This window comes from Falco peregrinus, chromosome 14 (assembly GCF_023634155.1).
Source record: "Falco peregrinus isolate bFalPer1 chromosome 14, bFalPer1.pri, whole genome shotgun sequence".
NCBI lineage: Eukaryota > Metazoa > Chordata > Aves > Falconiformes > Falconidae > Falco > Falco peregrinus.
The window spans coordinates 8,378,075-8,666,432 of NC_073734.1; the positions used below are offsets into that span (position 1 = coordinate 8,378,075).

Consider the following 288,358-nt stretch of genomic DNA (forward strand, 5'->3'; position numbering starts at 1 on the left):
CCAACTGTGCTAGGAAGAGTGACTAAAATGTAACTTACCTGCTGCTGACTTGGGTTAAGAGCAGTGCAGCAAGTTACCAATTTTGGTAGCTAGTCCCTAGAAAGTTGCTATTTTTCCTCAGCTGACGTGGATACAAGAGGCAGCAGCCTCTGGGGGAGGGGAGAGGTCGCGTAGTATGTGGGGTGTTATAAATTCTCGTTCCTTTAGGAAGAGTCACTGGATCTTCCCACTGCTTTTGTCAAGTAACTGATTCTTCAGTTGTGAGTACATGTAAGTAGTGCTCGATTTCTCCCTGGTGATGAGGAAGGGCCTCCTCACATCATCCCTCTGTATGAGAAGACTTGGCTGTGTGATCAGCAGGGGAGAAAGCAAGACTGGGAGATAGTGCTAGGTGGAAAACAAAAATGTTGACACTCCCCCCCCCCCCCCCTCCAAAAGTAATTTTAAATTTATGTAAATAGTTGACTTTGATGCATAAATACTTGTGTTTATATATTGTATCTTGATGAAATGCTGAATGTTTGAAAGCAAAAAGTACTTGGGACTGTTGATCTTTTTTACTGTAGAAAAGCTTGGAGTGTTAAAAACCGTTTTCAGAAAGATGCTTAATCCCTTCTAAAAACCATAAATGGGACGGTGGCCTGTGCAGAAATAGTGTTTTCATTCATGAAATGTAGAACATTCAGCAAACTGACACAGAAGCCGGGAGACATATAGTTCTGTGCTGACAAACTATAAAGATAAACAAGCCTTTGTGGAATTTGCAGTGAAAAGGAGTCATTTATTAGAAAGATGCATGCTTTCTTAAGCTTTTTCATTTTCTTACTGGCACTCTGTATGAGGTCCTCCAGATAGCACGAACAGAGCAATGCCTGGAGGAGTCTCTGAGAGCTGAACTTGCAGCGCGAAGGGCAGGAGACTGGACGGAGGGGATCTGTGTAACTACCGGATAAACACCAGCTGAGAATGTAATTCTGAGTGCGGACTGAGTTGGTCATAGCTCAAAACAAAATTTATTTTTATCATTGAAATAAACCCATGCAGGCAGTAGATGCCAATGAGTTCACATTCCTCAGCTAGCACTCATGAGAGTGATCCTTACTCGTGTGTGTAGGCAAGAGAAGTCAACTCTTGAAAAGCACAGGTCAGACTGTCATTGACTTCATCACTTGCCTAACACGATTATATTGTATCTAGGAGTGGGATGCTGACAGTGTTTTTTCGTTGTTGCTGTTGGAGGACAAGGACAATGGGCTGCAAATTAGAAGTTCAGGGCAAATCAGTTATGTTATGTTTAAACATTATTTTGAAATGGAATGTAACATGACATAATGTTATAAAGAAGCAGATTTGACTGCCCAGTCACCTTTATACCATACTGGTGGGGATGGGGCCTTGGAGCATATTACATTATGTTTATGCCCAACTTAATATTCTTTTACAGTATTATAATTTTAAAGGTGCTTTTCTTGTAAATGCGAATCTGGAACTGAGAAATTTTTGCTGATGATTTTTCTTCAGCATTTTCTCCATTATTGAATTGCTAAGAGTGCAGCCTCCAGTGCTGTGTTACATACAGCTGACTTTCTTACAGATTGGTACTGGCTTTGTATTTACCAGAAGAAATATTTGGCTTTATCACACAGGCTTTTGCTGAGGGATTTTGTGCTGTAGGTAAGTGATGTGAACTATGTATCAATCATAATTAGTGTAAGCAAACATTAAAGGCAAAATAGTGTCTTCCATTGCCTACAGGACCAACAATTTTTTTGGTAGAGACCTATGATATAGTTGGATTTTTCTGATGATAAATATCAAGCCATGTAGAAAGAGTTATGAAGATCTGTTCCTAAAAGGGTAAATGGTATGTAGGGAATTACAGCACTCCTGCTGTAAGGCCAGAAATGTCTTTATACTACTCTTTTAACCAAAAATGTGTCTGAATATGTTGCAACACAAAAGAAGGAAACTAGACCCGAATCTTGTAAGTTGTAAGTAAAATAATAATACAGTACTTCTCAGTGACACTTATTCCCTTCCTCTCCAAACCCAGAAATCTTAATTTACCACCAGTTTCTCTCCAATCCAAAGGATTTTAAATGGGAAGTAGCCATAAGGGATATAGCTGAAGTGTGGCAAAAGGCACAAACATCAACTTTGGCAAATAAAGGTTTACAGCTACTTGAAAATTCTGCTAAGTAGTATAGCTTACACCTGCTCTGTTTAAATCACTTTGTGGATGTATCTATACTGCAGTGTAGTGAAAGGTACCCAAACTAATGTTAACTAGTTGCTCGCGTACAAATAGCAGTCTAGCTCTGGTGACCCTTTGCACCAAGTACCTAATTAGCTGACACGGAGCTCCATGCTGCTTCAGGCAGAACACTGTGCATGTGCTGTGGGTGCATTAGCTACAGCACTTAATGTTAATTCAGAAAACTGCATCATTGCAGGAGTAATGGCAATTGTAGGCTGTATCTTTTGACAGCCATGTATTTTCTGAAGCATACGCCTCCTCTGAACAGGAGTAGAGGAAACTGTTGATTATCTGTAAAAGAGGCAGTTGCTGGCAGGGAAGGAGCCCTTCATGCTCTCAGACTTTAAAGTATCTCTACCAAAGCCTTCAGTTTTCTTTAAAGTAGCCCTTGTGGGCCCATATGTGATGTGAAACATACTTTCAGTTGTTTCTGATAAAGGCATTGAGTGCCCTCCAGCAAAAGTTTGAACTGGCAGGCAAACCTCATGTTGTTAGCACTTGCTTTACTTTTCCAGAACAATAATTAGGCACTCAGATACTGGGGTGATGACTATTCCAATCTGAATACAGCAGCACAATGAATTGCCTCAGCAGCATGTTTTGAAGGAGTACTTTTTCCTCCTACCCTTTGCCTCCTACTCTGGAGTTTGTAGGAGATCCTGTGTATATCACAGCAAAAGCACGGTATGCACTGATTGTGCTGAGGGAGTTTTCTCACAGGCAGCCAAAGGAGTTTTATTTCCCAAGTACACTTCTGTGGCAACACACGAGGACTGTAGTGAAAGAAGAAAATGTCCCTTTTATCTGAACTTCAGATGGAGACAAAGCTGTGAAAGATGCTGAGCAGTCTTGTTTTAGTGCACTTGTGTGCTTAGGAGGCAAATTTGTGTACAGTCCCATTGATGTCAATGGCACTTGTCTGTCCATGCTTTGCAGCATCCCGGCCAGTGCATTTCCACCTAACTGGATCAGGCCGTTGGCATACAACTGCTCTTGCTATCACCTAAACAGGAGTTAGGAAAGCCCACCACAGCTGGTTCATTCGTCACTTGAAGAGCCAGCTGATGTATGCAGAAATGAGCTGTTGTCTGCAGTGAGGACCTGTAATACTGAACATGTGAGTGGTGGCGCAAGCTCAGGTCCTCTCCAGAGGTGATATGACAGGTGCAGCTCACTGAGTCACTGTCACACCTTTAGGGCTTGTCCTGCAGACCCTTGCTGTGCTGGACGTTTTATGTGGTTATATTGACATGGAAAGACACCCCCCTTTCACAAGTCACCTTAAGAACTAGCCCTAGCAGGCTACACCTGATGAATGTAAAAGGTGATTGATTATCATAATCAGTTAACACTGTTCCTGGACTGCAAGGACAATGAGAGCAGAGTTTGGCCTGCAAACTCTAGTTTACAGATAATACAGTGTTAAATTGAAACGTCATTTATTGGAGAGGCCCTGAGAAACAGCTTCCAAAATCACAATGTTTGAAAGAGCAGCAGCGCGTCAGGAACAGGTACATACTCCATCTGGAGGTGCAAGGCTGACATGCTAGTCACCCTTCTCATCATTCCACACTGAGTGGAGACCCATTGCAATAACCACCTTTCTGTATGGCATACGCACCCGTCTTTGTCCTCACAGGGCAGTGGCAGCAAGAGATTGCTCCTCCTGCCCTGTGCACTGTGCTTGGGACTAACTGATGAGCAGGTTAAGGCACATTCCCCCTTACAGGCACTCTCTGGAACTGCCCATTCTCTGTAAAACACAGCAAGCAGCAGCGTGTCCATAAGGCATATCTGAGTCCTTAGCATCTCCTCGGTCTCTACGAGCTGGGCAAGAATGCAGTGAGTGTATGGACTTGGTTGTGCAAAGCAGAGTCACGCGCCAGAGGAGCTGCTGATTTAGTGTCAATCCTGTAACTAAGAGTTACAAATGAAAGAATACCCTACAGCTGTTGCACATTTTTCAAAGTAAGATGTATTTACAAATGCACACATACACATATAAAAAGACAATATTTATTTCATTCAGGATATTTGTTGTCATCTTGAAGTATTGAACATTTAATGCAAAACACTAAAGGAGGTTATGAAAAGAAATGTTTAATCCTAGTGTTGTTGAAGCATTTCTTAGCATCTACTGTTTTAAGCGGTACAAAGGGTCAAGAGAAGAGCTCAGGATCAGCTGTACACTTAGAATCTTTTTGGCAGGATGGAGTTGACTGAACACTTTCGCTAAGCAAGGAAGAAGCGGGGGTCAACATGAAAAATTGAAAATGACATATCTGGGCAGCTTTAATGAGGCACATGCAGGCATGGGTCAATTCTCTTGACAACGTATCAAGCTCAGAATCACATGGATCCAAACCCCAGTGTATATTGGTTATGAGTGTGAAGCTTTAGATCAAGTTTAATTGCAGTTCAGCAACTTTTGGAACATTAAAGAATAAGGCATCTATCCATGTTATTCTGTAAGCCTGGAATGGATAAAGCAAATGAGTAAGTATATTATATTAGGGTTTTCATTTATAAAAACTATGAATGTGTATGCGAATGTGGTTTTTTATGTGTACATGCACACATACCCAAGGTTACGTAGCCATCTCTCTCTAGAACACCTGCAAGAGTTATTCAATAGCATCATTTTATCAGACCAGTTCTTGCCTTTCATTAACATATTCTATATGACATGATAAAACAACAGCATCTAAAAAAAAACCTGAAAGCACAAAAAATGCAAATATCTGTATAAATTAACAGAATAAGAAGACATAATGCTTTGGTCAATTTACTCACACCTCTATTCACACTGAAGAAAATAGGCAAAGGATAGCGAGAACAGAAATTTAAATTCTTGGTGTCTGCAATTGTAGTTAAAACCCACAAAACCCTCACATTTCAGTGCCTAGTAAAATGTTATAGGCTACTGTTTTTTGTCATCAGTGGCTACTTTATAAACCTTTTTAATGATGTGCAAACCTTTTGCAATTAATAAGCAATTATCAGCCTGCTAAGGAAGTTGCTCAACACTGTGGACTTTGTCTGATAGTTTACTCATTTTCTGGGCAAATATGTTGTCAGCCATTAGGTATAGGTCCTAGAGAGATTCCTTTGGAGATCAGTATTTTGAACAGTGAAATTCACCCCATTATTGACTGAGATTAAAAACCAGACAAACTCTATCTGTGATCAAAAGGTGCATCTGCTCTTTGAAAGGCATAGTTTAGTGCTTCATAAATTCAAAGAGCATCACTCATGTGATCTTTGGAATCAATATTTGAATAAGCAATTGTCACATCTGCCACAGCTGCGCTGAGTAATTGAAAGTCATTAGTTTTAAGGGGTTCCACTGGCAACATAGAGTCAATGTACATTGATATGTTTCCTCTAATGATGTGGACAATAGTCAATCTTCTTGGCTGATAAGCACATCTCCAAATAAAAATCCAATTATTTACTATTAGTTTTGGTATATATGATATCACTTTTTATGGAGAGTAGGTCCATATCCGAAGGATAATGATAAAAGCATTAGAAAGAGAGACAGGTTCAGTTGACATATTTGTTATTTCTTTTGCTAGGGATAAATTTTGTGGGGCACTAGCAGATCTTCCTTGACAGAATATAAGGAGTAGAATAATTACTAGAAAGAGTGGCTCTTGTGTAATTCAGAAAGAAAATAACAGCAGATGAAAAAAAGCGGCAGGAAACCCCATGTGGGGAAAAATGCCTTGTGTTGTTGATACACCGAAGTGTTTCCTTCATGCTTTTGCGGAGATATGTTTAATTTGGGAACAGTGTTCCCAAAAATGGCGAAAACCCCTCTGCAGTCCAGCTGTGTGCACTCCCAGAGCAGCTGTGCCCAGGGGCAGGATGGCCAGGCTCTGCCAGGGGCTTCTGCGGGGCTCCGGGGTGCAGAGCCCAGTGCGCCTTCCCTGCTGAGCAGCAGCTGGTGGGGCTCTTGGTGCTCTGCCCCACCCAGCAGTCAGATGTGGAAATACCTCCAGTTGTTCTTGGCTGTTTGATGTGTCCCTTGGCTGAAGCTGTAAGTCTCTGTTTTGCTTCTGATTCCTCCTCTGAGTAGCCTGCCCGTGCTTCACTGGCTGTCTTTGATCCCTTTTGCAAATCCTGTTTGTCGTACATGTGCCCTGGCTTCCTGACCCTTTGCTTGGCTCCTCATCGTGCTTTCTGATTACCCTTTGGCTCACTGGTTTGGGCTTTCTTGGCCCAAAGTGTGATCGTGCCTTCCTGTTTAAACCCTTGGCTGAGCCAGTCTCTCTTCTTGTCCTCTCTGGTTTAGGGCAGAGATAGGTCTCCTTGTGTATCTGCGCCTGCTTCCAAACCCAGCCCCAGCCTGGCTCTGACCCACAGGGCCTGCCTGCCCACGTCCTGCCTGCCCATGTCCTGCCTGCCCACCACCTGCCTGCCCACGTCCTGCCTGCCCACGTCCTGCCTGCCCATGGCCTGCCTGCCCACGGCCTGCCTGCCCACGTCCTGCCTGCCCATGACCTGCCTGCCCACCACCTGCCTGCCCACAGCCTGCCTGCCCACGGCCTGCCTGCCCACGGCCTGCCTGCCCACGGCCTGCCTGCCCACAGCCTGCCTGCCCACGGCCTGCCTGCCCACGGCCTGCCTGCCCATGTCCTGCCTGCCCATGGCCTGCCTGCCCACGGCCTGCCTGCCCACGGCCTGCCTGCCCATGTCCTGCCTGCCCACGGCCTGCCTGCCCATGGCCTGCCTGCCCATGTCCTGCCTGCCCACGGCCTGCCTGCCCACGGCCTGCCTGCCCATGGCCTGCCTGCCCACCGCCTGCCTGCCCACGGCCTGCCTGCCCACGGCCTGCCTGCCTATGTCCTGCCTGCCCACGGCCTGCCTGCCCACGGCCTGCCTGCCCACAGCCTGCCTGCCCACGGCCTGCCTGCCCACGGCCTGCCTGCCCATGTCCTGCCTGCCCATGGCCTGCCTGCCCACGGCCTGCCTGCCAGTCTTCAATATTCAGTAACATCAGTGGTTTTACACGTGGGGACGTAAAAAAGGACATCTCCCTCTGAAGATGTTTGAGTTTGTTGTGAAAGCTGGACCTATAATATGGTACATCTGCACAGATCTGGTTATGTCTATGCTGTTGGCTTAGATAGTCCTCATATATAAAACATGGCTTATGTGTTCCTAACTCTGGTAATGCTGCTGCAGTCACTGGTTACAAATGCACATATCCATTGTTAAAAGGGGTCAAATGTAGTTTAAAGTCAGCCAGCAGGACTTTAGGGAAAATATTTCCATCTATCTTTTTAATTGAGAAATGATTTTTCATATTGCTTCGTATTCTAAGACCTAATGTAATATCCTATAGCAATATAATATCCTATAACTCCTCCGCTGTTGCATGCGTGTGCCCACAGTTTTGATAGGTCATATGATACCATGGGCAAGAAAAGCACCCGAAAAAGCAGGGAATCAGACCCTCTCAAACAGCATCACCCTCACACCCTGCAGTGAGCTTTTGAGTGGGGGATTTATCACCCAGCACAGTGAATGTCCCCCGCCACAATCATAACACTTCCTCACGATTTCAAGTGAGCTACAAGCCATGCGTAGAACTTGTGCTGGTGTGGCCCACAGACAGCTGTTTGTATCTGTCTCCCCAAGCATGACTGGAGGAGGAGGAGTTGGCTCTTGGGAAGGCCCTTCCAGTGTGGTGGCAGTGCGGGTTGTCCTCGGCTGCCACCAGATGACAAAGACCTCTCTGGAGGGTGCTCTGACCTCCACGCACACTCAGGACAGGTTGGATTTTCTTAAAGTGAAGCCTGCTTGGCTACATTCCTTGTGCTAGCAAACACTCCCATTTTTTTGATGCTCCGAGGAGCTGGGTTTCTGACAGATGATGTCTGTGGAGATGTGTGGTTTTGGTGCTGGAGGCCTCAGTCTTGATCCTTATGGGTCCCTTCCAACTTGAGCTATTCTGTGCTCTCTGGTGTTGACCAAGATGACAACTGTGGCAGAGGACTGCAAACAGGGCTGTGCTCAATGCATACTGTGGAGCAGGAGCAATCAGACGTGGTGACCTGCCATGTATAACACCACGTATATGAAAATAACCTGTGACTGTGTCTGAAATGAATCATCCATAAGCTGAGGGTTTGATGTGCCAAATTTTAAAGGTATAAGCTAGAGGAAAAACACGTTCTGTATAGACACAAATTAAGCTATTTTGCTCTGGCTCTGTGTCATTGTTGTTTTTGTTTTTCACTTGAGCAAGAGACTGTTCTGACTCAGACTTTAATTTGCGAATGTGTTTCCAATATTCCCTCGGTGAACATAGCATAGCGCATATAAATAGATTCTTACTACGAAGCAGAGTGCCAACATGTAACCCAAATCCTTGCATTTAGGCTTTACATCTCATTTTTAGATGTTCACTTTCCCAAGATTTTTTTTTTTTTTTAAATGGGATAACTTCATAGTCCAGCGTAATAATTCTGGCATTAAAGATATCTAAAGAACTTCACATGTATGCTGAGTACAGTGCTTCTGAGGAATGGCATTTGGGTTGGCTTGACATTTAGTAATACAAAACAATAACTTAGAGCTAAAAAATCCTGGAAGTAAAGAAAAATGTATTACTTTGAAATTTAATTATATTACGTAAAAATAAAATGCCAGTGCTAAGTTACATTCATGAATTACATTTACTGGATTTACCGGTATGAACTAGAATCGCATGGCCAACTTCAGAGGTCGGTAAAGACACAGTTTACAGCTCTGGGGGGGGGTTAACTGCAGTGGTTTAGATAACTGTCACTCCAGTTGTCCCACCCATGGATACTCTTCAGGTATCCATGTGTCAGCAGCAGTGGTTTAAAGAAACACCCTGGGCAATAAACTGTGGCATCTCAAGCATAACTACATCCCATTTGTCTGACATTAACTTCTGGCAGAAGGATGAAGCAGAGACCTAGAAACACGAATGTTTTAAACTGCTACTTCTAAATCTACTAGGGCTTGACTCGCAAAGCTCTTTCATCTTCTTCTGACCTTAGGAATACATCTAGGCTCACATAGGATGAGGGCTTGAGCATATAGATGCTTAGGCCTTTGCAGATCAGACTCGGAATGGATAGGTATGATAGATATCAAGAGACAATAATTTTGTGGATGAAATGTGCAGTAGACTTCAGAATCCGATGGTATTGATGGACTGTTTTCAACTGACTGCAGTGGTTTTTAAATCTAATATTGTGAATATGTATTTTTATTCACTATAAAATGCTCCAGCAAGAGAGAATTTTATGCAAAGCCAGCTGTATATATTTGAAAACAAGGTCATAATTACTCATACTTATTCATACTGTAAAAAGTAGTTAATGCTTTATCAAGGCAAATATTTGAGCTTATCAGTCTATGAAAATATTTCTTTTATGAGCATAAACTGGGTGGAAAAATATCTTACTAAGGAAAAAGAAAAATTCTTTCCAGGGACTGGTGATACTATGGATTGTCATGCTCAGGGTAACACTTCTGTGAACTAACAGATAAGCAACCTTGGAAAACTCAAAGTTAAGAATAAATAGAAAAATCAATGGTTTAATGTGAAAACCTTTTTTGCATGTTGTTGGAATTAGGCCAGATTCTTCTCTTTGGCTTTATGGTACTACCAGCTTTCACAGTTTTATCACAAATGATGAAATACTGATGTTTGTAGGAGCTCATCCTTTAAATAAAAATCTTAGCTCTTACTTCAGAAAACAGATTTATGACTGGATAAAAAAAGCTTTAAATATGACCAATGTTTGTACAAAAATAATCTAGAACCACGCAACAAAACTAGACCAGTCATATATCTTTTTGGTAATTCACTAATTAATATCAGAATCTTATTTTTAGGCAAACAAGACCGAAGTATGGTCACCCATTCCCAACAGTTATGTCCAGGTGCTGTGATCAAACCATATTTAATAGCTGGAGAAGCTGAGTGTGGTAGTGAGTTGGGAATCTATGTGTAGGCTGTGATGTGCAGTCAAGGTGAAGGGGAGTGGAGATGCTAATGTACATAGCAGCCAAACCAGATGAGCATGAGGTCAAAGTCCGCTTGAAGACGAGGAAGTGGAGGTGCCTGTGAAATACCCAACCAATGTAAATGGCAAGAGCAGAATGAAGGGCAAGGCCAAGGAAAGACACCCCCAAAATTTCTAAGTTCATGTCATGGTTTTGAGGGGCTTGATTTGTTATTCTTACAGCACATGGCGATGCTGCACTTAATGTGACTACTTACATTGTCCTCCAAGTAACTATATGTGTAAATTTTCTCAAGGGACAGCATTCAGCATTGCACAACAAACTATTTCTACAATAGTTAGAACAGCTCCCCACACAGAAACTATCCTTTTAGAATAATGTCCCTTTTTTGTATTTGCCTTAGACTGCCTTTGAAACAGCCAGACATTTCTTGTGCCTAAACATTTTTGTCACTGCTTGTTTTCTGTATGGTATAACATGCCTGGAAGATTGATGTTTATCTTCTGGTTGTCCATTATAAATTTTAAATCTGTATGGCACATGCACAGCAATTTGTCCCTGCCTATGGCAGCAGATTGCCAAGAAGGATTATAAAGTATTGCACTGTCTTACATGGTAAAAGCTATTCTACTGTTTAGGTGAAATTATTTGATTAGCTCATCATAGCTCAATAGTTCATAAATAATTGAAGTCTAAACTCAACCCTTCAATTGGATAAGGTTCAACATCATGAGAGATTGTATATGCTTCAGTTTTGTTGCAGGGGGCTTGAAAATATACTGTGTAGATATCAAAGAGCTGTCAAACGAGATTTCTAACAGGCTGAGTGCATTGAGAAAAGAGTTAGTTAAAGTCTAAGCATGAGTGATAGTGTTTGCATAGTAAAGCAGTGATTATAGCACTGCTGGACTGTAAGGATATGACTAATGTTATACTGAGCTAGTAATGCTTATGAAGCTTGAAAAAAATGTACAACACAGATTATTTTTCTCTCCTGAAAATGACATTTGAAATCTACCCAGAGAAACCGAATTGGTTCCCACACGAAGCCCTGCAGGGAAAAAACCACATGCCAAAGGCAGTCTGGAGGAAAATATAGTTGTTCTCAAATGTATTACTGCTACTTAGCTTGGCTTTCAGTACCTGCTGAAGTTGTGTGGACAGTCAGCTGCCGAAGGTCCTACTTGGTGGGTCTTCAGAGCATCCATTTGGCGTTTCTGAGCTGAACTGCACAGAGAGGTTTCTTGTTGTTTGTGTCACTCCTCAACCCTCAGGCATGGGTGTGCTTTTAAAGCGGTGGCCAGTTAATGCACGATCATCGTGCCTTGGTTAAAAAATTCTGCGTGATGTAGGAGAGTAACTCCTGATGAAGATGAGTGAAACTTGGGGTCCTTACTCTCTTGGAAAGCTGGGAAGAATCTTTCCCATGGACTCGCTGCTTTACTGTGCTGTCTGCAAGCTAAGGCAGGGGCTGGGCAGCGTGCACTGCACTCCAGACTTTCTGAATAGTCTTGGTACAGATACCTGGCCAGGGAAAGGGCAATTTTTAGAAAAGATATGAGTAGATTATAATTTACATAAAAATTAGTCAGTAATTTTCAGGTGAAAATGGTGAGTTGGAGGTGCTTTCCCAGTGAGTTTTCTATTGAGGAAAGGTTTTTTTCCTGTCCCTCTGTGCTATTTATAGATTGTGATTGCTACCAGTAGTGAAAAGTAATTTTTTTTTAAAGAATTGGAAGTCTTAAAATGATCATGATGCTTCAAAAGCATTGTGCTTGCATTACTTTCTTCATCAACAAATTTGAGATCATCAGGTGAAAGGGAAACTAAAAACACAAACTGAAGTATCATTTATTGTTGTTCAATATCTCGGCATCTTGGCTGTATGGTTTTTATAGACCACTGGCTGGTTGCTTTGTAATTCTTTCTCCACCTATCCTCATTTTCAAGTGCTGTTTAGTTAATTGAGGTAGTTAGTGAGCACCTGCAATATAAATATTATTGTTACAGTGTACGTATAGAGGAAGATGAATCCTTTATGAAGCCTATATGCTGGGAAGGAGAAATTAGGGAATTGCAGAGCTACCCTCTCAGAGTGAAACAGGACTTCTAAAGTGTAGTTAATTTAGTCTTGTTCCCCTAAAGGTAATGGCAGAGGAACTTGTTGGGAGCCTGGCTTAGGTCAAAATTCCTACTCCTGTGAGTGGTGATGAGACCAGCAGCTGGAGAGGCATCCCTTGCCCAGCACACCGGGGCCGTGCTGTTCGGAGGGAGCATGCAGGTCACCAAACAAGCGGGGAAGCAAAGGGTTGCCCAGGTTGCCCGTGTTGCTGCAGTCGCTGGTCCCTGCCCTCCTGCAGCACGAGGTAGGTGAGGAAGCCACAGCTGCAGCCTGTAAACCAAGTTACCTGTGCACAGAGCAGGCTGCTGACTGAAAGGGTCAGACTGTGAACCCTCCCCAGAATTCTAAATTTACTTAGACTGGAGATTGGGAGTGTGTTGGTAATTAAAATGAATAGTTTTCCCTTGGAAGTGGAGGTTGTTTTGGTACCTGGTTCAGCTCTCTTGTGGATTCTCCTTCTCTTGTGTTTTTTTTTTTTTTTCTAATGACTGATGTAACTGAAGGTAGGAAGGCAGGTCTAGGCATATTGCCTGAAGACTCCAAGACTATGGGGGGTAGTTATGATGTAGTCTTAGTGATTTTGGATGTATTTCTTTAATAAATGTTTGAGTTACAGCGGTACCCTGGGATCTAATCAAGCAGAAGCTCCTGGTGTACTTTTCCTGAATGGCATGCAAAACTATGAGATGGGAGGTAGACTATGTCCCAAAGATGTTTATAATTCCAGCATCGTTAGCAAGACTAGAGAAAATGCTATATGCAAAGCATTTATGGAACTGAATTGCCAATTATATGTGGGCCTCTACAAAGAAACCACTCAGGTGGTGTCATTAGAGACAAGTTTTCAAATGTCTGCTGTATTAAGGCCTCTGGTTTCCTCAGAGGTGCTGATTTCTTGACTGCAGATGGCTGGTGTGTAACCATGGCTTTGAACCTTGCAATCAGGAGAGAGATACTTTTTGCCTCCTGAATTTTGGTTTTGAAATAAAAGTGTATTTTAAGTCAAGAGTACCTCTTCAGGACATCACAATATCTGAGAGTCATAATATCACAGACAGCTTGAGTTGGGTACAGATGTTCTTGGCGTGTTGCTAATCTTGGAGCCTTCATTTTATCATGAAGCTGGAGAGTCAGTGCAGAAACTCCCCAGCTGTCTGTATCAGAAAATTTATTTCAGATAGAGTTGTAAGTACTCAGTAGGGGTCCAGTTTTAGATAGCCTTAAAACATGACCTTTAAAAGGTGCTATTTCAAACACCTTCAGTGATTGTGCCTCTGAAAAGCTTCATTCCTGCATCTGTAGAGTACTGCACTCTGTGATAATCTAATTTATTTTGGTGGGATTTGACGTTTATTACCATTTGTTTCTGTGGGGTTTTGGTTGTCTGATTTCTGTGTTTTTCTTGGTAAATGCCTGCGATAGTAAACTGATCTTCCTTACCTCAGAGTGTTTTGCCATGTTACCTATGTTACCTACCTCTGAGTAATAATTGCTCCTTAACCATTCTGAAAACAAAGATGCTATCAAGGCAGAATTATTACTCACGCTTTTTTTCCCCTCTGCACTTGATTTATCTTTGTATTGTTCTTGTACAATTTGAAAAATCTCTTTGAAGGTGTATTTTGGGATTGATTATATTTTTTTCTTACAGTTTCTTCAACTCAATTAAAAAGGCTAGATGGTGATAGTAAAGAAAAAGGAAAATCAATATCAAGATGAAGTATTTTAAGCTCATTAGTACACATTCAATTAGGTATTTTGTACTACGGGTAGAGAATAAAAATATTTAGAGCAAAATTACTTCAATTAAAAGAAGCTTTAAATTTATTTTTTAAAATCTGAAAAGAAATATGGACCATTTTCACTTTTATTTCCCTTCATGCCAAACACATGTAATCCAATCTCTTCTGGAGTTAGAGTAATTCATTCCTACCACCCCTTACTCACTCCCAGATAAAGCAGCATACAATAGAGTCTTTCCTCCACGGTGCATTTAGTGTGCCAAAACCAATGTCTACTTGCAAACACAAGTGTCTTTAGAAGGATTATTTCTGAAGAAAAGAATGAGATACTGGTGCCTATTAAAACACATTAAAGGGAACGTGACTGATGCAAAAAGACTTCATTTTGGTTTAAAGTTTTGGCCTGGAGCCTCGCTTCTATCTATTTTACTCCTAGATTGTACGTGTAGAAACAGATGAATGTAGCAAGGATTCACCCCCAACATGCATTTCTTTTGAGTCAGAGGTGAAGGCAAGGCAAGGCAAGCCTCACGATGCCAGAGCCTTTGTGTGACATGGGAAGGCCGAAGTAGGAGATAAAGAGTGTTAAATATCCCACATCTGGTGCCTGGAGCATGGAGTGTGATTTGGGACATGGCTTTAAGGCTGTTTTAGAGGGAGGGGAGCAGCTGCAGAGACAAAGCTGGTGCCTGCAGCATGGCTGAGACCTCCCTTGGGAGAAGCTGTCTTCCTCTTACCTGCAGCCTTCCCTTGGTGAAATCTCTTCCTCCACCTCCTCTGGGAAAGAAAGAGACATCCATGGAGGACTCAAAGGGAACAGCAAAAATAAGACCTTTTCCTTCCCCATATGTTGTTCTTGAAACCTTTATCTAAACAAACAAGCCCTACCCTGAATCTGTATCAGGCAGAATGCGAGTTAGGTAATGCTTTGGAAGGCCTGTAAGGAACTCTGTTCTGGCTCTCTGTGGGTATCACAGCAGGATCAGATGCTGTGGCTCTGTGTGTAACATACCACCAGTGTCCAGAGAGGGATTTTTGCCCAGAACCAAGCTGCCAAGGAGTCTGAAAGAGAATAACCTTCCAAATGGTGCAGAGTTTCATCATTAATTCATACAAATCTGCACAGAAAATAAGCATTGTCCCCATTCTGAGGGTCTTGCCTCAAGAGTTTTTTAACAAGGATCAACTGCCTGATGCACAAACAAAAAATACACATATGCTCATTTGCAAAAGGTGTTGCAGAAACATAATTTTAAACAAAGTTTTTCAGGAACAGATAGCAGCAATAGGAAGAGTTGTTCCCCACCCCACCCCCCTTCCCACCCCAAGATACATCAAAGTGAAATATTCTAAATACTGTAAGCAAGCAGGAGGATTAAGTATTCTACTCAACAAATAAAGAATAAATAACTTGATATATAGAGGAGTGGACAAGTATCTCAGAAGGTGGCTTCTAATCATCCAGAAATGCTTTATAACCTGCATAATGCAAGGACAGTCAGTATGGACCTTAATAGCCGCACTTGAAAGCGTGCACACTTACTGCCGTTGCACAATGCCAAACCCCATCTGTGTGTTACTCACTGATAGTAAAGATGAATGTCAATTAGTTACCCTCTGCACAATCTGATCTGTGCAGGACTTCAGCTGGAAACTGCCTGCAAAGAATGATCTGCTCATACTTGGCCAGTCTGCGGGACGGGAGCCTTTCTTACCATGCAAATAATTACTATAAATTAATATAACTATTACCATAGAAGAAATCACTTTGAACCCAAGCTATGGCATTTTAGAAAGGCCAAATTTGAATAGTATGCATAATCAGTTTGGCCAATTAATTAGCTAATACTGATGTAAAGGAACAATGCGATGGACCTGTTTTCCATTGATACTAAGACCCTTTTATATCAGTTGTTTGGCAGGGAGTTATTGTTCGAAGTTGTTAAAAACCATTCCAAACGTGTCTCTGTGTTTTCATACAGCTGCTATTCATCGGCAAGTTGAGAAAATGTTATAAAAATACCTGCAAATACTGATTCAGGTGTAAAGATTAGTTTTATAATCTTTTTTATGTATTTCTGTGTTTCTACCTCTTTTCTATTCCCTTTTCATGAGTACGATTGAATGTACAGTCAAGATGCCCACAGAAAGCACTTGTACACTCAAGTGCTTGTGAAGATAGAGTTCTAAATTTGCGTGCTCAAATACTGACGGGGAAAGAATACTACCTGTGTGCTTAAATGTGTGCACAGGTTTCCATCTCCTTGCAAATGTGGCTTGGTGAATTTTAAGGGTATGTTTTCCACATGGCAATTTTGTCTTGTAAATTTGCTTTCCGTGAATGTATTATTTGTATTTGGAAAGTGACTCTAAAGCTGAGCTAAGTATATTACAAAGTTCTCCTGAGCTGCATGGTATAACAACATATTAGTCATTTGTTGTAATATTTATAGTTAATAAGGGTCTTTTTTAAAAGTTTAAGGAATTACTAAATAACACTTAGATTCATCAGTCTTTGGTTATTTCCGATTCTGAAAAGAAATTAATGGCATAGAGTGAAGTAAATGCTGATTTATTTTTGGAATTATAACGTGTTACAATTCAAGATCAGATTAGGGTCAATTTACACTAAGTCTGCTTTGAAACTATTATATAACTGAGCCAGAGTAGGTCACTATGTCCTGCTCCGCATACAAAAAGCTCCCAGACTCAGTGTCTATAAATAAAGATCAAGCTAAACCAGACAAGCAGCTTGAATCTAATATTGGGAAGATCATTTGGTGCTACCTTCTGCAAATAATGACAATGGAGTCCAAGTCAGAAAGGAGCACACTATCATCTGGTGTACACCATGCATATAGAACGAAAAGATTATCTTTTTGTATCAACGTCAGCATTAATGAATAACCATTCATAGCTCTTAGTAAACTCCAGGACTAAAATATGAGCCAGAGGAGTGGGCGATGTTTGGGTTTTATTTACCCATCCACTTACCTATCATATTTTGTGTTGCAGTGTAAGAGGACAAAATAACATGGCACGGTGTATTTGTGAGATGCTGTTGCCCTAGTTACCAGCCTCACATCAGGGTTAAGGTTGACAGTGCGGGCTCATTCCTTAATCTCAGCTCAGGTTGCTCACAAGGGAAAAAGCTTTAATGTTAACTGAGCCTGTCTTGGCTTGGGGAGTTAGGCCTTTAACAATGCACTGGGGAATATTTCTTCTTTGTGGCTGTCATAGCTTGTCTGGGGAATGGGAAAGGGAATCGCGTGGTGGGGGAGGGTGAACCTTGCTACGGGGAAGCTTATTAAATTATGGAGGAGGGGATTATTGGTGGGAGCAGGGCTGTGGGCTCAGGCAGCCGTCAGAGGAACCTTTTGTGTTCCAGCCTGGCAGAGGACAGGTTTTTGTTACAACCCCCTTCTACGCAGCTCGGATAGGATTGCTTCGTGGTGCACACTGTATGGCCGGGAAGGGTTTCAGTGCAGTTGGAGTAACAGAAGAAGGCACGGTTTGTCTGTGGGATGGCAAGTGTATGCAAATAGACTCTTTCTCCTTTGAAGTGCTGAAGAAAAGGACAAATTAATGAAAGTGGTCCCACTCCCAGCTCTGCCAGTTAGGAATGGTGCAGGCTAAAATTGTCATCCTGGGTAGGGACCTGCTCTGCTGGAATTAACTCTAACTTTGAATTAAGTTACTCTTAATTTACTCCCTTCTCTGTGTAAAATTCCCTGCAAGACCCAAAAATGCTTCTTACACACCACTCAAAATCTTTGATAAATCAAGACATCAAAATATGTTGATGAGACCGAGCACCTGGTCCTGAGCTGCAACAAGGTGCCTCTCCATCCACATCACGTAGAGTCCTGACCTGGGTGACTTTCTCAAGGAAATCTGTCACCCTGATTCTGTCAGCTTCATCCCAAAATACACTGATAAATGTTGTTTTCTGGGGGAACAGGCATCACAGCAACAGCCGCCTCCTCTTACAGTAGCCTAGTGACTGACCATAGTCAGGCTGTTGGAGCTTGTATTTGGGTAGCTCCTTTACCTGTGGAAGTCTGGATTTGCATCTCACTTTCGCTAAGTATTAGAGTTATTAAACTATACCATGTTGGAGGGGACAGTATTGGAATTTAATTGAGAAAGTAAAAGCTAGGCTAAATTTTAGGGGCAAATGGTTTTATCAGGGAAAGGCATTAGAACAGTTAGAGGTCATTATTGCCTTGCTGGGCTGGGCTGTGCAGATCTTTCCCCTGGTATAAAAATCTGTTGTATTCTCATAGGTGAAGTCATTAGTGCTCATGGAGCAATAACCTCTGTCTATAGCTGAACATATGGGAGATACAGGCCTTTAGGTGGGGCGTGTGTAACTGAAAGGATCCATAGTCATTTCCTCAGCTCATGAAAGTGCCTTATTAGTTTCTTCTTGAGACATTAATTTTCCTTACCCACTGTTACTTGTCCTCAGTCATCCATTATAACGAGGGGACAGTCTGGGATACTTGCGTGCTATCATGACAGGTATTTCATATTTTTTACTGTTCTGTAAAGATAGTGCCATGAACAAATCACTTGGAGATAAGACCCTCCGTGCTTGATAACAGTTAGCCAGAGAGCTATATATCATCAATGCAGTTGCTTTTTATAGTATCTTTTCCATATGCTAGTTTGAGCTGTGGAGTTAAAGCTGTTTGGAGGGAACAGGTTGCAGAGTGGGCTGCATGTGTAAGGAGGCAAAGGCACTGGCTGCGGTCTTTGTGCTCTGTTTACTTTCCTTCATCTCTCTTCCTTAACGTATTCTTTGAGTTTACACATCAAGATAAGGTTTCCTCTAATTTCCAGTCAGGCAAACTTAACCCGGAATCTGATAATTAACTTGTGTTCTGCTCCATACATCAGCAACCACGGCAATCAATACTGGGGTGAGAACTGAAGTTGTTGCCAGCTGCTTTTGCAAATGATGCTTGAGGCAAAAATGGAGCAGAGTGGCTGTTACACAGCTGTATTCGTTCCAGCTGCCCAGGCCTCCCTTTGGCAGCCTGCTTTTGTAGATTAAGGAGCTGATTTGCAGGGCGTATAAATCATCATAGCTCTATTGAGTTCAATAGAGGATCTTTCCCCATATGTTTGTACGAGAGTTTACACCCTTTTCCTTCTGTTTCTGTTCTTACTCTAAGAGACCAAAAGCATGAGGTCCCTTCTGTGCCAGAGTTGTGAGCTGAAGCAGGGTCAGCGTGCAAAAACTTTGGATGGTGCCATTTGTGCGTACAAACTACAGTAGCTATATGTTAGGTCTGTTATGCAGTTGATTGGCTGTGAGCACTCACAGTGACTGGACACATAACAGCACATACATTTCTTAAGATGCACTCTGAAAATCAATACTTAATGCCTGCCTGGCAAAGAGGGAGAAGCAGCAGGGTCCAGGTTGGCAGAGCTGAAGTTGCTGAGCAGCCACAGTGGATATGGAGATGAGAGTTGGTACTTAGAAGCAGACGGGATGCGTTTGGCCCAGTCTGATTTACTTTGCATACTCCTAAATGCACTTTCCAGGCTTTTCCTATCAAGATGATTTATAATTGTTGCAGATGGTGTCTAGGCTAATCCCTGACGAGAACTCTCTTAAGCTCCTGACAAATTTGAATCTGCAGCCACGTATCACATCAGGAGTGTTGAGGCATCTCTCTGACATGCTACAGAAATACAAATGACAGTGACTGTGGATGGACAGAATCAATCAATATAAACATGTAACATTTTAATAATATCAAAGAATAAAATGTTTCCCATTTTAATTATTGAAAGGAAACATCATTATTGACTGGTATTATCTTACCACTAAACACAGTTTTCTTACCTAAGTGGTGTTAATAGATCATCAGATAATGGGGTAGGCAACAGAATGGGATGCTACAGAGCCAGAAGATGCCAATATGTGTTACATTAAGTGAGGCAGGTGGTAATAGAAGTTGCACCTCTCTAAGACCACAGTAAAACTTGGCCATTGAGTAACTCTAGTAATGGGAGAATATCTCTATATTTTGACTCAGTACAAATTCTTACCAGGATAACATACTGTTCACTGCAGAAAAAATCTGTGGTTTTCCTCCAAAAGTAGGTGGTCACAGCCCACCAATTGTAAATATTGTCCCTGGACACTCTTAAATAGCAAGAATCAAACAGATGAAATTCTGCCCACTTCAAGCTTTAATGAATGTGTGAGCAATATTAAGCCACTAATTGACTTCTACTGTAGGTCAATGAAGAAGTGAAATCTGCAGTTAATGGCTGCTTAACGGTATCTTGCTGGAAGCCTGCATCAGGCCAGGCCACTCTGTGGAGGCTGTGGTATTGCCGAGCAGCCGGCAAAAATAAACAGTTTTGTACATTTTAATATGACTACATTGCTGTGGACACACAAACAACATCTGGCAAATGGTGCACAAGCAGTTACATGGATGACAGCCCGTTTAGTATTCTGTACCTAATAAACCACTGAGAAAATATCTGTACAGATCAATGTTTTTCCTGGTGGGACTCACTCTAAGTTTAATCTAAGGTCTTGTTAATATATGTAAAATGGTTTGGATCTTCTGTTACAAAAGGTATAAATCCCTGACTTGAGGTACAGGGGATGTTTCTTGCAACTATAACAACGCTAGAAATAGTTGCGGCTTTTTTCAAGAAGCTTGCTACTCCATTTAGTAAAAGATGGCAGCTACACTAGTTATTGTGGGTGACACACTGATCCCACTAAAGTCAGTGATCAGGGCTGGAAGGCACCTCTGGAGATCATCTAGCCCAACCCCTGCTAAAGCAGGGTCACCTACAGCAGGCTGCACAGAGTCACGTCCAGGTGGGATTTGAATGTCTCCAGAGAAGGAGACCCCACAGCCTCCCTGGGCAGCCTGTGCCAGGGCTCTGTCACCCTCAGGGTAAAGAAGTTCTTCCTCATGTTCAGCTGGAACTTTCTGTGGTGCAGTTTGTGCCCGTTGCCCCTTGTCTTGTTGCTGGGCACTACTGAAAAGAGGCTGGGCCCATCCTCCTGGCACTTGCCCTTCAGATAGGTGTAGACATTGATAAAATCCTCTCTCAGTCTTCTCTTCTGCAGGCTGAACAGGCCCAGCTCTCTCAGCCTTTCCTCAGAAGGGAGAAGCTCCAGTCCCCTCATCACCTTCGTAGCCTCCGCTGGCCCCTCCCCAGTAGTTCCCTGTCCCCCTTGAACTGGGGAGCCCAGCACTGGACACAGCGCTCCGGGTGCAGCCTCGCCAGGGCAGAGCAGAGGGGCAGGATCACCTCCCTGCACCTGCTGGCCACGGTTCCCCTCATGCACCCCAGGATCCCACTGGCCTCCTTGGCCACCCGGGCACACTGCTGGCCCACGGGCAACTTGCTGTCCCCCAGCAGTCCCAGGTCCCTCTCCGCAGAGCTGCCCCCCAGCAGGTCAGCCCCAGGCTGTGCTGGTGTGTGGGGCTGTCCCTCCCCAGGGGCAGGACCTTACACTTGTCCTTACTGAGCTCCATGAGGTCCCTCTCTGCCCAGCTCTCCAGCCTGGGCAGGTCTCACTGAAGGGCAGCACAGCCTCTGGTGCATCAGCCGCTCCTCCCGGTTTTGTACCATCAGCAAACCCATTGCCAAGTAAGTTGAACAGGACCGAGCCAGTTCCCCCCGGGAAACACCACTAGCTCCAGCCCTGCAGCCAGGCTGCACTGCTGGTCACAACCCTCAGGGCTCTGCCAGGTCTCAGGCCACCCCACTGTCCGCTCACCTAGCCCACACCTCCTGAGCTTACCTGTGAGGATGCTATGGGAGACATGTCAAAAGCCTCACTGAAATCGAGGTAGACAACATCCACCGCTCTCCCCTCATCTACCCAGCCAGTCATGCCATCACAGAAGACTATTACAGCAGTCTGCATTGAGAGCCATGTCAAGATGATTTGCCCTTCTTTTTTGCCTTGGGAGCCTATTTCTTTCACGTCTGCCTTTGCACTGTTCTCTTGCTTTTTAGGCTCCCTCAACCACCTTCCTTCCCATCTTCTTTCTGGGCAGGAGAAATAGAGGACATTAGCAAATTGCTTATATGTAACGTTTGTTCATCCTGTACTTAGCTATGGCTCAGGTTATATTTCTGAGACCTTGGCTTCAGGGACTGAGAGTAACAAGAACCTTCCTCATGCTGCACCGAGAACAGGCTTCATCCTGAGCTAGAGCAGAATGGGTGGTCTGCAGTCAAATACGTGGGAAAGATTGATCACGATTATAATTGTAGTAATTCTGAGAAATATGTCTAAGGAATTCTGATTTCTTAAAGATCATCAAGGAGAAGAAATTCTCACACAGAAACATTCTCACCTCCCTCGTGCCGTAGTAAATCCAGAGTAATTCCAATGGCTTCGGTGGTAGAAGATCAGTTTATGCTGAAGCACCTGCTACCAGATTCTGGCTCAATCAAACACTTAAACCTCCTGCAATATTTGGACGTTGTCTGCGTAAACAAAGAGTCTTTGAAAGATCCACATCTGGAACACACCTGCTTTTGCCAAGTTGGCTAAATCTCTTCCTAGGGATTTCATACTGGCATTTCAGCTGACAGTTTGTCTCTATTTCAGTCACTTAGTTTTCTGCCTCATGCATGAGAAGATGGGATTCAGTTATTTCAGTTCACCTCCTTTTCTCATCACTGAAAATTAGTTCCCAGACCAATTGTCCCCAGATGCAGAGGATCACAGTGCTGTTTCTATATTGTCCTTGCCATCTCTCTCTGCTGTGTGACACTTTTCCAGGCGAGAAGATCTTTGCTCTTTTGCCTATCCATGGAACAGAAGGGTCTTGACTCAAGGAGGAAACACATGGTTTGTGCCTGATGGACACACTTACTGGTCAGGGATGAAGAGTCATGGTATGAACTGTTATTAATTCAGGTCTATGTTTACATGAGAATGCCTGAATGGTTTTGTAAACATGGTAATTGCATACACAAGCAAATGACTAGATGTACGTTTTTGACCAAATGTAAAGCTGTGCATGCCCAGCATATGAATTTTAAATATTTGCAACTAGTAGTCCCCAAATAACTGCAGATCAAGAACTATCTGTAGGAGGTATTTGGCAAATAATTTTAAATAATGAATAAAGCTAAGATGATCATGATCTACTTGCAGACAACACTCACAGACAAGTGTCACTGTAATGAATTATTCAGCAAATTCTATTCAGAATTATATTTTTATTTTAGAAAGTAATTAATGATCCATAAGAGTAAACATGAGACACACTGACAAAGGTCTATTTTGTTCTACTTCCTCTGAAAGATTAAAATGAAATGCAGCCCGTTTGGAAACCACAGACCTTGTTTTAGAATTGTCATCTGGTCTGTTTGCTGAGAGTGACTTTTGCTGCTTGTTTACTGCAATTTACTTAGTTACAGCATAAGTTACACATGATTATCTTCTCAATATGATGCTAATCTGACATCTGTCAAGTTTAAAAGTCATAATAGGTGCTATTAGTCATTGCGATGATCCGGAGGCATAATGATTGGTATGACAACAAAACTGCATAGTTTTTTTAAAAGGTGTAATAGTTTCTGAATAGGATTTTGGGTGGGCTTTACTTTCTCAGAAGTGAGATGATTTTAGTACCTTAAAGGCTAGCAGATGCAGAAGCCAGGGAGGAGTGTACAGCTGGTGGTCATGGAGACAGTTATCAGAATAATACCAATTAACCAAGCAAAATACATTGTTTGTGTCCTTCTGGTTTGTTTGCTGCAACAGAGTGGTAAGTTTAAACTATCTGCTATTTGCATCAGAAACTTCATTTTTCATGGGTTTATAAAGCATCCATTTCCAGCCATACCAAGCTGAAATTGCCTTGCCAGTCCTCAGCTCTAATGTTGAAGAATATTCCTCTAAGTTCCTTTCATTTTTTAAAAGCAGTTCAAAATAAAAATTCTTAGGTGTTTGAGATGCTTTTTAAAATTTAGTTTAAGGAAAAAGCACAGAGTTAAAAGCCTGTTTTTCAAGCTGTTAAGGCTTGAGGCAGCTCCTAATGAAATCAGTGGCCAAGTTTTCTTTGAGTTTAATGAGAAGATGGTCAGCAAGCCACCGGCTTGTCTTTGGTGGCTTGGACAACTGTGGGGAAGGAGGAAGTCACAGCAGCTGCACTGGAAGCACAGTGTCTTTCCGCATTTTTTGAAACCCTGGTCAGCTACTGTCATCATGCTGGGCTTTGCATAATGCACGTCCTATATACAACCTCTGTAATCACATAGGTGCTTACACTTCCAGGGGTACCTTCACTTTGCTGTGAATCTGCAGATTCAGAAGGCTGAACTGAGTTTCTGAACTCATACTATGAAGAGTAAAATATTGGTCTATTGGAAAGGAAAGCACTGGACACCCAGGCAGATGCTCAGAGGTGCACACATTTTCTCTGTGCATGTCAGTAGCATGGCACGAGGAGGCTGCCCTGTTGCCTGTGTCTGCACAACCGTTGGTACTGGTGCTCGGGTTTGGGTTTGCATTTACAGAGCTGGGTGTTTGAGCCTGTGTTATGAAGGCAGCAAGGATTACAGGCAAAGGAGTGCTGCAAAACATACTAACTTCTGCTTTAACTTTTTAAATTTTTAAAATTAACATAACTAATCCTGCACTAACGCCTACACATAGGTAGAGCTGGGAATGTCCTGCTCTTCGGGGTCCGCCTTCACTGAGCAGAAAGTGATGTTTGCATGCAGACTCCCTGGGTCAGAGGCACTGGCTTTTCCTGCTGCTGTGAGCCGTGCGCAGAAATTATATATTTAATGGATATAATGGTTTTATTTTTCAGGTCTGTGTTAAAGGAATTTGTTGAAAGGGATTTAGTCAATGTACTGACAATTACCTGTTCTATTTTTACTGTGTCTTCCCATGTGGAGATTTTTTTTCTTCATCTTACCTTTTCTCACATTCTGCTATGTGGCCAAACCTGTAAATAGCCAAAGCCAAATGCTCTAAAAAACACCAGAAAGGAAAATCTGAACCAAATGCACCAAAATGATGTAGCAAAAAAAAAAGAATGTATTAATGAGAAGAACCGGTCAAGTTATAAGGGTAGAAATGGACAACCCAGCCAATGTCTGAGAAAAGCATAATGATGGGAAGGAAAATACATCCACCAGTATGGATGCTGGAGAAAGGAAAGCCATGGACATTTATCTTAGAACCGTGATAGCTGATTTAATAATTCAGATACATGGATGGAAACACGCCCTGCAATAGGAGGGTGTATTTTCCATGGTGGAGCTACAGGCATTCCTCCACTCCATCATCAAAACATTGTTAAATCAGTCATGTGTAGCCTAGAACTAAGAATAATGGCTTTCAAAAGATTTTAACTGAATTTATCCATCATGTGGTCTTTGTGCATTTGTCCATTGGATGTGTAAAACATCAGCCAAAAATAATTTACAGCAATTATTTCCAGTGACAGGCCAGTGTAAATTCTCCCAGGCAGAGGATGACTATGTGAAAATAATTATACATGAATATCCAGCTGAGATCTTTTGAGCCACTAGAAAAGGGTGGTATGTAAGCAGTTTTGTAACAGGAGTGATAACACATGCACTTGAATACTAATGCTGCAGAAAAGTTTTAAGACATCCAACTGGGCTAAATTGAAAATGCAGAATTAAACCAGGAATATTTTTGCCTGTAAAATTGCAAGTTCAAAATTTGGTCAGGCTTTCAAAATCTCAGAGAAAAATGCCAAAACTGATTCAAACACTTGGTTTTTAAAGTCATGTAGGCACTTTTGAAAACTGTAATTCTGTCTCATATGATGAGTGTCTTCTGGATAGTACAGCACTGAGCTAGTATTAGTGAGTACATTCAGCAACGTATGCAATGTGTATTTGTGCTTCGTTGAAATTTCTAGTGCTGCTAAATAAAAATGTATTAAAAGATAATTTATGCCTACAGTCCAAGGAAGCAAGGGAAGAACTAAGGGTCTAATGAGGTATTGTTATCATGGTGCAAGAGTTAGGTCTGGAAACCTGGGATATGGGAGTCCCAAGGAGATAAGGCACAAGGAAAGTGTGACGTCTGTAAATGATCACATCTGCAGTATGTATTGCTCATGTTTGGTCATTCTGCACTGGACAATAACCTGCATTGTTGTGCTTTTCTGTGCTAACTTAAAGGGTAGTTAGCTATATTGGGACATGTTTTTGAACTCCTAGCTTATACTATGAGTAAACTGATTTTCTACTGTAGTCATGGGAACTCTCGGTCTTCAAGCACTATGTGTAATGGATAATATATTATGAGACTATTCACTAAGATTTCTTGTGTGCTATATTAACAATTTCCCACATGTGGGATTCATATTTATCCCTCTGTATATTGAAGGATAGCATAAGTAGATGATATCTATTGTGCAGCAAACACACTTACTGTGATGTAGTATTAGTTTAAATTATTTCCAGAGCATGTGGAATAAAGGCCATAAAACACCTCCTAATCTCCTAACATTATTAATGAAATAAAATAGTGTTATTCATTACCCACAAGGAAAATTTAAAAATAAGCTCCACTTTTAAATGGCAGATTCCGTAACGGCAGCACACAGAAATCTGTCTGCAGAGGCTGACAGCAGCGTGTGCGAGGGCTGGCCGTGGTGTATGTCGTGCTCCATTTGGAGAACGTGGTACAAGAAGCTTTGAACTGTAGACAGGTCCTGAAACATCGTATAGCACATTACTAGGCACTAGCAGCTGTGGTATCCGTTTCTTGGGCACATTTTCAAATCTCAGCATGCCAGAGTATTAATTTCTGATCAAGATAATGTAGCGCACAGGCCTTGAGTTTAATATGCAGAAGTAATTGTTTCTACAGCAGACGACTGAATCCCCAGCTCATTGATTAAGTGGGTGTGCAAGTGGGCAAGGTTGATTCAATGCGTGGTTTGGTTTTGAGTGAGGGATGGGGTCTTGGCTGGGTAACTTCAAATCCAGACCCTCGTGGTGTTGAATCAGGAGCAGTGTCTGTTCTCTGCATACTCAGCTGTGCTCAAGGACCGAGCTGGCGTGGGAACCAGGCAAGGCGCGGGGGGAGCGACCCTTGCACATCAATTGACAGTCAATTGGTGCAGCGGGTGGAGGAAGGTGAAGTGAGTTTTCCCAGTTCATAGGATGGCAATAGGGTATCTACCCACCTCTCACTTCATAACACACTCGGCCCCTTTTCAATTTATCACCTCATACTGGGGCCTTATGGGGAAGGCTTGCACTTGCAGAGTTTGGCTGGGCATGGCGAACCGACATAGAGCTCTACAGTCCAACGTCTTTTTAAATAATAGAATTACGAGAAGTTAGAGTGCAGAAGCATAACTGGAGAAAGAGTTTTTTTGCAAAGTATTTTGTTGGGCTTCTCCTCTTACAATTTTAGACACAGACCTTATGCCTTTTCTGTTACTTGAAGCACGCCCCTCCATGCTTCAGGTAACAGCATGTAAGCATTCATTTCTTTTTCTGAATTTAGGGTGATTGCAAAGTGTCCTGGACCTTTTAAGAAAACCTTTTGGAAGTTTATTGTTGGATAGGATAGAGCTCGTGAATGATTAACAAATTACGTTGGTGTCTGTTAATAATTTTTGTAGTTCTGTAAATCACTGTGACTTTTATAATGCCTCCTACCTCTGTTGTAAATTTGCTCCTGTAGATACTTTACCCTGACCACATTTGCAGAAGCTAGCATTGCTTTCAATGCTGATGTGTAGGAATATACTACATGCAGTGTGTGCGGGTGCATGGGTATTTGCATCATCCCCACTCTAAATGTATCCCACAGATAAAGTCTCCCACTAACTTACACTTGGCTGTGCTTCATACTGACATTATTCAAATGCATCATGAAGCTGAACTGCTGAAAAAGCACGCACAAACCTGATACTCCTTTGTCTTACAGCAGCTTTCATGTATGCAGGACTTCTGTTTAGAATTTCTCCATGGAAGGCTGTGCAAGAATGCAGTATGTGAGAATGTTTTTTTGGTTTGATTGGGTTCCATTTGTAGGGGACAGAGGCCATAGTAGTGGTGATCAAGACCCATACGCAATGCTAGTTTCACAGCTTATAGTGGAAAAGGTTTCTTGTGCTGTTGATACATATGTTCACAGGTCTGTCACCAGTGAGAAACTTGCACTACCAGTTGCACCTCATTCAAATTACGATAGATGGAAATTTCCTCTTGTTGATTTGACAGAGGGGAGCATTTTTCCATTAATCTTTTGGCATTCTTTGAAAACTAACAATGCAATTACACCAGGAAATGGGTTTTCATATGGGTATATCCGAAGAACAGAAATGAATTGCATTTATAAAGACATGTTTCAATGCTTGTATTTGGTTTTGTGCATTGCAAATGTGCTGCCCGTGTCAGCAGGTGTGTGGAGATGTTATCATCGGCTTGTGAAAAAACAAGGTCTGTTTGGCACAGGTAGATAAATACCGTTGAAAATATTGCAGAACTGATTCAAACAGGAGGCTCTGAGTGTGCAGTTATACTCCTTTGCTTGAACAGCTCTTTAGTAGGAGAGCAACGTCAGGCATTTTCTCATACTGTTAAGAAATCCTGCCATGGGGAAATCAGTCATAGTTCAGATGAGACCAATTACTTCATTGCAGAGATTAATCATGAGTGCAGAAATGGTAGGGAGTGGAGGTTCAGATGATGCTTTCCGCTTGAAGTTGAGTGCGACTGACTGTCAGGGAAAGAGGAAGGAACAGCTGTTACGTGTTCTTTATTGCAGGGTTTGAATTGCTGCAATGTATGGTTTGGGAGTAAAGAGAAGGAAAGGGACTTTGAAGGCCTTTGGGATGCTGTGTTCTTTATCATTACTGGATGTGAAGCAAGCTAATTTAGAGCGCGGCAGCATCTTCCTGCTTATTTCATCAACTCAAGGACACAACGCAGAGCACCGGGCGTTCCGTTGTCTGCCATCTAACGGCCAGACAAGAAAGCAAACGAACCCGCGTTCAGCCTGTGGGCTATGAATCACCGGGCGTTCTTGAGCTAAATATACATAAAAATACAAAGAAATGGAAGCTTTTGCTTACAGGTTTAAGTGTTCTACACGGGGGCTTATGTTACTATTAGAAAATGGTGTGATGCCGCAGTAGAAAACTGCTAAAAACTAGAAAAGAATTTCCATCCTCGCCTGCAATACGTTGTTTTTAAACATTGCATATCTGAAAGCAAATATCAGTCTGTATATGAATGAAAATACATAATGTGAGACATTTTATGTGTTCCTTTCTTTACTTATTGAGCAAGTGAATGACTCTCCTCTTCCTTCCTTTCTCCAGTTCGCCCCTCCACTGGCATGCACACCCCCATTCTTTTATTATAATGTGCAATATATAAGATCTCTCACTGCCGGGGAGTGTTAACACACACCTATGCCTTTTCCTCTCGGGCAGACCTCGGTGGCATTTGCAATAACTGACACCAGTTCCACAGCAAAGAGAAAGTGCTTGAGGTAGATCTCTGCTAGAATAACAAAGAAGAGATGGGGAGATGTTCTGCTTTAATATCCGCCCCGTCTTTCTTATCTATATTAGAAACGTCTTTCACCAAGGGTGTCTGAGTAGAGCTGAAATTATGAAGCACCTTCTAGATTCCTTTATCTCCTGGAGCAACATTAATACTTGGAAGTAGTAAAGGATACTGGGTGAAGGGAAGACCATCGCTTGCCTATGCTGGCATGTTTGTTTAGGAAACATGCCTTTTAATTTCATGTTATTTGAAATGCCTTCCTCTGCCCTAAGAAAATATCCACTTTTGTTATTCTTTGTGAAACAGAAGCTGAAGATAGCAGGCTTGCTCACAAAAGCCCTGATTTGAATATGGTAATGTTAATTTAAGCATTCAGTTGCCAAATTTTCATGTGAGGATTTTTTTTTTGTAGTGTGCACATTTAATATTTGTGTATTCAGTATTCCCCATGCTTATCTGATCCACAGGCACTGAGTAAATACTTTCTTTGAGTGTGATCTACAGCAGAAGTCAAAAAAGACACCATAAAATCATAGAATCATGGAATTATTTAGGTTGGAAGAGACCTTTGAGTTCATCAGCTCCAACCATTAACCCAGAACTGCCAAGCCCATCACTAAACCATGTCCCTAAGCATCACGGTTATGTGGTTTTTAAAAACCTCCAGGGATGGTGATTCTACCACCTCCCTGGCCAGCCTGTTCCAATGCTTCACCACCCTTGCCATGCAGAAATTTTTCATAATATTCGATCTAACCGCTCCCCCCTCCCCCGGCACAGACTTGAGGCTGTTTCCTCTTGTCTTGTCACTTGTTATCTGGGAGAACAGACTGACCCCCCCCTGCCTACAGCCTCCTGTCAGGCAGCTGTAGGGAGCAATAATGTCCCCCCTCAGCCTCCTTTTCTCCAGGCCAAACACCCCCAGTTCCCCCAGCTGCTCCCCACAGGACTTGTGCTCCAGCCCCTTCCCCAGCCCCGCTGCCCATCTCTGAACACCCTCCAGCCCCTCTACGTCCCTCCTGGAGTGAGGGGCCCAAACCTGAACCCAGCGTTCGAGGTGCGGCCTCACCAGTGCCGAGCACGGGGACAGGCACTGCCCTGGTCCCGCTGGCCACCCTGTTGCAGACACAAGCCAGATGCTGCTGGCCGCCTCGGCCAGCTGGGCACACGGCCGGCTCACATTCAGCGGCTGTCAACCAGCCCCCCCAGGCCCTTTTCTGCTGAGAAAGGATCTCCTCTTCCTAAATATGGATCTCCTCTTTCCTCTACTTTTCCTTGGAAATTCAGGAAACCTACTTCCACTCCCAAAAGGCTTATGAATTTTTTTTTGCAGTTGATATTTTCAATCTAGATACTACAAATAAGAGCAATTTCTAATATGGCACCTGGCAGAACTAATGGTGTGTGTGTGCATAAACTCCTTCCTTGTAGCTCTGCTTGTTTTGAATGCAAGCAGTGCAAAGAGACTTTACCTCCTTCAGCAGGAAGTGGTGATCATGTAACACTTAAATCTCTGAGTAATAAAACCGTGACAATAGGAAAAAAAATCATACCTTATCTTACTGAACATCAGCAGGGGAGGGCAGATGGGTGAAACACTTACCTATGAGTTGCTGAAAACAAGATCTGATGTCTTTAAAATGTGCTTTCTTATGTTCTAACCCAAAGCAGAAAGTGAGTCACGTTACTTTGAGATACCGTGGGTCTGAAATACATGAAACCCCAGTAAAACATCCCCATTTTGCAAAGAGAAACAGTTAGCTACCTACCATAGTGCTGACTTCACTGAGGTTGTGATGTATGAAATTTTGCAAATAATTGGTATATCCATAGTTCCTAGTCCTTTCAATAGGCTAGTGGCTTCATAGCTGCTCTTTCTAAAAACCACAACCTATTTCCTACCCTATCTCTGCAATGAACCTACAGCTAAGCAGTAATGTGTTGTACTAGTGCATTAGCATGGGCACGTCTGCAACAAATTAGGGAAAATAATACTGGTGGTAGCCAAGGCAGAGTTACAGTGGTCTTATTAATGGATTGCAGTAGGGTAAATAAGTAGAAATTGTCTGTGGTTCCTCTGTTTCGCTAAAGGAAAGGAATAAAATTGGTTGAAAAAAATGCAGTGATATTGTGCACGTACTAAATTTTCTTGACTGTAACTTCTCCTGTTTTGCGGTTTGCTGAACCATAAGTCTTTCCTTTATTTTTGAAATTCTTCCAAAAGCGGAACACACAAGGGGAAAGTAAAGCTTGTATGAATGCAGACTAATTTTATTTAAGTCAGTGAAGTTATTCTACTAAACACTGGTAGGAAGAAGAAAACTGGTCCTGCAGACTGTTAGCTCTTTAGGCCAAGGATGGTTTTGTCATGTGGGAAAAACTACGCTAAGTATATTGTGTATGCTCCTAGAATAAAACACCGGGAAATCCCCCTTGGAATAGTCTACAATTAACAATAATTTGGAATGGTAAAGATTGTGGATTATTCAGTCTCTTTTTCATCTGGATTATGCTTTAGGTATAAACTTCCTTTAACAACCATCACAGCAAATAAAATCTTTGCTTAACCAGGAATGCTTCTCACTCTTCCATCTAGCTTCACACTTTCACTTGCTTAGACATAACAGCATTTCCAGTTTCTTCTCTACAATCCTGTCACACATGCTGACAGTCACACCGCTGGCCAATACTGAGCTCTAGACTTACTGTTGTGGTCTTTATTTGCAGACAAAAGGGTAACTCTAGCGATGGGTCTCTCTCTTATAAACCACTAATTAGTAAATTAGAAGGGAACTGGCAGCTTTTCACAACTGGCTGTAAGAGTTCCTTACAGACATCATACAGCTTCATTACTAATTTAAGTATTTTATCATCATTTATTATCTCTATTTGACTGTACTGTTCTGGGTTTTAGCCTGAACCAGACGTAATGAGACGTTGCAAGCCACTCACAGCTCAGAAATCTTGTAGGAGGTGGCCGTGAGCTTTCCAGCTGAGTTTAGCAGAAGAATGTGCTTAAGTACTTAGTTTAGCAGCAACAGTTGTACGGTACACACTGTGGTTTAGCGTGTAAGAAGCAGACACTGCTCCTGAGACAGACTCAGAGGTACCTGTGGCGAAATTAACAACTTTGTCAAACAGAGGGATTCACCCGACAAATGCATGGTCCCCTTAGGACAAGGGGCAAAAGGGGGAAGGAATATTTGACTGGATCCTAGAGTTTTCCTTCTGTATTTAAAATGTCACTTTAAATTGTTTTGGTGGTGCTAATAAATGCATCCCTTGTTGTCATCCTTCGCAGTCATCTTCACTGATTTAACTGTGGAGTTTGTGTATCTATAAATACCAGAGAAAGCTGAATCTTTCTTCTTCTTCTAGCTTCTGTGATATCTGAAGTACTTCAGTACAACATTCTTCTCGCCATTCATAGTGCTTTGAAAATGCAGGGTGCCTTTGAATGCGTTTTAAATGATGAGCCATACTATAGCAAACTCTCTTAACATGATCCTCCGTTTAGCTATTTTGCTCCTTGCAGTCATGGCCTGTCAACAATACTTTGTAAACTTATTGCCAGCTGGTAACTGATGCTGACTTCTGTCCATCTTTACCAAAGAATGGTCTAGTGCAGTTGTCTTCTTGCCCTGTATCTTTAAAAACAAAGCAGTGAAAGCACGTCGAGATTTCATTCTGACCCAGCTGGCATAGACTCAAGGTGATGGTACCTTTTGTGTATTATTTGAACTGCTTTAGATAGAAGCAATTTCACTGAAATCAATGGTGCAGAGCCAGGGCAACTAAAAGGGTATTCAGGTCAAAGGCAGACAGGTATTTTTGGAAAAGAGGAAGAATGCTCCTCACTACAGCGCCAGCCAAACCAGTACGCAAGGCTCAGAGCCCCAGCTGGGCAGGGTAGGATGTGGGTGGTTACAACTCATGCCCTCTTGTTGCGCATCCACTTGGAAGAAATTTGACTTAAATTAGTGTTGCTTTTAAAAGTAGTGTACCCGGTTCAACGTAACAATTGAAAATGCGTCAGAAATAAATTCTCAGTGCTTTCATTATTATTTAAGGATAATTTGCAGAGATGGCTGAAAATTGCGTGTATTTGGACTAGCTGATTTTCTGCTTGGTTGCATCCTGAAGGAGAATTAACCTTTTCTCTCTCAAATTGTCCGCAAAGCTCAAGGAATCAGTGCAGATCTCCCTGTGGCCTTCACTTCCCTGCTAGTTGCTGCATTTTTTACAGAGGTCTGTTTTAAGTCCCTCTGTGTCCTGAAATAAGAATGTCCTGAAATTCAGAGAGGTTCACATCAATGCCACGATCTGAACAGACAGGCGATGCACCTTTGCCATTATGCTTAATTAACGTAGGACATTCTAGGCTTTCTCTCCAAGAACCAGTCTTCCTTTTCCCCATTGGTACTGTGAAGTCCCTCGGTGAACCTTGTTGTTATGACCTAATTTTCCTACAAACTGAGAGATTTAATTTGCTCAGGTGCCAGGCAAAGGGAACACAAACCTGGAATTCTCCTGGCTACTCTAATTTAGCTGCTGCCTAAGATTTGGAAAAGCAATAGGGGAATTACCTTGCTGTCTGCAGACTGTAACTTAGTAATTAAAACAGAACTAAGAGGATGACATCAGTTTATTTAGGAAAACTGTGGCTTTTTCTGTGGGTCCACCCCAGAACTTGTGTCCTGCTGAGTTGAGACAGTGGAGCTGGAAGTGATCCCTCTCGCTAGGGACACCCTCTGTTACTGAAAGTGCTGCTGTCACTGTTTAGTTCCAAAACTAACTGAATAGCTCTTGAAAATAGTATTTATTCCTAACTGCATTTTCAGACGATTGTGTGTTTTAGTAATCTGTCCTTTTCAGGTTCACTGTTGTTAACACTTATGATCAGATAGTTTCTTCAGAGAACCCAGTGTGGTCCACCAAACACCTCTCAGGAAGTTAACAGTACTTACATGTACCTGCTTTATATACATATATAGACATATATGCCCATCATATATATAATAATACTGATTAAGAAGCCTTGTGCCATCAGTAAATCTGAGGAACTTCTCACTGAAATTACGCTGGCAGGTTCAATTAATGTGTGACAAAGTACAGAGTCTGATCGTGGATTCATTGGCAGCAGGAGAATTTCATATTGAACATCTTAGTGTTTCCTAGATTAACTGCGAACATCCTCAATGAATACTGTCCACTTTGGACTATTTTGACTTTATATTTTATACCACCATCCTCACCATTACACTCCCTTCTAAGAATCCTGTCACAAGAATGCCCTTACCAGACCTCACAAAACACAAATACATAAATTCCTGCAAGTCCGTATAAGTAACAAATAGTTTGCAGTTCATCATCTTACAAATGCTTCATCACTTGCAGAGTTTGTGAATCATTCTCATCGTATACCATAGTTACATTCAATCAAACAACGTGCAAACTTAGGACCACAGATCTACATACATCTTGAGTTAAGCTGAAAAAATAACTAAAAAATACACCATTTGATACTTCTATGTGCATTAATGTAAAAACCAAGTAACTGCACAGAAAGCCAGAATACTAAATACACTGAATGTGCATTAAATGAAAATTGAAATGTATTAAATTGGCAGATGAGCAACATACAGAATGAACAACTGCCTTGATTGAATGAGCTGGCCAAAGCTGTTGTCCCATGAGGGACCATGCATTTTGAAGAGTTATATGTTAAGGGAAATCCAAGATTCTTCATTTTGAAAATGGGAGGCTCTCAGAGAACTTTCCATTGTAATTTATTCTGAGGACCCCAAACGCATGATACTGACATAATTTATTTCTTGGCTGGTCGCCTAACTAGCATGTTACAATTCAATCCAAGTGCTGCTTCTCAATGAACAACAGCCATTCTTGACATTCACAACGTTCCCTTGACAAAATGATCATCTATGAAATTAATCTTTTTCATGCTACTTCTTTCCTCAACCTCCCCCCCGTTAATTGTTAACTAGTAAAATCTCTGCTGGTTCACATAAATGACAGCTTAAATGACTTGGTGTAACATTGTTGTGGTGCTCAAACAACTTAAAAATGTATTTCCCTGTATTTTGTCTGGACAATTCCATTCCTTTTCAGTGGCCCACCTTTGTTTAAGTCAATGTGCTGAGGAGGGTTTTCCACTGTTAGTGACTTAACTTTTGTTACTTCCATTTCCTACTGAGAGACCTAAATGAAAAGTTTACACGTGTTTAGCTTGCTTTTACTAACAGAAAATAGGAACAAATCACCAGGGAATGAAATGGAGTATTTCAATTTATGCTCCCTAGTGAAGATGTTGCCGAAATTGTCTAATACTACAGTGCTCTCAAGGAAACCCAATTAGGGACCGCCCTGGTAAGGGTAGCTGGCAGAAGCTCAGCCCATGTGTTTGCATAGCATTTGTTACTATGCACATCATTCTAAATGGACCAAACTTTGCCCTCTTATCTGCATCTATGCCTCTCACAGGAACAGGGAAAGAAACTAATTTGTGAGCAGTATTTGACCCCTGGAGAACTACACACATCTGCTTAAGGCCATTTTTCCACATAAAAACACTTTTCAGCAAAATGATTTAGCATGTGTTTAATTTTAATGATTTGGCTTAAGTGTCTTTTTGAGTGCTTTATCAAGCTACAGCAATCATCAGCTGCTTAATAAATATTGGATTAAAGTCTGTAAAGGGAACTAACACATGTATCAGAAAGACAAAAATGAAATAACATTGCCCGATACCAAGCTTTTCTCTTTACAATGCACTACTGTGTTCTTTGGGCTGAAGGACATTTTTCAATGATGCTGGACATTGCAACACCAGTATTATTTTTGACAATAGAAAAGTGAAACAGGGACTGTAATTCTGGCAGTTTTCTGGACTTACACAGTGAAACTACCACAGAATTTAATGCTGTTAGAGAAAACCACAGAAACAAAACTATTGGCCCCAAATACACATTAATAATACGTAGTTGGAATTCAGCAATAGTTTTGGGTATGTCCTGAAATGAAAAATCTGGCCTTTGCATTGGTAGGCATTTGACATGCCAGGATATTAGCAGAATAAATGTTCACTAATGCATAGAAATAAATAGGTTTGATTTTTAAAATTATCACAAAGGAAGCTGAGAAGATAACAAATAACAACTTAGCTTTTTTGAAGTGTTGCCACATGTCAATACATTGGTGCATTTTTCTGTTGCACAATGAAATAACCCTCCAGCAGTAAGGAAATTCTGGCACAGCACTGACTACAACAGTAAGTGCTACTGGTAGTGTCCAGTTGATTTACCTATCCTTAAAATTTTGAATTGCCCTGCCCAGCTGGATTGCTGTGCTTAATTTCCATCACACTGGGTCTCTGTGCCCTTGGGTTCGCTTCCTGTCAATACACAGCAGCACTGACTCTTCCGTGGTCCCCACCACCTTCTGCTCAGGACCAGCTCTCCCAGATTTTTCAGTGAAATCCAGCCTTTCCAAGCTATTCAGCAAAGTCAGAGCAAACACTGGGATTTGAAAAAAATACCACCAGGCTTTGATACTTGCCTTTGTGTAAGTCTTGAGTGATATGTAATGTAGTCCTAATAGCAAATTGCTGACTCTGTATCCGCTGAGACGTTCAGTGATTTATCAGTTTCATAACCTCAACCACAATTCATATGATGTACTACAAAGATCCCTGAGCAGTATTCAACAGATTCATTTTTCCTTTCATCCTCATAGCCACCCCCCACATTTGTTGTTCTTCCATCCTATATCTAAAACCACCCTTCTTCTGACCAACTGAAGACAATCTGAAGTTTTAAAATTTAAATAAATAATTGATAAAATTCATGTAGTCTACATAACCTGAGATGATTTGTAGTACGAGTACGGCTGGATATTGTTTCAAGCACAGGGTCAGCTCAAACTGCCTGGATTTTTACACTGTCTCTGCATATACTCAAGTGCAAAGCTTAGCCTAACTTTGGGATCACGAGGGGGAAAAGCTCATAGCCGTGCTTACCCCCGCCCCAAGGCATACAGTGCAGGCAGAACGGGGGTGCTGCACCCAGTTCTGTAGTGCCCTCCCTCAACCAGGAAGGCACAGCAGCCTTGAGACTCATCCCAAGCACTGCCATAGCGTGTCTTCCAAACAGAATGGACTTCTGTAGGTAGCTGCACTGTGCATAGGCCTTTTATCAGTGCACCTGTTTTAAAGGCACTCAACAATACGTATCTGATCCCTGGTGCTACCGTATAAACATGGATCTGATTTGGGAAACATTTTGAGCTTTAACCCTCCCTCTCTCACATGTCTCTTGGATCTAAAGGCTTAAGTAGTTATCAAACAGCACCGTAGTGTAGTTATCAAAAGGCACTGTTTAGCATTACCAACAAACTAACAGTAGCTCTACATTAGCATGCAGGCTCAACTGTCCTTGAAATTCCACTACTGAAAATATTAAATGAAGCTATTGTTTCCATCTATAAAAATGAGAAAATAATAAAAGACAGTACTTCTTTCACTTTTCTGCCTTTTGAAAACTTAAAACCAGGAGCTGAAGACTGGGCAACATCCAGTCCATCATTAGTCACATGAGCTACGCTTGTATTCTTTGGTTCGTGTCACTGCGGTTACTCTAGTTCATAGGGACACACTTGCAGATGTATGAATACACATGGTCTACAACACAATGTTTCTCCTCCAACATGTTAGAAGTGTAAAGACAATTATTTAATTGCAAGAATAGCTTGAACATCCATTAAAGAGAGTTTTAAGTATTTTGCTTTATTATTGCTCTTCTGAGTATCAAGACAAACATAGGATATTTTGATATATGCATTACGATTTGCTTAAACACAAATTGATACAGCTACAACTGAGAACTTTAAATTAGCAACGTAATAGTCATGAGTTAAAACTTTAGGTAAAATTACATAGTGCTATGTTTGATATTAAATATCAACAAGTAATATTAGTTTAAGAACTAGAACTACATCACTGTCTCTTAATATTGCCATGGTAGGACTATTCACATGGGTTCTGAATAACGATCAGGAGATACTCATTATCTGCAAAAAGGGATAAAAAAATGTTTAGTTAAAATATTTTACCTTATTTCCTGATAAATACTCTTTATTAATCTATTCCTCTCCAACTTATTCTTTATAAAACATACGCAAAAGCATTATATCTATTTATATAAAAATCATCTAGAAAATGTAAGTACTTTGTACAAAAATGTGATTACAGATAAAAAATATCTGTGCCATAAAGTTTAACTATACCATATTAAACTATTTCAGTAAGCAGTAGATTTGCTTTCAATAAGCTGTAAAGATGTTTAAACAAGATGAAAAAAGTCTCAAGATAAGCACCTGGAAGCTAGCACTTGTTATAATAAAAAACTTCTGACATCTGCAGCCTCTTCTGCAAGTGCAGAGAACTTCTTTCAGTTCACTAAGTAGTTTATTCAAAATTGAGAACCCATTTAGACATGAGAAAAGGAGAAAAGATTTGAATAGACTTCTACTATGAATAAATTCTAAGCATGCCAGACTTCGCCTACTAACTCTAAAAGCCCGGGGAAGTTTTGGAAACAATTTTAGTTAGATAGCTACTTAACATGATCTGTTTTAAATGAAACATTTCTTGAAAGTATCCAGTGAATTTACTAGGGTCATATCTGCTTTGGAGAGTTAAGAAGCTGCAGTCTTGCATTGTCACTTTCATCCAAAAGCAACTTAATATAAATCACAGGTAGTTCATTTGCCATCTTCTATTATAGTAAATCACAATCAAGCCTTTTGAACAACTGATCTCCCTTTAGCAAAAAAAGCTTCACATTTTATACCACTTATTTTCAGGTCAACAAGCTTTCATAGTTACTAGTCAAAAAGTCACCTCTAAAAATAAGTGAAAGGCAAATGCAAAATAAGAATCAAATGCATCAGTCTAAATCAATGAGCAAAACACTGATTTAAAAAATGCATTAGGTTTTTTACTCCAAAATAGAATCTAAACTGGAATTTTAATCTTAGTAGTGGCTGATGACTAATGTTAACACTTAATGACAGTGCCAGATTTCTTTCACACATACTGTTCTGTAGCAGCATCATAAATAATTCCAGTAAGGCAAGGTGACACATACCTAGCACAATACCCCTGTTCCACATTTGCTATGAAATCAGCATCAGAGGCCACCCCAGTGAAGGCTGTCCATCACTGCATGCTTGGAGCGAACATCCTCCCCAGCAGCTATGCTGAGGAGACCCCTGAAGCTTCCATTTCTGTCCTGTGTGCCTTCATCAGATATTTCTGTCAAAACCCTGCATACCGTTAGTCTCTCAATTAGCTAGTGCACACATTAGGATCTCCACCCCAACCAATCACCTCTGCTTTGCCTGATTCACCTTGTATACTGGTCCTTGATCACAGCTTCACCACAGCTCATCTAGCTTTGTTGTCTATTTTAGAGCCACAACTAACAAATTAACATGTATTTGTATTTAACATGAGTGAGAAACTGGTTGCTATATTCCCCTGGTTGGTTTAAGGAAAATAATTATATCACAGTTACGATGTTGGTAATAATACTGCATATCTGTAACACAAAGCCCACCTATGGCTAGGAAGTCATGATAACATACCAAGTAAAAAGAAAAAAAATTAGAAAAAAAAAAAGTTTTGCATGTCTTTGGAGCTGAAATGGATTTGCTGCCTTTAATACTATACACCCACGGACACAACTTGATAGATATATTTGTCCAGTTTTCCTCTGTGAAAACGCACTGAAACCAGACCATTAATCAGATCTAGACTTGTTTGGTTGTCTCCAAGCCTGAATACTATGCACTCTGTACATTAAAATCCTAACACATCTGGTTACACGGTGAATATATGGTTATATTTTCATACACTTGTTTTCAAAGTGCATTTTCTATGGTAGCCTTATTTGTGAAGAAATAAAAGAAACTTAAAAGGACGCACAATTCTGTTGTTACTTTAATACAAATATTACCTGGAGCTATCATAATTTCGTGTTTCTTTGATCTGATCCTAAGAAAGGTTAGATCATTCTGAGGATCAATATCTCTCACTGTGCTCCTAGCTTTCATGGTGAGCTGATGAAGAAGACCTGCATACTGGACTGTTGTAGAGTTATCAAGAGTTGTTCTTATTGGAATTCCTGCAAACAAACAATTTTACAATAATCATTCAGTTAAGTTGCATATTCTTCATACACAGCAGATCATACAAGAAAAAAACAGGAGTTCATAGGTTTTTTTCTGTTTTGTAGCAGAAAGAAGTTATGTTGATTTCAGGTATCTGTGTGCTTTTTAAAGTATAATTTATATTAATCAGTGGCAATTAAACATAGAGTTGCCTTATGAAACTTCTGAAAGAGCCTAATTGCTGTTTAAGGCTCTTAAATACCTATCAAATTCCATTCTGTAGTACTTAACCAGTTATGGTGCTTCATCAGTTTAAACACCGTCACTGAGTTCATATCTTAGCTGCAAGAATCTAACCCACACTTTAACTGTAGCATTTGGCACATGCAGTGGTAGAAATTACACGTTCCCAGAGAGATACCAAGAGCAATCAAAGGGCAGAAGTGGCATGTTTGCATTTGGCAAACAAAACCACCCTTGGAACAATCCCTTCCAATTCGTGGCAAAATATTGACAATTGGTAGTACACAGTGTATTGATACCAACTATTAAAAATATGTATATAAAAATATGAATATATAAATCAAGATTAATTTTTCATGATTTAATGAATCATTGTTTATCAAAGATTTGTCAAATCGTGCCTTTTATATTAATAGGCTACCAGGTGAAAGTAAAACCAGGGTTCACAGTAATCCTACAAGTGTAAAACTGTTTGGCTTTAATAAGCTTGTTTCACTAATAAAAAATTTATTTGTCCCACTAACAAAGAAATAGATTACAAGCCAGCAAGGCAATTTTCTCTTTGCATACATTTGTTTTTTCTTGCAGATGGACAGGATATGAATGCAAAAAAATAGGGTCATATGACTTAAGTTGAAGAGTTTGATTATGAAAGAAGAATTAACATGCACAAATAGCGAATGCCAGGTAAAGAATTAGAGCAAAGGAGTAAAAGAGATAATAGAACCACCTCAGAGAGTAGGCTATTCCATAATTTTCCTAGGAAAGCATTATTCGAATCACCTGAAATCTGTGCTGTGACTTGAGAAAGAATTCTGCATTGGTAGGATGTGTAGTGTGGGAAAGTGTACAGAATGACCCAGTACATCCTTTGTGTCTAATGTTTATTACTCAGAGATTGAAACTGATGTTTTAATGGAAACAAACAAGTGTTCCCAAGCTCTGCATTAGCATGAGAATATCTATATAATCACAGCGTTAAATAGTAAGTCACTTAAAAGCAGCAATGAATTAGTGTCAAGTTTATATGACCTTGTATTTAAATGATTGCTTCAACAAATACAGGACTTTTAATGAAAATGGTAAATGTTAAATGATCCTCCAAGGTCTAATAATAACATGAGTATGAGTTGACACTAGTGACATCCTTAGATTAAAGCTGAGCTATGCTTACTTTAGGACAAATTCTCTTTGCCTCTGCTACCCAAATTAGAGAAAGGCAAATAAATCCTTCATTAGAAATGCTGTAGTGTGATCCTTCTCAACTGTGAAGGATAGCAACAGTTTATGAGATTTTCCAAATAAACAAGGTACACTCAGCATAGTGTTTCAACGAACAAATCAACTTTGAGCATTAAAAGAAATGACAGACAATGTTTGTATGAGGAATCTTTAATGTGCTATTTCATGTCCCTAAGTGTACCTACACTATTACCAAAATCTTAGTAAAAGACAACTGTTTATGTTGGTGAGGAACAGAGGGTTTCATCTTCTTGGGGAACCTGAACAGCCTAAGAAAACTCACTACTGCACCACTGGTTCAAGTATTTTTACTGTGATTAATTTAAGATGTACGCTTGTTTGAAATGTTTCAGGATAGACAGAAATTAAATTTATTTTTCTGCAGAAAGATTTTAAGTAATTAGATTGATTAATTAGTGCTAATTATGGATATTTGGAGGTGTTACAAAAACTTACAAACTACACACCTACTTTGGGGCTTAGTTTGTGGAATCTAACTTCTTGGTACCTCAAATACATCCTCATGGAGAACGGGCTCTCTTGTATTCACATCTGGCATCTGGTGTTGAAACATTTCAAAATGATAAACTAAAACCAAAATTCCTGCACTAGACTTGTCCATTGGCTTCTAGTCTAGCCACACGTTCAACACGTTTGTGGGGATGAGTGAGTTTGAACAGGATACTGGGAGACTTTATACCTTGCCGCGAATAGCCTGACGTGTGAAAAAGGGAAGTGGAATGTTCTTCCTCCTTTGCAAATCAAAACTGAGACAGAAGGAATCCAAACCAGCCTTTTAAAAAGCATGCTATTGTCTTAACTCTGCACAGCTATTGCTGAGCTTTCCCTTGGTACAACAACCACGGGTGAAGATGGACGGTAGTAGCACACCTGACCAGGAAAGCATACTTGACCAAAATTGGGCTAAGTTGTCAACTGTTCCAAGTAACAGAACATAAAACAACTGGATTATTTTTCTATTAGATTACTTGGTGTTTTTGCCTTGACAAATGTATCGGACTGCAAGCTCAGAAAAGATCATTTGTGTTATCTAAGTGCTTGATTTTGTTCACTTCTTGTTTGCAGCTTAGTCCAAGTGCTCATTGAATCAAGTCACGTTTTATTTACTGAAACACAATACAGCCATATCTAGACACGAGCATGTGCGGGCGCAGAGCAGCTTTTCAGTTTCTATTTGCAAGGCTGTGCACTTTTCTCTTGACCTGCACCATCTATTCTGTGAACAAAGGCACATTTTACTTAACATGTCCAGGCACACAAATGAAATTGTCCACATTTTCTAAAGACTAAATAACATTTAGTCTTCCTTCATAGTGTTCTTGCCTCCTGTTGCTAAACTGCTGCTAGTGTAATAGATTTTTTAGGGGGACTGTAAAAATGGAGGCCAACTAGATTATGGACAAGGTAAATTGAGTTGTCTTTTTTGTAAAGAAGTGATTAGAACAGATTAACCTGAGAAGCCAAGCCTCTGAAAAGTGATTTCTGTGACTTCTCCCTTTTGACTTGCAATCTTCAGGATCCCAGCCAAAGCTGGCCTGATATGAAACTTGCTCTTCCTTCCATGACAACACACCATAGCACAATTTAAAGAACTTGTGACTATTTAGCAGGACCAAGAAATGGCTCCCACAGTAGATCAGCTTTGTTTAGTAGATACTTTTCTCCTGATCTTTTTGTTTAATTGTAACTTTTCAGAGGAAGAGGAGGGGAGTGAAATGCTATTGAATTTTGTTGTATATACAAGGAATTTTGGAGTAAAAAATGCCTGCAAAAGCAACAGCTTAGTGCCATGCGTTCTCCCCTTCTGTAACCTACCAAGAGATGTTCAAGATCTGGTTCTGGAAAGTAAAGTATAGTTTAATTAAACAAGGGGGATAAGTAAGAATGTGGAAGTCCTTAAGTTATATGAAGCTTATCATGCTTCTAGTTATTTCTTCAGAGAAGATGTCAAGGCTCTGCTTTGCATTAACGGAAAATTACATCATATGGAGAGCTTCAAGAAACGGTCTCAAACCAAACGTTCACGTCTTAAGATGAAACACGCTTTCTTGAAAAGCACGACACCTTGATGAAACGTTGCAAGCAGGTTGCGTTAACGCCTCATAACCTGCAACCCTGGGCGGAAGAGTTACAATGCTTGTTGCCACCGCCACGTTTGGAGAAACACAGGACGTTTTACCTTCAGCGTTTATAACAATAGTTGCGACAACCCCTTTGTGGGCTTGGATCCTCCTTAGGGTTTCCTCTGCCTCGGCCTGCCAGGAGAGAGGACACCTGAGGGCACCCCACAGCCACCACGGCGACGGCCGGCGGCGCCCCTCCGAGCAGCCCGCGGCGACGCCGCCCCCGAGGGCTGCCCCGGGGCTGTGCCCCTGCGCCCCCCGCCGCCCTCCAGCGCCCCGCGGCTGCCCCCGGGCCGGGGCGGCGAGCAGGCCCGGCGCCATTACCATGGCCGCGCCGCCGTTGCCATGGAGCGGCGGAAGTGACGGCGGGAGCGGGCGCGGGAGCGGCGGCGCGGCCCGAGCGCGGCCCCTGGGGGGCGCTGCCGCCGCCGCCTGGCGGGGTCGAGGGCAGCCCGGGGGGGTGAGGCGGGACCCGCGGCGGGGCTGGCGGGGGCAGCGGGGGCTGCTCCGTGCTCCCCAGGGGCCCGCGGGCGGTGGTGTCATGCAGCTTCGGATGGGCTTGTGGCAGAGCAGTGGTGGCGGACGGGGCCTGATCGGTGAGGTGAAACGAGCTCAAGTTCCCTGAATTGTTGTACTAGAGGGTTTTTTGGTTGTGTTGTTTTTGGTTTTGTTTTTTTTTTTCTTTTTTTACTTAGTTTATTTTGAAGCTGAGGCCGATACTGCCCAAATCCCAAACAGTTGCTCTTTCCACCTCCCTGTACACCACCAGCCGTGCCTGTGCGCCCTTCCCGCAGCGCGCCACGCTGCTTCCCCGGCCGCAGCTTTCCAGCCTGGCTCTACCCCGCACACAGGGGGAAACTGGCCTCCTCAGGAGTGCTGCGTGCTGTTGTAGTTTACTAAGTCGACTTTTCAGTTTGGTGTAGGCCACTTCTATGATGCTGTAGCGTGAATAAGTTATCTGCGTGCTTCTGTTACCCTTTGCCAAAATAGCAGGTGAACAAATTCCACGTGCAAGACGTTTGAAGAGCCGCCGTTCTCCATGCATGCAGTCCATAGGACTGATGTGTTCAAAAGACTTGCATGTCTTTGTAAGAGAAGAGGCCAGCTTTATTGAGTCTTCTGTGTTGTACATGAAGCTGCCTGGGCTCTTTTTACTAGACTGACTTTTAGTCGCCCCGCTCTAAAGATCTGGTGAGCTCAAAAAGTTTGGTGTTTTGCAAAGCCAGCAGCCTCCCTGTCTTTTTAAAAGGAGAGCTCTTAAGACCAAATTAACAAGCTAGTTATTAATCTGCAACTCTTTAAGGACCCAATTGTATCTGAAACTTGCAACACTGTATCAGCACGTAACTTAATGCAGTTTATGGCCCTAGTTTGGAGAGAAAATAACTTCAGTGTGTGGGATTGGCCTATCTGTTGCAATAATATTATTCTAGGTATTTATGAAGTTTCAGACTGGCAGGGGCCAGCATAAATCAGAAGTGATGAAGTTGCCGTGTAGTCAGATAAGCATATAACTGAATTGAAACTCTGGCTTATGAAGGAAGAGAGAAATTATCAGAAATACCAGTATATTTATTTCAAAAGCTACTATTTTAGCCGTTAACCTAACATGCTGTGGCAGGCAATCAAGAACATTGCCTACAGCTGATCCTGGCCCCTGTGAGTCACTGCCTCAGCTGTGTGAAGTGTTTCACTTGTGAACAGTTGAGCCAGCAGTGAACTTTGCATTGATACACCTGTGCAGTTTTGTTACAATAAGAACTGTGGTGGTCAGAATTTTTGGAAGTGAGATATCTTTACAGATTTTTTTTTTCTTTTTTTTTTTATTTTTTATTTTTGAACAATTGGAAGCACTGGTGCGTGCTTATTGGCTCTGACTGGAACACCTACAGGGCAATTTTATTTTAATACAGTCAGTAGATGGTCTTAAATGAAAACTTATAGATTAGACAATATAAACCTGGTCCTACTGTCAGTGTTGGTCACAGGAGTGATCCTTGCTGTTATAGTCCAATTAAAGTCAACACACTGTAGGATAACATACCGTTAGGGATAGTGGTATTCCTACCCCCAGTAACTGGGCGGACAAGTCCAGGGATTTAGATAAAATGAAAAAGCGTTTTTCCACTTACTGTGCTGCCCTGTTGCTATTTTTTAATTTTCAAGTCTTTTTTCAGGATCACTGTTTTCCTTCATGGATGCAAGATTCCTGTGTGTCTTTTTAAAACCAATAAAAATATCAACTCAGCTTTACAAAAAATGCTGAAGTGGAGCCAAAATGACAGCTAGAATGATGCAGGATTATTCTTGGAAGCATTATTTATGCTCAGCATGAAAGACTGAAACATGCAGACTTTTACAGACACTCAGATAGGCTTTGTCTCAGATTTAGACACATAACAACAGATGAAAATACTTCCTTGGTTACTTCAAATTTAACAGAGAATTCAGATTCCAAGCAACATAATTGCTTTTGATAAACAGTACTGAATGCAGTGTTAGCAACAGTGATACTTCTTGAGAACCAGAAACTCCACATAATCTAGGACTGGAATCCTGCAAATGCTTATCTGTGTGAATAAGTTTAAATATTTGCTGGTAAGAGTAGCAAATGAGAAGCTTAAAGTTTAGGTGTTTGCACTTGTAGTCTGGTGTTTGAACTAATTTCTGCATTATAGTTAAGGTTGAGGAACAAAATCAACTGAAAGATGGAAAACAGCTAAAACTATTCTTTTTCTTTTCTTCCAGCCCAAACTATGACAGAAGACGTAATTCTCCATGTAGAAACTAGGAAGAGGATTTCTCTGGTAAGTACATAAGGATTTCATTCTTTCCTTGATGCTTGAACCTGGAGACCCAGGAAGAGGTAGGGAGGGGCTGAAGCACACTGAGGAACACGCAGAGGGACTTGAGCTACACTGAAGTGCTGTAAAAAAAAAATCTTGATTTGCTGCCAGTCATTATGAAATAGCATAAATCAATTCAGGAAGAACTTTGCTTTTTATAACCAGTAATCTTGATTACAAGTACCTGTAAAGATCTGCCAAACTATTATGATAGCTTCCTTGCCCATGCTGTAGGATATGTCCAGTTTTCAGTTTTGTTGACCTATAAGGTGGAATGAACTCATGTATGACCAGTAGTGATGCTGTTGGTGATCGTACAGTTGCTTCTTTCATTTTTTTCCCCTATGCTTCTATTTCTGGCCAAATAGTCTCCAAGGAAATTTGGTAGAAGCTGATAATGTCGTATAGTAGTGGAAAGCTTAGAGTCCATTCTTAGCATACAGCTCTTAGAAATATCTGAAATAAATGACTGGTTATTTGGTATTATGTGGTTATTGAAATATCTGAAATAAATGACTGGTTATTTGGTATTATGTGGTTATTTTGACACAATACTGAGAGAAAGAGAAATGCAAGTTGTATTCAGGTGTACAAAAGTTTGAATTTTTAATGCAGATGTGTCAGTACAAATCATGCTGCTGAGTCAGTCACATATCATCTAATCAACTGGAGCTACAGTTTGGATTCATTGCCAATTCAGACTCTGTGGAGCAATCACATTGTGAATGTTCTTGGTTAATTCTTGGTCTTTCAGTCTCAGGAGCTGTCTGTTTTGTAGAAGTAACAAAATGGTTGAACTTTGCTATCCCCAGAAGGCTTCAGGAGCAAAAGTGTTATTTTGTGGCAGTAGCAGAATTAAGGTATGGGGGACAGTGTGCCAAGCTAAAACTAGCCAAAGTGAGGTTGCGGGTGTCTGCAGATGGAAAAAATAATGAGTGGGGCTCCTGGGCTGTACCTGTCCATCTCCCCTCTTAATAGTTCTGCAATAATGAGCAATCGCATGTTGTCAGCACCTCCTTCTATATGTCAAGTACAATAAACCCCATAATCTCTATTACTCAATTTAAAACCTCTCTTCTCTTTCTCCACTTGAAATTTGGCTTTGGTTTTATAAAGAGACCTCTTTGGAAAGGTGAAAATTAAGGAAGATGAAGTTAGTCATCCTTGCAAGGTTATGAACAAAACTGTAGGGAAGGTCCTGCCTTACTCCACCTGACAAAGATCTTGTAGCAAGCATGTGCCCTAGAGTAGATAAGATCAAGATCTTTCCCAATCTGACTGCTGATAGTTTTATTTGTTATCTTGTTACCTCCATGAATCCAAATATCATAAACTGAGAAAATATTTAAGAAAAACTGTGTTGTGTAGACACATATGAAACAATTTTAAAGTTATTATGTAGATAAATTTTAGAATGCAAATTCACTCTAAATGTTTTTTTTGTGTAAAGATTTTTTTATTTTATCCCCACAACTGTTGAGAGTGGTTTTCCCGAGTTTTTGCCCCTTGTGTGAGGAATTTCTAGCTCAACTCCTCTAGATGGTGCTACCGCTACAGCACATGGAAGTGAACTCTCCCTTAGGTTTTGTGTCTTGCTTGTTAAAATGCCACTTCGCTTAAGTCACGTATCATACGAAAAGATTAACGACTTCAGCTACGATACTATTTACAGGTTTATGCAAGGAGAAATCAGCACAGGTGGATTACCTATCCTCAGCTAAGTATGAGTAGAACGGGTTTTTTTTATAGATACAGAAGTCTTGCAGGAAATGTGTGGTCAAATTATCCCCTCATCTCTTGAAACCATACCTTGAGTGCTGACAAGGGCAGGGGTGACCAGCTGTAGCCTGTGGTGCTGATTAAGTGACAGCAATGAGCCTCTTAAAACTCCCAGCAGATGTTGCTGCTTTTGTATGCTAATGGAAGCTTCACAAACCATTTTCTCTTCCTTCTGAGAGCAGATGTAAGTACATGAAAATCGCTTTCTTATATCAAAAGCAAATTGATAATAACCTTGGTTCAGTTGTAAGGCAGAAGCTGTAGAGGCACTTTATCTGGTAATTGCAGAAAGCTTATGCAGAACTTCATCAAAATTAATTTTTTATGTTCTGCTAACTTTTCTTGTACTGAAGTAGTTAAGCAAAATCTGAATTGTGAGCAGATTGCTACCCGGGCTTTTAAACCATTTGCTCAGAGGCTTTCAGACTGGCACGTGAATCTGCTCTAGTACATTTGCCTTATCACCTCTAAGGTAGTCATGCCCTGCTACCCTGGTTATTTCAGTGGGTCAAGTTTAGTCAGAGCAGGCGTGTCAGCTTATCAGTAGTCTTCCTGAGCTTTTGGTGACCTAATATGATGCTTTGTGTGGTCTTCTGTGAATGTACAGTAAAAGGAGTTGTGCATCACAGAAGATGCCATGCTATATATGCTAATGTTCTACAGGCCTGCCTTGAGAGGAAATACTCACTGAAGGACTGGGTTTGCAGAATGACTCTACTGGTGGCTGAATCATGCTGAGGTTAGTGCTGTTGCTGATAGTGAGGGCTGTGCTTGTGACTAACTTGTGTGGTGGCACTGGGCTCCAGAAGCGTGAAAACGGAGCGGTGTAATCTATGAAGTGGTCCAACCATCCAGTCTCTAAGGGAGCCTTATGTTTACCTCAAGGGTATAGACGGTCTCCTTTGTAAGAATAAGAAAGAACTTGGCCATCTTTCTAAGACATCTGTAAAAAGTGTTTTCAGACAAAAATAAAGGAGTAGCCCAAGCCATGGAACTGCATTTAAAAACTTCATTTCACTTGGCTAATTGTGTCCTTTCTGATGTAAGTTGACACTTTACATTTTGTTTGCGAGGCTGGAAAAAATTTGGTCAGCATTTTCCAAACAAATAATTTAAAGTGCTTTTTGTACTTCTGTTTTATGAGATGAAATACTGGTCTCCACTTGACGCTGCTGAAACTTCTGTAATATTCTTCACGGAACAGAGAGTTTATGTACTGGCCAGATTTCATTTTAGGTAGCAGCAGTCTGTCCAAAGGTTAGCTCTAGTTTCTGTTAGATGTTGCAGATTCTGAGGTGACTAGTGAGAGCAGCTAAAGTTCAGAATTCTTACTTCCTGCCTTAGATGTCTGTTTTGTGTTGTTTACCCTCTTTAAAGTACAGCTGTCCCTCACTCCAGGAGTGGCCAAAGCCCAGCTAGAACTTAATCTGGCTACTGCTGTAAAAGACAGTACAAAATGTTTCTATAAATACATTAGCAACAAAAGGAGGGCTAAGGAGAGTTTCCATCCTTTATTGGATGTGGGGGAAACATAGTGACAAAGGATGAGGAAAAGGCCGAGGTACCTCTTGCTTTCTTTACCTCGGTCTTTGATAGCAAGACCAGTTGGTCTCCAGCCAAGTTGTGTGTGTGGGAGTGTTGATGTCCCCGAGGGCAGGGGGCTCTGCGGAGGGGCCTGGGCAGGCTGGGCCCGTCGAGGCCGGTGGTGCGAGGTTCAACCCCGCTCGGTGCCGGGCCCCGCGCCTGGGGCGCACCAGCCCCCGCAGCGCGACAGGCTGGGGCAGGGGCTGTGAACTGCCGGGGGGGACAGGGCCTGGGGGGGCTGGCTGGTGGCTGCGAGCATGAGCCCCCAGTGTGCCCAGCTGGCCGAGGCGGCCAGCAGCATCTGGCTTGTGTCTGCAACAGGGTGGCCAGCGGGACCGGGGCAGTGCCTGTCCCCGTGCTCGGCACTGGTGAGGCCGCACCTCGAACGCTGGGTTCAGGTTTGGGCCCCTCACTCCAGGAGGGACGTAGAGGGGCTGGAGGGTGTTCAGAGATGGGCAGCGGGGCTGGGGAAGGGGCTGGAGCACAAATCCTGTGGGGAGCAGCTGGGGGAACTGGGGGTGTTTGGCCTGGAGAAAAGGAGGCTGAGGGGGGACATTATTGCTCCCTACAACTACTTGCAAGGGGGTTGTAGCAAGGTGTGTGTTGGTCTCTTCTCCCAAGTAACAAGCAACAGAACAAGAAGAAACAACCTCAAGTCTGTGCCAGGGGAAGTTTAGATTGGATATTAGGAAGAATTTCTTCACAGAAGGGGTTTTCCAGCATTGGAACAGGCTGCCCAGGGATGCGGTGGAGTTGCCATCCTTGGAGGTATTTAAAAGCTGTGTACGTATGGTTCTTAGGGACATGGTTTAGTGGTGGACTAGGCAGTACTAGGTTTATGGTTGGACTTGATGATTTTAAAGGCCATTTCCAACCTAAACGATTCTATGATTCTGTGATTCTAAGATAAGTGAATGAGCATAGCGTCTGTAAAGTTTGCATAAATATTTTTCATACTGCTGAGGCGTTTCAGTTTGCAAGAGCTGAAGGCAAAACCACAAGCTTCTGTGACCTGTTCTGGGTACTAAGTGTGCATATGCACATTCAAAAGTTCAACAAAGATAACTAGAAACTACATGGTTCCCTGCCAACCACCAGTTAAAGTTAAAATGCCTATTTTAATACCTTGCATATCTGCAATCTAGTGGATAACCTTGGGACACAGCAGACTGTCGGTGCTAATAAAAGGTGGGGTTGGGGGTCTTAAACAAGAACAGCCTTTTTACCACTCTGTGGTGTTCAAGTGTGAGATACAGTATTGGGGTGTCCTGGCTGGCTGCTGTTGCCATCTTGGGAGAAAAGGGATACAGCTGTGCTCCTGGCATTTTGTGTCTTTATACATAATCATCAGAAGCCTGGACCACAACTGCCAATGGATGGGAAAGCAGTATAGGATTGGGGTGAAACTCCTTATTGACATTTTTTGGACAAGAGCTGTATTTCCTATTACTCGAGCGTTCTGGGTGATCTTTGATGAAAGTCCCAATTAAACTACTGTCCAAAATGCAACCTGTAGTTTTATGATGGAATATTCTCATTTATTATTTTTTCACCTTGGTTTGGACAAGAACTAAGAGTTCCAAAGTATCATAAAGAGTCAGTGTTTGTAAACCAAAGAAATCTGAAAATACCACAACAAGTGTACACACCTAATTAGATATCATGAGATTTCTCCATCACTAACAATACCAGCTCATTTACTAGGGTAAGACTGCTTGGAGCAATTTTGCTATTAGGAGTTTCTCCTAGAGGCTTTTTTAAATATAAAGAAAGTTTGCAAAGTTAATTGTGAGAGTTGCTGGGACCATTGCTTATAGAGCAATGATGAGGAAGGTAGTTATAACAGAAATGAGTATGAGGCAAGTTAAATTTTAATTTGCAGTTATTCTGGAAAAATCAGAATTCCTGGTTTAAAAAAAAAAGGCAAATGCAATTGTAGAATTTATTTTACATTGCTAATCAGTTTGGAGAACATTTGTGTTTATACATGATACTGATTCCCTAAATGCTGCCTTTTTGCATAGCAGGAGAATGCTGTAACCAAAAACTCCTAGACTGGATTACTTGAAAGCCAAGAGAAAGGGAGCTTTTGGTAGACATGCTTGTTCTGGGCATTCACCTGTTGTCTGGCAGAACTGGACTTGCTATAAACTTTCTGTCCAGGGTGAAAACTGTGGGATTTTTGGTAGCTACTGTAATAATCAGTATTAGTGCAACTAGAGACTTGCTCTTTTGGTGTATGTGTTAATCTTGTATTTAACTCTCTTTGTAGGTATCTCAAGATTATGTGTTTGAGTCCAAAACAACAAATAAATTCAGTAGTAAGCTTTTAGCTTTTTGTAGAACTTTTTGGAAAGAGTAAGGATTTGTGCTAGCTTGAGTTTTATAACCCAGCATTACAGCCTCAACAGTTACATTCTTCTTGCATGTGTCACTGTAATTTAGTAAATCTTTAAATGCTTTAGTTACCTTCTTTAGCTAACCAGCAAAATGAGTTATTCAATTCAGTCTTTCTACAGCTAGAAAGCTTAAAAAAATGCCAACAGAGTGACAGTTCTAAAGGTATGCTGAAGTGGCGTCAAAGCAGCATCCTGTGACGAATTTCTGTAGTGCTCTTGGAACTGGCAAGCTCTCAAGTAAATGTAAATATATGACTTTGACATCATTAGAGTGGAACCAGAAGCCACAGTGAAATACTGTATGCTATCTTTCATGTGGTGGAAATGTTTCTGTGAGGTGTATGTGTAAATTAAAAAATAGCCATTGGCACATGGTTTCCAAGTAACCGATGTCTAAACATGGGTACGCGCTGTCTAAACACAACTTACGTTACACCATCAATCATGATTCGTGGGATTCTGTGTTCTCTGTCAAGTGGACACTTCAGTGTGTCATCAATAGCAGTGATCCGTGACGTGAGGGTGGGAGCTACTGCCGAGTGCAAAGTATTGAAGGCACTCTTCGGTTTAATCCAGCTCCTTCCTTCTCCTTTGTGTACCTTATTAATGTTTTCTCAAAACAAATACCCCATTACTTGAATGCAAGTTCTCACTACAGCTTACTGAGTAGGGGGATTTATTTTGTTCCTTTGGTGAAGATCCTTTAGCAGTTTCCTTTAGAAATCGGCCTTTCTGAAGGTGCCAATTATCAGAATGCTTGAATAGATCCACAGGCAGGGATAGTGTATCCCAATATCCCCTTGAGCTCAGGAGAAGAAGTGAAATAGGAAACTGAAGTAGCAGAAGGTGATGATGTCCTTCCTCTTATCCAAACATCCTAATATCTTTCCTGGATTTTATGCAGTATCCAGGTTCAACTCGTGTCTACATTTGAAGCAGGTTTCCCATCTTCTAGGCAATTGTTTTAAACCTATATTGCACCCTATGTTTTGTGTGGCTTTTCCCCAGTATCTCCTTTCATTGCTGTTTTACTTTGATGCATTAAATATTTAAGTATTTTTTTAGAAAAAAATTCTCATCTCATCCACTGAAATTGCACATGAATGAAAATTCAAAACTGCTGCCAGCTTCCTTATGTACAGCAGCTATTACAAGGAAATAAGTTCAGTAGCAATTCGGTGTTAAACTGTTATCACAATTTGTAAGTGATAGTGCAGAGTGCTGATATTTTCAGATTTTCAGGCTGTGATTCTCTTCATCAAAGAAATGATCTGTGCTCTGGTATGAGTCTGTTGTTCATCAGCATTTGTCACAGTGTTTCTTTCTCCTCTCTGACAGGGGATCACGAGCCTTTTCAGTTTGTGCAACCCGAGGATTTGTACTGAATAAACTCTGCTTGGAGACTCTCATGTCAATTAAACAGTTTTGATTCTAGACTTAAAATCCTTTTAAAAAATGCCAGTGGTAGTTGACAAACAACTGTTAAAAGGATACTTGAGAAGATCTTTCACAAACAACTGTTAAAAGGATACTTGAGAGGATCTTTCACATCCAAATTCTAATACATTTTTTTCTGACGCCAGACTAAACTCGCTGGACGGAAGTGGGGTTTTGGTTTCAGCATGCTCGCTGTGCAGGTAGGATGCAATTCAGGCAAGAAGAACATAGTTGTTAGTCAACATTAGTGTAGTTTTTAAAAACCCAGAAATTAAAAAATAAAAAAATCAAAAAATCGAGTATAGTTTTGTTCTTAAGTTCTATCAGATGGTTATAATTTTCTTTAGAAAGTCAGCTTTTAACTCTTTATGCTGGTAACCTGCTGTTCTAATGTTTATTCTGATCTGCTCCTACATCTTAATCTGTGGAATTTTATTTTCATTTTGGTTGTCAGTCTTAGGATAGTTCAACTGTGCTGACTTCACTGGCTGTAATTTTGAGTGAGTGAGAGATGGGAATTGGCTTCAAGGGCTACCAGGAGAATGCTGGGGTGCCATCTCAGGTACTGATCCTGGGATGTTCTGAGCTAACTGCCCACAGTGCCAGTTGAAGTCTGTGCAGCTTAGATTATTTAAAATGTTTGGTGCTGTCCATTGAGTGTGAGTTGTCTTGTGAGGTTTTTTTCTGTCTCTGCTTATGGTGATGCAGCAGTCATTGTCCATGACAGCTATTTCTGAGAAGTGTGACAATGGCAAGTCCCTTAACTGCTGAATAGTGGCAATGATGCATTAGGGATGATGTTTAAATAGCATTTATTGGTCAAGCAAGACTGACATAATGTGGAGCCATGAAATGGTGAGGCTAAATTTCATGCCTGAAGAAGGTAAACAAGCATGGGAGATTGTAGTTTGGCCCCATGTGCTGGGTGTGCCTTGTGTGATCCCTTGCATGTGCACATACATGTGCTCTGTGCTCCTGATTTATTTCCTCTTGTGTAATTTCTAAAGTGAGTTTCTGTACCTTACCCCTCTCATCCTAGATTATATGTAGTCCTGGTAAATTTTCTGTGACACAACTATCACCACACCTCTCATGCCTTCAGTGTGCTAGACTCCTTGACTCATGGTGGAACAGATCCATGGTTCTGAGAAGAATCAATGCTTTGAAGAATGTCCTGAACGTTTTTTACTGGAAACTTTACAATTTCTGGGAAAGAACGAAGTCATGCAGTGGTTCTTGCGGTTGGATAAAGTGCTTTAACGTGATATTAGATTAGGATGCTTGCTACTTCATGAATGACACGCTTGATTAATGTTCATTTTTGGTCAGAAGGACCTTTTAGTTTGGATTTAAACAGTCAGTTGTGCCACAACAGTGTAGCAGTTTCTGGCCTAGTTCTGTGCTAGAATGAACACTTCATGAAGTCATAAATATATTAACTTTAACCACATGCTAGGTTTTCTAGAAAGCATGCTTAAGAACTATAATTGCAAACTCTTTGTAAATGTCTAGTTAGTTGACCACTCTTTGGTAAAGGTAAGAGCTCTGAGGCAAGCCTGAATATTTCTGTGCAGCCTTTTAAATCCCAGCCGGGGCTGAAAGGTGTTTAACAAAAAGCCAGCCAAGGCTACAGATTGAAGCCAGTCTAATACAGATCTTCCACTGCTCCATCATCTGAAACTTTAAAATCTCTTAAGAAAAGCTGTAATAATTGATTTGGCATATTATGAAATACAACTGCTGCCACTGTAAGGGCTTTGTTCCGCTCAGATTTTAGAGAACAGCATTTATTTGGGGCTACCCAACATATACTTCTAACTTGGAAGAAATGTTATGCTTGCTTTGAGGTTTGAGCAAAGGAGGATAGCTATTTGAGGCAGTCAAGTCGTATAGTTCCTGTGAAGCTGAAATCCCAGTCTCCTTTTTTTGCACTGTCTCAGTTTTCTTCCCATTCAAATCAATGGCAGCACTATAATTTTAACAGGAACACATCTGTTCTGAGACCTGGTGCGAGTTTCCCTTCCAGCAAAACAGCAAATCGGTATTAGTATTTATAATGCCTGAAGAGGACTGGCTACGATGTAGTGAAGATAGGCTGAAGACAGGCACTGTTTGCTAATGCATGCAATTCTTTGGTCAATATATGATTCTGAAATCTGCTTTCATTTTGAAGGCTAGATGGAGTATCAGCACTTCCACAGTGGATCAGTCCTGTGAGTATTCTAGACCAGTATCTTGTGTCTGACAATATTCAGTATATTGTGTTTTTACAGGTAGGTGAGGCACATTTTGCTATATAAATGTTAAAAAGAAAGTATCATTTTTCTGTGCTAAGAGTTCACATCTTATTGAGGATCTTTAGTTTCTTAACCTCATGGAGAACCAGAAGGTCTTGGCCTGTTAATGATGTGTTGTGTGATCTTGAGCAAACCACTTCCTTGTGCCTGGGCTTCCCCTCCCACTCTCTTCTGTCAGTTTTCCAGAGCACTGGCCTTCTGCTGTGTGCTTGCTCAGTGTCTAGTACAATGGGGCCCTGATCTCTGTTGGGGCCTCTAAACACTACCACTGCGTAAAATAAAAATAATCCTTCTGACAAATAGGGATGTGGGCTGGGAATTTCAAAAGGGCAGAAGAACGAGTCAGTTTTCATGGTCTCCTTTAAAAAGAAGTCAAAGCTTTATGCTCAGATGCTTAAGGCAATTTTTTGAGACCAGTCTTGTTACTGTTGGCTTCAGTGATGTAGGACAGCAGAACAGACTCCAGAAATCTTCCATTATATCTGTCTACCCTTTTAGATGTCACAGGGGAGATTTTTAGTGCAACAGATTGAACCTCAGATAAGATTACATGCTGTAATTACCAGTGGGATTTATTCATCCAATTCTTTAAGCACTGAGTGGAAAAATGCACGTACATCCCTTAAGAAAAGGGAAGTGTGTGCATTTTTCCACTGTAAGCTAAGTAAAGAATAAGATGACATGTAAGCATGGATGGGCAAAAAGATTATAATAAAAGTCATTTATCAAAACAAATATTCAGATTTGCCCTGTCCCTAATATGAGTATTTGGAATAGAGTTATAGAATGTCTGTAAAGTTTGGATGTATTGTTTTCTAGGTTTTTTAGCTGTAAATGTAAACTAAATTAAACTGATAGTTTTAATTAAGTTTGAATTGGCTGTGGTATTGCACCACTTTAAAAGCCACTGGAGACACTCAAGTTACGTTTAAAACCTAGTATTATAATTAGTGATATCTGCATTTATTGTTGTGGTAACTGCAGTTTCATAAACGTGTTCAGTACTAAACAAAGCTACAAAATCTAAACAGCTCTTAAGAGCATGTTGATTTCAGCTACACTTTATTCCCTTGGTCATCCACTTAGATGAACTTGGATACAAAAACTAATCAGGAGAAACTTTAAAAGTTCAGGGACAAAATTTAAATACTTTTCTTTGAAGTTAAATAACTGTGGATGGAGTCCTCTAATCCTGTCTGCCACACCTGTGTCTAAGGTACTGCTATACTCTCCATGCTAACCAGCATATCTTGCAGACCTTAATGTGTTTTTCCACATGGTGGTGTCCCAGGAAGAGAGGAGAGCATAGTTACTGTTAAAATCGGGGGTTTTTAGATGCAGCACCATCTTTCCATCTGTCGGATTTGCCATCTGAATTCTTTCAGCCCCGTGGAAACTGGGTACGGGGTGGGGTGGGAGGGAGGGAGGGATGGTGGTGGGTGTATACTGCCTTGTCATCTGAGTTAATAACAGTGCAAAATAGGGTAAAACTTGCTACTAATGGTATTGTCACCACCCCAGACGCCTTCATTGTGCAGCTCCTGTTTCTAAAGGGAATTTTGTTTGCATTTCCCTGTATTCATGAGGCTCTATCAGTGTTGGCTGCACCCCCTGTGGTTACTTTCATTGCCTCACTTGGGATTTTCAGGGCATGTTTATTCATCTGGGAAAGAGTGGGATTTGTCCTGCTTTCCCTATCGTTCACCTGTGAAGTGAAGGAGGTGTAAGCATAAGGGAGTGGCAGAACCCATTTTTTTGCCACACTTAGCTGGGAAGGCCAACTTTTCTGTGGGAATATTAAATGGGATGTGGTCCCCTTCTTGATACAGTTCTGCCATATTAACTCTATGGGCTGCTTGACTGTTCCACAGAAAGGCCGCTGTCTCAAATGCAAAGTTGAAAAGCATTTCAACTTGTACTAAGCTACTGGAGAGGTTCTTTGCATATTTCAGTTCCTAGCTAAGCTGCATCAACATCCTTGGGTTGTTTGAACTGCCTCGCTCCTCAGTTTCATGCCATCCTCTTCTTCCAGGTGCAAAGCAAGCTCTTGTAGGGTCTCAGAAGTGCTTTCCCTGGAGTTTTTCCCTACAGTTGTAATCACCACTTTAGGATTCTCTTATGCTACTTTGACCGTACTATGCACTGTAAAGGGGCTGAGATTAGTGGAGAGGATCTAACTGAAGGTTTTGGAGTAATTTCTGCAGAACCATATTGATTTCATCTCTATTAAATTCATTGAGTTTTCCCATAAGGGCTTTTTAATTTAACTGTTGCTAAAAAATGCTGCACAAATTACCTGGCAAGAATGCTGTGGAGTTATAAGCCCTTCAGGCAGTCCCTTAAAGGCAAAGCAGTAAAGTTGGGTGAAGTATTCACAGCCAAGGAGTTTTTTTATTCAATGAATTTACCACTTTGTCTGTTCGCAGATTACTGACAAACAGCCACTGACTTTTTATGAATTTGTTCATTATCCCACATTATTCAATGCCTGGTTTATGCAATACAGTTTTAGCTTCAGGGCTGCTGGCAGACTGATCCACAAGTATTGTTTGAATACCACTGTTTGTAATTCTTACAGAAAAGCCCTATAAAACTCAATAGAGGCCTGGTGTTTTATTTCTGGGCACGTCTATAAAACTTAGCAGAAAATTATATCCTTACCATAAAATTCTACAGCTTGGTTTAAAGTAGTTATAATTTTCTACTGATTTCTGTATGTTTTTAGTAGCATTTATGTTAAAAAAAAAAAAAGGTTTCTTTCATCATTGTTACTCAAGTTTTTGTAGTTTCTGAGAGCAGAGAGAGTTGATAACATGGATATAAATCTTTGGGAATTGACCTCTTTTACCTTTGAATTTGGTTACACTGCAATTATGCTGATGCCCATTATAAGACCATTTTTTGATATTGGAGTGTAAATGAGTATCAGATCCTACTGGGTTCTGTCTCCCACGAATCCTAAAATGAAAACTAAGGCATATAAAAAGGGACTGCCTAATATGCAAGTACATTAGATTTCTCAGTCCTTTTGAGTGGAATTAAATGCCCATGTCTGTGATAGCTCCTCAAGGAATGGGTTTTCATTAGTGAGAGTTAGGCTCCACCCAAATTCCAAGATACTGCTGAACTTCAGAAGTCTTTTTCTGGGGTCCGGACATGTACCTTTGATGTAGTGTGACTCTGTTAGAGACTCTGAACACCAGTGTTGTTCCATTGAGGTAAATAGCTTCGGCTGTTTGCTTGGATTAATTGAAAATATAAAATTCTCTTCTGACAGGTTGTGTTGGCTTTGATTTGTTATATTTATGTTGTTTTTAAACATGTTCCCCACTGGCTTATTCTGGTGTAAGAAGAAAAGGTACAGGTCCAAGGAATTAATTGCCTGGTATGTTTGGTAGACAAGACTGTTACCAAATCTTTCACTTGCAAATGTGCATAAGGAACCAGTAACTTACCTGATGGATTGTGCCGTACCTTCTTTTCACTTAGTGATAATGTTAGCAGTCATCTCATTAACTCCTAGTGCTGTGTTATCAGCATGCTTTAAGGAACCCTCCCCAAAGCACTGCCCATGGAGCAAGCCGGGCGTCACACCTGGTTTGCAGCCACATCGCTGCTGAAGTACCGCCTGAGGAGGCTGATTGTAGGTTTCGCTGCTTTTGCTTCTGGGACTTGCTAGTGTTTCTTTTATCTTGCCTGAAATACTAAATTCCAGCGACCTGGTGAATGGAAGTAGGACGTTAGTTGACCTGCTAACTCTATTTCTCTGGAACAGAGATGTCTGTAGCTAGTCAGATATAAAAAGAATTAAAAACATCACTGGATGACATTTCTATAATGCGTTGGTGTTTCTGTAAGACATAATAAAATATTCAGTGCTTGAACAGATGGATATAGCCACAATCCTTCTGAAGATGTTATTTTAAGGATGTGGATTATACTGGATTAATAGGCCAGTAACTTGGCAGAATTCAGCTTTTTGGTGTTTCAACTTGTAGAGCTAGTTATAATTTCCAATGATTTAGCTGTAAGTTACACCATTTACGAAAAATGAAAATTAACTTCTAAAATATGGATTACTTTTTTTTCCTTTAATGAAAATTCTATTTCTAGATAATTCTAAGAACCTTAATTCTTTTAACTGCCAAACTGTTTCCTCTGGGCTAAATTTTGACAGATACTTAGGATTATCAGGTTAACATGTAATGGATAAAAGATGGTGAGAGGCTATGGAAGAGAAAGCTGTTGTTAATGAATCAGTTTTCAGTACTGGGGTTTTTGTGTTGATCCATCAGAAGATATTACAATCTTGACACCTGTCAAAGTATTACTGGTCATGATAAATCGTATGGTTTTTAAATGCAATATTTAGCAACACTGGAATTCTGCTAAAGTGAATGGTATCTTCTTGTTCAGCAAGAAGAAATACAGGTTATACTTGGACCTCCAGAAACCCATACTACAATCGATCTTCATAATGGTGTGTATTTCTTGTTTTAGATTTGGAAGCTGGCACATATTGCCATGAGTTCTTCTCCAAAGTAAACTCTTTAGCCTTAGAAGAGTGGTTAAAAAGACCCAGGATGGTTACAGGGATCCTTCCTTCCATTTTAAAGAAGCAAGGTGTATGAAGGAGAACTAGCATCTTTTATTAGGCTGTCTCATAAACCAGGAAGGCATACTGGCTTGGAGCACCAAGATAAGTCTGTCACAGTAAAATTCTCCAGAGAAACCTTTTGAGAACTTTTTGCTTATTGAGATACTCTGTGGTGTACAGTTTTTTCACTGCTAGCCCACCGTGGCACAAGAGGTGAGAGCTGGCTAAAAGGGGGAACGGTAGTTTATATGGAGTCCGTTTTAGCTTACAGGAAAACTAGTTTAAATGGATCAGTTTTTTATTACCACTGCAGTTAAAAAGAATGTTAGAGACATTTAATCAGCATTAGTTTACTACATTATTAATAAAGTTATTAAAATCTCAACAGTTACTATGCAATGCTATTTGAACTATCACAGTTATCTTTTATACTGAGCATGGGAATAACTGCAGCATCTCAAACCACAGTGTATCGTGGTACCCGCATTCTTCGAAGCTGGTACAAATCTGATATGTCCTCCTTGAATCCGTGGTATGGGAATGTTTAACAACTTCAGTGTGCAGACATGTTGGTTTCTGGTAATCTGGTAAGTCAGTGTAATGAAAAGATGGTCCATTTCCCTGTCACATGGTTATGAGAACTTTCCTTAATTCAACTTGCATATTAAAATGTTTTCAGAGATACCAGTTCTGGAAAAAAGTAGACGTGGTTTGTTTACATGGTTGTACATAAAGTTTTACTGTGCAGTTAATATTTCTCAAGTTTAATGTGTATTACCTTGAGAAGTCTGTTTAGACACTTGGAGAAAACCTATAAAAAGACTTAATTTCAAATACTGATCTCTTGAGATCAGAAGATGATACTGCGTAGCCAAAATATGTAATGACAATATGTTGAGGTCATTCATGGAGAAACCATATTTTATCCTCTGAGTTCATAAAGGATTTCCTGACTTTTAACTTTTGTCTTTAAGTCTGAGTAAATAAACATATCTATCTTTTGCTGTTTTTTGGTTTGTGGGGTTTTTGGTGGTTTTATTTTATTTATTTTTTTCTTGATATGTTTAACAGGACTAGGTGTTTTGTGGTTTGTAACTGTGCCCTTGCTAAATTAAGGTAAATGTAGACCTGCACTTGGCGCTTTGGCGAAAGGTCTGGAGATAAACTGGTTAGAGAAACTTACATATTGCTGTCAGGGCAATGTTTTATCACTTGTCTTCCACAGTGCATTTACAACTACATCTCTACTACATGGTGTTTCTGGTGTCCTACCATAAAATGGTAGGTAAAATACCATAGCTTGGTGGAATGTTTAAAAAAAGTATACAGTGGCCTGTTATTGAAACAATCTGACATTAGTTGGTGTACATGTCCTTCGTGACTCAAGTGTTATTTCAGATGTCCATGATAATGCACTAATCAAAGGATGCTTCATGTGTTCTTAGCAAAGAAATCATACACCAATCTACAAGACTAGCCCAGAACACCAGTTAGTGTTCTTTTTGTGCTTTAAATGTGTGAGATGCTGAGTTTTCAGTATTGTTGTCAGGGGATTATGTTAAGAACATAGTGGAAAAACTGCAAGGACTTTGTTTTGCTGTTATTTTTTTTCAAGTCCTTGGGAAAGATTATTTGCAATGTCCTTGCATGCTCTGTAGCATCTTTACATGATCTTTTGATCATTTTTGTCAAATTAATATGCCTTTTATTATCACATTGAAGAGTGTCTTTCAGCCCACAGAGCATGTAAATTTTATGATAATGAGGAGCTCTTAGTGAGACTAGTATGCAGCATCTGGAAGCATTATAAAATGCATTAAAATGGCTGAAGACACCTACCCCCTCTTTGTCCCACCTCAGTATGAGAGGATAAAAATTTAGCACTTGCAAAACATCGTGTCAGGTCTTGTAAAAGTATTTTTGTGAGTTGTGACTGGTATTGCATAGCAGGAATGCCATGCCAACAAGGAGTGCCATCCTGTCGGCTCTGTCTGTAACGAGGAACTTTCAAAAGAGTATGTGTCATATGCACTATGACCTCAGTGCAGACAAAGTTAATCCTGTTTTAGAAACATTTGCAAGAGCGCAACAAAAAATTGCCATTCTTGTCCTATCCTTTTTCCTGTGCTTTCCACATGCAATCCAGCAAGTCTTCTTGGTTTAGGATATATATCTGGAATAGCTCTCATTTGAGAACTCAGTTTACATAGTCTTGCGTGAAAACACCACTGCATCAACCTCTAGGCTCAACACCAGAAAAATGCAGGCTTCAGCACTGGATCCAGTAGAATACGTTTGGGGACCTCTGCCACAGGAAGGAAATAGTGTTCGGTCACTTCTATGTCTGATTTACATCAGTTAAGTCCACAGCATGTCATCCTTGCTGGGATACCTAAACTGGTTGCCTATATTTTTGTTCTTAAAACACATACCCTCAGCCAAAAAAACCACCCGCCAAACCAACTAACCCAAACCTCAGAGGTCTAATTCTCCTCTCTGAACTTCTGCGCTCAGTGTTGAATGATTTCACTGCATTCCCTCCTGCTGTGTGCTGAGATAAACAGGAAGATCAGGCCTTATGTGTGTTCATTTGTTTCTTGATGTGATTTATGCTGCTTACATCTATTGCTGACTTTGGCCTCATGCTGTGTGCCAGCACAGTTTATGAAATGTAACTGAATTGTTGTGTGTTATTGCTCTCCCTGGCTTCAGCTGATGGCTACTTTCTTTCAGAATAGCAACTGAGAAACTGTTCATCTGCATGAGTCCGTCACTTGCCTTTCCAGTCTTTGTTGGAAATGGAATCCTTCTCCCTTTGCTAATCCTTTCTGAAGCTATGGAGGCCAATCCTGGCTAATCTTCTATCATCATCATCTCTTTTCTAAAAACCTGAATTATTTTTACTTCTGTCTGATGCACCTTTCTGGTTTTCAAATGTTTTCTCTGAACTAAATTAGAATGGATGATGCTTAGATTGTGAAATTAGACTTTGTTCCTCACAAAAATCCTAAATAACTGTAACTGATTTATCCTGCACCTTTATTTATACGTTTCAGTGTCTTTCATCTTTGCCTTCTTGTTCTTACCCGAACGGTTTTCTCTGGAAATCTCTCTGCTAAGGAAGTAAATTCCTAGTGAGGAATATTGAGCTGATTCTACTGTCAATTTTCCCAACTCCATAGCAATGTAATTTCAGTAGTTTAAGCTGAATTATTTCTGTTTGCATTTGGTTCTAAGATCACATTTGAATCCACTCCATGCTTTCTGATTTATGTATTTAATTTGGGTAAGAACACTGGGTTCAGCAGTGAAGATTGACCTTGGCTATCTTACAGAAGGTAGCCTGGTAAACGGGATTCTGTGCTGCCACAAACTGTGAGATGCTGGGCCAAGGCTGGGACCTTCTACTGCTGGGCTCTGTTAAAGCAAAAAAGAAAACCCCAAGCCAAAACCAAAAACTTCTGCATCAGCACTATATAGTGCTCCATTTGTGGGTAAATTAGCAGGACAAATACATTCAGGAATCTGAGCCAGTTGTATACTGTGGCATTTCTGACTTAAAAATTGCTAGACTGTCAAAGTATTATGATTTCTTGGGCATACCGCTATATTTATTTTCTATCTTTTTCTTTTGGAAAGTTTTTTTACATTCATGATGTGTTCAAAGTGAGTGGTACCTCCTTCTGAGGACTTTCTAAAGTAAGAAGCATAAAACCCCCTAACACTGGGGCTGATTTCCAGAGGACCCCACATTAATCATTATGGAAATGATTTGTCACAATAATTTTTTTCCTCTTTTGACACTGGAAGGATTAGTTACCCAGACTTTTCTCAAGTGCTCAACAGATTTCTGAGAATGCAGCTCTTTTATAACCAGCATTTCTGTATCTGTCATGTGAAAAATCATGCTCGTGTTTCTAACAGACTAGAAGATGTGGATGGGGAAGTATCTGGCAACTAGTAAATGAGTCATCTTGTAGAAATAACGTGTATCTGTCTAAGCTGACACCACCTCACTCAGAATATACTTAGGGTGATGCTTCATGAAGATATATGTGCTAAACTTCTGGAAGTTCCTGTTCATAGTGTGTCTTTTGAAGCTATTTAGAGGTATCTTTAGAATTAAATTATGTTCTCGTGAATTTTGTCCTGTGACAGTTGCCCTTCATTCAGACATCTTAATCATGGAAACATTTCTGAAATTTTTGTGTCAGCAAAGTCCATTCAAATTTATTTAATCAATGAAGGGAATGTTGGTAGAAGATGTTCAGTTATTCCACTGGGGAAATGCCTGTTGCTAGTATTCCAGCTCTACTTAAGGTCAAAGTTTCAGACACTGACGTAACCAAGGAAAGCCAAAGAGCTTAAAATCTAAGTTACCTTGATTGATGGTTTTCTTTCTTTGATCTTTCTCTAGTCTTTGCTAGCAAGGCCTTCTAAGGATCAGTGACATCCTTAGGGGTGTGAATTAGGATTAGAAAACTTCTCCTTAAGTGACCAAAATATATTGTTTATACTTACATTTTTTTCTGTTTAAAATGTTACACTTCAGAAATTGAAATCTATCCACTTTCACAAAATAGTCCTGAGCTATGAGAAACCTCATCCTCTTAAATAACCTCTTTGACTTAGTTTCTGCTTATTCTTTTTCCCAAATATATTTTTGAAGAGTCATCATCATCAAAGGCTTGCTATTTATCAGCTGATTGCATTTTTCTGTATATTTTGTTTAAAAGGACAAATCTCAGCCCTTTCTTCAGTAGGGCTGAAGAAACTGAGTTCATTCATCAAGGCAATTCAGAATCTTCTTACTGGGTATGTGAGCTCATGCCAGTTAGGAAAACTAATGCTTAGTGCCAGTCAGTATGTGAAAGATGCTTCATTTGTCCATCTCTCAGCCTCTCAGGAAACATTCTGACCTTCTCAGACTGGAAAAAAAAAAAATGTTCCCTTCCCTGGAATACTGGACAGCTCTGAGATGGGGTTGAAATGAATTCTCACTGGATCAGAACCTACATAATGAGGAGACATTGTTGAGGTTTGTATTCCTTTAAGGAAGATATTTTGTCATGTGTGGCTCTTCAGGAGAGAAAAACTGCAGTTGCTGATTTTTCTATGGAATTTCTTGTTCTCTTCATACTTTTTTTGAAATTTACTGTACTCTATATTTGCAGAAAAAGGTACAGTCCAAAAAAGATCAAACTGAGCCCAAATCCTCTGCTTTAGAGTGTGATTAAAGACTCACATTTCCCCGAAGAGCCATGTCACAAGATGCCAAGTGCAGAAGGCATTAATCATCTGTACCTTATCTCTATGAGAAGCCATCTTCAAAGCAGAAAGGAGGAGAGTTGTACCCTCCAGAGATAAATGGCATATCGTAAATAGTGTGAGGCACTCAGATACTGTGATTATGAGCTCTATAGAAATGCCTATAAATAATACTAGGAGATGCCCAGATACTACAGCTTACTTATGAAAATAAATAAACCACATAAAAATCTGACAAGATGCAAGCTTCTCTCCCATATGAGGACACTTCACTTTCCTTTTCCATTTTCTATTCTGAGAGCAGGACCTGTTGTGCGGGGACTAGGTCCTCATCCTTAACTTGCAGTCCCTTGAGAAACAATGAAGTAAATCACCATGTCAAATAGCATGAAAGCATCAGGGCTGGAGTACTCTTACAGGCATACTTAGCTGTGCATCCTTTCCAAATTTTGAATCTAAAAGGAAAAACATGCAGCCGAACAGAAACTTTGAGAATCTGAAATTTGAAGTATTTGAATGTGAGATTGCAGATTCTGGTATGACAGAAACAAAAGGCAGATTATCTGTTGACTTCAGTGGGATCATTAGATACAGGTTTCACAAAGGTGCCCATAGCAATAATGCATTAGCTTCTGGTGACCACCCCGCTTACCTGCTGAAGAGCTGTAGCATTCATTCAGCAACATCAATATCTAAAGAAAAAAATCCCACATTATCTGGAATTGCTTCTTTTGTATGTATTTTTTTTTCTATGTGATTTTGAGCTGTTCTGGTTAGTTTTGCTTTCTCATCAAACACTTTGCTTTTAATATTACTTTTTTCTGATAGGCTGCAGGTAATTCTTGGTGTCATTCACATCATGTTCAGGCTCATTGGTGAAATCACTGAATTAGTCTCCTCTGTTATCAGCAATGTCAGTGAGCCTCACTAGTGGGGAAATTCGGTTACAGTGTGGATACGTGAGAGCAAAAATAAAATATAGCGAACTGAAGAGAACAATTTCTAAATTGGAAATATTGTTTGAACAGAGATTGCTGTATTTGCCTAGCTTGGTGTGGTATGTTTCTAGGGGAGCACATACAAATCACTGTCTCATGAGTCCTGTCATTTTTACAAAGACAAATGCTTTACAGTAAATTGCCATGGATTTTTTGCTTTCAGGTCTTAGCAAGTGCTTTTATTTCTTTCTTCTGATAATCCACTGTTTCATTTAAAGAAAATATTAATATTTAATTAGCATTTAGAATAGGGAAGGAAAGCTTGCTTTCTTTTCCATCATCAAGTTTATTTTGCATTGTTGCTCATAAATGAAGAACTAAGGTAATGGCCAGTGCACAAATCCAGTTTTTTAGTGTTCTTGATTGTGTACAGTGCTCTGGAGCATCCTAGGGAGTAGGGTTCCCCTTAGATGATTGTTTGGATCATGCTGAGAACATAAGTGTTCCATATAGGTATAGCACTTTTATTTTAAAACTGCTGAGTTTTGTTTTTCTTTTTCCAGCTTCAAAGGTGATACACCCCTTAGGTTTTGAGGAAGAAGGTAGATGTTGCTGAAGAAATTATGATTATTAAGTTTTTCTTTCTGTTGGAAATAAACTAGGCACAACTTTGAAGTATGTATGGGATTTTGCTGGTTCTGTGGCACACTCACTGCAGGTTTCCTCTTCAGGATATAGCGCTTAACCTGTGGCCGTGTTCTGCACGTGGAAGGAGTTGCACACACTAGACAGCACAAGGAACAGGGTGCCTATACTGTCTGGTTTATCAGTGTAGTCTTGACATGTCCTTCACTTGGGTGAAAATTGAAGTGAGACAAAAATTTGAGCTTGCCAAGTAGTTAGAACAGGTTTATTTGTCGCATATGTTTTTTCTTAGAATGATAAAGTGTAAGATTTTAAAAAGGTGTTTGATTAGATGCTCCTGAGATTTGCTTAAGCTGTAACGGTGAGAAGTGAAAATATGTGTGCCTACCCATGTGTACTTTACCAATTTTTTTATAAAAAGAAAATCTCAAAAACTTGTTTTGCTTTAAGCTCCTGGGTGTCAGTGATGTGCAAAGTTCACTGAATTCCTGCTGAAGATAATGTGAGTTGTTCCACACCAAAACTTATATCCAAAAGCAGTCGATCAAAATTAAGACTTGAACTAAACCATCTTCAGCAGTTTTGGATTTCCATTTTAGTCTTATCATGCTGATGCTATAAAACCGTGCTTTAATTTTGGGAAAGCTTAGGTGCAAAGCAGGGATCCCTAGCTTTTGCAAGAAGGCATTTCTTCTGGAAATGATTATTAAAAATTGTAGGCAGGTACACTTCTGTAATTCTACAACTGTAAGGAAAAAAGTAAAGCTCCTGTACCTTAGAAGCATCTCTTTTTTTCTATGAGTAGTATTAACAGGAATTGACAATTGTAGTGTGAGCAGCACACTAGAAACTTCCCTCTGTGTGGTACTCTAAATGCTAGGAGCAGTGTGAGGTTGCCCAATAAACAGAAAACCTCACAGAACGAGGAAAAGGGGCTGTGTGAGGGTATTTAGGCTTGGGGCTTTTGTAAGCCTTTTGGTTACGCTGCTGCGAACATGAAATGGTTTGTAACATTTAAGTCAGGCCAGATTCTTTACTCCTTAGTAGCAGTCTCATAAAGTAGCTTACTGTGGCAAAAGGGTGAAATTTTGGGTCTTGTCAACATCCAAGTAACCTAGCATCCAGTAATCTGTGGGTGAAGTACTTCTGCAAAAGCCTTAGTCTGTCTTGAGCTTTATAACCAGGATGACAGGTGGTAATTCACTAAGCACAGAGTAAGCTTCCAGTTCTGCACATCTGTCCCATCTTTCCAGAGCTGTTTGATTCGCTTTGACTGACACTTGGCATGACATGTACTATTGAACGGAACTCATTGACTCAAAATACAACTCCTTGATCCTGTATCTTTCTCCTTTTTCTATAGAAGATGACTGACATTTGTGGCAGTGCTCACAAAAGCTGTGGATCTTCTATCACCAAGTAATTTAATGAATGTCTTTCTCTTTCCCTCTTTCAGCCTGGGTGGCTCCACTGTGTGCATGGAAATTTACTTGGTTAGTTATTCTCAGAAGTAATAAAAAGTTACAGGAATCTGGGCCAAGTACTTGAATTCAAGTGTGTTTTATTATGAAGTTATTTTGGTAAAGGTCACTCAAAGCTCATTCACTGTTTCAAATGTCTAATATGTGTTTTGAAAAATAGAAATAAAAAATGAGGAAATACTGGCTCACTGAAGTATTAAATATTCTATTCCTATAAACTATGTCATAAATCAAGGAGACTTTCAAATCTATAGTTTGATTGTATATGGATGGATTGATTGATTATACTTGTTTTAATTATATGTATAAATGTCGAGCAACTTCACTAGATGGTAGTCTAGTGGGTATTTGTTATGACCAAATACCGACTTGGAATAGCTTACAGTTTCAGAGCAATCATTCTGTGTCTGATGGGGACTGACAGGGCCTTTGCCACAAAATCTTCCTATCCATGTAGTGGAAGTATCCGTTGAGCCTTGTGTTCTACCGTAACAGTAAATGCTGTTGGGGGAACAAGGTCTCCCCAGTGGACCAGCTCTTTAGAACTGCGTATTTGCAGCCGTATGCAAAACCTAATAATTATGAACACAGTGTGAGATCTTTGCTATCGTTTGCAAGTGCAGTTCCCGCAGGTGGTATTTGCATGCGGTACTGATAGATGTGTGTACCAAACAGGATAGCTTTGTGCTTCAGGTTTCTGCAAATGTGGTCTCATCCTAGGAAGTTTGAAAATTAAGTCATTTGTATGTTAGGATTTGCTGTTCTGTAGATGTGTCCATTTCTTGATATGGGCTATTATGAAATGAGCCAACAAATTCACGAATTCGTTTAATGACATAGAAAGAAACCTTGTGTGTAACAGTATTTTTTCTGAATTGTTTACTGTTAAGAGATATTGATATTTATACCTTGATGTTTTTCTGCTTTAGTCCTTGGTTAAGAACTACTCTTATGTGAGGTTATTGCTGCTATCTTTTACTGAAGAGCCTTAGGAATTGTTCCCATTGTTGGTATCTAAGAGAAGGTAAAACTGGAAGAAAAAGGAACATGGAAGTTCTTAATCTTTGACTTAAGATATTTCACTAGCTGGGTCAGACTGTCAAATTGCTTGATGGATCCAAAACAAAGAGCAATGCTGGGAAAACATGTGAAAGGCAAAAAAAGGTTAAAAGATTTTCTGAGATCTCTGCACATTGAATAGTCATCAATTCTGTTACCAGAATGGCTCCTGGAATATGTCTGAAGATTCTAGTGAGAACATGGTCTCCCTTCTAATTAAATTCTCATCTTTGCCCAAATGGTTGAAAGGGCAACTGTCTTAAACCTTTGAACTTTATTTGTAATACAAAGCTTCAATTAGATAAAAGACAATAATTAGCAAATCTTTTATCTTTGGGCATAATTAAATCTTTAAGGAAGGACATCTTAATCAATGACTTGTAATGACAAGTTCATAAATAAATTAATTCTTCCAATGAGTGTCTGGCAGAAATCAATGAGTGTTAAAAGAGATTCAGAATGAGGGGACACTACTATAGAAACACTGTAGCTCGATTACATTTGGTTTAAAGGTGCTCATCTATAAAGTATTAGCTTGTTCAAAAAATGATGTATTATTTAGAGAGATCATTAAAATATTAACCTCTGATATTGTATAGCATTTTTGAAACTTCCGTCTTTATGTAGAGATGTATTTCACCATGCTTTATGATTAGCTGTTTGTATAGGTTCTTTACCAAAGTATATAGCCGGTTTGATGCTGTCCTTGTTGAGTCCTGGTGACAAGTCTCGTTACTGAAAGTAAAACTTGTCTGAGCAGACTAAATGTGTGCAGCCTCATTCACTTTACTGGTAAGGATTACCTATCCACGTGAAAACTTGTATAATTAAGCTCCACGTATTTCAGTGTTCATACTCAAGAGATTACTACATTTCTATTCATTTAACATTTTATAGAAAAGTACATAACTATTAACTCAAGGGTTTTCTATTGGTATAAGAATGGTAAAATGAAGAAATAAAAGGAGGTCACGATGGGATCTGGTCCTCTGCGAGCTCTTCTGACCAGGGTGTTACTTGCGAGGTGTTAAGCCCTGGAACCTGCCTCTTGCTGCAGGCAATGTAGCCATGGCATACTTGTTACAGAGGAGTTAGTGGAAATTAGACCTTTTTAATATTACATATAAGTGTTGTTCCCAGATGGCATTGTTAAGTAGATTGTTTTGCCTCCTGTTTCTCACATATTCTGACCTTCTGGTTTTAGCTGACCAAAAATGGCAACAGCTTTGCACTGTTTTGTTTGTGTGATGTTCTTACTAAATCACCCGTCCTTCCTTCCTTGTTTAAATATCACATAAGTGTTTGTTGATATGTTATTTTGGTGCAACATTGGGTACCTCCTTCCAATATCCTTAAAGTAAACAAAAAAAAAAGTAGCAGGTATTGCCAGCTGGCTCCCTTTTACAAAGTTCTTCCTAGGTTTTGTAGCATTTAGAGTTATAGTATGTCTGTAAAAACTCAAATTTTGAATGTGTGTATCTGAGGTGTGAGGATTTCGCTTGCTTTCCTTGTCTTTCCCTGTTTATTTCCTGCATTCTCTTTCCACAACAGCTAGCAAGAAGTTTGATAGAGGGAAGTGCAGAGTTAATGCTTTATCAAGAGCTATAGCACTTATCACCGTTGGCCAAAAGGACTGCAAACTGACAGGTGCTGAATCACAATTGTTGAATTTATCTTGGTTTCTTAAGGAGACAAGAATCATGAAGGAGCACTCTTTCCTAGGTATTTCTCTTCTTTGTATCAGTTGGGCTCCCTGATTACGAAATCCAAACACTCTTAAGCATGCTGAGTTTTTCCAGCAAGCCTGGACTGCCCGCGGGCTGGGAGCTGTAGTCCCCCGGAGCTAGCTGGCGGACATGCCGTAGCTGGAAGGTTGCTCTTGTGTTTGGTTTGCCTGGCGGCCAAGAGGAAGAGCTGTTTGGCCAAGCTGCATGCATAGGTCTGGTCTAGTCGCAGCCAGCGTTGTTCCTTTCCATCTGGAAGATCAAGCAAAACTAGACTAAACATGTGGAGATACTGTGGTGGAGACAAGCTGGGAAAGAGAAGTTAGGGTGTTGCAGTGGAGAAAGATCCAGGACATGCCAGAGCTTGAGGGTACAGAGGCAGGGAGTAAGGCAGTGTAAGTAGAAACTGAGGAGGTTGCATTTAAACCAGAGGAGACAAAAGCATGGAAAACTGGGCTATGTTAGACTGCTGCTTTGATCTCTTTTCTAATTTAGGGAGTGAAAAATTCAGTAGTTTTATACTGCCCAACAGTATTAATTAAATAATTACAGTTTCTCATAGTGTATTAATGAGCTGCACTACAAATGTGTGTTGGTTTTGAAAGGTGAAAATATGCAGCTTGTGGAATGACCGATTCTGTTGTCGTGTAGGGCACCGAATATCAGATAAAGTTGAAACGTTAGCGATTTCTGATCTGAAACTCGTTAAACAGCACAACAGATGGAAAGTTCTGTTCAGGTTATGAGCGTCCAGATCTGTCACTGATTAAAAGAAGGGTAGCATATGCTGGTGGCTGGTCTTGATAGGTATCTCTTTAGAACAGTAAGACAGGTTTCCCATCTTTGTAATCCAGTAGCCCTGCTGCTGACAGACAGTATCTGCTGCCCCTCACGCGTTGTAAAGATCAGTTGCTATCTGTGTGAAACTGTGCTATAGCTCAGAGCATCTTTGGACAGATTTGTTCACAACCTGGATGTTGCTGTTCTTCAGAAGGGTGATAGGAATCTAAATCTCTTGCCTCTTCAGATATATTCTCCCTTTCAGAGCTGTCAACCGGGTTGTCAAAACTTATCCATAGCAAGTTTCAGCTTTAAAGGTCCTCTTATCAACACCACAACATTCCTGTCCATCCTGTTATGCCTTGTCAATGAGAGCCTTTGCGTATTTCATTTGAAGCAGCCTAGGAATCTTTTGCTAAATTCCTTCAAAGGAATTTAACTAGTCCTAATGACCATATTACCTTACAGGCTTTTGAATGTTTCGCCAGCTGCTTGATTCAATGCAGTATAAATTGTAAGCCTTTCTGCAGTAATTCAGCGTTTGTTTGGGAGTTAAATATTAACAGATTTTTTCTTTCCCTCAGACAGTAGGCTCTTGCACCTGCTTAATTCCCTGCAGGGTTTGTTAGAAGCAAATGTTGCTTTCCTTTCAAGTGTTCTGGGTTTTGTTCTCTGTATGTGCTTTACATGAGATCAGTTTGAAGAAGGCTTAGACTGATGGACCTCTGTACGTCTTGCAAACATGTATTCTGTCCCAGTAGAAATCTTGGTTGGTGAAGGAGCTCCCAACTGCATAGATAAACTCTGCCTGAGCAGAGGATTTGATGCAGATTCAGTGTGATGCCATTTACAAGGCTTCATTCTACCTTACTACTGTCCTGTTTTTCAGCATGCTGGTGCTTTAGGTCATTCAAGAAGAGAGGAAAAAGCAAACAAAAAATACAAACAAAAGGAACAAGTTAGTGACATATATGGACTAAATATTGGAAGCAGTGTAAGTGGCTAAGCCAGTACAGGAGAGGTATTTTAGGTATTTGTCTTTTAAAGACAAAGACGGACTGCTTCCCACACATTTCAAAATGAATCTCAAACACTTTTTTTTTTTTTAATTTACAATGACTTCTGTCAGAGAATAATGAGATTTGATGCCTAGGGTACTTAATGTTCTGTGGTGTGTATTGTAATAGCTATTTTAAGCGTAGGAAATACCCTAATAAGAACCAGTTTGCTAGTATGCTGATCTAGTTGATTCTTATCGTAGCATTCTCTGTAAAATAATAATTGGAAGATATGACAATAAAGATGTCTGATTAAACTGTTAAGCATCTGATAAAACTTGGGCAAAGTTAGAGAGATCAAGAAGAACTTTTTTTTTTAAAAAAAAAACAACCCACAAATCCTCAATTTCTAACATTTCTTTTTTATGTTACCTTTTATTTAAAATATTTTGTGACCTTTGCTAAATAAAGTAGTTGATGAATTGAAATGCTCTGAATCTAAATCAAAGAAAAGAAACCCCAAACCTAATCCCAAAACATGTTAAATAACTTTTAGTGAAAGAAGTGTATGGTGAATCAAGACTGTACTTTTAAAGGAATATTTAACTGGTTGTAGATTTTTTTTTTTTTTTTTTACTTAAGTAACTAACAAAAAGGTGAGTTTATAAGGAAACTCCTCTTCCTAAACGTCCTGGCTTCCTCTTTCTAACCTCTTCCCCCCCCCCCAGCTTCCCCCCCTGCCCTCCCCAAGATGGACAGCTGTTTTGTGTTCTGCCATTCCTTCCCCAGTTTCTTGTTTCTGGCAAGGAAATTTTAGTTGCAGTGGCTTCTTGCTTTCCCCTTCTCATTCAGCGTGTACTATTCCGTCCTTAATCCATAGTGCTTGATATCCCTTCTGCTTTATCTTCCTCAGGTCTTTTTTTTTTTTTTTTTTTTTTTTTTCTTTTTACATTCCTGTACTCACGAGTTTGTTAGACTTGTCTGCTTGCTCATGTAACTTCATTTGGTGTCTGTCCCACATACAATGTTACCTTTCTTCCCTGTGCTTGTACTTTCTTGAAGGATTTAATTTATTATACTTTTTTACAAGCTCTAGTTCAGCAGAATTCTTAAAGAATCCAGTCTCATCCTGAACAAAGCTACTCCCTTTCAATTTTCTGGGATTCATGAGCACGTGACTTACACAGGAATTGTATTTTACTTTTTAACTGACTGCCTTTTCTTTAGTAAGATCCCTCTGTCAGCCATGTTATCGATCATATTCCCTCCCCCCCCTTTTATTACCCGATAATTTAATTTGTATACATTGGTTATGGTTTTGTTGTAGGTTTTTTATAGTGCTCAGTCTCTTCCATTTAATTTTGATACAGTTTTTCTAAAGCAAATGCCGCATTTTCCTTAAGGAAGTCTGTAATTCCAAGTTGTCTTCATCCCATGGTGGCAGACCTTACCAGAATAGTCCGTAAAAGTCTAATTTGACTGGCAATATGCTTTGGTTTTTCCCAGCCCGGCAGTAACTAACTATCACGTTGCTGTAAAAACTCTGACCTCAGTGTTTCCAAAACTCACTGCAACATGTGGCCAGGTATACAATATAGAACTCCTGGTGCAGAGATTTAAAGCCTCTATGTCGAAAGTAGTATTTCTGAAAATAATTTCATTGATTCCCTTGAAGTTTTTTCTCAGATTGTTAGCTGCTGGTATTATGCTGAAGCTTCAGTTTTGTTACTGGAAGGTTAGGTTGTGCTTGAAACTGCGGTTATTGTAAGCTTTGAAGGTGATAGAATCTGATCCGACCAAAGAAAAGCCTGTTCCAACTTCAAAAAAATACTGTTTTTTAAGATCCTGTTCACTTCAGTTTTCAAAAATTGGAGAAAACTTTTTCAGAATTTATTTGGTCTACGGTGAGCATTGTAATACCAACTCTGGTAAATTTTTACTGGGTGTCTTTGTCCATCTGAATAACTTCTCTGAGAACTGACTCTTTTGGTCTTGAAGTCTCTTTTCACCATCTTTAGTTCTCAGTCCTTACCTAGCTTTGTAATAGGTATGTCTGAGGACTTACCTGAGTCCTTAATAGCTTCTAGATACTTTGGATTTTGGGTTTGTGTGTGTTTGTGTGGGTTTTTTAAAATTATTTTTTAATTCTAGAACCAAGGATCTCCAACTCTGCAGTCAGGCCACTGGGGTGGCTGAGCACTGAACGTATTAGTGTAAATGATACAGTCACTGTGCCAGCAGCATCAACTCTGATGAATGTCAGGGAGTTACTTTCCTGCCAAGTCTTAACTGAGGACTTAGTTTTCATTTGTGAGTGCAGGCTCTGGAGCTTCTCAGGGATGTTATGTGCTTTCATTTTCATTTGTCCAGGATGGGAAATCAGCACTGCTTGGAAAAGGGGGCATATTTAACATCCCATCCCAAATTACACAGGTACCAACATAAGGGAGTCGGCTTAAATACATCCTCCCCCTGACTACTGATGGACTGTCACTAAGTGTCTGTTTCAGCTTAAAGGGACATATTGTTGAGATGTAATCATGGAATGATTTGGTTTCAAATTTTCTGTTCAGTGCATAGTTTTCTGGCTGGCTGACTTGGCTCTGTGTTTCAACAGATACATGTATATACATGGTTATCTAGTGGTCTACATAAAATATAACATTGCCTTTACATATTATTAATATGCATTTACAAATGAATGAGTAACTTAAAACAGTTCATTGCAGATGTTTCTGAAATGCTCCCACTTAGAAAAAAATAAAGAGATATGTAAAAACGGAATGTACTTCTAGTTATTTGTGGGCTTTCCTTGTGTTTTTAGGCTGCTTTCTGGCTTTGAGAGTACCCTCTGCTTTTGGTGCTTTTACAGTTGTGCAGTGGTGCTGTACGCTACCACCGAACAGGCGTGAATACAGCAGAGTGGCTTTTTGAACGATTACAAAATCGTAGTATGTTTTTCTAGTAGAGAAAAGCTAGAGTTGTTGGGTGTATAGCTTCTTGATGTTCTGTAATGGCCCTCTACATTACAACTCCACCTTCTGGCTCTGTAGAGTAGTAAATTGTTAGGGCTGGGTATGTCACTCGACTCTAGAAGACGACATTTTTTAAGAATGGTTACAGCAAGGATAGAAGAGAATTTAACTTTTCTAATATTGAGAAGTCATGTTTCTTTTTGTGAGTCTGTGCATTCATCTTCAGTCTGAGCGTGGCAGTGACCTGGCCTAGCTTGTCAATACATTATCTGCAAGTTTGCATAATGGTGTACAGATGAAGTTTTGTAAATCACTTAGAAGGCTTTGACTTTAATTCTTCATTTAGGATCTAGCTTTCCTAGCACCTATCCTCTTCAATATTGAGAAATGAAAAAAAAAACCAAAAACCAACCAACCAAAAACCTTGAGGCATCCACACCTCTATCTTTCTACAGAGCACAATCAAATTGATACAGTCATATTTAAGGAATTCAAAGTCTCTGATTACTGGCATACAAAGGGTAGTCACTATAAGCAGTTCGAGATTATGTTCATTGTGATATTTACCACAGTGGGACTCTAGCTTAGTCAAGACTTGAGGCAGCATGAGAATAAATTTATTATCTTTATAGGAAATTATGAACCCGCATAAGGAAAGCAGGCCTTTAAATTTGGAATATGTAGGTAAGATGACAACAGTACCATTGAGACTGGTAATATGGCTGCTTGAGAAACACCTGATTCAAAACTGGTTTTCATTTTTTTTTAAGTATTGGCTTTATCCATAGTCACCTTGCAGTCTTTCTGCCTGTTTTCTTGTAGAAAATAACTGAGCATGTGGGAGGAAAAGATTAATTGAGAAGCTGAAGTCGACTGTCTTGCCTTTTCTTTCACAAAGAATGTATCTGTTCTCACTTAAGCCAACCAGCAATAGAGACACTTTCCCAATTATGCTCCTCATGCAAGTGATGCTATGGCTACCACATGGCTGTGCTATAATTGTGAGGTGATGATTGTGTGATGCCAACTGGGAGGCAGAAATGAGGTTAGGCAATGCCGAACTGGAGGGGAGTGGTACACTGATGCAATCTGCTTATCGCCTTGTAGCTGGTGAAGCAAGGTAGCCTCCTTTCAGAGACCTGGCGTCATGGAAAAAGTGCTGCTGTTGACTTTCCAAGTAATAAAGATATCAAGAATTAGCTTTGGGGCAGGTTGTTAGCTAGCCTGCTTTTTGGTACAGCCCTGCTTCCTAGCTATAGGAGCTATATGCCCTGATGGAACTGAAGGGAGCTCAAGTCATTGGCACTTGCCAAGAAGCAGAGGCAGTGGCTGGCATTGCAAACAATTCCAGCTCAGTGCTTGCCTTAGCACCTGGGAAAAGGAATAGAAACAACTAAACTTCAGGACTAGGTTTATTTTTAAATGTATTTCCAGCTTCTTTGGAATCCTGTGTGTGGTTAAAAATATTTTTATGGTATAGTTTGAGTAAAATTAGGTGTTTTTTTCCCCTGCAAAATATTACTTATTTCTGTAATAAGCACCATCTGAAAAGACTACATGCATAGCTATAAGAATATTGGAAAGTATCTGCATGTCTAGCAAAGCTGGTAGGAAAGGAGGGGATTTGCTGAATAGCTTTTGGGATTTGGCCCCTAATTTTTTATTCTTCAAAAATTCTGAGAGAGGAAGGATACGGAATAGATGTATACTCCCCTACAAGAGACCATAACAGGACTTTGAGGTGCTCATCTCTGAAGAAGGTGCTGGATAAAAACCTTTTATTTGTTAATGTCCCAATCATCTCTGTATCCCCTCCTGAAATAGCTCATGTATGAAATACTTTCCTGCCACTGTAAAAGACATACAGGTTAGCTGAACCATCTGGGTTTGAAGTAGATTTCACTGGTAAATGATGTGAAACTTGGTGGCTCTAAACCAACATATTAGTCAAATTAGAATTTACTAATGATTAGGAGTTGCTAGAATACACAGACTTTCAAGACCTACAGACCTGGGCATCTCTGACTTTATGGGCTCAAGCCAGGCACAGATGCAATTACTGAAGTGGGTCCAAGAGTTCATTACTTGGGTATGAAATACGGACACGAAGTTTAGGTAGAGGATTACTGATTGTAAGATTTACAGTTGATACTACTGCACACCCAAGTCTAAATTTTGGAATTTGGCTCAAATATACCCCAACTCTAAATAAGTATTTAGGGAAGTGAGCTGGTGATGTAGCTGTAGTACTGTAAGCTAAAATCCTGCGATTGGGACTGCTGCCATTGACTTCAGCGGAGCCAGAAAGTATTTCCTCATCCTTTTACATGATAGCTGGGATTGGCCAAGCAGTCAGTCCTCCGTCTGCATTAAACCTTGGGGCCTACACTAACACCAGCCACGTCTGTGTGGCTCCAGAGTGGTTCTAAGATGTATCCCAGGTGCACAGCGAGGGGGCCCAGCTGCCCGGGGCATTGGTCCGTAGGCAGCCATGCTTTCAACCCTTGCGTGTGTCTGCTGGTAGGAGGAAGGCAGGGGACAGGACCAAGCGCATTTAGGGACAGTTGAACTGCAAGCGTGCCACAGCAGAGGCTGACCTATCTGGAAGTATTTCAGACCTTTCAGGGCCAGACTCGACTGTTAGAGAGAGCTGTGTTTTGGAGTTTATAATTGGTCTCATGAGAGCGATGATGCCTTTGATGTTGGCCCTTACTATCAGTGTGTGCTGATAGTGCCTGAATGACTTGCCTAAATTCATGTAGGAAGCTGGTGGTGCTGCAAGAACAGCTTTAACTTAGATCGTCTGGGATTTTAGGTTAGTATTATAACCCCAGACATTGCTTCCTTGCACTTTCTTTCAGGCCATGTCTTTTATCAGTGACTCCCACAGCTGGCTGAAAGCAGGATTTGCGCAATGCTGAGCTATGTTTTAGTATTTGTTGTCACTTTTTGAAAACCTCAGAATTGTGATTTTTTTTCCAACCAAGTAACTAGAGATGTAAAAATCAACGAAGGAAACAGTTAATAGACTTCAGGGCAATCGGAGGGCTTTGGCTTCTACTGCAAAATATTAACGGCTGTAATTTGACCTCTGAGCCAATTAATTTTGGCCAGTGTAAAATTCCATACACTAAATCTGTTTACGATACTTCACTATTCTAGGCATCTGATACTGTGCCAAGACCTTAATATGTCTCTGAACAGAGGTCAAGTCATGGCCTTAAAATGAAGACTTGAAATATAAGCTGTGTGTGGGTGGGTAGCCTTATGTCCCGAAGGGGCTTATGAGTTCCTTTTCTATTGCTGTATGATCTGAAACTCTGGTCACTGCTCTCTGTATTACCTTCTTGTATTTCTTAATCAAAATAAATCCATTTTGCAGCTCAGAAATGACCTCTCTTTTTCGCAGTTTGTCTGTACCTTTATGTTTTTTGCACATGGCTTTGGTTAAGTACGCTAGCAGTTACCTGTTGTGTGTGTTGTACATCTATTCAAAACCTCATCTTTGTTAGATTTCCTTGACAAGTCTAAGCTATATCCGTCTTGTACTTCGGGGTGAAACAATTGCATCCTGGTCATTCTGCCTGTGCTACCCAGTCATTTAACACTTCGTTTTCTGATCTTTGGCTTTTGGGCCTGAATTTTCCTCTGTTAAAGTCTATGAATGCCAGTGAAGTAGACTGATTAAAAACAAATACAGTAAAAAATAAAATACCTGTTTGTTTTTCCTTCCAGTTTGCAGAGTTAATAGTATTGGTTGCTGCACAGCAACGTACTAAGAATACCAAGTTGTGTTAGGCTCAAACGAGTGATGGTTACTTCTGCATATATGCTGACTAGCTTAAAGCCTCATTCAGTTGCTGTACCTGATACCAAGCTGTACATAACTGGTGTTTGGTTATGAATCTGATGAACTGGGACGCTTAAATCCATGTTGTATGAAACACAGTGAAGCACCATATTACCGGTGCTAAGGAAATGTGCGTCTCCTGGTACGAGGCTCAGGGCGGGGAAAATTTGAATTGCATCAAATTCTGTTAAAGGTGTCAGACCTCCAGGTAGAGGGCTGGACCACTGCTTTGTTCTCAAGAACCATTTGACGTATGTTTTATATCATAATAAAAGAACGGTTTTCTGAGATACTCTTTACTACTTATGTACTTGTTTTAAAGTCTACTGTTGGCATGTTCTGAACAGTTTTTTTGCAGAATTGAAATGTGCACGGTAAATTAAAGATGTGCCAAGTAGTCTGAAAATAATGAAAGCATGAAGTGGATATCTGCTGTTCCACAGGCCTGGGTGTGCCTGAGACCTTGAGAAGCTTCTATAAAAGTGAACAAAGCCTAACAAAATGATATGTCAGTGTCCAAAATGTTTGAATCTTTAGATGATGAAGGAAAAATGTGTCGTCCTCCTTACAACTGTTTGGATTGTCTTCTAAAGTACTTCAGTATGTAGGAGCCCTGAAAACAAATGGTAATCCAATTGGAGTCACTCAGTGCAGAATGCAGATTAGGATTAACTCCAGAGTAGGAACGGCAGATGACTGATAATTACCTGCCAAGGATTAGTGTGCCCTAGTTAAATGGCAAAGTAGTGCATCCATCAGGGACTGACCTAGATCTGCCTGCACAGCACCTGATACAACTGCTGCTTTAACAGCAACTGCTACAATTATTTGTCTACTACACTTTTATCTGTTGGCCATTACAGAAAATATTACTCTTTGAAAGATGAATTTTGAAGGTTTATAATGAAGAATGCCAGTAATAAAGCATCCTAACCTAGTACTGGGAAGTTAAAGAAACTTTGAGGCCAAATCCTGGATTTGCTTAAACCCGATTTTTATTGAATTTGGTGGAGATAAACTGGTTTGCCAGAAGTCTAGTCCTTGACTGAAAGGATTTTTTTTTTTTTTTTAGATGGGTTAGGAGATGGTGGTGAGGGGGATGGAGAGTAAAGAGACCAAAATTAAAAAAGCAGAAGAACAAATTGCCTAGTCATTTCCATTTTGAATTTACTTAGCCATTAAAACAAATGAGATTGTCTTTGTCTGTGATATATAGTTCCCAGCTGATGTGAAGGGTATGAAAATAGTTAATGACTTAAAGAAGAGAAACAATAGGGTTTTATATTATCTAAGGAGATTGTCTTTGTAAATCTGTTCCCTGGGTACCGACAGGTGGTGTTGAATTTTGCATACCTTGTATACTTGAAAGAATAAGGTTTTTAGAAGGAAATAAATTACAAAACCCTACGCAGCAAAGGTTGCTTCTTGAAGTGGGGAAAGGTTAGTTAAATTTTCTAGCCCCGAATGGAGCTACATAGTGTGACTGGGGTATCAGAACAGAAGCTGGACAAACTGGATCGTATATCTAATTTAATATATATATATATATTAAATCTGTTTGTTTTAGGGGTTATTTTCTAACCTCTCATGGTAGAAAGAACCAGTGAAGCTTCAACTGGAGTGTGCAGCCTGCACTCTTGTATATCTGGGCTGGTAGGGCTTGGGAGGAGTGTTCCAGCTCAGCCCCATCTGTCAAAGAAACCTCTTCATGCTGAAGCCTTGCTTTGCTCATGCTGCTAAGGGCATGTCCAGCAAGCTTCTCCCACCTTTACAGCTTGCTCCGTTGTGAAGTGAGTGCAACGTGCAAGTAAAAACTCTACTGAATGGATCTGTACAAGGTGTGGGCTCTCCCAGCATTTCAGGATAGGATTTAGTAAAATCTTTTATATGGTGGCGGTGAGGGAAGGAAGGGGGAGGAACCGTGCAGAGGATGCATGCTTCTCTGATTTGAATATTTGAGGTTTCTTCGGTCCTATGAAAAGAAACTGGATTTTCCTAAGGTATTAGGCCAGAAAGAAAATTCTATATTGGTTTTTCTTTCAACGTGACTGTTTTTCCAGTCAGACCACCAGATGGTAGTGTTCCCTTTGTAATAGAACTGTAAATTCACAGAAACAACTACTCTTCTTTGGCATAGGTCACTCAAGGACTGCTCAATATGTAGCAGAATTAGAGAATTTAAGTAAGGAGCAATATTAGCAAAGCAAAAAGGAAGAGGGGAAGCCCATTTGTAATCTTCAGCCAAGTGAGACAATAAAGGACGCAGTGGAGCAGAGGCTCATGTCCTGTGTATTACAGATAAGCTGCTTGCCTGGAATCGCAGAAATATCGCAGGTGATTAAAGCAATAAGCCATGAGACAACCTGAAAATGTTCCATCTTTTGCAATACTAAAAGTTACTGTTCAATGGCAGTGCTTTTCAGAAACATCAGACATTACATGATTTTGTGGTTTAAATGGGATGCACAGTATCTCTTATTGCACAAAGTTTTGTTGGCAAGTGGATAGAGCAGAGGTGATGGATATAGGGGTCAAAATTATCTGGTGGTGTCTGGTCTTGGGCAGCTTTCTTCACTGGGGTCTGCCATGCGTTCTCTTTTTTTTTTCCAGGTGAGAACAAGAGTAATGATAATTATCAGGTTCTTAGACTGAACTAAAATAGCATTCAAGAACACTGTATATTATTTCAGCTGCACGTGGCTTTCATTGACTGTTTCAAATAAAATATTTGGGACAGTTTGCCTACATATTTTGAAAGGCCTCATTTTATTCAGCCTCAGAATTGGAAAAATAAATTGCACCATACAACGTGACATTTCACAGGAGTGGGAGAAAATTATTTTAAAGGCTTTCCTAAAAGGGAGCTTCATACCAGCAGTTTTTGATTCGTTTCTGGACAGAAAGCAATGGAGAAGTACTCCAGAAGGTTACAGTGAATACTTGTTTGTTTTTTAAATGAATTAGCTTAGCTCTGTGTGTGGTTACTTTTTTCTTGCTTTGTTGGAATACTCTCACAAATAGTATCAGTTTTGGGAAGCTCATGTATGTGAGGAATTTTTAAGAGGAGATACCTGACTATTAGTAGATGATATTTCCAATTACCGTTCCTAAAGAGTTACGGTGGAAGTCTGAGTCTGTATATGCTATGATCATCTGCACAGAACAAGGAGAATGGCTGTCACACCAACCTGTCTCAACATCTGGGTGTAAAAAAAAATATTTATAGACAGTTATTTTAAAATATACTGCATACCCAGTAAGCTTCAAATTAAAAAGAGTATTTGCAGAATTACTTTGTGTGGGCAAGGGGAAAAACTTTATACGCAGAAAAAATTAAAATGGTTTCAGATGATTTACCCAAGGTGAAGGAAAAAAAGAAAGGCGGGGGGGAAGCACCTCTTCTTTGGATTCTGTCATTGTTCAACTGTGCCACTAACAATTTTAGTGGAAGGTTGGTTTTTTTTTTAATATTTTCATAGAACAATGTCACTCTATGCAGCATAGGTTGTCAGAGAATCTTGGCCCTAGTTCCCCAGGGGAAAACCCCAGTATGGCCCTGTTTGTCTGTTGGGTTCCTCTGTTGCACCTCTGACCTGCTCCTCCCCTGGCCACAATTCCGCCTACCCCTTATTAAACCAGTTGACTTGTCATCTTCTGTCTTGGTTCCTAAAAATTCTTCTTTTTTTTGCCTGAGGGACAGATGCATTTCCACTGGAAATGCATTCTGCACCTGTGAGGATATAGACCATGTAATTTCTAAGCTCTGGGTCTGCAATGTGTAGATTTTCCTTGCAGTGCTATGTAGGTGAATGCAACATAAAATGTGTATCACAACAATAAAAAAAGTTTGCTTTAAATATGATGTATGCTTGTGAAGTAGAGTCCTACAGCTTTTGAAGTTTACTGGTAATTACAGAACACAAGACTTGCTGCCGAGTTTTCTTTAAAATCTACACTTGGGATGTTTAATATTTCTTTAAACCAATGTCTGTGCTATGTGTATGGGGATCTAAAAGGACATGTTTGGACACTTGACACAATCAACAGCAATGTGTGCTCACGAGGTTATGTGGCACTAAGATGTGCGTAAGTAGGCAAAGTCTTGACCTTGGGACCGAACCCTTACAATGTTTTGGAATTCTGGGAAGATCCAAAAGCAAAACAGCAGCAACTGTCCAGCAAAATGAGCTTAAGAAGTGAGCAGGTAAACTCAACAGTGAAAATGTGTAGAATACCTGGAACTTGCTGCAATTCTGGCTCCTATATTGTGTTCCATATATTCTGGGTGTGATTACAGCACTTTGTGCATCATTTTTAAACCACTGAAAAATGAGCTATTTGTATAGGCAGAAAAGACTTGAGAACAGAGAGCTGATGCTACTACCAAGTGAGGAAAAAAAAAGTATATTATAAGCATATCTGCTTTTAAGATTTTTTTTATTAGAAATGCATTTTAGCAGTGTTTAAGGAGTCTGTTTTCAAGCTGCAAATAGCTCATGTAGAATTTTGCAGAGATAACTAAAAGCCATTTTTTATTGCAACATGCCTCATTTTCAATTAATCATTTTGATTTTCTTGTGTTGTATGTTTGTCACTCCTCACAGTTCTAAGATTTTGTCAGCATTTATCTTGTAGCGTTTAATCAATCATTTGCTGGTCTCATACAACAGAGAATGTTTCAACTGCGTGTTCAAACGCTGCATTACTGGTACAGTACTACTTGTGATGCTTTGGTTTTTTACTCATTTTTAACTCAAATACCAAGATATTAGCTAGGAAAATAGGAGATGTAATCTCCAAAGTTTTAACTTTTATTTGTTATTTTAAAATTTATCTGATCAATATTTATAATCATTTTTTTCAATTGGGATATCCAGGAGATGCAGGTAGTGTTACATGTATAGTGAAAGACAAGAGTTAAGTTCAATTAGATGAGCAGAAAACTCTTGTCTTTATACTTTCCAGTTTTATGGTGTGTGTGAAGCACTCCACTTTCTTCATTTAAAATATTTCTAAAAAAAATTTACATGTTGCTGTTCAGGAGCTCCCAATTCTGTGTAGGCCAAGCTGATACTTTTGATTTACAGTACAGTATGTATCTTTAACACAAGACAGGTTTTAAGATCCCTAAATAGAATGTGGTAGATAGTGAATACTGGACCTGTAATCCATGCTTCAATTAAAACCAAACATCCAGCATCATAGAAAAGCAGTCTGTCTCTCCTCCCCAGGCACTTAAGGCTCTTGATTGTATTTTTTTTTTTTAGTGGCTAAATGCAAACTATTTCCAAAAATTTCTCAGTATTTTGGTTTAGTAAGGTTTTTGTCCTCTTCAGAACGTAATGGCTTTGATTTAATTCTTTCTTTTCAATGCTATACATCTTCAACCTGTTACCCTGCCTCCCCCTCTCGAGTGATGGCCGTACACACTGACCAACACCTCGACAAGCTTTTTTCCTGTGAATTCCAAGGAAGGGAATGTTGCAATGTTGCCTCCAGCTGTCTTCCTTCTGTCTGAATTACTTTTCTAAAGGTTATGCTTATGTATGATTCGGGTGTGCAGCACGCTGGGGTATCCTTAGGTGAACAAAAGAAAAAAGTTCAAGTGTTAGTATTTTGCTAACATTACTTAAAACAACAGCGACCTTAGAATCGGGACACAGTGAGCACTAGTCACTGGCCGGGTTAAAATGTCCCTTGTAGATAATTTTAAATCCAGAATTCCTTGGCAGTGATAAAACTTATTAAATGCTATGCGGTGGCTTAATAATAATAAATCTGTGGAGAAAGGAGGATAGTGTGCTCTGATAGTGATACTAGCAGTAGAATACATAGTTCTGGAAAGGCCTACTGAACATCCTCATGGGGTAGACCTGCATCCCCACTAAAAGATGAGGGCATATTGCAGAGGGAAGTTACCCTACCATCACCTCTGCTCTGTGCCGTCTTCTCATGGGGAAAATAGCAAATGAGTTGCTACCCCTTATCCTGGGGCTTTGTGTGTAGTGAGGAACTTGGTTACTGTGCAACTGGATTAACCAGGGCTGCATTTGTGCTTGGGGAAGGGAAGATGGATTTGTGAAAGTAGCCTTTTCCTGCCACACAGTTCTATTGTAAGTTATATTTTTTTATAATCTGGACATACAGCTATAACCCAATGGCAAGCAATTGCTTAGTTTTCCAGAGGAAGGACAGAAAATGGTTTAGCTGTCAGTATTGACAGAAAAAAGTTTTGGTTTTCCTTTTCTCATAGGCTGAGTTCAAGTAAGCAAATCATGGCCATTATCCCCTGTGACTTAAACAAATTACACAAATCTTTTGCAGGAGTGAGCTGCAAGGAGGGACCCCAGGAGGAGCTGTGGTCAGGGCAGCTGGCAGGATAATTTATGCCCATCTCTGTCACAAAAAAAGTAAATGGTATTTGAATTTGGTTCTGTCGTAACCTCTTGAGATTGATCAGTCAGAATTAAAGAAAAATGGGAGCTGATTTCCAGTCTCTCTCACTGCTTCCCAACCTGCTGCTGTCAAAATGATTCTCCTTTTTCTTATTTTTTTTCCTTCAATATGAGATGTCCATCACAGGCCTAAATCTCAGAAATACCGATTTTGATCAGCTAACCCTTCTTTATTTTCAAATAAGTTCCAGTTGCTGTACACATTTGATTGGCGCTTTTCCCCAGCAACCTAATGCTCAGTTTGGAGTAGTGGGAACACGAACCATTAATAAAAGATTAAAGAAAAAGCAAAACACCAGGATTTAAAATTCCAAACATATCTCTGTAGACTGTCTTTATAAAAGGCAGTTTCTTCAGCAGGCATTGAAATGCAATTCTTCCTACACATTAAATAATAAAATCAGACATGTGAACTTTCAGATTGCTGTGCTGAGCAAAATGGATGTAGTTCTTTTAAGTCCATAAAAGTAAGGAAAATCAGATTTTAAGAACCAAGATCACACTTGAACGCAGTTGGAAAACTACAGCATGTTACCAAAACCTCATTAAGCTGTCATAGGCTTTTTTTGTGCATTTCCTTTCCCAGTCCTTTTGATTGCCAAGATATTTGTGTGTAAATACTCTTCTCTAACTCTATTCCCCCTCCTCCTCCTGTGATACTGTTTGTGACAACACAGTGGTTACCATGGGGATTGTGACGTATGATGTCATATGCAGCAGTGTGACCTCGGTGAGCCAGTGGATCTGATGAAGGATGGAGATGGACAGAATAACTAAGGCAGCAAAAATGGAAAAGCAAAAAGGAAAAATGAGTGAATTTTAATAAGCTAAGAATAAACCACTGGTGCATGGGTTTTGTTCTTTTAAAAGTTTGCTAGAATGCACCTCATGGCTGTCTAAAGCTTTTCTGCTTTTGGCCTGAAACTCGCTGGTTCTGGTTTTGGAATATATGCTGCAGTGCGTAGCTAAGGAGAGACCTTTCCTCTACCAAGACAAGCAATATGAGGTAAGCTTAGAATGAGAATTGTAACTCTATCCCAGCTTCCAGAAAAGGGAGCATAAATCAGACACTGTAATTGCTTAGTGCTTCTCTAATGCTTAACACGTGGAAACGTTATTGACTCTTCACAACACCCCAATATGAAAAGTAAGCAAGTGCTAGCATCATCAGTTAAAAATTGGTGAATGTGTGACGATCTAAGCAGTAAATGAACTCTCATAAAGTGACTCATCAAATCATTGGCAGCAATGGGATAAAGATCTGGAAATTCCTATCTTTATAGTCCCATGTTTGTTTCTCTGGATCAGATTTGCCTTTCATTGAAAACACAATTTTCAAACTTGACCTGTTCAATTAAACTATTGTCTCACTCATACCAATATTGTTATACTTTAGAGACAGGTAGGCCTAGAGTTAGCACAGCATATTCCTATTTGTTAAATTTGGGCAGAAGATTATGTATGGAACTCATGCAGATGCTTTTCCAACAAATGCATAAGCTGAATGGAGCTGGAGTGGGATCACCCTTGAATATGTGGATATCTGCAAATTAAGCATCGTGTATGCAAAGCATACTTTATTTATTTATTTATTTATTTTTCCAGAACCTTGAGTCTCTCCTGCTTCTCATGCATGCCATGTGTGCGCTAACTCCTAATTTATATCACTTAGCGTGAGAGGAGAATCAGGGCCTTTGACTTGTAAGTCTCACTCAAAACATACTTTTATGGTCAGGGTTATAATGGAAATACTGACAAACTCAGATATTTAACTATAACAGCACAGTGTGTGACACGATAATAAAAATACACTTTACTGCCAAACTGTCTTGTGTAGACATTTGGGGAATGATGCTTTTTAGTTTCCCTGTTGTAAATATACATGCTTTGGCAAGGAAAAAGTGTTTGCCAGGTCAAAGTCATTGCTCCAAAAAAGAATGCTATAATGAAATAATATAACCAGTTGAGGACCCAGCACCTCCATTAAAAGTTACCAACTTTGAAGACCAAACTGCCAAATTGTTATTTTTTATGTTCATGTATCAAACATAGTATATCTGCACACCATTAATTCAGTGTCCACAGTATTGATTCTCTATGCATGTAACTCCCATTGAGATCGTTAGTAGGTCTGCAGGCACTCATGTCACTAAATTCTATGAAGTTCATATTTGTAGGGAGTCATTTCCCATGTGGAACTTGAAAAGAAAGACCCTTCAGTGTTCAAAAAATGTATCTGCAGCCTTATCAGTGTAAAAAGCTGCCATTTTTTTCAGTCTGGATCAGACAAATGAGGCTTTCATCTGGTGATGGGTTTAAATTTAAGGGAAATAGGGCTGGCTTTACTCCTAAACATCTTTTGTAAATAGGACCCTCCACTATTAGAGCTGAATTACTATTTTTGAGCTTTTGTTTCCTCTCTTCCATAGTGCTAAAATAACGGTTTCTCTGTTTGAAGATCTTTCTAAAAATATATTCTTTTGTTAAAGCCAGAACCCCTCTACTCCCACCCCAGACCTGAGACTGAGTCAACTGAAAGTTGAGCTTAATGATGGGGAGAGTTTCTTTATTTTTTCATCTATTATTTTTTTGCCAAAACGTCCTTTGCTATCTACTCTACTTTCTCACTTTCTGTTCCTCCCAAGAGCAAAACAGAGGCTTATTTGCTATAGTGACATTTCTGAAAATCTGCATGGCAGCATCGCTGTTGCCTATGGAATAGTCATCATGTTCAATTTTGTTGATCCTGTATTTGTTTGCTGGAAAGCAAATCCATCTATTTATCTTCAAAGTCTATTTTCCCAGGTTTCCGTTGCTTAAAGAGCTATACCCAGCTACAGCAGAGTCCTTGACTGCAAAAGCTTATGATATTAATGTTTTGCTCTGCTGTTCTAATGATCAGTGTGATGTTTTGAAAGCGTTCTGTCTTGTCAGCCCTGTTGTTTTTGCAGTCTGTGTTGATTTGGATGTCAGCTCTGTTTCCAATAAACTTCTGAACCCTGAGTACTTTCTAGTGGGGAAGAAAAAAGATGCGTTGTTTACCATGCTATGAAAATTAAAGACCAAGGACTTTCAGAAATAGGAGCCTGCAGTTAGGATCCTTAGCCTGTGTTTAGATTTCTAAAGCAGTGGCCTAATTTTCAAAAGGACTGTGCATCCAGGAGCTCCTGTTTGGGGTCAGTACTCTCTGGGCAGGTTTTTAGATATCTCATATGAGGAGGGTTTAGTGTTTAATATAAAATTTACGTACTTGTAGGTATTTGGTGTTGCATGGGACTTTGACAGAGTGATGCAGCAATAGTCTGAAATCACAAGGCAAACACAATGCAGTGATTGCACCCCACAGCTGGGTCACAATGCAAATGTGATGCCCTTTGCCTGTCTTTGCATGCTTCCTGTTGTGATGCTGGGCGTCCCTGCTCTCTGGGTAGGAATATGTGGGTTGAAGGCAGCTCAAGCCTGTTGCTTTCTTCAAAGTTCACTTTGGTTGTCCAATTAAACCCTGAGCTGAGCCACATATACACTTCCCTGTGCTGATCTGGTTGGTTTGGGAAGATAATACTCTCTATTGATTATTTTAAGGAAATCCATTTACCAGTTGACCCACTCAACCGGTGCCATCTTTTTCTAAAACAAAGACCACCCTCCAGTCCTCTTTGTGTTCAACTTCCTTTAAGACAGCTGTGGTCATTCCCTACATTCTGTTCTGAGCTTCATGAGCACATCAACCTTGCCTGTTTTTTCTGAGCCACCTTCCATGGCAGGGGTTCATCAATTGGTCACGATATCCCACTGGGACTTCTTCAGCGTGAAGTGGACTGAGGTAGCTTCTGCTGGTTCTTAGTGTGAAGTTGGTATTTCAAGGACTTCTTAGTAGCAAAAATTGTAAAGGCTGGCTGGGGACTCAGTTTGGGTTGTGCCTCTCTTTTCTGATTTTTGCTTGTCATTTTTGGGGAGCCTGGAAGGTAAGGGCTGAAATTGGGTTTCTATTTTGAACAGAACTCCTGCACATTTTTTGGAATATTTTTTTTCTGCTGTGTTTTCAGACAAGAACAAAACAAATATACTTAAAAAAAAAAAAGTTGGAATTAATTCCCTTCATTCTATTAAGTTTCGTTTGTGGAGAGATTGTTGGCATATGGAAGTTGCAGTAAAATTTGTCTGGCCACGTTTTCAAGCAGAAACAAAGGAAATAGTCTTTACTAATAAGTAGTTGGAACAAATTGTTTTGCTTTCAAGCCAACAGGGCAAGGGTAAAAGGAAAGAAGCTTATGATGCTTCTGACTGAAGACTACATTTTCTTTTATATATGGAAAAAAAGGTACTGGCTAATTCAGCTTCTAAGACAGATGAGCCCAAATATTATATTCAAGTCCTTCAAAGCCTTGAAGGAAAACTGGGTAGACGTGAGTGAAAGCTCAGGTATGTCTTCTCAGTTCCCAGGCTGCAGCAGAATTTGAGATTTGTCAAGGGTTACATGGCTAGCTCCAGCTTCTCAGGAGGTACCTGTGTACAGAGGAGAAAGTACTCTTGCATTCTGCTTTGTGTGTCTTCTGGAGCTGTTGACTAAGCCAGTCCCCATGCCTTTAGCAAGCTCTCCCACTAAAATTCACCTTCTGAGGAGATGCATAGCAGAGAAACACCTTGTTCTGGAGCTGCTGGACTGGAAGTGTCATCTATTAGATCTTCTGCTCCTGCACTGCTCTGGGGCTGGCCCCAAGGAGCACCACAAGTTGCAGTGTAGCATGGGCAAATCTGCAGAGCATTCCCCCGGATCTAGCTCCTATGATGTATTGGTATGGCAATAGCTTAGAAAAAAAAGTGTTAAATGAAATGATGTAGAATATAATGAACTGCTTCTGGATGTTTCCGTGTCCTTTGTCTTCCTACTAGCAGCTGCAACCCAACTTGTGCTTTGCTATTTTTAATGTAGAGGTCAGTCTTAGAAATGTGTCTGCGACTGCTCTTTGGCAAGCCCGTGCAGCTAGGTGTGCCAGTGGTTAAGCGGGATTTCCTAGAAGTTAGTGAGAGTCTAAACGAGTCACCTAAAAGTTAGTGCCTGAGATGGGAAAGGAACTGTGGAGCCCACGCTGCTCCATCTCTTGCCATAACCAGTAGGCAATATTCTTATTACTAATTTAAGCAAGAGGTTCAGAAACAAATAGCAAATATTATCATATTCTGAAGAGTTTCTTAAGAATATACCAATTAAGTTCATTTTTTCTTTATTTTTTAACTATGGCATATGCATCTACCTTTTTGAGCATTAATCTGGAGGTCAGAATATGCCTTTTGGGTATTTTCCTATTAATGAAGTAACTTGCTGCAGAGATGCCATAATATCCTAGCAATCTACTTGCTCTCTGGCCAAAGTACTTAAAGTTTTAGCTGCTTCTTGAATATGTTGGTTGGAAACATGCCGTTTTTAGAAGCTAGATATTTTTTATTGGATTTGATGGGAAATATAAATTGGGTTTGGAAAAGGGCTAACCCTTCAAGCCCTCGATTCTCCCTATTAAGATTTTCCTTGCAACTTGGCCTCTTTTAAACTCCCATCTCGTGCATACTCTTTTCTAATCTGATACCTCAGCGTACATATCTAAACACGATCAGTGACAGTTTTAGCTGCGGGGTGAGACTTTCTGTGACAAGGGCAGTGAGCTCTGATTTGAGACCATTCATTGCAAGTGACTTCAGCTGTCTCTTCAAGTGACATCCAGCTACTTGAGGAATGGGGGATGACGAAAGTTCTTTGGACAGAAAACTTTCACTGACAAGAAGGTGACAGGTCCTTGCACAGCTGGTCTCTGATATGCCTTGGAAGAGGCCTACATAGTTACTAATTTAAGTTTAGCGGTGGCTGCAAGCATGGAGCAGACAAGTTCTTGTAGGTTTGTAACTCATCTGCAGGAATGACAGGAGTTGGAGCTACACTTACGGTGCTTGCGTTGTTGTATAACATTTCCAATACCCCATGTTTATTTAAAGAGCTAAGTAAACTGAACTGCAAGCTATTCTCATTCTCATTAATGCTTCTTAACATGTACCTGAACATGGTGTATTCAGTTAATTTGTTCATATATTTAAAGTAGATACTGACCTTTTTTTTTAATGGTCTGTCAAATTATAGTAATGGTATCCTCACTTTTAGAGCTGTCTGTTCAGTCCTTTTTTTTTTTTTTTTTTTTTTTTTTTTTTTTATTCTTCCCTGTCCTAATTTTCCCCAATGTCTCCTATCAGTTTTTCAGCTCTAGTGGTTATATCGAGAATGAAAACTCTAATGTGTGGGAAGTGGGTGGCTGCTTTTTTAAAAGTGACCTCTTGCCTTGCTCGGGACAAAGGCATGCAACTCCTAAATCGCTGTGCTACGTGCCCACCATTGCTCCCGTTGGCAGTAACGCTGGAGGGAAATCAGAAGATTCTTCCAAACCAGGAGAGTGATGTGCTGGCCTGAACATGTGCAAGCAAACTCTTTGCAGAGCATGAGGGTAAGTGCTGGCCATTGCACAGGCAGCTGTGATAATTTTTGACATGTTTGCTGTCATCTAGTTAGGAACAGGGGTGTTTTCATCCCAGCTCTGCCACCAACCACTTTTTGGCTGCTGTCAAATTGTTATACTATGGCACATAGTAACTGCTGATTGTTTATATATGTGTGTATATGCAAGAAAGCTTTAAATGTTGAAGGTGTCCACAATGATAAATCCTTACCTGCAAAGGAGGTGTTTACCCTTTAAATACCAGGTAGTTCTTAGAATAAACCATGATGGGAACCACAAAAGTTAAAGGCCCATCCATAACCCAAAGAAATAAGGTGATTTATTGCTGACGCTTCAATAATGCTGTTGTGGCAGACCTGATTTCAGAGGCTTGTCCTTTCCCACCATCACTCGTGACTCCTGTTCCCACTGCCTACTCTCCCTTTCCTCTTCAGCTTTTTGTGTGGTCAGGCTCTAAGTCTCCCACAGTCGTAATATTTTATTCTTGGAGAGTATCATTTCACATACCTGATATAGCGTGTGGCCATAGAAATGGCCAAATTAGCACAATGGAGAGGATGGTCACTTCCAGCATGTGGCAGCGGAGGGGTGGATCTGCCAAATGCATCAAACATGCTGCCGACACAAGAGTGATGCTGAAGCACTGTCTGAATGGACTGTTAAAGAGAAGATAGAAGAAGTGAGACTAATTGTTACAAAGGAAGTAGGGGAGACCACAGCAACACAAACACTGGGTGGCCCTGAGCTGAGCTCCAGGGGAAGTGTGGCCGTTTACGCCACTTGAAAACTTGTCCTCTTTTGTGTATGTGAGAGTATTTGTCACCCTATCAATACAGTTTCAGCTCTCCTGCAAGGTTTTTGCTTTTTGTGTCTGAAATATTGCCTGGTTTACATTTGAGATTACAGAAATATAATCTGTTTCTCAGCAGTTGTGTTTCAGTCCACAGCTGGTGTAAGTCAGCAGAGCTCAACTGCCTGCACGGGAGTCACACCATTTGCAGCCACTGAGACTGGCCCTCAGTAAATAAACACCAGTGTATTATTGCACAGATTTGACCTCATTTGTTTTGTTTTTTCCATCTCCTTGACACATCATTGAGCAAATTGTCACTGAAGCAAGGGAGTAGGAGAGGAGATAATTAAATATTACATAAGGATAATAAGGTGTGAGTAAAATTATTTCTATGGTTTAACATGTATGTCTTTTCTAGTCATTTCTTTGCTAGTTGGAAAATAGGAGCTCTGAGTAATGCCAAATAAACAGTTTACTGTAGATATTTGAAAGGACCAAGTGCACCTCTTACAGATACTTTGTTGACAGTTAAAAAATGACGTATCTATTATTCATGCTGAGCAGTCTGACAGGAGGAATGTTGCCCTAACTTTTGCATGGTAAACGAGGAAAGTGGAAAGCAGTGTAGCAATCAGGTTTGTTTAAAGGAACCCTGCCTTTTCGGTAGCCTGGTTTGTAATATGACTGAATTGAAACTTGGTGACTCTGCACTACACTGGCAAAACTTCTTTTGATTTCAGCAGGACTATAGTTTGGCTTTGTGTGTCCGTATTTATGACTAAGGTCACAGATATGGAAACCTGATGCAGACAAGGATTTTATTATTTTTTCTAGAAGTCACTATCTGTAAAGGAATAAGTGATATTCAGAAAGCCAAGACTTTCTGACAAAAAACCCTTTGGTTTTTAATGACTCATCTGCATGAGCTGATAAAACACTTCATGTTCTGAAGCCCTTTCCTGAAAGGTTGGCTTAGCAGAATCTCATGTGAGAGATGTGTAGGAACAAAAAGAGAGCATTTGCAGGTGTCTTGGGCTCTCCTCTTGCTTAAACTGGTATGCCATTTTTTTTTTAAATTTTTTCAAAGTTATGTGTATGCATAAAATAACAGTATATTGGGAGATGTCTGCTTTATACTGGATGATTTCACATTTCTTACTGTTGAAAACTTGTTTCCTTTTAATGATGGCTACCTGTAATGTGAAAAATGTGCAGAGAACCCATCTTAACTCACCTAGAAAGCAAATGAAAGGCTCAGTCATTAAGATCAGTGTGATTTCAGGTTTTGCAGCTGCTCTTTTGCTTTCAAATGTACATCCCAGGCATTTTCTCCCTTTGTGTTTTCCCTGTGTTTTTAGGATTTTAATGCAATGTGCATAATGCAGAAGTGCATGTCAATGAAAATTGTTCAATTCAACCTTGCAGTGTGAAGGAGTAAGATGTGGGAGACAACCCTAGAAAGTACTGGTAATGGAAAATACGGGGCATCTCCTATCAGAGGAGTGGGTACTGTGTATGGGTTTGCTCTGAGTAAAGCCTGAGGTGCGCTCGGTCTCCAGTGGGGTAGTACTCGTCCTCAGAAACCTTGGGACTCTGATGCAGGGAGCAATTCCCCTTAAAGTGGGTGCTCATCGCAGGTGCCGCAGGCATCGGAGTCTGCCCTTTGACTTACTGCTGAATAAGCACATGTGAAAAGAAAAGGAACTGCAATAAGTGAGTCCAACTAATGATCTTTTTGCTGACTTCTCCCACACTGTTTGCTCTCAAGCGCAGCCTTGAAACAGAGGCGAAGGCTTTGTGTGGCGCTCGGAATCCCTTATGCTCCAAGGACATGAACGAGGGAGCCATCGGGTTGGTTTGGGCCATCGGATGGTTTCACATGTATGCCTGTGAAGGGTGACTCAAGACCTGCCTGTGGTGGTCTAGGTGAGGCAGAAGTTGCTTCGTGGCTGCCTGTACCAAGAAGGGGATAAGGAGAAGTGGGACTGCAGTATTGCCCAGGTCTGCATCGCTCTGCAGAGCACCGTGGCTCTGAAAGGTAGAACAAATTGTGCAGGACAAGGGGCATAGCATAGTCTGTATATTTAGCCCATCTGGGAGGACTCTTGGGACGGGATTGCATCTTCAGACCTGGTATTGCATCTGACAATTGCTAAAAGTCACAAGTTGAGCCAACAATATTTCATCACTGCATGAGTTTTGTGGTGTGGAAGTAGAAGTGCCTAAGGCCTCGGATTTATCTGCAGCTCGTTTCTCAAGAAACATAAGCATAGATTTATCTGTATAAGGAAATTAATTTTGTTCAAGGGAGAATTTGAAGCAGAATGTAGAAATTATTCTGGAATAAGGCAGGTAAAGTTGTTAATTAAATCAGCTCCATCCCATGTGATAAACAGATCAAGAAGCTGGACAATTTATTGAATAAATTGTCCAGAGATGCCTAAATTATTTGCAGTGTCATTTTCACCTGAGCCTGAGGAATGTGAGGCCAAATTTCAGCTGACTATATTGCATTCCTCTCTAGAGCCAGAAATAGGATCTCAGCTGTTATAAATTGATTAATGAAGGTATTGTTATTTAGACCAGACCCTTAGGCTTGTAATGCTTACGTTTTAGCATAAATGACCAAACCAAGCCATTCTTCAGAAGGCATAGCTTTATAAGCTATTTGTCTAGTTCAGAAGCAGAAAATACAATGACTTCCATTGTTTCAGCACTTTTTATTGTCTGTGTTGCCTCCCAAAATGATTTACTTCCCCCCCCCCCCCCCCCCCCCCCCCGGCCCCGAACCTGTGTGGCATCATATTAGCATGGCACATGAAGATCCTGAGGTGAAAATAAATCCAGAAAGATAAATATCAAACTTTGAGATGCTGTTCCATGTAACTGAATGTTTATCTGAACTTCACACACGGCATCCAGTTAGATAATTTGCCCACAAGGCAAGTTTGTTTCATTTTTCACAATGTTCTGCTACTTGAGATTATTTATTCACTGCAGCAGAGCTATGGACTAGCCTGATTTGTTAAGCAAGCACTGTGAGGATAGATACTGCAGTACTATCTTTCATGGAAAACTTCGGAGTGAGAAGCAATGCACTATTGCCCAGTGCAGCATGTTCCAGGAGGGGCTAGAAAAACTGGTAAGGGTGCAGCTGCGGAGGTAAGAGGAGAATCCTCCCTTTCCCTCTGATCCCTTCTGCTTGCCCTGTAATAACCTTGCACCAGTATTCCAAAACTCTTGAGATATATATATATATATATTTTTTTTTTTTTTTTAAACAAACAAAGAAAGAAAAGATCAAGAAGAATGTGAATGTCTGTAGTTAGCTTCCTGGATGTATGTTTAATTAGCAAAATAGAGAGACGTGGTAGGTATTCCACCAATAAGCACAAAAACCTTATTTGAGGCTTAACTGAAATTTAAGATTTAGACATTTCTGTACACTTAAGAATCATTCCTGCATGAATGTGTTTGACAAGGGAAGTAGAGCTCATGTGCTGCATTAATTGTAATATGTCTTGAAATGCATTGTCACGGGAGTTCTGTTCCTTTCCACCTTTGTGTGTATGAAGTTAAACTGTCCACTAAAAATTTAGCAAACTTAAACTGCAGCCAAAGAAAACATCTGCTTTGGACATGACTTTATTTTCTAGCAGGAGGGCTCCATATATCAGTGCCTTGCCTTGTCTAATTTCATTAATGTGATCTTGTGTCCATCCTGTGGCAGTTTAATAGCCATTATTTGTGGCCTCCATCAAATAAAGCGTTGACCATAAATCCAACTTCACGTAAATGAAGATATAAATGTCAATCTGCATTACTGTATAATATTTATTATTTTAATTAAATAAAACTGATTGTGACATTTATTAGATCACAAGTTCCTTGTTAATGGCAATGAATAGCAAAAAAATTTGCTTATTTTAAAATGGGAAAAAAAAGCTGTTTATTTTATATAATTTTTAGAAATTTTCCAAATGTTATTGTCTTAGGTTATTGGAACTAGGGATCTGTGTGTGGAACACAATGTTTGTGCTGCTTTTTGGGACATAAACTAGTTAGTGATGCCAAACATGACATGTACTGCAGAAATATCAAGGAACAAATTCATTAGGAAGGTGAATGCACTGCTTTTGCTAGTCACTTCATAATACAAGTATTTACGTTAAACTGAGCCAATTTCTTTCTTCTCCTCTAAGTAGCAGGAATTATCCAATCTTAAATCAGATATTCTAGGTTTATGCTGCTAGTACTTAAACTTTCTTCAATATGAGGATGATACAGTTTGTGGCTTAAATAATTTAATTTCCAAAGTATTGTGAAAAATACAGAAATTCTATGATTTTAAAATACTGAATTCCAAGTCTGTGTAGTTTAGTCCCAAAGATAGAAGTCCATTACAAGTTAGAGGCTGTTCTTATTTATTCTCCTTTGTTTGTTTTGTTCTTTGTGCTTTTTGTGTACAAAAATAGTACATGTTATTTGTGTTGGATATAGGAAGGGGTAATGGATACAATTCCATGCTCTTGATGCTGGCAAAATTTCTTATTATGGTAAGTCACACATGTCAGTAAGTAGTGTAAGAATGAAGGTTTGATATCTGGTCCACTTCTTCACTTGCAAGGAGACAGATTTGATCAAAACTGAATTTACAGCAGCCTATTTAGAGTAAGAACAGCCTTTGTATGTCAAAGGGAGGTCATCAGCTTCTCACCAAGCAGACTGTATTCAAAAAAGCATCTGCATGATGGAGATGTTAAATTTTGTTCAGGAAACAAAAGAACTGAGTTATAGCTTATCATTTTATATCAGAAAAGATTGACCCTGATCCTGTTGCTGATGAAACCAGTGGCAAAACCCCAGTTAACTCAGTTGGAAGTGTGGATACCTAGGAACTCAGAATTAAAAGATTTCATCTTACTGTATATAAGCCTCACTTGTATTTGTGTGTTTCACAATGATTCCTTGAAAAATGAATAGAAAAGTTCACACTGACTTAAAGGGAAATTGATTCACATCTTCAGACACCTGAGACTGTTTTCAGAGTAGTTTCTACTGATCTGTAGTATCTTTTCACAATGAGCCTAAAAGGTTTTTAAGTGGGGAAGCACTAAATTGTCTATATTTCAGATCACTTTTGACTAAAAATTTTTAGAGTGTATTTGTAACAAAGCTGGTCAGGAGGTTCCTGTCCGTATCAAATCCTATTGCTCAGCTCTAATTTAATTCTGTTAAAGAGGAGAAAATACTGCTTTCTAGTTTATCCTTTTGGTCAGTATTAACCATGTATATTCCTAGCACTCTTTATTACTAGATACTATCTTGTCAAGCTAAATGCCCAGCATTATATGGCATGACATAGAAGAAAGATTTAGCAAAACCAAAGCTGAGAAGCTGCTACAAAAGAGAGAGTGGAATCAGAGTCTAAGACAACACTTCTCCAGGTACTGCTCTCCTATATGTATTTCAAGACTTGTTTCCTGCAATGAAATTACCAAGGAAACGCTTTTTCCTTTACCAAAAACCTGAAAAACCCTCAGAAATTAAGCCAAGAATGCTTCTGGGGTCCACTTGTAAGTTAGCAACTTTATTTCAGTATCCTCCTTTTCAGCAAATACTTAAAACATTTTTTCCATGATTTTGTGTGCAACTGTGTAGAGACGTAACTATGTAACGCATCTGTATTCCTCCTGAGTTTTCTGTAATGTATTCTTTCTTAATTTCCTCTTTATTTATAAAAACAATCTGTGCTTGTGTGGATTTGTAGTATTTCCTTTAAACCTTTCTAGGTGCTAAAACAAATCTTGGACTTGTATTCATTTCCTCTGCGCAAAAAACTTTTTCTGTGTTGCAGCAAAGCCGTGAAAACATTCTTCTTTCTTTTCACTCTTGAAATGAGAATTAGGAATATCGAGGTAACCACTGGCAGTGTGCTCCACTGGTCTTACACTCCCTGTAGCTCAGAAGCCTGTGAGATTTGTACAAACACATACTGTGAGAAAAATCATTTAATTGCCAAATGCTGGTCCTGACCACAAACTTTCATGTTCAGCATCTGCTGCTGTGCCTCACCTGAATGTTGCAGCACTATGCCAGAGTCCTCCGCCCCAGAGTCTTGCTGGCTGTCAGATGAAGGTTGCTTTTAATGTATTAGAATATTAATGCTTCGTAACATGGTTGGTTGGCCCTGTTCACACCCTGTAACACAGTCAAGGTAATTTACTTGCAGAGTCATATCTTGATATTCAGTCATATTTGCTGAACAGTATCTTTCTTTTGTCTTCATGTAAAAAACTGAATTCTTAAGTATTTTCAGAAGCTGTCTTTGATTACACTTATGTTCTTTCTTATATGTCAAGATTGCTCTGATTTCCTGAAACTATCCTAGCCATCTTGAGTTTCAAGTCCGTTCCAGTGTCAGATTAGATTGTGTGATACCAAAATGATTTTGAAAGATTCTGTAAATATTTAGCCTTTTGTTCTAGAAATTGAGAGGAGTCTATTCCATCCGTAAGTCTTACTAGTCTTCAGTCATTCTGATTTCTTGATTCCTTGTTCTAACATGATTTTAATTTCCTTCTGTGTTTGTTCTTCCCCTGGGAAATTAATCTGAGTTCTGACATGTGTTCTCTATCTTCTTTGCTGAATCTGTGAGGGAAAGAATTGATGTTGTTCTTGGTAGTGGCTATACCTCCTGCCAATAAACTGCACTTTTTGTTGCTTTAAGGCATTATCTTTTCTTCTGTTGGTTCTTGCTTGTGTATCTAAAAACAAACAAACCCTGCCACTCTCCAAAAAAGTGGCTTTTTGTTTGTTTTTCCTCTTGTGCTCTCTTCAGTCTCCTCTGAGTGTTCTGCTTCTCTGCTGTGGCCTGATCCATCCAACTCCTTCCAAAGCTGACTGACCCTCTCATTCCATGTGCATCTTTCCTTTCCTCGGCAAAGTGTGAAGGAGTCTGGCCTTCTAGGCTCGTTTTCTGAAGTGTCACTGATTTGTTCTGTTACTTTGGGCAAGTCACTTAATCTCACTGTGGTGCAGTTTATCCACTATAAAATAAGTCTAATAATCCTTGCCCGCTTTGCTGAGCCCTGAATCTTGTTTGCCTTCTTTACATGTGCAGTCCTAAGGGTATTATAAAGCTTCAATTATTAATGTTTGGAAAGTGCTTTGAGATCTTTGGATGGAAATCCCTGTATAATCATATTTAGCACTTAGCATTTCACAGCACAGTGCAGACGCTACGTAATCCTCAGAATACTCCTGTGAGACAGAATTACCTGTCAATACAATTATTATCCTCACTTTACTGGATAGTGAGGCAGAAGGATTAAGACCTAATCTTGCTTCTCTTCAAATAAATGGGAGTTCTTCTCTTGACTTCAGCAGGAGCTGGAAGAAGTCTTCTGTGACACATCAAGTTTTGAGCTCAGTCTGGGATGCCAACCCACACTCAACCTCATGGACCCTCCTTCCTCTCCATAGGACAGAGTTTGGTATTTCCTGGTCATGTTATCTAGACTTTCTTGCATGACTAATTTTTAATCTTCCTCTTTACTGCTCTGTTTTGGTTACCTTCTATATTATTTTATCTCTCTCTCTCGCTCTCTTTTTTAAATATCTTTCAGAGTCCCAGTGTATTTACATCTTGATGCTGCATGTAACCCTGGAAGATATTTCTTCCAGGGTTTTTTTCCACATCACCTTTGCAGTCCTTTTCCTTCACTGATTTATCTAGGCTGGTTCTTTTGCCTCTTTTTAACAAATTTATTTTCCTGCTGGATATGTTATTGCAAACTTAACTGCTGTCTACTGGAACGCTGCTACTACATAGTTGACCTTATCAAATTCCTACTCGAGAGAAATTTTAGGTCAGTTTTTTTGTTGTGAGTATGGTACATAGTACTCTATCTTGGTTACAATAATTTCATGGCTGTGATTATGCTAACCTGCCCTTCATTTCTCCCAGTTATGCTAGTCTGTTCCATTAGTAGGCAAAATAGAGTTGCCTCACACTGTGGATGCTCAGGATCCACAGTCTTCCCCTTGAAATACTAACCAAAGCATTGCTGTAAAAAGACTGCAAAACCCAAGTCTTTAAAATCTGAATTTAAAAATATTTTAAAGAATCTCTTATGTGAAGGAGAGTTTGGATGACAGACCATGGTAAGTTCATTCTCCAGAGAAATAAGTTGAATTGCAACACTTTTTTTATTAAAGAAGAAAAATAAGTCTTTCTGAGTTGCATAATGCAAAGATGTAAGAGAAGAAATTCCTCCTTAATATCAGATACTGACACACACTCACAGGATGACCAAAATGGGCAGAATCTGTCTTAAAATAATGAGACAATTTCTGTTCTTTCAGGCTGATGGTGCTTCTCTATATGTTGGACAGCTTTGTTCAAGGGACCGTTTTGGAGTACACTGCTGTTCGATGTAAATAAAGATGTTGCCATCCATACTGATTAATTTCTGAAGACACCCACAATTTTGAGTAAAGAGACTCAAGGAACCGGATACTGGTGTCTGTGGAAGGGGATGCAAGGCTGTGCTTGGCTGCTGGTCACTTGCCTGTCTTCAGCTGAGGAGCTTTGGAAAACCTTGTTCCATACCACCTCTGTACAGTGCTGGAAAAGGCATTTGGACTGAAGCCAGGTTGGATGCATTGCCATGGGTTCTCAGGGGCCAGTAATACCTCTGGTAAAAGCAGCGTTAAGCTAATTAAAAACTAGCAGCAGTAGCACCATGTTTCTAGCAGTTTCTTTGCTTGAAAACAGCTATTATTGAGCATTAAAGGTAAAATCAATTCTATAAAGGTAAACAGTTTTGGCAGTAATGTGACCATGACCTATAAAGTGACAATCTGACATTAATTTTTAAGGATCATATATTCACATATGCTGTCATTGTAGAGCAAGTAACATGACTGGAAGTGGGCCTATGCATTTTGAGAATGCTTTTACAGTTTAACATGCTGTTACAAATGTAAGGAGGCTCCCTCTCTCTCCCTCTAATTTTTTTTTTCACCAGCTTGACAGTTTTTCAAACATATTCACTGTCAGCCCTAACAACCTGTCAACAACTGCCATTATGTGAAAATTGCAAAGACTTGCTTGAGCACTGTGAAAACTGACAGACATGCCACAAGGATAAGTTCCCTCAGAAACAGAGGGCTAAAACTTTTGAAAGGTGCTCCAGCCCTTCCAAGGCAAAATGAACAGTCAGATAATCAGGGGAAAAAAACCATACACTTGTCACATCTGATATCTATTTCTTTTCCTCTCAAACTGAGGTGTATGTGAAAGAATAAAACATAGATTAATGACAAACTATGCAACTTACTAGAGTTGGTGCAATTTTTCTTGCTGTCAAGTATATATGCAAGAAAGGTCAAATTTATCCAATGTGTAAATCCACCGTCTGTGTGGCTGGTACAAATCCCAGGGAACCGTGGATAAAAGTCACCCTTGTAGAAAATCTGTAAAGAAAATATTTTTTTGTGTGTGTGGCTTGCTGTAATTCATACATTTTTTTGGATGTTTACTAGAACGTCATGCTCAGAAGTGATCCTGCAGTGTGCTGAGCACCTTATAGGGCTTATTGTTTTATTCTGTACGCAAGCGTTAAGCAGCTGCAGTTCTGCTAACACCCATGGATTTACTGGCTTCTGAAACTGGTGTAATGGAGAGCACATATATGCTTCTTGTTGGAATAAAATGGTCTGATCAGGTTTGTGGGGGAAGAATAAACGAAGATGATCCTTAGCTGTGAAGAGCAGTGTTAGAGCCTGTCCATTCTCTACGCTTGTGCATGGTGTGTGACTAACAACACATAGCCAGTGAAATCTTTGGGAATTCTGCTCTCTGAACATCTTAGGGAAAGGTGGCATCTGAACTCTCCAGTATAGCCAGTTAATGGCACAGGGAGATGTTTAGGATAGCCAAACAGTCAGGAAAATTCTCAAACTATTAGTTTTGTGCCTTGCCATTATTGTGTCATTCTGGGTGGTTTTCCTAAGCATGAGCAGTGAACAGCCATTGAAGAGGCTGATTCTCAGTCTGTGCACCCCTCCGTTGGTGGGTGTAACTGATGGGCTCTCAAGTTGTATCGCTGTTATGTCTCCTCGTTTGAAGCCCTGTATGATGTTACTAGAAGAATTTTCTAATTAAGTTCAGTTCACAGTCCATGTACAGTTAGCTTTGAAATATGTCCCATGGTGCTGAGCTGCTGGAAGAGTTTTAAATCCTAAACAGTCTCCGTTTTTGTCATTTACCGTCAGTCCCATGGGAGCATATTTGTACCTTGATTTATGCATTGATTCTAATGGGATTTCTGTACATAAACCTGTCTGCGCAAAGAAGAAATTTGAATATGCCTGTTCCTGTTGTTGGAAAAAAAATCACCACGCCCCACCCCACCTCACCCCACCCAGTACACTGAAGTTTCTTTTGTCAAATGGGTATGAAATGGGGTGTATATGACTAAAAGAAATTGTAGGCATGAGGCTTCTGTATTGCATATGAAATTGCAGCTAATTATAGCCTTATGGAAAAATAGAAATACTTTTTTGCTTTACCATATAAAAATGCTGTAAAATAATGAAGAAATGTTTACTGTCTAGTTTATAAGCTGTGAGTTTCATGCATTTGAAGGTCTAGTGGGAAAGTGATCACACTCAGTGAGTCTCAGAAGATGCTTAGCACCTTACTGATATACCCAGCAGAAACTATTAGTGATAGTGAAGCATATTCTTGTGGTTCAGCATCGAATTTTCAGCTCTTTTTGAAGCCATCAACTGTGATGAAGGGCAAGTAATTCAACCCTTTGGTCTGTGTTTCCCAGCTGTAGGACAGCACCGCAATATTCCTTTGCTGTTTGGGAGCTGAGAGAATGAAGTTGTAGTTGAAGGTGCTGAGGTCATCCAGTGATGAAGCAGTAGAAATGCCTAGGTAATTAGGCAGGATGATTGCTTTGTTTGGATGCCTATCAGAAAGGGAGGACTACGACTGAAAAAAACCCCCAACAAACCCACAAACAAGGACAATAGCAAGACTTGCTGGCAGAAATTGCTTCATTGTAATTCACTGGTAGGATATGGCTGAGGTGGCTGTTGTGGCTTGGGCATGGCTTCTGTTACGGTTGTCTTGGATATGTGCTTCTGCAAGGCCCCATCTGTGGTGGGGGATCATTAACTTGGGAGGCTGTATGCAGGGGGGTGCAGGGTTCAGTATGAGCTCCTCTTAGTGTAAGCTATGTTCCTTACAAGGGCCAATAGTGTTCCCTTGGAAATATCTCATTTTCTTTAAATATTCAGTAAATGTGAACTTAGAAAACTCCTTCTAAAATATGCTTACTAATAATTATCTAAGAGCAACTCATTTTCTGTATTACCAAACTGCGTAGAAGAGAAGCCTCTCCTGCATTTTTATTTATTTTTAAAGAGCTTTTTACTGGAAGATACTTAATTCCCCATTATCCTTAAGCTCAGGTTTATGGCATATATTGTATTGTGGTCCTCTAAAACAATGTTCCCAGTAGAGGAAGGCACCATAAGTGGCCTAAAATAACACAACTCTAAAAGGCAAAGGCTTTATGTTTCTGTTTTAATGTCTTCTATTACATCTTTGTTCCCCATGTTCTTTTTCATTTGCAATTGTAAAAATAAGAGTAATTAATATTCATAGCATACCCTTTTCAGGTAGATTTTTTTTTTTGGGGGGGGGGGGGGGGGCATTTAAAAAATATTTCAAGCATTTACAACAATACTTACAGTAAATAATAATAAATACTTACGTTTAAGGTAATGCTTTTTTCCTTTTGTAGTCCATCATGTTAATTTTCTATATAGGCACTCCCTGACTAGTTCTTGGCTTTTTTTTTTTTTTTTTTGGTTTGTTTTTGTTAGTTTGGTTTTATAAGCTACACAAGGAAACGGTGTCCTTTGGTTTAATATTTATGTAGTGATCTAATCTTGGGTCACAGATGAGCTTAAATAAAAACTTCAGTGATATTTATCTAATTGAGTCTAAGTTGTGGCAGCCTGTTGCAACATTGTGGTGAGATCTGAAGAAACACTTGAGATGGGCATCTGATGCTCTGGTTGCAAGGGGTTTCTGTCTTTTGCCTTGATTTTATTGCTGTTCTGAAGATGGAGGTTATTCAGGTAATACAGTTAGCTGAAATAAGATCTGTTTTTTATTAAAAGGGAGACTGCCTGTGTATTTTGAGTGTCTTTCAGTACATGTGGGAATATGTAAGGTTATAAATCACAGAAAGAAAACACCGTAGCACTTCAATAAAACATCCTGCTCTAGAGTGTCTGGGACAGAGAACATGAGCGTTTTGCTACTTCCATGGAACATAATAAGTCACTCAGAAGACAAAGTGCTTGTAATTTTTTGTTCTAATGTCTAACATGCTTGGGCAGGATTCCCATTCAGGGCTACTACCTAAAGGCAAAGGGACCTGATGCTTCAGAGTAATCTCCCTCCTCTGGAAAGTACTCGGGTTGAAATTCAATTATTGTCCTGTATCAGGAACATTCTTGGTCTTGCTGTTCCGCATCACAGAAAGTGCTTGTAATGACGTAAAAAAGCTTCCTTGACCATCACACAATCAATTCAAAATACTTTTCTCCTAACCTCTGCTTCTTTCTGACCAATTTCTGTGGTCCTGTATTCATGTTGACTTGCTCGGTCCACAAAAAAAATTCCACAAAACTCAAAATTCTTGTAAATAAACTACAGGGTACCAAGACCTGGTGAGGACCAGAGAAGGACTAATATGCATTTCCTACAAGGGCTTTCATTTGCTGAGGACAGGTTTCAGTTGTCCATCTTCACACATCTGTGAAGAAATATTGATTCCAAGGATTCCAGAGACATTTGATGGTTTCAGGAAGGAAGGAAGGCTCATGTTTTTTTCATTCACCACCATTCCAGTTCATCTTTTTTAAACCCTGCTGTGACTCTGGAGTTCAGGCACCAAGCGTTACTTGTCTGCCTCAGCCAGTCACTTTTGACATCAAGTGTACTTGATCTGGGGCTGGTAGTTTACTTCAAACATTGTTCATATGAATGGGTCTGGCAGCTGGGAGACTGCAAAAAAAGTGCATGAACAGTGATTCTTGTTTTCTGTCTTCAAAACAGATCTATTGTACTGTTTCTGCTGGCTGTTTTGAAGAGTCTTGACTTTGAAGCTGGAGAGAAATCATTATCTAAGTCGCATTCATTTAAAGTTGAGGCCAGTGGTCTCATAAGTAATCACTCACATTAGCCTTATGAACCTTTTCCATGGATGGGCGAGAAGAGTATTGCTTTATTGTAAAGTGATTTAAATAAGAAAAAAAAATCTGTGCACTGTGAATGCACATGGTATATTACATATAGTTATAGGTATATTACATATATTTATACATTATGCATCCCAAGTCCTATCATTTGATTATAGATCATAGCTGTTTTCTTTTCTCTCTTGACCTCCTTTAGCCTGTGGCATGCTCCGCTATCATTCTCTCATTCTCCTAATATTTTCACTAATGAAAAAACTATACTTTTCTTTTTCTCTTTGTCAGGTATTTGGTTACCCCCCCCCCCCCCCCCCCCCCCCCCCCCAGAGTTTAAACTCAGAAATTGAACTTTTTTTTTTTTTTTTTAAATAAATAACAACCCATGTTTATTTGATTTTTAAATTTATGTGTCAGGTTTTTCTCTTAACACTCAGGTCTCACCTAAAGCTTTTTCCTAAGGGTCTAAAAATGCCTTGCAAAAAGGTAAATCTGTTTGTCTCAATTTAAGACAGGGAAAACTGCAACACTGAGATTGAGTGCTTTGTTTAGAGAGAAAGCAGATCAGAGGAAGCATAAGCACAGAATGGGCAAATGTAGTATTATTCAGCCAGGTATGATGACCATTACAGGGGAAGTTTCTGTGCTAAAATCACATTGAAACTTGGACCGTAATCTGGTCATTACAGTTTGCAAACTCTTCCCTTCTGGGATTTAAATGGAGCAATTCAATACTTAGAGGTCAAAGCGACACTGGATTTGGGTGGACAGTCGGGGCAGAGGGTAAGACCGGAGCAGCAGTGGAAAGGGTGTAGTCACGTTAATTCGTTGCTGCTTCACACAAGCAGCACAAGGAAATTTGTAGGAGTGTTTTTGAAAGGGAAAAGTGAGTATGATAAATGGGGGAAGCCAATGACAATTTGTGAAATTACACCTTTGTGTCATAGTCTATCAGTAATTTCCTCTTGCTATATTTGGATGAGTTTCCAGTAGCAGTAAGAGGGATCGAATGGTGACCAACCCCACCTTTCTGAATTGCTAATTTAGGAATGTAACAAAAGAATTGGGCTGCAGTGTGTGAATCGTCCCAGATAAAGGTCGATTATCAGGGACCTTTATCAGAGTTACTGCCCTGTTCTCTCTTCCCTCTAGCTGAAGGTACTTCAGCTTTTTAAAAAGTTACCTAATAACTTTCTTAGTGCCTAAGAAGCCTGGGTAGAATTGTGAAAACACAAGAAAGAAGAAACAGTCTAGCAAGTCAAATGAGTGATTGGAGGCAGTTGAAGTTTTGGTAACACTGCTGCCCTTGCAGCAGCCAGCAGTGCCTGGAATCCCATTTTGGGTGTCATCTGTAGCAAGATGCAAACAAAGCATTGCAAGGAGGAATCAGGGAACAGAAACTGGTACGAGTTTGCTATCCCTGCTCAGTTTTGTTGATTGCCTATCATGCCTCTCATCTCTGAGAAAAACTCTGCATGGGATTCTGATTTTGATTTATTTCTTTTTATGGGTTATTAAACCGTGTGGACATTTAGTTCTTTTTTAAACAAATAAGCAAAAAATGTATCATAAAGTAAAAGACTCTCCCCTGAAGAATTTCATATTCTGTGGCAGTGAGATACTAACCATTGGGATCAAAAGCAAGAGCCCTGGAGATACTTAGCAAAGACTTTCTGAAGGAAAAGTATGAGATTTTGATGAAAGAGGAGGATGGCTTTTTAGTTTGGAAGAGCTTTGCAGGGTATTGGTGGAACACCTCAGACAAGGAAAAGGTTGTGTGCAACCCACTTCTCGCTGCTGTGTGCGGATACAACTACTCATCTTGTGGAGCAATTGCCCTGTTTTCAGTATCTCCCAGTGATGAGTCTCCGAAGAAATAGTCTGGGTTTTACGCTGTTGTACTAACGGGTTTTGACTCACTACATGAAGTCCATTAAATTATGCATGAGATGTGCATTTTGCCCAGTTTGAACTGTCCACACTAATGGAAGCACTAATGTTAGATGAATGGTGTCTTCAAGCTAATGTGATTCTTAACTGGCAAGTAGTGTGCTGTCAGTGTGAAGGTGCAGGAAACCTAAATACATGGCCACGTCATGAAAAAGGGTGGTGGTGTGTACATAGAGGGGGAACTTGTAGTGTGCTGGAAAACAGATAACTACAGGCTCCTCTTAGACAAAGAAACAAATAATAAAAACAGCCACTTCCTAATTTGTTTGATTAATGGATGCAGAACTATCAGTGTGTAATGTAGGTAGAGGTAAGCTTTGTCTGGTTCACGCTGTGGTACGGTGCCAAGAAATGAAATCTCAGAATCTCCTACCCTAAGATCAAACAGAAGACAGGTTCTGACCGAGCCCAGGAGACCTCAGTACTCAAAGATGTGTATTTATATGCCATATAAAATAGCACTTGTTTTCAGGCTTTGAGGGACTCTGCTGGCTCAGGCCATATGGCAAATGGCAGCCTTTTGTTTACGAAGAACAACAACAAAAGGCATGCCAGTGCTTAGAAGCATATTGGGCAGCAAGGCCATATGAGGGAGCCCAAATTGCTGTTTAAACAGCTGTTTGGACCCCTGTTTACAGGCGAGTGATGAGATTAAGAGCAGTTTTGTATTTTCCTGTAGACATGTGCTGTTTCAGGATTGCCACAGGCAGCTTGTAATCGGCCGTGTGGTTTGACAGGCTCCCCTGTTTCGCTCTGCGCAGTTGTGGATGTGTTGGGCTGTGTTTATTTTGGCTTTCTTTCCTTGCACGCATGACCTGTGAGGTCCCTGCATGAGACCAGTTGTGTTTCTTGTGCAGGGGCACTCAGCAAACTGAAAAAGCACATCTGGGAACTCTTCAATTACTTGTAAACTTGCGTGCCCTCCTTCCCTCTGCTGCAAGGTTTTCATGTGGAGGGAAGAGAATCAGAAGAGCAAGTGGTGGCTGAAACTGTTTTTTGATCTCTCTACTACCGTCCTCTTCAAACTGGGTCTGGGTGAATAGGACAGGGCAGAGAGAGGGATCGATCGTTATAGGTGTTTGCTGTGTCCTGGAGGCTGCTTTCACCCTTAGTTTGCATAAGCTTATGGGCTGAGGTTGGAGCTTTCCCCAAGCTTAGACATTTGGTCCAGCTGAAGTGACTGGAAGTGTTATTTGTACTGATAGAGACAGGATTGTTGTTCTGGTCACTCCGTGTATGATTATGGTTGGTTGTGTAAAATACTATTGCTAACCCTATACAGTAAATCAACTGTTCTGCAATAACATTATAAACTTGGATTGTAACAAATCTTTTTGTCACTGTTGGAGAACTTTAGTATTGTTTTATATTTATGATATTTCCTCTTGAACCACTCCAGTTAGAAGCGTGTTTCACTGGAAAAGGAAAGCTGAATTTCTCAGCTGTAGCAGGACTCGAGGAACTAAAGCTTTAAGAATCATCCCGAATGGCATAATCCCCGCAGCGGGTATGGGAATTGTTTGGGAAGTCCTTTGTGTGTTTGATTCCTCTCATGTCCTTTCCTGTCTTTTTTAGTAACATCAGTATTTACTTCTGTGCTTTGTTGTTAGAAAAGTCTTAATTTGATTATTTTATAACAGTATACTTATAAACAGAATCCCAAAAAGTAAGAACTTTATGCATAATGAATTGTTCTCAGGTCCTGACATTAAGAGAAACTGGTGCCTCTACCAGCCAGTAGTACAAGTCCTCTCCCCACGGGGTACTTCCTCAGTTGGACCAGTTTTCCCAAATGGTTTATTCCTTTTTTTTTCCCGTATTGGTCTTGTGTTTGTGAGATACTTCTTTAGGGTTGTGTCGTGTGTGTGTCCTCTGCCCCTTTTCTTCTTTTTTTCCCCACCTGTATCTTAGCTTTGAACAGGAGAGAATTCTCAGAAATATGGTAACTTTGATTAGTTGATTTTCAGAGATTTCCAGCTCCCAGTGTTTCTTAAATTTCCTGTAGAAGAGACTCTACTATTCTATATTTTAGTGGGCTTCAAACACACCTTCATGTCTTGGGAAGGCTGGGAGGGGAGATGTCAGACATACAAGAGAGTTTTAAAAAAGAACTTACCAAGAAGATTGACTGGGTGATTTGTAGTTGTATTTCTGAAAGATAACCTACATGGTTCAGAAGGGACAGGTACTAATACATGTCTGAAATTTCATGTTCACTGATTTTCTGAAGCTCTGAGGGAACACTTTGCAAATGTGTGAATACAGGACTGTAGCTTTTACTGTCCCCTAGTAGAATTTTTAATCCTCATTCCTCATTCCTCAAATTACTTTGAAAAAAATGTTTATAACCTAAGTGTATACAATACTTTGATATTAAATTAAGCCAGCCTTTATAAGTACATAAAGGTATAGGTATGAGCTTTTAGTGCTGTTGTGCAGCTAATCAAGACCTCTAAAGACAATTTCTAGATTAGCATTCTAATTTTAGGGGTAAAAACAGCAGAGAAAAATAAAGTAGTTTCTATTTCCCCTGTGTCTTTGGACTGTAAAAAGCAAGACTCCAAAGGGAGATTGCAAAGTCCAAGGAAACAGTTAAACCACAGTTTAAGACATTGGTCATGCTCTCCTTATTCTGTTTTTGTAACCTTGTATTTGTACTTATTTTTTTCAGCTGCTTTGCTTTAGAATCCCTGAGATAAATAATAAGAGGTGTAGTAATATCCCTGCTGTTAAAACAGTATCGGCAAATAACCTGTGTGAGTCCAGCTCTTTCCTTGTAGAGAATCCTGAGTTTGGGGGATAGCAAGTTTATACAGCTCTGTTACTCATAGCAACAGTTCATACATGTAATACACCTAGAAAGACGGAATTTACATCTGAAGCAAGATCCTGTTAGTGCCTGAAAACAAGACTCTATTTCCCTTCCTTTGGGAATCTCAGCAGTTTAAGTAAAGCAAGCAAATGCAAAGTGCTCTGATGACCAGCAACTAAAGAAGTGAGCCCAAAAAACCCACAAGGATGCTGTGCTTCTCCCAGCAATGATACAAGCTGGTTTTGGAGATTGCATTGCGGTTTAGAAGTATCAGTGGACAGACCTGGGTTTAAATAGATTTTTTGGAACTACTTACTTTATTGACAGGCTGTCGTAGTCTAGAAGGGGAAAACAGAGAACCACTGTTAACAGCAGCAAACCTAAATAAACTGCTGCCATGCTGTGGGTCAATACTACCTACGTGGTGCTTGCAGTAGGTTCTTGAAAAGGTGGAGAAGGGAAATGAAATTCTCTATGATTTGGCTGAACTTTGGGACCAGGCAGATCATGGGCTTGTGGAGTTCACTGTAGCCATTTATACAAAAGGCTGTTCTAGAGCTCTAGGAGTGTGGAGGAGGGGATGGACTGTCAGCACCTTGTGAGAACAAGGTCCCTGCTACACAGAACTAAACTTTTGGTCATGACCTTGTATGACAAACAGATGTGTGTGGATGAAGTTAACTGTGTAATGAATGGGTAGCTGGAAAGAAAAGGGTGGAAGTAATGGATAGAGAAGTGGCCGGGAAGGAAGAAAAGTATTGAATTTCATGAGCAAATGCATGCAGTGATCATGCAGAAATAGGTTCTTCTGGTTTCGTTGGGTTCCTGCATCACAGAAGAACTGAACTTTCAGAAGGAATTTGACTAAGATTGTGAGAGTCTATGAGCAAGTTCAGGAATGACTTTCCAGGCAGACTAGCACTGCTCTGTGCTGGGAGTGTGGGAAAGGTAGAGTTGGCATTATTTGGCACATGATATACCAGAGCTGTGCAAGAAGCAGGAGTAGGTAAAGTTTTACAAGTATGGCAATGAACATTTGTGTGTCTACTCATAGCATCACTAATAGGCTTGAAGAGCAGAAAGAACAATTCTGCAGGCGGTGTTCTGTAGCTCCAGTAATCAAGGAATGCCAAAAATTAGAAAAGTTCTATTAGTTCATCTCCCCCTATAAAGGGATGTTTCCTTTGTTATGTATGATAGTAATTAGCTTGCTTGCAAGGGGAGGGAAAATGGAACAGAAGAGATTTAAAATAGTGATGGAGAGCCCAGAGCTGGGAGGATGAGACTGCAACAGAGGATTATCAGGACTGAGAGCAATCATTTAGTACTTTCCACCTCCAAAACATTGCATAGTTATTAACCAATTAATCTGCACAAATGAGCCATGAAAATGATCAGTGGCTTTGTTGAAGTCCAAACAGTGAAATCATGTTTCAGATTTAGCACTTAATGTTGCCAGTCTTACGGCTTAGACAGGAGAGAGTCTGAGATTTCAAAGAGCTGCTGACTCTAGATGAGTATCCACCACCACCATAACTTCGCCCAGGGGTGTGTGGCTGGAAGATCCTTTCACAGATTTTAAAGGCAGCAAGGACTGCCTACTCTGATGCAAAATATAAGCTATACAATTTCACTGGTGATTTTTTTTAAAGTTCTTGTGATTGAACCGGAGTTCACCTTTTCAAAAGGAGGTTTTGGGTTTAGTGTTTTAAAATATAAATAATTTGCCACATTACTTTAAAACTTGTTCCAATAATTAGTTTTCCTCACACTCTCCTTTTAAATAAAGAGACAGTAAATGAGAGATCTTTAAAGACTGAAACAATTGTTCCTTTCTACATGTATCTAGAGTTAGGTTTTGTTGCACCTCTACTGATTGTCTTGTAAGGCCAAAAATATAAATACTACTTTCTTGAACTTTTTCCAAATGTCTTTTGTGCAATCCAGAAACATTCTGGGTTCTCCCAGCATTTTAAAAATTATTTTTCAGTTGTTATGCTTATGCGGCAAATAACAGGTGTGTGTGTTTTCAATTCTGGGATTTGCTCTTGGAGAAAAATAATTAACACTGGCAGGAGTTTGATTGCATTAATTCACAAAAAGAAACACCCAAACGATAAATCCATAGTGGGAGAACTGCCCATATGTTACAGATTGGCTTAACATGGATGAGGCATTAAATAAACTAAGTCTGAAAAATAAAAACCTTATCAGCTTTATTAGCGTTGAACTCTGTGGCTTCCACTGGGGCTGACACACTTAATTAAAGATGCTCTGGTCTAATTAGGTTGCACATCAAAAATACAAATACAAGTTAGGTTTTTTAAAGACCTGTCTGAGCTCCAATTCCCAATGTTGTGAATATTTATTTTATTCTGTTAGTTTCCACCTAGACCAAGTGTTGTTAGGTTAGCTGACACAAAAATACAGGGATTGTAGTATTTATATTTCTTGCACTGAGTGAGGCTGGCTCAGATCCTGAATGTCTGTGTATCTGAGGAAGACAAGTGTGGGCTAGGGAGAAAGACGACTTTATTTTGAATTTTAAATCATTATCTGATTCTATTTGACTGGCTTAATTCTATTGGTGACTAGCTCATGAAGAAATCCATTGCCTTCATTTGTTTTACTACCTATGGGATTGATTCCCTTGTGGGTCCAGTCCAACCTCTATCGAGGTCAATGGGAAGACTGCCATCGATTTAATAGAAGATGTTCAGAATCAATGGGAATGCTGCATGTCAAAATGGAGGAGTGTTCCTTCTTTCTGCCATCTTCTGTGCTTTTGAAACTGAATTGTCCTTCTATCAAAAAGGACAGATGGATCATACTCTGTGGTATGTTCCCATGATTTTCTCTCTGTGGGCAAGGCTGAGCGTGGAAGACTTTGATTCAGGCCCTCTAGTTACTATTCATGGTTGGTTTTTTTTTCCTTCCAGATTGATATTGGAGCTTTATAACCTTGACAGCCTTTTACTGCCATTTTTTTTTGTACCAGATTTTGAAGTGGTTTTTTTGTGGTTTTTTTTTTTTTTTTTTTTTTTTTAATCTGTAATAAAATTGCCACCACCTCTGACATCAGTGGTTTGGGATGATCTTATGTTCAGGACAGCAGGTCTGAACTTAACCTCCCATCTACCAGCGATAATTTTCAATCCTGATGATGGCGTTTCCAAACGCACCATCCAAACGCAACGATGATTGGCAATTCCAAACCATGATGAACAAAATGCTTCTATTTCTAATGCCTGTCTAACCTGATAGTTACGGCTCAGCCAAACAGGTACTGGCTGGGGGCAGGTATAAAATGTGAGCGTTTCTAAACCTTTTCATTAATGGAAAATGCAAGCCCGTCCATTGCTTTTCAGAATCTGTCATTGATTTCTGGTGGTGTTTTGGTAGCTCTAAATCTTAAGTGACACCTAGACCTCCCTCAGTGGTAAAAGAGGGTTGAGATGAACAGCATGAGGCCCATGCCTCTCGCTGATTTTACTCAATTTGTGAAACCTGAACATGTGTTGGAAAATGGACACCTGGAAATAAATAGTTGGCCACAGTTATAAGTCTGGCCTCATTTAGAACTGTGAACACAGTACTATTTCCCAAATATTATCCCTGTCACATCCTATTATGGAGTTATTTTGCTTTTGCACATTCAGTATGAACTTTAAGTTTTCTTAGTGACTAGAAAGCGCACAGACTATCTGCCTTTTGCAGTTTGCTGTAGTAGGGTTAGTTACTGGATTAGGATTTTGGAATAATTTAAAACTATTTCTTGTAGAAAGGAGACAGACATTTCAGATTTATTAAGAGTGACTTAGTGTTAAATGGAGTGCAACACCAGGCTGCCTTGAGCTATTCTGGCTTTATTTCCTGCTTTGCTCATTGTATGTGTGTATTTGTGTGTGTGCATCCGTAAAAATTTAAATGCCACCCCAGAGCTGGAGAAAGCAACAGTCTCATTGTTCAAACAGTGATCTACCTAGAGATAGCTAAGTACTATGAGTAGATGTGATGTCTCAGTGGCTGAATTTTGGTAATTTCTGCTGAACAAACCTACAGTAACGATAATGATCCACAAATTTGCCTCATATTTTGTGTCCCATAACTGAGAGCATTTCCAGAATCCACGTTCTCTATTATCTGTTTGACTAAAGACATAGATCCAGTTATGATAGCTACTGGAATGCAGCAGTGAGCAGAGGAGAGATGCTTTGCTATGAAGACCATTCCTGTTGACACACTGGTTAGCTCTGTCTGGGTCTGGTCTGGATAACAGGAACCCTGACAAGCAGCAAGGGCTACCTGTGTGAGCAGGTGGTGGGACCCGCCAACATGTTTGCTGGTGCTGCCTCTAAGATCCTCTTTGCTTGTAAACCAGGCTACTGGAATGATTTTTCTTACACTGGATAGCATTGAATGTCATGCATCTGTAATCTGTGGGGTGATTTGCTGCTTTTCTCAGTGCACTGCTGTCTTCAGGCTCTTGAGAGCGAAAAGGTTTGATGCATAAATTGTGAGCCATGACAGAAAACGTGACCTTGTATGTTTTACTATTACTATCGGCCATCTCTGAATGGAGTGGCAGCTTTATCAGTGAATATCCAGCAATTTTTTTCAGATGAAGTTAGACATTTAGGAATAGATGCACCTCTTTCTACTTTCTGAACATACATTTTGTTATGACACCTTACGGAGCTCATTTTAAACCCTGCTCCAGGGCAAAAATATTTATGGCATACTTTAAATAAAACATATTATGTGTTTTGTACAAACATATGTATCATTGTCCCCCTAGCTGGAGCTGATATAATTTCTGACACCAAGTGCTATGCCTCATGCAAAATTCATGACATGTCATTGCATAAGAATGAATGTGTTCCTTTAAAATACAGGCTTTCCAGCCATGATAACCACTTAGTTTTCAGTTTCAGGAACCAAAATCCTTCCTTGCTGTGACTGACTGAGTGCAACACTTTCTCAGTGACTGGCAGCCTCAGAGTCTAGGTGGTAGGTTGATTATGGTTTTCTCCTGCACATGGTCTTTACGTCTAAGTCAACGGTATTTGTGGGTCTATATTCAACATAAATCATCTCTTAGAGGTGCAACAGGGATCTGTAAGCATCCCCTTGTTAAAAGCTTTGAATACTGAAAAATTTTAGTTTCTGATCTTTATTGATAAAGAGAGGGGTAAAAATTTTTGTCAACAACATACACGTGGTGAAAATTATCATAAAGTCATAATGTACGGCTGCATGGATGTTCCAGGGATAGAATAAATCCGCTGTGTGCATGGCATTGCCTAAGCACAATGCAGACGTGCGCCCCAACCTCATGGCTGCACAGAATGAACAATTAAGATGGCACAAAGATAGTGGGGGTAGAAAATGCTGATTTGAGGGGAAGAAAACCAAAACCGACAACAAACCCCAAAACTTCAGGGGGTGGCTGGAGAGGAGCTGAGCAGTGCCAAGCCTTGCCTTCTGGCTAACACCGGGAAGCACCTGCGCTGCCCTGGCTCCTCCGCTCACTTCCCAGGGGCGAGAGGCTCAGCTGGGAAGGGGGCTGTTTATTCTTGTCCCGTACCTGTGGAGCCAAGGAGCAGTGTTTAGGAAGTTATCTCTGGTCTCCATCAGCTCCTTAGGAGCTACGTTTCTCTGCTGGGGAAGAGGTTGTGGAGAGTCTTCCCTAGAGGTGACTTAGAGGCCACAGAAGGACATGATTACTTTTTGAACAGCTGAGGGGGTGATTAAAGCATAACTTTAAAAAGGAAATATTAGTTAAAAATTAAAGCTTGGAAAGTCAAGAATAAAAGGGTTTAAAATAAAGGCAGTGTTCTTAAACTGTCCTGCACTAGCCATGCTGTTTGCAAGGGTGTGCATGCATGACATGGCGGTTCTTGGAAGAGCCATGGCACACGGCTTTCTCCCGGGGGCAAGTGGCTGCCTCCAGGGCAGAGGTGAGGCTGTCCGTGTCCATGAGGATTTCTAAAGACCATGTTCTATAGCACAGCGAAGGCTTGGTACTGTGACAGCTACTGCCCCTGAAAACCACGCTGGGATGTTGATGAAACACAGCAAAGCCTATTGAGTCCTATTAGTTATAAAGACTGGAGAGTGTTGTCTCTTATATTAGCACTAACATCATCTTCTTGCGCAGAAAATCACTGCTCTGACACATGTGGCTCCATCTCCCTGCCATTAAACCGATTAATACAACAAATGGTATTTTATAATAAATACGTGTCACTTTCATGATTTTAACTGGTCTTTTGATTTGTTTCCTATTTTATGTTGTTTAGACAGACTGATTTAGACAGTTAAAAATCCACTTAACCATGATACATTGTGGCTGCCTGACAGACAATAACATTGATATATATGACTAGATGAATCTCTAATTAGATTTTGGCAGCACTGTCACAGTCAGGGAAAGTTTCTCCAAGTACTCCATTGAAATGATATTTTATGCAACCTCATGGAACAAAGGCCATTTTTAATTAAGCAGGTCCCCTCAAAAGGACGTTAAACTTAATGTCATTTTTTTCAGTGGCCTTTGCCCTTGCAGGATCTGCCTTCTCTAATATACACTTTGGTAGCATGACTTAAAGTGTCTATTAAAAAAAGTACATAAAGCAGATAAAAATAGGATAAAAAATGATACCTGAAGCTTGCCCTAATGCTACATGTAAGATTAGTTGTAAGCGTGGAAGCAACAGTCATTTGATAATATATTATTGTTATTTATATAGGAAACAAAATAGTTTAGAACAAGAGAATGATTGTATGATTGCATAATAATATCAATATTCTGTAAATCTCAGCTTTTATGAACACTTCAAAGTAACTATAGAACAGAAAGGACTATTAAACGAATGGGAAAACTATTTCCAATAACATCTTCCTAAAATATTCCAGGTGAATTTCAGAGCTGGAGAGAGGCCTCTCGGAGGTCTCTGTATACTAGTGCAATATAAATGTGAAATAAGTAGATACAGCTGTGCTGCAGTTAACGGACATGTACTTCATCTTACTTTCTCCAAACCTGCAGCGAGCTAGGTGTTAAAACCTGCATCGCTTCACTTAATGCTTGCCTTGGTAGCTGCACATGAGAGATGTAAGAAACAATCAGATTTCCTCTTCTGGACCTGGACTGTTCAGGTTTCATCAAGACTACAGAGAGCAGGTGTGAGCACAAGATCTGGAGTGCTAACCTGGGAGTATCTTACCGGCTCACTGGCATGCAAGTAAAATAAAAGCTTTCCCTGTGGATGTTTACAGCTTAGAGGAGAAAAAATCCCAATAAATATATTTACAATCCCTCTATCCTAACATGTAGTAAGTAAAGATCTGTTTATTCCTAAGTACATATTAAGAAATCTGTAATGATACTAGTTGGAGTTGTGTGTGTGGATTGCTATACATCAAGAAAAAAAGGAGTTGAAGAGAGTGGTACTGTGGGAAGGGCCAGAATGGCCAGGGTATGTTGAATGTTTTCCAATCCCATTGATTTCAGCGGGAGCAGAGCATTGTATTTATTTTTTTTATCCTATAAAGATGAATCCTTTAATTAGCAAAACAAGGGCTGTTGGACAGTCATTGATGTCTGTAGCAATTTTGCCATTAATTGCAAGAAGTGCAGAATTAGACCTAGTCTACTGAGACCATCTATACGTATCACTAAGGAGATCATTCCGTGGATTTGCCTATACAAAGAAGTTAGCGTGATACATCCTGCCTTGACATTTGAAATTATCACACTGATGTCCTGCGTGGGCATGTGTGGTGCCCTTTAAAGCCAGGGTTAGGCTACGGCTTATTTTCATATGAAAATACTACACATGAAAATACAAGTGGGCATTTGCTGTTCTCATTCCATCTGTATTAATTCCAAAAGTGGATGGCAGCTGCAACATTTGAGAAGACTTGCTCCTCTCTCATGCCAGCAAGCAATTTTGTACAAAAACTATCCTTTCCATATAATTTTGAGGACCCAGAGTGTAGTGAACTGAAAAATGCGTTAATTTCTTTGCAGAAACAAGTTCTATGGACCTTGTAGCATGGTGTGATCAACGAACTCAAATACTAAGCATCCCAGAACTGCAAGAAAAAGGTAACTACTTTGTTTTGGGGGTTTTAGGTTTTTTGTTTGGTTGGGTTTTTTTCCCACAAATTAGTATTTCTTTTTTCTAGTTGCGAATTTGTTTGGAGGGTGTATAGTTAATGACTTTTCATTAGTTGAATGCATTTTGGCTTTGTACGAGTACTTGGTGAGATGTTCTCAGCGACTTTGGACGAAGAAGGTAATTTACTTACCTTTGCTCTACCCTGTGATCTGTGAGGAAGGCTTGGTTTAGATCAGCTTATCACTCCCAAGCAAACAGAAGCTTTCCATACACGATCTTTATGGGAGTACACTGTGCACCTACTAGCTTAATGCTGTCATGGTAAGCCTTGTCAGGAAAAAATACACTCCAGTGCAGTTTCAGGTGACTATTTCTGGGATGTTTAGCTAATGTTCTAGTTACCTCCCTCTGTTTCCTCCTTGAGCTCTAAATTTATTTGCTTAGGCATTTAAGTCCCATTTTAAGGCAGGAGCTTATATTTTCCTCAATAAGCCCAATTTGCCTGAAACAGTAGATCTGATAACTTCTCTACTGATGAAAAAGGTAGGAGGCTGTTAGCACTGATACTATTTATATTGTGCTAATGGGTTTTAACCCTCTCACTGAGCAGGGCTGATGGTTTAAAATAATGACGAGGCAATACATTTTTACTGGGACAGGTGTACAAATAGTACCAAAAAGAGAGTGCTGCTCGGGGTCAGGCTATGAAAAGAATGGTGTCCCAGATCATAGTGCAAGATGAAACTGTTTTATTTGCTGGTAAGACCTGATGACACATGGTTTTAGCTTTAGCCACTAAGACTTATTTGCTACAATTGACAAGATGCACGTGTATCTAATATTCAGACCTGCTCGAGTCACAGTCATCTCAACTTCTGTTTTCAAAACTATTCCTCTGAAAAGGGGAGTGTCCCTACCAACCGTTGACTTCAGTGGGAACCAAAGTTGCACCCAGAAAAATCTTGGTGTTGCACTGATTGTTGCAATCCTCTGCCATTTCCAAAACCTCCATGAGACTCCTGGAATTCCTATCATGACTCTACCAGATGTGGGTAGTGGGAAGACAATTAATTAACCCTGACTTTAATGTAGGACAGCATAGCTAACTTGTGCTAATTTGCCATGATGTCCAACTGTTATACTGAGTATTGAGTTATTTGATAGCAATGTTTTTTCCATCAGTGGTGACATTTTTAATAAATATTTTTTCACTGGAAAATTATAAAACAAAACAATGTTTTATTTTCCATTTTTTTTTCAGCTCTACACTTCAGTTTTCTTACTACAGAAAGTCAGTTTTGCTTTTTAGCATTGAATAGGTGTTCACACTTAACCAGCTCTTATATTCACACTGCACCATTTACTTTCCCACAAATAAGACTAAAATATTTTTCAATAAATGAATAAACTATATAGAGCAGAAGGTGGAGAGTGGGTAAGCTGAAATAAGATGTAAAAAGTCATGTTGAAATAGTGATTTGCAGTATGAGCAAAAAGGTAGTTCTTTTTGACCTGAGTGCTTCATCACCTGTTTAAATCACTAACCAAATTTAGTGAAATTTCTGTACCTAGATAATACTGTGCTGGTATTTGCTAAGTTCATGCTACGTGAATGTGGAAGAATCCAGCAGCATTCGTTTGGTTTTGAGTTCTATAGTCAAATGGGAGCTATTACAGCCTTGCTAACGATAGCTTTCAATATCATACAATCAAAACACTGTATGCTCTTGCTGAAGATGGCGGTGTCACTGTAAAGGTTGTACGTTTGAATGCTAGTCTTAAATACCTGTTTTGCACATCCTTTTTTCCCTCGGGACACTAGGCTTGTAAGATAATATATACAGTACTTCAGAATGTAGTAAAAGGCTCATCAACTGTCAAATGTAGAATTCACCTACCCCATGTTCTAGTGTGGATTTATGCCATCTGATTTGGAGAAGCAATTAAGAACTCTCAAGCTCACATTCAAATAGTCCTATTCTGTACTTGGTTATCATAGTGTCAGAGACAGTCCACCAGTGGAAAAGGTGTCAGTCTGGCAAAGCATGTAGTTTACCTCTTGGAAGCTGCAGTGCTTGTATGTCCTTCCAGATACCTTTTTTGTTTGCTCTTTGTTATCATTGTACAATAGTGAGCATCACATGACTAGTGTTTGATTTGGTTATAATGTTTTCTTTCTTCTGGTTAAACTGTAGAGAGAAGTAACTGTTCAGTCCAAGGTCTTGGATTTTCAATGAACAGCTAGTTGTTTCTTCATTCATCGCTTTACACCTAAATGACAAACCAGGAGCATGAAAAAGGGAGGTAACACAAAGGTCTTTGTCAGCAAGTAGGGACGTACTTCAATTTGTAGCTTTGCTAAGAGTACCTGGCTGTTATAGAATATCTTCTACTCAATAATCCAAAGCACTTTACAAATACTTCTATTTTAAGATTCTTCACAGTCTTGTACAACAAGGAAATGTTACTTTCCCATCTTGCAAATGAGTATACAGAAGAACAGAATGTGGAAATGGCTGAGTAGCTTTCTCACTTCTGGGGGTATCCCTGTAGCAGGTGGCTGGTATGTAGGACAGGTGCCAGGATGTTTGCAGTTACATCAGAAACCTATGTAAAGGTGGACTCCTCAGCTTCATTTTGTGGTTTACCTTTAAACAAGGATGTGACTGGAAGCATTGATGATGAGCAAAACAGTTCTGTTCTCAGCAGCTTGAGGTGGAAAACAAAGGCAGAAAATAAGAGATGCTTGAAATGATGTTACTGTCCTTAATCTTCTTTTTCCATCACAGACTGTTTATTGTGGTTTCTTTTTTTTCTTTTTTATTTTCTTCTTTTCTTTTTTTTTTTCTTTTTCTTCTTCTTCATTTCAGAAGAAAATTATCTTTAGGGGAAATCAGAAGGAAGAGAAAGAACAGGAAGGGTACAGCTGTTTTTCTCCATAGGGAACTGTCTTGGGGTAGGTATAAGGGTGAAAAGAAGTAGAAGAAAAAAGCCTATCCTTATGGCATCATTGTTGCCACTGTGGTGGTCAGTGGATGTTTTCCATGTTTTCCACTTGTGTACGTGAGGGCATCAAGGATCTTAGAGCTTGTTTTTCTTCAATGTGCAGCACAGCACGTTGGCCTAGATTTTATTGCTGTGACCTGAACTCATCTTTGTACCATAGGGGAAATACTTGCAGTGCTTTACTGATCTCGGAGACAGTCTCATTTTCTCAGCACAGAGCTAATATATCAAGCTAATTTACTGCCATGGTGTGTTGCAAAGCCTATATAATATTGAGTAAACATTGTTGGCTTATACATTAACTGTAACTAAAACCCTGTGCAAACTTTATTCTGGCTTCAGGATTTTCCTTGAAGAAAAGAAGGGTAGAGGTGTTTTTTATTTTTTCTTGTGTGTGTGTGGGGGGGGGGGGTTTTTAACCATTTTTCACAGTGTGAAAACTTTACTTTTAAATTTGGCAGTTCTGTTAATTCTAGGTCAAGTGGCAGGCATGGTTAGGAGCTTTCTGCATGGATCACTCAGTTGACTTCTTTTCTTTGCCAGGATCCCTTAGCAGTGTTTAATGTGGTTTCTCTTTCCTATTTGGTGTGCAAATATAACTGAAGAAAATAAGAATCTAGATGTCTGTCTGCTATGGAAACTTAGCATTGCTGCTGTGCCTTTGTATGGCTAAGAATTATAATGTTTTGGATGATCTTCTAAAAAGGAAACCAAATATTTAGTTCTTTGAATTTATGTGTGACTCCTTATCTGGGATTCTAACATGCTTTACCAGCACCAGGAATTAATTAGAAAATAATTATTATTATATAATTATTAATAATATTCCTTATGTAAGGAATATCCTTTAAAAGGGAGGCAGGACACCACCAAGAAACTATTTTATTTGGTGAAAAGAAATACCAATGTTTTTCAGTATATTGGTTGTATAGCCTAAAGCCCTTGAAATTTGATTTTAAAAAAGTTTTTGTGATCATTTGCTATGGTTCTTGGTGATCTTGTATAGATGAACAGACTGAAGCAGTAGATCTTAAGTAACCAGCCCAGTATCAGACAAAAAGGCAAACAAGCAATGCAGGAATTAGTAATCCTGATTCTCAGAGCCCAAACTAGACAAGAGTGCTTTCTGAATGCAAGCTGCAAAAATAATACTCTTATCCAGTAGATTAATAGTGCACAACTGCCAAACTCATCAAGCAGTGAGTGAACTGAGGGGATCTGCTGAAGGTGTTGGTTTGATACCATAAAATTCTGACTATGCTCAGACCCGCCCGTACCGGAACAAAGCATGTGTTTGGATTCTGTTTGAGGTTTGCTCAGGTACTTTGTGACTACTGAAGTAGTAAGGCACTGATGAGAGAAAACAGCAGTGGAATGACTGTGCAGGAAGCTCATAAATCCAGTCTCTCGGAAGAGGTGGTAGAAACACCATTGCTTTGGAAATTTAAGAGTAGTCTGGTTGCTCATGTAGAAAGCGTCCCCGAGGAAACCTGCCCTAGAAAGGTGTGGGCAAAAGCATTTTCCTGCGCACGATTCCTATGAAACTGTTTTTCCCAGTGTGTACATTTCTATTATTTACAGTAACCTTATGTTCTAGTTTTACTGGGACTTTCCCAGTTTCTTTTGTGATACTGTCCCTGTGTCCTGGGAGCAAGAGATAATGTTAATCGGAAAATATAAGGGCTTTATTTGTATTCAAAGCATGTTGCTCTGCTGAGTAAAATTCATTCTGGCTTAACTGTGAACAAACTTTCTAGTGGATGAGTGTTAATCTTATTGAACAGTGGTAGAAATGAAAAGCGAAACATCATCAGAGCTGTTGTTTTGCTCAAAGTGAATAATAATGTCACCTCTTCTGTGTTTCATGATAAACTCTGTTGGTGCGTTACTGGAACAAAGTCTGCCCCATGAGAAAGAGCCAAATGTCACTACTAAGAGAGATTCTGACAATAGGGGCATGAGCATTTATTCTTGACAAACAGTCCCATGTGTCTTCTGCAGAAGTCTGGCAACCCCAAAATGAGTCACTAAAAAGCATCCCATTCTTTTGTTTCTAAAATTGAATCACTTTTAAACACTAGATTTCTGCTACGTGGGGACACCACTTCGGTGGAAGGAATACTTACAAACTTTCCTCTCAACTCACATTCCTTTACGTCTTCTTCATAGGGGCTTACTGCTGCTGAGGCCTGATTTGAAAGTGTCACAGTCTGTGCAATATGGGCTGTGATGCTTTTTGAGTTTGCTACAAAACAAAAGATCATTTTCCAGGTTTTTTTGCACTAGTGGGGAGGGAGGAAAGCAGCCTCTGGATTGTTTTCTGTTTGTTCTTCAAAGAAAGCCAATTGAATTGCGTTTCTTTTTCTTCAAGTACAGTCAGGAGAAGATTCTTTCATGGAGGATGGGTAAACAGATTACACAGAATCCCATTTTTACTTTTTTTGAGACGTGAGTTAGACTTGGACCTGAATTTTGGTATTTTTTGTATGCTGCTTAATTTTCTGATTGAGCCTGGAGGTCAGGTTTCTACAGTGGATCAAAAGTCTTTTCTGTTCCTGCCTAAACCAGGAAAAAATGAACACTGTAGGCCTGATCTAAACCCTGGTGAGGGCAGTGGAAAGGCTGCCATTGACTTTGGGGTTTGGATCAGGCACCTATTAGAGATTGTCTTTTCGTATACGCAAACAAAATCCTGGAAGAAAAATATCTGTTAGTTTCAGATTTCATTACAAACTCCAAATTTGTACCATTCTTTTTAGATCTGGCTTTTGGAAACTCTTATTATAGCGTAAGAAGTACAGACAACACTAAAACCCAACACTGTACTTACCAGCAAGGAAAGACAGACAAGGTGGCTCGTCACGCGCAGCCGTGAGTCTGCTGCGTTTCCTTCACTGAGATTACTGAATTTCACAGATAAGCTTTCCCAGTACTTGGGAATCTAAAATCTCCTATGGTTTTATAACATTTTTAGTAAGTTCATGATTGGCTAAATATAATTATCATTTTATTCCATGCATGTTGAACAGTTCACCCAAATGTCTCAAAATCCTTACTGGGTTGAAAAGGGCCTTTGAGAAGCAAAGTTATGCAGTGATGGAGCTGGAGTGCAACCTGCATGTTCTCTTTCCCTGTTCATGATTTTACTCATTCAGCCACCATTCTTCTCATCATTTTATGATCATCTAGCAACCTTTTTCAATGCCAATTGGATTTTTCAGATAAAGGCACTAATTTCGATTGTACAATAGAAATCAGCTTTCAATGGTATTTCAATTAACCTTGCTATTAAAGAAATTGCTTTTTGCCAATACTCAATGGTTGGTTGACATTCAGAGAACACATGATGCCTTTAATACAATCTGTATTGAAAGAACAACCTGCATTTGTTGTCTTTGAACTAGCTTCTTTTAGTTTGGGTAGTTTTCGATATAGCTGACATAGAGCAGACAAAAAAAATGCACAAAGTATTTTGAATTAAAAGCTTTCAAACATTCTCTGCTGTATTCTATTCCATTTGGGCATATATCGTGTTATTGCATTGCAAGTCCTTTTTTTTTTTTTTTTTTTGTAGATTATGTAAGTTATTTGCTTAACCCACCGCTGAAAATCATGCATGTGTCTCAAGGTGCAGACAAGCACACGGTGAGGCTTCATTGATGGTTCTAATCCTTTATTGCTGGTGGAGGTCTCAGTAGGCAGAGGTGGTAAACTACCTGCTCCAGCCTGAATTCCAGCCTGGTGTGCAGTGCCAGGCTTGCTGCCAGTTTGTGTGCGGGCTGTGCTTAGCGCTAGGAGGAAATAAACTCAGTTGGAGTCTTGCCAAAGGTTTTGAAGTTCAGGTGGGGTTGCTCCCCAGTAACCCCTGGTAAGAGCCACCTTGTTAAGATGTGCTGGAAATACCTTTGCAGGGAATCATGACCCTGTGGTTGTCTGGCAGGAGGGAATTCAGAGTTCTGTTTTTCCCCTAGGGCAACGGGAGCTGACTGTCTGTCTTCCCCCGAAACGTTGCTCGTGACTCTCTGAAGGCCAGGGCGCTTTGCAGCACGCTGGGGTTACAAAGCCCTTTGGGAAAGCACTGACTGTCCTGGACTGGGAAGTACGTACAGTGGGGGTCCTGCTACATTGCACTGGTTAGTGCTAATGCATTTCAGAGGAATAGGGAAAGTATAAGAAATCCTATGTATCCTCCTTGATACAGATTACACTGCTATACAAGCGACTGATAGGAAGTCAGCGCCACCAGTGCAAATCCAGGAAAATGATTATATGGATGAACAGATGAACAAAGCATTTTAGGGCAGATCCTGAGCTTTTTTTCACATCAGGAAAAAGACTGAGGGGTACTGGTGCTGGATTTCCTACCAGAGGATGGCTTTTGTAAGCACACTGTAAATTCTAATCATGCCTTACAATGGGAGATACTTGGAACGTATTGAATATGGGGTTGCAGACTTGAGATGATTACTTCCTTGTGCCTATCCTTCTATTTAGCATAGCATGTATCAGTGAGGGTTTTTTTTTAAGTACGCTTTTTGTTTAGCAAACTATTGAATAATTAGGGCTAAACTGCCCAACATGCCCATATTCTGTTGTTTCAATAGTTTTTCTATAAAGATTTTAAGTACCCATACTTGCTTTTGAAGAAAAGTAAGCACACAGCGTCTGATGTTAGACATGAACATGTGTGAGTAAGCAACTTGCAACAAGGTTCAGTCTATGGATGACTCTATAAAGATTGCATGTAGGGGAATGGGAAAATGCATATGGAGATCATGCACATTCTGCTCATGAACTTGTTCATGCAGAAATCTGATAATCCGGCTCCAAACATTGTTCAAAGGATTTCTGGTTGGTGTCTGGCTAAGTGGAGTTTGTCAGTTGCGTTCAAAGCAGTCCACTCTGCTTTTAATGTTTCATTGTTTGTTTTCAGACTGAAAGTCAAACCCTCTGCCTCCAATTTGCTTTTTCATTCCTGAAGACCCCAAATGTGAAAAACATCCCAGTCAGAAAAGTGGGCTTTTCTACTTTTTACGTCTTTAATTGAAATCTGAGCCAAAAAATCCTGCCAGCATTTGAGACTTGAACAACTGAGAAGTAAAGACTGATCTGAAATTATAGCAGATGATAGAGTAGAGCACTAAATAAGAATATAATGAAATAATAAAAAAGAGACAGCCAAGTTGTCAGCAGCATAAGAGTATTTTAGATAATCCCCTCTGGGCCATTTTCTTAACAGCAACCAGTTGTGTTTATCTGAAGATTAGTGCAGAGACTTTTGATTTTACAGTGCATGTTCCCCATTTACTTTTAAAAAAATATTTATATGCCTTTATATATATCGCTTAGTATTCCATGTGAGGCAAATAATACCACATTGCTTTAGGTTTTATTGGCAACACATTTAATGTTTGGGATGGGGTCTGTATAAAGAGGAAGCAAAATTATTTGGTCCTGTAGGCTGTTTAGATGAGGATTACAGCCAAAAGTTTGGGTCCCAGGAAATTGGCCAAGCCTGGATACTCACAATGTCAACTTGCACGTACAGTACATAGTTTAATATTTTATAATGAGTCTTTTTTTTTTTAAAGAAGCTGTTTGCCATTTCAGCTCTGCTCACAAGACAAGAAATTGGCTGAATCAATTAAAATCTTCGTTTAGCTTAATGTGACAGTAGAGTTTTGCCCAAATAGGAGTAACAGATCTGCTGTGCTAGAATGGGAGAGATTGTGAGAATTGTGAGAATATGGCTTTCACATTGCAGCCCGGTCCTGTTCCAAAAAGGAGGGAAGGATTTGCCAGCAATTGCAAACAGAGGCTTGGGTTTCTGCTTGCTTTTAAGAGATTTCTCTCATTTTAATGAATGTTTGAATAAAAATGTTAGAAATGAGCTGTCAGAAAGGATTATTATTTTTGCATCTGATTTAACCTTGTTTAAACAGGAAAGTTGCATTAAAACAGTGGAAACCCTGAAATAAGAGTGGCTTTATCTGAACTCCTTTACTGGATCAAATCCTTGATCAATTGGAAACAGGTGTAAGTTAAAATGAAGCAGGAGTGTTCACACTGAGATTGGCCCTGGTTTAATTAAATTGATTTTCAGATCAATTTAAATTGAGCTGATGCAATTTGCCCTGTTATTTAAATTAGGCCTGCAGGAGTAGTCTTGGAATGAGGGACTGTACACAATATGGGTAAGAGTATCTGAATCAGGACCATTATTATTATTTACGGGAATCAACTTGTCAATGAATTATTTTTTTCAAATTAGGGGGTAGCAGCCATAATAGGCCACTGGTGTTGGCTCCATTGATAATTATACCATTTTTCTTCTTTTCATAATTGTCCTAGTATGAACTGTGCTATTTTAGCAGAAAGTGTTAATTATTTTATCAACAATTGGCAGACCCTGCTTCAATTTACTGGTTTCCCTTTAACCAAAACAAAGATTACAGGCCCTGTTCCATAGCTCAGCTGCTGAATCTTTACTAAGAAACTTGGGAACCCCTTTCTCATGAAACACTGTGTAAAGCTTTAAGCACTCTTTGAAGCTGAGTTGTATTAAATGATAGACAAAAAAAGCCCTCTGAAGAATTGGTGCTTAATTACAACTTAATTAGCATAATTATGCATGCTAATAGCATCTCAAATGAATAGCAGTTGTCAGGAGGTTGGGACCATCTGTAAGAGTGTCGGATTAATACATCATTTTTTATTTCTAACAACGCTGTAACTCTTTCCCTGAAAGTGATTTTCATTAATCAAGTTCATTTTTATTATATAGAAAATTTGGCATTTTTCATTATGGGCCATTATCCGTTTCCCCATGCAGTCCTAATACAATACTAATGAGACCCCATGTGGCTACTCCACACTGACAATGGTAGTACAGGTGTATTATTATAATTGTTACAAACAGCACATTGTACCTCAGGACTAGTAGAGTTCTAATCTCAAGATATCAGGGTTTCCACTTGGTACCTTCCCTTGGGTCCAGTACAATTTCCAGAGCTTTATGAAAAACATACATGTTTGTGGTTATGAGGAAGCAGATTTAAAGAGATAGAAGCATGTTTGTTTTAGAGGTGGAAAACTTCGAAGTTCAGTAAGCTGTTTTGGAGATTTTTTCTTTTACTGGCTCTACTAAGCTTTGAGCTTCAAAGAAATTGCTTGCTACAAAGAGCTGCTGAGGGGGTCAGGGATGATGCGGTGGATACTCTAAAAGCATCAGTATTTACTTAGCAATTTGTGCGGGTGTGTGAGATCAAATTCCAGAAGTAGTATTCACCATAAGGTTTAGTAAAAAACCAGCAGCGGCAAACTCATCCTGGATAACTGAATTTCTGCAGAAGAAATGTATGCAGCCAGGTAGTCGAGTTCTAGTGGTACACAGCACGTACATGCACATGGAAAGTGGCTTTTGAAAGTTTAGAACAGCTTTTGTGTTAAACAATTGGCCAGCCTCTGCTGTCAGGCTCGCTACTGGGAATCCGGAGCATGATGATTTAAGTCTATGGACTTAGTTCAGATTTACAGTGCAGCAGCTTAGTGCATAGCTGACCTTAACGCTTGTGCTTTAGCTTTAACTAATTGGTTAATGTTTGCTCTGTAGAGTCAAAAAGCTCTGTGTAAGCTCTAAAGATTATTTTTATTTGGTGGCATGTTGGTATACTCATGCCTAATGTTTGTATTTGATTATTTTTTTTTCTCTGAATGCACTGTGGGTTTTTTTCAGATGAGATTTTCCCAAGGGATTTTTTCTCTTTTTCTTTTGCTTTCCCTAAATAGCCTTCTGAAAACTGAAGGCTTTCCAGTAAATTCTGATTTCCTTTGGTGGCCTGACTATAGAATGAATGGAGCAGTTTTGAAAATCCATTTTTAAGGAGAGGGAGGGAAAGGGAGAGGGGAGGAGGACAATCAACAAAGCTGCTGTGCCTGTATTTATCAGGCTGCCAGTGGGAGCTGCACAGTTCAGACTGCACTTCTAATCAACCCTAAACAAAAGAACATTGAAAATAGCTCAACTGACACAGTCCTCACCATAACTCAGGAGTCGGTGGCAGGCACCAGTAAATCTCTTGTTGTTGTTTGTGAATACATTTGTGCATATAAACCCCTCTGCAGCATCTACCGGGGTTAGGCATCTCCATGGAACAACCCCATCAACTTTTCCCCCACTGTGCAATCAATCTAGACTGGAGACAAATGCCCGGTGGCTTAGAAGCAGGTGGAAGTTGAAAAAATAAGGCCTGGCCAGGATCGAATGAAGATTGCATGTAAATTAGCAGCATTAATATGTAAAACAAAAGCTCAGCCAGGACTATTTGTTCTGGTGTACAGCTGCTCAAAGCATGGTACAGAACCTTGGTAAAATATCAGCAGCATTCTGAGATTAAACCTCTCTCCCCATGTCTAATGTGCTTGAATATCACTTTACACTGAAAATCCAATGTAAACAAGCAAGATGGTATTTAAATAGGAACTAGAAATTGCTAGGGCAGTACCACAATTTGTGTCTCCTACTGGTCTGCTCCACAATCTCCACTTCAGAGTCCCAGGCAGGGCAGGGAAAGTACTCTGTGGTTCAAGCTGTCTGCGTGGTATATAATCCTGCTATTTCTAAGGTACCAGCACAGCCTGTCTGCCAACTCATTATCTGGGGTGTCTGGTTATTCAGTTAGCCTGGTAACTGCTGGTTTGTTACTGTAAAAATTGAGAGAGATTAATCCATGCGTGAACTGAACACCCAGAAAGACACTGGTGGTGTCCACAGTGAGGGCAACTTTAAGCAAGTGAAAATCTGAGTCTGTGCAGAATTGCCCCCCACCAACCTGGAGGTAAGCGTGGGGATCTGACAGCTCTATGCCGGGCATGTGTGCTCAGTGCTGGACTTCCTTTGTTCAGGGATTTTAGAGCAGGCTTAATTGTATTGCTTTGGATAATGTTTTCTGATGTCATTAAACATCTACTGGAGAGCTAAGAATAGAACTTCAAAGTAATGTCACCTGTAACATTTGCATTCAGATTTTCTAAAAAGAAACTCTTAACGGTTGCTACAGCCCTTGGATTCTGTAAGTTACATTTAACTCTAAATTCCCTGAGCAAGGCAAAAGGTGAAGCTCCTTAAAAATCAATCCAACCTCCCCCAAAATACCAAAATGTGAAGAAACTAATAAAAATCAACAAACACCTTTCCTTCTTTCACCTTGATTTTCCTCAGTGTTGGATTTAATCATGGATTTCTGTGGGAGGGGAGGATGCATATGAAATTTTTAAAGTCTAATTGTTCCAGTTTGACTGCTCAGTGCTCAAAGCCTTCAGCACCACTTCTGTCTGCTGCAGATTTTAGATGCTGTGCATCCGCGGATCCTTTTGCAGGTTGCTGTTGGGTGGGCAGCACCTGACCACGCAACAGAACCAGAAAGAGGTATTGCAACGCAACCTGAGATACGGTTATCAAGTGAAGCGGTGCACCTGTGGCTCTTCAAATACAGTTGTTATGTTGCTGCAAAAAATTATAATACATAATACGTAGGGAAACACAATGTTATGGGTAATATAACCTACAGAGGACTGTAGAGGTGGTGAAGCCTGTCTGTGAAGTGAGGTGTGCGCTGAAGTGCTCTTGAGCAACTTGCACAGCACCTGTCTTGGATCTGGGGTACCAGGCTGAGATCTGGGGTACCAGGCTGAGGGCGGTCTCAGAGGAACTGTGGCATCTCATGCTGTTTGGATCACTGTGGGGGAGGGTGAGGTGTTGCCCTTGTGGCTGGGTGGATCTCAGAGAGGGAAAGGAGAGTGCCAAGGAACTTGGCTGTGTCTTAGGGACATATGACTTGTCTTTTTTATCTGTTGGAGTGATACTTTTTTTTCCTTCCTGATTTTTTTTTTCCTAATGTCTCAGTCCTCTAAAAGATCCTGACCCTCAGCTCTAAAGATAATCCTGGAACAGTGCCTCTCTCCCCTCTTTCTGTGGTTCCTCCTAACCTTTTGCTCTACTGCAAAATGCAGAGGGATTAATTTTCACTGATAGCACAGAATTTCATGTTGGGGGACAATCGAACCAAAGAACAAGAAGCCTTATGCTACTGAAATCTTAGACGGCAAAACACCACTCTGCCTAAGCCTGATGCAGGAGAGCAGCTTTCCCTACTGTCATCTGTTCGTTTTGCTTCAGCTGGCTTCTATATCTGCAACCCAGGGTTTGCAGTGACTACAGCAAAGAGTGGGTGCAACGATCCAGCTGTGATAAAGTACTGGCACATGGGAGCTGGTTATTAGTTTACAAGAAAAGAATCACAGGGTGGAGGTTATAAGTGGAAGCAAAATATGTGCTGCAGATGGCTGTCTGTTGACATTGCTACGGACAGATTATGCTTTCCAGAGATAAAAGAGTAATCATAAACTGGATGTCCTCCCAGGAGGGTATATATACTTGAGTAATAGACTTGGACTATGGGGTTAGTCTCCAAGTTCATATTAAGTATGTATTTTCAAGAAATTTGTGGATTCTCAGATTCAGTATTTTGTTCATTGTAAAAAGAGCTCCAGGCCATAAAGCTTGGGCTGGAATCCAAACTTTTGCCAGATTTAGCAGATTTGGAAATTCTAGCATTTCCCTTTTGAGCTGAAGTTCTGTTGATGATGATGAGTCTTAAAGCAAGAAACAAAGCCCCAAAGATCCATCTGTTGTGCAGGCTCCTGGGCTTCTGAGGGCGCTTCTGTACCACCTTGTAGTTCAGTGCTGGTATGTGCGGTGTGCCAGAGACCAGGCTGGTAGAGCCAGAAGAAGATACCGAGCAGTACCTGTGGGAGTGGGCTCTTCCATGCTGGGAACATAATTTGCTAGTTGTGGGCCCAAGAGGAGAGCTGCCCGGCAAAGGGATCAGTAACACTCTCTGTTTTGCCCTGTTCTTTTTCAGCATCTGTGCTGAGCTTGTCTCGTGTTACCGTTTTGACTAGAAGAGTCCCTAAATTGTGGCTTTTAGGTTAAAACCTGGCGTATGACGTCCTCGGCAATATTTGTCTGACAACAGTGATGGCATTTTGCCAGCGGATCCGTTGTATTTCCTTGGAGGTTAGAAACATGTTGCTGGAGTATCTGAGTGCATTTGAAAGGGTTCTCTACAGCTGGGGAAAAGCACACTTGTTGTGCTAAAAGACCTGTTAGTTGTGCGGTTAACAGCAATCTTATTAATGCATAAAACTTCCATTGTTTCTTCATTTACTTGAAAGGGTTGTTTAGCCCCTTAATTGCCCTATAACAATATAGTGATAGTAAGTTAGATTTCAATCAACATACTCATGAATTGCCAGTATTTTAGCAATAAATTGCTAGCTAATAAACTTGTAGCTTCCTTTGTAAATGCCAGCTAAAGGCCTAAACGTTCCTCGCAGAGTTAATTGCACATTTAGTGCTCATGTAATTTTGAATTAATTACATGCCAAATGGATTTATGTTGTATGTACTTAATAAACCTTGGTAAGTGCCCTTTTAACAATCAGTTGGTATTTAGGATCCTATTTACGTAAAAAGAATGACTTACAACACTGGGTCATGATGTTTCTACCACATGCTTATGTGCTGACTTTAGTGTGTGGTGGTTTGTACGGGATTCAGGACCAGAAGCTGCAGAATTAAGTAAGTGCAAATATGAATCCAGTGGAGGCTTCTGAAGATTTGCTATATCTCGGCTTGATCCCGTAGTCAGGAGGTGGAGTCTCTGTAGGCTTCTGTGATCCAGAGCACATGGGAGGGAGCAGAATGGTTGGTGTTGGTTTTATTTTAGGTTTGGGCTGTATTGCAAAAGTAGAACAACTCTGGAAGCAATACCTGGCACTGCAGCAACAGTAAGAACCAGTGGCAAAAAGAGCAGCACCCACCACCCTGCTGAAATGGAAGAGAAAATCCATACCTGACTGCTCATTTGCCATCCTTTTGTAAAGTACTATTTTGTCAGCCTCAGCCTAGTAACCTATAAGGAAATTTGCTTTCTTTCCCAGCTAAGTATTTAATGTGTGACATTTCAGAAAGCTTTAAATCTGTCAATGCTAGTAGTGCAGACCTATATTACAAACACAAGCAGCATGAATGTTTAGGTAAAAAGACAGGTAAATTAACTTCCCATGCAAAAATTGCTCCCAGGGTTGATATTTTTTAGGTCCTTTTGCTTTTGAAACATTAGGCATAAAGAAGTTCACTCAAAACCTTGTGTTTGTGTTGTCCTGAAGTTCTAGGGGCTTTATTTTGTTTTTGACATGCCAGGAGCAGCGTGTAATGTGTTTGACCTTGTGGCTTTACACATATATGCATTCGGGGTTTTTTATCTGAGTAACAGGAACCCATTCCTGAAAGATTTTGCAACCTTTAACACACAAATGGTGACCTGTAGGCTGCAGGCTTTTAAAAATTTAATTATTGACCTTTATTCGTTTCCTCTCTCCTCAGCAGATAACACATCATTTAGTGCCTTTTAATATGTAGTGAGTGCTCAGTATTTCAGGGAGATATCATTGTCAGGTTGTAGCAATGTTCGAATGTTCCTGTGACAGGAATTCCTCTTCAGAACCGCACACCGAATAGCAGGCTTTTGCCCTCTTTACGTCGAGATAAAGGCTGAGCAACTTGGGAATACAGAGGCAGGTCAGGGTGAAGAGAAAAGGGCAACAATAAAATGAAAAAGCAGTTCCTTGGGGCCTGAAGTGGAGTTCTACATAAAACAGAATTGTATAAGTTCTTCCACTACTGTGAAAATGTCTGATTTCCCTTGTTGTCAAGAGGTCGGCAAGGCAGGTTTACAAGCACCAGATAACTGATGCAGCAGTATTACTAAAGATGTTCCTTTCTTTCTTTTTTTTTTTTTTTTTTTTTTTTTTGGTCCTGCTGAGTGCCATTCAGTTAAATTGTTACACTAGCAGACTTATCTAAATAACCAAGGCATCTGGAAAAGTGCCATCTCTTACTTTGCTGGATATGGGAATAACTTCAGTATAAATTTACTGACATTATACTGGAAAAATACTTGCTGTGTTTTGAAGTGGATGCACATTAGACCATGAGATATTGGTGACTATGTGATTAAGCAGCAGCATATTGGGTAGCAGTTGTCACTGCAGGATAATAGACCACGCCACTAGTTAAGCGTCCTGAGTAAAGCAAAGGTAGTTGCAAACTGCTAAAATCAATGATAATTTGTTAATGGCAGTTAAAGCCAGGATATCAGGTGTTGAATTTTGAGTTGAAAAGCTCTCTGTTTATTTGTGAAACTCCAGCAGATATGAGTGGAAGAAGAGATCACATCTTGGTGATCTTACAGCATACGTTTTTTATGAAATGGGGGAAGTGGTCCTACACTACTGTCAGATACATTATAGCTCCAAGCTCAAACTCATGACTAGGATTGATTTTGCTTGTGCTGTACAACATGGAGAAGCAGATGTATCACATATATTAATGAGCAGTTCTGCCCATCAGGGAAGCAATATTGCCAACCCCAAATGCTCAAAGAACAGAAGATTGAATGACAACAGTAATAATAAACGCAGAGCTCTGTTTCACTCTCACATTTCTAAGCACCTTATTTTTTTTCCCCTCTGAGTCTCTGTACCCAAGTGAGCTAGAAGTTAAGATTCTCTGGAGCTGAGTAGCTGTTTTTAATTAAACGCCACCTCTTCCAAGATGTGTGGCAGAGTTGCAAACTGGCGTGTTCTAGCGTTAGCAGTACTTTTTAGGCATTTTCCTAGAGGCTTGTTTTGTATTCCACCAAAGTAAAGCTTCTCAGTTAAAAACTGCTACGCACTAATCTGCAGGACCTTTTCCTGGCTTGCTTACCGAGGAGGGCAGGAAGACTTATCTGTCTGCTTATCTCTGTAAAATGCCCCATGGAAGGACACCCATCAGGCTCTTACAGTTGTTATTTTCCTCTAGATGTTGCCCTTGGAGGTGATCATTAACTAGAGAGTTTTCCTTGTCAGAAACCCTTTCCTTGCTGCGACTTCCAAAGAGGTAGGGTGGTGGTCCCATAGCTGGTGGGCTCTGATGTCTGTACACTATGGAAGGTATATTTTAAGCCTAGTGCTAGGGAGACGTGTTTCTCCAAGCCTTGTGGTTTACTGTGGTTGTATGGGAACCATACATTTGTAACACTTTGGTCATTTAGATTTGGGACACAATGAAGTGCTTCCTACAGAAAGTTTTTCACCTTTTTTCCAAAAATGTGTTTTTTTCCAAAGAGAAAAAAATATCTCAAACTTCCAGATGGGGGGGAAAAAGTTGAAAAACTGTGCCTAGATATTCTTTTTTTTTAAGTAAAATGTTTCTTATATAAATGCCAACATTTTATTTTGACATTTTCAAAGTAAAACTGACTTCCTGGGGTGGGTTTGTTCAGTTTGCTTTTTATGCTAACCAAAAAACTCACCCCAAACCCCCTACACTAGAAGAGAAAATTACTTGAAAGTGCTAAATATTTTCTATCATCCCCAAGTAAATTATTTTCTCTTTGTTTCATTCTGAAAAGTGAATCTCTCCATAACTAATGCAGTGACAAAGATCAAAGAGTAAACTTGTGCAGAGGGAAATTTAGGGAGAGAATAAAAAATGTGGGACAGTCAGTGAGGTAAGGAGATAAACAAAGCTGTTCCCTGGATGGCAAAGGTTTTACAAAGGGCCTTGCATTAGTTGTGCTGGCATTATGCATAGAGATTTAAAGAAAACTCTGCCAAATAAACAAGGACACACTAGAGTATGGACACCAGAGGAGGGAGCAAGTTGTATTATGCTCACAGATGTAAAGGTGAGAAAATTTGAGCCAAGTCCTAAAATGTAGAATTTTTTGGTTGAACATGCAAAATACTTAAATACATTGTCACCTGGAAGAAAATGTAAGTACTGACCTCCTCACAGAACTGAAGGTTTTGAACTGCACTAAACTCATGAAGCACTGGGTTACTGCCCTTCCTCGCCTGAACCCCAAAGACAACCACAATGAAGTTTCAGAATCTCCAGTTCTCCAGAATCTTCATTACTGGTGTTTTCCTCAGTGGTTCTCTTTGTGATTAAGCTTGGCGTATTTGTTTTGTTACCTGGTCAGTGTCTGAAGGATGTGCTCCTTGCCTGGGTACGTCTGTCACCAGGATTTTCTTTTCAGAAAGTCAAATTCCGCAGCCCGTGGAGGGCCTTCACTTCAGTGGAGCTGTGTGCGGTGTCTCCGTGGTAATTACTACAGATGAATTTGCTGTAAGAAGAGGAAGGAGACGAATCCCTTTCCAGCAGGACTTCTTTGGGCAGGATGCTGTTAAAGTTGTGTTAAAGCAGCGAGCCATGTCCATGAAATGTCATGCCATGTCTGTCCCCAGCCCCAGCAGACCTTGTCGGTCTCTCACCTTCCTCATCAACCCAGAAGCAGGCTGGTGCAGTGTAGGTTTCTCAGCCACTTGCCAAGCAGACAGAAGCTGTAGTCAGGGACCTTGGATGGTTTTGCCATTTCAAGGCCTAATTGCTGCACCCTGTGTAATGAGCTGAGGATCTGTTCTCTCCTTGAAATCCATGAGAAATCCCTCGGAGCAACAGTCCCAAGGAGCTTGGATTTACCGTGCAATTTTCCTTTGCTAAATGGCCTAGAACAGCAGCGGATATCACTTCACAAAAGTATAGTTAAAATTAACAATGCAAGATGCTGCCCAAGAACTGCAAATGCTAGACAGGGACCCAGCTGCAACATCTTATGCTACTCAAAGGATTTCTGCGTGTAAGTTAGGTTACTCACATCATTAAGCATTGGCAGGAACATTCTCTGTATTTATACATCATCAGCCTTTATAATCTTGTTAGTCCTGACCCCCGGAGCTCTGCTTTGTGTTCAGGTGGGCAGGCTCAGTAATTTATCCGATGCAGGCACTTCATGACCCAGTTGGGTGATGTTCCGACTTTTCTGTCCTCAGTACAAGCAGCAAAATGGCTAAATGGTGAAAACAAATGAACTTGCTGCACGCTGGATGCTTTCTGTATCTTGCAGCTGGAGCCAGACTGAGGAGCTGAGGACTCTGGTGAGCAGGCTCCAGGTGACCTGATCTCCAGGTGGTCTTAGAGTCAGGCGATGCTAAGATGCTAAGGCGAAAACTCACTGATAGGTCAGAGAGGACCAGAGTATTTATTTTGGTATTGTTTTGGAGGATTTTAGGAAAGTGGTTTCCTTTACTATTTCTAACACACTACATGTCTGTATTTCTTTTGCGTGTACATCAGGCCAAACAGAATTGCTATGTATCTTAATTAGAGGATGGGAATAACAAGCAGCTCCACCTTCATGGAAATTTATCATGCAGAACAAAGGCAGATTATAACCCCATGTACTTATTTTCTTGTCTCTGCAAACTGCACAGCTTTTTTGACACAAAAATCACCATTTGGAGAAGGTCTGAGCAAAACTAGGGTTTCAGATCATTTCCCTTTATTTGAACTCACAAAATTCAGTGCTATAAAATAAGACTGGAATTTTTCAGTCAAAAAATTATAGCCACTGACATGGAATTTTGAATTTTTAGAGTTTAGTTTTTCTTTTATTTGTTTTATCACTATACACTTTTATAATTTTTCTGTTTTTCTTTTTATCGTGGTTTCCTAAAGGCTTGTTTATCACTCTTTTTAGTGTGCATATGTCTGTTGCATCCCTTCCTGGAAACTTCAAATTTGGGGCCTTTTTCACAAAATTTGACAGATGACATGGGTGTCGAGTTTAAGTGCCTTCACGTTTTGTGAAAACAGATGTGTGAGTGCACTCAGCTGTCAGTAGACACAGGAGAATCCATTCTGGAGGTCACATTTGAGACCCTGGAGAGGGTATAAGGTAAGCACCTTAAGTTTCAGTGCTCACAGGATCACTCTACTAAAAATCCTCCTTTTGATCTTGTAATTTTCCAAACTGTTTTGTGAGAAAGCTATGTGTGGCCTAAGAAAGAAATCAAATGGAAGAATAAACCCCCAAACTTTTGAAATGATTGTTTAGATTTGCACAAAGATAAGGGAGAGAAAGAATGTAAAAAGAACAAAGGAGGAAAAAGTATTTTTGGTAATTAAGAAGTTAAAAATATTGGAAAAAAATCGCAGTGGAAAAGTTTTAAAGGTGCAAATTAGTTTTAGCTATGGCTAAAGCACTCACATTTGGCACTGTTTTTTTTTGTTTTGTTGGTTTTTGGGGAGTGGTTTTTTGGGGGGGTTGTTTTGTTTGGGGGTTTTTCTAATTGTTTTTTTGTTTTTTTTTTTTTAAATTTTTAACTGGCTGTTGCTTAGTTGCATCTCCCTGCTGTACAGTGTGCAGCCCATGTCATTATACGTGCTCCCTACCTTCACAAGTTTTTGAGCAAAACACATGCATGGACATGTCAGTATTCTTGATTCCCCAAGCAAGAGCTGGACAAAACCCATGAAAACTTACCATGTGGGTAAATTTTGCATCTTTTTTTTTCCTTCGCTCACTCTGTCATCAAAGCACAGTTTGATCTTGTAATTGAGGATATTCCTGGGAGCCCCCCTGTCTTCTTTTAAAACAGAAGGTGAGTGTGAGCTGTGGAAGTAAACCTGAACTCCATCTTCAACATCTGGAAGAATTCAGCAGCAGATACCATCATGAGGGCTGCTGCAGCGCCCACAGAAAGGGAACATTTCCCCTATGTCTTGGCTTTTCATGATTGACATCTCTCAGTGTTGCGGGTCTGACAAAACTCCCAGAGGCGAACACCCTCACTCTTGTATCCAGAAAGTCAGGGTAAATAAACTTGGCATTTTGAATTCTTATGTCAAGGAGTTGTCAATAATGTCTACTTGTACTTGAGCCTGTCAAATCTACTGACAAATTAGGGTGAAGCCATCTCTCTTTTTTTTTTTTTTAAAAGCCAGCGAAGTCCCCTTATTTATTGTTCCCTCAGCTCCATCACCATCATAATGTAACACAGCCTCACTAGACTCAAGCCTAGTCAGGGTACGTTTGTTTTTAGAAAAAGCTTTTGAGACTTAGGAATTTGTCCTGTTGCTAGAATGGAAAGATTCAGTTTGTATTCCCAGCCCTCATGTTAGCACGCTGCTATCGGGTAACTTCTTGTGCCTGTTTCCCACCCTAGACCACGCAGGTGATCACATCGGCCCCTCAGCATCCAGCTGAGCCCAGTGTAACATGCTGCCGGTGGAACCTTTCTCGTGCTCAAGTGTCGTACTTCCATCTCAGGGAACAGCTGGAGGCTCCTCTGCCGACGGGAGCTTGAGCTCACCCGCTAAAGATGCTCCCTTTGCAAGGAGGGGAAAGTATCGTTATTGACTAATATTGTTATTGGCTCTAAACGAGCTAGCTTGCTAACAAAACTTGCTAACATACGTTCATAATTATGCAAGGTTCCACTGTAATGGATGGGATTAATTGTAAGAACAGGATACATTACAATTGATTAATATAATTAATAGTGTTTTATTTATGTTGTATGTGGCAAGGCCAGAATGGGAGGGAGATAAACGATGAACACTTTGAAAGGCAAGATGAGATTTAAAGTGAATCCCTTGAAACAAGGACAGTCCACATGGTACCGCTGGGTTTCATTCATAGGTAGTACTGCAGGCATAGCAGTGATGACTATCTGCTGTGATGTCTTAAAGCAGACACGAGGTATTGCAATACAGTGCTGTAGAAGTTTCTGATTTTTTTTTTTTTCCTGGTGGCAAATGGTTTTTCTCGTTTGCTGAGAAAGGGAGAATTTAATTCACATTCACTGCAGACAGCTTCTTCCTCTGCTTTTGACATTTAACCCTACGCTAAGGGGCCCAGAGCCTGCTAAATCTACAGCCCCCCCAAGTTAGCACTAACGTATCGTATCAAAATTCTTGACTTCTAGCAACCAGGGATTAAAGTGAAACAAAAGTTGGAGAGAATGAGTTTCTCACCATCTTTGTCCTTCCATTATATTCAAGCCACACTTCCTGCATCTGCTATAAATATTTAAAGCAACAGTAGCCAACGTTTAAAGATTGGGACGGAAGCAGAAATCTAACCGTGTCTGCGTCTTCCTTTGCAGCATGCGGCAGTGCTGCGCTGCACAATCAGCCAGAGGTCATGTGCATTCTTAATGAGGTCGTCTGCCCTCTGCTTACACGGCAAGCAATATGAAACTTCAGTGAGAGTTTTAATTGCTAACCATGGCTTATAGCCTTGGATGAGTTGGAAAAAGCTTTATAATAATGTATGTCCAGGCTTACCGGGCAATCATGGTTGTATAAGAGGGTGTAATTAGTAAAAAGGCTGGAAAATGTGTCGCCATTTCTAAAGCTTCCATACAATAAATCCCAATACAGTTTCCCAATCTGAAATTTACCTTTATCTCTCTTTTGAGCGCCTGTTACTTCTGGAGTGACAGCTTTTTTAAAAAAAAAGTTAAAGAGAGAAAATACTAGGAAAACAGGGAATTAAAGTCTAAAGATAAATTCATGACAAATCCAAGCGTTTAAAAATATGAAGTTCCCAGCTAATGTTCCTGAACTGATCTACTTTCCCCCCATTTTGGAAACAAATGCCTCTCTTCCTCCTTCAATATCATGCTAGCTACTTTCTGAGCAGTTAGTTTGAGCACAAGAATTTTGCTGAGGAATTTAGGAAGTCCGTTACCTCTCCTTGAATTTCTCAGCAGCCACTTTAGAGGCAACACAACTTTTAATTATGTGTACATCATGACACTGGTTTAGAATAATCTAACAACCTGTCTTCCATGCATGCTGAAAAAGTACTCCCACAGACAAACATGACAGCCTTGTTAAAGTGTTACCTGTTTTTGTCTCTACTTGATGTTTTGGGATTCATTCATTTGAATGTCTTTTACTGAAAAGTGGAAATCCTGCAGTGCTGCTTTTTTTTTTTTTTTTTTTTTTGTAATTACTGATCAACGGTTGGGCAGGGAGGAAAAGAGCATACAATGGAGAGGAGCATGTGTGTATTGCAAAATAATTATTCTCATGCATGTGAGAGGTAGTAGAGAGAAAATTAGCTTTTTTAGAAGTTTCTCCCCCCTTGTTTATTACTCCACTTAGAACTGAAAGCATTTTGTTTGAGTTCTGGTGCCATGGTATGTGAGGCATGAAATGGGACTGTAAATGCCAAGAGAATAATAACAGCCTGGACTAACTTTCAGGTCTGTGGATTCATAATCCAGATCCTTCTGTGACAGACATTTGGTATCGCACTTCTCATCCACACCACATACTTAACAGGTGGCTTATTGCTACCTTTAAGTGTGTCCAAGGTTTCCCTTGGGCCTTGGAAGAGCTCGGATTTGGACAGTGTACGATGTCAAGGTCTTAAAGACCGATCAACGTGAAGTCTTGCTTTTGGAAGACTGTGTTGTCTTGTCTGGTGAACAAGCTTCTTACTGTGATTTTGTTCTGGATAAAGAGGCATCTGTAGTAACTCAGTGCAGCCTGAGAGAGGCTCCTTAGGACTTTTGAAGATGACATTTGATTTGCAGCCAGAATAGCAGAGTTCCACTTAGACAACACAAAAGCTTTTTTTGCTAACGCTCTCTTTGGGAGGAAAGTATCTTATAATAAATGATTTGAAGCATTTCCTGGGGCATTTAGTACCATCTTTAAGGACCTGATTTAACCGCTGAGAGGTCAATGGGAATTTTTCCTCTGACTTCAGTTTAAGCAACAAGGCATTTCTTTTCTGTTCTTTAAAACCAAAATCTCCCTGACTATTGTTTGTATTATTCTTCCTTTTTTTTATTTCTGCCACTGAACTCCTCTCTGCTATTAGTCTTTTCATCTCCACAGTAAAAAAGAAAAGGAAAAAAAAAGGAAAAAAAAAAATTTGCTGATAAGTGGAGACTGGACAGCGGATACATCAGCTCCGTGATTACCCTGCTATATTTGGACATTGAAACCGAGAAGTTGCTGCCAATTGCAGCCAGTCCATGGGGACTGGTGAATTCTGTCAATGAATGTTGTTCGATTGCTTTTTTTACTAGTGGCTGTCGCTATCTTTTTGGACCTACTAACACCCAGGTCGATAACTGAAAGGCTATGTGGATACAGAGATTTCCTCTGCTTCCCAAGTTGGCAGCAGAGGTTATATGTTATAAATCATATGCCATTATGTGATGAATCTGGATCATAATCTAAAGGAGACGTACAGTTGGTGTACTTTTCCTCAGCTGCCCTGCCTGGATTAATTATAGTATATTTCTAATCGATGCTGCTCTTCAAAAAGAAAAGCCGTGAAAAAATTCCTGTTAGAAAAATGTTTGACCCTTAGCCCTCAGTTGTCTTTTTTGCAGTGAATGTAAATCAAGTGGCATAGCTGGTCCACAGAGAAAGCCTCAGATCGGCCAAAGTTGCAGAATCAATCTCTGATTTTGGAGGATTCATCTAAAGTGTTCCATGCCATCCAGATCTGAAGATGTGGTTAGGCTGCCTATAAAGCTAGGTACCTTTAATTTGGGTCAGGATTGGGAGCTTTCTTAAAGTTCAGGAATATTTCTGTGGACACACAGACACGCATAGAAACCCCTGCAACAAGCTACTTGTGCAGTCGGTGGACAAAGTTGATTGAATTAAACCTGAGTCCTTTCATACTCTCTGATACCAGGAGTTAATGAACTGTTGCCTGCAATGTTTAGTGCTGTGTGTAATCAGTCACTAATTGTAGAAACAACTGATTTCAGGAGTTCATGGCAATTATGAAACACTTGTAATGGCAGGAGTGTATTAAAAGGAAATAAAAAAGACATGCTTTTTTCCTGAGCAAAACCCAGCAACCCAGCAGTGAAGTGTCTGGGGTTTCAGGGTGAAAATGATAGTCTCTTCTTTGACACTCAGTAGCATCAGAAAGTCTTAAATATCTGTGTCAAAAAAATTTGGTAGTTGTTCCTTTGCAAGTAATGTTAATCTACAAACTTTGGAGGCAGTATTGCTTGTTTTCAGTTTTGAAGGAGTTTATGCTTTCAGCTCACCTGATGATATATCAAAGTATTACCCTGACAGTGGGCGTAGATGCGAGGAGAAGCCATGTGTTAATTTCCATTCCTTTATGAATCAATCGATAAACAAACTGTAATGTCATTATAAATCTTAGAAAAATTGTGTGTTAAGAAGATGTGAACATTTTAATGCAGTTCCTGCTTTCAGAAGCTTGAGCAGAGGATAGCCCTGAAATATACTGAGGGTTAAATCAGCAATGCAATCAGTCCGACTGGCTTTGCCTTCAACATGCAAATTTAATATCACTGTAGGATCTCTCTTTCTTGGCCCTGCTGCACACTGACAGTGCCTCAAAAAAGGTGGTGAGGCAGCACATAGTACCTGAGTGTGCTGGTGCACTCTGCTTCTGTTTGATGCAGATTTATCACACTAACAGGCTAAACCTCACTAAGCTACAGAGAGCTTTTAAGACAATTATACTGCAGTGTCTCCTTTCTGCAAGAGTCACAGTCATAATCTTGCTAAGCAGCACTGGAAGAGCGAGTTGGATAATTAATCTGCAGTTTTTGCCTTTCATTCATAATGACTTGCTCACTTTAAAAAAATGTGTCTCCTAGGTGGCTCACCTTCTTCCTGTAAATCCTCGATCTGTGGATTTTTGATCTGTGTATTTTTTCTTATGTTTACAGATAACTACACCTATACTCATAGGCATGGGGGAGGCTGAATGCCTGAGTGTGTACTCAGTATTTCCAGACCTGGGATCATAACCGATTCATGCAGTCACGGGTGAGGTGTTCAGCAGCCTCCTGATGTGCTGAAGTGTGCGCAGCTCAGAGAGAAGGGATATACAGGAGCTCGTAGCAAAATGGGTAAAGCTTGGGCAAAAACCTTCTCTGTTTCCCTGCTTCTCACCATCTTGAGTGTGTGTTCAACCCCAGCCCGGAGAAGATGTTGTCATCTGTGGTTTTAAACACAGTTTTCTGTCAGTGGAGATGTGGGGAACAGATATATTATGGTGTTAGATTATCATGGTTAATCCAGTAGTGCTTCTTTGCAGTTGGTTGCCACGTTGCAAAGCTGCTCTCTTCCTACCTGGGCTGTAAAACTGTGTGCAATGTCCTGCCAGTTAACAGGACTTCATTTTCTAGTGAATGCTTGCTGAGAGAGGAAATACTGTCTGAAATAAAAAGGTACGGAGATCCCTACACAAGACAACATGCTACTGTTTCAAGCAACTATATCAGAAGAATTAACGTGTGAATTAATTCATACTGGGTCAACAGGAGATAGCAAGTTAAAACCATTTATCTGCTGGTGGATCTCTGTCAACCTGCTGATCCAGGGACTCATATCCTATCTGCTGTTGCAAAAATCAGTAAGGAAAAGGAAAGAGCTCATAGAAACTGAGAGGTGCTGTGGCAGTGCTATTTGTACAAATGCTTTACATGACTACTGACCTGTCGGCAGGTTTGTTGTATTTTTTGTTGTATTTTTCAGAGGTTTGGGGGAAGAGCTCAGCTGCACGAAGTGCTAAAGGAACTATGACAGTTTCTGGTAGCTGATGGTCTGGTGCTCCCAGATTTTAGAGTGGATAACTATGTTAATTTTAGCTGTGTTGAAGAGCTTTTCCTCTGGTAGCGCTTACAGAAAGGAAGAGAGAAAAGGGAGAGAAGTATTTATAACCTTCAATTAAGTTTATTTGGCATCCTTACAGACAGCATCACAAGATGAGACTGGGGCAAGAAATATGTCAGGTATATTCTAATGTGATTTTTAAAAGAAAAAAAAAAAGAAAACTTATTGGAATTCCCCCTTTTATTCCCTTTTTTTCTCGAAATTACAGCAGGTCCTGATCATCTGCAATGTTGGCAGCTCCTAGCGTCAGTTAAGGTTTTCAAGGCTGTGTTTATCCAAACCACTGCTAATAATTTTTTAGTAGACTTCCTGTGAAAATGTAATCACTAAAGAAATGCAAAAAAAAAAAAGTCTTCCTGGGTCTATACCATATAAACCACAGTGGTTTTAACACACTAAAACTGTTGGATTAGTTTATGGCTACTGAAACCCCAGCCAGCCTGGGTACAGGAGCCAGAGCTGTGTGATGCTAGCTGGGGGGACTGGTCTTGCACTGTGGTGCAGGGACGCACGGGCTTGCAGGATAGACGAGGGTGGGTGTGGAGACACACTTCAAAGCTGTTTTCTCCCTTTCTACAGCCTCACTCATACCCGACGAGCTGTGGAGCCGGGTTTGCAGGGGTGAAGGGACTGGAGCCATGCCGTTGACTTGTGCGTGCATTTGCAGCTAGGCTGAGGTCAGAGCAGAAGAATGCTGCTGTAATTATGGCTGCAGGCAAGGGCTAAGCATAATGGGAATCAGGGTCTGGCTCAACCAAAGATTTCCTGTATGATCCTGGTCAAGTCACTTAATTACTTTTGCCTCATTTCTCAGTTGTACAGTGTATATCCTAAGGCTTCAGTTACCTGCCTTGTCTATTTAAAACAAATTCCCTTTGAAGCCAAGAGTGTACAATGAGACTATACTGTTAATTGGAGTCTCTGGGTGATAGTGTAATTGTGTATAGTGTAATAACAACATTTCCCTGCAATTTGCATCAGCTTTGCCACTGAATCAGACCTCTGCAATGCTCACAGTTTCATCCTGCTCCTGTTGAATATCAGTGCAGAAAACTTGAACGCTGGCCCATTAAATGTGGGCTAATCCCGCTCAAGAGACTTATCACTGAGTTCTCTGAAGTCAAAGGCAGACCTCTCATTATTTTTGGGGTCTGGGATTTTCCCCTAAATCCCTTCTCATGCTGGAGAAGTGGAGCAGGAGGTCTGCTGCCATGTCCGCGTGCACCGTCCCTGCATCCCTGGCTGCAGATGCTGTGCGTGGTGTAATGTGGCACTAGCGGTTCCACACAGTTCTTCAGGTTTAGGGTTAGCGGACCTGTGCTCACACGGTGAACACTGGTTCTGCTGCATAAAGCTTTGAGGTAAGAAGTTTGGAAAAAGTTAAACCAATCCTTGCTTTTTCCCCTTAAGAGAGTGTTGTTTTCAAAGCCTTCTTGCAAAATAAATAAACAATTCAAGTTTTGTTTGATTTTAAAAGAAACAAGCAGAACACAGAATTAGCCAACTAACCTTTGCCATATAATTCCAGTGACATTTTGAACAGCATTTCATGATTTGGGATGAACTGTCCTGACAGAAATAGCTGTTTTGAAACTGTAAATACTGCTGAAATCCAAGCTTATGTAAATATTTTCAAATGGGGGGAAAATAGACAACATGTAATGCAAAGTTTAGGTTGATTCTGGTGGAGATTGGATCTGCTGGAGTAACTCAGATGGTGTGATATGGTAATTCGGACTGAAGTGAATGGTTTAAGAGCGGATTGTTTTCATAATTTCACGTGGTAGCGTGTGGTAAGGGAGAAATCCAACCCTGTGTAAAGGGCCTGCATGAATGCCATGAGTCTCATATATCCCACTTAACCCCCTCAGAATGGGGCTTAAATGGGAAATTAATCAAAGAAATCAATACAAGGTCAAATGGTGTTTGTTTACCCCCGGAGTAGGCAGGAGTGAAAAATTTATCTGCAGTGTAAGTCTATGAAGTTGAGTGGGTTTTTCTGACTCTCAGGATGAATTTGGCTGGGAACCCAAGTGAATAATGAGAAGACACAGACTGAGAAAGTTTACATTTTTTTATGTTTTTTGAGCAAAAGCCTCAATTTTCTCAAACATTAGAAATACATAGAAGACTTATACAAAATTTCTTTTTAATTTTTCTAGATGGGAATATTTAATCCATCAGAGGAGCCATAAAATTCCTCATATTTAAATATATTTCAGGTTTGTATGTGTATTTTTTCCTTATGCCAAAAGCAAGAGGTGAAATGTTTTATTATGGTAGAGGACCTGGAAAATGAGACAAGTTCTTGCCTGTTGCAAAATGCCCCGTTTTAGCCTGGGTACACACTGGGTAAATTCTTAGCTGTTGCTTAATATCTTCTTTCTGCACCTATTTAAATGAGCAGAGAAAACTCTTACAGTCACTGATGGTGGGTGAGCAGTTTAAGTCTGAAAATAGCATACTACAGTTTAATGCGGAAAAGGTGGGGTCTAAAGCTGCAGATAATCTGCAAGTGCCATTAATCTATGAATTAGTCTACCTACATCCTTGCCACCTCACAAGAACATTTATAGTAAATGTTCCTCCATCTCTTATGTGTGTGCATAAAATAAACGTGTAGAAGCAGCTAAGAATTTGCCAGGTGCACCTTCTATTAATAGCGGGGAGAATATACTCCTCCAGCACATCCTCTGCTCGCTTCAGCTAAAGGAGCTGTGAGATACTCCCTATATAATGGGCTAAACCATACCCAAGGTATTCAGTAATAAAAGTGAAACTTTAAGTGAATATGAATTTAAGTGAATGCATAATTCAGTAAAAGAGCTGTGTAGGTCCCTGTCTTACATACACATAGACAGGTATCTAGACAGTGTCACGGATTAATTGCAGTGGTGACTTCCTAAGATGAGGCCACGCGCAGACAGAAAGGAGCAGATATTCGTTGCTATCTCTGAACTTTGGTTTATGAGGTTCCTGTCACAGTCAAATGAGGGGAGGTCAGTGCTGCCAGAGGATAAACCAAAGTGCCCGAACAAGTTAGGGTATTAGCTTTTTCTTGTAGCAGCTATATTAGGTGGTGAAAATGTTCTCTGAATTTCAGACACGCTAACGTTGGTCCTATTTACATCTGCATCATCTGAAAAGGTAGGATCTGTCTGCTGTAGGATGAGACAGACACATGGCAGTACTTACATCTCCTAGGTCCACTAAAACCCTGACTTGACTGAACAGAGTGCTTTAATAAGTGTGATGGGTTTTGGAGTCTGTAGCTTGGAATTATTCCTTCTTTTCAGTTACGCTAATGCATCTAATAAATTAACAAGTATAGGGATACCTTAATGCCAGACAAGGAGCCGCTGCTTCATGCAGTCCATTGACTTCTGTAGGTGCTTTTGATATTGTTGGGAGTTTTGCTCTTAACTTGAACAGGGCCAGGATTTCTCCTCAGGAGAGTGTTCCCACAAACTAGGACAAGTTGCATGAGTAAGAGCATCTGGACTGATTTGTGTGTGTGTTTAGACTTCCTCTCAGCACTGTTTGAATGCCTCAAGAAGTAAAATAAATGCCACTGATGCATTCACGTCCTTTTCAATTTGTGTAACACAAAACAATAGTTCCCACTTCTATTGTGTGATTTACGTTTCCATAATGCACAACCGGTGCTTTGACATGCTGCAGAAAAGAATTTGTTGGACATGGTAATACTGATAGAAAAATGTTCTCTCTATTTAGATGTCATGACTATTTTCTTTTTCAAGTGAAAATTCTAGTGTCACATACAAATGTTACCTTTTCCCCTGATTATCTTGTAGAAAGCTAATAGTTTTGGAATAGATACAGATTTTTAATGCAATGCTATGGTTCTGGTTTATAGAAAAATGGATCAATTACCAAGGCAGGCTTCAAAGAGGGAGACTGCCCTAAGTTATAAATGGCTCAGTCCCTTAATTCTGTCATAATCCTATTTGATATATAGTTCTCAGTGCTGCTGAATCCTTTTAGGGCTCTTTGATCAAGTGAGTACTTTCAAATGTGATGCCTCCTGTCATCTAACCCCCTAAAAATAACACAGCTTGCCATTTAATTTCTGGAAACATTAGTTTTCCCTGCTTTTTTTTTTTTTTTTTTTTTTTTTTTTTAATAGAGAAAACAAAAAGCCTGACTTCCATATTAGCTAATTTAAGGAGAGAAAGAAGTACTACTGGAAACAATACTTTAAAAAAAAAAACTATTTATTTATTTATTTATTTATTTATCTCCAATATTCCTGCTTAGGCTGGTGGTCTGAGCTCTAGCAGAGACAGGACCATACCACTGGTACTTACGTATCAACTATTAGGTGCTAATATTCTAGGCTTTACTGAGGACTTAATTGATTGGGAATATCAGATGTGTGAGAGATGCTGGAATATCACAGAAAGCTTCAGTTTTTCAGAAATAATGAATGATTTAGCATGTATTTGGGGACATCTCACTGGATGCCTTTGAATTCAGCTCTAAGGAGCAGATCTTTGTACAGTGCCTCAGGTCTGGCTTTTTTCAGCATCCTGATGAGTCTTTTCCAGATCAGGTCATGGGACGCATTAGATATGCATGTTTGACATAGATCCTTTTCTTCCTTCCCACTTTTAAAAGAACACCAGGAAATTTTACAGTTACTAAGCCTGAGTTAATATTTTTTTTTTATATTATGGCGATCTGATGCCAGAACTTCTGCTTTTCTGCTGGGCACTATAACAGCTGTAACTGCTAGTCAAAATCCAGCTCTGTAAGGAGGAAAAGTATTCATGTAAATGGAAGGTTTGATACTTGGCATATGAGAAGGTCTTTGTTCTCCTTCTCCTTTGCAACCGCTGCCACTAAGTTACATTCAGCATTGGTATTCTTTCTTCCTGTACCCAATATGCACCCAGGTGAGCAGATCCATCGTCTTAACAAAGGCAGCTCAAGAGAGTGAAAGATTGTAGAATCAAATTGTCCCGCCTTGTGCAAAGTTTTCAACTCTTCTAGTTGGAAATTGGCAGCTCTTGGAGCTATACTTGGCAGTTTCCTGCAGGAGAAACTTGGTCTGGGGCACCAGAATCGCAGGAGGAAAATGTAACCTGCATGCAGGAATGGCTAGCTCAGCACCTCTTTTTTTTCCCAGCTAGTCATGTTTTCCAAGAGATCATATATACCCTGGAAAGGGAAAACACTGGAGGAATGTGCTTGAGGTGAGTCTTGCAGACCCCTCACCAATGTGAAAATTCATTTGACCTTTGTACTTTTGGAAGCTGTGGGGCAGTAGGCTCCGTGCAGAGCCATGGCTCACGCCATGCACAGCCGGCAGTGGCAGCTTGCAGAATTTGGCTTCTCTTCTATCTTTGCACCTCAGCTCAAACACCAGTCTGCTCCAGGCTTTCTTACACAACTGCGACCTGTCTTCCCGCAGACATCTCCCTTTGAAAGGTAAACTTCAATTTCATTGTAACTACTCTTAAAAGGTAGATTAAATGTCTGTGCCTGTCCTTAAAGCAATTAAGATTCGGATATAGCCTTCCAAATGAAGCGATGAGGGCACAACAGCCAACTGCTGTCATGGTGGAACTAGGCTGGCTTGTACAAAGGGCTATGCAATGATGCAGCTGCCTGTGACCATAGAGGACTGGATTCTTTCTCCTATAGAAATACATTATCCCAGCAAATCCTATGTTCCTGTTTCAGACCGGCTCTCCCTCAGCATTTAACAAGTAGAACAGACCATCCCAGACATCGTTCCAACCTGTTCAGATGTTGTTCTGCTTCTGCCTACAGGTTATTGTACATTCAGCTGGAAACCCGAGCATTTTGAACTCCTGAACCATCATCTGCTCAATCTATACAGTCTGTTTATCAAAGGGTTTAAGTGCACTGTAAGGTCCAAACCATGTTATGGAGCCCTGCCAGCTGAAATGAAATATTAGTTGCTGTATATTTTGAAAAACTGTCGCTTTGTAGGCCAAAAGAGCTTGGAGATCCCAGCTGGTAATCAAAGAGCAGTGTCACATTTTTCATGGTTAGGGGCTCCATTGGTCTCCAGATTCTTTAGAAACCTGACTGATGAATTAGCCAATCAAATTTAGATCTGAATTAAATCCAAAATGCCATCATCAAAGACCTGTATCGCCACCAATAGCAACACCTGCAAAAAGTCAAGCCTGGTGAAAATAAACAACCAAAGCATCTGTGCAGGATGTTTAGCTTCATGTTCAATAAATCCCTGCTTGGGAAACAAAAGCTGAACACAAGTGTGGTCCCTCAAGCACTTCTTCCTAGGCAGGGACGTCCTGATCTGTCGCCTTTAAGATCGGAAAGGGCTTGCTCTCGATTTCTGTGGGTTAACTGCTAGGGCTCCTCTCAGTCCCCCCAGTCGATGGGGCAGATCGCTGTGGAAACAAGAGGAAGGCTTTGGGAGGCTTCAGTCCTTGGTCCTGTAATGCATTTAGTGGCAATTAAGTCTGATTCTGCACCTTACTCGGTGCTCTGGCTATAACCCAGTTAGGGCGACACTCTGAGTGCTGCTGGGATGGATTGCTGAGCCTTGGACCTGACCTTGCGTCAAGTGAGAAACTTAAGTCTTTTAGACCTTTTATTGCTCTGGATCTTGTGCTGGCAGTGTGGCAGCAGTGGCTTTCACCACCTCCGGACCTGTGGGAGCCACGTCCAGCTTGTCTGAAGATGGGGTCAGGTATGCGTGATTCAAGAGCAAGAACAAGGCAGAGGTGAGCGCCGTCTAGCTGAGGCAGTGGTCGGGGAGGTGCTTCCTCCAGCATCTTCCTAGCTTGACAGGCCGCGTGTCCTGAAGTAGGCATCTCGTGGGAGGTCCTAGGAGGTGAGGATTGGAGTAGACAAGGGGAGTTATAGCTCTCTCCCCCTTTCCTGTGTGCTGCTTCTCGCAGTGAACTGCTGAGGTAGCCTGGAGCGTGTGATGCCTACTGCAGTGCTTAGTCCTTCTGGCCGGAATGTAACTCCTGGTACTTGGCAGGACCTCTGCGAGATCAGGCCCTGGGGTCTGGAAAGAGAGGGAAGGGGGAAGCAGGATTACTCCTGAGATGAGCTCTGAGCACGCAGCTGTCCTAGCTGAGACACTTGCCAGCCTTCTAAAATAAACCCACTCAAGCCACTCTTTTCTGATCAAAGAATGAAGTGGCTTAAGCTGGATAAAGCCTGTGTTGGTGACAGACTTCACTGCTAGGGCCAGCTCGTGCGTTTCCTTCAGTTAGCGATGGCTTTTAAGGATTTTGACTTAATTCTTTGGATCTTAAACATAAGCAGAAAATTCTTATAGTTAATCATACATTTTTCTTTTAATTACGGAGTTTGGCAGCTTGCAAATTGAATACCATCTCTGCGGTGTTTCCTGTAAAATGTTCTATTAAAATGTATTGTTCTGTCTTGCCTTCTCTTTTTCCTGCAGCTGAGTTTAGCACAGGATAGCTAAAGAGACCACAACAGAGAGCAGTTTGCTTGTTACTTTTCAAGGAGAATTTGTTTTGAGTGAATGTATAATCTCCAGAGCCCCACAACACATCTGATTTCCCCTCACCTCTGCTGTGACTTGTCCCGTGACATGAGACTATCGATAATATATGTATCTTCTTACTGTACTGCTCAGTACATTCTCCTGTAGGTAGATCTGGTTAGAAAGCACTTGAAGTTTCCTTACACATCTGCCCTTCCCCAAGGGATCAATGTCTTGATGGATCACATTCAAACACATTCAACATCTCACGGAGGGTGTGTGAAAGGACAACAGAATCACTTTCACTCTATCCATATCCATTTCCTACTGCACTCCCCGTTTTACAACTATTGGCATGCCTGGAGGGAACAGCACTTCTCAAGGTCACAGGAGGTGGAAAATAGCCGCTGTTAAGGTACAGAAACTTTTGAATCGGGATAGTAAAGACGTGACCTTTTCCTAACTCCAAGGAGAAGTTAGTGGGAATGGTTGGTGGTGGCAGCGTGTCTCTGTGTATAGTGGGGTTGTGGTGGGCTGGGGATTTTTTAGCCTTTGCAAGTAAGGTTAAGTGCTTATTTTTAAAAAGATGATAGTATTCTTTGCCTTTTCAGGGTAAGAATAATTTTCTAAGTTTCTTGACTTTGCGTTATAGGAGTGAAGGAGAATAAGATCCCAGCATTACCACATTTCACCCTCACTTTTCAGTGGGATCTGTACGTGTGCCTTATAAAAGTGCAGTGCAGTTTTATGCGCTGACTGCACGCTTGTTTCATTGTTCACTATTAAAGAGGAGATTCTGACATACCTGGAAGTGTCCAGCAGTTAGCAGTCACTTGTAAGATGAGTTTTTACTGTGACTCTTGCAGGGGTGGGAATTAAACCTGTATATTCCACTTCCGAGGTGAGAGCCCCAGCCATTTGGTTTCAGAGAAAGAAAAGAAGCAGCACATCACTTCTGTGTAGCCCTGAGATGGACCGTCACGTCCCCATGAACCTGTCATGGCAGAATCTCTCCCAGGTCAAAATGATGTTCCTTTTGGCAGATCCAAAATGTTTGTCAGTGTAAATGCAAGTCACTTCTGTTATGTGTGATTGAGAGTGAACACAGACTAGGCAAGTACATGCAGCGTCCCACAAGGCATCCAATTACCACTGGAACTTTCTACCACAGATTTTTCTGTTTTATTTTTTTTGATAGAAAACATGATTTATGGAATTTTCTGAGAGGAAATTTCATTATTGTCACAAAAATGTTCATTCTCCATTGGGGAAAGCAAATGAAGTATTTTGTTTCCACTTGGACTTCTTGAGTTTGTGGTTTTCAGAACCAAATTATGTTTTGGGTCCCATTGACAGTAATCGGTTTCTATCCTGGCTGCCAGGGTGTCTTGTTGGAGTTGTAGTTTTCTAGTGCTGCATGTGCCAGAACACCAAACTTCATCGTCATTAAGCCAACCTTAATCTTGTACAGTCTTTAGCTGAACTAGTGCTTGTATCACCCCTGACTGTCAGCTGGGTACAGGGGATCTTTAAGTCAGATCTAGTGTCCATATGCCAGAAAGGCCATATTAAACAGGGAACAGCTGATTCTGCTCTGCAAAGACCCACAGATTTCATAGTCTTGTAAAAGCAGGAACCAGATGGATATTTTAATGAAATTTAATGAATTCAGTATTGGGCTGCCAGCAAGGGAGGGAAGCAGAGATGATAGGAACCAAACTGAGGTATTTATTCATTTCTTTGCAGAATATATTGGGTCAAAACCAAGAAATATTTAAGCTGAACTTTTCACAAGGGGTGTAGGTTCCCAGCTCCCACTGACAGTCAGGAGCTGTGGGGCATACTCTCTCTTGATTTTCCTGGAAAATCTAAATGGCCTCAATGGCTTCCCCCCCCCCCCCACTGTTTTTTGGTACTTGAAGTGAGAAGTGTGTGGTGCTCATATGTGATGGGTAGTTCTTTATTCCTTGAGAAAGATGGTTTAGATAATGTATAGCATCGTGCATAACACTCTTGAAGTGCCAGTCCTAGAGCAACTTAGATGATTCCTTAACTTTAGAAATGATTTTACAGCAGCGATAGCATTCCCATTAGCATGTGACTCGGGTGGTGGGAGGTGCCATACAGATTAATAAAGAAGTGGTGTTTCTGTGAAGGCTTTATAGCCTGAACAGATCACTGCATACCGTATGTGAGGAAAGCTGCTTAAAATCGGCCTGCCTCTTCTGTGGAAGGTGACATTTCAACACATACGGCTTTGCCCAACTTACGCTTTTTTTTTTCACTTTGCAAGCGATATTTTGTAAATATTTGTCAATTTGCCAATGTCTGTGCCTCTTGCAGCCTTGAACAAAGCTTGTTACTGTTAGTGAACATATCTGCCTTTCTTGGCATCTTTCCATTTCATTCTTAGGATTCCTTATGTTTTTAATGTACTAAAAATAAATTCTTATTGCTGTTAATTATGTTGACCCTTATATCCTTTTACTTCTCTTATAAGTTTTCTACAGTTTTTACTTTCTCATTTTTATCTGCAGTTTTCAATTTTCTCCCTCTTTCCACCCTTATTTGTTATCTATTTTATTTATATGTACTTAGCATTCATAAATAGCTGTTTTTCCTTCTCCCTCCTTCTTTCCTAATTGTGTCTTTCTGAGCCAATTAGTAATGCTGTCAGTATCGGTCGCAACTTTCTGTTTACATTCTTTCTACTACTGTAAGTGGCAAGGTTGGTTTAGCCAATAACTTCACAAAAGCAGCCAGATCCAGGACAAGTGACAGGCCAGGACAGAAAGAAATCTAAAAATGTACTTTACATTTGACTCGACTCTTACTCGGACAGAGTGCCCTAGGATGGTGACTGACAAATTTCCACTTGTCCTTAGGATGACTGGGGTAGATATAAATAAACCGTGACATGTGACCTAGCAAGGAGTGTGAGGGGTTGAAATCCCATCCCAAATAATCAATCCCACTGCAATTTCCTAAGTAAGATTGGAGAAGGGGTAAGAGTCAGCTGTACCGAGCAGCAGTGATTAGCCTCATTTGCCCTGAATTGCCAAGGAATGGCGAAGTTTATAATTGTGTAAGTGACCAGCTGAGCAGAGGCATTGGAGAGAGGGGATGGAATGAAGGTCTGGGTTTGTTTCTAGACAATAGGAAGCAGTTGGCCGAACTGTGCAACTCTCGAGTTTCTGTGCAAATTGCTTCTAGTTTACTAGTCATTGTCTGCTCAGTGCAGAAGTTTTGTGAATGGAAGGGGCAGCTCCTTTCTCAGGTATTTACATATATTTTTTTTTTTATTTTCTGCCATATTATTGCAATAGCCATTGGTTTTTCTTCTCAAATGGGTACCTGTGTCTTTCTGTGCTGACTTCTTGCAAGCAGAATTAAAAGCACGCCTAGGTTAGACTGAGATGAAGAGAAGCAGGTAACCCAAGCCTGATCTGTAGGATGCTGCTGGCTCACCTTGTGGAAAAGTAATATATACTTTGGCTTGAGAAGCAGGCTCATGTTAGGGGACCTGGCAGCAGAGTAGCAGGTGTAGCTGGCTGCAAATGAGTTCCCCTGGCAGGGCTGTGTGGGGATGTGTGCCTACTGCTGATCAGTACTTTGCCTGGCTTGAGCTTGTTCTATCAGGCTTTGCTTTTCTGAGCACTTAAGATCAATATAAATTAATAAAAAGAAACCCGACAGCCCATAAACAACATTAGCTATGGAGCTGTTAAAATGCAAGCAGTCAAACTGTATTTAATCCACTTTCTCACATTAATGCTGTGCAAGGGTGCATATTTAAAATGCTACTATTAGATTAGTAACAGATGTTGCTTAAAGGAAACAATAAATGATTTTTATGGAGAATTATTTTGGAGGAGGCTTCTTTGGGGCCATCTGAAGAAGTCAACTGGCCATATGTGCGCACCGTCCACTCAGTGCAGAATGACTGTGAACTGTGTGCACAGCCAGGGCTGACCCCCGCAGCCAAGAGCCCTCCCCTGGCGATGCGCAGCCAGCCCAGCTGCCGAGAGCAGGGCAGCCGAGCTGTGCAGGCGCTCAGACCAGCGCTGTGCTGGCACCTGGCTGCTCAGGCCACCTTTCAAGTTGTCAAAAAATGGACTCAATTTCATTATTGCTCTGAGATCTGTTCGTTCCCAGCTCGGCCCCTGCCTGGCTTCAAGATAGCATCTTCATAGTTCTCTGAAGTTCACAGGAGATGTCCATGCTTCTGATGAAATAACTGTGTTTAATACTAAATGATACATCCGTGTCCTTTGGGAAGTGTATCCTCTTGCAGGGTTTGTTTCAGTATAGTCCCTACCTCCAGTGTTACAATTTCTTTCTTGCTTTGTGTGTCAGACTTGTCTGGTCTGACATAATTGTCCAGTGTTAATTATTGCGTGAGTTCTGGCATGATCTAGCACAGTGCTGAGGTATCTCCTTTCTGCTTCATTTCTGTAGAGACGTGGAACGATCCCCTCTCCAGTAATAAGGCTCAGCCTGGTCACTCAGGTTCCAGGGAGTTTCTGAAAGCACGTGTCTCCCCACGCCTCAGCTGCAGCATCCAAAAAGTGAGTAAAAGCATGTGCTTCCTTCGTGACACACAAAAGAAGTGCTACATTTTGGTACATACAGAGTGGAGCATCTGCCTTGCAGCCTCAGTGTCACAGAGCTGGAGATGGTAGGGGGAAGGGGGAAGGAAGGACATGGCTATACTTCGTACATGTCTGGTGCGGGATACTCACAGCCTTGCTACCCCATCCTGCTGCAACCCTTGTGTCTCAAAGGAACCTGAAACAAGCATCTTGACAGGGTAGGACCTCCCTGCACAGAAGAGCTGTGTGGAGAACAGGGAGAAGCTGAGAACACCTATTAGGACAGCAGGTTTGAGGCTTTCTTTGGGTTGACGCAGAGACCAGGCTTTCTCCTCAATAGCCTATATTTCAGGAAAACAGCCTCCCTTCTGCCTCAGGTAGCTAGATACATGCATATTTAGACCTTTCTTCTTCTCTAATACATGTGTATGCATGGGTTATATACATATATATACCTGTATACCGTAACCACTCATCCCTCTTCCTTTTGTAATGTTTTTTAAACATTTGTGATTATACAGCATCTTGTAAAGAATTAAGAAGTTCATAATTATTTATAAAGTTAATACTTATAATGAAATGGTTGCACTTTGATGTCTGTATATGTTTTCTAAGCTAGGATGACCTATATTGTAGAGGTATTATGTATACTAGGTGATGCAGGGATTGGCTTGGGAATTACCCATGTTTAATGAACACTAAAATTAGAATTTGACTGAAATCCACATAAATGGCTCGACAGCAAGTTCGGCTGCCCCTGGGGAGCTGTGGGCAGCTCAAATTTACCCACAGGCATTTTTGAAAATGTTTTTTTTGAATCAGCATAGTGTGCTTTTTGGAGCAGAGAGTGCAGCTTGCACTTTAAACTCCCTTCTCTTCACCTTGTCCCCCATTTTGGTGTTGAAAAGCCCTCCACGGAGAATAGAGCACGAAGTATGTTGCAGATACAATACATGCTACACTGATGCTTTTTTGCACTACTTGCCATGGGAAGATTTCTGCTTTTCCTACTTAGTGGCCTCATTGCTTGGGCACTTGCTACTTTAAATTTCCAAATATTTGTCCTCTTCTGTAGGTATGTGTATGTTGGATAGCATGAAACCTCGTCTAGCATGAAACCTGGTCTAGCTGTTCTGTATCTTGCTGTGCACCACACTGCAATGCTGAAAGCATGCAGCCACAGTGAACCCTAGCTCTCAGAGATGAGGCCTTTTTTTTCGTTTTGTTTTCATGTTAGTGGCTTTTTCCTTAACTCTGGGGAAAGGTAAATCTACATGCTGTACCTTCCTTTTACCATAGGAAAGGAGTTTAATTATCCTTTAGGAGGCCTGTTTATATCATGACTATTAGCCTTTAGTCACTGAAGGAAAAAAATTCCTGGAAGAATAATATGCAGCACTCCCACTTTGCACAGGCCTGGAAAAAAAGGCAAGTCTTACTTGCACACATCAAAAGTGGAGTCAAGAAACTTGTTATTTCTGTTCAGGAAGGATGGGCAGATGCAGGCAGTCCTTTGCTCCTTTTGCTTTGTCCTAGCCAGCTAACAGGTGACACGGGGCTGTGCCACGGCCATCACTTTGGGGTGCCTGGCTTGTACGTGACAGCACAACAGACCCCTTGGCTTCGGCTGCACAGCCAGGCAGAAGTGGTTAGAGCTGATGGCCTGTTTAATTCACAGCCCAGTTGTGCAAGCGGAAAAATATTGCAATTGTAATTGTCGCCCACAGTCAGTGTGAGAATTCTTCATAAGATTCAAGGAGAAAATTGCTAATTTAAGAAGCCAGTGTTCTTCCAGAGAAAATCTTCAGGAAAATGAATTTCCCATGTCACAAAGGGAATACATGATTTTATCGGTGGGCTCATCTGTAGGACTTTGGTTTGCCTTCAGAGGCATATATCTCCTTTTAGAATGTATCTTTGAGGAAGCGCTAGGTAAAATGGAAACTGGCAGCATGGGTTTTGAGCTGTTTTATTGCAGTTTGTGACATGTCGTGGCTGTAAAGAACTCAGTCCACCAGTGCCTTCTTAACTGGCGTACTCCAGATTAATTTTTTTTTCAGCTTTATGCTCCTAAGCCTGAACTGTAGCCCAGCCTTTTAAAACTTCATTCTACATTGTTGCTTTTCCCCGCCTTTCTGCCTTTCTTTCTTTCTGCTTTCCTCCCATTTTGTCCTGCCTCATAGCTGTAGGATGTTGGCTGGAAACAGACAAGCCTTTTTATTTCTTTTGACTGCTTCTGCAAAGCTTGATGGGGAATTTACATAATCAATGAGGTAACCCTGTCACCCCAAACATGGAGTCTTTAAAGAGAATAGTTTTATGCAAATTAGATATTGATGGTATAATGATTAATTGGCCCCCAGCCTTTGTTAATATGCAATTGTTGTAGTGTAACATGCATTTGTAATTATTTTGGTTTGGTTGTTCAAACAAGTGGTGGGCACTTAATTGCTTGCAGCAATTGAAAAGACAGGATATCAGGGAGAAAAACAAAGGGCTGGTTAACTCGCTATCTGATATAACATTAGATTTCCTTTGTGTATATTGTGTTACAATGGTCAGATTCTTAGGTGATAAAAATCAGGGCAACTCTCTTGGAGGATATGGAACTATTCTGACTTCCAGCAGCGGAGGATGTGATTTGAAATGTTCCCAAAGTCAAATTTCAGTGTTGTATTTGGTGTTGGCTCACCTGGGAGTTAAGATGGTGAGCTGTGTTGCTTATTGCTGTTGGTTGTTATTATTAAAAAGGAACCACTTTGGTTCCAAAGATTGCAACGAGTTAGAAGCATGCATTAGTGAGAAGCTGCTTGGAAGATTGTTTCAAGCAAACAAATAAGTTTACATTCTACAAGGTGCTTATCTGCTCTGTGCGGCTTTCCAGCTAGTTTGATATCTGTTTTCCATTCCTTTTGCCTCTAGATCTGCATTTAACAGACTGAGAAAAAAGCCTGTGTATTTGGAGGTGAAGAATCCTACATCTCCATAAATGTACTTAAGCAATCGACTGCATCAGTTTTCTATAGCTAGTGAAATTACTACATTTTTGCTTGGAGAGTGCTTTAAAGTTGTGAAGTTTGTCTCCTAGGATAAAGATAATTTGAAGGGGATAGCAGAGGGATCCATCTAGGAACAGTGGACATAAAGGGAGCCGCTGCATATTATTAAGATCTTCTAAAAATGAGCTCTGTTAATAATTATATATAGAAGTGAACTCTGTATATAATTATATAATTGTAGTTATATAATTACGATACCTTCATAGCAATAGGGCATGAGAATAGAAGCTGAAATATGGAATAGAGACAAGAATGGGAGTGAGTGTAACAGATGCTTTTTGGCAGACAGATAGCAAGATGTTCTTTGACTCAGCAGCAGCAAACAGAATTACTTAGAAAGGATACACTTTTTATCCTTTATTCCAGCAAATGAGACACTGGAAGTGGGAGGACTGTGTATGTGCCATGGGTAGGACTTGCCTTAGCAGTGATGTGCTGTTAGGGTGCTGAGGCTGCAGTCTTTTGGGTTCCTTATTCCTGCTTTGGTCTGTTGTTCCCCTGGAGCTCTGTCCCAAATGCCCATGATATACAGCTTTTTCTTGGTCACTCAAGTGGTACAAAGTCCAAGGAGAACCTGCAGCCAATTTTTGTCTCATTTAATAGGTTATGTTACGATATATATGCATTGTCCTGAAGTTGGTGCTGGAGTATAAAATAATATCTGTTTTTAAGATAATTATTTTGCATAGTCAAAATGAATATGCAGTTTTCCCCAAATGATTGTTATAGAGTTGCTGATGAGATCTGGATTTTTTAAATTAATGGTATTACTTCTAGGAGAAGGAAATGTAGAATGTTACTTTAAATCACTTATGAATTCTCTTACCTTACTTCTGTTTAAAACTACTTATGATAGTGGGGATTAATTATACAGATCCACTCTGCTTTGATTAATGTCCTTTGACCTAATGGTCAAGTATAAAATGTGTCCTGTTGTCTTTTGTATAATGTCTGTTCTGCTACCCACATATGAAAATGACATGTAATCTCATAACGAATTCATAGTCAACTTTTTTTAATGTAGACCTAATAGGCAAGACAACAAATGAATGCTTGTATCATCTAAATAAAGAGTTCAAGCATATCTTTGATCTTTTCATTCACTGAGAGGCATTGGCAGTGAATGGTTTTAATTTGAAATCGAACATGCTAAAAAGCTGCTCAGAACTGATGAAGCTCAATCATTAACCTGTGCAGCATCTTCTTTACCACCCATTTGAACCTCAGGGAAGTAGGCAGGTTTTCTTATGTTTGGGTAGCATCAGCCAGAAATGCTACACCAAAACTTTTAATCACTCTCAACAGAGAAGAAATTAAGTATGTAAGAAAAAAATGGTGCCTTGAGTTGCTAGGAAGGTTGAGTCAAGAGCAAAGTAAAAGAAGACCAGGCTAGATTTTGACCTGCAGGTCCTGAGCAGGTCATATTTTCACTGTAAGAGAAAGTAGTATCAAGTGGCCAGAAATTATCACAGATTTCAAGAGGGAACTTCACAGGTTCCTCTTGAATTCATCACTGATCATCTTGGACATTGTGGGCTGTAGGCTAATTTCTCAGCCAGTGGGCAGCTTGTTCAATAAATTCTTTGTAATCTTTTTCTATACCAGCCAGTGATAAGGAACCTTCCCTTATCTAGTAGATAATAATAATACCTAGTAGTTGAGGGGCAGCAAAACTAACAACGAGAGGAAGTGTGCATGACAGCAATGCTGACCAGTGTTACAGAAGTCAATATCTGTTAAAAAAAAATAATAATTAAGTATTAAAAGCAGTCCCAAAGCTAGCAAGTATCTCAGCATCTCCTGGCTCAGACATGATATTAGAAAATAAAGAAATAATAAGACCAATCATTTTACAGGTGTTGGAAAAAACCCCAATCTGATGCAAGCTGGGTTAGGGGGCAAGGATGTCCAGGAAGAAATAAAGTCACAAATTGGCACACAAGTGATCGCATTGACCAGTTTAAAAGAGATCTGGTAATAAAAAATGTACATCATAATAACTTAAAAAACAAGTGATGCCTTTTCAGCAAAAAGAAATTTCTGTCTTTTAGTGCAAAGGTGAAAGCAGGAGATCCAGCAGCAGAATAGCTAATTCCAGACATGTACAGCAGTAAGCATCTCAGGAAATGACTGAATATTGAGTGAAGTGAACAAATGCTAAGGGAGGTTTCAGTGCCAAACCCAGATCTTTAGGCAGCATTTCATTGTGTTATGTCCCGTTGTGCCTCTTGGTGCGAAGAGGCTGTAGCCGGGTCATCCCGAGGCTCCAAGCAAGGCATCTCCTCCTCTCAGGAGACATCCCTGTGTGTAAAATTGCACCGGGGAGCAGACACAGCTGTTGGTCACGGCTCCAGTTGTTTCTGAGGCTAAGGCCTGTTAAGAACACCCAGTTTTAATGTAGTATTTTTACACTAAATGCAATGCATATCCATAAATTGCATCCTAGAAAGGATATAATGAACATGTCTGTCTCAGACCATAATCTGTAACGAATCTACAGTCCTATCTTAGAGATACTACTGTACATCTGAAAAAAGTTATTGAAGTGTCTCAGTTTACACTGGCCCAGAAAACCTAATCCACAGTCTTTATTCTCTCTAACATTGCACATATATTTAAAGTATAATATATAATTTCAAACTGTATATTATTTATCCCTAAGAATGTTTGTAGGAAAAATAAAAAATTTGCATAATAAAGCAGACAAGCAATTCAGAGATGTTCTGGTCTCCTGGGCAAATTTGAATTTAAGCAGGTATTGTTATGCATTTTACAGAAATGTACATTGAAAGAAGAACTTTCTTCAAGTATTATACCAATACCTCAGAACAGTTATAAAAATTTAAGCTTCATAAACTGCTTAACTGGTGTTTTCTTAATACTCTTGTAGTTTAAAGAAGCTGAAATGTTTTATTATTATTATTCTTTAAAATCATGTTCTCTTCAACTTCTCCACCAAACTTCAAGCAGACGCTTGTGAGTAAGTTACAGAATAAACCCCAAAAGAAATGTTTTCTCAGTGGAAACACAGACACACTATTTACTGTGGCAATAAGGTACACTCAGCTCCAATGCCACATTTGTAATCAAAATGACAGCCAGCGCCTCACCTACCTGGAACATAAGACATGAGGATGACAACTCTGTCATCAATCTTTGGTTATATTTCATCAGGACAAGGCTATTGTCTGTGCTTAAGATAGTCTAGGGAACTACAATAATTATTAAAACAAACCCTCATATATTGCTTTCTGCTAAAAGGGTAGTGACAGGTTTTCACGTAAAATCAATCTCCAGATTAAACAAAAAATCATTATAATAAAAGAAGAAAGATAATTTAAAAAACTGATTATGTGCAGGTGGTATGGAAAAATTATCTTTCCTGTTCACGCTCTTAAGTAGCTCTATAGGAAATAGGTGCAATGTGTGGTCAAATTGTTTCAAATGCCAGACTCTCATCTCCCCGAGACAGGCTGGTCGTGTCTTTGTTTTTGTCACTGTAGCTGTTAAAAAAACGTAGATAGCCTGGAGAGCTAACGAAGATGAGACTCTTGTGAAGTTCATTGTGGCAAAGGCCCACGATAATGAAAGGGACAAAACTGGGAGTGGGGACTAGATTCCAGCTGCAGTTTGTTTTTGCCTTTGTTTTCAGAATCACAAAATCAAGCTGCGTAGTTGCTTTCGTGGCATCCTGCTGAGCAGTAGATGCTGCAGCACGAGTCAGGAATGCTGTGATCGCTGAGCACTTTGTGGCTGCCTTAAAGAGCAAGATCCCACTGGTCTGTGTAACGTATTGAAAGCCGTGATAGCAGGCATGACCTCTGAAATGCTGGGACCCCTATGTGCTGCTTGGGGCAACCGGCAGCATTTGGAGCCCTTTTAGTAGTCCATTATCATTTTCCTGGCAGGACGAAATCCAAAAGGTCTGATTTCATCCATGTTCCAAGGAGAAATGGGAGGAACGAGCAGTTCAGGCCATAGATATAGCAGTATCAGCCTATGCGGGGTGGATTATTTTAGCTTTTTCCATCAGAGACATTCTCCTCAGGGCTGCCTTTCAGAAACGTAACAGTATGAAAAGTGTGTGTTCTGAGCTAATATGGGCTGTATCCCCACGTGTTCTCATGCAACGGAGAAACCTGTGACCCTGTTAGAAAGTTACTTGCTGGGCCAGATCCAAAAGTGACATCTATGGTATTGCAAATTACGTGTTGGTAGGAGTGTCTTAGGCAGTCTAAACGGGTGGAAGTTAAAGCAGCTATAAACAGAGACCTATTTTGACATAAACTTGTACCCTCTTAATAGCTCCTTTTTGCACTTCCTCCCTACCAGTTTCCCACTGCGTAACGGGGAGGTTGGGAGTCATGGCTTGAGCCGTCTCTGAAGCTGGTGATTTACTTAGCCATACACCTCACCTTGGGTGGCATCCCTAGGAACTGGTGTCAGTCCATGTTCTTCACCATTCCCAAAGGGCTCAAGGGGTATTTGCTTTGACAGGGAGCTCTCGGAGCAGGAGTACCTGCCGTTAAACTGCAATGCAGACTCTGCTGGTAATACAGAAGGTGGACAGGTCGTTGTAGCATCTTGTCTGTAATAATTTGCTCTTGCTGGGGAGAAAAAATGTAACTGGGTCCATTATGGTGAACACAGAGTAGGAGACTAAGCATTTAGTTTCTGATGGATGACTCTGTAGATGTGATAAATGTTAGAATGGTTGCAGCAGTAATGATTCTGTGTTGTCCAAGAGGTTGCATTAATTTAATTAGATTTGTACTGGAGTCTGAGACGACCTGCCTCTACACAATGTCTTAAGCAGCCAACATGCACTGGAGGTGTACAGGAGAGAGGAGGTGTGTGTGGGGGTCTGTCTTTTTTTACTTCACAGACAATAAATTCTAGATCAAAGCAAAAACAAGCAATGATATGTGTAATTTTTTAACAGAAACTCTATAAATATTCAGTGCTGCTGTTTGGCAACATTAAGAAACCACTGAAAAATGCAGTCATTGCTAAATGTGTTCATTTGAGAGGTTTGCTGTTACAAATGTGAATCTTCAAAGACCATGAAACTTAACAATAGCTTTTCAGTATTAGACAGAGAGTTAATTATAACATCTATCACACAAGCAAGGTAACTAAAACAAATCCGTATAGCTCTTTAGTTTTTGTCTTGTTGAGTGAATGCTGTCAGAAGGAATTTGCCTCAATGCATGTGCTTGGTGATGTTATCAAAGTGTCTGTCAGGGAGAGCACTTTAATACTGTTCAGAGGCTTGAGCGAGCTCTCTGGGATTGGCAGAGACAGTGACAGAGGTGACTACGGTAGGTCCTGACAGTTTGAATACAGAATTATATAGTGCAGTGACAAAGTGTTCAGTTTATTTAGACTGGGGAACACAATGTGCAGGAGACAAAGGAGAAGCAAAGAAAAGGTTAAGTTACTGAAATTTTAATTGAGCTCTGAGTGACTGTTTTTGAATAATTGGTTGTGTCAAAACGTAATGATTACCGGCTTGGGAAGCTGCAGCCTTTCACCCTTAGGTCACTGGCTCAAATCTGGACTGTGCTGGTTGTAATGACTGATGTTCAATACTGGCTAATGTGAAATGAATTGCTGATCTCTGCCCAGCTTCTACTGGATAAGCATCTGCATCACCAACAGCATGTGCTGGGAGTCTCGGCGAAAGCAGCGTCCAGAAGTAATCTTCTCCTTTTTACCCAAGTCCCCTGCTGAGAATTGGTTCTCTGGTATGCGAGATTTTGCGCTATCACTACAGTAGCTTTATTAACACAGTGGAAAGATGAGAACTTTGCTTCTCAAGGTTTTCTTCCTGGTGACTTCCGTGTGCATTTGGTAAAATCGTAGCAATCCATCACTAACTATAGGGAGCCTTTCACAGCACTAACAGGACTACGGCAACCAAGGCATCAGTATTAATCACTGAAGATTGTTCTCTAGGGTCTGGACACAGTCATTTCACTCCATATTTAGGACTATTTTTGAGTCTTCGTCTTCCAGAGACAGGGAAATAAAAATAATAGCCATTGCACAGACAACATTAACCCACACTATCACTCCCCTTGCTTGTGTCACAAGCCATTTTTCCTGCCGCTGGAGCTAGTGTGAGATCTGGTGCTGAAAGTCTCTCAGAACACATTGAACATTTCTAAACACACCTCTCTCTGTATAGGTCTGGCCCAGAGCCACTCCTCCCCAAAACATGCCATTCCGCAGGCGGTGGGAGCTTGGAATAGGGATTTGCTATGATGCCTCAGTAGATCAAGGCAAGATCCAGCAGTCACTGGGTTTTACCGTCTGAAGTGTATGTCCCTTGGAACAAGCAGCAGAGGAAAAGTTTATCTGTGCATCCCCGAATAAATTGTAGAAAGGTACCTCTAGGCTGCTGGAGTATTTCTATGAATACAAGATGATAAAATGACTAGATTTTGTTGGCATCCTTAAAAAATTCCAAATCTTCTGGACAGGCAACCCAGATGAGAAAGACTCATAAACTTTTAAGTTGCTGTTGTTTCCAAAGAAACCAATTCAGCTTTAGCAGCTTAAAGCCATTCCTGGCTTGTTTATCTGGGGAGAAATACCCTTCCTGCTGTAGTTTTGTCATTGATTTCAAAAGTGAAAGAGGTTTCTCCACTGACTCAGCAGGCCTGGAGAGGACTTTGAATCAGTATTAGTTTCACGAGTTCATGAAATCTTTTTTCTTATTACCTGAGTTTTTGGTGGTGAGTCACTTTATACTCTTCAGTGAGAACTGAGGAGGGTGTAATAATGCACGTTCTCCGATTTCCTATTCCGCTGTGTTATCCAAACAGCTGGATCTTCATGCAGACTCTCATGGGAATGTCGAAGGTTATGAACCAAGCTGTTCAACTGGTTTGTGGGTCCTCTCCAGACACATTCCAGCTGAAAGCGCTGGCATTTGAATGAGAGAAGGTCTTGACATCTTAATTCTGGACTAGCAGGTATCACTCCCCATGCAAATATAATTTCTTAGAGCGTGAGCAAGTAACATATGTCCAGCCCCTGCACTGCAGAAGCCCCAGGGAATGGACAACTGAAGTCCAAAAGCCAAACATATTTCCTGATTAATTGGGCCCTTGAGGCTTTTGGGTGACATTAAAGAATCTGCCAGTCATTTCCCCTCCTCTCACCTCTTCTTTTAGATAGTAAGTAATAAAATAACATAAAATCTGCTTTCAAGACCTCATTACAATGAGGCACTTCAGTCCAGATGCTTTGTATCTTCTGTAAGACCTCGTCCTATAAGGGGAGGGTGCATATCTTGAATGCCTACTTCAGCTACAGGAAGAATACCAGCTCAGCTGCTTTTCTTCCAACCAGGAGTACTGGCTTGCACAGTGCCCACCCTGTTCTGAAACTGCTGGAATGTGGAGATGGCTTTTGGGATAAAATGCTGGAATTAGAAAGGGAGCCATTTTCTAAAGACAGAAAATATCTGCAGAATTAAGAGGTTAGTGGAGCGTTAAAAAAGTGTGATTCTAACTCCCTCTGGCTCACTTCAGGGGGAACAACCTTCAGATGTCAGTGCCTTGGCACTCAGAGGTCAGGGAGAGCACCGGAGCAGACTTTTTATCTCCTCTGGACCTACAGTGCACAGCATGAATGCAAAGCAGAGTGCTTAGTGTCTTCCACCTTTGGTCAGCATGGTTGTGTTGGTGAGAAAGGACAGACCCCATCTCCAAGAATGCAAATGACACCGTATTTTTGTCTTTTTCCCACATAATAGATAATTTTCTCAGTGTGGTCTGGCCCAGGAGTGGTGACTGCCTAAGCAACAATTCAATGTTTTTAAAGTGTTCTATATTTTTATTTATTTTTAACTAGTAAGGGTGGTGTGATGGATTACAAGCATCACGTGTGATGAATCTTGCCACCTCCAGCATAACTTCCCCAGAGAAATCACCTGTGTGGGTTCAGCAGACCATTAGGATTCAGCCCCTGACTGCTTGGCCTTTCCCCACCCAGGATGAGAAAGAAAATCCTAATGAGGTATCAGCAAGGACCATGTTTTTTTTTCCTGTTGCCTTTGCCATGGGATGCAGTGCATTTTTACATGAGTTGTGTAAGGGGGAGCTCCCTGATGAGGAATAACGCTGGCGTGCACCAACAAAGTGACAACCTCTTGGTATCCTTGTAAAATTCCACCCAGTTAAAGGGAACCGGAGAGGAGATATATGGCTATTAAAGTAAAACATAACTGCCTGTCAAGGAAAAGTAGTGACAACATGCACCAAAAGCTCCGCCGTCTAATGCCTGTCAGCAGGAGCGGGTAGTTTTTAACATCGTTCATATTCCTCAACGAATGTGCTTGAATTGGCAGAGACAAGGATGGAGTTGACACGGGCAGGTTCTGTCAGCTCAAATCCAGAGGTGAACTGTGTGCATCCGAAACCCGGTCCTGACAGCTGCATCCAGGCGCAGGCATGTTTAGGAAGCGGGAGCCTGGGAGGGCAGGGGAGGGACCAGCCTGAGCTTCGTCTTCTCCCAGAGAGGCAATGTCCGCTGTGAGCAGGAACGGAAAGGGGGCAGGGAGAGAGAAGGAACAACACAAAACAATGCCTATTATGTTTCATGTCAATGTTGCTGTCATTAGGTAGTCGGAAAGATTTCAAACAGATAAACTCCCCTTTGGTATGGCAGGCCGCCTTGGCAGCCAATTTTAGGCCTTGATTTGATTGATAAACTCTTTGTGACAAGGAAGGATAAAAGAGGCCCCTAGTTTGGTACATATAAATAGGAAATTAGCTGGCAAAGTTGTCAAAGATAATTAACTCTCTGATTCTGTGTGTCTATTCAGGTTGACATACTGAAATTATTTAGAAATGCACATGTCAACGCTCTGACAGAATTTGGTGCTGATCAGATAAACAGTTTTTGAGATGCCTGATTGTAAAATGATGTAAGAGCTTAGCTGGTGGTTTTATCATTATGCATTCTCTTAGCAGCAGCAGGTATCAAACGGCAACACCATCCTTTAATGTGCTAGATTCAGAGATCAGGAGACAAAGTTAAGTGTGCTACTTCACAGTACTCCGCTCGCTTGTTTTGTTCCTTGCCCCAGGTTAAAAAAAATACTAATAACGTGCTAAATTCCTGGGTGTTCATCTGCTCCTCATCCTTTCCCCAGGCACAATTGGAAGCAGAAAAGATAAGGGTCTATGAGATAAGAGGTCTGAAAGCCATGGCATTTTGTTACTTCTTCAGAAGAGATAAACTACCCACTGCTATAATCCCAAACTCAAAGATTGGCAAGGTTAGGAAAGTGCAATGGGAAAAAATCGGTGGTGCTGAACAATGTCTTTATAGTGGCTCCTATTAAAGCAATGACAGAGAACAACAAATATATTTAGCATTGCAAACTCAGCATCTCACCCACTGTCCCTTGTTTACATCTTCTCTGGAGTGGTCGGTGTAGCACTACAGTTGCGATACGTGTCTGGAGTGTACGTCTGAATGGGGTTTGATTTCCAAGTCCCGTCAATGTCCTTGGAAAAGTTGAAATTGATGTGTGCATAAGTGTTGTACAGCAGATGTGAAGGCACTGTAATCTTTCAGAGTAACTTTTACTCATTCTTGGAGATTTCCTCCATCTGAAAGTGTTTTTCAGCCTCCAAAAACAGCTGCTCCTTGGCAGCGTGGAGGTATAGGCACGGTAACATCTGTCTTGAACATGGCATTGATGGAACAGAACTGGCCTTTGCTTTCCTTAAAGCATTAGGAGCTTTGTGTAGCTTGTAGGCTGTAATAACTGCCAGAAAGCAGCATTACCCCAGTTCGGTGAGTGAATGCTGTGGCACCGTCCAGTCAACTCACCATGCTGCTCTCAGCAGATTGGGAATTTTAAGCCTCCAGAGTCTAAACTCAGTCTGGACACCGGCTGCCAAGTTTTGCAGCTTTCTGTCACATCTTGAAAGCTGGCAATCAGTCCAAGTTTTTACTGTGGGATCTACCCTCTAGATAGGCAGCTTTGATTGAATGCTCATCTTTCAAGAGTCTTGTCCAAGGTGTGACTGCTTGATTTGGTAGGGGGCAATGGGGAACAAGTGGAAAGAAAATGAGTAAAGGGTTGGTATGACATGCTGTCGCATTTACCTAGGGGGTAAAGGAGGCAATGCTACAAACCACTAGAAAAATAACAGGTATCTTAAGTGCAGTATCTGTAGTGCAAATAGCTGGCCCCGTAACCTGCTCGAACCATTGCTGCTCTCTGAAGTACTGACCACTGTCTGCCTCCTGCCCCTTTTGTGCCTTTCCAACCACGGCTTCCCAGGCAATGTGAGCGTGTGAAACGTCTCTGCCACACAGACAGCAAGAGCTCACACATTCAGGTCGTTGCCTCTCTGCCAAACCTGGCTTGATAGACGCAAGCCCTGGCTTTGATCATGTTGATGAGGAACTCCAGAATCTTCCAGAGATCTACCCCAGAAACAGACCACGTACATGACCTCCCACAGGATTCGCAAAGGGTAGGCACAGGTTCCCTGCAACTCAATACTGATGAATACGCTACTGTCCTTGGTGTCAAAATGATAATGGCACATGAATTATTCTCCCTGAGAGCCCTATAGTTCCTTTTTATCATATTTTGCACTCATTTGTACAATGAACAGTGTCTTGCCTCCCATCACTTACTCACCCAGAAGCTTTTTGTCTGTTTATAAATAGGATCTCACTTGACATAACACAATTCATGATATTATTTCCTCATCCATAAGCATTTCTGTAGTGCTCATTTCTGCATTTACATTCTGCAACTATCTTGTACAATAGGTACCCCAGGGGCCAGGAATTGGGCTTTAGCAGTAAGATCTTATATTTCTCTTTTTTTGCTATTCATCTTAACAAGGGAGTTCAAGAGTGATGAAGGTCGGTAGTGGTTAATAAGGGAATGGATGCAGGTACTTATTCTAAGTGCAGGGACAGGCTAGTGCTTTATAAAAAGATGTCCTAAACACTGATGTCTTTGCTTTATTATGTTCATCATGTCTAATTCATACCTCCTAGCACATGGCAGTGGGGGTCTGGTTCATAAAGAAACTGATATTCTCATGTATAATGCAACATTATCTAACCTTCCATATATATCACTGGTTTAGGATGAGTTATCTTAGAGCTGCATGCCCCTATGTGGCGTGGTATCTATTTTACAATAGGTTTGTAACTTATCACAATTGAAACCAAAGGAATAAACTGGAAGCAAATGTACTTTTCTCTTGAGTGGTTCTTGTTAGGGCTTAGTTGAAATGTTGCATCTTACGGAGACTCCATTTATACGCAATTTGATGATGAAGGCTCTGCTGCAGGCAACCTGGAAACGTGAAATAGGGATTTAATCATAACACTTTCACTTTTCTCCATTGGGAGCTGTAGGTTTGCAGTGCCTTGGAAGAGCAACCTGCTTTTATTTTGATGCCAAATATGGATTTATGTGCCTGGCCGTAGATATGCAGATTTGAAAACAATGTCATTGTATGCCAGAGCTACCCAGAAGCCAGAGATCTCACAGAATGACCTGGGGCTCCTGGTGGATCATCAGTTGAACGTGAGTCAGCTCGATGCTTCTGCAGTGAAGGCGGCCAACAACGTCCCAGACTGCATTAGGAGGAACCTTGCTATCAGGTTGAGAAAAGTGATTCTTACCCTTTACTCAGCACTGGTGAGACGCATCCAGGGTCTATGTCCAGACCCAGGCTCCCAGTGCAAGAAAGACTCGGATGTGCCGGAAAGAGTCCAGTGAAGGGCTACAGAGATGGCTAGGGGATGGAGAGTCTGGCATAGGGGGAGAGGCAAAGAGAGTTGAGGCTGTGCAGCCTGGAGAAGAGAAGGCTCGGGGGATATCTTGCCAATTTGTATCAATATCTAGTGGTGGAGAATAAAGGAGACAGAGCCTGACTCATCTCAGTGCTGCACGGGTTGAAATACAGGATGTTCTGTTTAAATGTAAGATACTTTTTTTTTGCAATATAAGGGTGGTCAAACACCAGAGCAGGTTACACAGAGCAGTGTGTGTGGTCTCCATCACTGGAGATACTCAGAACGCCACAGAACACGCTCCAGAGCATCCTGCTGTAACTGACCCTACTTGAACAGAGGGGTTGGACTAGACTGTGTCCAGTGGTCCCTTCCAGCCCCGTGATTCTGTGACCCTGTATTTCCATTACAACTGAAAATCCAACTCATAGACAATGTAATTGTCTTTTCCACAAAAGACAAGCATTCTTCTAAGGAGAAGTGCATAGGTTATTATGTCCTGGAGCAGAAGTAACTTCCTCATGACTTGTTGGCAGATGCTTGACACATCTGTTTGCTTTAGACTTCCACTGAAAAGACATTTCTGTTCCTGCATCACATGTGTCAAATTCAGCTTCTGGGGAAATGTACAGATGTTCACACACAGGGAAGAAGAAAAAAAACATGCCACAGGAGTAGGTCATGGTCGTTGATACATCATACAATGTACTAATGAGGAAAATATGTTTCCTTTAATTAAAACATTTTGCCTAGGCTTAAGATATGTTGTGATTTCAACAGGCTTTTATATGTGTGTGGTTAAACAAACATGTTGGATGTGTGGGTGCGCAGTGATGCTCACATGCCACTCTTTCCATCTAGCTGTAAGAATGAGCCCACTGTTGATGGTGAGGCTGTTGTGGGGATTTTTTAAGGAAACTGCATGCCAATATCGCAGTTGTCTTTCATCTGCTACTTCTTTGTGTGGTTTTGCTCAGGAAAGTAGTTAAGAGTACTTATGGAACAGTCTGAGGCTTTTTAGGAATTGGAAGTGGCAAGTGTCTGAAAAACAGGTAAGTGCTACGTGTGCTGTGAGGGCTGGGAAGCAGGGGGGTACTCGGGGAAATAAACGGGGTGAGAAAGAGGTCTCTCGCTCGTCTTCAATTCATTGTTTTTGCGGAACTTAAAAACCAGTAGCTATTCAGTTTGATTCCATATGTTGGCCATATGATTGTGCTGCCTGTGCATATCGCTCTTCCATTTCTCCGTACTTGATTTCCAGGCAGAATTCTGTGTATTTCAAAGGTGCAGTAAATTTTACTGTTAGTGGGTTTGGGAGTTTGAGTCTTCGCTAACAGAGTGTGTAATTGTTTTTATACCCAATTCCAGACAACCTTCCTACCTGTTTTCCTCCTCTCCTGTGATAGCAAGTTTTCTCTTTCCATCAAATAGGACAAAATGGGTGGTCTTGAGTGATGTGAACGGGGATTCTCCGATCATTCTGCTTCTGCAGTCACAGCATCATTTGGGGGTTTTGTAGTCTCCTGCTCTGCCTGTAGAGCCAAAGGAGTTCAAGCTGTGAATAATTCAGTCATCTTCCAGTATTATTGAGATGCCTGCTACTAGAAAATACAGGGTACCCTTGTGGTATCTGACTTCAGTGTCATCCATGCTTGAATCCTTATACAATTCTAGGGAAGGTGGTGTCCAGTTCCAGGCTCCAAGGTCAGGATCCAAGCCTGAAACTGCTCTTTGACATGACTTGCAGGCATCTCCAAGAGCACGTCTCACTATCTGAGATATTATAGCTAAATCACATTCCTCCCAAAAGGCAAATATTGAGGTACTTCAGGTATCACACTCTGGTAACTGTTGGCATATACATTTCCTTAAGAATTCTGACTCACGTTACACAGAGGGAACAAAAATCTCAGAGTTCAGGGCCCACATCTGCTCTGCAGCTGCAACAAACATCAAATTTATCATCGGCTTTTGTGATGCAGGGTAAACTGTGTCTTCCTAGATAATTAATTAAAGATCTTGGGAATATCTCAGCTTGAGAGAAGGAATGCAGGAATGGAAAAAGGGAACGACTATGGAATTTTTGTTTACAGGAGAAGGAAAAAATAAGCCTCAGTAGCAAAGAAGAATAGAAAATAGATTTCCCAAACTACTTCTAGAAACCGGAATTACAAAATCAATGGATAAAAGGCAATTTGCTGGGTCTACTGATGACTTTAGTAAGGCATTTGATGTGATTTCTCATGACATTCCTGCTTGCAAAACAAGTTTACACATTGGTTTGGGTATAAACATTGTGTCATGAGGACTGCAAACTGGCTGACGGATGATTATTAACAGCAACATGTCATGTTTTGGGGAGGTGTTTAGCAGAGGCTGGGACCAAGATGGGATTTATGTTGATTCTTAGCTACTGCTAGTTATGTGGAAGAAGGCTGTGCTATTAAAATCTTTAGATGCCAGTCACTTGGGAGATTGAGTAGACAGTGAAGCTGCCCAGATATGTCCAAGTAGACCTATAGATGATTGGCATGTGAACAGAAAACAGCACAACGCCATGTAATGTGAAAACCAAGAAGCTAATACTTGAGGAAAACCTCATTCTGTGGGAGAAACCTAGAAGACCACTTTGCTGACCTGAGGTGATGGATAACAGGAAATGAAATATAAATCTGTGGTGCCATGACATGGCAACAAGCAAGTCTCAAATGGGATGGAGGCAGGAATTTTTGACCAGAATTATAACCTCTTGTAGGACAGTGTGCTCCGTTTTGGGCACCTCAAGACTAGACTTGACGGAAATTCAGAGAAAATCAGCAAGTTTATGTGTACGTGTGTGGATGAGTTCACGTGCACCCAACTGACAGTGGTCCAGTCTCTGCTGACACTGAGGGCAAGGATGTGGGCAGGTGGTGACTGTGTGCAGGAGTGTGAAAGGCATGAACACCATAGTGTTAGAAAAAACCCCACTGTATGCGGTTTTATTAAGAGGTTGCTAAGAATACAACCAAAACTATCAACTGGAAAACTGAAGCAGGATATTAACGAAAACATCCTGAATGAATGAGATAATTTAGGTTGGAACATTCTCCTTCATGTCTCTTACATTCAGTTTGAGGAACACAACGCAGCACCATGGGGATGCAGTACTGGAGGGCGGGTGAGTTGAACTGGTTTTTAGATTGTATGAGCTTCTCGAGTCTGCAAGATGCCGTGCTTCCCGGGTTTTCGCTCTTTGAAGTTTTCCACAGAGCAAACCCCGTATCAACTCCAAGTGAAAAGTCACAATCGTCGTCACCATTTGGCCTGAACAGGCCACCTGAGGCCTCGCTGCGTTCTGTGCTTGTTGACATTTTAGCATTTACACTTTCAGAGGTCTGTGCAATGGCTGAATGGTACAAAATATGCAGGACAGTGTGGCCCTTCTGCAGATGGGTGTGCACTCAGGGGCCCATGCGATCACCGCGTGCAGAGACATAGGTCTGTGTAGACAATGCTGGGGGGGGTGCGGACAGACAGCTTCATGTGAATTGGTGCGCTTCGTTGGTTGTGCAGGGCTTGAACAATCAAATCCCTTCAGTTCACTCTGCTAACTGGATTGCTTATGACAAAATCACAGCTTTTTCTCCAACCCTTTTTAATCTCCATTTTGAAAAAAATTGGAAATGACATGGTAAAGTAAGACCAATTAACATTAACAATTGCAGTTTATTTGCTTCCACTGTTTTACAGCATGCAGTCTGGTAAGGCAACATGCATTTCTCTTTTGGAGACATCAAAATAAATAAGTAAATAAATACATAACCCTGTGGGCTTACGGATTGAGTCAAAGAGCAGGAGATTATTCCTGGCACCGTACTCAGAAAAAATTGTTGCCTTTGAAAACACCAGACATTGACAGTTTTGCATCAGGACAAAATTACGATGAAGTGGAATCTCTCCATTCACATTGTGCCAATTCAGCAGATGTTTCAGACAATTCTGGAAGGTAAAAAAGAAATTAATAGAGACTAGAAACCAAAACCAAGCCCAGATCCCTTGAGACAAAGGTTACTATTTCTCCCCCTATCAACTCTCCTGTATATGTAGCGTGGTAGGGTTATGTAAGCACTTGCATTTGTATTGCAGTGCTGCGTAGCACTTTTATATAGAAAAGACGCCAAAGCTTTTACGAAAGAAGGTACGTGTCATTATCTCAATTTTACAGGTAAGGAAACAGAAGCACACAAAGGTGCTAAGACTTGCTGGCAAAGCACACAGAAAACCACAGCAGAGCCAAGCACCTGACAGATGATCGTGTGTGTTTGCCTTTGGGCCGTGTCATCTGTCACCTTAATGGTACAAACATTTTGGATTTAGTCACACTGGAAAAGCAGAGGACTTAGAAAAAAACCAACAACAAACCACTCCAGAAATTTGCCAACTAAAATCAAAACATCTAATTTAAAAACTTCTAAGAAATAGTTGTCGTGTTTTTGTTCTCTGTGAGGGAAATGCTCTTAATTAGAGCTTTATAAATGTTAAGCTATGCCCACCCTCATTCCACAAATTAAAACCAGCTACACTTGAGAGAAGCTACTAAGAAGAGTTAGTCAGTAAAAATACCAGTGATTATTCTAAGATCTCATATTCTTTTACCAAAACAAAATAACATAAGCCTAGAGACTGACTGACTTCTATCATAAACATTAACATGCTGTGCTTGGACCTCTTGAGATCTGTCGAAAATCAAAACGTTTTGTCTCCACGTAGGTTTCTAGTAATGGATTTTCCATGCATCCCTTATTTCAGTTTCTCTTACCATGTGTGGGACTCAGAAACTCATTGCTGCTCTGGGCAGTATCAGTTCCTGCTACTACCTTAAACACATCAAGGGGCTGATCACACATTACTTTTTTATTATGCACTGTGTATTTTTAGAGGAGAAGGGAGCATTGTTTTCTACCATTTTAACTTAGTGTTCTGGGTGAAAAGGATATCAGATGGGGAAAGAGCAAATTTATCTTTCAACCTGTTACGTGCTATGCTGATGTGTCTTAAGTGTGCTCCTAATAGTGAATTTCAGCCTTTAGTAATACATTCTACTGGAATTGTATTTAACAATTTGATCCCCATTCCTTGAAGAGTACTTCACTGCAGAAGTTTCTGTACAATCTGTGAGGGAGGGGTAAAAAAACCAAACCAAACCAAAGCAAAACAAAACAAAACAAAAAAAAAAAAACCCAAAAAAGGAAAAAAAGGCTATTACTGCCAGGGGAACTTCAAATCCCAATATAAGCATTGTCCTTGCAGGAGAGCTCATGGATGGAGCAATTCCAAGATGTCTTCTAGCAGCTCCTATGCATTTCAGCTGATTAGTTTTCAAGTGCTAGCCTTCCTGTTCTTAATTCATTTGTATTTAAGTATTGCTTGTATTTAAAAAGCTGCAAAGATTAAGCAGAAGACCTGCTTGCCCGTATTCTATCTGTACAAAACAAGTAACCAGACAAGAATGTAACATAGTCTTTGTAAAACATGGGAGAAAAATTCTCTTCCTTTAAGAGAAGGACAGGTCTTATTGCTGCATCTTTGCCTCCTTTTAAGCCCTGCTAATTGTAGTGAAATGGCCCCTGATTTTCACCTGAGACATCACTTTGTCAGCTTCAACACTCTTAATTTGTTTTTTCTTAAGGTTTCAGAGAGAGTTAGGAACATGTTTTTAAAGATTTCTTTATTATTAGTTCTATTAGAGTTTGATATTTGCTTACCTTCCAGAAATAAAAAAAAACCCCTACAAACCATGCACCAGGAATAAAAAGAATAATGCTTATGAGATTTGTTTAAAATCATTGGCTTTTTTTACATAACAGCATTCACCTAATCTTTTCCAGTTTTTCTTTAGAGCCACAAGGACTAGAAATTAAAACTTAAGCAAAAGCCAACAAAAAAATCATCCAAGCTTAGGTTCTTGTGCAGTCTCTTGATTTAAGCAACACTTTTAAAAACATTAGCTATTGCAACACTCAATAAAATCACTAGAGGTTGCACCATAGAGTGGGGGGAGTGGCTCACCCGCTATAAATTTGCCTGCCTCCCCGAAGTCAGTAGAGCTAGGACTCTTTGCACCAGCTGACATGCCTGTCCCAATATATTTGGTCTTGCAGTTGTGTTTTTTGATTTAAGGGAAATGGTTAAAGTGAGGCCGTCTGGCTCACATAGAGACTGGAGAGGGAGAGTCTCTTTGGCTCTGTTTCCATTGCAAATAACTCAGCCTCTGAAGTTTACTCAAAATATTTAAAACAACACACAAATGAATAGAATGAAGTAACAAAAAATGCAGAATGAGTCGCTGTAAATGCAGAATGAGACCCTGTAAATGCTGCATGATGAAGTGCTTGTACATAAGATACAGTTATAATTACATGTATTAGAGCAATGTGTATCTCCTTTCAAGAAGGATGAGGACTCAGCCTAGGAGCAAGTTGTCCTTGAATCCAAGGGGGATTTGAGGGCAATCCAGAAGCTAGAGAATTGGTCGGGGAGCCCTGGTGCAGATAAGAAAGTATCTCGTCTGTAACGGACCCAATTTTTACACCGAGCGCTCCGTGGAACGTGGGGCACCCACTGTACACAGGAGTGCTTCCTTGCTGAGGCAGAAGTGCACTCGCCACCGTTAGTGCTTAACAGACCACTTCTTAACGATTAGATCAACCTCTCGCTGCCTATGTCTGCTTTTAAATATACACAAAAAGCCCCAAACTTCACCTAAGTAGGGAAATGCACTGACACAGGAAGTTTTTTTGGTAGAAGATTCAGGTGGAAGTGGCGTGAGTTGCCATAGTTACTGTGTTTGGTAAAGTCATAAACATTAATTCATCTTACTCGTGATCTTTCTTTCATTTCAGTTTTGACTGTCTGGTAAAGTTATTACTTGGTATAGTTTCATGATTACTGTTGCTTCCTCGGAATTTCTTTTTCTTACCAGCATGTGCTGTGCTCTGCTTTAGAATATACAGAATATTTGCAGTACGCAGAATGATGGATGTTCTAGTTAATATTATACAGCCCTCTGGTTTAGTGTGAAGTCTTGAGCCTGAGATTTTCACCTACCAAAAGTGGAGAATAATACCAAGATAAGCCATAGTTAATGGCACGCAATCAAATATCACAGATATTTTCATCATATATTAAGGTTAGATTTTGCCAGTCATATTTTTCTCTGGGTTTTTCTTACTCTCTGAGAAACCTCATTACAAGAATTAGAGCTCCTACGGGCACGTGTGCTTATCTGTGTAAATAGGAATGCAAGAATCTGGCCTTTAATACTACTGATACTTTCCCATGTTGTTACCGGTGCAGAAACATGTCTTATTCCATGAACACTGCACCAGTTCCAAGAGAACTGTAAGATACTGCTCAGTACAAGTAAGGACATTTGAGTCTGTTCCTAAATACTATTTGTTTGATGAACTGCAAAATATTTCCAGTATTTGTTTGTCATCACTGTCAGCAACTCTGCACCTGGCTCCTGGTGTTCCAAGAGGAAAACTGCTCAACTTTTTTTTTTACTTTTTTTTTTCTTCCCTATTTTTAATGCTTTTTTGCAATAAGTGAACAATGAGCTTCTCCTCAGACATCCAAGCATAGTACGGCGGCACTCTGCTCGCTGCTGCCTTGCAATCTGAAAAGAACAAAAGCCAATAAGCAATGATGACAACCATGTAATCCAGTGTTTTACAGCCTTCTATCTCAGGAAAAAAGCTACGTTCCAGTGCCACTCTGGCACAGGTGAATATCTGCTGCTGTCTGAGACTCGGCAGGAGGCAGAGACACTTCCAGGATGACTCTTTTCCCCTGCTCTTTACCTGCAGTTATGTTACAGGCCCTGCAGCACTGGGAGATGCTGAAGTTCGTTAGTATCCAAACCAGAGTAACAGTCCTTTTCCTGATATCATTCCTCAGTCAGAGGGGTAAGAGAAGCATTGGAATTGCTTTCTGGAGAGCACATGAGAGGCAGATGTGACACATTACTACTAAGGCTAGTGGGGACCTGGTGCATCCTCGTTGTCATGAAGTCGTGTACTCTCAGGGCAGAGCACAAGCCTACCTAACACCCGTTATCGGTCTTGAAAAGCTCCGATGTAGGACTAACAGATGTAAAAGGGAATGGATCAGAGTTTCATGCAGGGCCTTTCTTGTTTATTTGAGATGCCTGAATTACTTCTTCACGTATTACTTCCTAAAAACCTTAGCCTCATAGGACAGTTGACAGTTTAAGTGTTGGGTTTATCAAGGGATGCTGTGGAGAGCCAAAGCAGAGATCAGACACTCTTCCATTCAGCCCACGCTACCCAAAGGGATTTCAAAGTGCCCCAGTGCAGTATCCTTTTTGGCCAATCCAAAAACATTTTTCCTCATTTAAATGAGAGCCATATGACACCCCCCACCCCACCCCCCCAAACAGAGTAGTAGCAGCCGGTGTAGCAGCAAGTTGAGGTACAACTGTGTCTGAAGGGTGATAGTAAGAGATCTTTGCTTCTTTGTACAACCGGCGCTGAGGTTGCTCTGTTCCCATCATTGATTCAGTACAAGGTGACTATCCTTCCTGCGGATGGTTTTCTTCAGGGCAGAGGTAGCTCATAATCTGCTGCCGCAAAGGTGCTGTCAGTGAATATTCCCAAGTGTGTTTCCTGCCTTTCCCTAAGCAATAAAGTTGATTCCCTTGGAGAAAGGGGGAAGGTTTCATAAACAGTGTGTCTCCAGTTTTTTGTTCCCCCGGAGACTGAAGTTACAGGTTTCTTCCTGCTACAGAAAACTGGCAGCAGAAGTTCAGATTTTCTTGGGTGATGCTAACACCTCATTTCCACTTCTTTCAGTGCCTCTACTACTGGTGGAGTGCTTCATCCTATGTGGTTCTCTGCAGCCATTCCAGAAAGCAGTGCCTTCCCCTGCATTGATCTTTCTTGTGGCTTCCAAATGTCTTTTGTTCTCATTATCAGCACAGACCATTGAAGGGCAGCCCTCAGCCAACACCTGAAAATGACTTAAATAGCGGTGTAGACACCTGGTCTTTGAAAGAACAATGCCATTTTCTCCTGTGAGTCTAATTATAGTTGCTAATGCATTGACCCATAGGAAAAATGGTCCCACATAGTAACTGTCTGGTCAAAGGTGCGGAAGTATTTAAGAGAAAGAGACGCTATGTTAGATTGAGACTCGTAGCACTGCGTAGCTGTGAGAGATCTCAGACTCCTCTCTGTTCTCCGTGTTGCTGAATTGCTGTTAGGCCTAACAGTTCGTCTTTGTATCAACCTATAAATACAGCTGTGTCTACTGGATTTTGCCCAAGGGCTTGTACATCATAGTTTGCTAAATTTTAATTATGCTTATGTTTGCATTTGAGTGGAGTTCACATGTCCCATAAAGCCCTTAATCCTCAGTTTGCCATCCCAGGCAAAATGCCCAGTCTCAGCTGAGGCCTTCCTAGCAAACTGCAGTGACTCCATTGACTCATCGCCACATTCTCTAATGCATTTATGGATCTGGTAAGAGCTCTGCTACAGATCTGCATTCCTTAGACCAGCAATATAAACTGCTGTTGATACCCTTCGTCAAGAAATACTATACAAGCATTCTGTCAAGCAACTGAAAATCATCCATCTCTCCTGGTGATTTAAAGAAAAAAAAAAAAGTATCTTCGTATCAGTGTGCAGGCACACTGACAGCTGAAAAATATTTTAACGCAACTGCATGGAAACAGTGAGTTTGTTCTAAGAGGTTTGAAAAGCACATTGTAATTATTGTTTGACTCCTTTGTATACAATGTTGCAAGATTACTCCCTTTTTAAAAAACAAATTAGTGGTGCAGTTTGCATCCAATTTCTGCATGCAATTACCATGATTACGTGTGCAGTTCACATAACTGCACATAGAAGCTGTCAGAATTGTCCGTTTGGATATGCGAAGTGGAAATGCCGTTGTCTTCTGCATGCATTGGTTTGGCAGCTGATTTGCAAATCTGCCTCTACTTGTGGCCTGCTTTCCAGAGCAAGGTACTTGTTTCAATTTAAATAAATGGCATCTCTCAGTCATTCCTTACAATTGACAATTATAGACTGAGGTGCATTCATTTGACAAGGACAGATCTCCTAGAACAAATTATTCAAAGGAATTTCATTTGTTGTTTCTTTTTTCCCCCCTCCTTTGATGTATGGTAGTACAAAGGAATCCAGGACATGGCTTTTCAGAAAAGAAAGACTTCTGAAATATCCTATGGGCAGCATTTTATTCCTGTGTAGTTCTATTCACAAAACATTTCTTGAAACAGTTGCAGATGTGCTTGTTAAGATTTGCATGTGCTAACTGCAGTACATTGAAACTCCCACCACAATGTGTTTTCAAGTTAAAATATAGCCTCCTTGTGCATACTGCTCTGATGAAAGTACATGCAAAAATTATGACGTGCACAAGCCCAGGATCTGTCTCTGTAAACAGAGCAATTATGAGTGCTATCACTTTTGAAGCCGTTAAAGACTCAAAACAAACCAGCCAACAATATTTTATAGTTTCCATTCTGTTTTGCCTTTATTTTTATATTACAACCCAACAGCTTCAGGCTGCAGCAGAAACTGAAACCCCTCAGAATACAAAACATAAGTAAGAAGAGAGAGCTTTCAGGTTGATTACATCTGAAACACACATGTGAAGGGAATCTGTGGCTCAGAGAGAGACCAACTTCACCAGCATCGTACACCAGGTACATCATACAATAAGTCAGTGGCAAATTCAGCACTGGAAATTAGGTCTTCTGGCTCGCAGCCTTTTGCTCTTAACACTGGGCCAATACAATAATATATTTTTTCCATATGTCATTATATATTTATTTCTTGATCCCTCTCTCTCTCTTTTTCCAGGTTCCTGTAAAAACTTTGGAAGTTATTGACTTTTTCTTGAATTCCCTAGGAAGCCTTCTTATATCCACTTAAATACCAGCACCTTTTATGCCCACATCCCTCGGCCTGTGCTAGCCCTCTTTATCTTCATCTAAAGCTCCAGAGGGAAATGCTATTCATCTTTATTTCTTTAATTTGTCTTTCTCTAAGAAGCTGACCGACGACTTCTGATTTCCTTTATTCTAAGCCAGATTTAGATGGTTCTGAAGCTTCAGAGCTGTGGGATATGGGTAGCACAATTAGAGGAAGCAGAATTTGAATTCCTCAGCGGAGGTAGTAATGGATGAGGCTCCACCACTGAATGTGGTGAAGAAATTACAAAACTACAGAAATGCTTTATGTCTGCTGACGCTGCTTAAACAGCACTGGTAAAAATAGTGTGTCCATTGACCGAGCAAAAATGGAAAGGGTCATTTTTGATCCTTTGAGTCATATACCAAAATTTTCACATGATTACCTTTAATATATCACATTCCTCAGAGCTGAGGGTGTGAGAGGTCTGCATTGGAAATGGGAATTGCTCCTCAGAGATCCCTCTGATTTGCTGTGGGACCACGCCCATGTGTAAGTCCATCAGGGGCACCAAGGGACCTGGCAATACTGAGCATCTTTTGACAACTTTCTCCCAAAGATAGGGATTCGGAGTGGACAGAAACCCTTGGTCTACTGCTGCCTTGCTGGGTCACACAATGAAGCCTGGAAGCTGTATTTCAACTGCTTCATACAGTACAGCTACTACAGGTTGTCCACTTCGGAAACGTTTGTTGAGAAAGGAGAAAAAGGAGCTCTGTGGTAATACCATGTCTCAGAAATTACTGTATGACTATTTTCTTGGTTGCTAAAACAAGGCACAAAGCCTCTGAAGAAAATATTTATTAAGCCACAGATGGCAAAGCTGAGCCTCTGATTTCCCTAAATCCTTAAGAGGATTGTGGTACAGCTTATAGGAGCATCTTAGTGGCTGGATGCTCAGCTTCTTATTAGATATGTCATACATATATACACCCAGAGTGACTTGAGCAGAGAAAGTGTTTGCATTCCAGCTTTGCTAATTACACACCTTGAATTAGGGTAACAGATAGCTATTTCTTTGTTTCTTTCTTTTTAATGTTTGTGGGATTCCAGGCTTTTGTGTACAACATGGCAAATTGCAAACCTGTTTTCTAAGTTTGATTTTAGATACACTGCATATATTTTCTTGATTTTAATTACAAAAACGAGAGGAAGCAATAGTAGAAAGGTGAATGATCAGGGTGGTCATACCTTTGTTTTGAACAAAACATGGAAGAGCAGAGCATCATACCAGACATGTACAGAAAAATAAAGGAAAAGATGTGATTACTTTTATAGATGTCTCTTTTTTTCCGAGATAGTTTTACTTGCACTCCTTTGTTGTTTCCTACATTCTCTGAAATGCTTGTCTTTTGTTCTTCTGCTTTTATTCATCTTTACTTCTTCATATTTTATGGTTGTAGAGAGATGAGGACTGAAAACGTGATTGGGAAAGATCACAGTAATCTGTGTCCAATCTTGACACGGATGATATTCAAGTCCTATCGCAGTTGTCTCCATCATGCTCTCTTACATGCTGCTGAGATTCTCCTATTTTTTGCTGGTGTTGGTAACAGTGGCTTTTCAGCAAAATGTGCTTAGTCCAGACAGTTGACAGTACACCGTAATTTTGTTGAAAATTCCCTCATTCATACTATGACTTTTCTGGAAAACCCAGATCAATTTTTCTAGTGAATGGTGTGTGTGGGACAATGATAAATGTGATTTTTAAAGGAAAAGGCAGTGCAACAGATTTTGTTGTTTGTCAATTTTTAGATGAGAGTAACTTGCACGTTTTCTGAATGAAAGAAAACATGGGCCGATGTGAGGGGGAGCAGGTGAGAAGGCTTACAGCAGTCCTGTGATGCCACCAACCTAAGCAGAACCAACCTCTTTTGCTGGACCAGGTTTCTCAGGTTAGTTCTCAGTGCTGATCTCGTTTGCCGTACGTACATTTATTACTGAGAGTTTTTGAGTTGTATGCTGCCCAGAAAAGGGCTTGAAAGTTCATCCATATAAACCATCTTCTCTTATTTGATTTGCAGCTTTAGGGAAACAAAACTTTGCATATTGCTTGACAAAGATAAGCGGATTATAGGAAAGTGACACCTGAGTTTACATTAATGTGATCTTCACATCGAATTAGTAGATTCCAAAGTATTGCTAGCAGCCAGATCCAAGGCAGACAGACCCTTTATAAGCAATTATGAGCTAGATTTTGACAAATTGCAGTTACTTTTTAACTTCACCTTTTGCAACAGATTCTCAGATGAATTTTGCGATATCCACTGAAAATTATAAGCAGTATGTTATAGCAGCTGTGCTCTTGTCTCTTCTGTATTCTGGAGGGATCAAAGAACCAAACCACTGCTTTTTTAGCAGTCTTTTGCACGATCTGGTGGTTCTGCTCCAGAAGAGTCCTAGAGACAGTCCAGTGTGGATGCAGAGTGAAGTATCACAAAAATAAGATCTTGGGTTGCAACGGGGAGTGAACAAAATGGGCAGTGTACATATAACTAGAGAATTCAGCAGTGTGAATATTAATTTTTCAATTGACGTGATACTAAACCCAACAGTAACAATGACAGTGAAATGTGATTATAAATAGCTGAAATAAGGTCAGCCAGTATAAAAATAAGGCACACTGTAAAGTGTATAGGACCGTGATTTTTCCATTCTATAATCGAGACACACCTACCAAATTCATAACTACAACAGAGGAAACATTAGTTCATAGAATGAATAATATTTTCTCCATACTGACATACCAGACTTCCTAGTTCACACAAAAGACAGAAATACAAAGGGGTGGGGTTTGGGTGTTGACATTAAGAACACGCTCAGTTTTTTAGTTTCTGAAAATCCGTTGGAAAGTGAGTCTCAGTGCCCTGCTTTGGGTATCAGCTAAAATACATTGGCTGCCTGGAGAGGAAAGAAAGTGTGGCATACTTTTGAATGACGACAGAATTTTGTGGTTTCTGGTTAGCTCTGAATGAGCCATCAAGGATGAGTTGTTCCTTAATAACATGATCGATTATGTCATGAGAAAATATACTATGCCAGACAGACATCATCTGTGATACAAAGCAAGCATGCAATTACTGCGCTGACCTGCGCTGTGAATGTGGGCTGCTTTGCCAGCTGAAGGTAGAGCTGCTAAAGTTGTCATGGAATTTCAAGGCTGACTTGCGTAAGGCTGGATCCTGATTGCAAACCTGTTCTGTTGGGTAATTTGTGCTGTAGGAAAACCTTTGAATATTTATCGGTGGTTGCAGTGTTCTGGAATTGGTAGGAGGATTCCTAGATCAACTGCTTTTCAGCTTCATTTACATTTTTGTAGGGTAGTTTGGGGCAGTATGTGTTCCAGAACAGCTAGGTGAAACTGGAGCGTGCACGGGAAAGGTTTTGTCCCTGGCAAAGGTGGTGTTACAGATTTGCTCACGACTTTCCTCCCTAATTAAATGGGTGTCTTCCTTGACTTTGATCTTGTGAGTCATTCATCTAGAAACTACTTACATTCTGCAAGACATCCCTGAATAAGTCCCTCATTTTATTTATATCTGTGGGATGATTTAATACTAAGTTAATGATTTAGGGACCTATCTGATTCCCAGAAAAGCCAGTCAGTGACTCTCACTGTCCCCATCTAACCAACTGGCTATAATACCTACTTACATTTTAATACCGTTTACATTTCCACAAAAGAATTTATATTGCTTTCTAATATCTTGGATGCAGAGCTTTTTATAGATTACTACCCCTTAAATTGTTAATCCTTACTTTGTAAGTTATCTTTCATTAGAAATGGAACAGAAAACAAAGCCACAAGTACAGACCTAAATGCTTCACATTTTGAGAGGTTCCAGGTTCAGGTACCCTGAACATAAACTTTGTTCTGTGGCTTTGGGCTCAGACTAAACAGAAAATAAGCCTATTTTCAGGTTCCAGTTTGAAAATATGGTAAATTCTTAGGAGATTAGTTGGCCTGATGGGTTTGTGACACTGGAAGAAGGTCAAAATCAGAAAAGGTAATTTCCTTCCTCTCTACTGAAAAGAAGTAAAATTGATTTGTTGCTGATATTTTAGGGAGATTTGTTTCTAGAGACAGCAGAGAAAAGTTAATTCAGCTAGAATGTCTTCCTGTTTTTCAAGACAAATCTGTCTCTTACTCTGTTACATTGCCATTGCCTTCAGCAGATGGGGAATTAGTAGCCAAGGAGTACAGGAGTTGCTAAGAAATTCTGTCCTTGACTTTAGAAATCTAATACATGGCAAATTCATTTTTGACTTGGGAACTGCTGTTTTATGCAGTCACTGGTGGAACATGCCTGCTTCAATAGGGAATCTGAAAAGAAACTTTGGGAAATTTGGAAGAGCAGCCTGTGCTGGGGTAAGCATATTTGCTCACTTTGGCTGTTCGTGTCACCGAGGCATCCAGTTCCACGGTGTGTAGTACCTGCCTCTCGGGAGTGGGTGCTAAGCTGCGATGATGAAAGCATGGCTTCTTGATGAACACATACGACAACGAAGATGATAATTAGCGCAAAGGCATGTAGTAGAGCATCTAGCTCACACTGAGGACAGTACGGAGCCATACCACCCACAAGGGATCTCTGGGATGATAGCTTAATTGAAGGGAATTGCTCAAGCATGTACCACACCTGGCAAGGAGTTAGAAACTTCTGCTTCAGGTAATGTTTTAACAAGTTGGGTTGTGGTTTTTGGTTTGGTTTTTTATGTTTGTTTGTTTGGTTGGTTGGGGTTTTTTTCTTTTTTTTTTTTTTTTTTTCTGTTGTCACCTGAACTGGAAGATTCTACTCCCTGCTTATTGATAGATACATCTCAGGTGATGCACCAAACCTGTTTTTTGCCCCTTTGTTTTGTTTTTTAAACTGGTTTCATTCATGTGCTCAGGCCTCTTCTGCACTTCAGATCCCAATTGTAACAGTGAATGGGAGGACGCAGAAGAAAGCCACCATGAAAGCACAGGTGAGAGGTGGAGTGTTCTACTTCATTCCAAAGAACAGGAATCAGATCTGGTCAGTCAAGCTTTTATCGCAGCTCTAATTTTTATAAAAATTATCTGTAGAAAAAAATGAGCATTCAAAGTTAGGCTCTTAAATCTAAGTAATACGGGGTGATTTATAACAAGACTCAAAAGCCCAGCACTTCCTTATCGATTGTAATTTAAGGTTAAACACAAAAAGTAGCAGTCATATCAATAACATACACCAAAGTAAAAAAGGAAAATACCCTACCCTGTCTAATGACTTCTCTTTCGAAGACACCCCTGCCTCTTTTTCTTTTCTCCAGTGAAGAACATTGCGGCACCTGTCTGGGAAAAATAGCTAATTTAAGCTATTTTAGACAAAGAGGAGAGAATCAATTTCTGTGTCAGATTTCTTCACATGCCAGTGAAGTTCCTGGTTTAAGTATGGAATGGGCTGGAGCTTGAGTATTTTGGGTGGTGTGCAGTGTGGCACTCTCTGTGGCGATCTGAGAGCTCAGAGATAGGCAAAAATTTCCTCCACTGCATGCTGCAGCTGGTGAGTTACTGGTCTGGTGTGGTCTGGCTCTACAAAGGGACCTGTGGCTGAGAGACAGTTGACACCTTTTGCACCACCTTCAGTTTCTGGGTAACTTCAGGATGGGACTCCCACCAGATCACTGCATGAAACATGGATCATAATGTCCAACAGAGAGGAAGAGTATTTTATGTCATTGTTCGTGGACACAAGTGAATAAAAGCTGTGGGAAGCTGGTTGTCCAAAAGAAATTGGGGGGTCTTACCAGATTCTGTGAATTGTGAAAGTAGGTGGCAACCAGCCTCCAGCATCTGGAGCAGAACTTAATGCAAGCCCTCTCTGGTTGCTGTTGACAATCCGTACCACTTCCAGACCTGATCTTGCCCTGCTGGGTGAAAAAAAGACATCCTGCTGTCATCCTGACATCATCAGAATTGAGGCTGTCTCACTCCTAATATCCTTGCGTGTGCATTTAATGAAAGGAAGCATAAGTCTGGAATTTTGTAAAAACCCCACTTACAGCACAGAAGAGCTTATAAAGGTGTCAGATAAGTACAGGTAACCTGCTAATGTCTGGATATCGGAGAGTGAATGTCTTTTCTTACCACTGCTTTAAGAAGAGACATTCAACCAATACAGTTAGCATAGACTGTATCATACACAGGCTGGTGCACAGGCTGACAGAGGTCAAGGTGATCTGAGCCTCCGGAATGTTGCTGGAGTGTTTTCCATAAGGGGAAAGACAAGAGAAAGTTTAAAGCAAATAGCCTATTGTCTCTTAGCTACTACTAGTCCAAACTGAAATCACAGGCTTGTTCCTTTATGAAAGCACACAATAGTGTTTCAGTTCAGTGACCCGGCAGACTGCTGCCCAGCAAGCTGACTCAAAGGTAGGCTGTATTCAGCCTAATCCCATGAGCCCCAACCACTTTTGGGAAAGTTAAGCACTGCTGAAAGCTTCTGCTATTGAGTAGGGAGCCTACAGCCATCCAATAAAAACCACTAAGCGCAGAGGCTGAGGGGCTCTGGTTGCAGCCCCTTGTGTGTTAAAGCTGCAGTGTCTCCAAGGACAGTCCACTTGGATGTAAACAGCATTCCTCTGCTGGGGTGGCAAACGATGCCTTCCTCCCTGCTGGGCCTCAAGATGTAGCCAAAACTTGTTTACTCTGTAATTTAGAGTTCATTGTAATCTAAATAGGGATTTTTGCAATGCAAATAGGGCTGTACAGAATGTAATACATTTTATTTATCGCTACTGTTTATTATGGCTATATAACTTATCACTCATCACATAGACTGTATTGCAAAACACAATGTTTCAAACACACTTTAACTCTCAGATCATGATCAGTAAAGAGAATATATTATACTTCTAACATGCTCTTTCCCCCACAGTGTTTTACAATAGCTTGCATAAACCCCATTTTGCAGAAAAGGATTCCAAGAATGAAAAAACCCCCAAAATCTTGATTCATGTGCAGAGGTCGTTTCCGATTGCATAGAGTGGGCAGACAACTGATGAGTCCTTTCATTTGATTTCCTGAAGCGCCTGCTATTAACCACAAAATTCAGTGTTAGGTGATAGTCTTCCATAATGATCTAATGCTAACATAACTAATTGCAGTTCGCCATAGCTGGAACAGTCTGCTGGACTCGGTGCTCTTTAGAGGTGTAGAAGCTAGAAATGCGATGTACAGGTTGAGGAACAGGAACGTTAATGTGAAGGAGAAAGTCTTCTCTCTCTTTGGCCTGTAGGAGGTGATCTGAGTTTGCTACTTCTATAATTTACAGCCTGTCATAAACTAATGATCGGGCTCCATAAAAAATGGAATTAAAATAGTGCCCAGTGAAGTGGGATGAAGTGGTTAATGTTTGTTACATAACATTACGTGCTGGACCTTGATCTTCTGACAACACCCACCATTCTTCAGGTGACATTGCAGATAAATGGTTCTCTTCAGCAAGGAAAACAAGTGGTAAAGTGGTAAATGCTTCAGTCATGGTCGATGGAATACCATGCCTCTTATGCAGCTCAGAGATTAGAAATCTTTTATTAGCTGATTGCAGTTGTAAGTTAATGTATTTAGACTATGTCTAAGCAGCTGGTTCTGTGAGCACTGCTAACTACCCAGCTCCTCCTGTACCCCGCTGCATAAAATTAAAATTAAAAATTCCCAGCAGTACAGCTGGGAGCAGGTAACCCTGGGGGACCTGGAGCCTCCATCCAAGGAAGCTTTCAGGACTTGGCCAGACAGAGCCAAGTCTGATCTACAGTAAATTGGCAATAGCCCCACGCTGGGAGGAAGGTAGAACTAGATGGCAGCTGTAGATTTCATCCAACCTGTCCAGCTCCTTCCAACTCCCCAACTTCAATAATACTGTGATAGGTGCTGATGCATTCTAGGTCTCACACAGCACTCATTGCCATCGGATCTGGGCTGGGGTCTGTACCGCAGGGACTGCAAAAGCAGGAGCGTGGCAGGAGATCCTAGTGCCTCGGGCATCTGTCCTACGTCCCCGTCTAGCACAGGCACTTGGGTTCCTTCCCATCATAAAAGAGCAAGAGGATTAAGTTGTGATGTGTTTCTGGATTTTGGCCTAAAATAGAACTGAGGGCACGGCTGAAGAATATGAGTAGATTGAGGAAATGCTGCCAGTCCAGACACAGCCCAAATGCCTACAGACGCTGCTGATTTTAGCTGAATGTTGTTGCAAGAAGCTGTTTTTCGGCAATACTGTCAGTGGTGGGAATGGTCACCATAAGAGAGGGCAATACTGGGGCAGACACTGAGAAATCAGTGCAGGTATTTGGCAGACTGGAATGCCTGACAGTGTTGGAATTAGCAAAACTGCTTTAGCATTTCCCCTGCTTATATCCACTCTTGTAAATAAGAATTTTGGTTTTGTTTATGTAATAGCAATGAGCAAAATGTTTCATACAAAGAGAAGTTCTGTGAAATGTGCATTTCTACAATATTTTCTCTGATACCAGAAATAGTGGACTGGACGTGACATGTTCTGCTTTGGCTTACATTTAATTTGAGCAATATGATAACACGGAAACAACGTGAAAGTGGTAGCAAGTAGCCTGCATTTGAATATATTATCTTAGGTCTCACCAGCAGCAGAAGTTACGTTTATGTAGATAGATGGTAGTATAAGAGCCACCATTACTGACTGTTCCATAATGTAAATAGTTTTTCACTCTCTGTGTATAAAAGGCAATGCTTATTGGGTTAGGAGTACTAGCAGTAGCCTGGATTTTTTTTTTCCCTTAAATAATAAAAAACCCAACAAGTCCAAAAATTATAGTTGCTGTGGAGTAGCTGGTGTAAGGATGGTAGCAGTAAAACTGTCATTTTTGAAAATGCCATTTGGGAACTTCCCCAATTTATTTGCTGAATGATTAGGGAGACTGTCGAAGCGTAAAAGATTTGGAGGTAAACTGTCCAACGTTCAAAGCTACGCGGCTTGTCACAAGAGCAGTTACGCTGCAGCTAAATCCTTGGTGATGTAAATAGCTGTCAGCTCTCAATTAAACAGAGATCACTTCTTAACAGTGTTTTGCCCTACCTTTCAGATAAGTGAGCCTATTGTTTTCAGCGCCAGAGCTACTACCAGTGTACACAGCACTACTCATAGCATATTGCTGGTACCGGTTGTTTTCAACGCACAGAGTAGTGAATATTAACAGAAGAGAAAATGCCTAATAGTTGTGCTCTAGCTGAGATGTATTGCTGTACAAGGATCAGAAAAAACGCTCCTGGCTGAGGTGCAAGCAGGGAACAGCCTGGCTCACCGCGGCCGATGGCCCGAGGGAGGTGTGCCTGCACCGGTGGTGCTGTGGTCTCTGTCTCCAGTTTACTGTCGGTCATGGTAGCATCTAGTAGCACTTTCATGATCTCGCTTGAAATGAAGCAGATTGCCATGTCTGCTGCTCTGTCCTCTACTTTTTCCCTGTGAAGTATACTCCTGAACATATTTAATATTTGCAACCATGTCCATGCGCACAGGGCAGTCTGGATTAAAACATAAACTGAACAAGCTTTACAGTACTTTCTCCAAGAATCCAATTAAAAAAATGTGCTTTCCATCACAAAGATGCTATCAACCCAAAAATCATAGTTTATATTCCCAGGACAGATCATTAATAGTATTTCAATCAAAATTTGATTATAATAATCCTGACCTGTTTAGTACAAGCCTTGCAGAGCCTTTTATTTTTTTAGCTGGATGAAAATAATAACAATGCCATCATCAAAAAGGAAAAAAAAAGAAGATGCATTTGATACTAAGGTAGTTTAAACTCATTTCAGCAGAGACTGTAGACTAGGGGCAAATGTTTTCTATAAACTGCTCTTTCTGAACACCAGCATTTATGAAAGTCATATCCACTAAATCTGTGGGTCTTTCTCATGAATGTTTTATCTAATTCCAGCTTTGCTAGCACGTCAGAGGGTTGTGCTTTTGGTAGGTTTCCAGTTGTCTGGTAGAAATCCAGTCGCTTATTCGTGGGTGAAATCTGAACAAGATGGAAGATATTGCAAGGAGTGGAATTACCTTTTGGCTTTGATGAGCTGGTCTGGAACTGGAGGGAGAAGCAAGATTTTATTATATATAATTTTCCCTCTCCAGTTTTATTTATTTCCTTTTCCTCCACTCCATCCTTGCACTTTTCTCTGGGCACTTGGCAAATCCACAAGTGCTGTTAATGTTGCTCCTTGGCTGAACATTAAATGCATATTTTTGAACATGACTGCTGACTCCTCCCTATCTTGCATCTCACTGACATGCCTGGATCCTGTTGGCCCAGCGCCTGGGATTATACATGTTCTTGGAATATCCCAAGGGAAATCCCATCTAACTTCTCCTATTCACATGACCTAATGGTTGTTTGAAAGTGCCTGGGTTTGCAGCTTCTTTTTTTAAAAATCAGAATTTTGAAGTTCATGTATTATATTGGCCTTTGGAGGACTTTACTTTGACCCAAGTAACTTCTTTTTTACCTGGGCATGAAAAACTTTACTGGAAACTATGTGATGTCCATGTAAATACTGAGATGTGGTTGCTCACTGGACGTTTGCCTTAAAGATAGAATACAAACAACGAAAATACACCAACCTTTAGCCTGCAATCATTATGTGCTGTACCTCTGCAACAGATGTAATGCCTTGTGCAGAGTTCAAGGCTTGCATATTTAAAGACTGAGGGAATTTCTTCCCACAGAGTTAAAAAGCAAAATGTTACTGATGTAGCTAAAGATAAGGCTATTTTTATTAATTTAAAATGTGTTGTGAATAATGTGAACATGTACAAAAGAACACGTACACAAACTAAGTCAATGTAGGATATTTTTATATACCGTTGCAGTCTACACCACTACTGTGTTAACCATCTTAAGCAAAAATATGCCAGACCATTTGGGCCTTAGTATAACGATGTTGTGATTTATTGCACTCTCCTTTTCCATCCTGCAGCAATTACCAGAAGAGCTGATAATGGTCTGCAATTTGTTTTCCAGAACTGGGAGTAGCTGCCAGCAAAAGCAGCTCATGGGGAAAGGCTGCGTACCTGTACTGCTCAGCCAGACCAGGGAGGACAGGTCAGGGACAATCCTCGGAGAATGCACAATGAAGTCCCAACCTGTTGAGCTGGTAGCAGCTGTTTCTTACAAGATGGTGCAGTGGGACCCAATAGTGCAAAAACTGACTTGGTATTAGATTGCTATTAAAAATATGAAACCTGACTAAAATAGCGGACAGCGAATCAGTCCTCTCCAGGTCATTCATATTGATTTAAGACATGTTCTTGATTCCAAGAATCAAGCGACACACACTCTATTTTTAAGAGCTTACCGCTCTAGGTATTGGTGGGGGTTCCTTATAATGGAATTTACAGTAAGCACTTGTTACAGTTATACGGAATCTTTATAATCCATGGGGGTAGAGAGGTGTTTCCTGTTTTGAACTGGTTTCTTGATGACCTTGGAGTCAATGTGTGGAAGCTCAACACATTTTTCAGAACTTGATCCTGCCCAGCTGTGACAATGTTTATCAGTTGCAAAGAGGTGAGATCCTGTGAATTTCACTGCAAAGGACAGATATTCATCTTCAAATATAAGATGATTTCATATTTATTGGAAGCTTTTGGGTTTCTCTAAGTATCAACAAGGTTAGGTTAGTTCTGTTTTATAGGAAAGTGATTGCAGGCTAAAGAAAAGTAGTTTGGCAGAGGATGTGATAGCCTAGATCTTGGTAAATGTGCAGAGCAGAATTTCAGCAGTTAATCAACTGTGGACATCAGCTGATAAACAAATATTTTGCAGACTGAGAAAAAACTTTTTGACTTCTCTAAGAAAAGGAAAAAGTTCGTTTATACTTTGCACTGGAGAATGAAACTGATTTTTTTTTTAAAAGCTGCATTTGATTCAGCCTGTATTCTGTCACCTCTTCTGTCAGTTTTCCTTGTGTGTTTAGACTCCGCTCTGCCTGTGTTCAGTACCTGGTGTTTTGGATGAGCAGTCATATAAGTAACTGTGCTACTGAAACATAATAAATACTGATTATATTCTTCCACATTCATTAGGCTCAGAGTCTGAAGTTTTAGAATGGTGGAATGGGCTTCTGCTGTGCTTTATATAAATGAGAACAGTGAAATAATTTGCCTTCCTTAAAATGTACCGTATTTTTTCCTGTAAGATGGCTGGAAAGAGAGGAAGAATTCCTATCAGCGTTCCCATTGGTGAAAGGATCTGGATCACATGCTGTAAAAGAACAAAACCCAGTCAAGACAGTGCGACAGCCAGGTCATTGTAGATGCCAAGCAGCGGTAAGGATGGACTCTGCATTATTACTTCTTTCTTCTCCCTGCTTTCTTTCCCACATACATTTCAGTTTGTGAGCACTCTCTCCTGCGACCTCCAAAGTCAGTGGGGTTCCCACTAAGCTTTCAGCAAGAACAGGAATATCAATGGCTGCAGGTACTTTAAAGCACTTTCACTTTGGCAAGAAGACATAAGTATTTTCCCACCATCCTTCTCCACATTAGCAGCAGCAGTTCTTTTTTTTAGCAGCTTCTGCTCTTAAACACTTCCGAAAGGCTATACTTCAGTCACCCTTCAGTTGAGTAACCAAAATAATCAGGTATTAATTATGGGTAAGAACAAGGTCCAAAGTGTGACTCGTAGTGCTTTGGTTCATCTAGAGTAAATAGGAGCTTATCTGTGGGGCTGCCTACGTTTTTTACTTCAGTGGTATCTGGGAAGTATAGCTCAAGATCTTAGAGGAAACTTTGAACCCACTATACTAGTTTAAACAAGTTTGTGGCCTTTGGCTTTTTAATCTTTCCCTTGGTTCACTGTTAGATTTGAGTGATTGCCAAGTAGTGTAAAAGCCTGGAAATTGGATATTAAATCGCGAAACACTTATTTACATTATTTTCCCAAGGAGGATGTTGCACATTAAACATCGCCCATCCAGCTGGGCACAGAAGAATGTTTTCCACTTTTACTTCAACTCTTTATTCTCCATGAGAATGGAGGAAACTCATTACTTTGCAAGAGTAGACACTGGAGCCGCAAAGCAATATGAAGATGACTTTAAGTAACTGTATGTCTTATTCTCATTAATAATATGGCTTTGCATTCATGTTAAACCTTTCCAGTAAAGGTATCAAAATGTTTTGCAATTTATAATTCACAAAGCAAGTATATACTTTTATCTTGTTATTGTGGCTTTACAATAAGCTGTGCTTGAGGTGGGAAGAGATCATGGCATCTAAATGCCCCAACTGGCCTAACAGAGAATATTAACCATTTGTCTGTTATTTTGGTCACTGTTACATTTCTACCACCCTTTTGAGGAAACAGAGGTTTGATTAATAGTTTCATACAGGATTGTAATGTGGAAAAAAGTTCAATTCTAGATGGATATTTATTAGTACTTCTATATTTTCTATGTAAGAATAACTTGGACTTAAGAATACTTTGTATAAAAAATAACTTTTTACATTGCAAATCCAGCATGTAGGTCATTTAATGCTTTTGAAAACTCTACCTTGCATACCAGCCTTTCAGTCTTTTGCTCATATAATCCCTGTTGGTTTAAGAATTCCAGGCAGTGCTGGAATTCAGCAGTGGCTTGATATGAAACCCAGACAAACAGAAGAAATTAATAATACAAGTGGTTCTTCCCATGTATGTATGCATACATAAATAATACTTAGGATTTGTGCCTGGTAGTGCTTTTTATCTTCAGTGTATGGAGAAAGTGGGTAGTAAAACCAGACCCTGTTTATTTAAATTCATTTCCTTTTTGCCTGTTTATGTAAGTAACAAAAAGTGGTGCTTCCATTCATCCACAGATAGATGCAGTGTCAAGGGTTTCTCAAGGACTCCAGAAGTCTTAAACTTACTCCTGCGTTAAGGACAATAACATCAGTTTTTCTTTCTGAAAGATTTTAGGATCTGAAGAGAGCTGTCACTGATTCCAGTACCTTGAGTTTGGTCCCAAAGTCAGACCCTAATAATTGCCGAGTTGGCCACACAGGGAGGCCTGACATAACTCCTAACTTGGGTGTGCACACAAAATTAGAGTTCAGCGAGGAAACCTGTGTATGTCTTAAATGTGGTGGGTATCTTCATCCAGTTCAGATCAGAGTAAGTCCAGTACAATTAGGTTTTCCCACTTGATTCCTTGAGTCTGTGCTGATTTACCCCTTTTTGGTCTGACCCTTTGCTTCCGATAGGCTTGCAAAAAGCCAACTCTATTTGCAAGTCTAATAATGTGGCTGAAACTGGTAATTACTATACATACTTCTGGAAGATCTATAATATAATTAGCAGCTGCTGTGAGTTGCAAGATGACAATAAGAGAAGATTTATGTGCTTCCTTTTAACTTAAACACAGTTTACTTCTATAAATACAATTCTGAGATAAGAGGAAATGCATATTGCATTGGCCAGTCTTCCCTGTGACACCGAGATATGTATTACCTCTTTGCTCCAATTATCCAAAATTATTGCTTTCCCTTTTTCCCTGCTTTGATTGCCTTTTAAAGTGTTCTCTACCACCCATGCTAAAGGGGTGCAAGTATCCCTAGAGGGCACCTCTTGATTTTGGATGGAGAAGTTGTGTAAACATGTTGCCAGTGTGGCGGCTTGGTGAATCAAGCTTTCTGCCTTTACGTAACTTCTTTCATTAAGAGTCCCACCTGCTGGTCTGAGGAAGCCTTGCTTGCTTGGGTAAGAAGATGACTGAAGCCAGTGAGCAGAACTCCAATTGTCCTGGACTGCGTGGTCCCTCACCATCACTGTGCTGCCAAAGCTTGTTGCTGGTCTGCCTCTTTCTGTCGCTGATGTTCTAGCTCAGAGGCCGTGTCCACTCTATGTAAGCGGCAGCCTTAGGATGGTCATTTACCATCTCTCTAGACTTCATTAAGCGGAAAGTGGCCTAAAGTACTAGTGAATGGGCTGTGATCAGGGCCTTGCTAGACCTTGAAACTCAAGGCAGGAGCCTCGCTGACAAGTCCAGCTCTCTTATGACCTCTCCAAAGCCCAGAGGATTTTCGGTTTTCAAAGGCCAGCTCCACCACAAGCGAGTGCACTTTCTGACACAACCTTAGCAGCAAGGTCTGTGAGAAGGCCCTTGCCAAAATTTTATCCCTTTCAGGCATAGTTTCCCCAGCAGGACCAATGACTTAAGTTCTTCTGCTGAAGTTTAGAATTGCAGAGCTCATTACAGGGGTGTAAACTCTCTTTTGAGGGTCTTCCTAGCTGTCCACCCACGTTTTATATGATGAAGACAGATTTAATCTCTTGCCTTTCAAGCAGTCTGTGCTCAGAAGGGATTAAGATTTACATCTTCTATTGCCCCCTCAAAGAAGGTGAAGTGAACATCAAACCAGCCATGCCACTGAAAGTATGACTGAAGGTAACAAAAACTTGTTCTCTTGAAACATCTCTGTTACTGAGCTTACTGCATGAAGAATACTTCTGTAACCTGCCAGCCTTCAGCCCAATTGTACTGATGCTGTACAGGTCACTGATTAGAAACAATACTAGTTGCACTTATGATAAACTCTTTGTTGGACCTCTAATCTCTGCATGCCTATCCTCTTTTGAAATGTGAAAGCAGACTACGTGCTGTGAAGCCCTATACATCTTGGTTAGGTAATAGCTAAAATGAAAGGAAAAGATCACAACAATCATAATGATGACGATGATGATAAAAGTAAAATGATGTAACTGGAAAATCTCTTGTGTTACCTTTGCTAGTCTGAGCAATTCAGAGAAAACCTCCCAGTTCCCAAATATTGGATAGGGAAACTCCCAGACAGCAAAACTAGAGGCATAGTTATAATTTATTTAATAGTGGTTGCTTTTTGGGGAAAAAAGAGGAGATGCTTCAGATTTAAAACATTAAAGCTGCCTGAAGCACAGAGTGAGTGAAATCATGATAATGTGGAACTCTGGGTTTGACTCTTCAGAGGTGGAATGGGAGTAAACACTTGCTGTTGCAGCCATTTATAAAAAAAAACATCCCTAGTTTCTTCATGAATGTTTCCCAAATGCTGCAATTTTAATCCCAATTCAGAAAGAATTGTTTTTCAGAAAGGGATTAGACCTAATGAAAGCTTTTCTGCCAATGTTGATAGGGCTTTTGAAAAAAACCCAAAAGATAATAAGCTCTAACCACTGTATTTTCTGGTTTGCTCTTGTAGTAGTAATACTGTTCTCCCTAAAAACTCCAGGATGATCTGGGACCTCATCCAACTCATGCTGAAGTCTTTCCACTCAAATAGAATCCTTGGTGACAAAAATTAGAGGTGATTACTCAGTAAATATAACGCATCGTCTGTCATGGGTCTTTCAGTTTCTCTTGCATTTGTTCCAAAGCCTGGTACAGGATGCATAGGAGAACTGCACAGTGTAACAGGCCTTTTTTTTTTTTAATTCTCTCCTTTTAATTTTGCAGATTTTTTTTTAAATATAAAAAAAGGAGCATGAAATTTATGAAAATGCAGGCCATGTCAACATAGTTCAATTTCTCAATGTGTCATCTTGTCTCAGTTCTAACTGGAAGAGCCTGAAGAAGGCCCTATGGCCAACTTGTCAGCTCTAATCTCCCCTTCTACTCTTAGCGGATATTTTATTAACACTTTTTAAGACTGTTTTTTATTTATTTTGCAGTCTACATGCTGAGGCAGCAGCCAGTTTGTTTCTCTTCATCTTTTTCTCTTCTTGTTCTCTGCTGCTTGAGAGAGAGGTTGGCTCTTCTGCCATCAGAGTCCACAAATCACAGCAAAAGGGATTGTTGCAGTTTTCATAAATGTGGTGTTACTTGAAAATTATAGACTGCAACTGCTTATTGCAGTTCTGTGCAATGGCTGTAAATTGGGCCCTGTATCTTTCTGGTGACAGTCATTCCTGCAACAGGCCTTTTAGGAAATTGGAAGGGAAATTAAACAAGAGCAAGGGGTAGCTTTCCTTTTATCTTTGACATGCCTTTCTGAAATCCTTATCTATCATATTCAGGCAGAGATGTTAGTGAAATGGTGGTGGATTTAGATGTTGTCTGTTTCTGAAGCTGCAGACTGCTGATCCTGCATGCTCTTTGAGGCAGATCTGTTGACAGAGTCTAGATACACATGAAATTTTATGAATGATGGACCAGGTTGACATGGCACCGATGGATGTGTTATTTCTCCATATTCACTGTTCATTCATTTATAAATCAGATTTCTCAAGCCCATTTAAAAAGATTGAGCTAAAGATGCTGTGGCCATGGGTAGACAATGGTTTGCAGGGAAGGTGGACTGTGGTTAGTAAGGGAAGACTACTTGGTAACTTTTTTTTTCTGGTGCAGGAGATAAAGATAAACAAACTGAATGCTCTGTTGTCCCCTTTGTTGGCTCTCTGGACCATGGATCCAGGCATGCAGGAGTAAACAAGTGTATCTGCTTGGTTGCTCACTTCTTGCAGGATGTACATGGAAGCGAGGAGAACTGTGATTCTCTGGTTGTCTTATTGACTGGCCTGATTGCCTGAGCCAGTGATAGGATGGTAGGTAGTGCGTAGAAAACTAATAAACTGTAACCCCTCCTTCCTATCCCATGTGAAGAAGGGAACTGCAGATGCAAGGTGCGTTTTTGAGACTCACTGCCTGCTGCTGGAAGTGGTGCATCTTACTCACCACTTATGTGCTGGGATGTGCCCAGTCCTAATCCAGCCCTGCAGCCCTGGCCTTCCTTCAAGTTTGGTTTGATGGGAAGGGCTCCTCACCTAACCTTACCTTTCTGTTCACCACAGAACTCGCCTGAAATGAACTCAGTGTTGACATTCATGCAGGCAAAAAGCCTCTGTCTGGAAAGGCCTTTTTATATCTGTTCTACAGAAGAAGAACACATGTTAATTCTGGCTATGGCAGATCCTCTGGGCCCACACCTCTGACACACCCAACATAAAGAGAGTTTAAGCAAGCACTTACCCTTGAGGGTGGGAGGGGATGCTCAGTTTTATCATCTTACCACACCCCAGATGCAGTCCTGGTTTCCTTCAGGCCCTCTTAGAGCAACCAGGTTCTTTCCCTGTGCGCAGCGAGTAGCCTCTGTGCTGAGGTTTGTGTCACATCGCAGCCTCTTGCTCCATGATGCTGCCTACCACAAGGGAAGTCAGGTACAACAGCACCTTCTTGCACAGGTTGGAGAGAATCAGTCAGTGCTATGAATGTATCGAACGATGGATTTAACAGCCTCTCACACAACTCAGACCAGACCAGAAATCTGACCTTGAGATCCCTGTGCCTCACCAACGCTCCGGCTGTCAGCGCCGGTGGAACAGTGCCTTAGCTGAACCTGGCGTGACAAACCCTCAGACACGCCTGGTGAGAACTGGCACAGGTCCGTGGTTGTACGAACTGCTCTGCCAGGGCAAAGCCTTTCTCACTCGCCGTGCCATGTTTAAAGGGGCGTGAGCAAATTAGAATGCACAGTTAAAAGCATGGATTTCCTTATCTTTGCTATTAGTATTCATTTTGATTGTTCTGAATGATAGATCCCAAGAAACCAGATTTCTTTTTGATCTTCAATACCACTTGCTTACATTTCACTAAGCCCAAACAAGGCAAACCTATAACTCAATTTTGATTTTGTCTGTCCCCTATTTGCTTTCATGTATGAGCACGTGCTGCAATGTTCAGGCTGTAGATGATGCCAAGGAAAACTGAAGTCCAAACCGAGAAGCTGCTTTCACTGGAATTTAAAAAAACAAATACAGAAAGCTTTCTGTTGCTCATTTTATTTCATTTTTGATAAATCTAAATTTTGGGTCAACCTAACCTGCCAGTGTTTATCTAAATACAGATGCAACAGTTGTGGGAATGAGAGCTGAACCTTAAATCAGAGGAGGAGGAGACTTTGATTAGTGTGTGGCTAGGAAGAAGGAAAGCATCTAAAGCAAGAGGATTTGAAGACCTTGCCATGTTCCCACTGAAATGTGTATAAATTTTATAAGTGCCTTTGAAGCAAGTAGATCAGATGCTAAATTAATGATTCTGCATTACTTTATAACTCTTACTCAAATCTAGTGCTTCTAGCTAACTTCAGTGTTTAGCTGAAGAGCTAACTGGAGGGGTTATTTCGAGTTGCCTTAAACCCATGTGCTGCTAAATGATTTACTGGATATCTAGATACCTATAATCCTGGAATTAGACCTACTGGGATATAAATCCCTGAAGCTCACAAGCAGTTAAATAAGGACTAAAAGGGAAAAGAAAAACCCATCTAATCCTTTCCATGCTAAGGTACATAATAGCACAAAATTGGAAAAATCTGTCTTCCACACCGAATAAAGAGTGATTACAAATGAAGGCAAGAACATTATCCAAAAATATTAGGAGCTGGAGAAGTACTATGATCAAATAGAGCAACAAACAATTCCTGAAAGAAAAGGAAACTGCATAAATACCATGTATGTGTTTCAAACGGTCTGCACTGACACTAAATAGAGCTCCTTTTGTACACAGTTCTATGAAAATTGTTAGCGAACCTAATTCCATACCTTTATTGAAAAGTTTCCCTTTTTTCTGCGCCAGGAGGGCATATGCAAAGCTCTTATAAGGAGAGTGAAACCGTGTGCTGGATTTGCTAAGGCCTGTGAAACAACTTCTGCTTTATTGTGAGCAAGTACGGATGGAATTGCCGGAGGTGGAAGTTTAGCGGTCTGCCTCCAAAGCCTGCTGCGGGCGGGGGAAAACTGCCTAAGGACTCCAGTGGCCCAAGAACGCGGCCCTGTTAGTGTCTTGTCGCTCCGTGTTTTCTGCTCCAGGTGGGTTGGTAACACAGTTCTCGTTTTAGACAGCCAAACTCAGGAATGAGATCCACAGTTCTGGTCACATCCTGCCAGAGGTGAACTGCCCATATACGCTTTGCAGGGGTAAATACAGCTGCGTCTGAGTAACTGAGGCAGGAAAACTGATTTTGAAGGACCTCAGCTGGTTCAGTGCTGATACAAAATACTGCACAGCGCTGAAGAAATGGAGAACGAAAGTTTAACCTTATAGAATGGTCCTCTGCACAGCTGTTGCTGAACAGAGCGTGTGAGGCAGCGTGCACAGCAGTATCTCTTAGAACAAGGGCTATTGTACGCACTGCAGTTATCCTGTGGGAAAGTAAGTAATACGCTTCCATCCTAATTCCTGAAGTCTTCCTGGAAGAGCCAACTGATGAACCGACTGTGGTACTTACAGTACCCCGTCTGGCCATTCTGAAATTGATTTCAGAAATATTTCATGTGTGTCAGGTGGGCTGATGAGGAAGAGAAGGAATCTAAGAACAATTGATTCTACCCTTGCTCTGCTATATATCCTTATCACCTTAATATTGCAGAAGTCTGGCTGCGTCGTACAGTCCTGATGCTAAGTAATTAGAAGCAATTCCCTCAGTAATGTGACTGGCATGTGAATAATGACAAATACTGCAGGATCTGGCCCTGCACCGCTACTGTATAAATGTAATTTTGTACAAATAGTCACATTCATGTGCAACCAGTGGATGTATTACTTTGATCATTTAACAAAACGAGCAGAGGCAGGTAATTAATTGTGGCTAGTAAGTGTTTGCTCAGTATTCACAAGTAGGAGCGGATCATGCTTATTCTGCCTTGGGAGCTACCTTTGCATAATTTCCTTTGTTTGGTAACACAATGCACATTCCAGATGCCAGGAAAGAGTAATATAATCCCTTTATGGTGGAACCTGCGTGTTTACTAATACCCATGTATAGTTTGTGTGAACGTATTTGCGGCCAGTCTCTGCCCGCTGCCCTGGGTTGTGTGTCCATGCAGGAGGAGCAGTGGGCACCTATCCATTTCAGGAGGCACTAATAAGCCTTGGCCAAATGCGGTATGCTAAAATCATGTGCTTCCCAAACTGCTCCAGATCTCAAGGCAATTTCATGTGTTTTGCCCTTCAACAGATGATTTATGTTCATGAGCTGTGGAGTCAGCGTTTCTCTTGATAAATTCTATTCTACAATAGACATTGAAATGGAGAAGTTACTGGGTTCACAGACCAGTTTCTCACGTACCACGCTGCAAGGTGCGTGTCCTCCTACACTGGCGCCTCAGCGTTAGTCATTAATGACTGGCTATTCGGTGAGCCTGGAGGATGCATGGCAAAGCCACCGCTGACTCCAGCCCTTCTGAAACTTGCTGATAGGTCAAAAGAGCTTCCTTAGTGGTTTGGTTTTGTTTTTTTTTTTTCTTCTTTTCTGGGAGATGCACATTTTAAGCGCTCCTCCAACAAATACCAGTGAGAGCAAAAGCAGATAAATGTTAAGCTTCCTTTGCATTCCACAAGAGGTCCCAGCTGGTCTTTCTCTTCCAGCAGCAACCCTGGGGCAGAAAGCAATGCTTTCTATTTCCTCTCACAGTATGCAAAACACAACCCTAATAAGGCTTGACATAGCTGTCCTCTATGTGTAGTTCAGGTTTTTTTTCCTAAAAATCAGACTGGATGCAGGGTGGCCTAAGACTTTCTAAGCACTTTGGCTGAAATTCTATTCAAGGTTTTATCGCAGGGCTTTGCACATGGATGATTTTCAACCATAGTTTCTATTTCACCTATATTAATGATTTTTAAGGCCAGCAGGAACCATTATAACCATCTTGGCTGACTCCCATAAGCCAGAGGATTTTACTTACTGATTCCTGCACTGAGCTTGTGGTAGAGCTTGAGCACATAGTTTAGAAATACATTCAACCTTGATTTAAAAACTCCAGCGATGGGGAGTTTGCCATGGATAGTTTACTACCCATTCTGGCTTGTTCTTGCGGATCAATTATCTGACTTACAGAATTTAGGCTGTACAAGGAAAGGGAGCAAAATATAGTGGTGTCTCCCCTCACAACCCCCGTATTACCTCAGATGAGACTAAGAGTTGCATTTATTGAGATGTATTTTTTTACAAATCAGTGCACAAGTATTGTTAGAATTTCAAAGAAATAGCAATTAAAACAAGCCACCCTGAGATCTGGAGCTTTGTCTTTAAAATATTCATGGTGAAGTTCCTATATGTTATAAAAACCATAATTTTTCTAGCAGTTGAAGTGTTTATTTATATACTTGGAGGTTTGGTTATGGGAAATAGTGAAGTTGAAAAAAAATGATGCTGATTAGCAAGCCAACACAGAACTAAAAGGTGACAATTTGCTTTCAATGAAAATAAATCTGTATTGTTTGTGCTGAAAAAGGGTCTTGATCTATGTTGGTTGTGCTGCAGTCAACCTCTGACTGATTAGACCTGTGTAGCCTTGTTATCCAGCCAAACCCCTGTGAATCTGTCCTTCTGAAAGTTTGTTGAGTCCATTGCAGTCATTCCTCTGTTGGTAAATGGGGTCCCAATATCCAGATTTCATATCTCACCTGGCGCTTGTTTGCTCACTATGGGAACACGTGGCACAACCTGTAGAGCAGTGGTCTCACCTTTGGCTGGCCCATTGGCAATAGTGTTTTGGCAAGCTGCGGGCAGCATCACCTTTTGTCTTCCTTGTTCACTTGGACCACTGTGGAAGCATTTCCTTTGGTCACTGGCCATGCTGAAGGGCTCTTTTGGTGGCATGCTGGCTCTGGGCTCTGAGAGCAAGCCTGTGCTCGCACTCCTAGGCATCTTTCAAGTGTACAGATGGAGCAGGGTACCAAAAAGTTATGCAACATTAGACAAGTCCAGGTTAAGGTCCTGTGATAATGAAGAAAAAGTTGCCCATAGCAGCAATCGTAGTCTTTAATCGTGTGTGTGTGTGTCTTACTCTGTAGATGTCTTATCAAAGTTCAGAAGGGAAGCCTATACTAATAAGCACGGGGAAGAAAAGCCTTATCAGCTGGAGCCTAAGTTAATATTTACCCCTTTATTTAAGACTTTGCTTGTGGATGAGAAGAATAATTACATCAATAGTAATTGATTAGCCATTAATATTGGTAACAGCTGTTAAGCCACTGTGAACTTTTAAATGGGATAACTGGTATGAAACTGGCTGGGTGCTGTTTGACTTCAACAAACCTTAAGCAGCCAGGAGGAGATGGTCAGGAGCACAGGAGTGTTCTGCAGGTGCTCCTGCTGCTCCTGTGTGACATGCAGAGCCCTTACCGTGGAAGCCAAGTAGCAAGTGGTTTCCTAAACTTCCCCTGTATAAAATCATAGAAAATTTGTGATTACAGGAAATGTCCTGAAAAAAATTCCCAGCCTCATTTTTGACTGGATCAGTTGTAATGATATCTTTGGGAATCATTACATTTCTTGGGAATCATTTCTTTGGAAGCCTTGCCTCTGCTTTTTTAGTCTGGTGTTTACTAAAAGAATATTTCTTTCCTGCTGAAAAATGGTACATCTTTGGACTACCCAAACCTGAACTGAATTCAAGTGTCTTGGTGTTTCATTGGCAAGAAACAAAAGGAAAAAAAAGATTACATCCTTTGTAGGTTTATCCATCACCTAAACATCCAGTATTTCAATATTTAGCTGATAGTGGAACTATAACATTTCTGTGTCTTTAACAAGGAGCATTTTACACGTTATGTAGGATACTTGCCTTTAAAGTGTTGTCATTTAATAATACAGTTGTTCTCTATACTTATATTAGAGAATATATGAATTGCCACATGATGTTAATTAATTTTTAATTGAGTGTAAATGTCCATATAGTATGTACATACATATGTACACAAAGTCTCTAGGACAGAAGAACATATTAACTGTAGCTGACTGATAAAAGTGAGAAAAATAGTCTTTATGTGGAAATAAGAAATGAGAAGGAAACCCCCTCTTCTTTTAATTTCAGGACTGATGTATGTCTTAGATTACGCTGAAACAAGATTTCATTGCCTCTGAAAGTGTTCCCTGCTGGCAATAAGTAGCCTTACTTTCAAGTTCCACAGCAACAGTCCCGTTGACCCTACTGGAACCGTGATTCCACCCAGTGCGCGTTGGTCTGTGAGATGCATGGTACAGCTTTTCTGCAGGTGTGATTCTCTGTGACCCATTCAAATGACAATAAGTGAGAACTTTCTCAAGGCTCAAATTATTTCCATCTGGCAAAGGAAGGATGCACTTGACACAGGTGTCTGCTGGCCTTTTCAACCCTAAATGGCCAATCTCCAACTGGCTCAATGGTGGGACTATTCACACAGGAAGGGGAAACATCCCTGCGTGCAAACTTCCTTTCACAGCTAATCCTCATGCCATGAAGAACCTGTCTGAGATACTTCAACAAGCTTCAGATCCAATTGTTTATCTAGAGAAAAAGTTTGACACAGATATTTGCTGCCCATTTTATCCTGAGCAGCCTGAAGAGCTGGCTATTGTTTGCACTAAACTCTGAAATCAGGAGTCCCAGAGCAATGTCCTCTCTTTTTTAATTTTAAGCCGAAAAAAACTCCCGGCATGCTCTAGCTTTGCTTCTCAGTTTTTGCCCTTTCATTTATTTTTTTTCCTAACAGGGACAAGCCTTACGCGCAGGTGGCTGCTGTGGTTCTTTATTTCTGCTGATAGCTATTGACCTGCCAACTGGCTATTCTCTTGGTAATAGTAAACAGGTTCCTAATGGTTAAACTTCCTTCCATTTAAATTCTGTAGTCCAAAAATAATCTAGTATTTTATTAGCCAGGGAACGTATTATTAAACACATACATCATTCTTACCAGACTGTACCTCTGTAAACCTAAGTAGTTTTAAGTCAATATTTTAGGTTTTGTTATTTTTTTCTTTTAAAAATTTTAGGATAGGGCTCCAAACAATGGAAATTAAAAAGTGAATTGAGTGATTGGTATGTAGGTAGAAGGCCTGGGAGCTAGAAGCTGTACACAGTTTTGACAGTGTGTCTGAAACTACATGAGAAAATGTATGTGACAAGTAGCAAACTCCTTGCTGGTTAGGATAGACTCAGAAGTCAATAGTTGATTTCAAGGGGTGTATTTCTCTATATTATCTTGGTTTATATGAGTTAAGACACCTAGGGTTTTTTTTTTATTTTTTGCTATTTACATTACTTGATTACATTGTAAAAACCCATCGTACTTTTTCAGCTGTTAAAAGGAAGGTAAGATCTTCCTGGCATCGGCTAGATGACCCCTTGAGTTAACCGATTGTGAAAGTATCAGAGCTTTCATATGTTAATGTGATCTGGGCAAGACCCCTTCTGGTATAGCCAAACCATATGGAATTTATATCTCAGTCAGTAAATGGGGAAAGGATGTTATTTACTCCAGGATATAGTAGTGCTCTCATTGACTTTCTGAATCTTTGTGAATGAGTGTTAATGCTCGTGGAGCTGACAGACTGCTATCACAGGCTCGGCCGAAGTGCAATCCAGCGGGCTCTGGTCAAGCTCTTGCACACGCTGCTCTGCCAAAGGACTTCAGCCTTCACTACAACACTCTTGTTTTTCCATTACTAAGACTTTCCTAAACATACAGAGCCAAAGAGTCATATTAACACATGCATACATGCCAGAAGGCACAGCATGTCTCTGTGACCAGGAAGCACACTCATTATTTAACAATGGATAGAGCTATCTGCATTTGTTTTCCATCTGAGTTAATCTTAGCCACCTTAGCTGATATCATTTAGGTCACCTAATATGTTATTTAAGTGCTGGCCAGCATGTCCAAACTTCCTTTTCCCACAATGATGGGAAAAGACAGCTTTACTTTTCCTCTCGTTGCCTCACGGATGTCACACAGGTACGGTCCTGTCCTATTGTGCTCTTTTAGCAAGGTCGGCAGGTTCAGCGCTGGCGGCCCATCTCATCTGGACGTCCCCTTGCACAGCTAAAAAGCCACGTGTGGTTACAATCAGTAATTTCTAACAGACATGGCTGCTGCTTCTCTTCAGCTGAAGTGTCATTCCCTTTTTCAAAATATGTCCCTACTCCCTACTCTGTCTTGAGGGACATGTCTTTTTCTACCTTTCTACCTAACAAATAAAAAACAAACCAAAAGGGGAGGGCGGATTTCTGGGTTGTTGGTTGTTCGGTTCTTGAAGGAATCTGTGGCCACAACTGGGTAGTCTCTTCTTTCTCAATGGAGAAGACAACTCAAGGGGAGGTAGTGAGTGAACCAAATGGCATGAAGATCAAGTGGCCTAATCTAGAAATGACGTCTTGGCCAAAATGTGGTTGTGTTGTTTGTTTGGGTTTTTTTGTTTGGGTTTTTTTTTTTTTTTTTCCTTTGGTGACTTTTAATGACAAAAGCCTACTTATTCTAAGATCTGTCTTTTTTTTTTTTTCTGAAAAATTATGTGTTTGGAAATTTTCTTTGTTCTTTGTCAAATGTTGTTTTTCTAAATCCAAATTTTTAGTCATTTGTGATATATATCCCTCCCCGCCCCAATCCATATAAAATTTGTAAGGTGTGTTTCTTTTAGTATAAATCCAAGCTTTTCAGGCCACGTGAGCACTGCTTGTGAATAATGAAAGCCGAACGTAACGGGGAGAAGTAGAGAAAAGAGATAAACATGGGCATAATTTGTTAGGGGCTGGGAGAGCAGCCCCGGGAAGGGCCAGCTCCAGGAACCTGGTCCTGGCCAAGTGTCTCCGTGGCAGGGCTCTTCCTCCCGCAGCCACCCACCCGCTCTGGTTTCCGCGCTGGTTTCCACTGCTTCTCCTGCAGGGCTTGTGCTGGGAGGGTCCCTCACAGCTGGCTGGAGGAAGGTAAATGCAGTCTGGACTTGCACGGCTTCCACCTTAAAACTCTGCGTGGAATTCGGGAGCTCTGTGGGGCACCCGGCGCTGCTCGTTAGCCTGTCCTTACATCTCAGCAGCAGCCTGGCCAAACCTCTGCTCTTCGTGCCTCTGCTGTGTCCCAAACACCACAGGCACAAATAATTTTGGATAAGTCTGTACTGAAGTTTGATTTAATAAATCCCTCTAATAAGTGCAACAAAGAACAGAAAAGATCCCTTTGGTGGCTGAGCCAGCTTAAATGAGCAGAATGCTTTATAATTAACAATCCAGCGGTTCACTTCACATGCTTGGCTTTATAAAGAGCAAAGTGAAAAATACTTTTAAAGCATTCAGAGAAATCTTTGTTTTAAAGGACGATAGAAATGCTGTTCTATCCACGGACTACCACCAACGCTCATAAGGCCATACAGCTTTAGGTCACTCTCACAAAATGGTTGCCAATATTTTCTCAGCGAGCTCTCTATCGATTGCATAAATACAGTACAGTACCCATGAGGTAGTGTTGACCTGTCACATAGTAAAGATGTGGCAAGCCCCATAATTCATTACCAGTTGGAAATAGAACATCATTGGAGAGATAAGGATAACAATGACTTTCCATCCAATGATAAATTACTAGCAGCTGCATTATTTTCCCTCACTTATATATGGCTCTCTTTATTGAATTTAGCTTGAGATAAATAAATGATCTGCCAGGAGCCTGGTTAATATTACTTCTCTGGGACCGATTTCAGGCCCAACTAGGCTTTTGCTGATAATATCTTTAAGCTTTTCAGTAGGGAGAGACATAACATTTGTTTCTGACAAGAACCCTATGTCGCCTTATCTGTTTCATTTGAGAGGCCGTCGACCTCAGCTTCTTTAGTTAAAATGAGAGCTTTACTGTAGAGGCCAAGTTCTTGAACTTGACTCTTTCTTACAATGAGATTATATGTCCTGGTTGTAAATTTGAAGCCACACGTGATATACAGTTATTCTTAGCATTTCCTGTTGATCACAGGGTATTGATTGCCCCCGCATTTGAATCTTTCTTCTATTGGCTTGAAAAGAAGTTCCATCATTTTTTATAATTATGTTTTTCACCCCATGATAATCTGTGAGCTTGTCAATGCACATTTATATTTGACTTCATGCATTTGTTCCATTTGAAAATGACTGTTTTTTCAACACCTCTCCCTCCTCCATCCACCAGCTTAACAAACACATAGCCACTTGGTTAAAAACTAAAAAGGCCAGTCTGAGAAAAGAAGATTAACTCTTTCTGCAAATCAAGATGCCAGGGAAGGCACTTGAACTCCCAAAATTATTTTTATTACCGTTAATATTTTATGTACTGCTTCAGTCATCCTGGCCTTTGCAGATCCTTTTGGAAGAGATGAGGCAGGGAAGGATGGAGCTGAGGTGTGAGGCAGCAGGCGTAATCAGCCTGTGCTGTGCTCCTACAGTAACTGTTTGGATACCTTGAATGTGGTATTTTTGTTATTTCTGGGAAGCCCTATCATCAGGTTATAGATTAAAATCAGACAGTTGCCATTTTTCATACAGTGTGAATTAGAGGAAATTAAACCCAACCACTTCTGATAAATCCTCTCATAAATAAACTACATGCTGGAGTTAAATATAAGTCCAGCCACAGTTTGATTCACATTACGAAGAACAAAGAACAAGCTCTGTCTATTTTAACACTCCATCATCATTATTTTTATTTATACTATAGGAATGCCTAAAGGCTCCAGCTGAGTTTGGAGCCCCCATCTGCTAAATTCATAATCAGAGATGCCTTGAAGAGTTCGCAATAGGAATAAGACAGAGAGAAAAGGGAAAGTACTCTCACACCTTCCCATCCCTTTCCTTTTACACTTAGGAAACTGAGGCACAGAGAAGGAAAAAAATTTGCTCAAGGCAGTGACAAAAATTTTCAGCAAGGTTGGCAGCTCCTGTGAGACCACCTGAGTTTCTGCAGAGTGCCTTGATGTGAGATCATTTTCTACAGTTTTTTTTTGGGGGGGTCACCCGTCTCCTTTACACTTTCCCACAAAAAGTTACTAGATAAAATGGGAATAGGACAATAAGTCTCTTTTATCTGACGTTAGAAGAATTCATGGTTAGGAAAAGAGGCACACCCTAAATAAATAGCATCTTGCATAGATTTGTGCAAGAGAAGATATAATCTGTGAGCATATTAATTTTAATTTGAAAAATGTCTGTCTTGAAATGAAAAAAGGAAAATTTGCCTTTTTATATAATAGGAGTAGTTTTGGCATGTAGCGACCATTTCCCATGTCAAATCAGAAGATAAAAAAAATCTTGCACAATGCTCCTGAAAGACAGAAAGATAAATATTTATTAAATCAGAGAAACAGGATAGTCATATGACATGCAATCTATGTCAGCCGGAACCATTTCTTATTTATCTTGAGAAACTGACAGGATCTTCTCACCAATAATGATTAGCTAAACTCTTCAGAAATTAATTTCACATACAATCACAAACACAGGCAGCAGGAAGGAAAAAAAAAAAGGGTAGTGGATATCAAATAAATTATTTGCAGCCAATGAATGATAATGCATTTTCCATTTCTGCCGTGCTGCCATTCTAATGTTTCCCCAAGTACCTTGAAAGTATCAGGATGGGATTCACACACTTGTACAAAGCACAGAGAGGCTTCGTGCAGAGCTTCCCACAGAAGGCTGGATTAACTGTGGTGCCCTTGTGTGTATGTGATGTGTGAGCAGAGGGGGGGAGGAGGACTGCAGTGGGGTGCTTCTGTTGCAGTGCTCCCTGGAGCAAGCTGGGAGGATGTTTCCAGGGGTTTCTGACCACAGATTCCAGTAGCTTTGTCACCAGATTATTTTACTCAACAGTTCTTCTATGTGATGGCCTCTTGGGGCCTCGAGGTGTATGGATTGCTTCTTGGAGGGGTGAAGTCATCAGCCACCCCTCACTTCTAGCCGAGCTGGGTCACTGCAGCAGGAAAGGGTGATGCGTGTCCCTGGAAAAGTTTGCTCTGGCGAATCATTCTGACGGAGATCCCTGTGCAGTGGTGGGTAAACGCAGCTTCTCTGTTTTGTGAACCAGAATGCTGAAGTGACTTGACCAACATCTAGGGAGGCTCAACTGGGAATAAAACCCTTTGGGACTTCATTAATAGAACACTTTTCCTCGCTAAGAAGCGACTGCTTTTTCCTATAGTCTGGGCAGTGACTCTATAATACCAGCCATGTGGTGATGACGAATGATGATGTGATGAATGATCTGTTGCTCTGTACTTTGTTCACTCTGCCACGGAGGACTCTTGATCCATATTGCCTTTTCCACAGAATTATTTTTTCAACACAAACCATGTCTGTTACACAAAGTGGTTTCTTCATTTACTATGAGGATACCGGAGCAGTTAAATTTTCAGCGTGCTGCTGTGAGGTCTTAAAGCAGTGCCTCCCTGACAAGGATCTTGTGCAAACTTTGGCAGAGGAAGCGTAACTTCTGTATCTACCTCTAAATCTAGTTTGGTTCAGTTGAACCACAGACTCCTTGTTTTTTGAGAGTCAGCCTCAAGTCTGTCCGCCTGTGTGCAGGAACACTGCAGTAACTTCCCTGCTAGCCATCAGATGTCATCTTTACAGGCAATTAGACCACACTTATGCTTGTCTTTGGTGAAGATCATTATCCCTCCTGCTGGAGTCACCACCTTTACAGCTGATTTGCAGTAACAGATCACACCAGGGCTCCACAGTTCCCTTCAGTGTAAAGGTGTGCAGATTTAACCTGTCTGCTTCGACGGTGGTTCAAGAAGAGCGGTGTGGTGTTAGTCATTTGAGTGTTATTCACAGGGGCCTGGGCCAAGGCCAACAACTCAATTCACGCTGTTGGCTGAGCAAGAAAAATGCCACTGATGTTGACCTTGTCATAAATTCACAGCCCCTGTCCCTTATGCCACCAGCTGTCCAGACCAGCCTTTTAAAGGCCAATTGTATCTGTGTTCTGGTTGCTAAAATTGTTTGGAGTTTTGTTATTTCAACTCTGTGGTCTCAGAGGAGCAAATTCCTGAATAATTTTGCTTTCTCATCAGCCAAAGGCGCCGCTCTGTGCTATACGCTAACAAGGCTGGAGAACAAGGCTGTCTTTAAATGAAAAAGCCCTGCCTTTTCCTCCTCACATTTGTACAAGTTAAACATGACTTCTTGCTTCTGTCATTCATCCTATTAAGAAAACCCCAGACTGCCAAGTGCAATCTCATTTGCCAGTTTCCAGGGGATGGCAAGCTTTTATACCTGAATCATAAACCCTGAAGGAAGGGCCTTATCTGATGTGGTACACCAGGCTTAATGGGCTGGTATATGCAGCTGCATCACCTTGGGTAAGAACTTCAACAGAGCCTCTTATAAATAGCATGCCTGATGTTACATGCATTACGCCGAAGGACACAGGTGTTTATATTTACAGACTTAGTACTTAACTGCTTTAAGTGGTTCTTTGGTGGTAGGATCTAATTGAGCAATATTCTAAACTGGTTTGATTCAGTTTGAAATTCCAGCTCTGCAGCAAGATGTTGGATCAAATGCGGTTTGACCAGTTATCATCCTCTCTCAGCCTTACTTGTAGGATGGAGATGCATTAATGTGGTAGTGATGTAAGAATGGAGACTTTCTTCACTTGTAGCCATTACTGATGAACAAGTTGTTCTGATGATTTACCCAGAAAGCCTGAAGTGTCCGTATAAAAGTAAAATTTCCTTCTTCTTTTTTTTTTTTTTTTTTTTTTTTTTAACTTGAGCAGATGGAAATCTTAGATGGAAAGGAATAAAACCATAATTTGCTAGAGCCCTCAATTAATCATAATCAAGTTTGTGCATGTTACACTCTACGAGGGTAACAACAATGAAACACAAGGAGAAAAGGATGCTTTCCTCAGGCAATTCTGAATACATAAAAGCAATGAAGAAGCATACTTCAAAATAATGTGGAGATATATGACTGCACTAAGTAAAAATGCTTCTTTAACTTACTGTAAAAATAAAGATGTTTAGTTAGATTTATCATTCTTGTTACAAACGCAAATTCATCCCCTGGACTATGCCATTGGTGCTGAAAGTATCCAAGGGATGGTTGGGGCCCACTATTTTCTGTAGTTATTCAAACATTGTTTCATTTGTTTTAGAGCTAACTAGATTATTCCTTCTTTTTCTTCCATGGTAATAGATGGGACACCTTGATCCCACAGAAACAGATTTTTGACTTTCACACTGTATTTAAGCCATCTTTCAAAAGGGTATAGTGACAGGAACAGTTTGCTTACAAGTTTGCATGAGTTGCATCCAAACATGTGAAAAGACATTTTCTTTTGAACTAGTTTTGCAAATAGCAACACATGTTAATTGAAAGCAACCCCACTCCCCAATCCTCACTTGATTGACTTGGGAACATTCAAAACCAGTGAGATTCATTTCTGCAGCCTTATTCAACCATTGCAATGAGCAGATGAAACAATTGTTTTATTTGTAAGAGGAGATTATCCCTTGAAGGCAGATAGAAGGATACTGCCTACAGAACCCCATTTGCAGGCACAAAGAGCGCTTAGTCAATTTTTGGCAGCGACACTGAAGCTATTAGTTTTGAATATGAGTTCACTGATGTTCAGTGCTGTAGATTTCCAGTTAGTTCATGAAGGGCCTTTAAAATTACGCACAGAGCTTCATTAATTGCTTCAGAAAAGCAGCAACAAATATCAGGCCCTTAAAGTGTATGTGCACAGAATGGCCATTGATTTCAATGAATATTCCACACTGGAGGACTGATCCTGCATCCTGGGAAGGCAACCAGTTTTTTCCAGTAGTTGCAGCAGGCACTGCCTCAAAGTGCAAGGGCTTTTGGGGTCAGGCCCCATCGGCTGCTATCTGGCTATCTAGCTAATTACCTGTATACATGGTTTATATACACATACACACATGTGCATAGATATATATATTTTTTTGATCCTGATTCAGTGTGTTGGGAGTGTAACAGCTGTTGTTTTAACTCAAATTAGAGACCAGACCAATACAAGATGCCAAAGATAGGGTCTTTCCAAAGAAAGAAATAGAAATCCAGCTGTATGGTCTTTTAACAGGTTTTTTTGTCCTTTCTCCATTGGATAGAGTAGTGCCTGAACATTTGTTCTACAACTAACTATCCATAAAGGAGAATTTCCTGTGCCGCCTTTGCAAACGGTGCAACCCCATGTGATCCCTGATCACAACAAATTGATTTATTTAAATAAAAATAATGATCTTCTTTCCTTTCTCCAGCCCCAGCAGCAAAATCCCATGTAACCCTGATCAGCAAATTGATATACTTATCTTCTTTTGCCCTCCTTCCTCGAACCCAAACAATACCACCCTGATCTCCAAGTAATAAGAAAATGATTTATGCAAACAAAAATAATTATCTTTCTTTGCTCTCCACCCTCTAACTGTATAATCTCAGCAGCTCCTTGTTTAACAAATTGATTTATTTAAATTAAACAAATGGTGATCTCCTTTTGACCTCTATAGAGCACAGAGGTGGCAGACTCCTACCGGAGCCACCACCTTACCCATATGCTTAGAAGGATGTGTTTTAAAATAGAGCAGCATTTCTAACTAACCTTGATGCTTTGTGATTACTTTAATCGAAGCTCATGGAAGCTGTGTCACTGTGCTGTGAAATTAGGATACATTTCCTCTGAAAAAATAATAAAAGTAAGTTAAATGTACCTTCCTCCATATTTTTTATGGCAGGGACAGTTATTAATTTGATTTCCCGGGGGAACTCTGCAGAGGGTGGCTGTATGCGGTTTGTCTACACCCATCTCTCCCACTGTGCTGCCCGTAAGGTTCTGTAGAGCAGACAGAGCTTTAAAGCATTGGCAAACTCAGGGCACAAATACGCGCTATGCTACCTCACCTCCAACACGGACAGAGCCATCTAGTGCCAGCCTGCTCCGTGACAAACACCAGCAACAGCTGATGGATGAGATCCTGAACTCCAAGGGTTTCATCTGTTATGTTTTAAGGACCTGTCAAACCACAGTTTGTATTGTATGGACTCTGGGCCTGTCGCTGGCAAAACTTTCACAGGCAAGAAGAGAAGCAGAGCCCTGCTTAAGAGCCATTGATGTGATCTTCTTGTAAAAACAGTCCATGCTAGATTGTTCTGAAGGTGTATAAATACATATATATGTATATGCATGTGTGTATTTTTTCCTGTGCTGGTTTTATTTAAGATTGTATTTTCTGTGCTGTCAGTATCTCTGTTTTGTGCAGCTGCTACTTGAACAGTCATTTTGGCATTATACAGAATTACATAATTATATGTGCCATAAGCAAAAGTGCAAATAGTCCCACTTAACACCTAATCATATGATATCTGTTGTGAAATGCTGGCAAAAGAGCCAATAGATATGCCTGTTACTTTGCCATTAGCTCTGGTTCTTTGGGGGCGAGTATGGACTGCAGCTGGAATCTGGCATGGATGGAAGGGGGATTAAGTGATAGTGGGAGCCCACGTGTATTGTATATAGAAACATTCTTCCCTCGACCGGTTTCTGTGGTGTGTAATACTCTGAGCAGGACACTGGTGTTAATCAGGCATCCAGACTTTGAAGTGCTCTGTTTGCAGTTCATTCACACTACGTGGCTGCGCTGGTTTCAGAGCCACTTGTGTTCTCTGACCGAAGGCAGTGGCATGACGGGAGTGGTAGCACGAGGCCCTTACTGTTCATTCAATAATTGATTCTCCTGGATGGATTGTGACTCCCCAAAGGTTGCAAAGAGAGGTAAGAATGATTGTACAGCATCGAGAATGTTAGTTCCTTTCAAAGCCGGAAAGTTTTCACTCCCTTGAATCCTTTCCCTTCAAGTTCCAGCACTTTTTCTGATCCTCTAGAAATGCATAGGAGAATCATTATGAGAGCCTGTTTTTATTAATGAATCATTTTCTTCTTTATGTTTTGGTAATTTTAAGGGGGTTTTTAATGTTGAGCACTGAATTGGCAACCAACATGTGAAAAACCTGGTCTCCTTTATTGATATGATTGCCACAAACTCTCCCTAGGAAATCCAAATGAAAGGGGAGAACGTTGCAAAAACTAGTCAAGAAGTTGCAAATTAGAAATATAGATACTTGTGAAGCTTCTCAAATCTCAACCTTATTTTTTTTCTCTTTTAAATGTATTTTTTGTTCTTCCAAAAGCCAAATAATTGAGGTTTTTGCATCTGAACACCTTTGGAGATACAGTCTCCAAGTACACTTGGATACTTGTTTCAGAAAATTCAATTTCATGGAGCTTTGGGCTCTGATCCTCACCTTGCATTACCTTTACTCCTGACTTGCAAAAATAAAAGTGAGGTGAGAGTCAGGCTATAAGATTATGCAAAAATGTTCCCATGGAAAAGAAAAATAAAAATCTCATTCTGAAACAATACATGTAAGATTATAGCTGTAGCCTTTGAAAAAATTTGGCCCTCTCTGTTGGCTTGCCAGAGAGGCAAGTATTTCTGCAGATGACTTGGAATTAGTAGAACATGAAATAATGTCAATGGTACTGGTAAGAGGATTAAACAGCAGTTCTGATGTTATTGAACGGTTTGCAGAGACCATATTAAACAGCCACATCAGTCCACAGGTCAGCCCTGCAGTTCTTCTGCTAAGCAAACACAGATGCAGAGTTTCTTTTCATGGTCATCATTTCATGCCTTTGACATATGTTAGGCTCTTGGGACTCAGTGGCATATTTACAGCCTAAGCGTTAAAGATGGCTTTTTTCATATTATTAGTGGACACCGATATCTAAGGCAGTAGTAAAAGGAAAAAGGAGGAACTCGGGACACTAGGGATGGACTCCAGTGCAATACAAACACATCAGTGAAAAATTAAGCTGCTAAAAAGTTCCCTGATGAAATGTTGGGGGATTTTTCAGTTGCTGACAAAAATTCTCCTTAAAAATCCAGTTGGTTTAAAATCTCTTTTTCTTTTGGGTTGATCTTTTCTGTATTTTGCCAAAGCTGCCTATGAAGTTGCAGTGGTTGAATTTCACAAGGCGAGAAGAGTTCAGCTCATGTCAGTGCTGCCAGGCCTCTGTGCTTGTTCAAAGTTTGTGCAAATCTGCTGGGACTACAAATTGGCCAGAAGAAATTGAGGGAACGGTCTGTCTTAGAATATTCCTGTTCCTTTTCTATTCCAAGAGAAACTTTGGCAGTTCTTTAACATTTTCCTCAGTTTTTTGTTTGTCTGAAACCAGGAGTCAGAAATGAAGAAAACAAATAAAGCAACTATACAGTAAGCAGGGGGTTATTTATACAAACATAATGCATATTCTTTTGTGTGTGTAGCGAGGACGTGGTGGGGCAGATTCTTCCTGTTTATCTGAGTGGTTTCACCTGGCTCAATCCTGAAAACTTGTGCTGTTTTCAAATAAAGGTGTAAATACAGACAAGCTGTGTGTCAGGGTAGAATTCCTGAACGTAAAGATTATTGACAAAGAATTCTTATAGAAAGGAGAATATAAATCAGCTGATAATTTACAGAGCCTTTGGTCAATAATTGTTTAATATGAATATTAATAAAATTAATAAAATTTTAAGTTAAATTTCCAGTGTACAACTGCTCCACATGTAGCCACTTCTTCCTGCTAGAGGAAATAAACATGCAACCAGATAGTGTAGCACTGAATTACATTCAACCTCAGAAATGCTTTAGCATGTCTTCAGGAGTGGCTGCCTGCTTCGGTGATGGATTATAACTTAGCACGGGATCCCACAGGCATGGCAAGGTATTTATGTAGTGTTCTGATTGCTCAGACACTTGGAACAAATGTACAGTCATTGCTACCAGAAGTCAGAGTATCGCTGTCTCCCACTTTATTTCATTTATTTATATTTAGCAATATATATTAGTGCTGGAATATAGCAAACCACTAAGCACAACTGTAGCTGGAATACAGTTTTCAAAGCTTATTTACAGTAGCTCTTCCTCACGATGGGTAATGGTATGTTAGTCCTTAAGTAGTTCCATTGATTCCAGGGGGTCCATCAGAGAGAGGCTGCGTTCCTTCTGTAGCCGAGTATGTCTCTATTTGGTCCTGTGTTTGAAATGTAGAAAGAGCTCCTTTACTGCTGCGTTCTTAAATGCATGAAGGATTTGAAAAAAAGCCCTACCCCTAGACCCTACCAAAAAGCTAGGGATATATATATATATAGGGATATAAAACACCACTGATGAGGCTGGTGGGACACTGGTTTTGCAGTATTTCATTGCGTTGCAGGGAGCAGTGGTACATGCTCTTCCGTTAGTACGCAGATGGATGTGCATTCTGTGTGCTGTTTTCAGCTCTGTACTGAAACCGATCTGAAATTCCAAAGAGAAAAGAAAAAGATGAGATTCACATCAGTAGCAAAGAACATCAGGTGATGTTGATTTAAAGAAAACATTAATCAATCCAGATTTCCTTGGAACTGGGCCCAGGTTCACTCAACAGGTTGGTGAACCTTAGTAAATCTTCCTGTGAATCTGTTCTGTGTTTTGTAACGTGACCTGAAATCATCTGAGTTTCATGTGGTTTTGTTGTGCACGTTTTGGAATGCTCGTGGGGCAAATCCAGGAAGACACAGAGGTGCTAGATTTTGCATGCTGCCGTAAGTTAAGCGGCATTTCCCTCTTATTGACGCCCCCCATACCAAACTGAACAACGGTTGATGCTGTCAGTGTAGGTTTGAAAGAGGAGACAGTCACTGTCTGTCAGTGTTCCTGTGTCTACACTAGTCTTTATTGCAGAGCCAAGAGACAGTCTTCAACTTGATACTAATTCATCAAATAATAACAAATAGATACTTCAAATTGATCCTAAATAATGGTATCATGAGTTTTGGAATGTTATTTTCTTTTTCCCTATTTCTAGTAAATGTCTGAGTTTTACTGCATAGGCAGATACTGGAGTTGTGAAGGGCGTGCTAGATTTCTTGATGTATACCGGTTTGAAGAAGTTATATAGCACTAGAAAATATTTGGATTTTATTTTGAGACTGTGGATGAACAGCTTGGGTTTTAATTTTAACTTCATTGGTTTGTATCAGAATTCATGAATAGGTGTATCCAGCCTCCATAGCTGAATATAAAGTATTTAAGATCCATCTACTACAATCAGGTCAAGAATATGATGAGGTGACACTTTCTATTCCTTTTATTTCTAGTCCAAGCTAGAGCCCAGAGCAACAGACGTGAGACACTCAGCACAAGAAATAAAATCTGATTCATCAGAGGGTGCCAAATTTTTCATTGTGTTTCAGAGTGAGGAACAGAATCATTTTGTTGGAATTGGGATTCTGGAGAGAAAAGCTGGTGGGAGGAGTTGTTTATTTTTTTTTACAGTGATTTACCACCTCATAATTGAGACACGTTTGTAGATCAGTGTTATGACAGGTAGCTCAGAGAAAAGGAGAAGGGTTTGTGGAGGATGGTCAGTGAGTGTAGCTAATGGCTTAGCATATATAGAAGGTCAGACTAGATAATTTAACTGTCTCTTCTGGCCTTAAACTTGAGGAATCTCTGAAGAAGGAAAAAACTAAGTCTGTAGAGGTATTAAGTAAGAAAAAAATGTAGCAGCCTGGGGTGTCCTTTAATGCTCCTGAGGTTCTGTCCCCCCTAACCCATCAGACAGACTGGTACAGCCATAGATTGAGTGGTCCTGTCAGTCCAGTCAGAAGTACAGTAGGAAGGGAAGAACAGTTTGCCAATAATATTCAAGTTGAAGCTGACATCTTTATTCTCCTCTAGAAGAGTTGTGTTTGCAGCCGCTTGTATCATAGCATTTTTACGCTAAGATTGTCTCACTTATTTAACTTGACACATGGAGCACCCCTCAGAGGTCTTTGAGATTCAAAGCAGCATTGGAAGTGACAGCCCAGATAACGTAGGTAATCATATAGGACCTTGTGGGACTGCACCGACTACTTTTTAATTGATAATTCCAAGTTTCTGTAGTAAATTTATTTCTTAATTATAAACACCATGTCATACATGGTAGCTAATGATTACCACTAGTTTAAGTTTGCAGCCTAGAAGACATACTCCTCCCTACCATATAATCATGATTTTCCTTCCAAATTAAGATTTTCTGAGAAGGAAAATGAACAAAACCTGCACATTAAATCCGTTTCCTTCCAAATAAAGGAAAGCAAATTTAAGGTACTAAATCAAATAAGTGATTTTAATTAGCTGATCATTTCAGGAAGATCATAAAACATTTAAGTAACACTGAAGTTACGTATATTTAAGCAGTTTTATGGAGAATTAAAGTCTTAAATGGTAAATTTAAAATGTAAATACAGAAGTCGATGGAGGAATGTTAATTGCTTTTCCTGAGTTTCTCACATGGCCTGGGATGTTATGAGAGCTATCAAGAATTACATTCATAGTAGTAATGTGCCCAATCCAAAGCTTATTAAAGTCCTTGGAATTTTTCCACGGATTTTAGCAGTCATTTTATGAAACAACAAATACTTTTAAATGTCTGACTTCCAGTAGTCATGAATGAGTGATTTAGGTTGCTCAAAGAATCACCGTCAAAAGTATTAGCAAAAGTGCTTTTAACATGAATTTGTAAAAGTGCGACTTAACCAAGTTCAGTGGCAAGGTTCACTCTGTTACTTAGATGAAACATGCCAAGGCAAATCGAGTTAGAATTGAGCTAGAAGGGTTTACGTAGAGACCAAAGATGCAAAAGGGAAAGGGAGACCCTCCCATTGAGTCACGAGGTTCAGAGTGCACCCACTTTGCTTTCTAAACTCCAGATGGAGCTTTGGTGCTGCTAGGTCCGGTCTTGGATAATAGTTTATATCTAAAAGAAGTAGCTCCGTGGATTTCATTTGTATTAGTTTAGCATGCTATCAGTCACTTACCGAGGATCTGTTCCCTTGGGTCAGGAAGGCTCTCAGTCTCAGGTAAGGAATCTCTTATCCGTGAGAGCCACCCCAGCTCAAGGGGACAGTCACCGCTAGGCAGTCCTTTTGCAATTTAGAGAGAACTGGAACTGGGCTCATTCAAAGATCTGTCATTACTCAAAAGGTCTCTCTGCCTCAAGGAGCAGCCTTAGAGGAGTCCCAGCTCAAGGGGAGAGCACTGCCATGTAGCCACGCTGCCTCCAGGGACACCTCCAAGGAGGCTCACTGAGGATGCCATAGTTATGGAACCAAGTGGCTGGCTCGTAGTCAGACCGTGTACGACTGGAAAGGTATGCATGAGACTCCTTGTACCACAGCTTGCTTTGTTCCTTGATAAATGAGTCTTGGAGAACCTAGCCACTGTTCCTGTGTTCCTGGCATGATCCGAGTTCCAGGCTCGTGTGCATCAGGGCTCACTGGGTCACTGCTCCTGTGTGGGTTTCCTGGAGGAGTCTTGGCCCGGCTATGGCTCAGGCCTTTACATCTTCTGGAGCCGGTACCAAAGGAATGCTGGTTTGGTTAGGGGGTCGAGTGTATCCGTCACATCGGAACTGTGGAAGTCACTTATATGCCAAAAATATCTGTGTGATGTCAGTTTTCTAAAATCACTTTAAATTTCCAGCTTAAGCTTCCTTTGAGAAGCTAAGAAATTTAAACTGACCTTAAGAATTGATCCGGTCCCCTTTTAAGCAAATAAAATTATATTTGCAGTAACAGACACTTTACACCATCAGATTAATTTACATCAAAAGAAAAACTTACATGCTAGGAGAAGCTGCTATGATTGGACAACAAAACGTGGCACCAAACTGGATTATCATGAATATGAGCTCTTATGTCCCTGTCCGTAGCTCACTAATACGTTACTTTTGATTCAAATAGATCAAATTAAAACTTGATTTTACAGTTTGATAATAATCAAGTGCACAAGGTTTCAAACCAATTAAATTAAAATCAGGGGTAGTAAGGCTGAAAAGTCATGATGTATACGTTTGTCTAAATTCCTCATTGTAAAACACTTGGAAATGAATGGAATTGGAAAAAGGAGCACAGAAAGTGGACCTCAGCAGACTTACTTGGTTCCCTGAAACTGGAAGAACCACAGCTGCATCTCTTCCAGTGTCAGGTTCTGGATGGGAGTGATAGCCTTCTGTGCAAGCATCTTACTCCATGTAGACATCGGGATTGCATTGCAGGGGCTACTGTTCCACCAGCAGTCAAAACCAAGTGGGATTGCTGTCCCCTGGGTCTTCCTGTGACCAAATCGTTGTAACTGGTTTGTGTGAGGAACAGATACTTCAATGAAAGAAAAGATTTATTTCAGAATTAAGTACTAGATTAGAAAGTGCAATGTTGGGTTTTCTTTGGTCAGTCGTGAGACAAGTTCCATTGCTTTTGAGAGCAAAAAGGTGCCCGGGTGCAGAGGAGCGTGCCTGCCCCGCTGGCTGGCACCGTGGGGTGATGTGCAGCAGTGCTGCGGGGGTGGCCACAGGCGATGCCTGACCTTGCGGGCTGCAGGGAGCCACCATGAGCCCTGCTGGGGCAGGGAGGCACGTGCGTGGCAGCAGTTCAGGCCTACAGAGAAGCCACCCTGCCAGTCCTGGCAGAAGTGCCGCGTGAGAGAAGGGGTGAAGCCAGTGTGAACCTGGTCTTTTCTTTTTCTTTAAAGCATCTAACATTACGCACAGTCCGAGGCACGCGATCTGGGACGTTGCTGTGCCTCTGGTTCTTCAGCTGTTCGATGGGGATATTATTACGCTCTTGTCTCGGACGCTGAGAGGGTTAATTAATTATGTTTATGGAACCCTTTGAGATTCTCAGATGAAAGGTGGCTTTAGAATTGTTAGGTGTTATTATAAGAAAAAAGAATGATTTTATTGCTTCATGTTAATGGTTAACATCTGCACCACAAAACCTGCTTGATCACATAAAGATTCTGCTAAGCATTTAATCCTAATTTGCAGGCTGATGCATATTCATTTTATTTAGAAGATTAATTTAGTCATCAAAGGTTAATCTGCCTCGGGTTTGTAATTAGACAGAGCAGTGACTTGGCGTCTCTGGGCTCACCCAGGTTGCTCTGGGTTTTCTGAGGGGGCAGGGCTGTAACTGTCACCAGTTTTCACTTCCATCTAGTGCTCGGAGAAGGCGTCATTTCTGGACGAGGTAAATGGCAAGAGGGTAACACCTTGGCCAGTTCAAAGATTAAAAATAAAAGGAGAAGTGTGAGCAGATGAACAACCCATGTAGTAAATCTCATAATGCTGGTTTAATTCATTCCTGGCAGGTTTACTGAGTGAGATGTCAGTGGATTAAGCGAGGAGGTTTTTTTATATGTATATGTTCAAATGGTTAACACATTTCACAATGCCTTTTTTGTGTGAATCCTGCTCCTCTTTCAAAATTACTGATGAACAGTATGCAATTTCAGAAATGAAAAATTGTGAGGCATTCTGCTGAAAATACCAGATTTTAACTTTTAGCTGATGTTAGGAGACACAGTTAGAAGGTTAGGCAATGATGTGGCCTGAAGCTTCTCGTCCCCCTGAAAATGAAGCCTTTTGTGCTCAAGGTTGGCTCCTTTAATCAAATTTCACTAAAGAAAATGTGGTCCTTGTGAAGAGTGAAAACAGTGTTTCCTTCGCAGGTACACCAGAAGGCATCTTTAAATTACTGTTTATAAAGCTGGCTGTGGCTTAAGTGTGAAGTATTATTAGTGGCATGGTGCTGTCCTTTGAAGTCAGGGAGAACAGTCGCTGCTTCTTTGTCATGTCCTCACCTTTTCTCTGTTGCAAAGCCGTCAGGAGGGTGATACCGGGATGCGTGCTGCACGCTGCTGTGCTTCAGCGACAAGTTGTTGTCTGACATTTGTTGTTCAACAACGAGGTGGCTTCCAGCTGCAGGCACAAAGTGGGTGATGGGAGGCGCGTGTGACACGGAGCAGGCTCACCCTCACTGTACTAGTGTGTCTGAAACTGCTGCCGGTGGAGACAGGGCTGTCAAAGGGCAGCTGTGTGACCTGGGGATCCAGCTCATGCTGGGTTGGACGTGGGAAGTTCCGTGTGGTAGACAGGACTGCGAAGTGGCAGGTGAAAACCTTACAAATTGAATGTTCGTCTTGAAAAGATTGTTTTACCCAACTTGAAATACGTGCTGCAAAATAAGTATTGTAAATGAAAATGATGATACTAGAATTTAGGAAGTTGGCCAGACCTTCACATTTCAGTGCAGCTTGGCTTTGGTTGAGTTCAGAATCCAGATTCCAGGGGGTTTTTGCTTTTTTTTCCCCAGCACAGTTCTCACATCTCTATTATGATTTGCCAGTGTTCCCCTCCTCTTTCTGGTGCAGAACCTTAGAAGCATCCAAGAAGGAATTTTGGAGACCATAACCAGTTCTTAATTGAGAACAGCCCCAAATCAAGTTAAGTGCCAGTTTGACTATCAGAATATATATGAAGCTCTTCTATTAAAGCATTCTATTTTAATTGTTATGAAGAACAAGTGGCCTAATGTGAAAAAGCTTTTGATGTAGCAGTCATTTGCTTGACAGCCGATAGGTTAATTTTGGATGGCTGATTACAGCTATGGCTTCTTGTTGTCTTTGCTTTCATTTTAACTTGATCTAATGACTATTCACCGATTTTCATTTTGATTGAGGAACTTCTAATTCAATTGCTAATAAACTCAAATTGGGTGGGGCCAGATTTGCGGTTTCCAGTTTGAGAGGCTGGCATAGTTTTCTTGGTGTTTTGAAGAAAGAGTGTTTTGGACTGCTGATTTGCAAAGCTGGGAGCTGTTTGCAGGGTGACCCATGACTAGTCAACTGTAAGCACTTGTCATTTTGTTCTTTACAATGAAGATAACCACCCATGCAATGAGAGTAAGTGATGGCAATTCACTACAACTGAGGGGAAGAAATCCCGAACAGAAAGAATATATGTCACTCAAAGCAGGTATTGAAGAACAGTGTTAGTTACTTTTATGTTGCTCAAGCCTTTCCCTTCTAGCAGAGACTGAGAGTGGAATTAAACGCATGCGTTTGCCACAGATTTTAGACTGTTTCTGCTGTCTTGTCTCCTCAGCGTGAACCTTTAGCATCTTCATCTTAATCTTGATGTGATTTGTATGAAGGATAGATAGGTACCACTAAAATGTGGATCGTGAGCTTCATCTGTCATCCCTGCTGCTATATCATTGACTTCAGTGAGCTTCCAGAGGAAAGTGTCTGGCCCACAAGAGGATGTGAACTGTCAAGAAGACAAACCTCTTTCTCATCCATTTGAAATGCTTGTGGGAAAGAATGCCCTAAATATTTAGCAGGTTGTGTAATTTGAGAGGCAAGCCAGGGTTTTTTTAATTTTATTTTTCTCCCTGCCTTTCCATTTTCTTTATTAAATAGAGGAAAACCTTGCCTTAGGCCCGGTGTGCTTATGACAGGGAAAAAAATACCTGCCAGAATCTCCATTATTGCTCGGGCCTGTATATATTGTTATTGCCTTTGCATCTGTAATAGCAAAAGGTGACTACGCCTCTTATGAAAAATTCTATTTGCAGAAAAATACCCTCTTCCCTGCACTTTTTCCAAAACCAGCACAGTGCATAAAGAATCCAGGAGGGTTTAAGTTAGTTAAGGTCACGCAGCAGGGCTGATAGCAGTATGTATGTAAGGGCTGGACCTGCGTGCAGTAGCTGGGCATTGCAATGACGTTCCCAACGGGATCAGGAGGAAGCAGGCACGTTCCAGGCCAGTTTAGCTTCCCCTTCCTTGCACTGGTTGGGAGTCAGTGCAGCTGCACGGAGCGTGGCAGTCAAATCCACTACAGCCCACCCTAGTTTCTGGTGGACAGAAGACCTGATGTGGAACTTCAGCTATCCCCACTAAGGTCCCTTATTTCAGCACTTCTGAAAGGCAGCCATACTGATTGCTTGCATCACCCACCAGCAAAGATCTTGCCCCTTCACATTTCAACTGCAGGGAGCTGCAGTGAGTCAGGCTTGGGTGGAGGGGGGAGATCCTCCACCCAGATTGCCAGCTTGAGCTTGCCGCTGGTTTATCTTGTGGGCTTAGGCAATGGGTTAAGTTCTGCTTCTGGAAGACCTCAGGGTTAAACTCTTACATCAAAAGCACGGCCCATCAACATCATATATTAATGGCTGACTGCTACCTGTTGAAGTCATGTATGCACTAGGACCCTGAGAGACACCCTTGTCTGTATGTGTACTGAGGTGTTTTAGGTTGGGTAGGTAAAAAGGCATGGCACGTCGCTCATGAACAATGCTGAGTATGGGAATGCTCTCGCTGTGCTCAGCAGGGCCATTCATGTGTGTGTGTGCAACGGCAAGTTCCCATTCTAAGTGTGTATGTAAAAGTTCACATGTATGCACCATTGAATTTACATAATGCTGTCCACAAAAGTCAACATTTTAAGGCTTTTAGAGCATTCTTAGCATTCCTCCCTTGTTCGGGATGATTCTGAAGCAGATTCTTGTTGATTAGGATAATCTAGGCTGTAGGTCCCTGGCAGTGGTATCTTTCTCCCAAATATATGCCAGCTCCAAGACTGGTTGCTGTTACCTTCAAAGGATGAGAAGTCAGCACCTCCTTCAGCTGGCAAGGCTTCTGCACAAGTGCGTGCTGCTCTTTCCCAGCGGAAAGGACTGTGCTTGCTGTCTTAGCCCTTGCCGGAGGGTGAGCTGTCGTTATTACAGTTATCCTATGGGCACAGGAAGTGATATTATATAAGAAATCATTTTGCAACCCTATTTCTACTAATCATTGCCACTCCTACCGTAATGACAGACAGATGCAATATACACAATTCATGTTTCTATTATTTTTCTGCTACACTTTGCATGTGTTTTCCATTTAATTATGGTATATGAATTTCATATCTCATTTTTTCCCTTCTCGCATTCAAAGTTGAGTTTGGTATCTGTGATATAGAGATAGGCCTGTGGTAAATTGTGTGATGCACTTCACACTCTTAGGTCTGAGTCTCTGCAAATCTCTTTAAGTGCTCTGAATATTTTCCCGTTTTGTTGGTGATGCAATAGTATCTGGGATACTATTGTAGTAGTTTCTGCACAAGACAGAAGAATCACCTGAGCATTTAAAGAAGCTTTGATTAACGACACTAACAAGACCAAAACCAATTGTAGCTATTTATAGTTGTTTGAGAACTCTTTGCACCATTGTATCTCCAAACAAACTGCAAAGGACTTTGCAGAGGGAGAAAACTCAGGTGTGACCTTAACAGGTGACCAGGATACTGGAAACAGAGTAGTGACCGTACTGACATAGAAACCAGTATTTTGTGACTGGGGTACTCAGTGGGAAGCATGTCTCACAGTAATTTATGCTTGAAGAACTTGTGACATGCTACTTGTCTGATTCTTTCTTCGCCGGCATGTATTACCGTGTTTGAATTGAGCACGTAAAACTCGAGAGATTTCAGTTCTAGTTTTACATGAGAGACACTAGGTAAAATAGAGAACAGGATTTTGTGAGAGCCTTTAGCAAATGTTTGTTGTACCATATATTAATCTGAATTATTGGAAAATTTACTAACAGTGAGCTCTGCCTCCTCTCTAACTTTCCATGTGTTTCAGAGAGTTGAATTATGCCGCCTCTTACCCAGAAGAAAAAAGCAGCGTAAGATCATTGGCGTAGTGGACATGCTTTGGATTTACACTGGCATCCTGAAAGCAGAGTTGTCCCCTGTGGATGTAACAGTATCACAGTAACTGTCCCCAGGTAATACTCAAATCTTATTTTTTCTGAGTGTAGTGTCTGATTGTAATGTCTTCTGCAGATCGATCCACTGCATAAATGACACATTTAAAAAAAAATGGGTGAATGCCTACTTAGTTCACACATAGCCCACAAAGGTTTTAAAGGCTTGGTGTACTCTGTTGAGTAAATAACTATAAATAAAACAGACTATTAAAAAATCTTTAAATGTGCATTATGCCATCAAACTATGCTGTTTGGAAGAGCTGTGGTGTTTGGGAAAAATTATACATGTTTTTAACAACTGTCCAAATATGTATTTACACATACTTTGAGATGTACACAAAGACATCTCCATAGCAACTCCTGGGCCCCAACAAGCTTTATTAATCATTCTTTGAACATAGTATTTTTAGTAGCTTAAACACTACAAGTAACTACAAGTAGACAGCAGACAGCTAATCATAGGGAGAAATGCTGATTTCAAGGGAGTGAGAATATAAAGATGTCTTTGAACTTAAAGGTCAGGACATGTAAAGTTGCTGCAACTTACTTCTCCCACAACTATCAGTAGCAAATGGCAAAATACATATATGAGGTGTATGGAATATACCTGTGTGGTGAGTGGACAGAGATTTGTAGATCGTACAGGCTTTTAGTACCTGGTTGTTCAGCCAGGTAAATGAAGAGACATTTTTCTTCCTGAGAACTCCCCTAGGTCAGTTCCAGCTGGAATATGCACTAAGGCTATTACCACTGAAGTTTTTTTTCGTTATATCTATGACCTGCAGATATTTTTGGATTCTGGATTCCCTAGACTCAGAACATTAGAGGCATTTAGCGTCCTAATTCCTGTTTAGTCCATGAGGACCAGGATCTGTGGGGTTCTTCTGGCTTCATTGTTTAATATGGGTATAGTATGATACTTGAAAGAGAAACTCGTTTAGATAAGAAACTTCAGAGTAGGGACCTTACTTTCCTGCTTGCATGTGATGTTATCAAACAATAATCCTCGTTAAGGAAAGATTAATGTTCAAACATGATCAGGCTGGTGAAATGTCTTTTTGGCTGCAGAGGAGATCTGGCAGAGTCTCCCTCTGCCCGCCTTTGGATCATTTCATACAGCTCATTTACATAAGTGATTTTACCTGTGAGTGGGGTGGGGATTTCTGTATGGGATCATCAGCTTTTCCCACTACCACTGAGGAACACGAGACACCATCTGAGATCTCACCTGCATCCAACAGTAATACCCTACAAAGCCATCCTTTAGTTGTAAAACTCTGGAACCAAGTTCTTTGACTCTGTATCTGCTGGAAAGTTGTTTTGGACTTCACCAGCTTGTTCTATCACATGTTAGAGAGCTCCTCTGTAAAGATGACTTGTCTTAAGCAATCCTCTTAGTGTTCCTTTGAGAGGTGTTTATATTTTAAATACAGTAAGTCAATCTGTTGCCCTTCTCTCACAGGCAACTTGATCAGGCCCCATGGGGCAAAGTTAATAAGTCTTCAAATATCTAAAAAGCCCCTTTACAAGCGGCACCATTTACTTTTCGGTTGTGCTGCTTATTTGCTAATTCCCATCTCCTTGCAAAACTTTCTAGGTACTCCTCTGGCACTCTTGATTTCTTTATCTGACTTGTTACGAGTGAACGTGGCCCTTAAGGACTCCTTTATTTTTGGACAGTTGTCAATTTTACCAATTAAAAGAACGTCTTTGGATAGTTATCAGAAGCTGGAGCTGAAAACATGTTTGCAATTACTGATGACATAGCTGTTTCTATTTGCTGCTCTCTCTTTTAATTCCAAAAAGTGATATTTTTTTTGGCAGTAGATATGAGAAAATATGTCATTGTGTATAATTACAAAATGCTGTTCATTTCTGTCTTGTAACTGTGGGGGGTTAGTTGCTACAATACATTTGGTTCATTTTTGGCTCACTCAACTGCATGACACACATTTAAGTGTATTATTAATTATCATGTTAATATTCATTACCGTGTTAACTTCCATGGGATCATATGATTCTGCCTGCCTCCAAATTGATGTTCAAGTGTATATGCAAGCATGAAAAAAAACCCTCACTGAATGATTTCCTAGGACTTTCTACTAAACCCTAAAATCATGTTCTGTGCATTTTCCTCCAGGATACCTGTTTTTTTCAATGAACTTTAACCCCTCTATGATATTTGCTACAAAAAACCCCCAAAGATTCATCCCTGTGAATGGGCTTTGCACAAAGCTGCTTCGAATGTTCCTTGTGCTTTCATCCAGTTTCTAAATACCAATCGGCAGTACTAGGCTACTTTAATATCCTAGGTTGTATCTGCCATCGCATCAGAGCAATCTGACTCTACAGTGCGCTGAAGAAACTGCATAATCTTTCTAGTGGCTTGGATTTTTCACTTGATGTATAACAAATATATGAATAATGGCTCTATAAGTACCTGTGAAATTTTCAGTAGATGGCAGATTGTTTTGCAAGATAAAATTCTACTAAAAACAGCAACTTGGAAACAGCAAATTTCTGGGTAAGAGCTGAACCTCAATTTAAATGCCTCTTGCCCGGGGATTTAAAAAAAAAGTCTTGATACAGATATGTTGGGCTCAACGTCCTGGAAGCACAGACCATCCTTACCTGAAGTCTAGTGAAATCAGTGGGAATTTTTCATGGTTTTTGCATGTGTATCAGACTTCATCTGTCTGTATGAAAAGAGAAGGCACATAATGCCTGAAACGCTTATTTTTTTCCCCAGAAAATAGGCCCATCCAACTCAAACTTGGCCATTTCTGAAAACACCTTTGGTTCCGAGGGGCTCCACCTGCTGCAGTTTGCCGATGGTTGAGTTATTTTCCCTAATCCTGGTGAAGTTCCAAAAGGTTTCAGACACATTCATTATCCACTTCTACTTCTCCTATCTTAGAGAACACACAGTGTTCAGGGAAGAGAGGGGGTGGCTTCAGCTTCTTGCTGCAGCTGGTGGGTTGTCACCCCAGAGCAGGCGTGAGGGCGATGCCATGAAACCAGGGTGAGGTCACAGCACTGAAAATTTTATTGTAGTGTAAGACTAGCTCCCTGCCAAAGTCCCTGCGGAGCAATATATTTCAAGGTCAAGTACACTCCACAATCGTCTCGAAACAAGCATGTAAATACATTGCATGGGCTGAGCCCTGCTGTCATTGACATTTCCCCCCAGGTAAATGCCATGGCTGCGGTGGAGAAAATTCCACTGGGAAGCCCCACACCTGAACAGACCTAGAGATACTCTTCTCAGTTGGGATTTAGGAGTCTTGGTTCTAGGTGGCAGCATAGCCCTTCTCAAACCCTCTGAAGTTTGTGGGGTACACCTGCACTCTGCAATGGAGTGCAGAGATATCCGAGTCACTTCTGGGCAGGCTGGCTCTGGAAGCGGCGCGGCTGCATCAGCCTGTTCAGAAAGCAGAGCCAGTGGAGCAGGGGCACTGCTGCACCGACAGGTCCCTGCTGCTTCTGGGCTGTGAGCTGGTGGCTGTGCAAGGCTGGGCAGATGCATCTGCTTGTTCAGAGATAGCTGGTTTAGTTGTGCAGAAGTTGTGTATTTTTCTGTGCTTCGGCTTCACTTACAAGGGTAGGGCTCTTCTGCACCGTGCCTTTCTGTCTGATGACAGTATAAGCAGGTTCAGGCACAGATGAACTCTAACCACACATTTGGGTATTGCCTACAACAGTGAGCTCTGCTCTTGTGAGAGACACCAGCATGCTACTAATTATTGTTGTTGTCGTTGTTGTTATTATTGTAGTCAACATGTTGTATTCAGAAGTCATAAGGCTTATTTTAGGACATCAGACCTCTTTGAACACAGCCATTTACAAGTGTGAGGTCTAAATTAATATATTGATAATACCATGTTAGGAAGAATATTTTGAACTTCTTTTAAAGCAGAAGTTAACATTTTATCTGAAAATAGTAATGGAAAGAAAATAGTGTGGTCCACCAAGGTGTATCATTTAGACCTGATGATAGAATAATTGTTTTCCATCAAGCAAACCAATGAAGAATCCATAATAAAATTTTACAAGTTAGCTGCCACCAAGAATAAACTCAAGAGCACTATATGAAATGAATTGGGTGTATTAACTGAATCTTCTCTCAGGACAATAACTCTAATGTAGAGCCAAGGTCTGAGGAGGTCACCTGCAGAGAACCCTCCTGGGGCATTTCGGAGGAGAAAGAAAATATTCTTCTCCCTGTCAGGTTCACTTCGTGTCCTAATACATCTGAGGATGTGTATTGAAAACATAATACACGACCACCATTCTGAAACGGGGTTTAGATAACAAGGGTCATTAAGAAATCTCTGAGGATGACAAACTTAACCCTGCATGAACTTAAGGATCATATCCTCCTACTAATGTGAAGAGTAAGTCTGGTGGATTGTAATTATGACTGAACTGAAATGTCACTTACCATTAGAATCAGTTTAATTTTTTAAAAAATTACAGCGTTTCTCTAAAAATATATGTGAGAGATCATAACTGGCATCTACTGAACATAGTCTGTAGTCTTTTCCAGTGCTGTATAAGAGACTGTCTGGTTTTCCATTTATTTCCAAGTATCTGCCATATCTAAGACTGTGCTTGCAGGAGTGGGGTGTGGTAATTCAGTGCAGGATCCCAAATTAAAATACCGATTGAGAAATCTCTACGTTTGTCATCACAAATATGTTTCTAACTCCACAGCTTCTGCTAAGGCCCTTTGGGTAAACCCAGAGGGTGTATCGTGACTCTTCCCGAGTACAAAGGATGATGTGTGCTTTCCAAAGAATGCGCAACACTCCTGGTTATGAATAATCATAGACACTGCTGGGTTTTCAGCGCGCTGCCTTACAGCTGGGTGCGCTGGGGCGAGGTGCCCCAGACATGTTTTCGGGGAGTCCTGTGTTCGCTGTGTGCAATATAAGCAGAGAGCGTTTGAAGTTGCCCTGCCAGTGGCAGCATGAAAGATTTGTGGCTGCTGGTGCTGTAAAAACCATTCCCCGAGCATTCTCAGACCTTTGTCAGACTGGCCCGCTTCAAGTCTGCCCGTCTCAAGCATGGAGGCCACTTGAACTGCCCTTCCCCAAATCCCACGCTCCCTCCTATGGGCATGCCTTTGAGCCTTGAGCCTCAGCTCATGTAAATTTTTATAGCTCCATTAACTGGGATGTCATCAATTTGAACAATTACAAATTACAGTGATATTAAAATATCCAAGCAGCACTTGCCAGAAGTCGGCAAGGATGGGAATTATCACATTCCCTGCTCTCCAGTCATGCTGGTGCTCTTCGCTTGGTTCCTGTGCCCCGTGTCTTGCATCGGCGAGCCGGGATGTCAAACACTTGATTTGCATTTTTGCTTCCTTGAACTCCTAAAAGTTGCTTATACCAGGGAAGGAGCTTGGCTAAGCATAGAGTTTTCAGTATATTGTGTTTACTTAAGGGGATTTAGGTACTTACAGAAAACTCTGTGTAGATAGAGACTAACTACAAGGATTATGGGCGAGTTTTTTCTAGCTCTACTTCTAACTCAGTTCAACTCAGTGAGGCTTTTTGGCTTGATAAGCCGTGGAAGTCTTTTGTTCATAGTACAAAAAACAAAAAAGAGATAGATCCCTTGGGTACCTTTCATGGACAAGAATGATAGGAGGTGCCTTCTTTACAGCACATGCAATTCTTTGTGCCCATTTGTCAGTAGTGTCCATCTCTGCATCTCTGAGCTTGTGTCAGGGTGCTGCGTACAACAAAGCCATATCCTTTCTCCTGGGATCAGGCAGAATTTTTGTCTCATCGGACTTTTTCCTGAGAAGCCTTTTTTGATTCCTTTTGATTGGATGAACTGGCTTTATAGCTTTTTGGGGTTTTTTTGTTCTTCTTTTTCTCTTGGTTTTGTCACAAGACACAATTGTATTCATTTTTAGAGTGGTCCAAGCTGTAGCAGCTAACTGAAGGCACTATGGAGTGTGGTGTCTTGGGATGTTAATAGACACATAATCACCAGGGAGGGACAAATTCCAGTCCCTGGGGGATGTGAAGCCCTGCTGTTTGGAGAACTCGTGGTCTCGTGATGAAATGAACTCAGACTAATTCTCCTCTCAGTACGATAAATCAGGAGTGATTTCCTTGGACTAAAAAGGGGTCACAAAGAGATAAAACTAGTGACAGGAGAATCATTGCCCTTCTTTCTTAAGAACAGGCAGTTGTTTAAATTCCTTTGCTCCTCAGATAGTGTTGAATGTCATGCAAGTGATCGCTCAGTCTGTGGGGAGTGGTATACGATCAGGATGCTAATGTACTGTGAGTGCAGCTGTTTCTTCCTCATGTCACCCTGCTTTGACTCACCTTTGCTGCAGAAGTATTTGTTCACCGCTCTTCATTTGTAACTCAGATCTATACCTACACACATTTGCAACTGAGATTTGTAAGAGACAATTTTATGCTTGAAAAGGGAGAATTACTTTACAACTATACCTGTTGTCTGTGCAAATGCTTGACAACCTTGCAAGAATTCCTTTCACTCTCTGCCTCTGGTTCTCTTTGTCAGTAAGAAACAGAACATGTATAGTCCTAAGTGCTGAAAATCAAATACTGACGTGATATATTAGCTCTTCCCCCCACCCCCCCCCACCCCCCAGTGTTCTAAATGTGGCTCTACTTTGAAATTAAGTGCACTACAGAATATTCGGTTGCAGCACATTGCTGGCATACAGTTTATAAATTGTTAGTGTTTGGCAGCCCTTGGTTTTTAAATTCCTACTGATCACAAGTAGCTGGCACTAATCAGGTCCAATAGAATTATGGTACTGTGTACCTTCTTAAATGGCTGGAGTGGAGATATACATCTAAAACCCCCATATATAATAGCCACATGCCAGAAACACTTTACTCTGAGCAAGGTTTTTATTTTACTTTTTACATCTCTCACATTTTACATCTGGTTCAACAGTTCTGAAGGAAACAACATCTGATGTGATAGCAGGAGATATATATCACACATCTAAAAACCTGCCAGAAATGCAATTTAAATATAGTTTTGGACAGAGTAAAGAAGTATTATTGGTATCAGATGTCTGGGCAGTGAGAAGTTGAGCTCCGTCTCTGCTTGATTTTTGTCATACAGAAGGAAATCATAAGGTGAAATCCTAGTTCTGCTAAAACTAGCAAGAGCTTTGCTGTTGATTTCAGTCATCAGAGTTTCATCTTGCAGCTGTGAAGTAACTGCCAAGTTCAAGCAAAACCATACAGCCTGAGCAGCAAAGGCAGACCTAAGTGTGGCCTTTTGCAGAGATGAGCAGGTGTTGGACTGGTTTTTCGGTGTGGATAGCTGTCACCTGTGCTGTGTCACAGACTTCAGAGACATCTTCTCCAGTATTTGGATTCACCAGAAGTTCGGGCAGGGAAGGCTGGTTCTGGTCTAAGTCACTTTATGCCAGTTTATTTTCATAGTGCAAATGTAGAAATATCTGAAGTTTCAGATAATCCAGTTCAAATCAGTAGGAGTTTTATGCTTTGGTCATCTGAGAGTGCATATACCACCTGAACTGAGCTCCTGAAGTTTGTGGGAGTCATTCATCAGTAACGGATGGAAAATGTGACCTGCTAGCTGTGCCTGTCACAAATTAGCACCTCCTATGGCTGGAGTCTGAAGGGGCTGCCTGCACATCATCTGCGCATGGCAGTGGGTTTAGTTGCTTGGAAATAAGATAGCCTATGCATTCCAGAGGTATAATTTTAAGACTGTTAATACTTGGGGTTTGCTGAAAAACAGACCTTACTGATCCAGGACACTGAAACCCGCTGATAACAGCCGTCAGTCAAAGGCTCGGGAACATTTCAGCCACTTTTGTCTCAGCATTGTGCCAAAGCACCTAGGCAAGCAACCCAAATGCATTTTGTTCTTTAGCTGGGCATGGAAGATGTGTCATTGTGCAGAGTGTGGGACTGTCTGAACAGACAAGCCAAGATTCAGTTTGTTATTAGTATCATAACTGTTATTATTTTATCACTCCGGAGCCCTAACGAAGGACGGGGCCCCCAGCGTGATAGGCTCTGTAAGGAGACAAGCTTCAGCTCTTGCTTTGAAGCACGCTACATTTTTGTCTCATTACTTCTGATCATAATCCAGCACCAAAAGAAATCAAAAGCTGTCTCTGAATTCAGCGAGAGCTGAGGGCACACGAAAGCTCTCAGGAAATGCTCAGTGTGTTGTCAGGATCAGGCCCGTAATGTGTAACTCCAGCCTAGAAAACTCATTTCCTTTGAAGCTCAGTTGAGTGTTACTACTACACATCAGCATGTTGCACCACACAGAGTATATCAAATTTGATGTCATTTTTTTTCTTCCCTTTTCCCTGGGAACCTGTAAATATCCTTTGGTAGCAAAACCAGAGAGGAATAAATTCTCCTCGATGTATTTACAAATGTGAGAAGCTTTTCAAGTTGTATTTGCAATTCTCTTTCTTGCAATGACCTCTATTTTCATAATCCTTCATGGAATATCATGGTTTAAAGAGCTTTCTCTCCCTGCTGTTTTTGTTAAAAGGTTTTTGGTGTGATATTTGGAAAGTCAAATTCTGCATTTAAATGTTGTGTTTTCACAGATATAAAGGAAAGAGGCCATATTTATTTTTTTCCCCTCTTTTCCCCTTTTCTGAGAACATCAAGCAATTCCACTCTTTGCATGTATTGTTAACTAAACTGTGAGAGCATACAGCAGCTTAATAGTAAAGCAATTGTGATTACATCTTGCTTGTAATTACATTTATTTCCTCACATATGTCCAAAAAGGCAAGCATTCGTTTGGCCTGTATAGGCATGTGCTAATGGCAGGAAAATCATCTGGCAGTTTGACAGCAAGGAAAATAGCTTACAGTCACTTAAAGGCTTTCATGTCATGGACACTTGCAAAGGCTCTGAGCACTCAGTTTTTTGCTCACATGCTTTTAAAATCGATTGCATTTTGAGAGAGGAGGGAATTTGTTATGTGCTGTGGATTTGCATCTAAATAATCAAAATACGAAGAGGTACAAATGGCGAGGTATGGGTGTCTGATCACAGATATGAAACCCCCAGTAATGGCACTCTACGGGACTGATCTACAAATAGCCGTGGGCCCCGTGCTTTGCTCTGTGTTAGACTGGCAGAAACACCTGCAGCTGTCTGTGGAAAAAAAGGTGGACAAATAAAAAGAGTCCCTTGTTACAGGATGAACTCTGAGACTCGCTTGTATCCCTACAATATACATACAATCTCATTGAGTTAATGGACTCGGTATGTACAGGACAGTGCAACTCAGAGTGACCTATAGGGTTATGAGCTGCTCCTGTTAAAACAGGGCTTTGCCAGCCACTATTTTTGGCACAAGCTGGCCACAGTAGTAAGCATTCTTTTCTCTTTTTAACAAAAGTCTGGCTAGAAATTTTACAGACTGATTTATGACATAAGCCAAAATCACATGCTTATTCTCAATGAAAAAAAAAAAAAAGTTTCTTATTTGAAATGATACGTGTAGTTTTGCTTTTATTTTCAACCAGAAAGTTTGCAGAGATCTTCAAAAGCTATATAAAGATCAAAATCTAGATAACATTTGACTGAGCAGTGTATCTGGTAGATCCCGAATGCTGTCTGGGAGGAGTGAGTAGTTTTCACTGTTCATATAAGCCACAAACTAGGCCAATTTGCAGCAAGGTCTTCTGAAATTAGAGGTACGTTTGTATCTTCTGTCTGGTCTGCTTGCCTTCCTCTACTGTGGCTATCAAGAATCTCAACCAATTCACTGTTTTCTCCATTGGAATAAGTGAGTACCCAGCCAGAACAAGAAAGCTCTCAAAAGGCATGCCTTGATCCCGTGTTAGATTTTTCCCAGATTTGTGGGCACACAGAAGACATTCGATTGCCAATATTCATAGTTTCTGAGTACACAAATTATGGCCACAGCTGTAGAGATCATTACTGAAAATTTGTTCATGACTGGGTAAATACATGAACAAATGTTAATCTGCACACCCGATTCAGCAACCAATTACGCACTCTTGCAAATGTGTCCAGTTTGATTTTTTCTTGCTTAGTTGGAGAGGAGATGCTGCATAAATCCTGTAGCCCTGTGCCAGGTGATGGGACAGTCAGGCAGAGACAGACAGACGGATCTGGGCTGGTGTAAATACACCCAGCTTCACTGAGCAGGGCTGGCTGTCGCTGAGTTACAGTTACCAGATGAGGAATCAGCCCGCTGTTTTTTGCTGAGTAATTAGGCTGGGCAGCCAGGGTAGCCAAACAAATACTCACAAAAAGCTGGTTCTGCCCTCCAGGCAGCACGGACAAAGAAACAGCAAAATAATAATAGAAGTTGTTTACTGGGTATGTTGCTGCTGTCTACAAGGGTAAGGCATTTTCTAGTTTTCTTGGGGCAATAAAGCTCCCAGCGAATGCTGGGCACACTTCTGCTGGCGTAGTTCTGGTCATCTTTGTAGGCGTCCCTCATCCTTTAGCTGCTCACAATATGGGCAGTCATTAAATCTTTTAAAAGGGAATTTGTGAGGGTAGCCCAGAGCCACTATAGGACTAAAACCCACGGGGTTTTTTTGTTGGTTTGTTTCATTTTGGTTTTGGCTACTTTGTAGCTTTATTGTGTTTATTGTTCCCTGTCTCTCAAACCTCCCATTGAGCTAGAAACTTTCAATAGCAAGAGCACAGAGTAAGTATCTTTAAAGGTACTAATATTCTTTTCCTCCCAGAGAAAAGACCCGAAGCTTTTTCCTCCAAGCATTAGAAGCAGCGGTAGGATTTTTCTTTGCCATGGCAGGGGGAGGAGGCAGCAACAGAGGAATTAGTATGGATACAATGAGAAAATAAAGGTGCATGATCTGTGTGTTACACTGCAGAAATGAGTCTTGTCTTTGGCCAGAATTGAGGTCAAATGACAACATCTGAGCACTGGGTGAGGAAAAGCAGAAGGTTGGACTGGAGTTTTGGTCTGTTCCTTGTGCCATAATTTAGGGAGTGCTGAGAAATCTGGTGTTAGATCTATTTCTGGATTTGTCTGCTGTGGCTCTAAGAGTTATGTTAGCTTTTTCCATTCTGCCATCTGAAAATGTTAATATTTAGGGGATTTTTTTTTTTTCATAAAACCAGCAACAACATGGAAAATATTAACAGGAAACATTTTAGATGCTACAGGAAATTACAGCTGTGAAGAGTGTTTCATATTGTATTAGCAGAAGATTGAATGAGGCTTCTTGCCATCCAGACTTCTAAATCCGTGAAAAGGAGAAATGTCTCTGACTTCATGTACCTGCTCCTAAGTGGTATGGCATCTATAAAGAACAGGTATTATTGTCTGCTTTGCTTTCACTGGCCAGAGTATCAGCAGATACACTTACCTTTTAAGACAGCTGGCTTGCATAGATAGCTCTGGGAGTCCTGAATGTAGGGAATGACATGTACGAGTCACAGGTGACAATCTGCTATCCCAGCTGGAGCACTAGGCTGCGAGGGGTGTCAGCTGGACAAGTGCCTGGCAGGCAGTGCCTGCTTGGTCCTGCTTTCCGAAATGGAGGGCAGTCTGTCCTCTGTCCCTCCCATCAGGAGGGGCAGTTGGTATTTCACAGTAACTCTCCTGGGACAAGCGGGCTGTGGAGCCACCTGGGACTCCAGCTCACCACCAGCCCAGACCTGGCAAGTTCAGAGGGGGTGATGAAGCTCCCTGAAGAGCCGGGTAAATGAAGCTATGCTGAACTTTGTTTTGTTAACATAAGTCTAGTCTGGTTATTTCAATATTAAATTTGCTGTTTCATAATTTATATCCCTCAAGCGTTATTGTGACTCACATCGGGTGACTGGTTTACTCTCAGATCCTGCCCATGTTCCTACGTACACGGTTTATTTTCTGACTTGATTGACCTAGAGAGAACATTGCTGCTGCATGAGCCTTGCCATGAGAAGATGATGTGCTAGCTTCATCCTGTTCGGAAATCTCCCTAGACTTCATGCACAGAAATAGCAACAACCTAAAAAAAAACCCCCAAACCCAAGACAAAATAAAACTTCAGGTTTTCTTAAGAAAATTCCACTACTTCGGAAAAGGCATAAAATCAGAGGTAACCCCTGCTGCTGCTGAGCCTGTCCTCATGCCTCTGTGAGTGTAGGGAATCAACAGAAGGGTGCCTGTGAGCTCAGCGGCTTTGTCCTGGTTGTAGTCTGGTACCAGGCACTGCACTGGAGCAGTCTGCCCTGGCGATGTGGGACTGTGTACCGCTCTCGTCAGGATCACCTGCCCTCCCTGTACATCCACTTCCCACACCCACAGGATGGCATCAATTCCACATCTACTCATATCCACGGAACTGCTGTGCTCTGCAGTCTGCAAGGGGTGGATATACCTGATCTGCCTCAAACTAACAAATCCCCCTGTGCTTGGAAATGAAGCAAGCCTCAGAAGGGTGGAAAGTTCCCTCTTCTGAGATGATCAGATGCTATAATACAGTTTCTTTTGAGCCATATTCTGTTGGGCAGACAGCTATTGATGTGGTCCCCATTGTCACTTAGGTATTTGGTCTATTCATTATTTTCGTTTATATTGTTTATGAAAGCACCTAGAGGCCTGTGATAAGCAAATTTCACCGAATAAAATAAGCCAACTTTAGTAGGTCAATTAGCATTCTCCAAAGATCATACATTTTAGCAGGGAGTTTTGCAGTTTGCCGCTGTTGTCTAAGGAGAAAATGGAAAGTAGACCCCTCCCCTCTTATACAGTGTCAAATACCAACTCTAAATTAGAATGTTACTTATTCTTACTGAAACTGGGAATTCACTGTATGAGCTGAGTAATCACAATGCCGTGCTCTGATTTCATTTCTGGAGATCATCCAATGAAAACAGCCTGGTTTTACCTACTGGGAAGAAATAGGCAAATACAGTCATGTCTCTAATATGTGTACACAGTATATCAGCGCTTTCCAGGTTGCTCGCTAAATGCAGCTTAAGAATGTTCTAACATACAGACAGGGAGATTTGTAATGAGACCTATCCAATGTACTTCTAGTGTCCGCTGTTTGCTTTATAGTTGTAAAATCAATAAAACTTAGGTGTACGAAAGAATATAGCTCAGTAATACAGCGACGCAGGCTGATGGAAGTTGTTCTGATGGTGAATTTATTTTAGATTTGAGCATTATGAGCTTCCTTCTTTCCCTACTTGCACAACTTCTACCTGTTTTATTTCCCTGTTCCCTTCACTTGGTTGTCCTTTTGAAGGAGTCCTTTGAGATGCTTTTTTCTTCTGTTTAAATTTTCTTTGATTCTTTCATGACGCCTCTCTGCTTGAAGCTCTTTGCTCGTTCTAGGTATCTTTTGACTATGTTTTCGCTACTGAGAATCCTAATATAAAACCAATTACTTAGGTAATGATGTCTGTCTCATTCAGAGAGACAATACAACATTTACATTCTGTGTGCCATGCTAAGATTGTGTCTTTCATCTCAGTTTACTAAGGTCAACCTGCCTGAAGTTGAGTATTTACCTTTATAACTCTTCATTTGGAGTAAGTGGTCTAGTTTTTCTTCACAATTTCACTGACTTCTAGTTATTGGCTTGAAGAGAGCCTGTTGATGAGTTTCTGGTTTGCTAATTTAAGCTTAAACTTCATGTCATACTCAGCCAGACCAAGCCATGTGAGCTGCCTGTCTTCACAGTCTGCCTCGTGTCTGTTCTTCCTGTAGGCTGGATTTGTGAAGCTGACCTTCCCAGTAGGATTGCTGCCATCTGGACTCCTGTGTTCAAGATTCCAGATCCTGGGTGAATTCCAAATGCACACAAGGGTGGAGTATGGGAGGGACTGTGCTGGGGGACTATCAGATTTGCATGCTGGAGTGCAGGGGTTTGGAGGCTAGAGTTCCCGGAGCTTTGCCTCTGAGGCTTCGGTGGGAGTGGGCAGCAGGTCTGCCTGTTAGGGGGACCTTGCTCTGGCACTGCAGAGGGGGCCAGTGATTCTGGGGTCTGCAGCCCAGGTCCTGAAAGGTATTTAGGTTTCTGACTGCTATTGATTTTGGTGTCTTCCGTGGTGATGCAGGGATGAATTATTAATGAATCAGTGAAATTAGTGCAGCTCTTGTTGGCCAGAGTAGAAAAAACAAGCTAAAGGAGGGAAAGCCACTCTTGTAAAGATTTCCAGGATGACTGTATTAGTGCGGCAATGTGAAATATTAGTTTTCCCAGGGAATAAGGGACATAAATACCTAAAGCAGTTATCACCCTAGCAAAACCATTTGATTATTTTCCCTTGGTTCTGATGTTGTTCATCAGCCTAGTCATACAGTGACTGTTTCTCTAAACCAGAGCTTTTCCATTACAGTCATAGATGTTTCTGCTTCCCCCCTCATTTGTTCACCAGTCATGCAAAAGGCATCATATACTATATTGCAATCCAAATATTCCATCTCTAGTGAGAATACATAAATTATTTTGATTTGTGATTGCTTTAGGCTCCGAAAGCTTGTCCTTTGATTGTGCCACAGAAAGCATCCTTACAGATATTGCATGCTACATACAGGTTGGAAAGGTCAACTTTAGCGGTGGCTTCAGAACTTAGTGATTCTCATCAGCGCTGAGAACCAAACTGAGAAAATCAGATATGTAACAACTAACTCTAGCCAAATGACACGGCTATATCCAACTGCTGATGCCACTTTTAATTCTGGAAAGTAAAATACCCAACCCAAGTCAAAATAAAACTGAAAACCAACTACCACCCTAAATCTAGTGAGGTTTTATCTGATTTTTTTTTCCCTGGGATATAATAAATTAAACATAGTATGAAATGCAAAAAGGTTACATTGAGACATATAATATTTGAAGGTTTAATTCATTTTTCTAGTGTATAAGACACAAGGCTATTAAATTTTTAAAGCAGTGATCTCCTCAAGTCCCTACTTTATGAGGGCTTTCTTCATAAAGATAAATGGTTTCCTTGCCAAATCAAATGCAGATTTGAAACAAATTAAGTTAATGTTCAACGGTACAAGGTAGAATGGATGGGGGAACTGTTTTATTTTGCATTGTAATAACCATATACACCTAAATCAATAGCTGTGGAAAAAAGGCAATAATATCACGTAACTGCAGGAAATGAAATATAGTGAGATGAAGGGGGGAGCGGGTTGCAGAATGAAAGGATTTGTATTGGAATAATGACATTTCATTAAAAAGGGAAGGAGTGCTATTGAATATAAGTCCATACCAGTAAATTCTATTTCTTATAATAACACTTGAGATGAGTTAAAGTTGCCCAAGTATTGTGATAAAGCATCTTGCTGGATTCCTTTCTTATATTATGCTGTAATTTTATGTTAAAAGAAAAATTTGAAATGTTAAAGAGGCAGTGCATGTTTTTTCTAAAGTGCTTTCTATTTCTCCTAATGTTTCATTTAACTTGTTATATTATCCTGTGCTCCTGCAATCTGAGCAGGAGGAAGTTTATCAGTTTTGCTCTTCTGTAAGCTCATATTAAAGAAACAAAACAAAATGTGAATCTGGCAGTGGTGAAAGGTATTGGATTGAGAGTCCTGGGGATTAAAGCCCTCTATTTATCTGCAGCACAGGCTCAGGCTGGTGAGTAACAATGCAGGCTGATAGCGGGATGAATCTGTCCTCTCTGCAATACAGAGGATCAGATTCTTAGCTGGTGTAAATCAGCAGCAGCAAGTGACAATACACTGGTTAATGCTACCGAACAAGACTGGCCGCACTCTTTTTCAAAGTATCTTAGAAATCCTTGTTCCCCTGGAGTCAGTGGCTGAAATTCCATTGATTTCAAGGAGATAGGGATTTTAACCTTGGTTTTTCTGTGTGTCAGCTCTGAAGTCTCCCTGAAAGACTCACCAGGTACAAAGGAAAATATTCCACGGGCTTTCCCTCAGTTGCTTCATTCTTTTGAGATTGCCCACAAAGGGACCTGTTCCACTGACTGGGCAACTGAGAAATGCGTGTGACTACTAAAAATCAAAATGATACCATACCGTTTGTGTCCCATGTGTCAGATCAAGTGGAGCTCATTAGAGGGACAGATTAATTTTGTTCTTTGGCATGAAGAGTATCTGCTGAAACACGAAATTGGGTGTCAGTGTGTGGGCCTCTCGGTCGAACCTCTACCAAGCGATCATCTGGAAAATCACTTGTAGTGTTAAGAGGTGTATAGGATTTTAAAGAAAGTAAGATTGACAGTGTCGTAATACCTTGATATCAGTTATACAAACATTTTGGAACATGGATGTCAGACAGCTGTCTCCGAGCTTCTCTCTACCGTTCCTTGTACAGTATGCACAGACTACATGAAATGGTTATTATCCCCTTCAGCAGTTTGTGAACCCTGTCTTCTCTTACAAAAAAATGTCATAAAAATGCCATGGCAGCAGGGTTACACAAGATAGCAGTAGAGCTAGACCTGTATTTGTAAAGTAATGAAGAGAGGTTTTGGAACTTAACTGTGATTTACTGAGTTGTTCACTGTTGGGTACAGATTAAAGAGGAGCCCACCATCGTGAGGACATGCTATCTCTTTGGGTCATTCTCATGCCGTAATATCAAGGCTTCTACTTTCTGTGATGTATTTCTGGCAATTGCACAAGTCAAGCAATGTGTTACTTAGATTTCCTGGACTAATTAGACAAAGCAACTGTGGTCAGAAATGTATGAAAATTCAGAGGACATTCGGACAAAACTTGGCTTATCGTTTAAAGCCTTAGAAATTATTGCATCTTGTCTCCCTATCATAGAAGGGGCATTTTTGTGCAGAACTTGTGGCTTGAATTCTTTTGAGCAGATATCTGAACAATGCCCTGTGCACAGTTAAAGGATGAAACCCATTCTAAGAGTTGCAGTCAACGGCTCGATGTCCAAGTGGAGACCAGTGATGGAGTGGTGTTCCTCAGGGGTCCATATTGGGACCAACGCTGTTTAGCATCTTTGTCAGCAATGTGCACGCTGGGATAGAATGCACCCTCAACAAATTCGTGACGATACTGTCACGAATGAGTGGTTCAGGTTAAGTTGCTTAAAGAATCACCGTCAAAGATATGAGTGAAATAGTTTAATAGTACTTTCTGGGAGTGGTGCAGCTTCACAAAGTTCACTGGCAAGGTTTACTCTGTCTCTTACTACATAGAAATATCACACAAAGAAGAATACAATTAAAATTCAGCTGGAATGATTTACACAGAGACTGAAAATGTCAAAGGTTAAGGGAAACCCTCCCATTGAGTCGTGAGGTTCTGAGTGGAGTCCCTTGCTTTCTAAACTCTTAATAGAGCTTAGATGTGACTAGGTCTAATCTTAGTCTCGTATTTGGACAACAGTTTATATCTAAATAATAGCAGGAATAAGGGAAATCCTCCCATTGAGTCACAAGGTTCACAGTGGCCCCCCTTGCTTTCTGTGCTCTTAGTAGAGCTTAGCTGCGGCTAGATCCAATCTCACTCTCCGATTGGGACAACTGTTTGTATCTAAAGGATGTCTAAGGTTTTTGTTCGCAGTTTAAGGTTGATCAAAGGATTTTAGCAGCACTTAATCATTGACTAATTTATCATTTACAAAGTGAATCAAATAGGATTTACTTAAATTACAAAAGTGGCTTAACTACGGATTTGAAATGGTAATACTTATACTACACTTATTATGAGGTACCTAAATTAATTCACACACACACAGAGACACAAAGGAATAGATGTATAGAGATATATATGTTCAAAGTTCTATACCTATGTGCTTGACTTGTTGGTTCATTGGTTTTAATAAGGACGAGCCAAGCTTTCTTAAGCAAGTTTCAGACCTCATTCAGTTTGAAGAGTCTCATCCCTAAGAGCACTCTGAAAGCATATATAACCGTACTTGAGGTTGTCTCAATTTCTTATGTTGCTTCAAAATAAGATCCAAAGAGGATCTCACTGAAGCAAACCAACTTTTCAGAACTGTGTAGTGCGAAATCGGTACCCATCTGTATCAGCAGGAATTGATATTGTTTCGCTGAACAATCCAGGGTTCTTACTGAACAATCTGGATTCTTACTGATATATCTTACCTGCCACACCGCGGGCTGCTCTTGTGCAGAGTGTCTGTTTCAGAAACAACATTTGTAGTCTCTCCTTTTGTAAGTTCATCATCTAAGGTGTCACCAGGTTTTTGCCAAGAGGCCAGGGGTGACTGATAGCATCTAAGGATTTGGCTGTCTCCCACTCAGGAAATGAGTGAAATGGGTGCTCAGTGGAAGTAACTATTTTTGTAAAAATAAAAATAAAAAAAAGGCAGGCAACCAAATATATCCAGGCTCTCCTGTAAAATGCCACAGGGAGTTTCATTTTAGAATATGTACGACTAATCAGCCTCTGATTTGTGCATTGCTATCACATTTTCTGGCCTCTGTTTCTTCTGGATAGGACACTTGGGATGTGATCCTTTCAAATTGCCTTTTAATTTTACTCCCCATGAAATTAATTATTGACAAGTCCTAGAATCTAAGCCACTCTAACCAACTGTTCATGGATTTGTCATGTACGCTTACCAGTAAAATTCACAAGTCACACTGTACTATAAATTATGTAAGTCAATTGGAGAACAGAAACAGGACTGGGTGGTTTATCTAAATAATAAACACAGTTTTAATGGTAAACATTCACTCTGAACTTTCCAAGAACATCTTGTAGCATAAAAAAATTTACTGCAGAGATTCTCAGGTAGTGATTTTAGATAACGGTTAAATATAAGAATTTCACTGTGTTGCAGGAACAGTAAAAAAAAAATGAAATATTGAATAAAGATTTTATTGTGAGTTATTTGCTCAGCTCTGTAGCACCATCAATTTTTTCTCCCTATATAAAAATAATGAAGTCAATAAATGTGTTTAGGTGACCTCTGAGACTTACGAAAAGGATGTTATGAGATGGGTGAATACTGGATACAGTATTTCATTCAGATGCCGACCAGCTGTTGTGGTAGACAATGCTGGCAATCCTACTTTTCACCACTGATGCTGATGCCAATTGGGTTTTCATTGTATATATATATTCTATCATAGTGTGGGAATGTGAAAAAGACTACTAGCCTGTCAGCCCTTCTGTCCCACCTGCTTATGCAACTGTGTGTAATTACAGGTAGTAAATTGGGAAGCCTGGTGACCGGTATGAGAGCCTGCCTACAAATTTGCCCAGCCATCGCCGGCAACCAGCCTGGTGGCTGAATTTGGCTGCAGCCAAAATACCCCTGGGCCTATCGTTGTCCTAATGACTTCAACGGGTATGCGGCAGAGGTATAAACGGTTACTTGGCTTTTTTTCCCCTGGAAATGTAGATTTTATTCAAATGCATTTATGAACATCTGGACTGTATCCTGACCCTGTCACCGTGGGCTGTTAATTGTTCCATCTCCTTTCCAAATGAATGATCCCAGCTTGCTGCACATCACGTCAGATACTAGCAAAGATTTGTTGTGGCACTGACTTGCTTGTGTATATTACAGAAAGGCTCTCATGAATCACAGAATGTGAGGGGATGATGCCAGGTGCTTTCCTTAGATGTGTGGTGCTTCTGTGAAGTTTTCTGCCTTGGTACCTGCCTTGTCATCGGTGCTGTGTTCACAGAAATGGGAAAAATATTTTTCAAGGAAATATACAAATTAGCACTTTAGGACTGATTCTTATGCAAATTTAATATTTATACTGGTTGTGCCTTTTTCCTTTGCGGGATGATGAAAAAGAGAGGAATTATGCGTTAATGTTAACAATTAATATGATGAGAATTCTTTGTTAGCTTAACCACATTTTCTATATATTTTCTCTGAATTCAGTATTTATTTTCTTTTCAGTCTGACAGCTATTCAAAAGGAGGTGCACACCTTGTCAGTTACTGCATGACCTCCTTTGTAAATTGACTGAGAGTGTGTGATTTGCCCTGGAGCATCTTTTTTAAGTAATTAGTGTAAATCAGTCAATAGATCTGTGTTAGTAACACCTTAAAAATTGCAGTAGTTTGGAAAATGTTGCACTCTATTATATGTGCCATTGGTTTAAAATGTGAGAAAATTATCTGTTTTAAAAGTAGATCAGTAGTACTTTGATTATGCAGCTTTTGATTTAGAGGGCTTTATGCATTTATTCAGTAGGCAGTTGACACTGTACCTGCAGTGTTCTGCTTATTAACAAAGTACATTCAAGGTGTTGCTCCATAAACTGCTCACACTGAAAATAAGGATGTAGAAGGATCTTTCTGACTTGCATATGTGTGACTCCATCCAAACCAAAGTTGTCCACACTCTGGGATGTTCCAGCTGCTCTGTATGGTTTCTGTGCTATGCACTGACCCTCTGCAGTTGCAGAGCTGTGGTGGTGGTGACCCAACGCTCTTCTGAGTCTGGGAAGCAAGGGAAAGATGCTGGTTGTAGGCAAGAGACTGAGCTGAAGAACGTGTTGGCTACAGAGGCAGTTTGCTTGGGGGTGAGGGATTTGTTAATCAAAAGGCAAGTTCCAACGTCCATTCTAGCTTATTAGTGAGTCACTCATGACTGGCAGCCTCCAGTGGCTGTTTACCTTCTTGGGTGCAGTTCTTTCATCCACAACTCATGGATGCTTCTTTGCCCCAACCAGTTCTTTGCCCTTTACTGAATTCTTGCTTGTGGAGGCCAGCCTTTTGGTTTGGTTTCTTTTTTTTTTTCTCTCTCTCTCTCTTTTTTTTTTTTAAAGGAAGGGGGATATCATTTTGGTCTCTGCCTTTGTGAGATTTTGTGGTTTTGCAACTCTGTGTTTCTGTTTTCTTTTCAAAGTAAGTCTGCCCTTCAAAACCGCAGGGAGACTGACTCCAGTGAGGCTGACTGCCATGAGAAATGCTCTCAGAAGTCCATCTAGGAGCCTTTGCTCCTTCATATTCATATACTACAGTCCTCTTGTTTCTTACTTGTATGAATAATTAAAAAAAATATTTGAGTAGTTTAGAAAATTTAATCGTAACTGAAAACAGTCTTAGATCCTGAATAGGTAGCAGCTTTGAAAATGCTGGTCACTGTAGGTCTGTCATCCCCAAGATGAACCTTGCCTGCCTTTCTAGCTGTGCACAGAAACCAAGCTGTTTAGAGGAAAAAAGCCAGGTCTTATTATTTTTTTTTTAAAGAACTGTAATGAAGCAATCGTAACAGCCCTTTAAATAAATACAACTTGCATTTACATTTTAACATGCACTTATGGGGTTTGTTTAACTTAATTTCTTTTTCACCCCATTTTAACATAATAGAAAGTCGAGGGCAGGCTGTCTGCACGCTGCCGTGCACGGGGCCCTCCGGACTGCAGCTGGCAGGGTGCCTAACGTTGTCACCCGCCTAGGAGAAGCGGGTTTAAGCTGCAAAGCCAACCATTTAGAAAGATGCATTGTTTTGCCCATCCCCAGATCGGAATCTTTGAAAGCAATTAAAACACAATTGTGATCAGAAATCATGTATACTCATCTCAGGCCTCGGCTGCGTAAAGTTCAGTGTTCCCTGGAGTCAGAGATCTGGGCTGGACTTTCAGGAGAGCTCAGCGTGCACCAACTCTTGTTAGAGAACAACGGGGGCGCTTCTCGAGATTGAATGCCTTTGAAAATCTGATCATGTCACTTTATTTATTTATGTAGATTTGTGTACGCACAAATATATACAACATGCCTAGAAACAAGCATGCACACATACATGACAGCTCTAGGGTCTGGATTTTCAAAGGAGCCTGGGAGAATTCAGTGAGAGATGGGTGCCTAATTAAAATTCATATCCTTCCTGCCTTTGGCATAACTTAAACCTACAGCTAAGTTAATACCAAAACATGACTAAAGGGCAGCAGGATAATTCAGTAAAACCCACAAGACTCAAGCCAAGCAAATTAGCCTTCCTTTCACCAGCCTTACATTTCTCCGTTTCTTATTTTGAAAGATAGAAGAAAAATGAGAAATGAATGCCAAACATCTTTAAAACACTGCCCTTAGGTGGGGTGCTTTAGCTTGTCTGGGGTCAGGGCTTATCTCTGGTTATCTGTTTATATAGACAGCAAGAGGGGTCTGATTTTTGTTGAGACTTCACCGCACATTTGCACTAGTGTATGAAAACCATAGCCAGGTAACAGAGCACTTTCAGCTACTTGTAAAATTGTGCTGTAATCCGTAAAATCGTAGCAGAAACAGTGCATCTTCCCTCTTCGATATACTGCAAAACAAGCAAGCAAATAAACAAACCCCTTGGTTTAGGATTCCCCGGAACCTTGTTCCTTATCTACATGTACAAAAAGAAAATCCTGCGTCCTGGAAGATGATTTACCAAGCCAATAGTTTTTATGATCGTACACAATACATTTTACATTCCAGCCTTGCTCCCAGGAGGGAGGAGGGCACCCGAGTTCAACCCCTGGCATCTCTGCGTTATCTAAAGCGTATGCTCTAGACAGTCCGCCAGAGTAGAAAATGGAATACGTTCATAAGAAAGGCTTTTACACCACCATGAATCTGGAAATCTTTGCTGCCCAGGATATAACCTCAACAGGTAGTTTGGAGAAAAAGTACAGAAGATGATAATTTTTGTTCTCTCAAGACCACTGTGGGGAGGGAGGACTTTGAATGCCAATCTTTCCTACCCTGGGGGAGGGCCAAGTTAACTTGCAAACCTTGAACAGAATCGCTTCTCCAGGCACTGGATTATAAAAGAAAGTGGCTGCAAATACCTTTTGGAGAGATGCGATCTCTCTCTTCCTGTTTTCCTTAGAAAAGGCTTGCAGGACAGAGCCTCTAAGATCTGTGTGAGAGGATTTGTAGTTGATGCCTCCTGCCCAGATTTGGTAAGAAATCAGTACCGAATCAGTCCTCCTGAGCTGGACTCGGATATGCAGAGACAGAACTTGCAGTATGGGGTGACGTACGTGGCTAGGTGTGAGCTCACTGCCTCTGCCCTGATGTGTAGGGCCCCTGGAAGGGGTGAGAACCCGACTCACAGTTTTGCCCTTTTCCTCAGGGTTCTGCTTGAGTTATATCTAACCTGGGGCTCTGAGCCCCGAGGGGAGAGTTGGGAACTGTGAGGGCCAAATGATTTCTTCCCTCTTTGTCTGCATCAGCCTGTGCTTTCCTCTGTGCGTGGCTTTATTGAGTTAGAAAGAATGAATCCTAAACCACTTTCTTTTCCAGAACTGCTCAGGTTTACTGCAGTTCTCTCACTTACACTCTCGGATGGTACTGACAGTGGAGAATGGGTTTTTAATTAAAGGGAAAAAAGTTATTAACAAATACCTTACATCAAAGCGACTGGTCTCTAACCTAACTAGCCTAGGATGCTTGTCCCTGCTAGGTTCCTGGACAAACACGCTTCACCACTGTGATCTTAAGAGGCTGAAGTATCTTTCAGACAAGCTCATTCCTTAGACTTAATTAAAACCTAGTTCACTCCTTTATTCAATTTATGAGGCCTAGCCAGTAGGATTAAGCGATTACAGGCAAAAAGCTCCATTTGTGAAACACTCATAAGCTCAAGCTGCTAGACTGCTCAGTTGTACTCCATTAAATTAATAAGGAATGAATAGACTGATCCATTATGAATAAAGCTGTGGGGAGCCTCAGCATTGCCTCAGACTCTCTGCACACTCCTTAGAGAACATTTGTGCGAAATGATTATGTTCATATTCATTCAATTGGAATTCTATAAAAGTGGAATGCATAAATTACTCTAAAGATGGGGAGTTTATCTTAAACATTAACTATGTGTGTGAATTAATAAGACTATTATAAAACCATTAGCATTCAGTGTATTTACCTACGTATGCTGCATACCTAAACTAAATTCAACAATTGCTCCTAATTGTTATTCTTGTTGGGTGATCAAGCTGTGGTTCATTTTCCCTTGTAGTCATAATATTTATGAATTACAGTTTTTCCTGTTAAAACTTCTTAGTCCCCTTCCCCCCCCCCCCCCCCCCCCCCCCCCCCAGCTTTACATTTGCTCCTGCAGTTTTTGAGAATATAGTAAAATACCGGACCATTAATGTATTGGGAAGTGAAAGATCAACAGATGCTTACAGATGTGTTGAAAGAAAACATTGAATAACACCTGCAAACTTACGTGCTGTCAACCAAACCTTTCTCTTCCACAGAGTATTAGATGAGGAAGGATGGCAGTGACTCCCGGGTGAGTGTCCTCTCAGTCTGCTGCTGTTCTGCAGGACCCAGCACAGTCCCACTTTTAAACTACAGACTTCAGCCGCCGGCCTTTGCCATGTTGTGAACATGCACAGTCTGTTTCTTCTGGAAGAACTCCAGGTGACTTGAAAGGTAAAAAAAAAAAATAATAAAAAATAATAGAAACCCCAAACAAACCTCAAAACCAAAATGGGGGGGATGGGTTGGTTAAAAAAAAAAAAAAAAAAAAAAAAAAAAAAGGCACAGTGTTCAGAGGACTTGGCAAACAGGGAGTTAAAATCAGCTAACACGGTTTAGTTAGTAAGGTTATAAAAGCAAGTGCTCAAACAGCAAGTAGTAGGGGCATGCTGCAGGATGAGAAGGGCTCAGGGCTCAGCTGCTAGGGCAGGCACTTTGAGCAGGCAACTTTTCCTTCTGCCCTGCTTTTCCCTTTCTGTCGTTTGACACTTTCTGACAGAGCGACCAGAGCAGCAGACCCTATGGGGCTATTGGGTTGATTTGCCAGGGACGGGGCTGAAGCAAAAAAGACTGCGTTCTTAGGACTGATCCGATGTGATCTCAGTGAAACGGCGAGGAGGGGAACCTAGGCACGGTGTTATTTTCCATGCTGTTCCCGAGCAGAGCGAGGAAGTTCCGTGTTAACACAGGTTAGCTGGCACGTCTGACCTTCATTGTTCCCAGCGGAAACAGTGACAGTCTATTAGTCCTCCACAAGGGATATCACTATCTCACAGCAACTCTGAAAATCCCCCCGGACACTCCTGGAACAACAATAATTCTGCAAGAGTTCACACAGCGTTAGGGCTCTGTGAAATGTTTGCAACAAATCTTACCTGGATGGAGAGAGGGATGCATTGGGAAGGGGGAGAGGGATGCGTTGGGAAGGGGGAGAGGGATGCTTCTGAACTCAGCTGCATTAGAGAGTTGACACTAACCTAGCAGGCAAGGCAGGCGGGAGTTTTGCAACAGGAAAATCTTGCTAATTCTCTGGAAATGAAACAGCCAACTAGATAGAAGAAGATGGAAATTAGTTTTTTAGCTCAATCTTGCTTCTGAAGTACAATATCAACCTCTAAATCTGAATTTTAAAGAAAAAGTCAAAGAATTTAAACTAGAAAACTCATAGGGGCTAAAAGCCAAAGAAACTGATTTTCAGCTGAACTCTTAGGGAATGGAGTGACAGAGTTTTAATACAGCTTATAGAAAGTAGTAGTTGAATCAAAGTACGATTGCCTTTGATACAAAAATAATGCTATGCATGAGTAAATAAATCTGTAGGTTTTGACACATTGAGTGGCTGCTAAAATCCTTTTGTGGCTGTGCTTTAGAATAAGAGGGTAGGAGTAAAGAAACTCTTAGGCTGGCTACTGGATTTCTTAGACTTGATCTTCTCATCTTCAATCACGCTGTCCTTTCCACACTTTATACCTTTCAAATATCCCTGTACCTTTGGCCCGTAGCACACTTGGGTGGTATGTGCTGGCCTAAAATGGAGCACAGCCTGTCAGTGCTCACAAAGGGACAGGGGACGCCTGTACGCAGCTGTCCCGATCCAGGTGCCCTAGGAAGACTCCAGAATTCCCTAAATATACAGCACAGGCTATGGTCAGGGGTAACCTCTGCTTGCTGTTTTGCAGACCTTTCAGTGGGGACGTGTATCTCAAGACACAGAGTTCCTTGATGTCACTAGGGCCCCTGGATGGCTTAATCCAGGCTTGATCGAAAGGATTAATAAATGAATTCTTGACTGAGCCTGCATGTGAAGTCTGTATTGGAGAAAGGCTTACTCTTTGGCCCAACTCCAAGAGAAACTAATCATCATGAACTTCATGCAGATTTACGATTATTCTTTCTATAGAAAGGGTTAGGCCAGCACTCTCTGGCAGTAATGAAAAGCCTGCAGAAAAGGAGAAAGCCAAACATACACAGAGCAAACATTGTGTGTAGGCTTGTTTGCTTGAAATTCTTCCCTTGGATTTTCTACATTTTCATGGAAAACTGATGTGAGAGTACCATCATGTATTAAACCAGATAGAATCGTTATGCTCGTCTCAACACCGGGAGACAGGAATATCACACAGTCTTATTTTTTTCAAGGGAGATGATATCGCGAAATAAAGTGATAAGAAAGAAAGTTACCGTGATAGTATGAAATACGTCCACTGGCTGCCTTCAGCACAGTAATCTTTTATGTTCAAACCATTACTCAAAGTGCAGATTATTGAAATGCTGCTCTTCTGTGGCGCTCTCTTGGGTGATCTATGGAAGCCTGTGGGAGTCAGTGAAAAGAATCCTATCATTTCTGGTTGTTCCTTAAAAAAAAAAAAAAGGTAATAAAATAATATAGCTATTAAATTGCAGTACACATACATGTGTGTACTGGAAATACAGTACGATAATAGGGGTTTAAAAAGGTGCTGTTTAATAATCGAATTTATAATAAACTTTTAGAATATGCAGGGGAAAAAAAAAAAGAAGAAAACCCACATCCTGCTCATCCAGGATTTGGGGCTTTCCTTTTTCTATTAAAAGTGGGTTGAAAATGGTTTTGTAATCTATTTCCAACACTGCATTTGCAGATATGCTTGGATTTGTAGGTTATCTCCTACTCATAGGATTTTGTTAAACAAGGTTGTAGAACAGTCATTAAAATGAAAACCAAAGCTTTGTCCCAGAGTTTTTCCTTGGTCTCGAGATAGCTTTTTTCTTTTTCTTTTTAATGCTAATTTTTTCACATTAAAACATAATTTTCCTGCTTCTTACACAAAAAGGACATAATGGGGGGACGGAGATAGTACAGGGGCTTTAGAATTCTTTCATTTTATAAGGCAACAGACCAGTGGTCTGTAAGATCTCGTATCTATCCCAAAAGAAGATTAAAATCACTTGGCCAGCCAGGCAGTGCAAGATGGCAACAATTTTTCTGTGATCCTTGCGCATGATTAGTGTATTTCTAGAACCATGGGGACTGTTAATCCTTGTGACTTAGTGACTTAGAAAGCTAAATAGTCTAACTACAGATGTTACTACTTTGTATATCTGCATTATTTGGATCTCATTAATGTGTGACATGGTTTATGAGCTACATGATGTGTGATGTGTGAATGGGTATACAAGGACAGGGGAGTGCCTCCCACTTGTGGGGCTGTGTAAGGGCTGAGTGCATTTTGTGCACGTGCAGTAAGGGCGAGCGTAAATCTCCTTAACTCAGGAGAGTTAGGAAGTCGCTTGCTTCTCGCCTGGCCTTGCCTTAGAGGCGAAATAGGATGTGTGGTTAAGGCACAGCAGCAGCTGATTTTATATTGCTGCTGATGGTGCTCCAGTTTCCTGGAAAATGCCTTAGTTCATGCTGGTGTGGCCATTCCCAGGGCACCAGGCAGCCCTTCTCTCCTGCAAAAGCTCTTGCCTCGATGCTGATGTCTGACCTAGCATTCTGAATAGTCCAGAATATCTGCAAAAGTGTTGAATAATAACTGGTGGAGTGGAAGGTGCTTAGTAATTGACTAAGCAGAGGAGGGTGGGCACCTCTCAGGGCAAGATTATCAGGACTCTCACCTGGTGTTCAGTGAGATGCTGCAGTATTAGGATCTACAGTGTAACGTCTGTTAGGAACAAGCACCTTTGTACTGCTTGGGTCCCCCCACCCGAGCTGTCATCCCTACACTGAGAGCTGTGGCAGCTCTGCAGGTCTTGGATGTGTTTGACGGAAAGGGCAAATAGCAATTTAACCCCTGCTCCTCTGTCACAAAAGTCGTCGTGGTGACGGTGATCCGTGCCTGGGTATCATTTATTTTGGACATGCAATCTAATATCAACTTTTCGAAAGACAGATTTGATAAATTATAATAGCAGATACCATGGGTAATACCCACATGAGTATGTATGTTCTAGGTTATCTGGTTTTCCCCGTGTTGTACCGATATGCATGGGTTTTGTGTGCTCAGAACCACCGCTTCCACCGTGCCTTGGAAACAGAAGGAGCTACTCTATATGGAATTGATGAGTCATTTCCTCCTATATTCAGGATAGTGTTTATTTGACAGTTTATCACGGAAAATTAAGCAAAGTGATGTTTCTAGTTTTGAGAGGAAGGAGACAGACCTATTTATTCTGACACTTTCTATAATCTTCTAGGGTAATATAAAAAGATTGCTTGCATTTCTTAAGATGCTGTGAGAATACAGTCCTGCTCACCTTCCTCACAGAGATCCATTTCTTATCTCAGTGAAGCAACAGGCAGTGGTATTAATAGATTTCTCTTTAGATGTATGCATTCCAGTGTTAACACATCACATAGGTATCTTCCCCCTTGAAAACAAGCACAATGCCAAAGAATAACCCCACCCATGCTTTAACATCACCAGAGTCCCAAGGAGGAAACTTCAGTAAACATGTTTGCTTTCTTGGATGTATACATTTAGAGTATATGATTAGCCTGGGCAACTACGGAGGCATAGAAACTCAAACTTAGTGCAATAAACCTCCCTTCCAAATGACAGTCCTCGTGAGTGCAGGCTGGGGCTGAGACAGAAGAAGAGGTATTTAATGTGCGAGGAGCCAGCAGGATTGTACCAGGAGCTGGCACCCTTCTCTGCAGTGCTCACCGCAGCGCTTGCTGAAATACAGACCAGTGGGAAGAGGGTACTGACCCCTTCCCTTCCAGACTGGGGCTTGAGTGGGGCTTCTGATAAATCATCTACTCTTAAAAAATATTTCTCATGAAAGCATAATGCTGCCAAGGCTGAGAGGGCTAAAGGTGAATTTGACAATAAATGATAGCTATATAACAGTCTAGGAAGAAGTTCTAAGATTTTCCAAAGTTTGAATAGGGATAAGTGGCCTGTTAGGTAATTTTCCATTTCTTGCAATATCTTGCCTTTTTTAGCCAATTTGCCCTCTCCTTACATGTTGTACTTTGGCCAGTTTCCCTAAAAGCCTGCTAGAAACTCAGCATGTAATAAAGTTCTGCAAACCAGATGACCATATAACAATGACTTTCCCATTTCCATTGCATCTAGCTCTGACTTCCCATGGTACCAGCAGGCTTATACTGGGTACCCCGCATGTCACACCAGTCCCAGTGTACTAATGGTCTGTTGTCCTGTGGCTGTATCATGAATTAAGGATTGAAGCTACACTGTCTCTTTTGGTATGCAAGCATGTAATTCCAATGAGCAGTATCCCCCACAGAGTAATAAACTCTTTAATAACAGTAATGTAGCAACCACAATAATGAAAAAAGTGATTACATTCTACATAAAAATATAAAAGCTCATTTGATCCGAAGGTCCCCAGTGGCACATTACCTGGACTTTTATTTAAAATATAACATCTCTTACTTACATCTTATTCAGGTCCTTTGTTAACACTAATATAAAACACCAGTAAAATTGTCATTGGAGGAATTTAATAAGGAGTGGGTATGGCTCAGTGATCCATGCTGCTAATTCTGAGTCCTTCCATGAATCTAATCTAGAAAAGCACAAGATGCTCTGCTTGAGTGTTTCATTAGTGAACCCCACTTTGCATATGCAAGGCAGATAACAAGACACCTTCTTAAGAAGTGGGGCTCTTTCCTAAGATAGGAATCCTTCTACAAGCCCAGAAGTGTCATGAAAAGTGAGAGTCCATTCTTGTATTTTTGCTTCATATACTTCATTCATGATGATTTCCCTGCAAATCCAGGCTAACTCCAAGAGATCTAGAATGACACCAGGGGATTTTCTTCCATGTGTATGTCGAGGCATCTGAGAGCAGAAGCTGGCCAAACCCTACTCTATAATCTACCTTACTGTATTTCTATTGTACCTAATACTGGGAGGAAAGCAACCCTGCTAAATATTGCTTGCCTCCCAGTATAGCTAGTATAGACATTACTGAGCCTGTGGGCAGACTTCATAAGGATCTGAATTCCAGCGGCATTTTTTTGCGCTGTCCCTTCTTGTAATCTGTACAGCTGAGCAGAAATATATTCAGACTTTTTCCATTTCCTGCTTTTTCTGTCGGTACCACATTATTTCCTACTGAAGGCTTGAGCCTTCCTGTCATGTCACTGAGGAATGAATCCCCTGCGCTGCACGTAAGAACACATGGGCAGCCATTAGTCAGCAGCAGCGCAATGGATGCAGTTTTGTTCTAGAAAGTGCGCTGGCCAAGATGGTCAATAGAAGGATGGAGGTTTTAATGGGAGTTATGTTCTCAAGTCAGAGACAGACCTGAAGATTTAGAAAGCGCCTTAGCAGGTAAAGTGCATTAGCAAATCCCCCTGTGGGGTTTGGCAAGGGCGTTGTGGTGAACTTCAAGGTCGTTATGTGAAATCAGCTTCTACCTCCCTTTGTGTGGGAGCTGTCTGTGTTCTCAGAAGCCAGGGGCCCACCTTCATTTCTAAGTGTTCACATTGCTTTCTATCAAATGGAAGCAAACTGGTTTAGGTAAAGAAACACATTACTTCTCAGTTTTCAAGTATATCAACATATTGATGGCCATCCCAGGAGCTCCCTCAAAACTTTGTGTGACCGTTTAACATCATCACCCCTTGCATAGAATCATAGAGTCATTTAGATTGGAAAAGACCTTTCAGATCATCACGTCCAGCAGCTGGTGAACACATGGAATATGTCACATTGTTGTAAGCCTTTCTAACACTATCCTTACTCCCACTCTTTGATCATATCCACTTCTTGTCTCGCTAGATGTGCATGGTCAATCACAGCTCTAGGGCAAGGGTTACTCCTGGGTTTTAATATGCATGTAGGCATGTAATGCAACAAGACTGGTGTTTCTGGGTGTTAACGCAAAACAAATACCTAATGGTAATCAAAGCAATAGATTGCCTGAAATAGATGTGGTAAAAGGTTGTGCCTTTTCAAAACAGTATCTGCAAGATATCCTTTTACCTGACCAGAAGGTGAAAAGTCCCTACGAAGAGAGAAGTCATGTTGCAAAGCTTTTTTGTGTTCTCTTCCATGGAATTGACTGCAGCATCACCCATGATTTTAAAATACCTTTGTTTTTCAGGTGATGAGCCTTTTAAAAATAATATTGCCTGGGTAGCCCTAGTGAATAAGAACTGAGGGAGATGTGCTACCGTGCTTGTTCTCTTACTAGTCATTGACTGGAAATGCTCACAAAAAGAATAAAAAGTACATTTGCCTTGTTAATACAATTTGTATTACATATTCATAAACCATTTTATAAAGCTCCCAAGGAAAAATTCAATTGTACTGAAAGCACATAATGGTAGAGCGGCCATACAGAAAACAGGCAGCATGTTACAGAATTAACTGCACAATGAATGAAATGCTATGTCTATAATAAACCCATTCAGATATAAATTATGGGAGAGTAGATGAAATGTTTGTTAAGCAATAAAGCTTGCAACCGTACATGTGAAATTGAATGGGATTTATCATAAAATATTGTGAAGGATACAGGCTGAATATGTGTTACAAATTGACTGAATTAAAAATAATCCAAGGAAAGCAAGCTTTTGGGAGACTGAAAATTTTAGGAAATGAGTTCATAAGCTGTTTAGCTCTGACCCAAAGTCCCCTGGTGCCAAGAAAAAGAGAGACAAGAAAATAAGAACAGAATAATTTTTTAGAAAAAGAGAGACAAGAAAATAAGAACAGAATAATTTTTTAGAAGACCACAGTTATGTTGTCTTAATTTTAACCTCCTAAATTTTGTCAAATAATCAGACTCACTACTGAAAAAACAGCATCTCGCTGGAGTGGAGGGCAGAGAATTTGGCCCAGCAGTGTTTGGTTAGTATGATTTAACAGTGGAGGATTTTTTTTCCCCCCTGAACTATTTGTCTCAGTAAAGCTGTTGTACTGAGGGCAGGATAGGTGACATTTTCGTTGGAACTTAAAGACATACACGGTATGCTTTCCCAAAAGACCTTACCCGATATCTCAACACAAACAACAGAGTTGCTAAAGAACATTCTGCGGGATCCCATACCAAGCCTGACTGAAGTCCGCTTCTCAAAATTACATAGCCTACACTTTGGCTTTTGTTACTTCCAAAAATTGACACTACTTACAGTTTTTACAACATGATGGAAACATAGTACTTATGAACAACAACAACAACAAAATCACCAAAACCTTGAAATTAGATTTAAAAATCAAATAGATGTTTATAGGATAGGATATAAAAGGCGGGTGGGATGATTTCCAACCACATGGAAACATAGGATGACCTAAGAAAAAGTGGGAAATCGGAGCTGTAGAATCTGTGCCTGAGAGGGTTGAGAGCATTATCCCTTTTCTTAAGCTTACCTAGATGGTTTTTAGGTCATCCCTCTCCTTTTCAAGCAGTGAGTAATGACCGTTTCTCAAAGTAGTTAAACGTATACAAAGAAGTCTGGAAGCCAGAGTACAAAGTGGTGTTTCTGTAGGACCTTTGAGATGGTTGTTCTGGTTTACAGATGGAGGGTTCTGCGAGCAGGCTGAGGATGAGTGTAGCCATGTGGCACAGACATGGTTGGCATGGTCCTTATGTGCCTGCTGACCTGAGATCCTGTTTCTGCTGGTGTGTTTCACTGTGGTGACATTGCCATAGGGTTTGTCAGACCGAAGGAGTAAACACGTAACTTCCCCCTGATTAACACACCAGACTAACCAGTAGATTCGCTTTAATCTCTTCGACCATGCAGCCTGACAGAATCTTTTTTGGTTTGCCTCTGCTTGCTGATTAATAAATGAAGGGATTCCCCTCCTCAGAGCCACGTGTAAAAAGCACTCTGAGTTGTTATCCAGCAGCGTTTTAATTTCAAGAGGTAATGCCGAGCCATTTCAGCGGAATGGGAGCTGCTGGACCATTATTGCAGAGCTAAAGATAAATAAATGAGGAGAAATTAACTCAAGTAGACTCCATTTTGCTTCCCTGCCAAATGGATGTAGTTTCCCCTGTATAAGATTCTGTGGACTTTTTTGTTCCCTCTTTTTTTGCTTGAAAAACCACACTGAGTACAAACATACACCGGCATCCCGCAGTGTATCAAGAGGGGCTGGTAATCTTACCCTTTTAAGAAATGTGGCATGTGCCCAGCACTTTTGGATTGCATTTTATTTGTAGGAATAGAGGCTATGAAAACTCTTCTTTCCTGCCGAGGAAGGAAAGCCTGTTAACTTGTCAGCCTGCATCTGAAAGGCCAAGGGTTCAAAGCTGCTCATCAGTGTTGGTTGACATTCCCCCTTAGTGCCTTTGGAAGTATCAAGTTTGCCAGCTATTGACTGCATTGCTGAGTTATCTGTTGTATAAGCACAATTTCCATAAAAGACATAAGGCCGGGGACATGTTCACCATGCATTTTAAGACATGGTTGATTTGATTTTCTCATTCCTTTTCTTCTCTAAACATATTTCTCTCAAACAGTAAACTGTAACAACGTTATTGATTGTGTTCTGCTGGTGGAGCAATAACATCTATTTGGCTCTTTAAATTTTTTTCTTCTTAATGATTTTCTCAGAGGGTGGAAAGAAGTAGAGGAGGTGAAATACCTTTGTCCCCTAGAGATGAGGGCTTTCCAGTTGGGACCAGCAACATGACAATACAGGATCTGTTAGCACCGTAGCAGACCAGGCAGAGCCCCTGAATTTGAAATCTTTCTCTGCACTTCAGTGAGAGGTTCAGGACTTCACATCTAGACCTTAATATTGAAACACCCTGTTTTTCTTTGATTAACTACTGAATTCTCACATGATTTGAATAAATCTGGGGGACAATTCTCTAGGAGCACAATAATTATGAAGTCAGTTGAGGGGAAAACCAGGCCATATATAATCAGCCCTGGGCAAAGAAAATGCATCAGGTTTTGAAATGCTGAATGCAGGCAATTCGGCAGAAAGGGAATTGTGGACAGAAACACGACATTCACCTGGTAGGACAACAGCGAGGGTGTCTCAGTCAATTCTGTCTTTTTACTGTTTCCTATGTTATTGCAAGTGAAGAGGTAATATCACTCAATGAGGCAAATTTCATTCTTAAATACATGCGCATAATTATCAGTGACCTTTTATATCTGAGAGAGAATTGATTTTTATGAGAGCTCTACCTCCTGCTCTTAGGGCAGGGTCTTGCCCAATTTGTTTTACATGCTCAACAGACATTATTTGGATGAACCAATCATGAGGACTGGCTATTATTGATAGATCTTCCAGGAAATATGTGAAAGTTAAGCAAAAATAAATAAAACATTAAATTAACATGAATATGTTTTTTTCCTAATCAGATACATGTTTCAGTAGCTCTTGCTAAAGTGGCAAAATCTAACCAGTGGGATGCAGTTGATATGAAAGGTTTATTAGGAAAAGCAATTCCACAAATCCATTATACACAGGGGAATATTACTCAGGATAAACTAATCTGGAAAAAATAAAATTATCCTCAAACAAATATTTGTCTATTGCAAGGTGCGCAGACCTGAACCAGATCTTCTTCTAAGGCTCATCAAAATGTTATAGTAATTTTTTGCTATTCGGAAACAGATCTCATCCTGAGGAACTGCCAGGTTTTCTGACACACCATAATAAGAGGTCAAAGGACATGTACGATGCCCATTTAGCAGGTGGGAGAAACAGGGAGTGCTCAAGCTCGTGTGTCCAGTAATTTTAGGTGTCATGTCCTATGTCCTGCCGAGTCCTGCGTCTCTGGAATAATCTCTCTTGGGCACAGGAGGAGCTCTCAGCTTTCTGACTCAGATGGAGGACTGCTTTGTGTCTTCCTAAACGAAGGTCCAGATCATGGTCTGGATGGTTGACAGTGGTGCGGTGTGTGCCAGAATCTCCCTCTGGCTTTATGAAAAGCGGTAGGTGCTCTGCGCCTACATGTCTACTTGTTTACGCAAAAAAAAAAAAAAAAAAAAAAAAAAAAATTGGCTCCCAAAATTAACGAATGCTTTTCAAGAATTTTGTCCAAACAGTTTGCTGCAGTGAGTCAGTGGCAGAGGTATGAATAGAGCCCAGGGCTCCTCACTCCTGGCCCCGTGCACTAACCACCAAGACCATTTACTTTTCTAGCCAGGGCCAGAGTGAAGATGTGAAAATACCACAGGCAAAATTTGTTTTGTTTTGTGTTTTTTTTCTAATTTTCCACTCAGTTTTGCAGACTCAGGAGGTTTGGTTAGCTCTCTGTGTTGAGCAAGAGGATAATATTGGCTTTGCCGTGGAGTTTTTCACTTCTAGATGTGTGAAAGATGAGTCTTTCCTATTGCTTTCCCCACTGACCTCTGCTTGAAAGTGAGTGGAGATGTGTGGAGAAACTGGTCCAGAAGGAGGGCTGAGCAAGGGGAGCGCAGCCCACCGCGGTCGTTGGCAAAGGGAGCAGAGAGGATGGGGAGAAGGTGGGGGCCAGGAACAGCAGATAGTCGACAGTCCTGGTCTGGGCTGTTGATTACATCCACTGGTGATCCAACGAGGGGATCAACAAGCCAGTTGCGCCCAGTCATTAGCAAAAGGCATGTCTGTAATTAATGGCAAAGGGCCTGTTACAATAAAAGGCATGTCTGCCTTCTGCATTGTGAAGCCTGCATAGGGCTGCAAAAGACGCCAAAGAAAATCAATGTTAAGCAGCTTGTATGGATTTGTGCAGACCTATACAGTGCCAAAGTCCAGACATATTTCTCATTGAGCTGAGTCCTCATATGTTTTATTTATAATTTAATGCTAAAATTTATGAAGGAGATGCATGGCAGAGGGAGAACCCATAACCTTGTCATTTCTTTTCTTAAAGCAGCAGCTACTAGATCTAGGAAAGAATTACGTCCTCCTCCTCCTCTCTGATTCCCCAGCATAAAATGTAACATGATAAATTTTTTTTCACTCTGAGTTTGTTTTCACTGAATCGGCTGTACAGCAGAGTTGCCCCTTACATATCATGCGACAAGTTTTTATCAAAATTGCTAACTGCCAATCACTTGCTCTAAACTAAATCATCTCAGATGTTATTCATCAAGCGTGCCATGTTACATTATAGACTTTCATAACTCAGACACTTAAGGTATGAAAGAAATTAATTGCCTGTATTATTTTCCATAAAAACAAATAAACAGCACTAGGTGCCTTTTTAAAGTCAATTGGAGGATTGATTTTAAATCAAATTGTATTTCACAATAGTTCAAGCACTCACCACTAGAAGCTGTAGTCTTGGGACTTTAAATATGGATACTGTAATTTCAGAATGTCACATGCTTTAAATATTTGTATTGAAATTTAAACCATTGCCATAAGAAAATAAAAGGAGTCTACATAAAAGTGTATTAAACATGACAGCAACATTAACAGCCCTGTTTGGAGGGAGGAAGGTTTTTAGCAGAATACATTATTTACTGGTCTCTTTTGTATTGTTCCACCGTGATGTCAGGATTACGTTTTCCCTGAAACTGTGGATCAGGCTTTTGCCTTCTGACATCAGCCACGTTTGTATTAGGAAGCTCAGATGAGACAAGGTGCAGGATTTCTGCTGGCATGCATTCAACCAGATCAGCACTGCAGAGCTAGCGGACCTTAATTGAATTGTACGGGAAACCTAAAAGAAAAGAGGCTGCCAGGGAAAGAAGGCAGGTTCCTGCAATGGAGAAGCCCAAATGACAGGAGAACCTCCAAATGTTTTGTTCCATTAAATTGCCAAGAACAGGTAGGAGTCCAAAACTCACACAAGGCTCCTGGGTAAGGATCCAAAAGTTGCATATATTTTCTTGTTCATTCGAATTACCCAAATGGCCTGGTTCAGCGGAATCTGAGCTGGGAGTTTCAGGGAAACGGCTGGTCACATGAGACGTCTTGTTAAATTTGGTTAAACAGTTAAATATTACTACTTTTATAAGCAAAATAAAAGAAACTCCACCTGATCCAAAACATTTCACATTTTCTTTAACAAAAACATTTGTTTCCTCTTTTATCCGCCCCCACCCCCCCACCCCTCCTTTTTGGTGCCATAAATATGTCAGTTGTTTAAGAGATGTGACTGCCCTTATAAATGTATCGAAGATAAGCTAGGTTGTAAAGGATTCAGGTTCATGAACTGTGTTTATACAGTCTATTGTTTAGTACTCATGAATAATTGATTCTTGTCCTTCCTGCACAAATATTCAATCAGATACCATTCAAATTGATAGCAGGTGTCTGATCTAGGAAAAAATGGCAATGTTCTTTGACTGGAGATGTGATTGTAATACAACTTAACTTCAGTCATGGAGTAGAGGGGAGCATCACACATTTCAAACAGGACCTGTTGAGAGAGAGCGAGTTTCTAATTAAAACAACATACCATGTAATTGTCTGGTATGTTTTGGGTAAGCGACCATCCCAAAGCACATTTATTGTGTTTTATTTTTATGTGTGTATGTGTGAAATGGAGAATGGATCATAATTTTTACAAACTGCTGGTTCTGATGAGAAGATAGATTATGCAGAGAGAATACTACAGTTCTGCGTCGCCTGTAATTCCGTAGGATCCTTACATTGCCAATATTAAAAAACTGACTATGATTTCACCAGACCATACAATGACCAGAAGACATAAAATAATTGCATTGTGCGATATATTATTTAAAATCCAGTAAGAAGGAACAGCGCCTGTTCCTTAAAGCACAGATTCTTTTCAGATGAGTTACAACTTTCCACTGCTGGAAGCTTCCTGCAAGTCACTTTATATACTGCAGGAAAACAACATGTGGATAGAAACAGAGCAGGGAGCAGGACCTGCTTGTGTGTCCTTGAACCTTGGAGCAGCGCTCGCTTCTTGCTCAGGGAGGTTTGTTGATGTGAGCAAAGTTATGTCTGATATGGAAAGAGTAGTTGTGGAGTGAATATAGATATATAACTGGAATTTTGCTCACAGGCACATGAAAATAAGTCTGAGGAGTCAGAGGTCCAATGTGTTCCAACTGAAGCGAACACAAATTTGGTCATTTAATTAGCCGAGAAAAAAGTAAATTCTTACTTGATATTAGGAAATACAGAGTATAGTCCACGTGTAATTCACCGATATTGATAGGAACTCTTTGGACGAGCCATTGAGAAAATACATAAATGCTTTTTATTTGTTTATGTCATTGTGATGCTGAAAATGTTCCTGTGGGAGTCCTCAGCCTTCTGAAGGGCATGGTGGAACAGGGAGGTAGTGCATCAGCGCTCATGTGTTTTGCATCAAGGACCCGAAGCACTGTGCTGTGAAGGAGCAAAGCGCTTCAATGCATTCCTGCTGCTGCCCAACGCATGGGTTTCCTTGCTGCATTCTGCACGGGTATTTTTAGAGTTACTGTTTCTGCTTTGTTGTGACTCTTCCCCCATGCCCTCCCACCCCTGAGTTTAGTGCTTAAAGACAGAAAACTGGAAGCTCAGAAAATTATTTTCTTCTGGTTGCCAGTGAAGACAATTTTCCATATTTCTTTATTTACAGCATTTTATATTTTCATCCTCTTTTCTATCAAAATGGCTCTGTAGGGGTAGAAGAGAGGTTCTGTTGTATAGCATTCATGTCCATTCAGTCTTTGACCATATGTATTTGACTACCAACATGGAAAGATAGTGTTGTCTTACAGGTGGGATGTGCTCACGCCACAAGCATTAGATCAATGAATGGTTGGTCATGTAAGGATAAGAGTTTTTTATAGTCCTGTTGGATTTATGCATTTGAACTAGGCAGCTGTTTGCAGTGAATAGTTCTCCCACATCCTGCAGCTCACTGGCTCTCATATATTTAAAAAAAAAAAAAAAATTCAGCCATGGAGTGTTAATTCTCATTGTTTATTTGCATCTTAATTACAGCTGGCAATTCTTGAACAGTATCAAGTACCCTCCCCCACATCTCTCCCAAACCTTCAGACCTGCCTTACAACCCTCTGCGTACTTGTACCATCCAGTCCCCCGACACACAAATGTTTTAGAATGTTGCAGCTTTCTGCTGGAAGTGGGAAGAGGGGGTGAGGTACTAACTAGCTGCCAAAACCAAGGTGTATTTCAGAGAGCTTTGCTCTTGTCAATTGAAAAGCCCTCGTTGGGTTGCGTATTTGGGTAAAGTGTTTCTGCTCTGGAGTGGTATAAAATGCAAAAGTTCTCTTTCTTTTCTTTTTTGAATACTAAGCAACTGTCTTGTTTCTGAAGGTTCAAACAAATGCTTTAGTTGTACTCTGTCTGCTAAGCACTCCGGTGCACAAACCCTGGTATTTTTAGGGAGTGCAGACCCTGAAGTCAGTAGCACACTGAAATGCTCAATCTTCCATAAATATTACCCTTCCCCTGACCTTCCTTCATTTTCCATGCTGGATTCCACTTCTGAATCTATTCATTTTGAATAGGCAGCAAAATCCTTCCCTGGAATAGACAACACAGATACACCTTGCCAGCTGTAGCAGTTCGTAATGTATATATTATTGAGATATTGGCAGCGGTCTCTGGAACCACAAACAGAATTAGTTGTACCCAGAGAAACATACTTTCTTTCAGTGGCTTGAGTAGCCAACAATTACTAAAAATATCCTCCTCCTTTCTATAATTTCAGAAGATAACATAGTATTTAGTGCACAAGGGACATAACACATGAATCAGCTCTTCATAAAGCCTTCTTTTTCCCATGGTGTGTTAAAAATATTCGGATGGGGCAGCACACAAAGACAGCAATTTCTGTCTGCTCTTTACTAAAAGCATTTAATGCTTGCTCAATGTTTCAAGTGGCCTTGAAGCAAACCCAAAGCCCACCCTGCAGCCACTTTACTCTCATGCATAGCCTTAAGCGCAGGAGTAACTGCGGTGACATCTCTAGCCCATTGCTGGGAACGCGGAGGGGAAGCAGTGGGAGGCTGGGACCACATCCCTGACTCTGGTTCTCAGTACTCCCTCCTCTTCCTCGGGCGGCCGATGGAGGGACAGCTGTGGTGACCAAGGTGTCTCCTTAGCATCCTTTACAGTGGTGCCGTGGGGGACTGCCGGTGGGGTGGCACCGTGGGGGGAGTGCGGGGAAGGGGGAGTCCCTGCAGCTCAGAAAGTGGCTTGGGCATTGCTTTGCCCCCAGCCGCTGTGCCCCACCTCAGGAGCGGGCTGTTGCTTGGAAGGGGTTGCTTGGACCGGCCTCCTGAAAACTTTGAGGACTCTGAAGAGCTGCCGTACATACAGTCTTTGAGTGTTTATGAAGTTCTTTATAAATGATACATACTTGCAATAATCAAATGATAGTATGGATGATATGCCGTGCACTCTAGGAGCAGCCAGGCTGGGAAACCATTGGAAGAGACCTGTTGGATAGAAGAAAGCAACTGGGATCACTGCAGTAATGAGCCGAAAACCAAAAGTCAAAGCTTTTGGAGATCTGGACTCTGCTGGTATTCCTTAGGTTGGAATTCTTCCTTTTTGTTGCTAGTAAACCAGGATTTGGTAGTGTGTTCCTTGCACTTCTTTGGTGAGGTATCACTTCATAGGAAAACCAGCAGGTGCTGGAAGGAGTGGCTCTGCTTCTCCATCCTCCAGTATCACTGACTTTCCAGTCCCTTCAAGCTGCACACTCTGGTATCTGTAGAAAACTCTTTCCCCCCAGTACTTATTTTTCTGACAATCTAACTTCATGAATTTGCTCATTATTTACTTGGATGCGCAGAGCCAGGAAGCAGAGATGTATATGACCAGGTATGTGGAGCACTACCTTGCCTATAATGGGAAACTTCACCTATGGATTTGCTTGGAGTTGGAAGTTGGGCTGCTTCTTGTCTTCAAATTGAATTTTTAGCTGTTTAGTTCTCTAGAAGGGTCTTGGAATGGGTCCATCAATCTATTTGAAATTAAATAGCAGCATGGATTTCTGTTTGGCAAATGCTAAATGATATTCTGAGAATTTCAGAGGATGAGGGAAGCCCCAGAGTTTGGAAGTAGTGTAAACGTCCTACCTACCTTTTTAAAAAGAGAAAAAGAAGGGGTCAGGAATTCATAAACCAGGAGCCCAATAGCTATTCCTGGAAATACACTGGAACAAATCTTAAAAAAAAATAATCTAACTGTTCAGATGATAAGAGGGTTGTAAAAGATAGCATAAGATTGAAGTGATTTGTTCTCAGCAAATCCATCTGATTTCTTTCTCTGAAAGAATAACTAGCCTGGGGAAAGGGCGAAGATGTTGCTGAATTATCCTGATTTCAGCTTTTGGTTTTTTCTCACATAATGTCCTTGTGAAAAATTAGGAAAAAACAATTCCAGCAGCGAGTGCACAGCTAACGAATTGCATTGGGCAGCATATTTTACATATCAAGAAAGCATATTCAATTGAGTGGAGTGTGACAGGAAAATCTGAGATTTATAGAACATAATCTATGAAGAAAAGTTGTGGGAACTGATAAACCTACAGAGAAATCATCATGATAGTCTTTCCAATATGAGAAAGTTACGCAAAGGCTGGTGCTTATTGTTCTCTCTCCACTTGAGGGAATTCAAAAGAAACCAATTTAATTTTCAGCCAAGATGCATTAGGATGACTGGGAGCAAAGCTCTCTAACCACAAGGGGAATTGAGTAATGATGCAGACTTCATCAGAGGGTTTCCAGAACAGGGTAGACAGATGTTAAGGGGGGTCTGGCACTACTAACGATTCAAAGGCTGGGGAGGTCCTATCCAGGCCTGTGTTATTACCTGTGAAGAGTGACTCAAGAGGAAAGAGTGAAAAAAAAAAAGAGTAAAAGCTACTGCCAAGAGTCTATGAATGAATGGTGGTTTTATCAGATGGTGGTAAATAACTCTTTCTGAGAGTTGCAGTGATACTACGTTCTAAAAATGTTTGTTCATCGTGAATTGATGGTGATATGTACATTTTAATATAGAGAGGAAAACACAATGTAAAATGCTATAAAGAGATAGTATACCCGTGATAGTCTATCACAGACTCTGTTTATATATTGCGATAATAGCCCTAACTTATTTTAAACATCAGTGACATTGTGATCTAATAAAAGATTAGGGTTTGCGAAGTAACTTCTACTAAACTCACATACAGTTTTAGTTCACATGCAAATTTTTGTAGGCCTCCTGAGAACTTATAATAATAGGACAGGAGAGAACGATGCAGAATTCATTTTAATTTGCTTGTCTTGGAATGCCCTTTGCTGTTTATATTACAAATTTCAATATACATCTCAGAGGATCAGAGCAAGTATAAATATCTATACCAATTTAAAAATATACCATTTTTAGAACCTGTCATATATTTTCTGGTAAGGCATGCTATTCATCATCTTCTGAGGACCATTTTTCATAGAAATATGTAAAAATACATAGACAGCTAATGTACAGATCCCAAAAACTGTAGTTTGGAACATAAATTAAGCCCAAAGTGCTCAGTTTTGAATGTACCTTACTTTTCTACAGCACTTGGCTTTCAAATTTGAAATCAGCGCACTTTCAGATTTGAATGGGATTCACCAAGTTCCAAAGAAAGTGATAGTTATTATCAGTTTTATGGCTGTGATTTCATAAAGTGATCCTCCAAAGAAAATGATGGTATTGAGATTATTACCCACCTTGCTTCTGAAGCCCAAACTGAAGATCTGGTTATGTGTCTGAGGTCACTTAAAAGTTTATTCTTTCTTCCCCTGCCTCCTCACCTTCCATCACTTTTAGTACTGATAAAGAGAAATACAAAAGCAACAGAGGCTGGTCTCTAGGCTCAGTTGTCACTGAAAGCCAAGGGGCATTAGTTAATTCCTTTTTGTCGTGCCTCTGCCATACACAATCCACGTTTTCAGGAGTGAGCACCTGCATTTCTATAAAGTGTATGTGTAAACTGTGTCAATGCTTGTGGTGAAAGTACTGTTTCAAATACCTGTTTAGATGTCCAGTGTTCTTAGCAGATGGGAGTGATGTATGCACTCAGATTTGGGACGCTAGAGCTGTCAAGCACACTTGGTCTTTTGGACAGACGGGACGCTGCTGCTCTCACCCCCCCCCCTCCCCACTACCAACAGCAGAATGATGTTAGTATCATCATTTTTGGTGCACAGAGATTTTAACAGTTCTTGATCACTCTTGGCGAGTCTTTAGGTGTTCTCAGGATCACACCCAGGCAATGTGTACTGAGGGATTACTCAGCGGTAGGGTATTCCTTTGGTGTGCTGTCACCTGGCTGGTCTCATTGCCACTTGCTCATCGGCAGTGACCTGCCTGCAGTCTCAGCTGAGCTGACTTTAAAAGTTCTATCAATAACAATCAGCAGAAGCACATGAGAGGAGGTATAAATTATTTGTAATGGTGGAGCTCAGGAGTGCTGAACTTTTAGCTCATCTACTTAAACAGTTAAATATTGCCACTTTTGCAAGGTAAAAAAAAGGAGACCTCACCTAATCCAAAACATCTTACATTTGTTTTAATAAAAGCATTTGTTTCCTCTTTTATCCCCCCTTTTTTGTGTGCCATAAAGGTCATCCTTGGTGTATCTGTTGAGATCCTCAGCAGCCAAAATGTGTTACAGCTGCCGCTAAGTAAATTAAATTGACTGGAAACACATCTAAAACGGCTGGCAGACCACTTCCATTGGGTTAGTTTGTGCTGTACCACAGACTGTAAACAGTTAAGAAAACCAATTAGCATCACGCCAGCATACAATACCATTCTGTTCTGTAATTCTACCTGTCACTTTTTTATTCGCCATTTCATTCTCATCTTTCTTCGTAATTGGGTACAAAAATACTAAGCTGTAACTGCTTGTGTGAAGAAAGATGAGAGACGATCCCTGAACAGATCAGCGTGCGCATTAGAAGCTGTGCATTGTGAAAATCCAAAATCAGCTGGAAAGTGATGATTCAACCAATAACGTACAGCATGATATATGTAACGAACTGGGAAGCTAAAAGAGCTGAGTTGTGTGGCTTAACTGCTCTAATAGACACTGTGTTTTACAGACCAGTGCTTCAACATCTGTATTGGGTAGTTGCTATTGAGGAAACAGCAGCAGCCATAAAATACTCAGCAATATCCTATATATAACAATGAAAGTTTGAAGACAAGGACACCAGGTTATGTATTTCATTCTTTTGCTTTACTGAGGACTTGAACAACAACAAAAAGCAGGCAGGCAAGCAACTGATGTAATGTCTCCTTTGACACAGATTGCATTCCGGCATTTTTAATAAGTGATTTTCCCAAGGGTGGGGTGATGGGGATGCTTTATATATTCCCTGATTATTTTTCTAAAAAGACATGCTCCCAAATTCCCGATAGTCTCAGGCACTTCGTGCAGATAGTCCCTGAGCCCCTGGGGAATTCGGCTTGCAGGTAGGTGCTGGCTAGCTGAAGGGCAGCAATTGCCAACGTCACTTGTCTCAGGACGATGATCTGGAAGCGAGCAGATGCTGCTGATTGCACAGGGATGACGGACAGGTGGAAAAGGGCTGGAGGAGCACCCATCTTCCCTGCTTACAGCTTTTCCAGCAGCACACTGTAGACAACATAAGTAGGGTGCGTAGATGCCTGTCTTTTGCACAACTGGTTCCTTGCCACTGAATCCTTGGCTTATTTCTCACTGGCTTGAACGTTGGTTTCAAGTGGCCACTTGCCACTTGATGATTTCAGTGACCACTGCCACTCTGATAACCTACATGTTTTTCACTTTTTAGATAAGTTGCCTTCAGAACTATTTTTTTTTTTTTACATGGGGAAGGAGCAGAAAGGAAGAAGGGCCTATTTGCTTGACTGATGCACTTTGAAATCCTCAGGGCACTTGGCTGAAGGCACTTGTTTAGGGGCATCCTTTTCCAAATACACTTTACTGTAAGTGATGTTTTCCTAGGACGTGAGGTACCATTGTATGAAATTCCATTGTGGTGGCTCATTCCCGTAATATGTAACCGGTGGGTTTCTGATTTTTCAAGGAAGGGAAAGTCTTTCCTTATTTCTAATAGAGAAAAAGCTATCCAACATTCTGTTTACAAATACTGAAAATTAAAAGGAGTGTTTTGTACCGTGGCCAAACATAATAGGAGCATTTGATAAATTTTTATTATGTCCTTGTACTTCTTTAATCAAATAATTCAATACTTTTGGCTCCCGTTTCCACAATTTTACTTCTGCTTCAGTAACTTGCACTGCACTGTGAGAACCTTGTCCTTCCCCTGTCTTTGTTAATATCAGAGTTATTAAATCTACACAGCCTACACAGCTCTACTATCAAAATTATATACATAATCATTAACAAAGAAAAAGATTACATAGTCGCAAGTATACCCTGTGCCTTGTGAAAGAGTGGGTGCTTGAAAACTGAACTCCTGCAGCCTCCTGTACAGCAAAGTCGCTTTCTGCTGCCCCCAAGGAACCAAAAAATCTCCTGTTAGAGATTCCCTGAACGCCAAAATGCACCTTTTTTAATATAGTGGTGTCAAAAGCTGCATCTAGATTACAGGGTGGGTGTGCTGCATCCTGCATGCCACAGACCTGGTTGTCTTCTTGCCCAAACCAGGAGCTGAACCCATTTCTCCTCCCACCCGGGCGTGCAGGGCAGCAGAGGCTGGACTCAGCCAGGGCTTCTTGTGGCAGGGTGCTGGTGGGGCGAGCACATGGACAGCAGAGCAGGGTGTTGCTCCTGCCCAGCCCTCCCCTGGATTCACTAAGATGTCACTAGGTGGTAGGATGCAGGAATGGAAGTCAACAGGGAAGTTGTTATTGCATCCAGAGGAAATAAATTTGTGTGTCCTATTACACAAATTAAGAATCAAAGTTTCTTTGGTTGCTGCTTGGCAAAGACTGTGTTTGGTATTACAAAGTGTATTGATTTTGGTGAAACAGCTGCTCGGAAAGATTTAGCAGAATTGTAAGTATTTGAGTTTTTGATGATGAGATTTTGTACCCCCTGCCCCTGATGTTGTATGGCACTTGGGGGTGTCTTTCTGCATTTTCCGTGATATCAGCCTTGGTGTTGCTCTTGCTTCCTGGCTTGCAAGTATCTCTGGATATTTCTGCTTTGTTTAGAACACTGAGTTTGTTCCTTCCCGTCCATCCTTAATCTTCCCCTCTGCCAGGGAGCTTCATGAGACATAAGGGGGATATGCTTTCCCACCATTGGTGTGGAAACTGCTTTATCCCAAATCCATCTTTGCATTCTCACAAACATCTCTTCTGGGGCGGAAAGGAATGTCCAAATTATAAATCTGCTCTTTGGGTGATAAGATTTCCTTCTTTGTCTTTTCTTGCAGTTTAAAGTGTCTAAACAAATTAAAATGAATTAAAAATAGTAAAAATAGACAATAGCTTACGACCCACATCCAGATAGTCTGACTCTGTAATTGCTCATATATTTTTGGAGGTGATTTGCTTCTTCTGTGATTTCATTGACTCCTTAGCCAGTGGTGTAATAAAGGGAGGGACAAGCTGATATAGCCACAACTCAAAGCCAGTGTAATTAATGTTATTTCATATGCAGCTTTTAATTTTAAGAACTTGAAGGGTAGAGTCCCAGTTTAACCAAAGTACATAAATATGTCCCTAACTCAAGCCTACAAAGTCGGGAGGCAGTGAGCAGAGTTAAGGTTAAGAATGTACTTCACTTTTTTTTTTTCCTTCTGAACTGGGGAGCACTCTTTTTCCCTCATAATATAATATTTTGCACAACCCAAACATGTAGGTCAAGAGGCCAGAAAATTAGCACAAGCTAACACTCTTGCAAAGCAGGGGTGAGTGAAAACATAACCTAAAACTATTCATACATTTTAAGCGGTTTCCCTTCCCTCCATTCACGCAGTGATATAGAACAGCTGGTCATGGAACCTGGCTGCATATTTGTTAAATGGGAACAGATTACTAAATCAAATTTGTTGACCAATTTTCAAGTATGTGGCCTTGAGATATTAAAAAAAAAAAAAAAAAAAAAAAAAAGGAAAAGGTTTGCATTGCCTAAAGAGGAGGGGGTAACAGGCCAGTGGAACGAACATTTCATGCTGGTGGGATTTGGCAGTGGGGGGAGGGAATCTAATCGCTAACTTTTGTGTGAGTACCCAGCTAAAACCCCAGGGAATTTTATATAGTGCATGTTGTCAGTATTTTAATCATCCACAGCTGTCAAAACTCTTGTAACCCGCCTCTTCTATTTAAAATGTGTCTTCTAGGCATAAAATAATTAAAGGTGCAGGACCATAAGGTAGGCTCAGAGCCACTGCAATGTGACAAAACTCCACATATGAAAGGCATTATTTCAGGAAGTTTTAAATATAAATTTTGTTTTGTCAGAAGGCTGCAGGGCACACATTTTCTATACTGTCAAGCTTGATAGTAACAATATTTATATTTCAAATAAAAAGATTAAATTGCAGTCTTATGTGTTTCTGGTTTTCACATAGTTTTTACCAGTGTATCATAGTGTTCCATATCAGTGTGTCATCGAAACTTTTTTTTTTGCTGACACCAGTTTTGCTTTATTGTAATATTAAGTCTTGTACTGTCAGCCCCTGAATTGAAATAATGAGGGCAGACAGTAGCTTAGTTGACTAGCCTGTATCTTCCTTTTCCCCACCCCCCCTAAATAAACCTGAAAACAACACAAAATATAAATGAATTTGTTCAAAAAGACAATCGTAAAGACAGATTTGGAGGCTATTAATTTAAAATATCTTTGTGTGTGTATGCATGCGTTTGCACTTGTGCATGCTTGTGCCATCTGTGTATTTGCTGCATGCCATCCTGTGGTTCAGGACCCCACCTTGAAAACTCTGTGTTCATGTGCCTACCAAATGCATGTCTGCTTAACAAAAGGATTAAAGCTTAGTGTGAGAATACAGATGGAAGAGGAGGGGAGAGCAGCGTAATTTATGAATATTTTGATCTTCTCTGTTTGTTTGTTTTTAATATTAAAAGAACTAACCCAAAGAATAAGTGTCTTGGTCATTCTGAGCTGTCTGCTTGGCAAGCCTTTTTTGCCACTGCTTGTTAGCTGTTATTTGTGAACTTTCTGTTAATGCCCACAGGCCCTTCGTTCTTCATTGTTCGGAGCTTTGCAGTCCCATGAGCTCGAGTCCCGGGGTTGGGCTGGTGTCATCTGTGCAGCATCAGGGCTTGACAGAACAATGGGGAGAAATGTGAAGAGGTTCTGACTCAGGCTCGTGTTGGAACTGCCACTTGGAGTCACTTACCCTGCCAGCTGGGGCTGGATTTGCTCCTTTTGGGTTGAAATGTGAACATTTCATCACAACTCTTTTGTGGCGGTTTGGAACCGGCAAAGACTTTCTGTGCAGATTCCCCTGGTTTTACCCTCTGCGTGGTGGTGAGAGTCTTTCCCCCAGTGTCGGACTGTGCCAGCTGATGTGTAGTGAATTCTCTGACCATGGTGCATTTGATGAACTGGGTTAATCAGAAAAGCAGTTCAGAATTTGGGTGTTAAAAGATACTACTCCAGAACTGTTATCAGCTGAGGCATCATATGGCTTTGATTCTTCTCTCTGTGTTGTGGCTCAGTGGCGCTTCTCTCTGTCAGTTTAAGCCTTTGGTCTGTCATTTGGCCAGTCAGATTTTACAATAGTGAAAATAAAAGTAAACAGTGCTAATGATTATGTGTGTGATGGAAAATGAGGAGGCAGTGTTGCTAAGGAAACTTGTGAGAAACCAAATGCAGGAAGTTCATTTCCATGAAACCTCTCATGCAGGGAGTATTTACTACTTTTATATTTACAATGGTGACAGGCTTAATATAATTTACTGGCTTTTATAACAGGAAAAGTGAACTGCATGCCCCAAACCTGTGAGCTAATAAGGGACGGATCTGATCATGTAATTCTTATGAACATCCTTGTGACTGCTCACTGCTCTCCCTCATCTGTGCCATAGTATCACCTTTAAAACCATCTAGAGAATAACTTCCTACTAGGTTCCCTGTAGAAACCTGTGGATATAGAAAGTTATGCAGTTATTTGAAAACAAGAGTTTTGAGTTTGTTTTTTTTTTTTAATTGCTACTGATATACCTCAATAAATAAATTTTGTTTCATTTCATAACCAGCCAACATCTTTCAAGTCCATTGTAGAAACTGGTTAGAAAGCTTTCTAGATTATATGAAGTACATGAGGATAAAATATCAATAAAAAGATTGTGCTCATTGCAGAACAGGCTTGCCTTTTCCATGTGGAAGTCTGTGCCTCTGTCCATCAAGCTCCTAAATGCTTTGCAAAAGAGGCCAGCCTGCAGGATTGATCAAAATAGGAACAATAGGTGAAGGTATTTAAGAGTAAAGGTCCGTACAAATGGAAGACTTTTCTGTTTAACAGGAGAGAACAGGTGGCACAATCCATTCTGTACTCAAAATCTGATCTTGCTTCACAACCCCAACCACCTGGGTTTTTTTCTAGTTTGAACTGATGGATATACAAATCAGGCTGTTGCAGCACCCACATCTCAAATGAGGGAGCCCTATTCTGATGGGAACATCTGGTTTCATTACACCAGGTAACACCTGCATGAAATTACATCTGTGCTGAAAGTCCTTTAATAGAATTTAGTAATTAAACTGAGGCAATCTAATCAAAGAAAGGCATGGAGAAGGTAATACATGAAGTTTCATACTCTGCCATGAAAATAAACTGCATTAGTATATTGGGTCTTTCCAGAAACAGTTAACATCAACAGCTTGCAATTGAATAGATTTCATGTTAAAAACAGCCTTCCATACTATATCCACAATATATATTCTGGTCTTCCAAACAAATCTCCAGGGTGCTGTTCGGATTTATTGCACTTAATAGCATATTGTTTGGACTGTACAATGTGTGGGTCCGACTGAGTTTTACTAGGATATTCTGTGGCTCAATTTCCTTTCAATATGTAACTGTGTCCTTTTCTAAATTTTGCTTTAAAGCCTTGTGCAGTCCACTGCTTTGGTGGAATTGCTCTGTGCCTTATCAGCTGGTTTCTAAAACGTCAAGGCTAACCTTGACCTGAGCACCAGCAAGGAGCTCCCTCAGTGCGGGGGCATGCCTGGGGGCTTTGCAATAGTTGGGGGTTTCTCGGTGTGTTGTCACAGAGAACTGCACTGTGTCTGAGCCTGGAACCAGCTCAGCATGGAGTTTCTGGCATCAATTGTGGTTCTCATGAAAGGAGATGGTTTCCCCGTCTTGGAGTAGGTTTTGTGTTAGCCCTGCGTAGTGCATAGGCACTTCTGGCTTTGTTTGCCTGAGATTTTACCATCTGGCAGTGTCACCTGGAAGGCATAAATAAAGTCATTGTTTCACAGATTCCATTGGGGCTGCATATATTTTCCTTGTCAGAAAGTATAGAATAACAGATCCAGCAGAAATAATAATAATAATAATAATAAATGCTACTACTGTTAGAAACTGATAAAGGACAGCAAGGTTAACACTCCTAGCTTTAGGATGAGTTCCAGCAATTCTTCATGGAGCTGACTGACATTTTTTCCCATACTTTTTTCCTCTGAAAGCTGATTTTTTGGCCATAGTAAAAAATTTACATGGAAAAATTTTCATCTTGGTGCGAAGTGCCCTTGCCAAGAGTAATAACTTTTCCAGACCTTCCCTAGAGAAAGATTAGTCCTTGGAGCATAGCTGGAAGTCAAGGACTCATCCTGGAAACCAGCTTTTCAGTAGACTGTGTTTCCCTGTCTGCTTTGGAAATGGCATGTAGCTAATCACCTGACCTTTGCACAAGTGCAACTTATGTTCAGGGCACTTTCATCCATGTTAATCCAGATGTGCCTTTTAAAACCATGTTCCTCCTGTTGATGGATTGATGTTCTCAGAGTCCCTTTCCGTGTACATGCCCTCAAGGGTGGGCCACAGAGTCGTGTGGGGTTTGGGTTAGCCAGAAGGGAGAAGTAAGCCCCAGAGCTGAAAGGTCACCTTGGCAGAACTAGCCTCCTGTTTGAAAGGGGAGCATTTTAAACTGGTTACCTCTGCTGATTGCTGCTGCTCTCTCTCACTGCAAGTTGAAGACCAAACAGATCTTTTCATTTAAGCGCTGTTCAGAGGTAGTGACTAGAGCCAGGAGCAAGTTGTAAGCGTCCCACTTGCCCTTGGGAACTCACCTGGTATCAAAGTTGCTGTACTTGTGCACTGTGAATCCAGCACGTGTGATGTCTCTCTTGCACAAGTGGTTCTGACATGAGGCCATTTGATGCTTCGGTCTGAGAGCCAAATGAGCCTGTGGAATTGTGGCTCGCACGGTGACCCGCAGAAGTCTTTCCCTCCTTCTCTAGCATCTGTAAATACAGCTGAGATAGTGTTCCCTTGCTGTTTAAAAAGGAGGGAAAAGGAAAAAAAAAGAAGGCAGTAGCAGTAAACTTTCTGCAAAGCTTTAGTCTACCAAAGATTTAAAGGATTGACATTTGCATAACATTTTTTCCCCACCCAGTCGTCCTCATTAGCTGGATATCTCTATTCTCTAAATATTTACCACCTAAACCAAATTTACAGTTTAATTTGCTGCATAAAATCATTTATTGAGTGATAAAGCTCATTACTAAGGCCTAGCCCAAGCTGTAGCCTGCCACGACAGTTTTAATTCTTGTAGCAGCAGGCTACTGCAAGAGAAAAACAATCCTGTCACGTTAACGGCAGGGGTCTAAATTATTCAAATACACTAAATCCTCCCAGAACAGTTCCCCTGCTCATAATTTGTCTTTTCTCACCAACAATTAACTAGCAATATTCTAAGTTAACAAAGCCAACTCTTTTGAAATCTCAAGGAAAATGGAAATATGTACGTGCAACAAATGATTTCAGGCAGGGATTCATTTAAAGGCCAATGCTGGGAGACTTCTAGGGAACATAGTTACGTGGACCCACTGCTTTCTCTAGTTTTGAAAGAATTTCTTGGCCATTTGTGTGTGTGTGTGTGTGTACAGACGGGTTTGCTATGAAGTTTTGGTGTCAAGTGGCATAGATTCATGACCACTTACCCCTGCTGATGGCCCATTCCATTCCTAACGGCTGATGCTTGTCAGTTCTATTGAACTCAAAGGAGTGTCCTCTTCCATCTCCTCACTTCTATCAGAGCTTTTGCCATCTTCGTGATTATGAGTTATTGTAAATAATTGCAGCGCTAAGTGTAACATACTGGGGCAAACCCATGTAATATGCTATGAATGCATATGAAGACTGAGAAATATGGGTGGAGGTTGCTGATACAGGTCATCCTGCAGAAGCTGAAGGTCTGACTGGGCCAGCTAGGCATCTCAGAGCTTTGCTTCCAAGTCAGCCTGCTGAATTTTGGCAGGCGGGTGGTCTTTATGCAAACCTCTAATTAGAACTGTTTACAAAGTCAAGAAGAACTGAGGCTGTCTCATCTGCTTTGATTGTTGACCCACTGCTCAGTTTGGTTTCGGTTCTCTGCATATTGCAGAATATGGACTTGGTGCTTTTGTAATTGCTGCTTTTTTCCCAGCTCTGTTAGATGATGGACCCTGTCCGCTGTCCATGCGTAGCCACCCCTATACACAGGAACACTGAGCAAAGAGGAGTTTGGGATCACTTTATGGGATCACCCATTATCCTGGTGATAATGAGGAGGAGCTATGATTTCCCGTAAGGGACAGACAGTTTCATTCTACAGAGGACAATCCAATTCAGGTTTGTCCTTCTGTATGTATGACAGCCGCAGCCCATATATCACAGTCAGTGATGGGCAACAGTAAAGTCTTTAGCATTCTGGTGTCTCATATAAATATTGCTTCTACATAGCACTTTACACTGTTTCAGAACCGTAAGTCCATATTTCCCTTGTCCCATTCATTTTCTCCATTCAATTTTTGTGGCGGTTCCAGTGCAGAATAGCTTCTTGTGCAAGCCTTCAAAGTGAAAATGATGGCTCCAATTTGTGACCAAATAGCTTTGACATTGTCTGTACGTTCGCTTGAGTTTATAAAAGACTTTGGTTTTCTTATTTAATCCTTTGATGTTAGAGCAGTCTGAAAAATCAGTAATTCTTTCTGGTGTGCCCTTAGTGACAATTTTAACTCTGCCATGAAATTCTCAGTTTTTAAACTTATAATGTGTCTTTTTATCCCTTCCTATAGCACACAGAGGACTTTAATGCTGGGAAATCTTAGATCTCTGAAAATGTGCGTGAAGATGGGATGAGGTTAAAATATATAAAAAGAATATAGAAGATTGTGCAATATTTACTACTTACATATATCTGCATTTCACAAGATGTGGGCCATAGTTCCTCTGATGATGATCTGCAAAATGACTGAAATTCCCCCTCATTTCCATTTACTTCCAAAGGTATCTGTGATTCTAGTCCAATCCCTGGGTGGCGGTAAAGTGGGCAGTAGCACCTGCTGGAATTCATATGTCTTTATTTGATTTAATATCTATAGTAAGTAATGTATGTGCTGGAGGAGCAGAGGGGTACTATAGAGGATTATGTATATGCTTCCTAAGTAGCCATGAAAGTGGCACTGGACTTTGGCATTCATGCTATAAAAGCACGTGCTCTACTCCAGAATATAAAAGGGAATTATCAGTAGGAGCAAGGCTCCTGCCCACTTTGCACTGGCAACATCAGGGCCGATCTCTGTGACGTATTCTCACATGCACGCTCTCCCTGTGTGCTGGGTGTGCTGGGGTTCAGCCTGGGTACCGTTCGTTGTGCTGGTTTGCCTGAGAAGCCATGGGCAATGTTAGATGTGCATTCATATTATGTACCTTTTCCACTCTTGCGGTGTCTTTCTCGTATTCTGCTGACATGCTGCCGTTGTGGCTAAAGACATCCTTTGTGTTTTAAACACAACAGTGAGGGATAATCTACTGCAAACTGTTTTATTGTCAAGTGAAGGTAATGTTAAAGCATTACCTTTTCTCTCACAGGAGTTATCCATGTTCATGGAAGATGACTTCTCATCATCTGTTTGCTTAAGTGCTGTGTAGTTGATGGGTTTCTCATTTCACTTTTCTGGAAGATGTGGTGGCATCTTCTTTCTCCTGTAACAGTTTTATGGTAAAGACCAAGTAAACCTTAGGCATCTCTGAAATCAGGTGCCTAGTTCAACCATCTTAGATTAAGTTTTATTGAAGGCACTGTATGCAGAATTTCTGATGTAGCCTTCTGGCTGAAAGTACTCTGGGGTAGACTGCATGTAGATCCTAGCTCGTCCCTTAATTTCTCTTTCTATAGGATCCCAGTCATTTTCTCATATTTATTTCTGCTTCCACTATCTCAGACCTCAGGGCAGTCATCAGTCGTTAGTTTGTCCCTGGGTGAAAAGAAGTATCTGTATCACATGCAGCTGAGCACTTCACCTGCGCAGTGTCACTGGCCTCCACCGTGTTTGGAACTGATGGATCGGATGCTCGCTGGTATGAATCAATGAGACCGCAGCGGGTTTGGTAGAGCTATGCTGATTTACGCTGCCTCGAAGACCTGGTGATGCAATCCCAGATCGGTTGTTTCGGGCTCCCTTTGACCGTCTGCCCCTGGTTGTCGTAGGCTGGAACAAAGCCGTGGGGAGCTTGACCTGTGCTTGTTTATTCCAAATGTGCCCACATCTGCAATAAAAACCTCGCTGCTCCGAACACACTGTTCCAGCTCCTCTGTGTGTATGAAGCTTGGAGACTGAGGCTGGTTAATTGTGGCAAATGTGGTTTTCTGGGACATCTAAGGGTTATGTCACTTTTCTAAAAATCTCTTTGATCTTGAATCAAAAGAAGGGGGTGGGTTTTTAATGTCGTCTTAACTGTGTGGCTTTTACAAATTAAAAACCTACTTGAAATTGGTTATACAATATGTGCCTGTGTTTCTCTAAGACTGATGAGACCACCTTTGACTCTAAGCTGCTTTTTCTAGCAGATCATCAGGAAAATTCTGGTAACAAACAGTTGGGAAAAGCTAGAGGGAGCTTTTGAAATAAGAACTGTGCTTTTCTCTGTATTTTGCGAGCCAAGGCTCTAATTTACAATAAGGACAATAAGGGCAGAAATGAAGCAGCTAGTGTGCTGTCTCGTGTCAGTAAGCAAAGTAGTAGAAAGAAATACGTTTTTATTCTGTCCTTGTCACAAAAATAATCCCAGTCTTAAGTAGTTAGTATCTAGAGTCTGAATCACATCCCACTGATTTGGCCAGAATCTTGAAAATTACTGAACTTCTGATTAAACTGCCTGTGTCTTATTATTTTGTAGCTCTATATGCATTTATATAATATCAGGACTTTTTTCTCAATTGTTTGCACCTTACACACTCATATATGTGTGCTCTGAGCTGGTATCATGTGGCTGAGGTTTTTTAATTAAGGGAGCTTTTCTTGTAGATCTGGTAGCCTTAAATTAAATCTGGTTGCCAGATTCCTGCGTAGATTCCTTTGGAGTGGCCTGTGGGCTTCAAAATATACCTGAAATACAAGCTGAAAACTCCTCGTCTAATTTATGCAATGGATTTTGCATTTTGTCAGCTAATGGGTGAAATGTCTAAAATGTATTTTACCTTATCCTGTTTGAAAATCAGGGTTTGTAGCTCTAGTATCTGATAAAATAGGCATGAAAGAGAGCCTTTCTTTCTGTCATGATTTTATGGTAGCAAGAGTAAAGACATTGATGAATTCCTGTTTTCTGGAAAAATGTGTTGGAACTTTCAAGTAGTTTGACAAATTTATCAGAGTTTTCAAAGAAGGGAAAAATAAGTAAACTTTCCTTGAACAATAATACTGTCCCTATTGTCTGTATGAAACTAAAGAAAAAGCATTGGTGGTTCCCAGTTTTATTTAATTCTTTATTGTGCAAGAAATGAGATTTCTTATTGTGTATATTCATATGTTAATATGTTACTCTGTTCTAAGCATAACTGATCATTGCTGTTTGTGGGTAAGTTACTTGCCAAAGTACCTGCAATACACGAAAGGCATTCAAATGCCATCACTTTATTTTATTTGGTTTCCTTGTAGGTACTGTATTCACAACCACCGTATATATTTAATTTCTCTTATGTACATATATGTAGGAGAAAGTTTACATTTTTTCAAAGGAACCAGTTCTTTGGTACAACCATATTTTTGAGGGATAACTAAAAAACACTTTTAAGGGGTCATATTTTCAGTATTTCAATTTCATTATTTTCAATTCTGAAAAATTCCATCTTTTCATCAGGTCTTTGGTTTTACCACCCAGAATCACTAGTTGGTAATGGGAAATTTAAGAGGCTGGATAAAAATAAAAATTAAAAAAAAAAAAAGAGTTCAGAAACCAATGGCAACTAG

General features: G+C 40.7%; 1 protein-coding gene and 1 long non-coding RNA gene across 2 annotated transcripts; one reads left to right on the forward strand and one right to left on the reverse strand.

Annotated features, from left to right (window-relative positions):
* Positions 1 to 38,491: 38,491 nt before the first annotated feature.
* On the reverse strand, positions 38,492 to 44,813 carry DYNLRB2 (dynein light chain roadblock-type 2). Its single transcript, XM_027792481.2, has 3 exons — positions 44,544 to 44,813; positions 40,705 to 40,872; positions 38,492 to 38,755 (listed from the first exon to the last, which is right to left on the reverse strand). The coding sequence occupies exons 1-3, from the start codon at positions 44,806 to 44,808 to the stop codon at positions 38,712 to 38,714; spliced, it is 477 nt and encodes a 158-aa protein (XP_027648282.2). The 5' UTR covers positions 44,809 to 44,813; the 3' UTR covers positions 38,492 to 38,711.
* A 2,419-nt stretch (positions 44,814 to 47,232) lies between these two features.
* LOC129785619 (uncharacterized) lies at positions 47,233 to 159,717 on the forward strand. The gene is made up of 3 exons (XR_008749766.1): positions 47,233 to 47,294; positions 120,977 to 121,054; positions 159,605 to 159,717. It is a non-coding gene; the product is annotated as an uncharacterized LOC129785619 (long non-coding RNA).
* The last annotated feature ends 128,641 nt before the right edge of the window (positions 159,718 to 288,358 follow it).

What these genes read in the sequence shown, in the direction of transcription:
- DYNLRB2 (XM_027792481.2), bottom strand. Translation starts at nt 44,808, where the DNA reads ATGGCGCCGGGCCTGCTCGCCGCCCCGGCCCGGGGGCAGCCGCGGGGC. An exon ending in TATTGTTATAAACGCTGAAG is followed by an intron (nt 40,873 to 44,543) that starts GTAAAACGTCCT and finishes GTTTGTTTGCAG; the next exon opens with GAATTCCAATAAGAACAACT. An exon ending in CGAAATTATGATAGCTCCAG is followed by an intron (nt 38,756 to 40,704) that starts GTAATATTTGTA and finishes CCCTTTTTGCAG; the next exon opens with ATAATGAGTATCTCCTGATC.